At 40.3% G+C, this 288358-nt stretch overlaps 7 protein-coding genes, 3 long non-coding RNA genes and 5 other non-coding genes across 22 annotated transcripts; 6 read left to right on the top strand and 9 right to left on the bottom strand.

Moving 5' to 3' along the window:
• Positions 1-29849: 29849 nt before the first annotated feature.
• LOC117827921 lies at positions 29850-34481 on the bottom strand. Of its 2 annotated transcripts, none has more exons than XR_004634347.1 (5): positions 34267-34481; positions 31619-31714; positions 31070-31524; positions 30115-30985; positions 29850-30024 (listed from the first exon to the last, which is right to left on the bottom strand). It is a non-coding gene; the product is annotated as an uncharacterized LOC117827921 (long non-coding RNA). The 2 variants fall into 2 exon arrangements; XR_004634397.1 differs by lacking the exon at positions 34267-34481 and adding an exon at positions 34125-34247.
• A 173-nt stretch (positions 34482-34654) lies between these two features.
• LOC117817551 lies at positions 34655-37585 on the top strand. Its single transcript, XR_004632161.1, has 3 exons — positions 34655-34700; positions 36314-36418; positions 37051-37585. It is a non-coding gene; the product is annotated as an uncharacterized LOC117817551 (long non-coding RNA).
• On the bottom strand, positions 36212-37373 carry LOC117817540 (serine/threonine-protein kinase pim-2-like). Its single transcript, XM_034690283.1, has 3 exons — positions 37044-37373; positions 36776-36949; positions 36212-36625 (listed from the first exon to the last, which is right to left on the bottom strand). The coding sequence occupies exons 1-3, from the start codon at positions 37186-37188 to the stop codon at positions 36534-36536; spliced, it is 411 nt and encodes a 136-aa protein (XP_034546174.1). The 5' UTR covers positions 37189-37373; the 3' UTR covers positions 36212-36533.
• A 7698-nt stretch (positions 37586-45283) lies between the features above and the next one.
• Positions 45284-56059, top strand: si:ch211-117k10.3 (Krueppel-like factor 15). Of its 3 annotated transcripts, XM_034694067.1 has the most exons (5): positions 45307-45342; positions 47932-48040; positions 48178-48653; positions 50880-52023; positions 53672-56059. In XM_034694067.1, the coding sequence occupies exons 4-5, from the start codon at positions 50948-50950 to the stop codon at positions 53838-53840; spliced, it is 1245 nt and encodes a 414-aa protein (XP_034549958.1). In that variant the 5' UTR covers positions 45307-45342; positions 47932-48040; positions 48178-48653; positions 50880-50947; the 3' UTR covers positions 53841-56059. The 3 variants fall into 3 exon arrangements, with proteins under 3 accessions (XP_034549974.1, XP_034549966.1, XP_034549958.1); XM_034694075.1 differs by having other exon boundaries at positions 45306-45342; positions 47932-49062; XM_034694083.1 differs by lacking the exons at positions 47932-48040; positions 48178-48653 and having other exon boundaries at positions 45284-45342.
• A 12016-nt stretch (positions 56060-68075) lies between these two features.
• Positions 68076-88103, top strand: elk4 (ETS transcription factor ELK4). Its single transcript, XM_034688783.1, has 6 exons — positions 68076-68277; positions 76396-76610; positions 80772-81521; positions 81671-81910; positions 83889-84008; positions 84279-88103. The coding sequence occupies exons 2-6, from the start codon at positions 76404-76406 to the stop codon at positions 84375-84377; spliced, it is 1416 nt and encodes a 471-aa protein (XP_034544674.1). The 5' UTR covers positions 68076-68277; positions 76396-76403; the 3' UTR covers positions 84378-88103.
• A 3-nt stretch (positions 88104-88106) lies between these two features.
• mfsd4aa (major facilitator superfamily domain containing 4Aa) lies at positions 88107-110752 on the bottom strand. Its single transcript, XM_034688772.1, has 10 exons — positions 110387-110752; positions 105141-105339; positions 104387-104644; positions 99794-99923; positions 99581-99696; positions 98079-98252; positions 92110-92257; positions 91858-91928; positions 91270-91390; positions 88107-88533 (listed from the first exon to the last, which is right to left on the bottom strand). The coding sequence occupies exons 1-10, from the start codon at positions 110617-110619 to the stop codon at positions 88481-88483; spliced, it is 1503 nt and encodes a 500-aa protein (XP_034544663.1). The 5' UTR covers positions 110620-110752; the 3' UTR covers positions 88107-88480.
• Positions 93688-93760, bottom strand: trnaf-gaa. The gene has a single exon. It is a non-coding gene; the product is annotated as a tRNA-Phe (tRNA).
• Positions 94497-94569, bottom strand: trnaf-gaa. The gene has a single exon. It is a non-coding gene; the product is annotated as a tRNA-Phe (tRNA).
• Positions 95603-95675, bottom strand: trnaf-gaa. Its single transcript has one exon. It is a non-coding gene; the product is annotated as a tRNA-Phe (tRNA).
• On the bottom strand, positions 100683-100755 carry trnaf-gaa. Its single transcript has one exon. It is a non-coding gene; the product is annotated as a tRNA-Phe (tRNA).
• Positions 107159-107231, top strand: trnaf-gaa. The gene has a single exon. It is a non-coding gene; the product is annotated as a tRNA-Phe (tRNA).
• Positions 110753-119056: 8304 nt separating the features above from the next.
• On the bottom strand, positions 119057-218112 carry cdk18 (cyclin dependent kinase 18). The gene is made up of 16 exons (XM_034698380.1): positions 217789-218112; positions 190374-190509; positions 177410-177546; positions 174593-174724; positions 173736-173792; positions 172427-172541; positions 170775-170869; positions 170633-170695; positions 164930-165053; positions 164221-164341; positions 134868-134965; positions 134655-134760; positions 128905-128947; positions 128716-128806; positions 126475-126552; positions 119057-122283 (listed from the first exon to the last, which is right to left on the bottom strand). The coding sequence occupies exons 2-16, from the start codon at positions 190489-190491 to the stop codon at positions 122252-122254; spliced, it is 1410 nt and encodes a 469-aa protein (XP_034554271.1). The 5' UTR covers positions 190492-190509; positions 217789-218112; the 3' UTR covers positions 119057-122251.
• Positions 155796-156784, top strand: LOC117823270. Its single transcript, XR_004633356.1, has 4 exons — positions 155796-155933; positions 156052-156207; positions 156348-156425; positions 156507-156784. It is a non-coding gene; the product is annotated as an uncharacterized LOC117823270 (long non-coding RNA).
• On the top strand, positions 156804-157830 carry LOC117823264. Its single transcript, XM_034698392.1, has 4 exons — positions 156804-156821; positions 156920-157398; positions 157490-157589; positions 157783-157830. The coding sequence occupies exons 1-4, from the start codon at positions 156813-156815 to the stop codon at positions 157801-157803; spliced, it is 609 nt and encodes a 202-aa protein (XP_034554283.1). The 5' UTR covers positions 156804-156812; the 3' UTR covers positions 157804-157830.
• A 30684-nt stretch (positions 218113-248796) lies between the features above and the next one.
• LOC117816248 lies at positions 248797-253220 on the bottom strand. 5 transcript variants are annotated; one of them, XM_034688452.1, is made up of 5 exons: positions 252850-253220; positions 251160-251294; positions 249253-251045; positions 249067-249154; positions 248797-248948 (listed from the first exon to the last, which is right to left on the bottom strand). In XM_034688452.1, the coding sequence occupies exons 1-3, from the start codon at positions 252899-252901 to the stop codon at positions 250456-250458; spliced, it is 777 nt and encodes a 258-aa protein (XP_034544343.1). In that variant the 5' UTR covers positions 252902-253220; the 3' UTR covers positions 248797-248948; positions 249067-249154; positions 249253-250455. The 5 variants fall into 5 exon arrangements, with proteins under 5 accessions (XP_034544343.1, XP_034544350.1, XP_034544358.1 ...); XM_034688459.1 differs by having other exon boundaries at positions 249718-251045; XM_034688467.1 differs by having other exon boundaries at positions 249762-251045.
• Positions 253221-288358: the final 35138 nt, after the last annotated feature.

Raw genomic sequence — 288358 nt, 5'->3', positions numbered from 1 at the left:
ACCCACATACCCTTTCACTTTTGCTCAGTAGTGCTAGAAGGTTGAAATTGCAATCATATATATAACTTTTTTCACCATGCGCCAACTATATGCTAACATTATACAGATGCACAAGTAAAACAGGTCTTTAACACATTGTCCTCTTAACGAGACATATTTCCTGTTGTTTCTTTAATTCACATTTTTTGTCTATTTATTATTTATTCTTGTCCACCATTATCTTACTCTCACCCTGTCACCTAGAAACCCAAGAAAATCATTAAAACCGAAAGAGTTCTTTAATTTGTGTGACTTGTTGTTTTGGTTATCCTGTTGAAGCATTTTCAGTTGGTTTATTGAGAAGAAATGATGTTGTGTTTGAGAGCCCATAGCAGATAAACCAGGACAGACGGGGAGAGGAACATGCTGTCCTGTAACACTGACATCCCTCAGTAGAGAGTGTATTTTGGCCGTAAGGCTGTTTCAGAGAATTTCATTAGTATTGGCGTCACAAAGCTGTGCTGCTGCCATACAGTTTAAATGTTGTTTCATAGAATTTTATTTGTACTGTTTGCAGTGGACACTTTAGAGTTATGTAGTATAGATACAGCTTTCAAGAATTTTGTTAGTATTGGTTATTGTGGATGGATGTTTTGTTTTTGTTCAGTTTGAGAAGCCATTCTGCTCAGCCAGGAAACAGATCAGTGAGAAATGCCAATCCAAATGTGTTTTACAAGACAGCTTGTAAAGGATTTCAGGTATGTGGCCTTTGAGATCCTATAACAAGTTACTGTGGATTGATAGTCTTTGATCCTTAAAACGTGTTAAGCATCGCAGCAAACCAAATCTCTCGGGACCACAAACTTAACCATCTACCAACTACCATGTCTAGCTCATTCTTAATGAATCACAGCCTTGGACATTTTTGACCCTGGTACTTCCACTGCTCACATGATCTATTTTTTAAAATGTTACAGATGTTATACTTTACATTGTTTTAAGCTAAGAAAGAGCATAATCAAGATCATGCAGACGTCAAGTGTGAAATATGACAGAATACAATGAGAAATGAGAGGAAAAGAAGTCTAAATCTTGAAAAGGAAAGCAGGACAGTTAAAAGATCAATGTAGTTGTAGATAGCATGAGAAAAATAAACCCTTTCTCACGTTCCTCTGGCCTTAGATTTGAAGTTATGAAACAGCTCTCCCCCACTGATTTCTTCCCACCCAGCCCTGCAGCCTATTTATTTACACTCTGAAAATACTCTCAGACAATAACTTAGTTTCAAAAATTCTTCACTGAGGCCTCAAGTGGAGTATTGATCATGGAGAAAACAGAGCAGAGGGAAAGGACAAGAAGCGAGGAAGTGAGGCAGAGCCTTTTGCTCAGTATGCATCACAGTTTTTGGTTGCTAACCAGGAGCCTCTGTGAGCTTGCTTGTCTGTGTGAGTGTTAGGGGCCAAGCAGTGAAGCCCAAGACACAGGTGTAAGTTTTAAAGAAAAATGGTTTTTATTTTACCCAAAATTAGGCAAACCGAATTCACAAACGAAAATAATAAGAACTAGGTCTATAAAAGAGGTCAACTTAACATAACTCAATTTAACACAACTAAATGTAAGGTGTGAACTAAACAAACAGACCTCAAAGAATCCTTCTTCTTCTTTTTCTTCTTCTTCTAATGGGGTTCCAGCAGGCTGTACACTGGGGTGTATAATTGCCCTCCACAGACTAGGGACCTCGAAAATTGAGCCAAAAGGGAACTTATATAGTGGTTGGGCCAAACCAAGTTTAACTCAAGGGGTAAACAAAATTGACGCTTAATTAAACCGAATTCAAAGTAATACTACTAAGCCTGAACCCCCCCATGACATCAGAGCCCATGGTCTGCTCCACTCAGCTGGCTTCAGCATATTAGTCCTTTGCACCCTTGGCCACGCCTTTTGTTCAGTCAAGGAAGTGCCATGCCTCCACAGCCAGGTAACTCACGGTGTAGCTCCAGCCATCACAGTGAGCATGCCTATGTCATGCTCTTTAGACTGCTTTACCACCTTTTGAGTTTTAATGAGGAACTTGTTTGCATATAATTGCTAATTTTATAATTAATACTAACATCATTATCATTATTTGGATTCATGATTCAGGTTAGAAGATGAATGTCTCTATTTCACTTTAACAGTTTGTTCCATTAATGCTGAAGGGTGTAGGATTTTTAGCTACTTGTGGTCCATCAGGTTGACCAGTTTTCCACTGTGGCTGTCATTGTTTGGAACTGAAGGTAGAACCAAATTTTAAGTCCCATTAGCAAATAATCCAGACATAAAACAATCCAAGTTTAAGCTATCTATTTTGCATGATTGGTGTTGAAGATTTGAGGGTATTTGTCTAACTTTTGTGGTTCCCTCACTTGCATCATTACTGCATTGGATCTTTGGAGTTGGGTGTTTGAATTTTGTACAATGGATGTCTAATGGTGTTATTGGCGCTGCACATTTTGTAGTTGTAATTTGTGTGTGAAAAAGGCTCATGTCCATGTTTGGGCAAAAACAGGTATTATCCTCACCTTATTATATCCATGTGCTACTTTGTAATGCTGTGTCTTATCGCTGAGCATTAATGTGGCCTATTTATTGAGTTATCTGCCATGACCGCTCAGCCCAGGCGCTGCACACTCTGCCGTTGGCGACTAATAAGCCCTGCAGGAAGGGCACTCTGCCTGCTGTGTGTGTTCCTCATTTTGCTCCAATTCTTGAGGGAAAGTGTTCATCTAAATTACCCATTGCCTCAGGGTTGACTGAGATTTTGACGTGCAGTCATCGTTCTCTTTCCATCTTTCTGTCTCTCTGCTATCACTTCATTTCACCTCCATCTCTTAGTCCTTGTTTATTTCCCTTACTGTGAGCAGCACAGTTTCCCACCCAGCTGTCAGGAAAATTCTGCAGAAAGGTTTGAAATTTTACAAACACATCCCCCCTTTCCTCTTACTGGAAAGAAGTAAATAAATCCACCATCTGCAATTGCAAAAACAATGTTATGTATAAAGCACATTTCATTACAGGTGAGCTCAACGTTCCGTACATTGAGGATAAGAACTATACATATAATAAATATCAGTTGTTTACAATTGTGAATGACAAACAAAAATCTAATTAATAAAACAATTACCTGACATACATCAGACACACCTCATATATATCAAACATAAAAAGCACAAGGCAAATCATGGCAGACAAACAATGCAGAAATATTCAATTGATAAAAGTTTACTTGCTAAGAAAAGGTTTTCTTTTTCTTAACTCCATAACTCTGAAACTCTTAGGTTTGTTCTTCAGCTTAGCAATGATAATGATGTTCTCACTGAGTTGGTGTCAGAACTACAAATGCGTCTACACTTTTACAGGTAAAACATTAAAACAATCAAGTTATAGCAAGTTTGACAAGCTTTTACAGCTCTCAGACATCAAGGTTGAAGGACATCAGGTTTTCCCTTTCTTTCTTTCCTCCTTTCCTTCATTCTTTCTTATTACCTTCCTTCCTTATTTTCTTCTTTCCTTATTTATTCCCTTCCTGCCTTAACTTGTTCTTTCCTTATTTCTTCCCTTGCTTCCTTCCTTAATTTCTTTTTCCTTATTTCTTCCTTCCTTTCTTCTTTCTTTCCTTCATTTTTTTCTTTTTTTTCCATTCCTCCCTCCTCCCCCTTACTACTTCTTTTCTTATTATTCATTTCCTTCCTTTCTTCCCTCCTTCCTTCCGTATTTCATCTCTTCCTTCCTTCATTTCTTCTTTTGTTATTTATTCCCTTCCTTCCTTCATTTATATTATTTCCTTATTTGTTCCCTTCCTTCCTTCCTTCATTTCTTTTTCCTTATTTCTTCCTTCCTTTCTTCTTTCTTTCCTTCATTTTTTCTTTTTTTTTTTCCATTTCCTTCCTTTCCTTTCCTTTCCTTTCTATTCCTTTCCTTCCTCCTCCCTTTCTTTCTTCTTTCCTTGTTTCTTTATTTCCTTTCCTTCCTTCCTTCCTTTCAGTATTTATTCCATTCCTTCCTTCCTTCGGTATTTCTTCCATTCATCCTCCCTCCCTCCCTTCCTCTTCCTTCCTTATTTGCATTTCCTTCCCTTTTTCTTCCCTTACTTCCATCTTCCCTTCCTGTCTTACTTCCTATTTTCCCTCTGCACACACTGTACCTTGTATTGAAGACTCCTACAGATATTTTTCACCTGCATGTTACTGTCACTTTAACACTCATCATTTAGGGACTTTTAGAAAGAAGGCAGGTAATGGATACTAAAAACACATCATGATTTTAGAACAGACCTCTCTTATTATCAAATCATGGTTTGCAAAAAGATTTTCCTTCTCACACAGAAGGGAGGCTTTTGTGAGGAGTGAAAAGTAAAACTCAAACTCAAGTCAATTAAAATCTTATAACACACATGCCCTTTTACAGCTTGTTTCATAGCATGACTGTGTTTTTGCTACATCACATTCAGTGATGGAATAGAAATGGTCGGCCTAAAAGAAGATAATTTGAGTTATTTCCCCAAATAGTCCTTGAATCTTTTCAGACAGGGTTCTTCAGTTGAAATTCGGATTACTCTGTTGAGAGGAAATGTCTTCAAGTGTAAGTCTAGAACATACTTGCATCCAATTTTCTAGATGATTGAATACCTCATATTTAAATGCAGTAAAAGTAGTTGTATTAACATCTGTAGGCAGTCAACAACTGACTTTTAAATCAAAGTTCTGTTCACTTGAAATACAATAATGTGAATGCACTGTACTTCCCTGATCATGGAAAATCAAGTGTGCATGAAAATGGTTAAAAGCATGACGAAGCTCTTTTGAAGGCAAATTAAAGTTAATGTTCCAAACTTTAGAAAATGAATTATCAAGTGTAGAGTGCCTACTTTTATCTGACTCACTCAGCCAGCTCCTCCATGTGTGTATCTCTGCATCGCTCGCTATCTTGACGTCAGGACAATATTTGATTGGCTCATCTCCATCACATGTGAACATTTAAAATGAACACATTGATCAGTGACTTTCTTGGACCACCAGATGTGATACTGTAAAAGTACAGTGAAAGCTGTGCCATTGAAATTAGACTACTGTAAAGGCATGAAACTCTACAGTGATAAGAATATACAAGGTCATCAAAATTGAACATTAGATCAAGGTCCAGATACAGGATTGCATCTCAGTCTGGTTCCAGCCTACAGTCTGAGATTTTGCAATGCCTGCTTTAGTAAACGGAAAAAACAAACTATGCTGCTGATAGTGACACATGAATAGTACAAAAGCTTCGCATGTCACAATCTTGAAAAATGTTGATTTCAGGGATTTATCCCATCTTCTTCCTGCTTGTCTAAATTATTACATCACATATTTGTATTGAGGCTCAGCTCAGATACTCTCTCTTTGTGTCTCTCTTCCTGTGGCAGTGATACTTTGTATCTCTGCCCTCACTAAGGCATAATCAATTTAAGAGTTTGTCTTGGGTCATTATTACCTGCTGGAGGACCATCTGTTCACTGTGGCTGGCTGAGTAGTCTGCCAGGTAGACACACACACACTGAGACACACTCACACAAACCCACACACGTAGCCTGAAGGGTTGCCAGGTAGATTTGGATCGCAGCAAGATGTGAGATGTTGAATATTAAACCTCAGGAAGGGCTGAAGAAAGAAACTGTTGGCTGTGTGTGCGTGTGTATTCACATCTGTTTATTTGTATGCATGCATACATTTAAGGTTGCTCAGTATACATGTTTGTTTATGTGCAGTTTTCCTAATGTGATATATGTTTGAAACAGTTTGATAAGGTGGCTGGTGGGCGTGCAGCGTGAGCATCTGTGTGTTTGTTGGATACGGATGGTGATGGCCAGAGGCAGAGTGGTCCAGCTACTGGTTAAGAGGAGCATGGCTGACTGTCGATACACCCACAACCTTAACAACAGGCTGACTGCATCACTGCTAGAGCTCCTGTAAAGAAATCAAAAATAGAGGCACAGGCACCAGCAGGGATGAGTCAGCTTGGGATGAATGCATATTTGCTGTAGAATGATTAAATCAAACAAACTTTGAAACAAGTTGTTTGTTCTTGTTGAACAAACTGAGAGGAGTTTTTTACAGGTTTTGACACAGATTAAATAGACAGTCAGGCGACAGTAAAAAATCAGAAGTTTCATTATTTTCAATCTCCACAGAGAAAGGTTACAGTGAGCTGCCAGTTTAAGAACAGCGTGATGTGATTTTTTTTTCAGGAAACTAGACTTAACAACACCCAGAATAAGATCATGAGGATGTAAGAAATACGGATGTGTACAGTGGCCCCATCAGATTGGGGACAAATGTGCACTGTTGTAGTGTTGGAAACAAGTTCAACTTAAAACTTGATTTCTGGGAATCAAGACTCAACTTGGACTTGAGCACTGATTACCTGGACTTCTTTTTGTATAATGCCCTAATCATTTATTCACTTTAGAGCAGCTGGCACATTTTCACAAGCATGCAACAGTTCCTGCAAGGATGCTGAAAGAGATGCAACAATAGTAAGTTTTGCTTTCAACTTATTTACAGGAAATACAAAGAAAAAGCAGTGCAACATGTTTGATATGTAAATGAACCATCAAGGATAAATGTGGGATAATCTCAAAACGCAGACATCTGTCCAGGATGCGCCAAGAAAAGTAAATGAGGCTAAAATGACTTTGACTATTCGCAAGCTAACGGCCAAATTCCACCAGATCAGTGGCCTGTCCGTGTCCGATCCGTCACGGCACTGGAGTTGAACACATTGTGTTAACTCAACACTCAACAGACCCTGTTGTGTTCCGGCAAATCTCAACAGAGAAGATTCAGCAGGACAGGAAGTCAGGCACCAAAACGAAATTCAAACATCCGGTTAATTTTCAGGATAAAACACTCAATAAAACGTCATGATGGGCGGAGCCAGGCCTGGAGGCAACAAGTCAGAGGTTTTCAGAGGCCAATGAAGGCAACATGGATGAGGAGAGGAGTCGGATCTGGTGAAAGTCTGATGTACCAGTAATGTTAGCTTACAAAGTGACTCAAGCACGAGTTCAAGATGTTTGGTTAATTAATCAAAATTCAGATTAACAGAAGAATCGATGAGGGCTTGTCACCTTTCAAAGAGCTGTGATATGAATTTGCACGTTAAAACAAGAGTTGTAACTTGATAATCATTTTTTTTCTCCATGCGCACTGACATGATCCGTTAGAACATAATGTTAGTATAAAAATGTGTTTTCTACTCATCCTGAGGTCCCACACTGTGAGCCGAGGTTCATACAGTCAATAGTCTGCTGTGAAACAGTGGTCCTCCTGGTTAAATAAATAATGAGGGCTCAGACACACATTTGACTTGAACACTGAGGACTCGAGACCTGACTCGAATTCAAGTTTTGGGACTTCACTACGATACTGCCATTAATAATAAAATTGTACATAAAAAAAAAACAGAAGTTAAAAACAGCATGTTATTGCTGTAGGTGCCCAACATGTTGCTTTTCTTACTCATGACACAACACCTGGAGACTAGTTTCAGGGTACTAGAATATTTGTGTTTTGTTTTGTTTGTTTTATAATACTTTACTTCCTGCCACTGTTGTGCCGATTTGCAACTGTTTCTCCAGATGGATGAAAAAAAGCCACTAACAAAGGACTAAGAGTAATGAGTCGTCTTTCCGTGCCTGAGCAGGAAAAAAACATGGTGGTACCAATTTTGTGGGACAATAAAAATCCACTTTTGTGACAAGTACTGCACAATCAAACAAACAAAAGGTTGTGAGCCCTGTGAGGTTTGACTTTAAGGGAGCAAATTAGGTAAGAAACTTTATTAGTAAGCAGTCTGGGTTTTTAACCTGATAGAATAATAAGGAAAACAAACCCTTACATCTGCAATGATACATTTGATGATGCCTTTTTCCTGTAATACATACAAAATACAAAAATGTGCAAGACTAATAGGATATATTTTCAATCATATTACACTTCAAAGAGACAACTTTTGATTTGGCTCCCTCACAAATGTCCAATTTCTACAGCAAATTGCAATGTTAGGTGGAAGGGCTGGATCGTGTTAATGTTGACTAACATTATGGTATTGTGATGGCTGTACATCCCTAGTTTCAGTGAATCAAAGCTTTGGTTGGAGCCAGTGGTTCAAGGAGGCTCATTTCTTAAATGATTGGAGATTGTCTATAACAGTCAAAGCAAGCAGTGGAAAATAATCAGAGACTGGGTTGACTCATCACATCAAACAAACTATTTCTTGAATTCATCAGTGGATGAAAACAGTGAAATTATCATCATTATAAGCTGGTTAAAATATGAATGAATCGATCGCAGGGTACAAATGATGATACATTTGTTTTTGAAAGACTAAAAGTTGAACAGCAAACCATTTACTCAATACATGTGACATTTGCTTCACTCAGTCTGTTGTTGGGTGCCGATGCACAGGTGCTGTATATTAAGATCTTTAAATAAACACAATGACGCATGTACCCGTTACAGACATAAAGGAGTGTACATCCCTTTTTATAACTCATATAATGTCTCTATGCACGTATGAGCATCTGTTCACGCTTTTTTAATTTCTTTATGACATTGCTGTACATACCTTGATGCCCTCATCAACACATTCTCACTCATTCATCAGGGGAGAGGGAAGGTGACACTGTTGTGCATGCATGTGTGTGTGTGATGGGATAGCAGCAGGTGATAATGACTGATGTGCATTAGTCATTAAGCAGCTTGAATTTAGTTATTTTTAGAGTTAATTGTGGTTTTGTGTGTTGAACACTTTAGAGGCAGTGTGACTTTTAACATATTCAAAGTTTTTCACGTTGACTCACAGGGAACAAACCACCTCTTTTTTTAAACCTTGAACCTCTCATTAAAGACACACGACATTTACCTGACGCTTATGATCTTGTTGATCTGTGATTAACCTTTGGCTGTCGAGTAACAGTGACAAAATTAGCTGAAGGTAGTGGTAACCTTATCCAGAAAAAGAAGAGCCCTCTGAGGTTTGAGCAGCAGGCAGGTGTTGTCTGTTACAGTACAGGTCTTCATTGCATTACTTTAAGTTTTTTCACACACATGCTTTCAATGCCATTAGCTTTTTCTCTTGCATCCAAGTTTTGGATTCCACGGCTTGTTGTCTTGCCAGCCAAGAAGGCATAACACTGCCAACAAGTCAATATGTCAGCTTGCTAGACCAGCAGGGAGGCCTTGTTTTTTGCCCTGAGGAGGCCTGTTAGGTTATTACTAACTGCCAGGTTGTGTAAAAAGCATTGTCCTCTGCTAAACATTTTGTGAACCTTAATCACCCTCATCTAATCATCGAAACATCACCAGTTGTTTAGTGGAGTGGAGCCAGAGCAAAAGATGCCATGTACTGCCCTACAATGTGGGTTTCACCATGAGTTTGACACTGTTAAATAACTATTTTCAAATATGACTTGAGACCCATCTTACTGGCATTCAAAAAGCCTGTGCAAACTCCATCTTTTATCACTTTATTTTGTGTTTGTGAAAAGCTATCAGTGTTGCTTCTTTTTAATATCTGCTTTTCTCTGAAGCTCCTTGTTCAATACTTTTGAATTTAGGAATTCACTCGTTGATCTGTTAGCTTACATCCTAACTTGACGTGCATTCTTCAAGTTGGAATGGACAGCATGCCACATGTCAAACTTTCTTTCTATTATTCAATCAATGACAATTTCTAACTATATAGGACTCCAAATTCTGTGCATAAGATACACTTTTAGTATTTTATGTCATCCAAAAAAGTGAGCTGTGTGCAACTAATGTACCGGTATCAAATGTGAAGAGAGGTATGTAATAATTAATGATGGTTTAATCAGAAGATGGTGCTTGGAGAAGTGACTGTCTGCCTCACTACACAATGCACACTGGATAGATAGTGAGGCAGACTAGTTCAGTGCTGCCATTTTTCAGCAGCTTTTCGCCCTCATTAGTTTTTAATATTAAGTTGATAAACTTTGTGTAGTGCTGGTTTGACCATAACGGCTATTTAACGCAACAAGTCACCAGAGGAAGGGGGATGGAATCAGCCTCAGTGAATTTGTCACCAGCAATGGGTCCATATACCTCACAACTATCATCACTACTGTAGGCTGTGCTCAACTACCATACAGGTAGCTAGATGTCAAAAACAGATGGTACCAGAAAAGCTACACATAAGCTAAGAAGTTGTATTATGCTGAATGGAAAAGAAACAGAACATGCCTTATATACTGGTGCAACTTATACTACAGATGTTATGGTACATAGCATTTCAGCCCACTGGTCACAGGTTTACTTATGTTAGTAGAGCAGGCGCTCCGTGTACATGATCTAGAATCCTTCTTGTACAAGTCTATTTGACGTATGCTCCGTATTATCCTCTTCATTGCCGCCCTGTAGCAATGATTTAAAACCTCATGTTGTTTTGCAAAAGGTCTGCTGTCAGTCTGTAATTGCTCTGAGTGCTATCTAAGGGTCACCTCAGGGCAAGAACGTCTCTTACATCTCTGCATCATATGTTTCCAGAAAGAATGAGTGAATCAATAAATAAATATAAGCAAGTTGACCCTTCAGGGTAGACTTGTTCATAGTTGGAAAACAAAGATGCTGGTAACATTGTCTCCCAGTGGAACCCTTAAACTGAAAGAGCTTACTGGAGCACAGCCATGTTTGATTGTATCACTTTTACTTGTGTCCATCTGCCGTATGAATGTGATTAGCTGGTGAGTCAGTGTACTGGCATCAACCCAATCTGATTCTCTGCCACATAATTAAGTAAGGGTTTCCATAAATATGTCATATTTAAAGCTGCTGTGAGGAGCTTTTGTTTTGTATCGATTCTGGCCCCCCTGTGGACAAAGCGATACCTCTTATCTTTTGTCCGGGTAACACTTTATATTAACTACACACTTTTAAGCATTAATTAAGCATTAATTAATTCTTAACTCATCACCTGTAAAGCATTGTTCATACATTAATACTCATTTATATATCATGTACAAACACAGTTATAAATGTTTTATTATTCATGAATATGCCTCTCTATAATGTGTTAACTAACTCTTTGTTCATACTTTATAAATGGTGGATTCACCAAATACAAATGAGCTATTATGGTCATTATAAACCAGTTATAAACACATTTACAGGTTATGATTCTAACATTTAGTAAGGGTTAGTGAACATCTTATTACATAGCAAATTATGATTAATTAAGGTAGTCACAAAGGACTTATAAACTGCTTGTTCATGGTTTTGTGAGCTGATCTAAAGTGAGGACTTTGTATGCTTTACAAAGCATTCATTAATGAGATTTAAGACCAGCAGCACCTTAAAACACAGAATCCAAGTTATTGTTCAGTTTTGCAGCTGCATTTCAACTTGTGTTTACAAATGGTTTTATACAGCCAGCGTTTAAATGTTACTGTGTCTTTTTATATATTTGATATGTCATATTTATTGAGTTTTTCCACTGTGAGCACTTTAAGTTTGAGAGATTTTCTTTTTCAGTTGCAGGGTATTTTAAGTTCATATGAAGTTATTTTGATAAACGCGGTTTTATACAGAGGTTGTTTCCTTTTAATAAACACAAGTTTGAGTACATGTGTTGTGTCTGTTTCCTTATTCTGTTGAATCAATATCTGTGACTTCTGTGTTTTAAGGTGCTGCTGGTCTTAAATCTCATTAATGAATGCTTTGTAAAGCATAAAAAGTCCTCACTTTAGATCAGCTCACAAAACCATGAACAAGCAGCTTATAAGTCCTTTGTGACTACCTTAATTAATCATAATTTGCTATGTAATAAGGTGTCCACTTACCCTTGCTGAATGTAAGAATTATAACCTGTAAATGTGTTTATAACTGGTTTATAATGACCATAATAGCTCATTTGTATTGGTGAATCCACCATTTATAAAGTATGAACAAAGAGTTAGTTAACAAATTATAGAGAGTCATATTCATGAATAATAAAACATTTATAACTGTGTTTGTACATGATATATAAATGAGTATTAATGTATGAACAATGTTTACAGATGATGAGTTAAGTATTAATTAATGCTTAACTAATGCTTAAAAGTGTGTAGTTAATATAAAGTGTTACCATGTATTTACAATAAAGCTTAAAGCCCGCCTCTGCTCCACCCCTGTGCCTATAGGTTGATTCAGTTAGCTTAAGCAAGCATTTCAAACATGGCGACCACCTTTGTTGAGTTTCAAATTTCTTTCAAGAAATCATGGGGTGAAATCAGAGTGACGATGTGTTTCATTCAGAAGTACAAGAAAATACGGCTATGTCTCTCAGGTTGATTATCCAGCTGAATGTATTGATTTTTTTACTAACATGGTAAGCCAACTATAAATTTAACTGGATTAGCCCAGAGTGGATCTGAAATCAGTTTATTGTGACATTTTCAGCCAGAAGCCAGTTTTCTTCCATCAGTCTCAGTCAGATAAGACTTAGTGTTTGCTTGTGGTGTAAGCTCAATAGAGTTTCATCGTCTTTTACTGAACAATTTCTGTTTCATTTCTTATGGCCTTGAAGGGTTTCTGCACCCAGTGAACCTGTGGCTCAGAAAAAAATATGTTGTATGTTATAGATCAAAGTGTATGTTTTAATGTCCTCGACTTGACATCTTATTTCCACTGGATGAAAAGTAGTGCTTATCATGTTGCACTGGGTCTTTCATGCATTGCTCATGGGACACACTTGTCACTCACTACCATGATTTAATTCTACAGGATTTTGTGTTCTGAAACATGCATTTTACCATGTGCTTACATACTTCAGATAAAGTATTTCTGCATGCAGTTAGTAACATCACTTTAGAAGTGACTGAAAGTATGGTCTGAATTACAGCTCAGGCTCCAGAGGAAGTGGATATTCATACATTGCCTGAAACCCTGTGGCCCAGCTATCATCAGGAGGCATGCAAATGTCTCTACGCCATATCCATTTTACACAGATTCCACCTACACCAAAACTTTGCTTTCCATTAGAGGCAGTATTTTTGTGCATCCAACTGTGCATTGCAGCAGCAGCAAAAACACTTTTAAAAACACATCATGTGCTTTCCTTATTAAATCAACCACTATTATCATTTACCGTAATGAGCTCCAAGTCCAGCAGTTTATGTACAATGAATACAAGCTTGACAAGAGGTCACTTCCAGCCAAGCTGCTGTACAGGCCGTGTGGTTAAAACAAATCATCACAGGAGGACCATTATTAAAGCATTGTGTTATCAACATCATTAGTGGTGTTTTGCTTTGTAAGGAAGGCTTTTCAACAATGCTTCGAACAAAAAAAAAACTCTAAGTATCTCAACCCCTCTACGCTCAAATAAGTGGCTGTAATTTGGGACAATACAAATTAACATGACTTGATTTCAACAAGGTTAAAATGAGCCCTAACCTTGTTTCTTAGCAACAGTAAAAAGAGCAGTGATTTGTCAAGAAGAGCATCACCTCGATATGAACCAAGGAACACAAGTGGGAAGCAGACAAAGACAAATTGGACAAAGAAATCTTTCTCATGAGGATTTTGTTCATGTTGAAGACTGTATGTTGTTGCACAGCTAAAAGAGTCTTAGCAATGGTCCTCGGACTACGTTGAGTCAATCATCCATTTTAAGGGCCTGTGTCCACCATCAGCGTTTTTATGCAGTTCAGCATGTTCAGTGTTCAGCATCTTGGGCACAAAAACACCCTCAGTATCAGCTGATTTCTGTTCCTGTACTCACAGCACTCTCAGCTCAAGATAGTATAACTTTTATAAAACTGCCACACTTGTCAGTCATCCCTCCCCCACCGTCTACCTCAGCCAGCCCACAGTCAAGAAGGGGTGGGACTTCTGATATAAACTTTGTCAACAACAACAACAGTGGAGATATAACTATGCATGGTTCATCTCATGCACAGACAAGTAGTTGAGGGTACCATTTTTAGGTCTAGAGCTGCTGCTAATGCCAGAACATGATTCTTTTCTTGTTTTTACATTTTCCTTTAAAAAATGTCCTTAGATAAAAGCAAATATCAAGTATAAAAGTAATTTAAAACAGGCTTAATTTCTTCACTGTAAGCAGAAGTGTCATTGAGAAGCGCTCTGAAATTGAGGTTGTGGAGATGTCAACTACAACACACTGCCTGTAGGTCATAACAGTCACATCCTTAATTATATCAATCTATGTATAACCCGGCCTTCAAAGTCATAGAAATGGTTAGATTATAACAAAATCACTCTGTAGAATGTGTACGAGTAAATAAATATGCTATCAGACCATAATTTCAAAGCTGTAAACACATTAAATGTTGCGTGAAATTTGGTGTTTTTAACATGGTTAAACAGGTGTGTATGGGTCTCTTGAGCCAGCCTCAAAAGGACACTTTAGGAACTGCAGATCAGCATTGTCTCAACTGTTAACACCAGAAGTTGCTACTTCGTAAAAAAAAAACATAAAATGACAAATTCATGAATTTATTCCTTTAACTCATAATCAAACTTTTGCACATTAGGGAAATTTGAACACTTATTTGTAAAACTATAACAAGCGGTTGCTGTTGGGTGAGAAAGCAGTTCTTATTCAGTTTCTGGATGTTTGTATCATTCTTGTTGTCACACAATCTATGGATTATGAACATACAGTTTGACATTAGGGCTTGAACCACTCTTTGGATTTGTTCAAGTATCAAGAAAGGTATGCACAGAATGATTTTTAGGATCTATAGTACAATCATGAGGAAAAAGGACATTTCAAGTGACATTGTAAAAGTAGATATACAAAAATCAGTTTAATCAAAGCTTTAGAATATCTGAAGGTTAAACAATATCACCTCCCAATGAAGTCTACCTACAAAATAGAAAGCAAATTAAAAAGTGCCAGTTATTCCAAGTGTTGACATTTGATCTACACAATATGTATTTTCATATGAGAGTCTGACTATGTGCGTTTGTATTTGACTGACAGAAAGGTTTTGTTTAAGGTCAAATGCCACAGCTGATTCCAGCTATCTGCTGCAAAGCTCCACTACATCTGTGACATATGTCATATCCAATTTGTTATCATAATGTCAGGTTCAAGAAGCATCAATCCTGTCAAAAGGTCAAAAGTTCATAATCCATTTTCAATTTAAAGTTGAGATTGGCAACTTACTGTAAAATAAATAAATAAATAAAAACAGTGTTCAAAGAAAACAAGCTGACCTCCAGAGGGGAAGGACAAACACCACCATCAATGTGGATTAAATGTCACATATTGGTTGAGATGTCACATAAGCATATTTATACTTCTGTATTGTGTCAAAACACACCAATTATTCAACTGACAGGGGCTATTTAGTTTGTACAGTATTGCTTGTAATTTAAATTTGACCAGTACATTGATAATCTTGAGGACTCATCAATGCATCTTTACTGACATTGCTTTTGAGCAAAACTATAAGTTTAGAATGGTGTTCAAAATGATTTAGAATTAGAAACAATGCAAACCTTAGAAGGCTTTGTTGTAAAAATCTTTACTGAGATGAGGTGCAGCTGATTTTGGTTTACAATTGACTGTTGATGAAATTATTAACAGTTCAAATAAGTCTAAGTCCAGATTTAAAAAATGCAGGATTTGGAAGATTCAAATTAAAGTTATGAAGGCACTGTGTATTAGGATTTTGCTGTTACTCCCCGTCTAAAAAGAGTATGAATTTGGACTAAGACTGTACAAGTAAATAAGCAGTTGATCTTAAAAAAACTGGGGTTGTGAAAAAATAAATGCGTGTCATTATTCTGCTTTTCAAAACAGTTTTAGTCCATATTATTAATGTGAAGCCATTCAAAATTGACATGGGAATCAAGTTAATGCAATGAAATGTAAATAATGACCCTGACTTTTAGATTATTGTCCAAAAAACTGCTGCATCGCTTTTCATTTTCCATTTAGAATAGGCTGTTTTAGTTGAATTCACCAGTTTGCCTTTCATCAGCCTGATTAGCTGCACCTGTATGTTGGCTCGTAGGTGAAAGCTCAAATTCAAAGAACTTTGATAATATTTTAATTCAACTAAGTGTGTATTACAGAAGCACAGTGGTGTTGTCATTTTCCATAACTGCGGCAGTAAGAAGCAGGAAGACACTGCAGCGCTTACTTATGGTGTTCCAAAAGGGACAAAATAGAATGCAATTAAAAAACATGACGCAATCATTTCATACTTGAATTGTATCAGGACAAACCTGTTAGTACTACAGCCCTTTTACAAAGATATGGCAATTAGTAGAAATAATTTAGGAAAATATTGTCATCCAGGTAAAAGGATGAGGCTTGCAGTAGTAATCATTTCTAATTGTTAGTACAACCTATAAAAGGACAATGCAACATTGCATTCATTCCTACTAAAAGTGCTGCCCTCTGATTTGAAGCCATTTTAGTCTTTTTTCTCCATGCTGTAGAGCTTCAGTGCTATTTAATCCAAACTTCAAAAAAAATAATGAGACACAAATGTGCTCAATGACATGTTCCTTCATGAACACAAACACAGAAGTTGATTTTGGACTCAGTCCCACAAACATCCTGCTGCACAAAACACTAAATTAGCATTCATCCACAGTCAGAAAATAGAAGACAAATGCTCTATTTGCTCATGTCTGAGTAACATTTGCTTAAAAAAAATGGTGCCTAGCTGTTTTCGGAAATCACAGAGCCCTTTTCAAAAGATGACTTTATATTTCATGAGTCTTTTTTAAAGATTTACATCCGCACTGTGAATTAATAGGCTTGGGGCGATGAGCCACAGTAGTGTGCAGTATGTCTACAACTTCTCAGCCCCCCAGACGTTCATATGTGAAGTAAAAAATGTATGAGTTAAGAACTTATTATGCATGCACCGTATGAAGTGGAAAGAGAAATATGATGGAAAGAGTGTGAAGTCCATTTTGACAGTACTTTACATCTAGATTTATGAGCCAGCAGACATTTATCAGTCAGATGTTGTGTCTGCTCTGAGAACATATTATCATCCTTTATTTTTAACAGCTGATAAGCAGACAAACTAAACTGCATTTTACCGTATCTTTATGGTCCTACATCATTATGTGAAAAGCTATGGCAATGTTTTCAAAGTTTAAAGTGCAAACAATGTGATTTTGAGGAATGATAAGGTCCCCGTAAACATTTCAAAGTTGTATAATGAGGAGTGGACAGGTTTCTGTTGCAATCTCGTTGCAACATCGCTCTGAAAGAAAATTAAATTACATTTTAAAACATCAGAAAAGACTAGAGCTGTAGAAAGAAGAAATCCAACATGCATATCTAAACCAAATAGCATAATTCAGAGAAGAATCAGTTATTTCCTGAATGTCAATCCAATTAATTTTAAGCAAAAGCTGCTCCTTACTAATCCAGATTGTGTTTGTCATGTTGAAATAAGCTCATTGTGTGTGTTTGATAGAAGAAAATAAAGGCAATTAGATGGTGAACTCTTGTAATGTCATTTTCAATAGTGTGAGCCAAGTCTGTTTTGATGATAATGCTGTTGCATTGAGCTCTCACAATGCAGGAATGCAGACAAGTACCCTCCACTGCCTCAGCCAAGCTTTGTGTGCACCTGGGGATAGGTTTAAGAGTTTGGAGAGAGTGTCTGTCTGTTTTCAGCTCCATCTCCCTCCTTGCCTGTGAGATGTTTCATTTAAGAGCGTCAAAAGTCTCTCGTACCTCTCTGTTCATGCTGCTATACTCACAAAATCCCAGCCCACTTTTCCACTTATGTAACACTAAACATCCATCATTTGTAACGCTGCTGCTTTAAGACACGACAAGACAGACAAATGTCAGTGTTGTGTGAGTTGATGGGAGGAGGGGGTTGTGTTTGTTGCTGCAATGTGACAAGACAGTCAGACATCAACTAAAAGGTTACATGGCCAATCAGCCTCGAACATGGCTGAGAGCTGCCATGACAACAAATCAGCTGTGTGATGAGGGCTGGTGCTAGAGGCGCTCGATGGGGAGTGTGTGTGAGTGTGTGTATGTGTGTCATTTGCCATCAAACAGATGTCTCTGCTGCCTGTCATTTTGATGTAGACCAACATCAAACAGTTTTCCTTGATGGCTGGTGACGATAGTTTGACACGTTCCAACTAAATGCTTAGCTGCTGGTGGGCAGGCACACACTCTGCTGCTGGCTATGGTTGCATGGTAGTTTTTCCTCCTTCGTTTTCTTTTTTCACTCTAAAAGAAAGTAGATTCCAAAGTTTCACAGTCATTAGTCTTTTCTTCCCTTTTAGAAAGCATTTGTAATTTCCCTGGCGTAATTTCTGCCCTCACACACTCGCACTGAGCATAAATAAACAAAAAGTTAGTACAGTCATTTTGCACAGCTCAGTGCAAATTACAGTGGAAAGTCATTTATCTGGAGCCAGTGGGAATAGAGGCTGTTAGAATGGCAGAGGCGTGTTCACTCATTCAAATGCTCACATACAGTAGGATGCTTGAGTAGACTGTATACAATTTGTTGAACACTTGAGTTTACACATTCACAGAACCCATTTAGTCTAAGTGGTGACCACATAATTTGATGTAACCACCATACCTTGTGTTTTATTTCAATTTACATTTAGAAGCCCTGCATTAATGTTCTTGACCAATTTCATTTACATTTCCCAGAGGCTACATGAAATACAAGCCAATGGTTACATTTTGTCTAGTTATGGAGTCAACTGTGTTGTAAATCAGGAAACATGATGTGAAATATGTTTGCATATCTATCACTGGGGTACATTTGTTTGGTGGTGTTTTATTCAGGTCAGTTATGTGAAATTCAGATAAATGGGTTTCCTCTGTCTCCTTATTCATTATTAGGATTATACCTATAAAGCATTAATCAAGGACCAATATGCAGCCACTTTCTGCTTCCCTCCCCCCCTGTGAGCTCCATGTCCTCCTGCTCCCCAGCTGGATAATTACTAGAGCTTGTAATAAGCTGGGGACTGAGACATTAATGTGGTTTAGTTCCCAACGCTGGAACGTGCTGAGACCAGCCAGCTACTTTCAATTACAATTACACGCACATATATCATTGAACAGACTTAACATGCTCTCACATACACATATACCACATCTCCTTGGAGTGTGAAGCCTACAGGTAATTACTTTACCTCGGTGTTGCTACCGCAGCAGTGTCCCTCTGATCAATACTGGAGCTAGCAGCTCTTTGCAGTGGAGCTTACTTTCCCGAGGGATTCTGTTAACACTTTAATTCAGGCTTTTAAGGACTCATACAGAAAGAGGACAATGTCCTTTTTAACAAGTTCTTTAATCTGTTATTGACTTGTCTTTGTAGTAGGCCAGTAGTTCTTAAACTTGTAATAGAAAGCCAAAACTTCTGGTTACTAATGTAAACCATAGACTGTATATAAAATGGACGTCATCTCGCTCGGCTCGAAGTGAGGCTGCCTCAAAAACTCTTCCCCTAGTGGCTGGCTGCAGTATAGGTCAAAAACTCTGTCTCCCCCATTCATTTGAATGGGGCTGCAGTCAAACTTTAAAAATAAATTCACGTCTTACGCATGTTTCTCATGTCCATGATATGTAGTTATTATTGACTGTTTTGTGTTCATGGATTCTTCTTTCTGAAAATTGTCTTTTCGTTAGTTATAAGGGGTTAAACATCCGGGTTTACTTTGATTGACAGCTGCCGTAGAGAGAAACTCTGTAGTTCAGCTAATTTATAATTGTTCCTGTGTACATTTGTTGATGTCTTGTACTCTATGGTTTTCACATGACTGTGCATAAATAATTGACTGTATAAATGAACTAGTCACAGTGACATGACCCATTGCCGGAGTTTTGAAGCTCAATGATTGGAATCGCCATATTGGAAATTCTGACTCATCCTAACTTTGAGTTGACCTGGTAAGAGGCAGAAAGGCAAAGTTGAGGCGGCCATTGGCAACAGCAATATGCCTGGCTGTCTGTCAAGTTAGCATGGCCCTGAACTGAAATCCGTAACCTCCATATCTTCAATATGAACAAGTAAGTCATTGGATATTTTTTAAGAAACTGTTATTATTTTTTGTTATGCTAGCAATTTATTTTTCAAATTGTATACTCTGTCAACATAGACTGCTAGGAATACTGTAAGGTCTAACCAATAGCATCCAAAGGATGAAGTCTGGAGCACAGTGTTTGTACTACAGGGTGTAAGAAGGTGTTCTCAGACCTCATTAAGCCAAATCTGTTTCTTTTTCGATGCTTCTGAAGCTCTGATGATGAGATATCCCATTGTCCTATGTCTTAAGGCTGATTTACTGGCTGGAGGACCTCATAGCTCCCATACCTACGCAGAGGCCTACACACGTGGCTGACGTGCACCTCCTCCAAAATGTAACTACCGTAGAATTGACGGGACCGCAAGCCACATGATTGGTGTCCGCTCAGCGACATTATATTGCTGTAGATTAACATAACACGCTCTGAGTCGCTGTGGAAAAGTAAACAGAGATCATAGCGGGGCCGGAAGCAGGAAACACTGCCCTTTAAGCGTTTTGGGGGAGGATTCCTGCAAGTCACGGTCACATTGACGCACAAGTACAGTATGTGGGCTCATGTCCACGTCAGCCCCTGCTGCGTATAATCACCCTTTACCTCCTTTCTCTCAAGTTAAACATTGATCAAAATAATTTCAGCAACTACAAGTGGTTTTGTACATCTTGGAGAATCGAAGTGTGACACTAAAAGCTTACAGGGCCAAAAAAAGTACAATATTGCAAGTACGTTTAAAAAAGTAGTCAATCAAAAAACTAACCAAGTACTGTATAACGTGAGGTAATGTGCCAGTTGGTTCTGATAAAGAATAATAACCCACCATTACAGTACATGGGACATTGAATAGGAGAAACATGAGAAATAGCAGGCCATCATTATCTTTAACTCTAACCTTCTTTCAAATGAAAGGCTCTAAAATGCACTCTAAAAAGTTTATGGAGCTCATAGCTCTTTACTGGCTAACATTCACAATGGTGAGTTGTAAAAGGGACTTACTCTGACCTCAGCCAAGTTCTGTGGACTGCAGCCCTGGTGTAGACCATAAAGCAGCCTACACAGACACATTATAGCTTGTTAGCTTGTACTAGAGCACAAGAGTTTGTGTGGGTGTGAGAGGAGAGAGAGAGAAGAGAGAGGGTGAGAGAGAAGAGAGAGAGAGAGGGAGAGAGAGGAGAGAGAGAGAGAGAGAGAGAGAGAGAGAGAGAGAGAGAGAGGATTAAATCTAATTTGCCACACAAAACAAACATCAACTGAACTGAATGAGATGACTGTTTTTGTTTTTAAACTGTGTGAAGTACTTTGATTTGCCGTTTGTATGAATGGGTGCATTACTGTATTGTCCCAACCTGGCTCAAAAAGAGTGTGACAAAAGGGAGACAACGCATAGCCTGTAAGGAATAAACACTGTTTTTATTAAATAAAATGAATAATATTTAGACAACTCAAACTCAAACAAAAAGGTGAAGGCAGTCTGCAAGCCAGGGAAGAGAGAGAGTGATCTCAAGGTCTGCCGTTTTGTAGCCTCCTGAGCCCAGCCTGCTCAGGTGAGCTGAATCACTGTCAATCTCAAGGAAGGTTCCACCTAGCCACCCAGTACCTGAAAGGCAACAGAGCCAGAGGGGTATACTACGAAGCAAGTTCAGCATATACTAGATATCTTCCCCTGATCCGGCTTCACTGAACCTAACAAACGCAATCAGGCTAAACGGTCACACGACGCTGGATACCATCATTAGCTAGTTAACAGTCAGGAGTAATACATTTTTTTTGTTGATAAAGCTTATAATTAAAGCTGGCTCAGGCTTGGACCAGCTTTTTTTATGCTGCTATAGGCCTAGACTACCGGGGAACTAGCACACTAACACACTGGGATCCTAGCTCACCCCCTTCCCCCCAACCACTTTATCATTTACTTTAACTCTGCCTGTCCCATTAAAGTTACTAACCATAGACCTTTCTGGAGTCCCTGAGCTCCCTTGTCTCGTAGATTCCTTCAAGGATGAGAGCAGGTTCACACTTAGCACATGTGACAGACATGACAGAGTCCGGAGACGCCATGGAGAACGTTCTACTGCCTGCAACATCCTCCAGCATGACCGGTTTGGCGGTGGGTCAGTGAGGTCAGGTTTGGGGAGGCATATCCTTGGATGGCCGCACAGACCTCCATGTGCTAGCCAGAGGTACCCTGACTGCCATTAAGTACCGGGATGAGATCCTCAGACCCATTGTATGACCATATGCTGGTGCAGTGGGTCCTGGGTTCCTTCTGATGCATGACAATGCCCGACCTCATGAGGCTGGAGTGTGTTCCCCAGACCTGAATTCAATAGAGCACCTCTGGGACATCATCTTGTTCCATCCACCGACGCCATGTCGCACCTCAGACTGTCCAAGAGTTGCTTGATGCCCTGATCCAGGTCTGGGAGGAGATCCCTCAGGAGAACATCCATTGTCTCATCAGGAGCATGCCCAGACACTGTAGGGAGTGTACACAGGCACGTGGAGGCCACACACACTACTGAGCCTCATTTTGAATTGTCTTGAGGAATTTCCACAGAGGTTGGATCAGCCTGTGATCTGATTTTCCACTTTGATTTTGAGTCTGATTCTGAATCCAGACCTCCATGGGTTAATGATTTTGATTTCTATTGATCATTTTTATGTTATTTGGTTCTCAACACATTCTACTTTGTAATGAATAAAGATTTTAATATTATATAATATTAATATTTCATTAATTGAGATCTAGGATGGGTTAAGTGTTCCCTTTTTTTTTTTTTTGAGCAGTGTATATATTACGTTAATTACCGTGAAATGACTTTAAAGCTAGGCATAAAATCTATATATTGGCATATGGTTAATTTCATTTACAGTATTTCTCAGTTGCTAAAACACTAAACCCTATTGTCTGAACCAAATTCCTTAGCAGCCTGAACCCATGTATTGAATCAGTCACTCTTTTGGCAAAACCATGAGGACTTTTCACCTGATAAACACAACTTGCAAACACATTCTCACTCACTAAAACACATGTTGCACTGTGATGCACTTGTTTTGCATAATGGTAAGCACAGATAGCAAAACTTCAACACATTTAAAGCATGTGTCACAGCTTAAACATAACTTAAAATAGATCACACTTGAAGCTCTAAAATGAACTAGAATTAACTTAAAGTATGCAGCTATTGTTTAACTAACCATTTTCCTTCTCCTGTTTTCCCCTCCTTTCCTAATCCAGACCAGACACCTGTACTGCAGGATCACCTGGCGGTTCCTGTGCTGCAGAGATTTTTCAGCCAGGGTGACACCAGGCCAGACTTCAGGCTAAGCAGAGTCTCTGGCAGTGCTGCTGGACCTCCTCCACCAGGAGCGGAGACATGGATGGAGTGCCACAATCGAGACCTTGGTGTTCCTCTTCTGGCTGGCAAGTGGGGCATCGTACAGGGTGGTCTCTAGGGTGTTTGGGATGCTTCGCTCCACTGTCCACTGCATCGTCCACCGAGTTACTGAGGAGGTGGTGGCCATTCGCCACAAGGTCATCTATCTCCCAAAGAACTCTGAAGATCTGGCGGCAGTAACTCATGGGTTTACAGGACTGGCAAGACACAGAGCTTTCAGAAAAGCTGCTGGAGCAATCGACGGCTACCATGTCAGGATCAAACCACCAAGTGGCCCTGATGGTCACTGTTACAAGAACAGAAAACTGTTTTCCTCCATCATTCTTCAGGCAGTTTGTGATCATCACCTCTTAATCGACACGTACGTGGGCTGGCCAGGGTCAGTGCACAACTCCAGAGTACTTCGGCACAGCCAACTGTACAGACAGGTGATCTACCCTCCTCCAGGGCACTTCATCCTCGCAGATGGTGGGTACCCCTGCCTCCAACGACCACTCCCCCTCATCACTCCCTATAAGCGGCCGGTGCAAGGTGTGGGAGCCCTGCGCTTTAACAGCCATCATTCCAGGGCATGCTCTATCATTGAGCGTGCCTTTGGAATGATGAAGACCAGGTTTTGCTCCATCTTCCTGCAAGCGCTGGAGATGCACCACACCTTTGTGCCTCAGGTACATCATCACTCAGCATGATTTATTTTTAATGCTGAAGAAGAGTAAATCAAAATTAATGAATTATTTCATTTCATTTCAGGTCATAACAGCATGTGCCGTCCTGCACATCTGCCTGGGGGCAGGTGACATCATGGCCCCAGAGGATGAGCTGCAGTACGACATGCCGGAGGATGAGGGGGAGCATGAGTTGGAGGTCGTCAGTGCTGCTCCATGGCGGGACCAGCTGTCTGCAGAGGTCTCTGTCCTGGAGGTCAACCCTGACCATAATTATCTTTAGTAGGCAAGTAAAGTAATTTTCAAGCTATAATTCTTTTCTGTTCTGTAAACAGCGTTAGTTGTTGAAACGGTTTGTGGTGGGATTCTTCTATCTTAATAAGAGGTTGTGAAGTAGTTTTGTTTGCAGGGTTTTATTCTTGCCTCTTTTTTAAAACATTCTTAGTGACATGGCAGCCGTCGATCGAGTCAGTCCTGCAAACCTAGTTGATGGACGATGTGGTGGACAATGAATGCATGCACCCCCAAACAATGTCCCACTGACAGACAGAAGACAGCAGGGTCTTTACTGTGGCATCCTATCTGGCCCAGCAGCACTGCCAGGGACTCCTGCTCAGCTAATAACTGTACATAATTGTATTGTGTTGTTAATTGTAAATAATTTAATCATTTCTGATGATAATTACGTTTTTAGTGTTTTCGAGAATGTCGAGGCTTCAAAAAGCACAATTTACTGTCATAGAATAAAACAATCCAAACAATAGATACACAGGTCTTAATAACAAGATGGAAGGCCCAGGTGAGCAAGGGTTTATATTGTGAGTATTTTTTTATTTTTTTTTATTTGCACATCATAAAAACAACAACAACAATATATGTAATGGAATTGAAAACATTGTGCAAGGGAGATCAGAAGCCCCAAGAGGTTTATAAAAATTCCTCCCCTCTTGCTAAACAAAAAGTTATAAAAAGCAGTACAGATAAGTTATCAAAAGTAATTCCATAGCTGTACATTTACAAGACATAGTAAAACAATGATGTCTATCAGAGAAGTATGTTGATACTTGTTAAATTAGCGACCTTTCAGATGCTTTTGAAGGATGATAGTGAAGATGCTGATTGTAAAGATGTGGGCAGATTGGGCCTCATTCACTAACAGTGCGTACGAATACGTGCTTAAAACGTGTGTACGAACGTTTGAAGCACAAATCTGGGATTTATCAATATCTTCTTACTTGAATTTGTTCTTACACTACTGTTACAACTGGCTCCAAGTTGTAACAACACGAGGAGGCAAACACAGACTGAGTATTTACCACGTTTATTTGGTCACAACAAAACAGAAACCAATATAAGAAAAGTGTTCATCTGTTATATCAATGGTGTCTGGGTCAGTGTAGTATGTAGCATATGAAAATGATATCAAAAAAGGGAAGAGAGGAGACATTCTCTCACATGCCGAGCCAGCCAGAGTCAGAGAGTGACTGGAGGGCTGCAGCACCTTAAGTGTGGGTTGGAGCAGGGCAGGTGGGCTCAATCAGCCTGATTAGCCAACCTACACTCAAGGAGAAAAGAGAGACACAGGAAACAAGACAAGCCCCAGGTTTGTCACACTACGAACAAAAATAGAACTTTCTCAGACCACGCAAACACACATATGATGACCAACTTTCTCAGAAAATGTAAACGCATACTCTTAACTAAATGCACGGCATAATTAAACTACTTTCAGTAGAAAAAAGCCTTTAATAGAATCATATAATAAAAACTGTGAATTTATTAAATGTATTAAAGAACCATGAAATTGACGCCTTTTCACCCTTATCATGCTTAAAATTTTGAAACTTAAATCAAATACTTAGTTTACAATTAAAAATAGGACAATGTACATTTTAAAATGTCACATTTTTTATGTTAATTAAATCGTCGTTGGTGCCATGAATTAGCACATCTGTTGCCAAAACCAGTTGATTAGTTGGAGACTATTTAAGGGCATGCAGTGAACAAAATGTATAACAGTTTGTGTCCAAGAAGGTAAACTATTGCAGATCTAGCCTTGCTGGAAGACATTGCAGCCTGTGCTTTAAGAAGAGAGCGCATCTTCAGAGACCGACAGAACATGATGGAGGAGTGTGACGACAAGTCCAAGTCCTGTCCACTCTAGGCTTCCTGGCAACAGGCACATTTCAGAGGGAAATAGCGGATTGGACTGAGATTTCACAGCCTTCTCTGAGCTGTGCCAAAGGTCTTAAATGGCATCATCATCAGACAAATTGCCAGCTACATAAAATTCCCCTATAGTGAACATAGCCAGATTGATGTGAAGAGGGGGTTCCATGGCATCAGTGGAATGCCAAACACTGTTGGAGCAATAGACTGCACCCACGTGCGCATCAAAGTTCCATCTGCCCAGTCCATTCAATTTATGAATCAGAAGAATTACCACTCCATCAACGTGCAGGTAATCTGTGATGCTGACTGCCACATCCTAAATGTTGTGGCCCGCTGGCCAGGAGGCATCCATGACTCCTTCATTTGAAACAACAGCACTGTGGGGATGCGTTTGGAGGCAGGAGCTGTGAGAAACGGATGGCATGTTGGTGAGCATATTTTGTGTTATAGGCTATTTTATTTATCTTAAGTCTCTATCCTATTTATGCTAAAATGTTGCTTTTTTAGGTGACCGGGGATATGGTCTTAAAACCTGGCTTATGACTCCATTTGCAAATTCTGAAACCCCCCCAAGAGGTGCGCTATAACCACATCCATGCCCACACGCATGCCGTAGTGGAGCACACATTTGGCCAGCCTCTGAGAGAATGACGCAGGCATCTTTGTTGGGGATCTGTACGGGAAACAAAGAGAAAGTACAGATTGAGCTCAGTGAATTTGACCGGGGCATTGTGATAATTACAATGTTTTAACTTACCGTCAGCACCTCCTCCTCCTCCTCGTCCTCAGAAGAGGAGTCAGTACTCTGGGGTGAGGACGGGGGGGACCTTTTGGGGGCTGTGGCAGGGGCTTTCTCCTGCCTAACAGACAGGCAGACAAACATGTCTCTCATCTGTTTGGCCCGGTTTAGTGTCTTATGCAGGGTGTAGAACCGCTCCTGGGTCCCCACATCGTGGCACATAAAATTCGGCAAGCTTTGTTGAACTTCTGCGTCATTTGTTTAGAAGTTCTAAAAACAGAAGTTCAGCCATGGGTCAGTATGGATTAAATCTACTCTGTGGAAAACAAGCAGAGATGGGTAGTAACGAGTTACATTTACTCCGTTACATTTACTTGAGTAGTTTTTTCCAAAAAATTGTACTTCTGAGAGTATTTGTTTTGCAGAGTACTTTTTACTCCTACTCAAGTACATTTGTGTTAAAAAGCATGTACTTTTACTTGGTTACATTGGGCTTTCCAGTCGCTACTTTTACCGTTCCTTTTTTTCTTCATTTTATATGTTTTTATACTCAGCCATCTCTCATTCAGCGCCTTCTGATCCAGAGCTATAAATAGCCTCAACACTGAATGAACGTAGAAGTGACTCCGCCCCCTCCTCCACCTACAGCTGGGGAGAGAGGCTGCGTTATACCTGCGTCCCCTTTGGAGGAACATGTTTACCCTGTACCCAACATCCAGACTCTCTCATAACTTCTAAATGACAAGAAGGAGAAACATTATGTCACATTATGCGCTGCTTACTTCTATACGGTGGAAATCTGGAGCTTATAGAACAATTAAATCTTAAAAAGCATGTCATGTATTCCCTCTTAATGTTACCATGGGTGGGGGTGGTGGGGGATTCTATTAATCAGTATATGTCATCACTGTACATTATTATTATTGTATTGAAAAATTCATAAATAAACTTTGTTTAAAAAAAAAGAAAAAAAAAGCATGTCATGGTGAGTTAGGTGAGCTAAGGATCATACTGGTTAATATTAAATCTTAAAAACATGTTATAGTTAGTTATCAGTTAGGTAAGCTAAGGATCATACTGGTTAATATTAAATCTTAAAGCATGTTAGAAATGTTTTAAAGTAATCTAAACTAACTTATAAGAGATAATGATAAAAACAGCTGCTTCTGAAGGGCCACAGTCACCTCAGAGAGATTCTTCAGGACTGAGTTCATGGAAGGCCATGAACTCAGTTCCAAGTTGTTTTAGCACTTTCAAGTTATGTTTTTCAGTAAGATGTACTGAAAATAAGTTAAAGGTTAAAAAAGAAAGTTTGAAAGGCATAGATATATTGTTAATTGTAATGTTGGAGTATTGATGTTCTGGAGTTCTGATGACATCTCAGACACAGTTTGAAGTTTCAGCTTGTTTTAAAAAATGAAAGCGGGTACATTAGTTTGAGCACAGTGCAGCTTCTCTTTCTGTAATGTTTGAAAGTAAACCATGCCTAACAGCTTTCATTTTGGCATTTTCCTATTTCTGTCATTTTATTAAAAGGTAGTGTGCACTTCAAATTGTTATTAGCGTTTCCAATACAATACAATTTTATATATAACACTACTCACAAGTTACTCACTACTTGAGTAGTTTTTTTTTAGGTACTTATTTACTCTTACTCAAGTACTTATTTCTACGAGTACTCTTACTTCTACTTGAGTAACATCATTGTAAAGTAACAGTACTTTTACCTGAGTACTGTTTCAGTTTACTGTACCCACCTCTGAAAACAAGTTCCAGGTGTTTGCGATACTCACGTAGGTGGCGAATGGGGTCCTGATGTCGAGGAGGCTGGGGGCTCCCGGCAGGCCTATCTTGGCCCACGCCCTCCGGAAATACCGACCCATGTCCCTGGCCTGCCCCCGGCCCAGGGTATTAAAGAAGTAGTTGTTTAGGGCAACAGCCCTCTTCCTCAGTTGGAGCCATCTCCTGAACCATGCATACTCCTCAGGCTGCAGGTAAATCTGTGCGAGGCCGTACTTTCGCATGGTTTTGTGCTCCATGACCTGCAACAGACAGAGAAGACAGAAAAGACAGGAAAATGAATGGACTGAACCCTCACTGTCATAAAAAGCACATTTTACACAAGAGGGAAAACAGTCACATTACGCTGAGGTTACATGTTGACTCACATTTATGAGGTAGCCCGTCTGGTCATCCCCCAGGGCCTCCTTCATCTCCTTCACCCTCATGATCATGAGGACTCTAGTCCTGTGCCCATAGATGGAGAGGAGGTAGGCCCCCAGGTAGCCAAAGAACCGGTACCTCGTCTCGGGTCCTTTGGCGGGGCCTTTGTGAGATCATCTGAACGGGAGAAAGAGCCTCTTAGCCGTCAAATCACCACAGTGATGGATGTATAACGGATTGCCTCCAAACACAGCCTTACCCATGAGTGAGGGGATTTTTGCCCTGGCCAGCTTCTGGCAGGCAGGCAGCCAGGGACTCTTTGGCCCACAGCCTGCCCTGTTTCACTTGTTTTATGAGGGTCTGGTGGCCCAGGACCGTCCTGCTTACATCCCTATACAGCTTTTTTAGATCCCGGAACACGAGGATTGATTTATATCCGGCCAGGTAGTAGTGCGGAGGGGTGTTCCTAAAATACTCCATGAAGGAGATGGTGTGGCCCAGGTACAGAATGATGGTCTGGGGGGCCCATCTGAACTTCCGGAAGACAGCCCGGTATCTGCAAAAAGACAAATTTGGATTGAGTTTACATCATTCACGTGTTGTGAGTACTCGGATACTTCAAAGTTTCTAAGTTCGACAAACACTTGCGTTTTCAGATGTTTTATGTTGAAGAGGAACTCCCACGTCCAGTAATTGGTGGATTCCCACCCCACCATCATATATTTCACAAAGGCTCTCGCCCTGCTGGCTGTCCATACAGCGTTTTGCTGCATTTTCTCTGTCCCCTCAGGGCAGAAGGCAAACGTGGAGTAGTCCTCCAGGTAGCTTTCTGTGAAGACACAACAAAGATGGGATGAACGTTTAGCATAGCGTGAAAGCTCCACACACCTGCACACATACTCAATGTGTTCTTTCTAACCCATTGAGGAGGGGGAGGAAAAGTTCCTCATCTTGGAGGCTTTGCTCTTTCCCTATCTTGACCAGTGGCTTGTGTATTTGAGCTTCTGAAGCCCTCTTCTTTGGGCTTTGACTCTCACTTGCCCTCCTCTTGGGGCTTTTGGTGTGTGATGTCGGCTTCTTGGTGGTTTGACTCTTTGACTCATGCCTCTCGAGGCTTTGGCTCTGTGACGGCTGCCTCTCGGAGCCTTGGCTCTGAGACGGCCGCCTCTCGGGGCTTTGGCTCTGTGACGGCCGCCTCTCGGGGCTTTGGCCCTTAAGTTTCTGCTCCGCCACGATACTTTCAATGGCCTCCTTTAGGCCCTTGCTCTGGCCCTCCTCCGGAAACAAGAAACACACAGCATTGTTATCGTTAAGTATGAGCGACAATTGTATCATCACCCATTAAACCAAAACCATTTTATTCGCCTCTTCCTTCTCCTCTGAGGCTTGTGCTGAAGGTGCGGCCTCATTCTCCTCCAGCAGGGGCTCTTCCTCCTCCTCCTCCTCCTCCTCCGTCCACTGCTCCTCCTCCTCCTCCTCAACCTGCAGAGGGTCTTCCTCCTCCTCCTCCAAATTTATTACTATGTGCCTTGTTTTGCAGGTCCTTTTTAGGCCGGGAACAGCCAGGACACTGGCCCCCCTGGGTGTAGGCCCTGGCCCCTTTGCCTACCACTGCTGTGGTGGTGCAGGCCCTGGTCCCTTTCCTACCACTGCTGTGGTGGTGCAGGCCCTGGCGCCACTGCCAGCTGCTGTGGTGCAGGCCCTGGCACCCCTGCCTGCTGCTGCTGTGGTGCAGGCCCTGGCATCCATGCATGCTGCTGTGGTGTGGGCCCTGGCGCCACTGCCTGCTGCTGTCGTTAGCAAGACAAAAAGGAACCGCAAATTGATTTGAATGAATGTGAATCAATTTTGACTTGTATTTTTGAATCACTCACCCTGAGAATCTGCACGCCCTGACCCAACTCCTGGACCTCATACTCAAGATCGGCCACCTTCTGCCGCATCTGGACACAGGAGGGGTTCTGGCACTCGGCAGGTCCCTCCTATAGGTCCAGCTCGCTGACCATCGGGAGGTTTGGGTTAGACCCCTACAGTTCCGCCAACTGTCCAACGGCAGTGCGCCGCTTAAAATATTTCAATTCTGAATCAATCCGCCTCTGGGTGAGGTCTTTATGGGTCTGCAGATGCTTTCTAAATGCAACATTGTGGTGTTGCAAAGCAGCAGTGGGCAAGGGCCCCCACACAGGTGGGTCCTCCCTGTGGCCAGGCTGTTGAGGATAGCCCTTTCTTTACCATTTCTCAGGTTATGAACCTCCCTCAGGTGCTTCGAAATGCACTGAAGCAACTTGCCACAGATGGGGCAATCCCCTTGGATTTTAGTTTTTGTCATCTGTAAAAGGCAATACGTACAAGTAGTGATTGATGACAACAGGTGCAGTACTACATAGTGCACCTTTAAACTTAAATATTTGAATATTACTCACTTTCCGTGTTGCAAATTAACCTGCTGTAAACGTGTTGCTCCCGCAGTCTACTGATGTCCACTGTCCTCAAACGGTGCAGCCCCAGTGGTGGTTAACCTGCCAAATACATGTCAATAAACAGTTACACATGAGCAACCAAGACATCAGAGGTCCTCCATACAGCAAGAGGAGAGTTTAAGGGTCACAACACTTTTTATTTGACCAAAAGGGGTAAACACGGGCTACTTTTCTAATGGATCCAAGTCCCCATATTTGAATGGGTTATAATGGACTACTTCTTGGGACTGAGAAGTACCCCAAAATGAAGCAATTAAAGGAGCCATAACTGATTTAATGAGACATTCGCAATGTCACTGTACCAGCTGTGTATACCAAGACTTGCATGGCTTAATCTTTAAGTACACAGGGGCCTTTGAAACAAGCATAATATGCTAGTGGCCTCTCCTCAGAGGTGAAACCGCGGGCAGGAGGATCTGTCCACCTGAACACTGGCTAAGAGCCAGCCGGTGGGGGCCCTCCAATGGCAGGTCACAGCTTCCAGTCGGTCAGTTTGGCGGGGCACAGAATCTCACCCTTCTCCCCAGAAGTCCTTGCAGTTCAGGCTCGCTATGACCTGATGCAGCGTCTCTAATGGAGGTAAGTTATAAAGCAAATGTCAAAATGCAAACTGAATGAAGACATGAAATAACTTGCTTCTCTTCATGACTTTATACATTTTCTGAGCAAATGACACACACACAGCTTGACTGTTCACTCACTTATTTATTTGTTTACAAAAATATCCAGAAACTCTTTTAATGTGTCATTTATCTTTTGGATTCCCGTTGCGATCTCCCTCACAGCACCCAGGAGAGCCAGCTGATTATTGATCACCTCGTCGACGGGACGAGACTCCTGGTAAGAGGCCAGGAGATTGGGCTGTGTGGCTGACGCTGGCAACGTTGACGTCGAGGTTAATGGCGCCTCAGCCTCCACCTCAGCATCATCCGGGGCTACAAATTAAATTGTTTGTTCTGTTTGTTCTAAATTGTATCACTTTCACCCTCATTTCGAGAACATATTCCTGTTATGGAGGTGTCTCCAATATTGGAGCCATCCTTTCATCCTGAGCACTCAGATCGGGTGGTCCTTGTCCTCCTCCAGTTTCCTTCCTTTTTTTCTGTTCTGCTAATCTCATTTTTGCGTACACTTTAATGTCAAACCAGTTTTTCTTGACCTGAGCCATGGTGCAAACCTCAGGAGACACAGCATCAACAGCCTCAGTAATTGCAACCCAGGCTTCTTTTTTTTTGTCATGGTGACTCCTGCTGATACACTTCGGAAAAGTGTTGGTTGTCTTGCCTCAACCTCCACAACAATCACTTCTATTTCTGCTGAGGTGAAATTCTTTAGTTTTTTTCCTTTTTGGGCCAACTTTAGCAACTTAGGTTTTCTCCAACTCAGCACTCTTGTCTTGATGCACCAAACAGATGTCCTTAAATGGACGAATTGGAGTGTGGTAGTATGCTGATTGCAGGTTGTGGGCATGCGCCTGTCAATTTAGAATGATTCTGATTCAATAATATACGCAAGGTGGTGAGAACAAAACTGGCTGGTACACACGTGTCATGAATCTGACGGTGATTTTGCGTGTTAACTTATTTTTTGCCCAGAGTAAAAACATTTCTACGCATGTATTAGTGAATGAGGCCCGTTGTTCCAGAGAGATGGTCCTCTGTATTTCAAGGTGTACTGATTAAGGGAAGTCCGGCAAAAGGGGAGGTGAAAGATTTTTGAGTGTCTGGTATTGTAAGAATGAATGTCTGAGGAAAACTTAAAGAAATGTTTAAAAGTGCAGGGCAGGTCAATAGTTAAGTGTACATATGTATACTAGGGTTATCGGTCGACCCGATTATCGGTGCCAATATTCAGCATTTTGAGGCATATCGGCATCTGCCTTTCTTAAAAATCCGACGGCCGATAAGAGACCAATTTAAAACTGGGTTATTTTGGCTCTGATGCAGCCGTGCCTCTCTGTCTGCTGTCACTTCTCTGTCTCCAGCATTGTCCACAGCACGGGTAACAGCCAATCAGCCAATGAGAAAATGCAGGAGAAATGGAACACAAGCTAGGCTACAGTTTCTGCAGACGGTGTCATTTCTGCCACGTGATTTAGCAAATTTTGAAAGATTCCGACCCGAGCACTCACTTCTGTTTAGGTGTACGCTCTACTTCGATTTTTTCAGCTCTTTAATTTGCAGCCAGAAAGTCTGTTTGTTTTTGCACTATTTACGGACACAACACAGACGTGCTCCTCCGCCTGCAGCACATATATCAGCTCAGTCTTCCCCTTCAGCAGCTAACACAGTTTATTTTGATAACGTAAAAATGTTGTGCAAATCATGGTGTCACGTGTACAATAAAAAAAACTGTGAAAGCCAAACACTTACCTTGAAGACGAACTTGCATTTGGCTTTTCTGGTTTTCTGATTTAACTTATGAACATTGAAGAAAGTCAGAAACAAACCTTTGCATTCAGTACGGCAGCAGACTCTGGTTGGTGAGCGTCGCAGACTGCAACCCTGTTTGATCCGCTGTTATATCTTATATACATCTTATATCGCAAGTTGTTTTCTAGGTTCGTCAGCATTAGCTCACAGTTTACACACCTGCACCACCAGGTAGATCTATCCTGCTCTCCAGTTCAGCTCAGAAGTTTCTCCACTTTTCCCTCCGGTGCACTCCGGCTCATAAAGTTGTCCACGTGTGTCCGCAGTAAACATGTCATCGGCGGGGTCAGAATCACTCAGTATTAGTTAAGTGTCGGTCGCGAACGATCCAGCTCTAAGAACCGGCTCTTTGAAGTGAACGACGGGAGCCGGCTCCTGACTGGGAGCCATTTTTTTATTTTTTTTTTCTCGTCTTTTTCTGTTAAAGCCTCACGTGATTGGTCAAGACGTATGGTGGCGTCTTGACCAATCACGTGTCTACATTGAGCAGAATGGGGAGGGGAGGGGTTACAGACACACACAGCACAGTTGGCACACCAACAGGAGGGAGACGAGAGGGAGAACATGCGTGACAGAGAGAACGCACTGGAAAGGTGAGAAAACGAGTGACTGCAGGAAACAGTAAACTTTAGACACAGTTCAACGGCTTAGACCAGGGGTGTCAAACATGCGGCCCGCAGGCCAAAACCGGCCCGCCAGAGGTTGCAATCCGGCCCACGGAACGACTTTGCAAAGTGAAAAAATTACAGATTAGACATTAACTGCAAATTTTCAATAAAAGTAACTACTATTTTAAATTTGTCCTCTGAGGGTCGCATACAATCATAGTGCTGATGGAGCGCACCTGAACTTAGAGCACTATTAAGATGATCCACTAACTACTAACACTAGCACAACACCCCTGCATACAACACTTTCCAACAAGCAAACAGTTCCTTTCGGAGCTGAGGGGTCCAGGATAGCCAACTTTACCTTCTTCATTATTATAATCTCTCTGTTCTTTTGCAGTAAAAATGACACTCTGTGTCAGGTGAATCAACTTGTTTGGTGTGTTTGCAGCAGGTTTCAGTGCTTAAAGAGTAAAATGTTCTGCCCCACTATGAGACTCATCATGGAGAACTGTTTTTGTAGAAAGATAGTTGATTACATTTTCAGCACATACTTGTACTATTTTGCACTAAAACAAAGGGAAAAATGTAAAGTTGTCATTATTTATAGGTTATTATGCTATGATTTTACTGGTCCGGCCCACTTCAGATCAACTTGGGCTGTGTGTGGCCCCTTAACTGAAATGAGTTTGACACCCCTGCTTTAGTAGATCGGGCCCATAGTGCACAAAGCAGCACCCCACAACATCTCTTTTAAGAGCCACCCACATATTCCCATTGAGCAAAGATCCTGCATTATATTTCATATCAGCATCCACAAATACATAGCTGTGTGGAGTGTTTTTATTGCTGCAAATTCTGTTAATGTTGATATACTGCATGCTGGTAACTTATTACAGTAAGTTTAATTTTAATCTTATATTTTGTTTCTTCTTTAACACTACATTTCCCCAGAGACTACAGATAGAAATATTGATTATTGGAGGCCCATTAATAAAGATGTAATGAACACAGATGTAGAAATATGTAATTTAGAAATATGACATAATTAACTCACTTATTCTAATTTAAAAAATAGAAGGTAAAGACATTTGACTCATTTTTAACCTATGGAACTGTATGACAGGCAGTTTGTTACGTAAGGTACAACTATTGAGAAGCAGGTTGAAGCAGATAGTAGTATACATGGAGAATGTGAAATCTGCACATGAGCCATCATATTGAAGTGTAGCACTTAGTTTGTAAATATTTTTAGTCAGAGGAAATTATTAAAATCAGCAATACAGAAATTGGACACAGGTGAGGATAGTGCCATCAATTATCTGTATTAGCATTACATCCAGTTAAGATATTGCAACTAGAAGTTATTGTAGCAGCTAGCCAAACAAACTGACCTTTTATACACTTCAGATGAATGATCATATAAACCTCCCACTGGCCTGAATTTCAATACAAACACAACATCTACCTGATGAAATAAAGCAATGCACAGAAGATTGTTACCTTTTTCATTTTATTACATTTATTTTTACATTTTTTCCACAATCTTTTCAACTACACTTAACAATCTTTCCTCCCTGGCCTCATCTCTCGCTTAGTCTCTATCCTGAGACCTGAAGGAATTTGGGAAGAAACCTGGGAAGAGGCAATTCAAAGAGAGATCCCCTCTACACGGACGGCTGGGGTTGCTACAGGATCCAGAGGTGGGAAATGTGCAATATTCATCCTGTAGATTGAATAAGTATGGATCAACGGCATTATTGAACACCAAGAGCCGAGATCATGAGTCCAAAGAAGCCCTGGATCCATGGGGCTCAGTCACCTGAGGGCAATATACTGCTGGTGATCCTCCAGAGTAACACGGTCCATGGGGTCACTGTTCAGGCACATGTACAGCAGTGTCCTGCAGTCTGAAGATCAAGAGAGGGTGCAGCACATGGAGGTGTTAATATTTGGTTGCATTTATTCAATGAAATCAAATCACAGGGAAATATTTGCTTTCATCTCAAACACTTTGTAGAATGAAAACGTGTTCGGCTGCATCCGTGCATGAGTCTTACCTTTGGGCAGTTCTCTGCTGATATGGATTTTCCTGTTGATGAAGTCCATGGTGGTAAAACGCTCATGTCCAGGAAGTAGTGAGTAGAAGAGCGCCCCCAGCTGCCAAACTGTGGTAGGACGGGCCTGGTATGTCCTGTAATTCAACCACTCTGGCGGGGTGTATATTGTGGTACCTAGTGCACACATCAACAGACACATGAAGGAGTAGAAGCCTCTTTTTCAAATTAATTAATTAATTTCATGAATGTGATTTTTGAAATGACCGACATTTCAGATATTCCACTGAAGGAATGGAAAGGTGTCTCTGTGGAGAAGCTGCCACAGCCAAAGTCGATGATGCAGACTCTTGTTTCACCAGACTCCAGCTGAACGAGAACATTCTCCAGTCACGATGGAAGATGTTTTTGTGCATATCAACGGCTGCATCGACCAGCTGCTTCAGGATTTTCTAAAATGAATGGAGAAATAACCGTGCTGGAAAGGGTTGAAACACAGTGTCTAATTTAACCTAAATAACATAATGCTGCATAAACATTTAGCAACTAAGCTAGCATAGAGGGCTACTACAAACAATTTCACTAACTAGCACTAGGCACTTCTTAGCTTGTTAGCACGTATGCTGTTAGCTCCACAGCAACAATAGATGATCACATATGATCACGTCCTTCTTTGTTTAAGTAAGATCTGTTGTACTCCGGCTATGCAAAGTGTCATCTTTTTGTTTGTTTGTTATTTGTGTTTTATGTTCTGTCTGTGGCTCCATGTGATCATGATCTGAGCGACAAATAAAATTAAATGGATAATCTTTATTTCGATTCAGAATACTTTATTAGTCTCAGAAGGGCAATTCATATTCCATAGTACATAATATGTATGTATATATGATCAGGGTTCCCACGCGTCCTGGAAAACCTGGAAAACAGTTGACCAGTTTTCCAGGACTGGAAAACACCTGGAAAATGGGAGAAAAAGTCAAATGTCCTGGAAAATCACATATAGTCCTGGAAAATTATTCCAACATGGCTGCATGCGACCTGACCCTATTAACAAAACACATCCCCATTCATTGAAAGTTGAGTGCACGCTGTGCTGGAAAAGACAGCGACACTGCACAACTTTTTTCACATCTTTTCTCCTTCACTTCATAATCATGCATTCACAGAAAACGGGGGTATATTGTTTATGTTTTATGGTACATGAACCTTGTAGAGTGCTCTTTTGATTCAAAGAGTCTTATATTTAAGTTATAGTGTGACCAGTGGAGTCTGGCAGAGAGCTTGGGGTCTGTGCCTCACAACTTTCCCTGCAGGCTGAGAGCTCAATTACTGTACTCTAGCTCAGTTTTTCTCAAAGTGGGGTCCTGGGACCCCTGGGGGTCCGCGAACCATAGCATGGGGGTCCTTGAAATAATTTGAATAAATTTCTAATAAATTATAAAATTGTGCTGTGTCATTACAAAACAGCATATACACCATTGTTATGATACCATTTGGTGGCTCGAAGGGATATGTGAGTCTTGCTACTGTTCATTTTCTGAAAGTGTTTAAGATCAATTACTTGAAAAGTATAAATGCTGTCATGTTGAGTCCACAAGGAATGAAATGACCCTCTGTTTTAAAGTATACAAGTGGTATTAACTTGATTCAAATTGAAGTGTTATCTGTTTATCACTATGGTACAGGTCTGAAGTATTTACATTGATACGTTTTACAATACAAATAGTTCCAAGGGAAACTAAGAATGCAAATGGTAGTAAGCATGTGCTTTAGTGATGGGAAGTTCAGCTCTTTTCAGAGAGCCGGCTCTTTTAACTCGGCTCCCAAAGAAGAGCCGGCTCTTTTGACTCCCGAACGGCTCCTAATTTAGGATCTTTTGTAGCCGTATATTTTACCTTAATTTTGAAAAAACTAAATGTTTGTGTTGAAAACCCTTTTACGTGCGGCGTTTTTATGAGAAGCCTGATAATTGCCCAATTTTGTGCATTTATTCTGTTACAAAACCATTCTCACCCTAACCCTAGGGTTATGATAAGGGTTAAAGTTATGATTAGGGTTAGGATTAGGGTTAGGGTTGCGATTAGGGTTATGATTAGGGTAAGGATTAAGGTTAGGGTTAGGATTCGCATTAGGGTTAGGGTTAGCATTTGGGTTAGGGTTAGCATTAGGGTTAGGATTAGGGTTAGGGTTAGAACCGGAACTAAACTTAAGCAAACAGAACCAAACTCATGCAAACACAACCAGAACCAAACTCAAGCAAACCCAACCAGAACCGAACCCGAACTGTACCAGAACCGAACCAGAACCAAACTCTTGCAAACAGAACCAGAAACAAACTCAAGTAAACCAAACCAGAACCGTACCAGAAGCGAACCAGAACTGAACCAGAACCGAACCGTACCAGAACGAACCAGAACCAAACCAGAACCGAACTCAAGCAAACAGAACCAGAACCAGAACCAAACTCAAGCAAACAGAACCAGAACCAGAACCAAACTCAAGCAAACAGAACCAGAACCAGAACCAAACTGGAGCAAACAGAACTAGAACCAAACTCATGCAAACAGAACCAGAAACAAACTCAAGTCAACAGAACCAGAACCAAACTCAAGCAAACCCAACCAGAACCGAACCAGAACCGTACCAGAACCGAACCAGAACCGAACCAGACCCGTACCAGAACCGAACCAGAACCAAACTCATGCAAACAGAACCAGAACCAAACTCAAGCAAACCCAACCAGAACCGAACCAGAAGCGAACCAGAACCGAACCAGAACCGAACCGTACCGTACCAGAACCGAACCAGAACCGAACTCAAGCAAACAGAACCAGAACCAGAACCAAACTCAAGCAAACAGAACCAGAAACAAACTCTAGCAAACAGATCCAGAACCAGATCCAAGCTGGAGCAAACAGAACCAAACTGGAGCAAACATTATTAATGTCCTCAGGTTGGCATTGAGAAAAATCAGATGCCTCAGCTTGGATGGGCTGATCCGGTTTCTCCTCTCAGTGAGTATTTGCCCTGTCTTCAAGAAGACTCTCTCTGAAGGAACAGATGTAGCCAGGATACACAGCCTCCCCTCCATCACCTGTATCCTATATCCTCACATGTGATTGGCCGCATGGCCGCCATGCTGACCAATCAAAACAAAGTTCTGCTGTAAGCAGAGCTGGGGCTGAGCACTGTGAGAGCTAAGCAGTGAAAAGAAAAAACTGGGAGCCGGCTCTCTCTCGATGCAAGACGGCTCTTCTGATTCACTATAAAGCATCGGCTCTCAGAGCCGCAGCTTTTGATCATGACACATCACTAATGTGCTTAATCTGTGTTACAATTATGAGGGGGCCATGGACAATTTTCTCACCTGTAAGGGGTCCCTGGCTCCAAAAAGTTTGAGAACCCCTGCTCTAGCTAGTAGGAGTGCAAACTCCCGATAGTGAAAACAAACAGAACAAAAAGAGCGACACAGCTGCACAGAAACTCCACGTTGTAGACATCACTGATCCTAATAGACATCGCCATGCAGGAAGACAGTTTACATTTTTTTAAATCTCGGAGAGATCTTCAAATACAGAGTGCGTCTTTACACCGGTGCAATTTTATCAGAGTTTACGGTAACTCAAATTAAAAATGTGACCTTTGCTTTGTTTTATATCGACCACTTAGCAGGATGAATATCATGATTAAGCAGGTATATTTTGAGTTTGAGTTGAGTTGAGAAACATTTGTGGCCATTTTGTCATTCAGTTCTATTTAGGTCAATTTAAGCACTGATCCTCTGATCATTATTATTATTTAATTATTTCAGTAAGGCAGCTTCCAGATTCCTTTGCTGACTCTTTTGTTTTTTTCTTAGCTCATTTTATATTTTTTGAGAAAAGAGAAAGCTGAGATGTTGCCCATCATTGTTGCTTGGTTGCACTAATAAAGTGAAGTGCTGTACATCTGTGGTTGCATTATTCTTTTATCAATTTGCCATAATTTTTAAGTATGTAAGAGATGATTTCATTGATAGCCATAGACTACATGTCTTTCAATGTAGACTTCCACTGAGAGGACCATATTAGACTATTTAGGAACTAAATTATGAACTAAATTTAGACTGTCATACCAGCTTGATCATCAATGAAAATTTACTGGAAATGTCCTGGAAAATGATCTCTGGAAAAGAGTGGGAACCCTGATGATACAGTAAAGGAAATAAATAATACATTGTGACATCAACAACAACCACAACCAGTGACGGTACAGCAGAGCGGAATGCGGAATGATTCTTGGTTTATTCAGCCTTTTGTGCATTTAGCAGCCTTATGGCAGAAACATAGCAGTCTGTCTTTTAAAAAGTTTAAGATCATCAATGTTATTCTGTTATTTACACTACCGTTCAAAAGTTTGGGGTCACTTAGAAATGTCCTTATTTTTTAAAGAAAAGCACTGTTTTTTTCAATGAAGATAACATTAAATTAATCAGAAATACACTCTATACATTGTTAATGCGGTAAATGACTATTCTAGCTGCAAACGTCTGTTTTTAATGGAATACCCACAAAGGTGTATAGAGGCTCATTTCCAGCAACCATCTCTCCAGTGTTCTAATGGTACATTGTGTTTGCTAATCGCGTTAGAAAGCTAATGGATGATTAGAAACACCTTGAAAACCCTTGTGCAGTTACGTTAGCACAGCTGAAAACGGTTTTGCTGGTTAGAGAAGCTGTAAAACTGGCCTTTCTTTGAGCTAGTTGAGTATCTGGAGCATCACATTTGTGGGTTCGATTATACTCTCAGAATGGCCAGAAAAAGAGAATGAAACTTGACAGTCTATTCTTGTTCTTAGAAATGAAGGCTATTCCATGCGAGAAATTTCCAAGAAACTGAACATTTCCTACAACGATGTGTACTACTCCCTTCAGAGAACAGCAGAAACACGCTCTAACCAGAGTAGAAAGAGAAGTGGGAGGCCCCGGTGCACAACTGAGCAAGAAGACAAGTACAGTAGAGTCTCTAGTTTGAGAAATAGACACCTCACAGGTCCTGAACTGGCAGCTTCATTAAATGGTACCCGCAAAACGCCAGTGTCAACGTCTACAGTGAAGAGGCGACTCCGGGATGCTGGCCTTCTAGGCAGAGTGGCAAAGAAAAGACCATATCTGAGACTGGCCAATAAAAGGAAAAGATTAATATGGGCAAAAGAACACAGACATTAGACAGAGGAAGATTGGAAAAAAGTGTTATGGACAGACAAATCGAAGTTTCAGGTGTTTGGATCACACAGAAGAAGATTAGTGAGATGCAGAACAAGTGAAAAGATGCTGGAAGAGTGCCTGACGCAATCTGTTAAGCATGGACAATGACCCAAAGCACACTTCCAGATTATGCAAGAACTATTTAGGGAAGAAGCAGGCAGCTGGTATTCTGTCTGTAATGGAGTGGACAGCGCAGTCACCAGATCTCAACCCCATTGAGCTGTTGTGGGAGCAGCTTGACCGTATGGTACGCAAGAAGTGTCCATCAAGCCAATCAAACTTGTGGGAGTTGCTTCAGGAAGCGTGGGGTGAAATGTCTTCAGATTCCCTCAACAAATAAACAGCTAGAATGCCAAAGGTCTGCAATGCTGTAATTGCTGCAAAGGGAGCATTCTTTGATGAAAGTTTGAAGGACAAAAGAATTATTTCAACTAAAAATCATTATTTCTAACATTCTCAATGTCTTGACTATATTTTCTATTCATTTTGTAACTCATTTGATAAATAAAAGTGTGAGTTTTCATGAAAAACACAAAATTGTCTGGGTGACCCCAAACTTTTGAACGGTAGTGTACATGTAGATCAGATTGTGTCTTTATTTTGAAACTACTGAAAATCTTTCATAACACGCATCCAAGCTTCAATTCTTCTCATAGAACAAATGAAAATAGTTTACTGAAGCATGTCTGAGTGTGAGGGGGGGATGTGGAGTTGGACCCTGACTTCATGAGCTCTGTTAAACCACCAGAGGGCGCCTTTACACAACTGACTAAAGCTGAGCCACATCAAGTTTCAACACAGGAACTGATCTATGAAGCTTTGTGGTGCTTATTATTCTTCATCTTCACATTGGCCGTGCAGATAAATAAACAAATGATCTCCAGAAAAATCCTCACAAGACCAGAACAGATGAGTGTAGTGTCTGTTTATCTTATACTGAGTGAAGTCATCTGATCATTTGTCCAATGTGAAAGGACTTTATTGAGATTCATGAAGTCAGTTAACCATTCATTTAAACAAAAATTACCTTTAATCATTATGATGTGAGGCCAGGGAAAAGTTTAAATAAATGTGTCCCTCCTACTTCAGTGTCTGACAGTTTAAGGAGATTCCCGTGAAGTATATTCTTGGTATCTTTCATACTTTAGGACACATGGAGGTCTTTTATAGAACCTGCTCATAAAACACACAGATAAAACACTTCACTCTCTCTAAATATTCATCAAAACTATTTACTTTTAAAACTGATGGTCTTTCGAAGGATGTTAGATCACCAGGAAGTTTCCCCTTGCAGACAGAAGTCCTCATAAAACCTCCAGATTCCTGAAGAGAGCTCTTTGGATGAAGTCTCACTATGATGCTGGTTGCAGCCTGGTCCTTGGTGTCTCAGAGGTCACACTGATTCTTCAAATATTGTTTTTAAAATATGATTAAAGTTGAGTTTAAAAGCAATTTTTAAAACATGAAATAACTTGATGAAGCTCTTTGGACAAACTGGACATGTTAGTGATGAGAATAACTCCTGTGGACACTGAGTGACATCTTCTGTAATGAATGAAAAGTTTTTCTCCTTTCAGTTTGAATATTAGACAAAAATATAAATCCATACACACTAATCTTCACAGCAGTGTACAACTACATGTTATATTTATCATCATCGGTGGACAGTAACAAAGAAAATGTACTTTAAGTATTTTGTCTGAGTATCTGTACTTGAGTATTACTTTTTGGGGAACTTATTACTTTTACACCATTTGAAAGACAAATATACTTTTGACTCCACTACATTTTTATCAGTGCTCTAGTTACTCACTACTTTAGCTTTGATGTCAGCTGATGAATTCTCTCTGAAATCAGATCACAAAGACCATAAACTGTTGGGTTACTTGTGTTTGGTGGAAAAACAGTAAAAGAAAAACTACTACAAGCAATTAAAACAATAAAACAATTAAAATCAGTAAAACAAATAAAACAATCACTGAATAAAAGAAAACCATGAATAAAAGTAGATGTAACATTGTGTATAAAACAATATTATAGGAAGGCCTTTTGATAAAAATAGTTTTCAGACGTGATTTAAAAGAAGAACACTCGCTCACCCTTAGACTTCAGCTTTCTGACGGGAACTTTAAGGAGGTTCCTGCCTGAGGATCTGAGGCTGCGCCCAGGCTGGTAGGGTGACAGCACATCACAGATATATCCAGGCAATATTTCTAAGGTGATAAAAGCAAGACTGGATGGAGTTATTAATATGTCTTTCAAAAGAAAAGTTGCTGTCAAAGGTCACTCCAGTGTTTCTGACATATTCACATTGTATGACAGGGAACCAAGGGAGGACTGGAGAGGAGGGTGCATGTTTTCTGGACCAATAATGAGAATTACTGTTTTTTCAGAGTTAAGTTTCAGGAAGTTTGCTGACATCCATAGTTTAATATCTATCAGACAGTCGTTGAGGAGTGAGAGGTTTGTGACGGTGTTTGGTGTTACAGGGAAATATAGTCATCAGCATAAAAGTGGAATGAAATATTGTGTCTTCTTATGATTTAATAAATCTTCTAATAAATACCAAATAAGGAGATGTATTACTTTCTCTCGTCAGTGGTGTAGTGGTGATTAGATAAAACAATACAAATTGTCTTCTTTGGTGACCTTTCATTGGAAAATGCATGAAAAAGTAGGAGGTGCCCTCTTTTATTCGCCCCTGCCCCTCAAACAGCCTGAGTATGCCACTGTCTCATGTTAGTGTTGCATTGATTTGCACAGTCCTACACACAGTTTGAATTTGCTTCTCTTGTTTTCACAAGTTGTTTTTTCTTTTTTGGTTGAAAGTTGATATCAGGCTTACACTGTACATACTTTGAAAAATGATCTCATAACCACATATTAGAAAACAGTGTGGGTCACTTTCTTTCCATGGCAAAGAACAGGGCACCAAGTGAAATTAGGTTTTTGGATGGATCATTTATCAACATCATGTTGTACTGGATCTTTAGGTCTCTATACTATAAAAATGAAAACTTAAAATTGTTGTCCTGAAAAATCTTTTTGGTTAAGTAAACAAAAAAAATTCAATTTTGTTGCAAACTCCATCAAAGTAGTTATCTCAACTACCTGTATGAAGTTAGTTGTGTAAAGTTGGTCTCATTTCATAAGTTAGGTTGGCAAAACTTGAAATTATGGGTTTGAGGCTCGGCTCAATCATGTGAATATGCTACAGGCACAGAACGGGGTCTCCAACTCAAATCTACAGGGGTCTTCCACACTTTCAATTCCCCACATGTGGCGCCATCCCTCCTGTCCTGTGTGGATTTTATCGCCCTAAAGGTGAGTATTGTATTGAAACTCTAGCTTTACAGTTGGTCAGTTGATGGTGAGTTGATCACCGGTTAATGTAACTTTAATTTGTTTAGTTAGTTTAATAAGGCATGGTCATTACCAATAGTTTGCCACCTTGAACATCAGCTAATTACCATGCAAGTGTGAAAACAGTGCAGTAACGTTCAGTAACAAAGGAACATTTTCTGAACAAACAATAATAAGTTGGCACAACTTTCACTTCTTAGTATGTAGAACTCAAAACTTTAATTTACACTACATATAAATAAGTTATCTCAACAAAAACTAATCAGTTGGATCAAATGTAAGATTTCTAGTTAGCCTCAAAACTCTAAAATCGAGTGCAGACAGTTGCCTTGAAATTTTGAGTTTTCACAGCTTTTTCGTTTTAAGTGTGCAAACTGTGATTATATACCTGAGAGAGTGTGCTTTTGCACTAAAAATTGTGGTAAGTGCTTGTTAAAATAAAAAGGAGGGGTAAAACCGAGTGTGGTGAGGTCTCTCATCCTGCACGATATTTAGTTTTGTTTACTTTCTTGATGAAGTGAGGACATTTTATTTATTTTTTATTTCCTTTTTTAATTTTATTTTCCAAATAACAAGAAAGACAATGACAGTTACAATACACCTGATTTACAAAAACAAACAAAACACACACATACAAAACAACAACAGTAACAAATACATACTGTGGAAGAGGGGGGGCAACATTGGTACAGTTTTTCATTATGATTTTGATTACAATAATCTTACATGCATAGCCATGCCTACATATTCAGAGAACTTTGATCCAAGCTTTTCCCTGATTATGATCCATAGGGCATCCGGTTGGTATGCTCACTGAGAGTTGTGGCTGCACTCTCCATCGATAGCAAGTCCAAAAAGTCTGCAGGCCGGTTCTGTATGTTGTAGCAGTCCGGTTTGTGAATTTTCCACTTCATAATGTCCTTTTCAGAGACAAAAAAGGCTAAAACAACAATGAGTTGGGTTGCTCTTGGCTGTATAGTGTCCATCATATTTCAAAGTATGCATACATGAGGGCGTTGGGGGATATGAACATTCATTAAAACCTGTAAAATATCAATTAACTGGGTCGAAAACCATGGTTTACACAGTGCTTGAAGAGCAGCAGGTCACCTAAAAACAAACAACAGCAGAGAGGGCTTAAACACAAAATAAAATCAGACGTCAAGAAAACAAACACAACAGACCCAAACAAGGATTTAACCTGATGTCACAGGCAACCCAAGAACCCGACGATATGAACTGAGACCAGAGGGACCAAGAAAGTAAGAAAAATAAAAATGTAAAAGAAAAGAAAGAATAAAAAGGGGCTACATGCTGTAAAAAAGGTGTAAAAGCAATAAGGCTAAATAACAGCAATACAGAGATAAAATCATAAATATACATAAAAAGTGATGAAATAAATCAAAACAGAATAAATGAAAGCTAAGAAGCTAAAAGACAATACCAAGAGGTGAAGGCAAAAAAACAGATACAAGCAGTAAATAAATTAATAAATCAAGATGAATAAAAGCTATAAAGGCAGTAAATGAGGTGAGGAGAGTAAAACAATTAAAGGAAAATAAGATGGGATGGAAAGTTAAATGATAATAAAGGCAGCAAGAAAAAACAAGTCTATAAAGGTGAGTTTAAAAGGCCTTCAAGAGTTAAGAGGAGTAAGTACATTCTACATCAAGGAGTAATGGGAATGTGAGGGTAACTTTGCAATATCAGTGGAAGAGTGGGAGAATTTAAATGCCAAGCAATGGAAGTCAACTAACTCCCTGTCATGGAGAGAGTATAACTGGAAGAATATGGCTGGGTTCTTTATAACACCTGCACAAAAACATTCAGAGGGGCAGACAGCATGCAGGAGAGGGTTTGGGGCGCAGAGAGCAAACCACTTTCAGGTGTTTTGGGATTGTTCAGAGATGGAAAATTACTTGAAGTCAATTAGAGATAGCATTGAACAAGATTTAAAAATCAAGACTGATTTATGTTTTCAAGTCTTGTATCTGGGCAAGATGCCACCTCAATTTCTCTGCTTTGCCAGAGTTTACATGTTTAGAGTAATGCTGGTGGCCAGGATTCACCTGAATTAGTAGACTGGTTTAATGTGATGCACAACATTTTTGTAATGGAAAAACTAACATTTACTTTGAGGCTCAAAAGTGATGTTTTTGATAAATGTTGGTAAGGATGGATTGAGTTTAGTAACCCACTTAGAATGGATTTCAGGTGAAGATCTACAGCTGTACTGTAATCCCTTTGGTTCTCTACTACACATGGACTGTCATGTTTTCTTTGCTTGTTGTATCTGTATTTGTCATCTTTGTTTTCTTTTGTAAAAAAAAAAAAAAAATGCTCACTTGAGAATGTATTGTATAAATCTATCTTAGACTCAAATAAAAAAAAATGAAAAGTGAGTTTTAAGCAGTAATTTAAGTAATGTTACAGATTCTGCAGCCTTATCTCCTTGGGCAGGTTGCTCCAAAGTCTAGGGGCCCAGACACACCATATTATAATGTAGAGTGCTGCATCATCCACAATTTGTTGTCTTGAATCTACATTTAGGTCTAGGTGAAGTTTTAGAGAACCCAAGCCTGGACATTACTTCAATGAATCCATAAAGCTGAAAAAATCATGACTGTCTCTGTTGCTGACTCTGGAGCTCTCATAACATGTAAGTTAGTCCTTGTGTTTCTGAATTTGATGAAAGGTGCTGATCCTGTTGACCTTATGATGCCTTCTAAATAACGTAAATAGAGGAATAGCTTCTTTAACTGCACCTGGTAACCTTTTTGTCACAAACATCTTCAGGTTGCAGGAAACAGAAGTCTAAATAGGATCTGGTGTTAAAGGTTGTTGTTATTTTTGGACAGTAATTTGCTGCACACATTGATGGTTGATATTTCACAACCTTGTGCTCTCCATCCCTCGGCCACTCTGCATCCTGTGGAGTGGTAGTGGCGAAGCAATCCCTCCATCTACACATGGCAGTCAGAATTTATCGAGCGGCAGCCAATCAGAGAGCTCCTTTTAGGGCGAGCCTCCAGTGCGCTCGGCCAATCAGGAGCGCGGAATCAGAACCGTGCCTCTGAGTTGTGCACATTGACTGTGCAGCGATGCGGTCACGTGACGCCTGGAGAAGGAATGCCAACATGGACCCGTGGCAAGGACGGGATCCGTGAGTGTGCTGTGACAATAACACGACGCAGGAAGGAGACTACACGAGGATCCGGGATCCCGTCGACGGTGCTGCCGTTCTTCACCAGGCCTGCCTCGAACCACACACGGTAGGTCGAGCCAAATGTTCGGGATCCTGCTCCGTGAGTCCTCCGGAGAGACGGAGTATAAATAGAACAGTTTCTGACCCAACTTGAGACCCGTGGATTACTATGGAGGAGCAGGACCATGGAGGCGGATTACCATGTGATCGATCCTGCTTATTTAAACACACCTAGAGGCTCGTTGATCCGCTCTCGTAGACCGAGTATCGGCTCGTGGTTTGTTTTCTTCTCCATACGGGTCTGGGCGCGTCAGTGCGGGCCGTGTTTACCGTGCGCCGTGCTGGTGCGCTGTGTGGAGTACGAGGCCCTGCTGCAACATGTGCCAGACCGTCTGACAGCAAACATCCTTTACATAACAGAGAGGAAGTCTTCCTTCAGAGAGACGAGCTGTGTGGACTCAGGTTTCAAACTTAAGGTGTGCGTACTTCAAAGGGGTCCGTCTGTAGTCCGACCCCCTAATGCTTTAGGGTTAACTTTTGATGCACATAGTTGGAAACAACTTTAAAAAAAAAAAAAACTCTAAAAGAACAATAATAAAATGGTAATAACACTGATGTTTAACAGGAACAAATATACAATTTAAAAATATATAATGTAATAGTAGTAAAATTTATTCAGACATTAAATAACACGATCATTTTCACAGTGCAGATACTGTAAACAAAGCAACAGTAATGTATTAGGTGATAGCTAAAAAAGGCAGAAGCAAAATGCTTATTTAAGCCTAGCCTACATTTTCTATCAAATTAAGCTAACAGCTTCCAAAGTCTGAAGAAAACAACAAAACAAAACAAAAACAAGTAAATCATGAACACTTATAGACTTAACAAACTGCTTTCCGAACCACTGTTTTAAAAACCAAAAGTGAATCACAGGTTTTTAAATGTACTGGCATCACTCCACAATCTAACCCCAACTTATGTCAGATCAAAGAATATTCCTTTTCCTATTATCTTCATATTTTCTTCCTCACTCTTTTAGGGTGCAAGCAGTGCCACCTATGTATACCATAGGCTATAAATAATGGACGTAGTATTCGTGACACCACCGGTCTGTTCTTGAGCTCTGTTTTGAAGCCAATCATCGGCTGGAGCCATATTGGAAATGTTGAACTCAACCAAAAGAGTCTGACGTAAAGAGGCAGGTTTTGAGCCTCCTAGCCAACAACTATGTGTTCCCGCCTGTCAATCAAGTCAGTCATGACCTTATTTGGGCAAAAACTCGTAATTTTAATATCTTCTGAACTGTCGCGTAAGGAAAAATTCAACCCCGTACAGTGTGTGCCAATAGAGAAATTAGCTACGTAGACCCAAGCCGTTTTTTGAACCAGTCTGTAAACATGTTTATTTCTGCTGTAAAGATTGTCTTCTTTGAGTTGATGTGTATGTGGTTTCCGGTGTTTCTGCAGCCAGCCTCAAGCGGATGCTTGATGAATTGCATTTTATAACACTTCCACATGGGCTTCATATTTTGAGACCAGAGGTTGTCTCTTGGTATGCACATTATTTCAGACTCATAGGCCCATATCATCATAAAAAGGTATAAAAAAACCTTGAAATAAATAATAAGAAATACAATACAGGGTTAACAATACTTAGAGTTAACATGTTCATCATGGTTAAAACATTAAAAAGACATTTGTTCCAGTGTTTCCAGAAACAAGAAAAATACATTGAGTCTCTTAATGTGGGCTGAGTGAGCTCTCTTAAATCTAAAAATGTCATTATCTGAATCAAGAAGGCGACACATACATTTATACATAACATTTCTTGGCACAGCATGAATTTTAGGGACATTATTAGAAACAAACATAAAGCTTGCACTCGTCCATCTTGGTACTAGAAATATTCTGTATACATCATTATATGTTACCTGGAGCTTTCTCATTGTAGCTTTACTATACCTGCACCACAGCAGAGCAGTATACAGAGGAGGACAGTAAGCTCAAAACAGCTCTGTTTTAACATTATCTGTGCACATTGGACATTTACGTACCAGCATATATGGACAGACGGCGCCCAGAGGGACACACTTATTGTTTTAAAGCTTGAACATAATTTAAAGTAGGTGTCATAGAATTCAGTAAACCACGTGTTTGATTGATCTGTTCTTGATGATTATGCTGTCCTCGAATCAAATGTTCAAGTTTATAATTGAGTTCAATAAGCTGCCATTCATGCTCATCTACGTTTTGCAGGCTAATAACATCCATTTTAAATTTTGCCTTTGCAGGATTGAGTGATCCTGCTTCTGGATCGAGTTTCAAACCACATCCTCTGCTCTGCATTGGGCCTGGATCAATGGTGTCTCTCAGCAGCAGAACGCTGAGCTCGGAGAATGACCTGTTCAGGGACAGCGGCCTCTTCTCCCTCAACCTGGGAGACTGCGCCTGCAGCGAGGGGGGCAGTTCAGCCTCTTGCGACAGCCCTGAGGCAGGGGAGCTGGAGGCTATGCACATCTGCAGCCCTGGAGAGGAGGAGGATGAGGAGGAGGATGATGAAGATGAAGGGTCATGTCTGCAGATTTTTCTAGGAGAGGAGCCTGAGAGCGAGGAGCATAAGCTGCCAGATTTCCCTTTCCATCCCTCCTCCCCGTTCTCCCCGACTCTGGAGGACATCGAGGAGTTCTTGAGGGAAAAGATGGAGCTGGTGAAAGAGGGGCTGCTGGTCCCGAAAGAGGAGGCCAGCCCTCTACCATGCAGTATCACTCCACCCTCTGATGCACCTCCATCTGCTTCCACAGACACTGGCAGTGACCACGGGACTACTTCCTCTCTTTGTCCTTCACGTCCAGACACCCCTAAGAACGTGAGCAGCCCAAGTCCAGCTGACCCGTCCCTGTCTGCCGAAGTGAACCCTTCACCCGCCAGCTCAACCCCACCTATGCTCCTAGGTGGTCCGTTGGTGCTCCAGCTGCAGCCCCTCCCTCTGACCCAGCCTCAGACTCCAACAGGCTCTCCTCCCGGGGCCCAGAGTGGCATTTGGCTCACTCATCTTGTGATGGGGCTCCAGGGTGCAACAGGACAGAATGTCACCCTCCTGACCCCGCAGGTGCCCTCCACCGGCACCACCCTGCTAGCACTAAACACCGGAGATGGCAAGCCAGGTGACCACAAGTACGTGAAGATTGCCCCTCTGCCCATCACCATGAGGACTCTAGAAATCACAGGTTTGGCCGGGGTTGGAGGTCAGAGCGGAGGTGTGTTGAAGACTGTTACTCCCAGGGTGACCAGAGTGCCGCCCACAGAGAGGGTCCATAAGTGCTCACACCCGGGCTGTGGGAAGATGTACACTAAAAGCAGCCACTTGAAGGCTCACTTCCGCCGGCACACGGGAGAGAAGCCATACACATGCAGCTGGCCTGAGTGCGGGTGGAGGTATGTGTCATCGTGTACCAGCTTAAATGAGACAAAGTTAAGGGATGAGATGATTTTAACGGGCCGTGCTGGAGGGGAGGGCTGCTTTTTAATGTTCACAATCCAGTGAGTCATTAATGAGTAACAGATCAGTGAGTTTGAGGAGTTATGTAACAGGAAAACACATGGTGGCTTATGATGCTTTGAGGAAAGATTACACTACTCATCATCATAATGGCAATCAATTTCTCCTCAGCTCAGAGATTGTTCAAACGTAGAAACACATATTTCTGTTTCTGGACGCGTTCATTATAATGCTTTGAGTACCACATAAAGTAAACATGGCTCAACTTTCATCAGATAATCCTGCGTTAATATTAAGCGGCAACCTCTGGTCTAAAAATACGAGTCCAATGCGGAAGTAGTATAAACTGCAGTTCATCGAGGATCTGCTTGCACGCTAAGTATCAGAGAACAGTAACAACAGGTTTCTCATAATTAGCTCTTTCTCAATTTTCCTTCTTTATAATGAATGCTGTAGGATCAGTGGCACTATCTGGAGGACCTAACTGGTCCAAAGAAAGTACATTTATAATCGGGGCTACATCTGTTGAAATGGAATGCATGTTTTCTAATGTCTACAATCAGACCTCCTGGGTGTACAGCTTACATGAAGATGAAAACATAATAACCAGAGAATGCTTTCAGATATATTAGTATAGATTATTTATATTTGATGGCAACAGGTGCAGTTGTCATGGTATTATAGAGTCTAATAATATAGTCCACCTCTTTATTGTTTGAATCACAGAATCTGTACAAAATGTAAGATTAAAACCGTAAATGAATGTTCTGGAGGGTTAATCCTGACATACTCATCTCCTAAGAGAGATGATATTTGATGAGAGTAAAAACTTAATCTCACAGTTTATGTTTTATACATTCAAAACATTCACTGTCAAAATGAGCATGCTTCAGATGAACTATTTAAAGGCACAGTTTCCAGCATTTAGCAGAACAAACAGAAAATGGAAAATGATGTTCGTAAGTACGTTTAAGTTGGTGTATGATCATCTGAATATGAAAATCATTCTGTTTTTGTTTTCTTAAAATGAGCCCCGAACAGACAGACTAGTCACATGACCAAGCAAAGTGCAGCGTTTAGAAGCAGAGAGAGGTTGTTGTTGTGCGCAGAAGAATCTGTATTAGCAGGGGAGGGTTCAGTCTGTTACATATCACTAAATATTCCCTTTTCTGCACACTGTACCTTTTAATACGATCAGTCTCATGTTCATTCGCTCTGTAGAGATTTCACCAGTCAGTCGGTCTTTACAATATCTCCTTATTTTAGTGTCGCTTGAACAGAAAAAGTGATCCTACAGGTTGGATTGTATTATTTGTGCCGTTATGTGCAGATTAAAACTGAAATATGTTTTAGCACTTAAGGCTAATCTTGCTTTAAGGTGAAAAAATAGCTTCAGATCACCTTACAAATCCCAGATGGACAAATGATTGATACAGTGGGATATCATATAAAGCTCATTGATACTTGTAACAGGAGCTAAGACTTTGTGTTCATCAGTTCAAAGATAAACTACTCAGTGTGGTAACATTGAAATCTGTGTCTTCCTCTCCGTGTGACTCCTCCTCTCTGCTCTTTCATCTCCAGGTTCTCCCGATCGGATGAGCTGTCCCGTCACCGTCGATCTCACTCAGGCGTCAAGCCATACGAGTGCTCCCTGTGCGAGAAGAAGTTCGCCCGCAGTGACCACTTATCCAAACACACAAAGGTCCACCGCAGCTCCAGGCCCAGCAGGATTATTAGAGCCACTGTGTGACACCTTCAGCTGGCTGAAAGCCTGCCCTGCACCCACCCAGCCAGCTCCACCTGACCTGGTTCTGCTTGGACCAGGGGGCTCCCTCAAGACTTTTGGTGCTTCATAAGCAGAACATTCAGAAGGATCTTGAGCTGGCTGCGGTTTTTTCCTCATGGTTTCCTTCCTCTCCCTCCTCCCTGCTGTTTATCTTTCACTGCTCCCTCTGAGCAGCTCGTCTGATAGCAAGCGAACAGCTTCCACGGGAAGGACTCAGTTGAAAGTGATTTCCTGGCTTTCCACACAGATACTTTAAACACACAATAGGATACAGTCTTGCAGCGGCCCCTCTTGCGATCACTACTTGCCTTCAGTTCTTGTTTCTGAGCGACCGGGTGCTGTGAACAGTAAGAGGAGTGTCTGTAATTCAATCATTTCCTTTCTTATTTGGAGATTACCCTTCTTCATCAAAGCCAAACTTCAGGGTCCACATTGATAAAGCTTCCCATCACTTTGTACTTTATTAAAGTGAGAACGTGCTTTATTTAGTGTAAAATGATTGCCATGTGTTTTACTCATAGAGCTTGCGATGGATGGTTTATTGAAGCATCAGAATCTCCTCTAAGTACTTTTAAAGTTACACGTCACCCCGAATTAACCGTATGGCTCTTGCTATAAGTAGCAAATGCTAAGACATTGTTTTTTTCAGACTTAACCTGTGGCTTAGCTCACAGTTTGGCAAAGCCAAAAGAACCTCTTTTTTTGCCTTTCGACCAATCCTAATCCACCTTGTTTTGACTCGTATGCCTTTTCTCAGCCCCAGAATGCCCTAATCTCTATCGATGCCTTTGTCCGTATCACAAAACCTCACTTGATCCTACTGTTATCATATGACTGCTCTTATTTAACTGTGATTCTGAAGTGGGGTTGCCAAACCAGAAAGCCCTGTTCTGGCCCTGTGAGAGCATGAAACGTATACCGTTGGTGCGTGACAGTTTATAAGCTCTTTGTTCTCAGAAATGTTGATGAAATCATTGTGCAGCCAACTCTTGTGGCCTAGAAACGTTGCGGTCTATATGTAATGTATAAGCTCAGTGGTGCAGACGTGATGTAAACACTGCTCTTTATTATTTACGGTAGCTTTTACTGTAAAACATTTGTTGGTTGTTTATAGCAGCAAGAAAAGCTAATAGATTACAGAGCTGGTGAGGCAGCTAACATCTATTCAATCATCTGTATTAGCGTACTTATATAATGTGTACTGAACATAAAGGACAAAGATAACATGTACAGCTTGTAGCCTGTATATAGATGTTTTTTTTTTTAATCAAAGTCGATCTTCAATCAGTGCATTAAGCTATTCAGAGGCGTTGTCCGGAGAGGTTTCTCGGTCTGTTACGTGAGTTTGATTGTAGCGTGATCAATCTGTGGAATGTCAGACTAATTATGGTCTGGGATTTGGAGTCCAGCTCTATCCATTCACAAACCATTAAGCTGAGTCTGCTGGTTTCAAGTGCACTTGTGTTGGTGAGGAGTGAGAAACAGTCGTGCTCTTATGGCAGTTCCATACAATTCAGTGGAACCATCAAATGCCAAAAACTAAAGAAACATTAACATGCAGGTATTTACATAGAAGGTCAAACTGCACTGTGCAGTCGCTCTCATTGTTTTATCTTTGATCTCAACACCTTGGTGCTTGTTGTCTAACAGTGCTTCACATACAGAGACTGTATAACAGTATCACACTATTATCTCAGCTGAACCAGCAGACACCGAATACTACAAGCTGCAGGTTGCTCACATTTGTAAACTTTGCTCAGCAATATTGGTGCTTTTTTTTGGAAAAACTCTAAAGCAGAGCACTTCAATATGTAGCAGTGCACACATATTTACACAGCAATCTTCCTTATCTCTGACAATAATGGACACATCAGATTTCACTCCATATAAAAACAACTATGCTTAGTAATGTAGTAACCCATTCAAAGCAGACAGACGGGCAGACGTGTTTATCTGTCTGAACTGGTGCCGTCTTTGTGTCTGAGCCTCCCCAGGCTGCTTCTACTGACCTACATCCAGACCTGTATTCCCTAATCATCATCACCATCATCATCATCACACAGTTCTCTTTCTCTCAGTCCTGCCTGTGTATCTGGTTAAACATGGGCTGTAATTGTTTTTTGTCTTTTGATTACCAGAAATGCTATTTTCCTATTTGCAAAAATAAAGCATAAAAACATGAATTGCTGTTTCCTTTACTTTGTTGTTTTTCTAGTTATTTTAATTGGAAATATCTGTGCTACAATAATAGCTTAGTTTACACCCAGTGTTTGTAATTTGGTGATTGCAGTATTGTGACAAGTCCCTTTAAACCCCCTCTACACTATAATGAGGTTATTGTGTGGAATGACACAGCCGTGTTTTGACATCGACCTCTGAATGTTTGCTTACAGTGACTACACTGAACTCCACTCCTAAGAAGGGTTGATGTAAATTGAATGTACTTCTAGCTGCATACATTATGAAGAATACAAGGTGAAATAGCTGCTTGGTCAGCAAACAGTTAGCTTTCTAAAAGCAGCAGTCAGAGAGCAGCCATGGTCACAAGTTTGCAGCTTGAAGTGTGTGATTCTGCTGTTTGGTGCTCAGAGGGTAGCAGAGAGGAGGTTATCAGGACATCGTTGCAGTGGCAGCAACAAGATGAATGAGGTCACATGCAAAAATAGTTCGTCTCTTAGGCTGAAAACACTGAAACTACGAGGAACAGAATATATAAACCTCTGAGAGCACCTAGTTACACTCCTGGAAGAATCATGCAGTTAGAGTGAGTCCTCACTGCTGCAGCCTGGGTTTAATCCTAACCCAGGCCTTTTTTCTGCATGACATTCTCTCTCTCTCTCTCTCTCTCTCTCTCTCTCTCTCTCTCTCTCTCTCTCTCTCTCTCTCTCTCTCTCTCTCTCTCTCTCTCTCTCTCTCTCTCTCTCTCTCTCTCTCTCTCTCTCTCTCTCTCTCTCTCTTTCTCTTTCTCTTTCTCTCAATTCAATTTCAATTTCAATTCAAATTTTCTTTATTGGCATGAACAACAAGATGTTATTGCCAAAGCACATAAATTCTAACAGTCCATTATATATATTCACTACACTCACCATATATACATTAATCACACACCATATTCATTACATATTATATTCATCACATACATATCAACCATATATTACATATTTTATATGCATTAATGAACGATGGTGTCACCTATACAGCATAGCTCAATGTCCTCACCCGATGCGGCACGCTCACAAAACCTCCACCCAAAATCAAACACCATGGGATGGTACGTCCCTCAGGCTGTGACAGGCAGACACATATTTAGCAGCCAGAGGAGCTGCTGACCCTTCCCCCAGGAGAACTGACAGTTTCTCTTCTGGGGTTAATGTTGGGAAGTTTGGTACCATTTTAGTAATGTCCCTGTAGTGGGAATCTCTTAGTAAAGAGAACTTGCTGCAGTGGAGGAGGAAGTGCATCTCTGTCTCTATGTCCCCTGTAGAGCAGTGAGCACATAGACGCTCCTCTCTGGGCAGCCATGTCTGTCTGTGTTTCCCTGTCTCTATAGCCAGCTGGTGGTCACTCAGCCTGTATTTGGTCAGGATACGTCTTTGTTTTGTATCTCTGACACTGTACAGATATTCAGATAATTTATAATCACGGTTTAGGGTCAAATAACAATTAATTCTACTTTGGGTCTTTGTTTGGTTTCTCCAGTGTTCTAAATACAGATCTTTTGAGTGCTTCGTGATGAGTTTAATTTGGTTGTGTTTTGGATCAGTGCTGATTGGAGTCAGCTGATTAGCTTCCTCACCAGCTGACTAAGGGGACTCTCTCTCTCTCTCTCTCTCTCTCTCTCTCTCTCTTTCTCTGGTTCCTAAAGTACGGGTCAGGCCCCTGTAGGGGGTCGGTAGACACTTATGGAGGGTTGCGAGATGCCTTCCATAATACAATAAATATGTGGAAGGATTTGATATTGCATATTTCCTTAATTTTTTAAAAGACAAATATCATACTTTTGACTCCACTACATTTCTATCAGTGCTCTAGTTACTCACTATTTTTGCTTTGAAGTCAGCTGATGAATTTTCTTTTCTGAAATCAGATCCCAGAGACCGTAAACTGTTGGTGTACTTGTGTTTGGTTTGTCTCAGTGGTGTAGCCGTACCTCGGTTGAGCGTAGATGACTGAGAAGCATGATGATTCTCTACCTGAACACCACGGCCATATTTTAAACCCATGTTTGAGGTCTTGAAATAAAGAATGATTGTTTGTATTGTTGTAAATCTCTGATCTGTTTACCACACAAACTTCATTACAGCCTACAAAACATCAGCATCTAACCTGAGAAAGCATGTGGAGGTCTGGAGCTAACACACTGCTTTGATTCCAGATGAACATTTGAAACTTGTCTGTGCTTGTAGTAACTTAGTTTATATTTCATGGTATACTTTTTAGATATGAAGTCATGTTTTCTAGATAAACAGAACGGAGCAGAATGTACACCCATGCATTCTTGACTGCACTCCTGCTTTGTGAAAATATGTTTAGAGATATTTTAAAAAGTACTTTGAATACTTCAGTATTTTTAAAAGAAAGTACTCCAGGACTTTAACTCAAGTCATAATCTGACTGAACAACTTTCACTTGTATTGGAGTAATGTTTGACCAGGAGGCTCTACACTTTGACTTCAGTAATGAAGACATGTACTTTTTCCACCACTGTCAAATACATTGTATGTTGAAAAATACAGACACTTTTTTTAAGGGTGTTTCAGATTTCACGAACCTGCACTGAGTGCTGAATAGCCAACATCTGTATACAGAACTTTAAAATGTTTTCACAGTAAACTTACATTTCACCTGGACTGGCTCATGTAGATGCATTAGGAGCCGTTGAAATAATAAAATCATTAAATGTAAAAAAAACAACAATACAGCCACCCCAGGACCCCCTTTTTTATTTATTTATTTTAATTTACTTGAATATGTGTACATATACATATAAATATACATAGACATGTGCCTATGTGCATAATTATGAATTTGTGTATATTGGTATGTTGTTAGATGATTCCAAATGATAAGTCTTGTGGCTGAAGGCCTTGTTTGCTCTTGTACGTCTTGTAGTGTCATCACTATGAATTTCAGTCTGCTTCATGACCAATTGTTTTGTCTGTTTTTTTTTGTTTGTTTGTTCTGCTCTGTCTTTCGTTTTGATTTGTTTTGATTTGTTTTCTTTTCTTTTCTTTTCTTTAATTTTTTATTGTATTGTCATTATTTGTGTATCTTTGTTTGAATGTTTGTAAAAATGAATATTTTTCAAATCATAAGAAAAATCATAAATTATAGAATCATGTTGACCAACAATGCTGGATTTGATGTTGTTACCATAGCTCGTAATTTAATAAATACGAGCAGAAACCACCCTCCTACTCCTTCCTCTACAGTCATGACATTCTTGCTCTCGTCACCTCCTCTCTACTAATTTACCCAGCGACAGTCTCAGTGAAATGACACCAGTCTGAATCCCCTGCAGAGCTGAATGACAGCAGGGATTACTGCAGAGTGGGTTGGCAGGGTAACCACATCAAGGCCACTATGCTGAGTCTCTGAGTTAAAAAAAAATGCTGCAGGCAGGTTTCAATCCCATAGTCACCCTCCAACACTGATCTGTCTGCTGCAGTGTGGTGCAACATATCTCTGCTCAGTGCTCTGGAAAGCTGAGAGGAAGCAGCAGCAGCAGCAGCAGCAGCAGCTCCGTCTGCACGCTTATCAGGTTGGAATTTCTGGCTTTTGGTGCTCTCCAGTTGTGTTTGGCGAGGACGAGGCACCCAGAGGAAACTTAGACCAGCTTCTAATCACAAACATGTTATTTCTCTCTCTGGCTATTATAGAAATCTGGATGTTTACATGACATTATAAACTGAATGTAAAGTGGCTAATTCATAAACTAAAGCTGATTCATGTACTCAGGCTGAAGCAGAACTAAAGTGGGCAAGGACAGAGGGGAGGCAGGAATTTTCTTTAAGGACTAAGATGTGTCTGAGGGCTGTTATATTACAACAGTAGATGACAACTATCCTGACCTGAAGTTATTCTACAACAAAGGACTCTACTGTCAGCTGTAAAGGCTTTAAAAGGCTAAAAATAAGCTTTAATTCCTTTGATAAATCACTGTGACAAGAACATCTTTTTCCTGAAGCTGTCGAACAGAGAGAGGCGTTGTTCTCTTTTTTTAAATGGACTCTTCAAAGCTCAAGATTCATAACAACTTATTCTACCGTCTCTTTGACTTTTTTTTTTTCCCTTGTCACTTCTCTCTCACACCTTTCTGGAAAATAAATATATATATATATATATATTAAAGCAATCTAAAATTGTGTATATTGCCATTACTGTAAGTATATTTATATATTCTTCAAGTAATTCATTAAAAAAATTAAACCTGGCAAATACATTTTCTGCCTTTCTTTAGATGACTTGGTTAGTGTTGGGGTTAGTTTACAGTTAATTAACAAAAGCATCAGTAACAGCACAGGAAACACAGCCACATGTACATGTAGCTAGACCAAATTTCTGCAGACCAGCTAAATGAAGTATGAAGCAACATTTAATTACATCTAGGTACAGTGGGGGTTATGAGTCTTAGGCACCCAGGGGTCACGGCCTGAAAAGTTTGGGAACCCATGATCTAGCAGAGATGTTGAACTCCATGAAGGGTTTGAGCTTCTAATAGTTTGGGATTCTTGGCCCAAGGCTTTAAAGCCCCTGTAGGGAGTTTTTTATTGGTCATAAAGCAGACTGAAATTCATAGTGATGACACTACATGATGTACAACAGCAAACGAGGCCTTCAGCCACAAGACTCATCATTTGGAATCATCTACCAGTCTGGGTCCGGGAGGCAGACCCCCTTTTTCTACTTTTATAAAGCTTATAGTTAGAGCTGGCTCAGCCTTGGACCAGCTCCTAGTAATTCTGCTATAGGCTTAGACTGCCGGGGGAACTGACACGCTGACACACTGGGATCCCCTCTCTCTCATCTGTCTGCCTGTCACTTGCTTTAACTCTCCCTGTCCCATTAAAGTTCCTAACCATGGACCTTTCTGGAGTCCCTGAGCTCCCTTGACTCATAGGCTCCTCTGGATCTCTGCGGCCTGCTGCTGTAGATGTGCCAGACTCCAGCTGCTGCTACTATCCGTCTCACCACTATCATCTCTCTCTGTCTTATTCTCCTCTATCTCTCCCTCCAACTCGGTCTCAGCAGATGTGTGTCTAACATGAGTCTGGTCCTGCTGGAGGTTTCTGCCTGTTAAAGGAAGTTTGTCCTTGCCACTGTAACTTGCTAAATGCAGCAAAGTGCTCTGCTCATGGTGGATTAAGATGAGATCAGACTGAGTCCTGTCTGTAAGACGGGACTGGATCTTATCCTGTCTTGATGTTAGGTCTTTGTTAATAATAGAACATAGAGTATGATCTAGACCTGCTCTGTTTGGAAAGAGTCTGAGGATAACATTTGTCGTGATTTGGCGGAAAAAAACTCTCTTGTCTCTTTCCTGTTCCTCATAGCGAGCATTCACAATGAACAATGTGTTTGATTGTCTCAGACAGCAGGATGAGATTAGAAAATAATAATCACCTCACAAAGTTGATTCAAATCAAAAGTTCCTCCAAGGCGGTGGTTTAATCTCACTGATCTCATCAAACTCCAGGCTGTGAGAAGAAGTAAGATGAATGGTTCATTGAGGTATGTTGAGCCAAAGCAGTTTCTCTGTTATTGTCACTAGAAGCTTCCTCTCTTCAAACTTGGTGTGATCATCAGTCTCACTCAAGTCGCTAACACAGCAATTTTCAATATATTAATATTACAAGTTTTCCATTATGAGAGGCACAGCTGACTTGATTGACAGGCGGGAACACTGTAGCTGTTGGCTAGGAGGCTTAAACTTCGCCTCTTTACGTCACACTCGCTCGACAGAAGTTATGCTGAGTTCAACATTTCCAATATGGCTCCCGCCGACAATTGGCCTCAGAACAGCGCTTCAGAAACGGATGGGTGACGTCACGGATACTACGTCCATATTTTATACAGTCTTGTGTTGCACAGAAGCGATGCAGAGGCTGAACATTAGGTGCTCATATAGAGGCCATAAACAACTTAAAATTAATAAGCAATAATGTTTGTTTTTGTTTATTTGAGCTTGTTTGTAAAAAAGAACATGCATTAAGATGGTTTGTTTTTGTTGTCAGCACTTGCTTTTATGTCCCTGTCTTTTGAAATTTGAGTAATATTTGAAAAATGATAGTTAAGTTTTCCACAGACAGGTTATAGTAGACTCAAACATTTCTGCACAAACCTTAGACTTGTACAGCTTCACAATAGTTTACTGCATCCATCTCTATTACAAGTACAGGACTGACTTCCTTCAAATCACTTAGAATATGATCTCATAGTCAAACATCAGGCGATGTTTGTGAGGAGGAGTGAGGAGGAGTTTTTAAGCGGTTATCAAGCACTCTGAAATCAACAGGGAGGCATCTTTATGACTCACAAAGGCAACAAGACGATGATTTACTGCTTGGGGAAGAGAAAATATTTTATTTCCTTTTCTGCCGTAAATCTTTACAGTGAGTGACACGCTTAACTGTGAAAGAAAGCAAGGTGTGAGTGTTTGTGGGAGAACACAACTTACACACATTAAGTGAAGACGTAAGAGGACCCACTTTGTCCACAGGGGTCACCAGAAGTGTCACAAACTGAAAGTACCCCGCAGGAGCATGAACATGTCTTTCTGCTGTTGTGATGAGTCAGACAGCAAGTGAAACCAGAAACACCACTCTATAAATAATCAGCCTGCAGTCTCATATAAACGGAATACTCCTGATGTTTTAGCTGAATGTCAGAACCACGTTAGAAATGACACAATACTATGAAGTACTACAGAAAGAGTTCTCAGTTACTTTCTTTTCTGTTATCTTTGTATTCTTTTGGTCATGTAGTCTTTTTTCACTACATGCCAGCTACTTGGTGACCTTGCACTATGTTCTGTTTTCCCTGGTCATACTCTATGATTTACACCCACAAACTGACTGTGTTAAACTTCTCATATTTAAGTTGCTCTGAGTGTGCTTTTCATAGTGTGTATGCTCATAAAAACCTGGTGCAATTTTATCCGTACAAAAAACATACCTTACTAACGATTCATAAGAAAGAAGTGAACATAATGTATATATATCTTATATTTTTATATTGACTATATTTTATTGTATCTTATATTCATATTATGATTATTATATTATAATTATTGAATTTAATTTATTTCACTTTAACTGTTTTCAATTTTATTTTATTACAATTATTTATATGTAATTTATTTTAATTTAATTTAATTCAATTTTATTCTAATTTTTAAATTGAATTGTATTTATTTTATTTTATTTTTAACTATGTAAGCACATTGTTGTATTCTCCTGTCCTGTGTTGTAAGCTCTATCTATCTATCTATCTATCTATCTATCTATCTATCTATCTATCTATCTATCTATCTATCTATCTATCTATCTATCTATCTATCTATCTATCTATCTCTATCTATCTATCTATCTATCTATCTATCTATCTATCTATCTATCTATCTATCTATTTTTTAAAGTATCAGTAATTTTAATGTTGTCCTGTTGAGCAGCTTTACTTACTGTTGCAGAATCTAAATCCATTTTAAACTCTTCTAATCTCATCTGAGCCAGAGACATCTGTCGAACGTTTTATTTTGAGTGTGCTTCTATTTGTGTATTATTCTTTGTCTTTTATAGCATAGTCATCATTAAACATATTTGGAAAATATAAATTATTATTGTATTCAATATATCAAAAATGTCTTTAAACACAGTTAATCTCAGATTAGCTTTATTTTCAAGCCTGTGTTCACATCAGAGAACGTCTGAAGATAAACATAGAGCTGCACTTTAAATTGCTGAGTGCTGGTGCATGGTGGTGAAACACTACTATTATGTGCTGCCACTTAGTGGTTTATTTGAATACATATTTACACATACTATAGTTACAGATACTTCAGTATAGTAGATATAATTATTACTTATTACGATGTATATACAGCTGTATATGTTCATTATCATGCTCTGCCTCTTAAAAACACATTGCGATGAAGTGTATCAGGTAGCATTATTGTAAAATATGTTTTTCTTGTATTGTGCTGTTCAGATATATATAAGTTGGGTTTTTTTAAAGACCACATTTACATAGTCAATGGGTCCTATTGTTTCTCCCTGCATTACAATTGGGTGGCCAATGTGTTCATAGGTCCGGCCACCGGGCCATGAACTCACACAACCTGCAAACTTTTCTTCAGGCTCATCTCTTTGTTTTATTGGACTGGATTTCGAAAGATTCAAGTGAGTAAAATGTCTCAAATATTTTTTTTGATGATGATTACAATGTCTATAACATGATTATATTAAGTTATTGTGGAATTCATTCATCAAATGTGATTTTGAGCATGTTATGTCTATGTTGTAATTCTACAACCCTGGGTCAATGTGGTAGTCAAAATAGCAGTTGCACCTGACACATTCCATTGGGACACTGTACTTCTCACATGTTCACATATGAACAGATATGCTTTAAAAATATAATTTATATGATGATTACTATTAATACAAACTATGAATGTGATTTCTGTTAAAATTTTGAGTTTAGACAATAATTGATTAAATTATTTTTGGTTGCCGTATATGAAATTCTATATGTAGCAGTATTGGAAACTGCATCCGTGTCTCATCAGTTAAAAATAACTAACAGATTTGAAAAAAGACATAATTTTACTGATCCTGGGCTTTGTTTTTTGTTTTTTTTTAGCCCAAATAGCTTCTTGTTGCATTACAGTAGGCAGAAACAGGTTCTGAATGTTTTGGGGGTTGCTTGTTGTATTGTTCATGGAGAGGTGAGAATGTTCTGGAATGTGGGGATGTGAAGTGTTCCCTTTTAGTATGATAAGTAGAGACCCTAATAGGCCATCCACACACTATTGTGTAAATTTGGTGGAATGTGAAAGTCAGATTAGGATACATTTGAATTGAAACTATTTAGCCTGGAGAATATATGCTCATCTGTATTACTCACTTACGTACATATTTATTATTAATTTGTTTGTTTTACTTTTTCCATTTCAGAATGCCACCAACAAAGAGATATGTTCTCTACAGTGTGCGGGATGTGATTGATGCCATCACAAATGGAGAAAGTGATTTTGAGATGGATTCAGACACTGATACCAGTGCAAGAGGCAGATGAACATGCAAAGTGGACAAAGAAAATCTACAGTCCACTGACTGCCCAGCTGACGATTATATGAACATTGAGCCCCAAACTACCAAACACAAAATGTTCGCGACCAGTATCGTTGGCTAAAAAATGATTTCATTAGTCCCAATACTGATTTCTCTGGTCCAGATATCACCAATTATGTAATTTCCCTCCACACACCACTAGTACTTCAAGAAGTTTGTGTCCGATTATATAGAATAGATATACCAACACCCTACGCAGCAAGTGTGATGTTCGTCTTTGCTTTCAGTAGAAAAGAACTGTTTCTGGGACTACTGCTGCAAATGAACAAAGCTGAACACTGGGACACTAGGACTTTGAATGCCCAGAAGGGATTTTGTAAATTTTGTAAATACAGTATTATCTTCGTTTTTTTAATTATTAAATGACTTCATAAAAAAATATGATTGTTTTATGATTATTGTCCATGGCATAAGCTGTTATAAGGCAACATTAGCACTCAACACTGCAAAGAAAACCCAAGTTGTTTAGCATATTTGTCCAAACAAGGTGAGTATAAATACAGAAATTATGCTCCTAACTAGGCCCAACGTTGCAATATTACAACATGTCCCTAAAATCTTACTAAAACATCAACATTTTAAAAACCCTTTAATTTCTGTATCAGAGTCCCCCTTCAACAACATATGAGCGGTGAAACTATTTTTTTCTCAAGTATTTCTATATCTGGGTATTACAGGGTTAATCAATCTAACAATCATCAAAGGAATTGGCCTTACCTCACAGACACAAATGGGGAGTCGTGATATGTCTTCCAGAATTATTATTATTTTTTTTAAGTTATCTAAAAATAATATATTTTACCCACTTTAATAAAAAATATTGACAAAAATAGTCACTAACCTTGAAAATAGAAAATGTAATGAGCTTTCTGCCTTTGTTTTTGCCAGATGACTCCTAAGTTCAGGGTTAGTGAAGAGTTAATCATCAAAAGCATCAGTAACAGTAGGTTCATTCATAACAGCACAGGAAACACAGCTGAATGCTCATATAGGTAGACAAATTTTCTGCAGCCGAGCTAAATTAAGCCACATTAAATCACTTTGATGGGGGTTGCAAATTTTTGGCACCGAAAAGTTTAGGAACCCCTTCGTCTATTCAAGTAGTAAATTTCTTTGCAATAAAACACATGCAACATCTCATCACTCAAAAACAGTACAAAAACAACATCCCCACACAAATGTTGAGCAGGGACACATACTACTATAATAAACTCACTATACTCAACATATTTAAATGTCAACACATTTAAGACTTATAGATATCAGGAAATGACTTCCAGGGATTTGATCAAAGTAGTCACCCTAAGATTTGGTTCAGATTGTATGTCAGGTCCATTTACAAATATCAGAGAGTTTGATGGTGAGAACAGTCAGACGGGACTGAGCAGATCAGCACATGTTTTAGGGCCGAAAATATAGCATTTCGTAGTTGGTTCTAAAAGCCAACGAATTGTTTCCTGGATCCCTTTTTTAAATGTCTGAGTTACTCACCTAGAAGTAAAACAGAAGTCTTATTTAATAATGCATAAATCTGTTCCCTTGAATCATCTCTGTGGTGTAATCCTCTAATGATTGAGACTCACCCCTGTGTTTCAAAGTCAGCAACACGTATTTACTCAGTAGCATCAAACATTTACCACAGGTACAAACAAAGAGAGCAGCCTGAGGATAAAGTTGTATTGCCGTGTGAGAATTCTGCAGCCTTCTGAATTATGAATGACATCACAAGTTATTGAGCTACAATGCATATCCCATTAAATGCATCAAAGGGGGACTAATCAAAGGTGTGTGGTAGCTTGCTAAAGACTGGTGTTCCTTTTAATGGCCCAATGCATGATGGGATAATCAGAAAAAACAGAATACTAGAGAAGAAGAAAGGAATGCATTGTGGTGATACACTGCTCAGGCATTAGGCTGCTTCAGCCACACACCTTTTGATATCATTCCTTTCATATTTGAGGCTAATTATTCACAGGTGCCTACACGATTTACCCACAATGCCCTGGTTTTAATCGCAACACTGATGTGATGCACTCCCCTTTATTGGAAACGATTCATTTAACTGAACATCCATTCCTTTTTTAAGAAGCTGAGCTGCAATTTGAGTAAGTTTTATTTTTCAATTTGCCCTCTTGAGAAAACACATTTCCCTTTCAAGTTCTTCTTTCAATTATGAAGTGAAGCTTTATCATTTTAATAACCAACCAGTGCAAAATAGTTAATTGAAACTTTAGTCCAATTAAATTAGATGCCAACAAAGTCGGCTGCACGTGGCTGACAAAATGCCTCTTCTAGAAAAATGTATGTCAAATCGTTTGAACTAGAATCATTATACCAAGATCCATGTTAATTCAAGAGAATGTGTTAGTCAGTGTTAAAGTAAAAAAATCATTGAACACAACATCCAGAGAGACGGAGAGGAAGTGATCTCAGCAAGAGTTAAATGATACATTCCAGGACTTTCGGAAGCGACGGAAATTTGTATGCACACCAACAAGCAAAGAAGAACTACCTGTTTGCTTGTTGGTGCTGATATGAAACCGTTATTCCAAAGGGATAACATCAACACTACATATAGTATAATCTATAATGTTAAATGAACACCATAATGTAACTGCCCTGTTGTCATCGCTGTCGCTGTTCTGTGCTGTGAAAATAATAATGACAATATATTTCAAAACCAATGACCCCCCCTCCCCCCCACATTCATGTCGATAATAAAAAACCCACATATGATATCTGGGACAAAAATGCCGATGTCAAACAAAGTCTCCCCTTCTTGTTGTCGCAGAAGCGCACCCTGAGTCGCGAAGGTTCCTGATTGTAAAGTGTCCGAGGTTCAGTGAACGCCTCATTTCCTCTTCTCGTAGGGAAACATCGCTGTGAGAGCTAAAGGGAGTTTAATGTCTTTAATGCTCTGTTATTCCCCCCACACTCACTCTGAAACCTGTTTTCTGAACCATGGCAGAGTAAAAAGCCTTCCAATGATGTTCTGGGATCATTTCGACGCGGCTCGACGACTCGGAGATTCAGCGGGCTCTACGAGCGAGGTAATGTTAGCCGACCTGCTAACGGAGCTAGCTCCTCTCTGTTGTACAGTTAAAGCAAATAATCTTAAATAAGATGATTTATTGACTCTCTGAGTGTTATCAGACACCTTTTAAAGAGGTCCAGCCTGTGGGGGTGGTACTAGGACTTTAAATGACGGGAGAATGACTGGTTATGTGTATGGTAAGGTAACGAAAGTAACGCAGCTCATCAACAAGTGGTCTTTATTTTGCAGTGTGTGGGTTTCTGGCTCTCTGACACTGAAACCAGTCTCTCCAGTCACAGCTCATAAGAAACCCCATGTTATATATCTGATATGATCTGGCCTGGTTATCTCCAAGCTTCGTAGATAACATCCACTGCTAATGTGTTACATAACCTTCATCTGTTATCTTTCTCTCTGGCAGCTGTCCTATTTTTACCCTGATTTTAAAATGACAGTGTGGGATAGAGTGTGTGTGTGAGGGGGGTGTGTCTCCACACCAGCAGGTCGGGATCATGAATCTGGGCAGATTTACTCGTATCTGTAAGAAGCTTACACACAGACACACTCATGCACACCCTCACACACTTGTTGACGGATACTGACATGGAGAGGACGATTCACAATCAGCCTGTAAACATGGAGAGGAGAAGACTAAAATGATGCAACTCTACTCTTTATTTATACATCAGCTCTCATAGATTCAAGCATGCAGCCCAAAGTGCTTCACTAAAGAACAGAGAGTAAGGAAACAACAGCAAGAGGTGAAAGTGGAAAGGAAAGGGATAAAAAATACTTTAAAAATAAAAGCATGACGATCAAATCAATGAAAGAAAATCAGAGAAGCATAAAAAAAATCTAATCAAGTAATTACAATAAAATCCAGAAAATAAAATCAGAGAGGTAGAATTATAAATATTAAAATGAAATAAAATCAATAAATCAAAATCCAGAAAATAAAATCAGAAATATAAAAATAAATATAAAAATAAACTAAAATCAATAAAATAAAATCATAGAAGTAGCAGAAAAATAAATAATCAAATCAAATCATTATAATAAAGTCAATAAAATAAAATCAGAGGTAGCAGAAAAATAAATGATAAAATAAAATCATTATAATAAAGTCAATAAAATAAAATCAGAGGTAGCAGAAAAATAAATGATAAAATAAAATCATTATTATAAAATCAATAAAATACAATCAGAGAAATGCAGAAAAATAATATGATAATAAAATGAATTCATTTTATTTAAATCAATACAATAAAATCAAACACATAGCAGAAAAATAAATATACAATTAAAACAAAATATAATATAATAAGATAAAATAAAATAAGTAAAAATTATCTTAAAACAATGCTCATAAATGTAATAATTTAGTCCAGGGCTTAAAGGATATTACTCCAAAGTTAAAAGCCAGATTCAAAAGGTAAGTCTTAAGTTTTCTTTGAAGAACACTCTGAGAGCTTGCTGTTTTACTGTCCAGAGGCAGAGAGTTCAGGTGCATCAAAACAGAAAGCTCCCTGGACGGCGCTTGTGAGGGACACATGAGGAACATTATACACATGCATTCATTTGTTGCATGGTATCTCAGTTGTTTGACCAGGATCTGGCCAGCTTGATGTTTTGTGTGTGCGCAACTCAATTTTCACACTTAAAATTAGAATAGAAGTCATTCAATGTAAAAAATGTAGTTGATGAAAAAAGTGAGATGATACCCACATCTTTTTGTTTTAATACTATGAAATGTTTCCCTTTCTCTGGCACATCAATCAATCAATCAATCTTTTTTTATAAAGCGTCAAATCTCAACAAACATTATCCTCAGACTCTTGGCAAACAGGGCAGGTCTAGACCGTACTCTATGTTCTTTTATTAACAAAGACCCAACATCAAGACAGGATAAGATCCAGTCCCATCTTACAGACAGGACTCAGTCTGATCTCATCTTAATCCACCATGAACAGAGCACTTTGCAGCATTTAGCAAGTTACAGTGGCAAGGACAAAGTTTCTTTAACAGGCAGAAACCTCCAGCAGGACCAGACTCATGTTAGACACACATCTGCTTATATACACACATCAACAACTCAACAATGTTTAATAGTACGCTCAAGGTTTTTACAGTATTGTTTTTTATGTGATTAAAACTGTGACTTAATATATGCAAGGACGTATATAGTATTCTGAAAATATAAATTACCGACTTAATGCAGAGTGTTTTTCTTTTTCTTATCAGGGAAAAATCTATTTTGGGATCTAGTGGTCGAGAGATAGTATGTTTTCAACAGCCAATGGTTGGAGAGCAAGTTAGCTGAGGGCTGATATAACACGCGGATATCTCATAGTTGTTGTTTTTGTGTTGTACTTAATAACATACTACCATTTAATACAAATGAGAAATAGTGCTAAGAAAAACGTAAACTGTCCCAAAGCACATTTTATATGTTTGTTTATGTTTGTTGACATTCTCAGTTACAAGCCAGTTGCAAGCCAAATATCAAGTCTAATGGTCCTTTTCCACTACACACTCTACTTGACTCGACTCTACTCGACTCTACTCGGTTTAGGTACCTTTCCCACCAGCCCGAGTACCGACTCACGATGGTCAGGGTCGCCATAACACAGCTGCGCAAAGCTGCAGCGCGAGACTGCGTTCACATCATTTCGAACGCTACACAAACACACCAGTGGGCTCATGACTCTTCGGTGACGACATTCTCTGACCAATCAGTGGCCGGCAGTCCATCGACGTCATCTTTTAGTATCGGCTCAGCTCGCTACGAACCAGAGCAGAGCAGGTATGAAAAGCTGGTATCTGACACGAGGTACTGCGCCCGTGGAAACACAACACAAACCGAGTAGAGTCGAGTCAAGTCGAGTAGAGTAGGGCTAAGACGGGCCGGTGGAAAAGGGCCATAAGTGAACAAACACATAAACAAACACTAACTTGATTCACTCCCATTGCACAGCCTCTCCATTATACCAACTATCAGCTGACTGGAGGTTACAACAATGTGATAGAGCAGAGTTTGTATCCTGAAATCCACTATCTCTCTTTAAACCTTGTATCAAGTTTAGTGTATCGGCACGAACACACACACGGTGCAGAAACGTTATGTTAGTTAGAAGCATAGACTGTCTAATAAATGGACGTAGTCTCCGTGACGTCACCCATCTGTTTCTGAAGCTCTGTTTTGAAGCCGATCATCAGCGGATGCCATATTGGAAATGTTGAACTGAACCAAACTTCTTCTGAGCTAGTGTGAGGTAAACAGGTGGGCCTTTAGCCTCCTCGCTAACAGCTACAGGGTGCCCGCCTGTCAGTCAAGTCAGCCATGTCCTTATTTGGGCAAAACTCGTAAGTTTAATATCTTCTGAACTGTCGAGTTATAAATACAGTGTGTGAGAAATTAGCTACTCAGACCCAAGCTGTTTTTGGAACCAGGCTGTAAACATGTTTATTTCTGCTGTAAAGATCGTCTTCTTTGAATGGGTGTGTATGTGGTTTCTGTTGTTTCTGCAGCAAGCCTCAAGTGGACGCTCCATGAACTGCAGTTTAGCACTCCACATGGGCTTCATTTTTTGAGACCGGGGGTTGCCGCTTGTTTCAAGACTGTTGCTGAGTTGCAGTGTGCAAGAGAGAAGAGGCTTTAGTCAACTAGTTGAAGGCTGTTACCTCAATCAAATATTTTAATCAGCCCTGATTAATTGGGCCGACTGATTATGTCCAACCTCTATCAGAAACACTAGGTGGGTTTCAGGAAAATCCAGTTACTCTCTGACTCCTTGTCCACAGATTTTTGTGGGGAGTAGGTTTCCTCTGTTTTCATCTCCCTGACAATCGCAGGCTGTCAGGATGCACAGAGACAGCAGGAGCTCTGAAACTCCTTTAAAGGGTTTGTCTCTGCTTTCAGTGAGACATTGTTCCTCACAGCAGGAACCCTCCATCTGTTCTATCTGCAGGTAGCTCCTTCTCTGGAGAAGAGAGGAACCTGTCAGTGTGTTCTACTGCCAGACCATGCCTCCCAGACCACCTCAACATGTGGACTGACTGGTCGGATCTCAACACGTGTTGATGTACGTTCACGCCACAGATACATGGACGTAGTTTCAGTGACGTCACCCATCTGTTTCTGAAGCAGAGTTTTGAAGTGTATTGTCATATTGGGAAAGCTGACTCAACCCAACATTTATTCGACTTAACATCAGACAATGAGGCTTTTTATTCTTTTGTGTAAGTCCCATCCATGTGTCCTGCCTCTCTTAATGACACTGTTGGATGACTGCTCGTCTTCCCGTCTTATGCCTGTCCTCTTTACAATGCACTTTGATAATCTAGACACCCATCAAGGCAGTGCATAGATTGATTTATGGTTCACAGGCAGGATGATGGAGGACAAAGACGATGACGGGGAACATGATAGAGAAAAGAGAAACGCCACATGTGACCCATTAAAGATTCGCCCACCTGAGGTGTGAGCAGAAGAAGTCGTAATCACTGCTCTAGTTTAGGCTATTAGAATTTCACATGGCGGACGTTTAAAATATAAAACTTTAGATAAATAGTTCCTTCTCTGTCTACCACTTCTTACTTCTGAAGGAAGGACTTTCTTCTCATGATTTAATGATGGAAACTAACCGACCAAAATCTACACTGATCAATAAAGGCAGTGGATTAGATTAGAGTTTTGCATAAAACATAAAGTTAATCAGAGGTTGTAATTACTGTTTCTAAAGAGGCCTCTTTAAAACATAACTGCTGCTGTGATAAAGTGTGTACCAGATATAATCAACAGATGTAGCACATGTGAGGAACATGACAGTCCCCCTCTGCACACACCCACACAGTCCTGAGGGAAGGGCCAATCAAACAGAGTGAAAACACTTGTGTAAAGGTGTTCGTACAGTGAACTGAGGAACATGGTTCATCGTGTGAAGCTAGACTCAACAGCAGTTTCAGAAGCATACAGACTGCATATTAGCATGACCTTGTTCATAACAGACTCAGTTACCTTCACAATCCATTCAGAGTCCTGAGTCTTTAGACAATAGGTACTGATGTGTGTAGGACCCCAGCTCCTGCAGTCACATGCCGAAGTGTCCTTGAGCAGACACTGAGCCCCAGATTGCTCCCCCTGTAGTTCATGAGTGTGAATGTGTATGAATGAGGTTAATATTGATGGTCCCTTACCATAGCAGCCTCTATCAGTGAGTGAATGTGGTGTGAATGGGTGGATGTGACGAGTGGCGCAAAAGAGTTTTGAGAGGTCAGAAAGAAAATAAATATACAAGTACAAGTCCATTTACCATTTATTCATGGAACCTATGCTAAAGTTTAACTTCACAAGATGCTGCACTTTCCTCATTGTAGAGCAGGAGGATGCCTTTAAATATGAGTTCATTTCTTTTAAACATGATGACTATTTCTTTTAAAAATTATGACTTTATTTCTTTTGAAAATATGAGTATTTATTTTACATATATGACTTTCTTTTAAAACTTATGACTATTTATTTAAGAAATAGAACTATTTCTTCTAAAAATATGACTTCATTTCTTTTAAAGATTATGACTTTTTTACTTTTAAAAATATTACTTTATTTCTTTTAAAAATATGGCTTCATTTATTTTCAAAGTATGACTATTTCTTTTAAAAATATGAAATTATATGTTTTAAAATTATGATTTTGTTTGTTTTAAAAGTATGAATTTATTTCCTTAAAAATGACTCTATTTCCTTTACAAAATATGACTTTTTCTTTTTAAAATATGATGTTATTTCTTTTTAAAATTATGATTTTATTTATTAGAAACAAATATGACCTCATTTTCACACATGTCATATTTACAACTTAATTTTTGCAGATTTACCACTTCACTCTGGAAGTCTTAATGCTTTCATCTGTAAATGGCCTTAATACGAGTTTTTTTTAAAGGATGACCTGATCTAGGAAACAAAAGTCTGCTGTTTATAAGACATGGCAACTAGTCATTGAGGTCAATGCAAGCTAATGTAGAACACCTGCTGAGGTTGATCATTGTCTGGCTCAATACAATTGTTCCTTTTAATACTAATACTAAAAATAAAAAGAATAAAGATGTCAATAGTGATACTGATAATAATAATAATAATAATAATAATAATAATAATAATAGTAATAATAATAATAATAATAATAATAATAATCATGATCATAATCATAATCATAATCATAGTGACTTCATTTGTTGAATCCAGTCATAAAAAGCTTTACAAAAAAGGCAGGGTGCAGCATGTGCAGATGCATGTGCCGGCATGTGTATATGTGCAGACATGGATCTGTACAAATATAGATGTAAATAGTATGAATCATTATTTGAGTGTGCATGCTCTGCCATGCAGCCTGTTACTGTTTCTCATTCCCTTCCTGAGATGAATGTCTCGGATACCAGATCACATCCATACAGAAACAGAAGTGGCACACAGACAAACATGAGTTGTGTTAATGAATATGGAATAAAGTATTAAAGACATATGTTTATTAGGCTGTTATTATCATCATGGATACAGCTCCTTAAGTCAACATGAATTTCCGAGCTGTGTGCTTTCTTAATATCTTTAACGTCCTTCATCACGTATCTCTGTGAGGGGTCACATTTCATTCTCCATGCCATATGGTGTGTTATGCTACTCTTTGAAAGCCAGATGTGAGCAAGATGTTTGGCCTTTACTAGGACCAATAAAAAGCCACATCACAGTGCTACGTTTAATATGTATGCTTTAAAGAACAGTACTTTAAATGAGGTGTTATTCATCATGTTTAAGAAAGTGGCCAATGGGAACATTCTGACATAAGGTCTAGATATACGATAGTGTTTCAGTAACATTGATCTAATAACAGTAGTTCCAATCTGAGTCATCATGAGAGCCTTTAAAATCTCTCTAGTACCCATTTTCCACCGAGGCAGTTTCAGGGCCGGTTCGGAGCCAGTGCTCAATTGAGAACCAGTTATTCGTGTTTCGACTGTAAAGGAAAACTGGTTCCAGAGCGGCTCCAACTCTTTGCTGGTCTAGGACAAGCGGCAACATCCGGTCTAAAAATATGAGTCCAATACAGAAGTGCTTAAAACTGCAGTTCATCGAGGATCCACTTGAGGCTGGCTCCGAAGTACCGGAAGCCACATACACACCCATTCAAAAAAGCCGATCTTACAAACTAAACATGTTTACAGCCTGGTTCAAAGACGAGTGTAGTCTGGATAGCTCATTTCTTTTCGATCGACTGTAGCGCGAAGATATTGAGATTACGAGACTTCCAATTAGAGGCACAGCTGACTTGATTGACAGCCGGGAACACTGTAGTTGTTGGCTAGGAGGCTCAAAGCCCGCCTCTTTGCGTCACAACCGCGGGACAGCAGCAATATGGCTGCCGATGACGATTGGCCTCAAACCAGATAAAAGAGACTAATGGATTTAGAGGCAAAGCAATGGCCAGCCGAGGAGACAAGCTGCTGTTCGCCATCGTGAGGGAAAGTTCGCGCTAGTGCTGCTGGGATAAGTGGTCACGTAAATCTGACATTGTGACGTGCCTCTTCCACGGGCTCGAGTGAGTGGAAAAACAAACGGGTGCCACGTTGGTTCGCAAGTTCAATCAGTTCTGAACCAGCACGAGCAACAGCCCAGAAAAACAAGCCGGTTCACGTTGGTCGAAAAGAGGAAGAAGCAGGAAGTCTTCTTTAAGCTGTCAACTCGATCACGTTTAGAAAACGGAGAGGCATAGAAGGCGTCTGACTTCATTCATCTGTTAATGTAGGAGCTCTGGAAACACTTCTGCGCCCTGTATGGTGGTTTGATCTCTCTGGAATATGGGGACCAGATGGGATCCTGGAATATAGGAACCATATGATGAGTTTTACCAAACGGTGCACCTGAAGCTGTAAAACTACCTCTCATTCATTGGCTGGCTGTATTCATGCACATGCACACAGTTTATGCTCCAGCATTGTCAGAGCAGAGTGCATACAGCATGAGTTAAATTCAGCACTTCATTAAATGATATGTTGGAATAATCGGAATTCTCTGAACAGACTTTGTGAAGCTGTGATTGTTTGATCTAACTGTTCTTCTTTTTATCTTCTGTTCTTTTTAGTGAGAGTCATGGACAACTCTGTCACCCTGTGGCAGTTTCTGCTCCAGCTCCTCTTGGATTCCAGTAACGAGCAGCTGATCTGCTGGACCAATGAGGAGGGGGAGTTCAAACTGCTGCAGGCGGAGGAGGTGGCCCGGCTGTGGGGAGCCCGCAAGAACAAGCCCAACATGAACTACGACAAACTCAGCAGAGCCCTAAGATATTACTACGACAAGGTAAACACTGGAACTCCTCTCTGTTGGAGGACACAGGTCTGCTCTGTGTTTCAGGCCTGAGCTCTGATGTGTGTTGTTATAAGTTTTCATAAGCCAATATATCAGAATCAGAAATACTTCATTTATCTCGGGGTGGAGAATTCAGTCATTACAGTTGCTCTATACACAATAAGTCAGGGGTTCCCAAACTTTTCAGCCCGCAACCCCCAAAATATAGGTGCCAAAGACTCGCGACCCCCGCTGTCCCTCAAAGTGATTTAATGTGGCTTCATTTAGTTGTACGGTTCTGAAGCCAAAAAATCCTGCTCCTGGGCGCCGCCATTGTGCAGCCAGAGCCTGTGAAGCCCAAGCGGCAAACTCCGGTCTCAAACGATGAAGCCAATGCGGAAGTGCTATAAACTGCAATACATCGAAAATCCGCTTGAGGCTGGCTGCAGAAACACCGGAAACCACATAGACATGAATGGGAAAAAGACGATCTTTGCAGCATTAATAAACATGTTTACAGCCTGGTTCAAAAAACGGCTTGGCCCTACAAAGCTAACTTCTCTAATGGCACACACTGGGGGGTGAATTTTTTTTTTTCTAACGTGATGGTTAAGAAGATATTAAGATTATGAGTTTTGCCCAAATAAGGACATGACTGATGTGACTCCCGGTCGGGAACACACAGCCATTGGCTAAGAGACTCACACTACGTCACACTCTGCCTAGTTGAGTTCCACATTACCAATATGGCTGCTGCCGTCGATTTGCTTCTAAACAGCTCTCAGGAACAGATGGGTGACGTCACGGATACTACGTCCATATTTTATACAGTCTATGGTGAAGCCACTGTAACAATATCCACCCTACAGCGTAGCGTCACAAGACGCTGTGTGTCCTTTGAAGTTTCCCTCTACGGAGGCTGTGAATCAAAAGAAACCCGGAAGTAAAACCCTGTTTTTTAACCTCTGATAACTAACGAAAAAGAAACTTTTCAGAAAAAAGAGGCCTTGGACACAAAACAGTCAAATACTAACTACATATCACCACAGCATACGGATGTGAGAAACATTTGTACCACGTGTATTTATTTTTTTAAAGTTTGACTGCTCCCCCATTCAAATGAATGGGGGAGACAGATTTTTTGACCTGTACTGCAGCCAGCCACCAGGGGCAGACACTCTGCTGAAAGCTTAACCTCCAGCTGAGTGAGATGCACCCCTGCTTGCGACCCCCCAGGGGGTCCAACCCACACTTTGGGAACCCCTGCAATAAGTTATACAAATACAATAATAATCTAGGTAGAAAATTAATACATGGTTGAAGTCCCCAGGGATCAGGAAGAGGGCACTCTGGTGGTCTGTCTGGAGAATGTTGGACACCGTAGTCAGGTTGGCAGAGGGGGGATGTAAACAGCTACCAGTATGACATGTGAGATCTCCCTGTGCAGATAACATGGTTGGAGGCCCACAGCACTATCCCGGTCTACCCGGACAGTCTGGAAGCCGTCAATAGAGACGTTGTGGTCAGGAATATCCTGATGCAGCCACGTTTCCGTGAAGCACACCATGCTGCATTCCAGAAACTCCGTCCGACTCCTGGCTAGTCCTGTTAGCTCGTCCATCTTATTATCCAGAGATCTCACGTTGCCCATGATGAAAGAGGAGAGACACGGCTTCTATCTTCTCTTCATAAATCTCCGTCTTCTTAAACCACTTCTATCACCACAAGACCAACTGTGGATCAGCCATCAGCTGGCTTGTTGTTGCCTCTTTGTGAAACCTGATTGGACACATTCCCTAAATACTGTGACTATCTAATACTCCTCTGCCTCCCATGACCACAACTGTGAGCATGTGTTGTTCCTCTACTGTGGTCCACTTACAGGCTTTTTAAATGTCAGATGTTGGCCTCTGAGGGCGGAGTGATTTCAGAGTATGGTTGGTCATCGATGACCCCGTAGTGGTGGAGTGGACACAATGAGGTTGATAGACTGGAGCTGTAATTGAAGTCTTTCTGCTTCTTGTTACTTCATCATTTTCCATAACTCGCCCTTAAGCTGCTAGAAGAAAAGATTAGATCATATAAACAGTAAACCAGACTGCTTTGTTCTGGACTCACAGTTTTGATGTTCCTAAAACTGATCAACTTCCATATTTTCTTTACAAAAGTTAGAAATGTAAGACTTGGTTTTCTGTTGATAGTTGCTCCTTGAGTTAGTACACCATAAAATGTCTACTACATCTGCTGTCTTCCCGTTACCTTGCAGCAATGAATCAATGAGTTACTGTTTCTGACCTTTATTCAGTCGGTGTCGGTGGTGGACAAAGTACACGTCTTCATTACTTAAGTCAAGGTATAGATCCTCCTGGTCAAACTTTACTCCAATACAAGTGAAAGTTGTTCAGTCAGATTATGACTTGAGTTAAAGTCCTGGAGTACTTTCTTTTAAAAATACTGAAGTATTCAAAGTACTTTTTAAAATATCTCTAAACGTATTTCACAAAGCATGAGTGCAGTCAAGAATGCATGGGTGTTCATTCTGCTCCATTCTGTGTATCTAGAAAACACGATTTCATATCTAAAAAGTCTACCATGAAATATAAACTAAGTTACTACAAGCACAGACAAGTTTCAAATGTTCATCTGGAATCAAAGCAGTGTGTTAGCTCCAGACCTCCACATGCTTTCTCAGGTTAGATGCTGATGTTTTGTAGGCTGTGATGAAGTTTGTGTGGTAAACAGATCAGAGATTTACAACAATTCCAACAATCATTCTTTATTTCAAAACCTCAAACGTGGGTTTAAAATATGGCCGTGGTGCTCAGGTAGAGAATCATCATGCTTCTCAGTCATAGCCATCATCACCACGACTAAATGAACGGACTGATCTGAAGAACGTTTGATATACGCTCAACTGAGGTAAGGCTTAGAGGGTGACACAGGAGTGGGTTTTTACTCCTGTCCCACCCCACTCCCACAGAAAAAAATCTTGTCCCATCCCACTCCCATCCCGCTCCAGAATGACTCCCGCTCCCATTTTTTTCAGTAATATTTGCGACTTCCCTGCCAGTTCTGTGAGCTTAATAGATAGGTCATTACTTCTGACTTTGCGTTACAAATCAATTTTTACCACATCGGTTTCTCCACTGGTGTTTGCTCCCTCCATTGCTGTTCTTCTTTGAATTCCGGCGGAAATCAGCGGCCAGAAGCACTGTTGGCCTCTGGGCTGTGTAGTTCTTTTGACTTGCGTTACAGTGTTGGCTTATTGACTACAGAAACGGTGGCGCCTGTCCAATTTTTTTGTTTGTTTGTTTGTTTTTTTGGTTGGTTCCCGCTCCCGTCTGCTCACGTTAACTTTTTTATCCTGTACCGTCCCAATCACATGATTAATAATAAAGTTGACTCCCATCCCTCGGGGATGTGTGGATTCAAAAGTAAGATATTTGTCTTTAAATGGAGTAAAAGTAATAAGTTCACCAAAAAATAATACTCAAGTAAAATACAGATACTCAAAACATCAAATGAAGCTCCTGAAATCAGTCTACCATGAATGAAACAATAAATAGTGTAGAGAATTAGACCTCTGAGTGCCTTTAGGTCTACTTTAATACCAGTTTTAAAAGACGTACTGTATCAGATGGCAAACTTGGTGTTTATTTCCTCCCTCTGAGATGTGTAAGTCGGGCTTTATGTCTGTCACAATTGAACCAGCCCACGAGGCTCAGCCGTTAATGTTTGAGCCAGCCGCAGGACTCTCCTATGGGACTGTTCCCTCCAGACTGCTGCAGCACAGAGCAAACCAGCACAATAAACACCACTTAATTGCTCCTCAGGATGGTCAAAGTCCTGCTCAGAGATGTGCAGTAGGAGGGGTGGGGGGGTGGGGGGGCTGTCAGTTTCCCACTCTGCCACTCTGCCTGCGGTTTGACAGAAGTGCAGCATGACCCTGTGGGCGTTCTGGGCAGGGCTGCTCTGGTATGTTTGGCAGCAGCGTTACAGGCTGCTCGTTTGGTACAGACAGGAAGGACTGAGCTGTCCCACGCACGGGGCTTTGCTGTGGTCTGACTCCTCGACTCTCTTTGGTCGAGCAAGCTGCACAAAGAGAAGTCTTGTTTCTGCTCAAGCTGTCTCTAGACTAATGATGTAACTACTTTATTCCTCTTGTTTTTCCAGAACATCATAAAGAAAGTGAACGGTCAGAAGTTTGTCTACCGCTTTGTTTCATATCCTGACATCCTGAAGGGAGATGCTGCTTCTCGAGCAGAGGGTGGGGATGCGGGTGCTCGGGGCATCCCTCCCCTGTCAAAGAGGGCAGACAGCACCCAGCAGGAGGATGAATCTGGTGACCCCACCAAGTTGGGTGGTAGTGCAGCAGCTCTGAGTGCCAGCATCAAGCAGTCAAACCGCAATGACTACATCCACTCCGGCCTGTACACCTCCTTCACCCTCAACTCCCTGCAGAATGGGCGCCAGCTATTTAAGTCCATCAAAATCGAGAACCCAGCAGAGAAGATGGCCGACAAGAGAAGTGTCACAACCACCGCCCGGATCCAAGAGCTGTTCCCTCAGCATCACCAGCCAACTTCTTCACCATCCGTCATCAAGTTTGGAAACCTCCCTCCAAAGCCAGCACCAGCACCTCCTCCTCAGGTTGTAATCGAGTCCACGCTGATATCCAGCCACATGGATCCTCTGCAAGCACAGTCCAGGGCTGAGGACGTCCACACACACTCCTCCCTGCCGTCCCAGTCCATCTACACGTTTGAGCACATCCGTCCATCGGAAGCAACATTTGGCCTAACAGACCTCACCTCAGCTAGCCCGTCTCCAAGCCTAGTGCCTGAGTCCTCCCATGAGCTGGTGATCGACAGCGACATCGAGTCTGGATCATCTCAGCCCACGGACGCTCGGACGCTGGAGAAGGTCAGGACACATTCAGACGCCTCTCAATGCAGAAAAGTAGTTCATGATGGATGAGAAAGAGTTTGATAATAAACTCACTTTCTTCTATGATTATTTACGTTTAAATGTTTGATTTATTTAAACATGACTCCTCTGTCTCTTCTCACCAGGTGGATAGCTGCATCGGTTTGTCTGTGGAGGACAACAGCTTGGTGGACACTGAAACCAGCTCGTCTTCAGTGAGCAGCTGCACCACGCTCAGCACTCAGAGCTCAGGAAAGGCACGCAAGCCCCCCAAGATCCTCCAGATCAGCCCCCCTACTCTGCTGGTCACCACCTCTGACTTCTCCCCCATGAACCTCTGCAGCCCTTCCCTACCTACTGCCTCTCTCACACCAGCAATGCTACAGGTACGAGCATGATCCTCCGATATGTATTTATAGAAAACAACCAAACAAAACAAAAGGTAAAAACTTGGGCTGTCAAAGTGATGACTCATGCTCTTCAGAGTAATCAAGTCAAAGTAAAACATACTTTAATCACAGAATAGTGAGTTAGTGAGTTAGTGATTAGATAAGATAAGTTATTGGATTTTTTTTTTTACAGCAGTTTTCAGCAAGAAACAGGAAAGTACAACAATTTAGTTACAAAGTTAAAATAGAATAATTAAAGGTAAAAATAAGAATAAAGCACTGGTGTCCTTTGAATTACAAGGCAGTAAAGCTAACATCCCATGTAATAATAATAATAATAATAGTAATAATAATAAAAAATAACTATAAAATAAAAAATATTATTATCAGCTATTTTATTATTATTTATTTGTACATATAATAATAATAATAATAATAATAATAATTATTATTATTAGTAGTAGCAGTATTATTACTATTTGTATTATTATTACTATTATTATTATTATTATTATTATTATTATCATTACTATTATTATTATTATTATTATTATTATTATTATTATTATTATTATTATTATTATTATAGTGATTTTCATTTATACAGCACTTTTCAAAACTTGGTTACAACAGCAAGAAGAAATGGCAGAAAGGAAGATTAAAAACTGAGGACCGCCAACAAATAAAAGATAAAACCATGTTGGAAGACTAAAAACAAAAAAAGAGGAAACGATTAAAAAATCTAAAATATAGGATAATAAAAAGCTGTCAGTGATTCTGCCTGAAAAATGATAAAAACATCTGGATTAAAACACGCTCAGGTGACATCTCCTGTAAAAGCACATCAATGAGATTTTAAAAGAGGATATGTTATTGATATATGAGATGAGTGGGTTTTTTTTCATGGTCCCTTTCTCAGACTTCATTAAAACCATTATTAAAAAATAAATAGGAAAAAGTCGTTTTCACCGTTTATAAAAACCCTCTCAGGTTGTGTTGATATTGATTTTATTGTATTGTCTATCTCTTACTTTATGTTTTTGCTGTGACAATAACCTAACACTCAAACAAACATTACATCACGTCATATATTAAATCACAGTAAACCCCCATGTAGGGACAGATCCTCACCAGCAGGGAGCAGCAGTGCAGCAGCTGTCTTTGATGCCCAGTTGTTGGGTCGTGGTTGGGTTGTAGTCTACATGACAGTTTGTGCTACTCTGTATAATGAAAGAGTCCGTTAGATTAGCTGTTTCAGGATCTGTTGTTTTTGTTCGGTCCCTTACTGAGGATCAGGTCTGATCATGAGATCTGATGTTAGACTACCAGTCAGCTCAGTTATGAATGTGTTCCTCTTCGAGTCTCTCTGCTGTCACTGATGGAGTCAACTTTTTAATATTTCTGCCTTTGTCAAGCATTTAAGGTTCCACAGAACACAGTAAACAATTACAAGACAGCTTTCACTGGGACGAGGGCAGTGAGGAGCAAATGGTATGTGAGGGATCATGTATGGTGAGCAGGTAGTTATGGGGAATAGAATCCAGACTCGGTGAGAGAGGACCCAGTCGGGAAGGGGTTCTATTTCCCATAACTACCTGCTAACCATACATGATCCACTTTAATTACCTGGCTACTGACTTAAAATACAAACATGTTGTTAAAAACATTGATTAAAGATTATCTTATTGATCTAAAATGATTTATGTTTACAGTTTTTAAAAATAGTCCCAGTGATTCCTCGTCAGTTATCGTTCCATGGTGATGGTTTCTTCTCTGCCTGTTGTGATGGATTGAACATGAAACTGTTCTCATTCAGCTCTCCTTCTTCTCTGAGCTCTGCGGCTCTGTTTGCTGTCGTTTTTTTTTTCTGTTACTGAATAGATGAAAATCCAAACTGAGTCGGTATGGTCCATGTTGTTGTTTTGATTCAGCTCAAAGCTGTAGCACTGAGTCTTGTTTGTTTGTCTCCCTCCAGACTCCCACTCTGTTGCTTACTCCCAGTCCGCTGCTGTCCAACATCCACTTTTGGAGCACGCTCAGTCCAGTGGCTCCCCTCAGCCCAGCCACACGTCGCCAAGGAGCCCACCTGTTCCAGGTTAGTCTGCAATGGCATAGAGCTGTTTTACAAGTTAGGTTATTTTTATTGCTCAAGGTAACCAGTGAAGACCTTGATTCTGCTATGAAACACACAGATCTGTCGGTCTGTAGAGCTGGTTTTGATTCTGGGTGAGAGGCTGATCTCTACATTCAGTAACCGATAACTCGGGGTCTAAAGATCAGATGACTGATATCTGCATCTTTTAAAAGCTGCATCTCTTCTGTTTGCACCCTGAAGCGTCTGAACCCTCACTCTGCTCTCTTTCAGTTCCCGTCAGTCCTCACTCCTCAGTTCCAGATCCCTGTTCATAGTCTGGATGGGACCAACACACCAGGGCCCATTTCTCCAGACCCTCAGAAGACATAGGTATAACCCCCATGGCGTCACCTCACATGACGCTGCATCACTTTGGACCCAAACAGCCAGAATTTGTTCCCCCTTACTGCTTCATCTCCTGCTCTCACACCCAGAACAATGATGTGGGATCTCTGTTTCTGCCATTCCTCCATCCAGCACGTCGGAGCACGCTCAGTCCGGCTCAACATTAGAGTTTGTTTCAGATCATTCACACCCCCACAGATGCTTTCTTGCACTCAGACACATTGGTGCCATCTTTCCTGACGCCCTCGTGGATTTTTCTCATCTGGCTTTTTGGGATCCTCAGATGCAACAATTCAACAGAGGGAGCAGATTCTATGAGAACAGTAGCTGTTTGTGAATTGGACCCTCCGCAGTGACAATCTGCTTCTTATTGGACACAGAGCGGTGATATGGCAGATGTCTGACTCTCTCCTCCTCGTCTTGTGCTGCCAAAAAGACACGTTTAGTCAGTCTGTAACCTTGAGCTCTGTCCTTACCTTACTCTTCTTGAAGGGTAGTGCTTTAACTCCGTAGTGTGGCAACTCCCGTTCTCTTTTGCCCTGCCTAAGTGTGCAATGTTTGCTGCTCTGAAATGCCGGCTCAGTAGAACCAGATCCAGCTGGACTTTTAACGTGACAGTCTTAGAGTGACGTGGCCATAATCTGAGCTGCCATGCATCAGAACTCTCAGTTTGTTAAACCTGGAGGCCGGTGTGGTGTGGTGTGGTCTGTCTCCTGTCAGTGAGCTTTCAAGTGGAGATGAAAGTAAATGAAGCCATAATCCTTTCTGTGCATGGACTCTGCACACAGAGTCTGTCCTAATGCCTTCTAAAATCAACTCCACATCATGCGAAGTACACTCATTATAATTTACTAAAACCTGCAGACGTTTCAAGGAATTGTTCTGCATTTTGCAAAATACCTGAATTCACCTTCTAGTAGAAAGCTAGACCGGATTGATCAAATGATTGTGTTGATAAAGCGGATACAGGTCAAAGGTCACAGAATCTGCCTGCAAGCTTTTTAAAGCTGACCAATGAAAGCACTGCAAGCTGAAGCATCAGAATGTCACTGACCCTGCCTCCATATTTACTCCTCAGACTCAGCTGTGGATGAATCTTCTAGTCTTACCTTGGGTAGGACAGTATTTACCCCAAACGTCAAACGATTTAAGGCTGGTTTATACTTCTGTGTCGCCCCTACGCAGCAGGGTCTGACTCGGACATGAGCACTACATACTTGTGCGTCGATGTGTCCGAGTCGCGCAGCAATTCTCCGCTGAAGGATCTTGGAAGTATTGTAAATGCAGGAAATACAATGCCGCCGAGCGGACCAATCACAGAGCTTGCGGTCCGTGATTTTGGATGAGGTGCACATCAGCTATGCACGTAGGCCTCTGCGTAAGTACAGGAGCTACGTGGACCTCCAGCGTAGGCTATGCTGTTGATTTGATGCAGAAGTATAATTCAGCCTTTAAGTCCAGTCCAAAACAAAGCAGGACAAAGTTGTTCCTCATAAATCTGAACCATTCTCCAAAAGCCTGCTCTCTTCTCTTTGTTGGAAACAGATTGGCTGAGTAACTAAAGTTATAGCACGAGTGCAGCTATCTGATTGGAGGGACTAGCTTTAACTTTTCCCAGCCTTAGTTTCCCGATTTTAATCACCACATGATCCTGATGACTGTAGAAAGCTCCTGGATCATTGAAGCACCTTTACACCATGAAAGGTCTCAAACCTGTTTGGATCACCAGCCATGAGGGGTTCACACTGTTTTGTAAATGACTTTAAAGCCATAAGCTGACTCAGACTCAGGAGTTGGATCAATGTTTCTATGCTGTTAAATATGGAGAATTGTGCACCACACATGTTTACATGATACTTGGATAGATCACGTTTTAAGTGTTTCTTAACCCAAGTGTCCCTTTCTAACCCAGGGATGGATGGAAAACCAACCTTGAATGGAGAAATGCACACTCTTCTTTCCTCAACTTAAACACACCTGCCCCTGCAGCCCATCAGAACGGTTCATAAGGTGCCTTACCATAGACGAGCCCCGGTTTATTCCCCTATAGTTAACAGAGTTCATCCTTCAAAGTTAGCACAGTCCAAACCGTTTGCTTCGTTTCACATCTCTGCATCGACCAAACCTGAACTTGGTAAGTCTGAAGTGAGACCTCACAGGGAGACTTCAAGCGGCTCACGTGGTCTTTAGGAGGATCATGAACATGCTGCGGTGTTTTTCAGGATGCGTAACTGTACATACAGATATCAAGTAAAGTTAGTGACTCTCACTCGGCCATGCCTCTTTCTAACCTGCTTCTAAATGTTTGTAAAAACAAGTTTACTCAGAAAGTATATAAATATATATATATGAAACCTGTCTATTATTTTTGTGTAATCTCCCTTTTTCCTGTAACACCAATAGAATTTTTAGATTAATTTCTATTTTTGTAACGGCCAGATATTTAGATGTCGACTATTTTGGGTTCTCTGACGTTTTCTCTTCGTGCATGTTTCTTTATGTTGTTTTCCTCTCGTGTATTTGGGAGCTGTGGCCCTGCTCGCCGTGGCCCCGCCCGCTGTGGCCCTGGCTGTTTTTAGGAATCAAAGCCTTATGGGGGAGAAATCTAAATCTATGTTTTGTACGTACAGTGTTTTGATATGGTGTTGATATTGTACATGCAGATGTTGTGACGGGACGTTTGCACTTACACTGTCGGGGTTCCTGTAGTATTGGATTGTGTCGCTTTTTCTAAGACGCAGATTTCGATATGTTGACGTTTGCTTATTGAGAGATGTATTTTTCCCAAAGGGAGGATTAAATTATGCACTTGGTATTTTATACAGTAAATCTTAACTTTTTCAATGTTTATCAAAAGATTTAAAATGATTAGGCACTACCATTCAATATTTATTTGTATGAGTCCAATGGGATTGGGTGCTCACCTTGCATTTTTGCAGAGACTTTGATGAAAAATGAAAAATCTAGCTGGATATTATCCCGAGAGACCATCTGAACCTTTTCTCCATTAAAGCACCTGTGAGGAATTTTTTACAGGTTATAAATCAGATTGAAGTTGATGCTGATGCCTCTTCATGACGCACAAATGACGCACACACACCGTCATCATCATCACTAAGACTTAACCCTGACAAATTCTAAAGTTATATTTTTGGGCATTTTTGCCTTTAATGGATCGGGCAGCTGAAGAGAGACAGGAAATGTGGTGGGTAGAAAGTGGAGAAGAAATGTTCAAGGCTGGAAATCGAGCGTGCAACCAACGACTGTATATGGGGCGTGCTTACACCGCCACCCCAAGATTGACAGTTTCTCTACTGAAACCTCTGTGAGGGGTTCGGTCTCAGTCCAGACGGCCGTTTTAATTTGATTAATCAAAGACAGCAGCTTGATACAACTTTGTCATGCACAGCACAAGGTCAGCAACATGATCAAATCTACAAACCTGAAGTTCCTCACAGCAGCTTTACATCTTTAGGACTCGTTGTTTTTCCTGTTTTATCTTCGGATGTCTTTGACCTTAAAACCGAAGGTTCCGTTTCTAAAAGAAATGATGTTCCTGCTTCGTTCTGTCCAGTTTTCAGTTTGTTTCATGCTTTTTAAATCGTTTACAAGCTACTTGTCTTAAGTGGCGTATTAATGTATGAGAGGTGTAGAGGACGTGTTTATAATGGATGAGAAGGTGTGACCAATAATAAAAGACCTCTAACCACAGTGTTGTGTTCTGCGTTTATATAATCTGATATTCATGTTCAACAGCTTCATTGAATCTCAACAGTTCCTCTCACACAAACCGGTGAGTCATATTTACAGTTCATTCATATTCACACAGAAGAATCAACAGTTCATAATTAAAGTGCTATAGCAGAGGTAAACTGCGAAAGACTTATTGTGCCAAAAACTAAAAAACTTCAAGTAACTGTCATCAAGTTAGCTGCTTGATCATCGGGCTTCCATCAGGGTAAGAAGTGTTCAGCTCCAGGAAACCAGGATTTCAGAGATTCTTGTCCCCATGGTCCCTTCATCGTCCTCAGAAGTCTCTTCTTTTTATGTCCTCTGGTCTTCTCCTCAGTCTCCTATAGATCCTCAGGTCAGGAGCCTTCAATCTTTGGCTTCTCTTTCATTTCTGTGTTTTCAGACAAATCTGGAGATAAGAGGAGTGGGTTAGTAGACTCAGTACAGAGATTAACTAAATCAGGGGCGTCAAACTAATTTCAGTTCGGGGGCCACATAAAGTCCGAGTTGAATTGAAGTGGGCTGGACCAGTAAAATCATAACATAACCAAGCGAGCCAGATCCTCCCCTGGTGGTGAGGCTTTCAGCAGTGTGACTACCCTCTGGTGGCTGGCTGCAGTATAGGTCAAAAAATCTGTCTCCCCCATTCATTTGAATGAGGGAGCAGTCAAACTTTAAAAAATAAATACATGTCGTACGAATGTTTCTCACATCCGTATGCTGTGGTGATATGTAGTTAGTATTTGACTGTTTTGTGTCCAAGGCCTCTTTTTCCTGGAAAGTGTCTTTTCCGTTAGTTATCAGAGTTTAAAAAACGGGGTTTTACTTCCGGGTTTCTTTTGATTCACAGCGGCCATAGAGGGGAAATTCAAAGGACACACAGCGTCTTATGACGTTACGCCGTACGGTGGAGCTTATTACAGTGGCTTCACAGGCTCTGGCTGCACAATGGCTGCGCCCAGGAGCGGGATTTTTTGGCTTCAGAACCGTACAATGGGAAGAGGGGGCGCAACAATATCCGTTTTTATTTACAGTCTATGATAATAACCCTATAAATAACAACTCTAAATGTTTCCTATTCTTTTAGTGCAAAAAAGTACAAGTACATTCTGAAAAAATAAAATTTAATGAACTCTCTTTTTACAAATACAGCTGTTGTATTTTTCACCAAGCACACAGGTTTCCTTAACACCTGACGCACAGTGTAATGTTGACCACAAAAGAACTGATAGATTATAATAATTAAAAAGGTAAAGTTGACCATTATGGACCCCTTAGCTCCAGCATGCACAGTTTGTTTGCTGGACAGTGTTGTATGCAGGGGTGTAGTGCTAGTGATAGTAGTGAAGGAGCGCAGCTATGATGCACCCACGTGTGGTAAGCACATGCACGCTATGAGGCTCCTTTCGAAAATAGTGGATCCACCGCTTCTACTCTGACAAGTTTACATATATGTAAACTTTAGTGTTGATTGGCTCTTGAAGTGCTCTAAAAAGTCTATGTAATTCAACCAGATATGCTGTAACTGTAAATATTCTTTTTCCTCACTTTGAGAAAAAGGTGCACTCTGTCAGCTGTTTGATTGTATGCACCCCCCAGAGGACAAATTTGAAATAGCAGTTACTTTTATTAAAAAAATTAAGTATTATGTCTTCTCTGCAAGTTTTCACTTTGCGAAGTCATCCCGCGGGCCGGATTGGAACCTCTGAGGGGCCTTATGTTTAACACCCCTGAACTAATTGACATCCAGGGTATAAAAACAGAGACTTTCAAACCCATCTTGGAGGATGTGTTCCAAGTACACAGTACACATGGGAGACAAATGTTTGCAGTAAAACTGTTGAAGTTTTCTCAAGTTAAAGAACAACATCATCTTTTTTTGTCTTTAACTTAAAATGAACCTTTTATATCTACATAAGTAACAGCTCTCGTTCCATGAAGGCTGCAATCTTGCACTTCCATGTTTCTACAGTAACAAAAACGATAGTTATTCAAGTAGATAATCATGCCATAATGGGTAAATGATTTGTGTGTATGTTTGTGCAAAAATACAGTCCACCTCTGTCTCTGTCAGAGCCTCAGTTGGGCCACCCCGGTCAAAAAAGCCTGCAGGCGCCCCTGCAACCACTGGAATGAACTCTTGCAGCCCTAATCACTCTCCGTCACTGACTGTATACGATGTGTGTACAGAGCTAAAAGAATGTTACCGCATCCAGGCATATATACAGAGACTTTGCCTTTTTCTAATTTGTGAAATATTCAAGAAACTTCTTTAACACATGTTGGAAGATGTGTTCAGAGTACAGAGTGGAGAGTTTGCAGTAAAAACTGTATTTTTGACTGCAGTGATTTTTTGACGAGGAAATGTCTAAAGTCAAAGAACGCAACAAACAAAGACAAGGTGTGAACTAGGGATGTCAACAAGTAACTGAGTGTTGATTAACTGATTGCTAAGATTTTACTCTAACATTTTTTTTGTTTCGATTTTCTATCACGTGGAACAAACATCATGTGGTCTCATATTTGGTTCAGCTATCAGGGAGGTGTTTTAAGTTTAAAGCATGTTTGGATGTGAATCAGCTGACTGAAGGTGTTGCTCACAGCGAAGACGCTCAGATGGGGGCTGTGTTGCTCCACCTCTTCCCGTTGTACGGTTCTGAAGCCAAAAAACCCCGCTACTGGGCGCCACCATTGTGCAGCCAGAGCCTGTGAAGCCACTGTAATAAGCTCCGCCCTACATCGTAGCGTCACAAGACGCTGTGTGTCCTTTGAAGTTTTTTCGTCTATGGCGGCTGTGAATCAAAAGAAACCCGGAAGTAAAACCCCATTTTTTAAAACTCTAATAACTAAAGAAAAAGAAACTTTTCAGAAAAAAGAGGCCTTGGACACAAAACAGTCAAATACTAACTACATATCACCACAGCATACGGATGTGAGAAACATTCGTACAACGTGTATTTATTTTTTAAAGTTTGACTGCTGAGACGGATTTTTTGACCTATACTGCAGCCAGCCACCAGGGGGCAGACACACTGCTGAAAGCTTCACCACCAGGAGAGGATCCGGCTCGCTTGGTTCACAAAATATTTCTCAATAAGAACGAGTAGACAGAAAACTGGACACTATGAGTCTGTGTCCTTCCTACCTGTATATAAACTTGTGTGGACGTGCTGAGTATAGAGGAAGAGCAGGAAGAGGCAGAAGCCGATGAACGATGCTATCGTACAACACAACAGGAAGAAGAAACTTCCCTGACTGTGGATCACCTGTAGGAGGACACACATCCACACACACGCACACACACATACACACACACACACACACACACACACACACACAGACACACACACACACACACACACATAGACATGGTTTCTTATCTCAAACAACTCAACTCTAGAAAGCAACGTAGCTTCAGAACAGGTTTATAAATGCAGTGTTTACTTTAAACTCAAGTCATCCAGACACAGCGAGCAGCCACGCTAATCCCTGTGACCTTTATTGCCCTGCTGCAAGGGAGTTACCAACAATACTAAAACACTTCTGAACTGCAGGTGAGGACAAGTTCAACAGCAAGATTTCATTATGTCTGTTAAATGTGCATTATTGATTCTTAAAATTAATTCACTGAAGTCTAAAGATAGAGGCAGTGTGTTAAAAAGCACAGCACAGTGAATATTGATGTTTTTTAAATTTAAGGATTTTCTAAGACAGTGGTGAAAATCTTTCTTACAGATCCGACGAGCAGCTGCAGCATCATCTCTCCTGTGCTGGCACATGTCACCAGGACTGTTGTGGCACAACCTTTGACACAGAATATAAAGAAAGAAAGTATCTACATCAACTCCATATCAAAAATCAATGACTCATCATTAAAAAAGAATGGTGAGGACTGTAGTCTTTACATTCAGTATGTGACTTTTATGTGGTTGAGTGTGTGTGTGTGTGTGTGCGTGTGTGTGAGTCAGTGCATGTGTTAGTGTACCTTTATAATCCAGTATGTCCTCCGTGAAGGCCAGCATGGAGGGGAACACACTGCTGATGCACAGTCCCAACACACATGTACCGATGAAGAGGAACTCACAGCTGCTGTAGAAGATCAACAACAGGCACTGCACCAGTATGACACCCACCTGAGACACGCACACACACACACACACACACACACACACACACACACACACACACACACACACACACACACACACACACACACACACACACACACACACACACACACACACAGCACTGTGTGAGGATGCTGCTTTCTAAATTTAAAAGACTACAGTTCTTTCTGCGTAGAATAGGAACAATTTGTTGAACACCTTTTCTACATTAAAAGTTACAGGATGTGAAAAGTGTCCGTGCAACTTTCAGGTAATGTGGCTCAAACAGACCCTGAACATGATCAGTAATGACTCTGAAAAAAGACATCAAAACTGACCCACATTTAAATGTTCTCCAACTCATAAGCTGTGGAAACCCAATAAACAAGAGGACTTTTCATCCTCAGCTGCAACACTGCAGGACACTATCATCATCTACAGTATGTCTCTGATCTGATGTCAGACAACGACAGCAGCATTTAAAACAGGGAGACATGAGACTGGTCCTGCTGGAGGTTTCTGTCTGTTAAAGGAAGTTTGTCCTTGCCACTGTAACTTGCTAAATTTGATCATGGCGTCTAAATTCAGTGGTGTAGAGACGAAATAGCTCAGCTAGGAGAGCTGTTAGACTGAAGATCTAAAGGGTCCTGGTTCGATCCCAGGTTTCAGCAGCTTGAGAGCTGTGTTTTGAGATTACTGTACTCCTAAATGATGATTAAATCCTAGTTCATGTCTGTTCATATGAAATCATCACCTGTCTTCATATCACATGTGTGTCTAACATGAGTCTGGTCCTGCTGGAGGTTTCTGCCTGTTAAAGGAAGTTTGTCCTTGCCACTGTAACTTGCTAAATTCTGCAAAGTGCTCTGCTCATGGTGGATTAAGATGAGATCAGACTGAGTCCTGTCAGTAAGATGGGACTGGATCTTATCCTGTCTTGATATATGTGTATAAAAAAGGATTGGGGTTATATTTACTATTATTATTGTGTCCTTTCTGTGAAGCACTTTGTAACTCTGTTTAGAAAAGTGCTATATAAATAAAGTGTATTATTATTTATTATTGATGTTGGGTGTTAATAATAGAACATAGGGTACGGTCTAGACCTGCTCTGTTTGGAAAGATGATGTATAGAGGTATCGCTTGTTGTGATTTGGCGCTACACAAATAAAGATTGACTGATTGATTGGTGATTATATTCTCTGTGAGATATGTGCTTTCCAAAACTTTTACTATGTGGGAGTTAAGTCAGGCAGGAGAACATGATGACTCTAGAAAGACTAAGTCAGTTCTTTCATGAACAACAGAGTCTGAACATAAAGAACCCAAATTAGACTTTGACAACAGTTCTCTCCAACATGGACATACAAGATGCCCAGTCATCAGTCAAGTTTATACAGACAACAGCACTTCTTAGTTAAACTAGAATAGGACTCGTGATTCAGAAGCAAACAAATTGCCGAAACCCGGGATCGAACCAGGGACCTTTAGATCTTCAGTCTAACGCTCTCCCAACTGAGCTATTTCGGCTCTACAGCACTGAAACTAGACACCATCATCGACAAAGTAAACTAACTAATCCCAGAATAAACACACACAGAGCTGTTTTCTCTGTCAGATAGGATAGGATCGTCTTTTCAGCAGTTTGGAATGTAGGTTTAGAATGCAGCCTCATGTTACACAGGTGCTGAGTCGCTACAGAACAGGTAAAGCTTAAGCACAGCTACACAGCAGCATGAAGAATGAGTGCACTTTGCTCTGCTGTGAACATGCTATGAATACAACACAGAGAGCATGTGTTCTAAAGTCTGCCCTCTGAACTGTCGTGATTTAAGGTGTTGTAAATATTTTCTTCTACAACAGCTTAAACACACCCTGACCTGAGAGACATAACTCCATGAAACCTCTGAAGGTGTGCTGAGGTATCTAGCACCAAGACATTAGCAGCAGATCCTTAAAGTCCTGGAAGTTGTGAAGTCGGGCCTCCATGGATCAAACTTGGTTATCCAGCTCATCCCAGAGATGCTCGATTAAATTGAGAGCTGAGAAGTTTGGAGGCCGAGTCACCACCTTGAACTGGTAGTAGTACCTCCAGTGCTGATGCTAACATGCCCATTGTAGGCGCTTTATGTGGTGGATGACTCAGCAGTGTGTTCTGTAACCTTTCTATCAGAACCATTACCCTAAGCTCCAGTAGCTCTTCTGGTGGATCGGACCACACAGGCCAGGCTCCACTAAGTGTGATGTCAAAACACAACTCACAAGCTGCCGAAACCCGGGATCGAACCAGGGACCTTTAGATCTTCAGTCTAACGCTCTCCCAACTGAGCTATTTCGGCGTTGATAATTGTCCTTTAGAGGCCAGGTTGAAAAATCAAACTGATTTATCTCATAAAATCTCAGAGGATTGCAGATTCTACGTTAAAGATCTCATAAAGGGTGTCCCAAAAAGGACTGTCCGTGCTTTTCTGTCTGTCACAAAGAATGCACAGCCCTAACCCTGGTGTGTTGCAATGTTGCAGGAGACCTTTATGAACTCAGGTCAAGAGAAGATTTAAAAGAGATTCAAACTGGAAATGTGATTCTAGAAACAGGGTTAACCTTACAGCTCGGTACTTTAGATTTCCTGGACACTTCATATCGTGCACTTCATCGTTTCAGTCAATAAACATACAAGAGCTGGAACTGCCGCTTGAACACATTGTTTCATTTGAAGTTATTTTTTGGACAGCTAAAGAGAGATGGGGAATGTGGGGAGTAGAGAGAGGGGGATGACTTGCACTAAAGGGTCATGGCCTGGAGTCACGCTTGTGAGTGGGGTCCCTTTAAACTCACAAGCCAACCAGCTGCCCACAAGTGTATTGATTGAAGTAATAAGTCAATCAAACGTTATCCTCAGACATTTTCCAAACAGAGCAGGTTTAGACTGTACTCTATGTTCTATTATTAACAAAGACCCAACATCCAGACAGGATAAGATCCAGTCCCATCTTACAGACAGGACTCAGTCTGATCTCATCTTAATCCACCATGAGCAGAGCACTTTGCAGCATTTAGCAAGTTACAGTGGCAAGGACAAAGTTCCTTTAACAGGCAGAAACCTCCAGCAGGACCAGACTCATGTTAGACACACATCTGCTGAGACCGAATTGGGATTGGAAAGAGGGATAGAGGAGAATAAGAGAGAGAGAGTATAGGGATGAGAGAGATAGTAGATAATACACAAAAAGTACAGCGAAAAGATTTCATCCCCAAGATGGTGACCGTTTTTAATATCAACTGATATGAAGACAGGTGATGATTTCATATGAACAGACATGGACTAGGATTTAAGCATCATTTAGGAGTACTCTCAAAACACAGCTCACAAGCTGCCGAAACCCGGGATCGAACCAGGGACCTTTAGATCTTCAGTCTAACGCTCTCCCAACTGAGCTATTTCGGCTCTACACTCCTGTAAATAGATGCCATTTTGTGAAAACAAGGCTCCCAGAGAAAACAGAGCTGTTTTCTCTGTCGGGTAGAATAGGATCGTCTTATCTGTAGTTTGGAATGTAGGTTAAAAATGCAGCCTCATGTTACACAGGTGCTGAGTCATTACATGACAGGTAAAGCTAGAGCCCAGCTATACTGACACTAACAGCATGAACTATGAGTGCAGTTTGCTCTGCTTTCTACTCTCTGGCTCTATCTGTCTATCTGTGTATATAGCTCATTTGCTCAGAACACTCTTGGCAGCCCCGAGGTAAAGACAGCAACCACTTTCAACTCATATTTTGGGTCTTGTTGTGTTGGTTTGGTTTGCTCAGTATTTGGATTACAAGGCCGAGAATGTTGCAGAAAATGGGCAAAAGACAGAGTGGTTGAGCCAGGTTACAGACTCCGAATGTAAAGCAAATCCTATATGAACTGCTGTTCAGATATCAACTCATCTGACCCACACATAATCTACATCTAACCTTAAATTGATCCAAAGACCCTGCACACATCTATGCCACTGTATTTAAAGGAGCAGTAGGATATGGGTTAGCAGGAAAACATCATAGCACCCCACACAACCTGGTTTAAACCCAAGAGCAAAACAAGAATCTCATCTTTTAGGGTGTATTTATGGATGCATTGACTACTGCTCAGATAACTTTGACCCAGGAACAATTTTAAAATGTGATGATACTTTGGTAAATTATATAAATTCATAAAATTATTTTCTCAGCAGATGTGTGTCTAACATTAGTCTGGTCCTGCTGGAGGTTTCTGCCTGTTAAAGGAAGTTTGTCCTTGTCACTGTAACTTGCTAAATGCTGCAAAGTGCTCTGCTCATGGTGGATTAAGATGAGATCAGACTGAGTCCTGTCTGTAAGATGGGACTGGATCTTATCCTGTCTTGATTTTGGGTCTTTGTTAATAATAGAACATAGAGTACGGTCTAGACCTGCTCTGTTTGGAAAAAGTCTTCAGATAACATTTGTTGGGATTTGGTGCTATGTAAATAAAGATTGATTGATTGATTGATTCTACCATTCTTGACCAAACTTATAAACTCTTTTAAGTGTTTTCAACTTTAACTTTATCAAGTATGTTTGTCCAGTCCGATTAAAGTGTGTTCTGGTATCTAAACTGGGCTGATGAGCTGAAGATGCAACCCTTACTTTAAAACAACCTTTTTCATATGCAGCTCTAAGGTTACATGGAACTCAGTTTACTCTTGTTTATATTTTGGTAGATTAAAACGTTTTCAAGTATGAGAAAAACTCTGTCACTGGTGCAAAAACCTATATTTGTTGTTTATATACAGCTTGAATCTAGGTCTCTTTTCAGGATAAATAAAGCCCTGACAGGTCAACATGACAGAAAATAAAACACAGAAATGATTAAAGTCTGAGTTTATGCTCCACTCTGTTCCTGCGTTGCTTTATGCTCTTCACCTTTCAAACCACTAGAGGGCAGAGTAGGTACTGAGGACCTGAGGCACTGATGTGACGACTAGCTTTCAACACTTCATTTACAGTGAATTCATTTTCTTGTTATGCATAATGCAGTGTGGTATCTCATGTTATGAATAAGATATCAAGGTCCCCTACAACCTACACTCCCATGACTCATGTTTCTGTCAGAAGTAGGCAGCTGATTTTAGAAAATGAGTACAAACTAACCTTTTCTGTCTCTCATACCAAGCATCTCACAGAAGACAGTAAAAAACAATGATTATATTGTTAACCTGGTCGAGCATGGAGCAGCTAAAAAGAAAGATAACTTATCAGGAAAGGATCATTTCAACTTTTAAAGGTGATGAAGTGTCAGATGATGTGGTTCCAGGTAGTCAAGTAGAGGCTTAGACATGTTTTTAGATTTCTCAACAGGTCTAAGCTTCATATTGGAGTAAAAGAACACTAAAAATAACTCAAAATCTTACAGTGTTGGAATCTTTGGCTAAAATCTGTTTCACATTTTAGATCAACGCTTACATTTCTCGCACAGATCACATAAACACACTGAAAGTAAATGCAACATCATTGAATGGCCATAAGAAAGAGTTAAGAGGAATCCAGAGTCTGAGGATACTGTATTGTTCTTAGGGCCTAAATAAAACGTTGAGTGTGACAAAGCAGTTCTGTTTTCAGATCCTGTTGTCTGTGTACATATTTAATCCTCCTCTGAGGGACACCACCTGATGGTGTTTTATGCATTCCCAGATCAAATATTTGATTATAGCTCTCATACAACATCTGCTGCATGGTTTCATATGATAAATTGTTTCCTTGTTTCTCTCTAATGCACTGTGAAATCAAGAAGGGATTCATTATTTAATTTAGATGTCTTTTTCTTTAACTTAGTTGTGAGTTCTTACCAGACTGAAGGTGAGCAGCTTGGGTGCTGTGAATTTGCAGGAGAGGTAGATGAAAGCCAGTCTTCCTACTGTTATAGAAGCCCAGAATACACTGTCCAGACATCCTGCAGTCTTGTGACCCATCAGCAGAGGAGGGGACACTGCGTAAGTGTAGACAAAGCCAGCGTAGGAGCCCTGCAGGACAAGAAGCACAGCAGGAAATGATTTTCAGATCACCGTGGCATTTCTAGCATTGGTACTGGGAACATGAAGCTATGTGGTAACAGCTGTCAGCTGTTCCTGTTTGCAGGGTATCTACAGGTGTGTGGACTAATCATCAGATAACTTTTCTATGTTCCTCATGTGTCCCTCACAAGTGCTGACCAGAAAGCTTTCTGTTTTTGTGCTCTTAAACTCTGAACTCTCTGCCTCTGGACATTAAAACAGCGAGCTCTTGGAGTGTTTTTAAAAGTAAACTTAAGACTTACCTTTTTAATCTGGCTTTTAACTTCGAGTCATTTATAATTAGCCATGGACTGCATTATTACTTTTATTACTTTTGTGACCATTGTTTTAACATCATTCTTATTTATTTTATTTTATCTTATTATGTTGTATTTTATTTTTGTATTAATCTGTTTTTTGCTATTTTATTATATTATGTTTAATTTGTATATGAATCTATTTTATATTATCTTATTATATTATATTTTATTTTATATTATTTTATTGTATCTTTTTATATTATATTTCATTTTTATATTATTTTATTATATTCTACCTTATTATATTAGATTTTATTTTTGTATTATTTTATTTTATTCTATCTTATTATATCATATTTCATTTTTATATCAATTTATTTTTCTGTTCACTTCTCTGATTTTATTAGATTAATTTCATTGTCATGATTTTTAAATCTTGTTCCCTTCCACTTTTACCTCTTGCTGTTTTTTTCTCTCTCTGTTCTTTTGTGAACCGCGCTGGGCTGCATGCTTGAATGTATGAAAGGTTCTAGGTATAAATAAAAATGAGTTGAGTTGAGTTTGACTCTAGGAAAAAAGCTTCAAATGTGATGGTTCTTTGGTAAAATATGAATCTATAAAATGTGTCTATCATTTTTGACCAATCTAACATACCTGTTAAGTGTTTTGAAATGTAACTGTATCATGTCTGTTTGTTCCAATCTGACTAAAGCACGCCTCAGGGAAGTTGACACAAGTTGTGGCAAAGGGACAATGATTAAGTAGTTTTATTGCCACCACAAGTCATGCATTTCTGCTGCAGCAATAATTGTTTACTATAACAGTAAACAATCCAATTCAGCAGATAAAACTGCAATAATGACCTTTACCTTACATTTAAGACGCAGGCATCCATCTGAAACTTTGACCTCATGTAGGATTTCAGCCTCATGTTTCTTCCTCTAACACTACAACTTCTCTGCACTTCTCAAAGTTGGCATATAAAAAAGTATTTCATGTTTTTGTGTATCAGTGTTAAGTGTTAGCAGTAAGTCTCACTATGATCCCATCAGTGATGAAGAGGATGGCCCCGCCCAGAGCGTGGAGGAGGAAGAAGGAAGCTGGATGACCTCGGACTTTGGCAGGATGACAGCAGCCAAACAAACTCCCATGACCTGAAGAGACAGAGAGAGGTCTGTAGCTTCACTGAAATAGTGTTTACAACACACACATATGCACACACGCACACACATAGTTCAGCTCAAGCTTTACCTTCCTCACTGTCCATGATGTGACTTTTACTGGAGGGAGAGTTTTTGTCGAGCAGAGGTTGACTGCTGCTGGAGCAAGGCAGCAGTCTCTCATGGAACATCAGCGCTAGTACAGCTGCAGGCACAGGGAGCTGCGTGAACACACACACACACACACACACACACACACACACACACACACACACACACACACACACACACACACACACACACACACACACACACACACACACACACATAAAGAGACTTGTTATTCAACATTTCCTGTCAGCTGATACAAGCGTCTCCTCCTACAGGCAGAATCCGGGCTGTTATCTGTACCTCTGCTTGAAACAGATCCTAGTCAAACAGAAAACACAGCAGCAGCAGTTCTTGGAGATTATCTTTATCTGAGAGGCATATCACACTTTATAGCATCTAAATAAATGCAAATAATAGCAAGAAAAAAATGCACTCTGCATAGCTTTAAAGAATAGAAAAGATTTTCAGTGTTTATCAGCCTGCTCTTAAGTTAGGCTGATCAATCAATCAATCAATCAATCAATCAATCAATCAATCAATCAATCAATCAATCAATCAATCAATCAATCAATCAATCAATCAATCATTGTTATATAGCGTAAAGTCACAACAAATGTTTTCCTCAGACTCTTTCCAAACAGAGCAGGTCTAGATCATACTCTATGTTCTATTATAAACAAAGACCCAACATCAAGGCATGATAAGATCCAGTCCCATTTTACAGACAGGACTCAGTCTGATCTCATCTTAATCCACCATGAGCAGAGCACTTTGCAGCATTTAGCAAGTTACAGATGATTTCATATGAACAGACATGGACCAGGATTTCAGTATCATTTAGGAGAAATCTCAAAACACAGCTCACAAACTGACGAAACCCGGGATCGAACCAGGGACCTTTAGATCTTCAGTCTAACGCTCTCCCAACTGAGCTATTTCTGCTCTGCACTACTATAACTAGACGCCATGATCGAATTTACCAAGTTACAGTGGCAAGGACAAACTTCCTTTAACAGGCAGAAACCTCCAGCAGGACCAGTATTGTCATAGGTAACAGGGCTGAAGCTTTTCTGGATTTTTGGAGGAAACTGATCACTGTTACTTTTAATGTGACAATTCTAATCTTTACTCAAAGCTCTAGCTAAAGTTCAGTCAGGAAGATTACATTCTGCTTGTTGTCTCATTTTTCCCTTTCCCATTCATTGTGCTTCCACTCCTCCGAGCATGCTCACTCATATTTCCTGTAGTCATCAGCTATATGAATCACCCAGTCATCCTATAGCACTGCAACACTCCACCTCCCCATCACCGCCCAGTCTTCACAGCTTCAAGACGTCAGGATTCTCCCCATCATGCCAAGTCTTGCAGTTCTCTATCTTTGTCACCCCATCACTGCCCTTAATTCACAGTTGTGATCAGATCTGTCATCAGCCTCAGACGACATCATCGACAACATCTCCACCCCCTCAAACCACAGAGTCTGGACTCTTCTGAGAGTAGATTTTGTTGCCGCTCAGAGACTCTGGCTGTATTTCAATATCAGATATCTCTGACATAATCTTTAGTTGAGACATGTTTCAATGAGATGAATATTGATCACTTGAACATGAAGGTGAACAAACTTTTCATTGTGCTCCAACATTATTTGTTTACTGCCTTCAAATAATCAAATACATGCTTATTAAACTCTGCTGTATGCTGTGCTTTGTAGCAGATTTGAACATGCTCTCATGTTTAAACCTCACAGAGCTGCGGGTATCACTGTCTTGTTACTATTAGGGATGCACCAAAATGAAAATGATTGGCCGAAACCCAAAATGAGGAAACCAAAGCCGAAAACCGAAAAACCAAAACACAGAAATAAATTATAACGGCAATTATTAGTAGGGAGACCGGGGACAGTTGTAACATTTCACTCCTTGTATTTGAGATTAAGCCATACATTTTCTGTTTGTGTTGCACAGGCATTTTCTAGGCTCTTTATCCTCAGATGTGACTTTGAAAAAACATCTTTTGTAAGTCCTTAAAGAATTAAGCTTAGAAGATGTAGGCCGCTTTGTCATGTTTTTTTTTAAAGTTTTTGTGCGCTTCTCCCGTCTCTGAGCGGGTTCTCCGCATCCATCGCGGCCTTGATCCTTTCTCGTTTGCGCTGCTTTATTCCCACATCCAAGTAATGATCTTTATAACGTGGATCAAGTACAGTCGCGATGAAGTGCAGAGGATCTGAATAGATCTCAGTGAAACATGTGCTGACAGACTAAGAGTGCACTTTTCATTGTTTTCCCGCCGTGGTCCATCTCAACCTCTTTGCTTAGAAGACGCTTTAGTGCTGCAGTTAAAGGAAGAACGTCTGCTACAGATGCATCAGAGAAGCTGATCTCTTTAGTTAGCTGCTCAAAGGGGGCAAGAAGAGAGGGAATGTTCTCAATTAGGACTCACTGGTGTGAAGTGAATGTCGCAGGGAACTCAAGATCTGCGCTGCAGGAATCGCTTTTGCACAAAGCAATTCAGACCACGGTTTTTGCTTGCGTCATCACAATTCTGTTTCGGCCATGTTGTTATTGTGAAAAAAGTGTTTCAGCCGAAAACCGAAAAATGCACTTTTGGGTCATTTTCGGCCAAACATTTTCGGTGGCCTAGTTACCATTGAGCAAAAGTCTCCTTTATCATAGTTATCTTCAGTTCAAATGTTTGCCCTATTAATAAAAAAAATATGAATGTATCATATCAATGTTGTTGGGAAAGATTCTCCTGTTTCTTTCATACAACATGAGGAAGCGTCATGTTTAGCACATTGTACAGAATAAAAGAAATAGTGATCTGAACAAATTTGTTTTACCCATTTATCTATTCACTATATTTACCTATTTAGTTTACTTTAACTCACATAGTCAGCCCTTTTCTAGTCTGTCTTCATGTTGTTGTTTTGTCTTGTTTTTATATTCTGTCTATGTCGTCCATGTATTGATTGTCTGCCGTTTTATTTGCACCTGCACCGCTTTGCACCTGCCATGCAAGAAATGCAATTTCGTTCAGCTGTACACAAGTCATCCAGATGAATGACAATACATTTTGAGTTGAGTTGAGTTTAATCTGTATCAGTGTATCATAAAGAAACCACTACATCTGTGAAACAAAAATAAAACTATTCTATTAAATGCACCAAAACATCATGTTTACATGTTAGTTCCATTTTATTTCAACTAGGGATGTTAAGAACTAACTCAAACAAGTTTTTTTGTTTAGATTTTCTATCACGTATAACAAACATCATGTGGTCTCATATTTGGTTCAGCTATCAGGGAGGTGTTTTAGGTTTAAAGCATGTTTGGATGTGAATCAGCTGACTGAAGGTGTTGCTCACAGCGGAGACGCTCAGCTGGGGGCTGCGGCTGATTGACAGGTCTCCACGAGCGCTTTTTTTCTCTGCCGCCGAACTGGTTATGACCCAGTTGACCTCCCGGCTGACACCTGACCATGTACACATGCTTATTTCTCTCAATAAGAACGAGTAGACAGAAAACTGGACACTGTGAGTCTGAAATATTTTTCAGTTCAGTTCCCTTGTTGCAGTAAATCCACATGTTGAAGTCTGAGCCTTCACTTTATATGACTGTATGTCTGCGGAGATTATTTTTATGAGCCTGCTCCACACGTTGAAATTCAGAGTGTGTAACATTTTGTATGCCTAAAAATGATCCGTAGCTATTCAATACCACCAGTTATATACATTGTGTCCCAAAGAAAAATTTGATTTAGGGGAAAAATGCTTTTGGCATTGTTTTTGACGGATTTTTTTTAATGATTAATCGATAATTGATCTTTAACATTTCCAAAGATTGATCAGGGAGAATACTTAAAATGGACATCCCTAGTTTCAATCTGATTTTCTGGAAATGTGAGAGGCATAACTGGCACATTTCAGTATTGTAGTTCTAGCGTGTTCTGTAGTTGTAGTTCTTTTTTTATCCATTGTATCTTTGTACCCAACAGGTCAACCAGTGAGATCTAACAAACTTCTTAAGAGCAACTGACACTCACCAATTGTCCCAACAAGCATGTCTTTGGACTGTGGGAGGGAGGTGGAGGAGCACACGCATGCAGGGGGAGAACATACAAAATCCACACAGGAAGGCTCCTGGGATTGAACCAGGCACCACTGTACCACTGTGCAGCCACTTTCCAATTCAAGCTTCTTAAATAATCCGTCTGATTTATAGCTTGAAATCTGATCGTCAGATTGCTCATTTTTCGTTTCCTGTTTCACTTCAATATTGACATTGTTTTTATTGCCCTGCTCTCAGTATAGGCTTGGATGAGTACAAGCTAATTTACGGCTGACAAACTGTTGCTCATGTCAGAGGCAGATAAATCGGAGGTATCTCTCAGCAGAACCTGTTTCTGTTTTGATATCTCTGGTCATGCATTTTCTTTCTTCTCAGTCAAATCACAAACCTATAAGTTGTTTCACACCTCGACCAATCAGCAGCTACATGAGTCGCTGTTATTTACCTTTGTGAATCATATGACACAGACAGTGTTGTAGATAATATCAATGTTGACTTAGACTCACATTGATAAGAGCCATGATCCAGAAAGCGTAAGACACCCTGGTGATGACCACACCCTCTGTGTGGAGAGGGTACTGGGAGATGTGACGAGGCACTGCACCCTGCCCGGCCATGCTGCTGCGGAGGTGCTGGAGGTCCCAGGAAGAGGAGGAAGAGTTGGCAGTCAGGTTGGTCCCCAGGACACAGTTGTCGTCTGATAGGAAAGGATCAGCCACGAGGGGACTGACCAGTGCTCCGAGGCCTATGAAGAAATGCAAAGCCTGGGAGGAGACATGAGCATAGATCTCCTTTAGACCTTAAAGTCCCCATTATCCATGTTGATTACTGCAGTTTAAGCTGCCTAGTTCAGCAAAAACTATGAAAACAAAAACATTACAGACCCTTACTCTAACCCATATGACTGGTTTGTGACTGAAGGTGGTGACGAGCTGTAAAGCAGAAGCTAATACTTTGATAATATTATCACCACAGAAAATTTGTGTCTAACTTTTATAGTTTGTGGTTGCATTGGTACATATTTGAGATGTTCTGGTCCATTTGTACATCCACAGCTACATATGTAGCTGCTTTCTCTGTTGACAACAATACACTGGAACATACACACCCACCCACACCCATTCTCTCACACACACACACACACACACACACACACACACACACACACACACACACACACACACACACACACACACACACACACACACACACACACACACACACACACACACACACACACACACACACACTCTCTCTGACCTGCAGGAAGGTGGCCGAGTCCTTCTGGTACAGCTTCACAAGCTGCCTGTTTGCGATGGTGTCAATCACTCCCATTGAGCTACCAGCAATCGCCATGGCAACAGACAACAGCACCACATGGTCACACAGCGGTATGGCGGCAAACACAAGCGAGATGACGAAAGTGCAGAAGAGGAGTGCTGACAGGGAGGACAGGAGTCTGGAGAGGACAAAAGAGATGACAACACACCCAGAAGATTAAAGACAGTATTCAGTCAATGGCTTCATGATATAATACAGTGATTCATTCAGTCTGAATAACAGCAACATACTCACACCTGAGCAGTAACAGTCTCCTGTTATTTGAGTAAAGTCACCTTGATGGTTCACTGCTCCAATAACTTTTATTTACACAGTGGTTTTATCACAAGCCTACAGCAGCAGAACACCTCCACATTATCTTCACCTGCTACTTTCATCCTCCCCTGCCAACTTTCCACTCTCTCTGTTTCACCTTGTCCCAGGTCACTGGTGTTTTATCAGGGAGGGATTCTGATACAGAGGCCGGAAAATAACCAGTGGAGTGGACAAAGTCTGCTGTGACAGTAATCACTGGCATGTAAAAATGAATGGCAGCACTGAACTATCACTGAGCTCATGAGACTTTAAATTATGTGTCAAACCAGTTCATCAGAGGACAACAGCATTTCAGAGCAATCCCTTTAAATTGCACGAATAAGAGATGTTTGAGATGATATCATGAGGAAGTCTCAGCTTTATTGTGAAACAACTTTTTAAGCAGTGCTAGATTAGCAATGCTTACATTATATTAGTGGACACAAACATAGTGGCATGTTTTATGTGGTGATGCAATATACACAAATGTACCGTATCATGTAGGAAAAACTACTTATGGTGCTTTAAAAAATATTTTGTCTGTTTAGTTTTAATTCAGAACACACTCTTATGGTTCTTCATGGTTAATATTCACAGCACAGCATTAATCATTTGCAGATCATATCAGAGCACCATCCAGCTAGTTTAGCCGACCACATAATGATTTTGCACATTCTTAATATGAAGTTTTTTGTACAGTACAGTATCTCTGAAAGTATGTCTGCATGATCATATAGGTGTAAACTCAAAGTCTATTTCTTCCCCAACTCAAAAATTCACTTGATCAACCTATAAATGTGTAACATGAGGATTCTTCCACTCACTGGTCTCTAAAGATTATTCACCTGGTCCAAAAGCTTCAGCTTGAATACTGATTAAAGAGAGTCCATCTCTCCAGTGTTAGCTTCTCTACACTGGCTTCCCATAAAACATAGACTAGAAATTAAAATCCTTTTTCTGACCTACAAAGCTCTTAATGATCAGACACCCTCGTATTTTAAAGAGCTCATAGTGCCCTATTACTTCTCTAGAACACTACGCTCCCAACATGCAGGCCTGCTGGTCCTACCTAAAGTCTCTAAAAGTAGTATAGGAGGTAGAACCTTCCTTAACCTTCGGTTATCAGGCCCCTCTCCTTGGGAATCATCTACCAGTCAGGGTCAGGGAGGCAGACACCCTCTCCAGTGTAGGCTTCAAACTTTCCTTTTTGATGAAGCTTATATTTAGAGCTGGATCAGGCTGGGACCAGCTCTTAGTTATGCTGCTATAGGCTTAGACTGCAAGGGAAACTGACTCACTGACATGCTTGCATCCCCTCTCTCTGCCTACCACTTACTTTAACTCTCCCTGTCCAAGTTACTAACCACAGACCTTTCTGGAGTCCCTGAGCTCCCTTGTCTTGTAGGTTCCTCTGGATCTCTGCCGTAGACGGCCTGCTGCTGTGGACGTGCCAGGCTCCAGCTGATACAACTACTACTATCTGTCTCACCACTATCCTCTCTCTCTCTCTTCATCTCCCTCTATCCCTCTCTCCAACTCACTCTCAGCAGATGTGTGTCTAACATGAGACTGGTTTTGCTCGAGGTTTCTGCCTGTTAAAGGAAGTATGTTCTTGGGATCATGAGTAGTTCCAGTGATATAAAGCCGAAAAAGCTCAGTTGGGAGAGCGTTAGACTGAAGATCTAAAGGTCCGTGGTTTGATCCCGGGTTTCGGCGGCTTGAGAGCTGTGTTTTGAGATTACTACTAAATGATACTGAAATCCTAGTTCATGTCTGTTCATATGAAATCATCACTTGTCTTCATATCACATGTGTGTCTAACATGAGTCTGGTCCTGCTGGAGGTTTCTGTCTGTTAAAGAAAGTTTGTCCTTGCCACTGTAACTTGCTAAATGCTGCAAAGTGCTCTGCTCATGGTGGATTAAGATGAGATCAGACTGAGTCCTGTCTTTAAGAAGGGACTGGATCTTATCCTGTCTTGATTTTGGGTCTTTGTTAATAATATAACATAGAGTAAGGTTTAGACCTGCTCTGTTTGGAAAGAGTCTTCAGATAACGTTTGTTGGAATTTGGTGCTGTATAAATATTGATTGATTGATTGATTGATTGATTGATTGATTGATTGATTGATTGATTGATTGATTGATTGATTGAAAGTGTCATGTTTTGGTCTGTTCTTTGTTTCTATTTAGTTTCTAGTTCCGTTGTGTTATATGTTCTTTTTTGTATACTCTCATGTCTGTGTATTCATTGTCTGTGTTTTTGTCTAATGCTTTCTGTTGTAGAATCTCCAAGTGTGTTAACTTTAGTTTTACTTCCTGTGTTTCCCCTCCCTTTTTTGATTGTCTACACCTGTGCCTTGTTGTTCTCACCTGTGTCCCCTTACTCGTTACCCAGTGTATGTATAGTCTCTGTGTTTCCTCCCTTTATTGTGTATGAATGTTACGTTGTGTCATGTTCTATTGTATGTTCTCTTACCTGAATGCCTAGTGTTACCCGAGTGTTACTAGTGTTATCGTGTTGTCGTGTTTCCTGGATTTGGTTAAAATTAAGATTTGTTTTTTTCATCTTGTGTTGTTTTGTTTGTTAAAACCTTAACTTAAGTCTGCACTTTGGTCCTCCTTTTGTTTTTTCTTATATGTGACAGAAAGTCCACAATTGGTCAGGCCCTTCTTAAAGACAGTCTATAGGGCTGGGTTTTGCTGTATAATAAATCTTTCCCAAACAGGCCAACTACATATTGCATGAATGGAAAAGGACCCCGGATCACTTTTAACAGCCAGTCAATAAAGTTTCAGAACGTGATTTAGTCATTTAGAAGTATCAATATAATGGAGAATGTATGTGTGCAAGAAATAAAATGTTCTTCTATCAAAATTTTAAAGTTGCAAAAATCTCAGAGACAAGACATGAACTTTGAAAGAATTTCTATGCACTTTTTGAACATATAGTCATGATCCCAAGAAGATGAACCCTCCTGACTCTAGCAATTCCCTGACCTTTTATCTCACCCCATTACCAGGTAAGTGCTTTCTCTTGTTGGCTGAAATGTCTCCAAGTTTGGGATTAGACAGATTTCAGACAGGGGTGACACAAGGTACGATATTCATAGTCCTGGGATAATAAATTCTCACTTTTCTCTGAGTATTTTTATGTTTATGTTTATGTTTATTTATTTGCACAATTAAAAGAAAATATATACAAAAAAAATAGCAAAGATAAATAATATAATGTGCAGGAAGAGGCAGAAAACCCAGAGAGCTTATTTGAAGCCTCCACCCAAATAGTGTTCTAATATAAAAAATGAATTAGAAAAATACTAAATTTACAACGTAACAATCCCCTGAACTTAAACATCTCGCCACCATCAGTTAGAATCCTTATTTGTTTATAACCACATTCCTACAAACAGTCCGTTAGTATATTCCTACTAATATTTAGGGCCAGGTTAATGAGATATTAATCCTTTAAGAGAGTGCAGCTTCTTCACCCAGACTTTTTATGACATCATTAAATAAGTGGTTCAGTTCCTGGTGCTCGCCGTCTACATGAAGAAGCGCCCTTTGGCAACCTTAAATTACTTCCTGAAGTATGGCTATAGGTGTGTTATGACTCAAATTAGATCCTGATGGACAGGTTTTCATGTGGAGTGACGGCTCAATGAGAGTGAGTGAAAGGTTGAATGTTGCAGATCAGTAGAAACACTTTCTGTAGTTTGAGGTTTGAGAGGTTTAATCTGTTCATCATTTTCTGACAGCTTACAGAAGACAGGCAAAATGTCTACCTTCTGTAATTCACCTGAATGATCGTTTAACAAAAACATATCTGTGATGAAGAAATCATATTCATCACTCCCAAAATAAACAATGTGTCATTTTGCATTATGTATTATGTAATGAAAACACCTCACATGCACACCTCAGACGGCTCCATGTGTGAAGTAAAGCCTGAATCAACCATCTGTCATTTGAATATTTCAGATTTGACAGTCAAATTTAGAATACAGTGCAACTGCATGAACGTCTCAATATAGAAACTTTACAGACCTATTTAACTGCAAGCTGGGCTGTAAGAAGGATTTCAGGAATTCTTGACTTAAGAGTCCAAACTCTTGAAACCCCGCCCATAAAAGGAACTTCTTACTCTGCCAAAATCAAATCAGCAACAAGCTCTATTTGAGTTTTTTTATAACAATAAAATAGTCTGCTTTCCTTCTATTAGAATCTTCGCTCCATCATATACTGGAATAAGTTAAAAGTAATTTATTATCCAATATAAATATTGGAAATATTCAGAATTTGAATTTATGTTTATTGGTAAAAAAATTAATTGGCCGTATTTCCTTGACTCAGAAATATAAAGCTCTTGAAAAAAATGTCACACAGCTCTGTGTTTTCATGACTTTTGCTGGCCCATGATCTCACCACATTATGTGTGAAATTGATGTAAATGTCTAAAATCAATTTATTTTCCATGTACTTATAGTATTTAAACTTTCTGTCTCAAGAAGTGTTCAAGTATGGGCACGCACATTTTTAAGGTGACAAAATATAGATATTAAATATGCTTTTCTTACATTTATTGAGGAATTAATTCGTGTTTTTTTATGTTTACATTGATGAATATACTCTAGATTAATTGTATACCAAAAAGTCTCTCTCAGATGCAGAATTGTATTTAGGAAAATTATATATATATATATTAAGGACTCCACAAAACACAAGATTACAGTGTTCCGTGGGGCTATATGGTCCTAGTTGTACCACAGACATAAGTGTCATCTGAGTATTATAGGAATATCTGATTCCTTGAACTAATATTAAAATAAGTTATGTAGTAGTATTATTGATGATACTCAGAGCTCCCACTCACGACTTCTTGAAGAGTCCTCCGAGACTGCTGCCCACCAGCAGGAAGAACTGCTGGGAGAAGAAGACCCAGGTGATCTGCTGCAGCGTGGACTGGGTCTGACACCTCAGGTCCAGGATGGTGGGCCCGAGGAAGGCGATGCACAGGCCGAAACTGAAGAACACGCTCCAGTAGGTCAGGGTGTGCTGCCAGTGGCGCTTAAACAGCGACCAGACCCGCTCGTCCGGGAGCTTCATGTCGGTCTGATGTCCTGATGGCTGCAGAGAGAGACAGAGAGAGACAGAGGAGCCAGCTGCTCAGGGAGCTCTGTCAAACACAGCCACACATTCTGCCAACGGAGAGAGTCAACACAAGTTCAAGAGTCGCCCAGTCTGGGCACGGTCTGGTGAAGTGACACTTTACTGACGGACAGGCTGAAGGACCGCCCACTGACTGACTGACCGTACATTAGATCAGTTTCATCCAAAGGTAGGGTCACATTAAAGAAAACTCAGCAAGTAAGTGACACTATGATATTTTACTATGTAGAAGAAGCAATACAACTTTATACAGAAGAGGATTAAGGTGCAATATAAATACTACCAGTCAAAAGTTTGGAAACACCTTCTCATTCAAGGGTTTGTATTTATTTTAATTATTTGAAACACTGTAGATTAATACTGAAGACATCAAAACTATGAAAGAACATATGGAATTATTTAATGAGCAAAAAAGTGTTAAACAAAGCAGAATATGTTTTATATTTTAGATTCTGTAAAGTAGCCCCCTTTTTCCTTCATGACAGCTTTGCACACTCTTGGTATTCTCTCAGTCTGCTTCATGAAGTGGTCTCCTGGAATGGTTTCTAATTAACATGAGCCTTGTCAAGAGTTCATTTGTAGAATGACTTGCCTTCTTAATGTGTTTGAGACCATCAGTTGTGTTGTCCAGAGGTAGGGTTAGTACACGATGGATAGCTCTATTTGACAACTGTTGTATCCAGATTATGGCAAAACCAGATTATTTCATAGTTTTGATGTCTTCAGTATTAATGTACAATGTTGAAAATCATTAAAATACATAAAAAACACTAAATGAGAAGGTGTGTCCAAACTTTTGACTGGTAGTGTATATCTCTTAAATTCTGAGATTAAAGTCAGAATATTGAGATTAAAGTCACTTTTTTTCTCAGAATTCTGACTTTAATCTCAGAATTAAAAAAACATATATATTGCACTTTATTTGTTTTCCAGTGGTCCTAATCCTCTTCCATAACTTGACACAAGTAGCCTACTTAAGATATATCTCTATTTCTTTCTATATTCATCTCATGGAAATGTAGTTTGTTTTAGTAACAGAGACAGCTCTATTTTAAAACCTTATAACACTAAAAGTGCTCAGTGTATAGTCAGTATCTTTTCATTTATGAAGATCATAATTATATTCTTTATAAATACACATAGAACCCTGGATTAATATAGACTATTTAATCCAAAATAAATTGACACAACTAATTATACAGACATAAACAAGCTGGATTGAAATCTATTAAATGAGGAGAACTCAAGTTATATGTCGTAACTATTACAGAGTATTTTTACAACCTTGAATTGTTCAGTAATTACATTTTCAGTTCTTAATACAAAGAAAAATCTGACTCTTCAAATACATCTGTTTTCATTTATTTTATTATTATAATCTGGCTGCTTTAGATATTATGTACAAAGTGTTGGGTCAGTTTTTAAGATATGTTCTGAAATAAACGTCCATGTGATAGAGGACAGTGTTAGGAGAGCTAAATCAATAGTGTTTAAAATCACATGATTATCATTGACAATGGATGAATGTGATGACAGTAATAGCTGAGCTGAACAACTTACTTCATTGTTGGGTAGTTTAACATGTAACCATGTCTCATTTATTATAAAATAATCACATGTTTTATTGTGAAACCTCGATTTGAAAAGAGTAAGAGCAAACAAACTAGAAACGGCAGCTCCTGAATTAAGTGAGAGAGGGTAAATAAATGACTGTTTGAATAAAGTTCAGTAGGAGAATCTCTTTCATTTCAAACATGTTCATTTCTCTTTGAGTCAGAAAGTCCTTTGAGGAAGTTTTTGTGGTGCAAATCCTTAAATCCTTCTCAACCCAGCCTCCTCTTCGCCTCGACCTGATACTTATCAAGACACACCAGAGGATCTTAATCCACACTCTGGTTCCTCTCAGAGGTTTACCAAAAAGGAGTCAGCATTTCTTTTATAAATATGAGAGGTATAACACCGTTACATTGGAAATATCATAGTCTTGTATCTCAAAACTTTACACATTTAATCTACTTTGTTATGTCTAACAAAGAAGAGGCTGTGCACTCTACTCTCTCAGGTTTGTTGCCCCCTCTGCTGTTTATTATTTTATTTAATTACCCAGCTCTCTCACTGATCTTCCAGTTGTGTAAGATACTTGATTCTGATTGATCAAAACCCCTTGACGATGGTTATTAACTTTCACTAACATGAGCAACACCAGAAACAAACTGATCACACGTCATGTCAAATCAATCCACAGAAAAGAGTTCAGACACATTTAGCTTCGGCTTGTTGACTCCACAGACTGTAAGGTGAAGTAAAACCGTTAGCTTCCGTTAGCATTAAAACAATGTGGCTAAAACGTGAGCTTCCGTTAGCATGCTAAATCAGCAGGCTACTGTTTTCATATTGGATTCTGTCCATCAATCTGATCAAGGAGCGGAGCAGGTGAGAGAAACTTTAGGTTAGCGATCTCTACAACAAACTTAATCCTTGAGCGGTGGTGATGATAGCAGCAGGGTTCAAAGTTGTGACATTAGTTTATTTTTAAAGGTGTGTGAACCGCAGAGCTCAGAGAAGAAGGAAAGCTGAATGAGGACAGTTTCATGTTCAATCCACCGCAACAGGCAGATAAGAAACCATCACCATGGAACGATAACTGACGAGGAATCACTGGGACTACACTGGGATGCTCCGCATTGGGGTCTTGTCTCACCCTCTCGGGATTCTATTTCCCATAACTACCTGTTTTTTTTTTACCATACATTATAACTAACCAATACAGTGTAAGCAGTTCAGTTTACAAAGGAATGAAAGAGGAAACATTTTAAACCTTTACAATAAAGAAAATCCTGAGAGTTAGATATAAAGATGATACATTTTAAAAGAGGTAGAAACTAGATCAATGTTTTCTACCATAAGGACATCAGGCTAATCTGGGTGGAGGTGTAGGTTAGGTGGAGGTCTACGTAGGCCCTTTCCTGCATGTGATACCAAACGCTATCTTTCCAGTTTCATCTTTATAATGATCATAAAGATATCAAAAGCGCCTCACCTCACAAAATGAATAAAGAGGAAATTTATTTTGTTCTTTTCAAAGATCTGTTTATTTGAATTTGTTTCACATTATATATAGAGGATTCGTTTTAACAATTAAGGCAAGTGATGCTGTTCTAATAAAAGAAACAAACAAATAAATCAATAAATCAATAAATACAGAAGGTAAAAATCATTGTAGGACCCCCTCGAAAACGAGATGATACATCATAAGGGGTTATTCCTAAAAAATATTTAAAAAATAAGAACAACAAACAAACAGACAAATAAAACAAATGAACACCACATGTAATAAACTAAAAGTACACCCAGAACAACAGAACATGTTCTTCCCTGAATTCAGATACTGTGTCACAGAAAGTGGTTAAATCTTCAAAGGATCAAGATGAACAGAAAATATTCTAAGGTAAAAAAAGAAAAGAAAAAAAGAAACTCAAAATCTTCAACCAGCTTCATTAAGGTGGATCTTGGAACTGCAGGGTTTTTATAAGATGGAAGAAAGTCAGCCACATCTTTAAAAAAAGGTTTGTGGATCCACGCAGAGTGTGCCTAATCTGTTGAAACCTGCTAAAATGAAGAGCATGCCTGATCCAACCCTTATAGGATGCAGGAGAGGTAGACTTCCAGCAAAGTAGGATGTGACGTCTGGCCAGAAGGGTAAGGAAGGCTACAAAATCGTTTTTAGTTTTTGGGAGGATGATTGCATGAGGAGGTACCCCAAAAAGGGCAACTAGGGGAGTTGGATGTAGGGATATAAATAGTTAATTAAAAGCTGCACCAATGTGAATCATCTTGTCTTTTAGATTTGTTGTAGAAATTGGTGGCGACAGCCGACCGTGAGGCTGCAGCAAATACAATGAATTATAAAATCCAGTTGTGCTGAGATGAGAGCATAGATTACTTTTCAGTGTTTGATTTAAACTTTTGCAAAACATGATTTTACAATTTGTGTGTGGCTACAATGTTTTTATGACTGCATCATGCAATCTGCCAAGACGTAACCTGCAGTGAAATGAGAGCCAGCGCTGAAGTTTAACCTGCATACACCTCCTAAAACAAACAGTGATATCCACATTCTAAAGAACTGGCTTCAAGTTTGGCAACAAAAATTAATCCCTCTTTTAGCTGGAGACAAACTGTGACTCACCTGTGCAGTGATGAGATTAATGATATGAGACTGTGAGGGATCTGATGAGCAGTTTGTTACAGAAGCTAAATGCCTCACATTAAGAATAAGATTTTGAATATTTGGAACATGTGCAGGATTATATTTATGTATGTATGCTCATAGTACAATGTATTTACATCCAAAATCATCATCGCCCCACTCTACAAACATGACTAAACCCTGGACCCTGGTGATGTTCTGTTCTGTCCTCGATGAACGCATGTGCATGAAGAGTAAAGACAAATAGCACCATCTTCTGTTCATTGCTCGCTTTTATCAGAAAATGAAATGACAAATAATTTAAAACAAACAAACAAAACTTGAAGTTGAATCAAAATCAAGTAGTGTTTACCTTGCTGGCCTGACCCTCCTGATCCTCCTGACCCATCCAGAGCTTACTGATAGCGCCTGAATCCTGGTTTAGCTGCCAAGGGAGCTGTTGGCACTCCCTCTGCCTTTACTGTGATGCCACATTTAATTGTAGATGAACATTTATATTTTGTACTCAGCGCTCTGTCTGGGTGTTTTTAAAAGTAAATTAAAGAATTACCTTTGTAGTTTGTCTTTTAATTTGGAGTAATTTATTTTTAGCCCTGGAATTTATTATTATAGTATATTATTATATGTTTTAACAACACGTATTTATTTATGTATTAATCTATTTATTTCTTTTATTTATCTGATATTTTTAACTTTAACAGATTTTTAACTTTGCTTTGTACTCTTACTTATGTTATCAATTTTAACACATTTATTTGATTTGATTTAAAATTATTTTATTCATGATTATATCTTTTATAATGTTAACATTTCTGTTGTTTTCTGTCTCTCTGTTCTTTAGTGAAGCACTTTGGGCTGCTTGTATATATGACAGGTGCTATATAAATAAAGATGAGTTGAGTTGAGTTCATTTTGTATAATGTTAGCAATCATAATAATAATATTACTCATAGCATTAATGAGGGAACATTCAGGATCTCCCTGCTGACCCACACATCTGTCTACCACCTGTTATCATTACTCAATTGTCATTTTTGTCCCCCTCTCCTTTTTTCTCTCTATTCCCTTTGTTCCCACCAGAGAGCCACTCAGAGTACATACACACACATACACACAAACAAATGCATACAAACACAACACACAACCAGAAACACAGATGCTTTGGAAATACTGCTCCCTTAATTGACCGTTGCTCATTGGAGCTGTCTTTGCTGAGTTGCTGTGTAAGTCTCTTGTGTTTTGTCTTCCAGGACATTTAAAAAAAAACCTTGCTTTGTCTGTATTCCCCCAAAACTCAGCACATCATAGACTCAAACTCATGAGTGAAAGTAGCTGAAAAATAAAGATACTGCATGGGTGAACATGTTCCATAATTTCAACATTTTATTTATTCATTAATGAATCAATTATTCAATCAACTTTATGCCTGTTGGCAGTCACAGTACATTCAATTTCTCATTTTTATGACAGTGTAGACAAATCACACAAAATATCACATTTCATACAAAATCTAAACTTATCTTATAGAAAACATTTAGACATTTTCTGCAGTCTTCTTTATTTTAAATACAGTGCTCTATTTTATTATGGCATAAAACTCACTGAGAAAAATGGAAACATCTGTTAAAATACATATATTATTTATTTTTCATTATTTAAAATAGCTTAATTTACCACAACTATAACACACACAGTAATACTTGTGCCACTGAAGGAGAGAGGGGGAGGGAGACATCCACGTTTATACATCCCTCTGCAGCCTGAGCAGGTCTGGACTGAGTCCTTCTCTTTGTGGCCTTCACCTTTATTCCAGTGCAAACCTATGCTAGATGGTCACAACATTATTCTCTCAGTAGCTTCGTTTACCTCTGGAGGTGAACAAACTCTGAGCAGTAACTCTACTTTCACTGACACTCGTCTCATCACTCATACTCTAACATTACTCCCCGACAGGATCATGTGTGACTCTGGTTTTAGGGGCTCAGTACTCAGATTGAACCCTCTGCTCATGAGGTTCAAACAAACCCCTCTCTGTATCATGGTTAGCCTCTCTTCCTCTGTCCTCCCTTAACAGTCTCTGTACACTATGACCTGTCCAATTCTGTCACTCCAGTTATCCATCAGCTGGGAACCTCACCCTCTTGTTACAAAAGACACACTTCTGAATGTTTAGACTCATGAGACCACTTCCCATATTACTTTAACACAAAAGAACGAATGACCTGAAAGCTGTTGATATGTGTTATGCCTATAGACTGTATAATAAATGGACGTAGTACTCGTGATGTCACCCATCTGTTTCTAAAGCGCTGTTTTGAAGTCGATCGTTGTCCGAGTTAGTTTGAGGTAAAGAGACGGGCCTTTAGCCTTTTCACGAACGGCTACAGTGTACCCCCTGTCAATCAAGTCAGCCATGCCCTTATTAGGGCAAAACTTGTAAGTTTAATATCTTCGATAATAACGAGTTACAAATAAATTCACCCCCGTACAGTGTGTGCTGATAGAGAAATGAGCTATTCAGACATAAACAGTTTTTTTGAACCAGGCTGTAAACATGTTTATTTCTGCTGTAAAGATCGTCTTCTTTGAATTGGTGTGCATGTGGTTTCCGATGTTTCTGCAGCCAGCCTCAAGTGGACACTCAATGAACTGCAGTGTTTAGCACTTCTTCATTGGCTTCATATATTTAGACCGAAAGTTGACGCTTGGTTATGCCACCATCAGCTATGTTGGCCAAAAGAAATGTTCTGCCTACCCTCAGTGAGACTTTGTCCTACTCAGAGGGAATGACACGATCAGGTCTGGTGGGACGGGTGAGACGCAGCAGAACTGTTTCTTGTCTGAAATGTGTTTTCTGTCATATTTCCTCTCTTGTTTTAGCTTCAGCTCGCGCAGGTTTGGATCTAAAATCACTTTTGTTTTAAAAAACGTTCCCTTTTGTGTTACTGCATCGGGGCAATGTTAGGCTGACAGTGGCATAACATGTTTGTCTGCCTAATATTGAGTGGTGATCTGCATCATGGGCATTTTGATAATCAAACATATAGTTATTAGACTGGATTTGAGTCTAGCATCGGACTTTCACCAGATCCGTGTCCGTTCTGTGTCCGATCCGCTGTGGTCATGTGACCGAGGTTTTCCCGCAGTAATTACTGAATCAAGGATTCTCCTCCTCCTCTCCTCATCCATGTTGTCTTTCTGGTCCTCTGAAAACCTCTGACCTGTTGACTCCCGGCCTGGCTCCGCTCATCATGAAGGTTTGTTGTTGTAGTTAAGTGAAATACGATCTGGTGATAACACAGTGTTTGATTCTGAAAATTAACCGGATGATTTCATTTTGTTTTGGTGCCTGACTTCCTGTCCCGCTCCATCTGCTCTGTTGGGAGTGATACGTCATATTCTGGCATCCGGCAAAAATAGAAGTCTTTTGTATCTGATCCGGAGGGCTCGGATCAGAGACGCAGCCGGAATGCAACAAAGCAGATCCAGTGGAAGTTATCACATTGACTAGAATAGAAACCTATCCGGTGCTGTGATGGATCGGACATGGACGGACACGGATTGGGTGGAACTTGGCTGTAACTGTTTGGCAGGGCTGTCACCTCTATGACGTTGGTCCACATGCTGGGAACGGCACAGATCAAGAACTGCTGAATCAAATTCAACTGCTCTAAGCCTGCTGTATATTTCCAAAAGATATTTGTCTTTCTTTTAAATGATTTCCTTGTTTTGACTAATGCATCTTATCTAGTCTGAACTTGCTTTTGAACTCTGTAGCCGGCCATGCCGACGTGGAGTGCTACTGTAGAAAAGAAAGCAGTTAAAACTTAATAAACATGGCTCTTGGTTAAAACTCTCTCAGTTCTCTTTGTTTGTCTTCTGGTCTTTAGAGATGGGTTAATTATCTCTTTAATGTTTGTTTCAGAACTGAGGAGTCCTTTCAAATGGAAGGGTGAAACATCTTTGAAAAGCTAATCGCTGCTTTGACTGAACACTCCTGGATATTGTTTCAAAAGAAAGCTGCATGAAGTCCTGATTATATTCTATACTTTTAAACAAAGTTGGTCAAAAACATGTGAAAGAATCAAGGTCACATCTAAACACAACCAGCTGCTGATCTAAAAGCACAGCACAGTGGAAGACCGATGGCTGTAGGAAGCTCTCTCATATTGCACTGTTGATTTAATAGACAACCTGGATCACGTCATACCAGTCATTATTTGGCCTCAACCCTTAGTCGTTGGCGTACACAAGGATTGCTCTGCAGCACTGGACAAACGGGGAAGAGATACAGAGGGAGTCAGAGCAGATTAAGGACAGAGGAGAGTATATCTTAGCAACAAGCCCCCAAAAACTTTAGTGTCTGCAGATGTCTTCATCCTTTAGATCATGGACGTGAGCTTTGGGCTCCATGGTGATCACAGAGGAACTGTGAGGGAATCTGATGGTTAAAAAGTTTCACTTCTGCAGATAGTGTGAGTCCCACTGAGAGTTAGTTGTTGTTGAACATACTTCCCCGTTTTACTCGTGGAGGTGGGAGGGGATTTCGATTGATACAGGGGTATATTTAGAGGTTAGACACGGAGGGAAGGGAGCAGGCTTCAGAGGACACTTCTGGTTTGTGCAAATAGGAGACTAAGTAAATCACAGAGTTATTACACACACAAAGTAAAGGCTTTCTAACACATTGGCTACACTAGATCAAATATAGATTCTTAACAAGCCAAAATATCATGCACATTTTACTAAGGCAACTTCAAAACTGGAGTGAAAGTCAGCTGTTTACACTGTATGGAACAAAACCCCACACTGAGCGGAAACACTGAAGCAAGGCAAGTCTGTGGACATGAAGCTGTTTGTATAGGCTCAGTGTTTGTGTCGTAAGAAGAGGTACTGTTCATGAATGTTGCTACGATTTCACCATCCAGACGGCTTCAAGACTATCAGGACACTTGTGACAGGGACGTAAGCATCTCATCACTGATTCCTCTGACAACATATCCAGGTAGCTTAATCATCATTAGCATACGTTATGCATTAGCTAATATGTAGCGTGATAGCTGAGGTGACATCTTTAGTGTTTGTTTTATAGGCAGCTAGCCTTGTGAAAGCATTCTGCAATTAGCTTTTAAGCCAGTTTATAGCTGACATAGAAATTCAAAGGTTAAATATTTGAATCTTCACAAGAACACCTAAAGCATTTATGACCTGAACCCCTGGGGATATGTTTTATGGTTTTTAATTCCAAAATCCTTCAGACTTTTTAACAATCTTGAGCATTTGAGATGTTGAAATTTGAAAACTTTAAGGCCAATTTAATTACACATTAAATAAGAGTCTGGCTTCACTGTCAGGTACAAAAGAGTACTCGGGTCAGGTATGGGAAAAAGATAATTAAAAAAGGAAGATTTATTTTCTTCATGCAATTTCTAGAAAAAGTCAAAATGTTAAAAATGAAGTAAAAAAATCAAGAATAAAACAGATATAATTTAGACAAAAAAAAGCCACAGGTTGTTAAGTGTTGACGTAACACTTTAACATAAAACTGTTTCTGTGTCAAAGCACTAATTCAGATCACGTATGGATATCTGAAAAACATACTAATGGATGTCTTTTAAGACTGATCTGTTAAAAAGAGTGATGAACGCAGCCAGTGTTGTGCAGGAATGCACTAATATGAATTTGATCACGTTCATATTTTGATGAACGGGGAATTGAACTGCTCAGTTTACAGTTCATGAATGTGAATGTTGTTCACTGGAGGAAGAGAACAACTGCTCACACTCCCTCCAGCAGCATCAGAGAAGTATCGAGAGTTACAGAGTGTGGTGTCTACTGTGGCTGAAGTCAGGTTTATGGCATCTGACAGGCATTCAGCATGACTTATGCATCTAGTAATCCAGATGTAGTGAGTGGTACCTGTGAAGCGGCTGTTGTCAACATCTTCTAATTTGGGGGATGCTCCCCGTGTATCGGGGGGTTAAAGTTGGATCCTTTATCCATATATTCAGCTGTCAGGTTGGAGAGTTAGATGTGTGTTTCTAAGTTTTCATAGCTGCAGATATTCTTGTCTTTTACACTTAATACCTTAATAATACAGTAATTCATGTAGTTTAGAAAATGTCAGTGATTAAGGGCTGGAAACTGAAGGACAGGAGGCGCTACTGAAAAATAATTTAGATGCAGCTAAAACAATGAATATGAACTAGTTAATTTTTTGTGTTAACTTGCACAACACTGCCTTATGACAGATCTAAAATATATTACACTACACTCGTAGTTTTGACCTGGGAACAGTTTTCTGTAGAAGTGATGTCACCACTTAACAGCGGTCCACTTTTTGTTCTGGAAAATATTATACAACCTTTTCTCAAAAATTAATTTCGATTTTTTTCTTGAAATCATATTCCAGCTTTTCTCTCGAATTGCTTCATAAAAAGGGCTTTGGATTACCACTTAAACGTTATGCTTAGTAATCAAATGTACTAACAGTTTGACTTGGAGACATGCATGAAAAAAATGAAACCCTCTTTTTGGTGTCTGGTCACCATGTCTGGAGGAAGATGAAGGGTTCACTGTGGGAGCTTTTTGTTGTTTTTAAATTAACTTTACTTTGTTTTCAAATGTGCAACTTAACCCTTACATCTGTACACCCATAACTTCATAACTGGTTATAAACTGGTGATTTACAACTCTTAGCTACCTTGGATGGCTGAATCTCTGGGTTTTTATATGTGTCAGCAGATTGTTTGTTTACCTCTGGTGTGTGCAGCTGAGTGTTGGCAGCATGTTCAGTATCGCTGATTGTGCAAATGTGTGCAAACACGGGAAACACTTTACATTAAGGTCCTTGAAATACCTTCCATCCCTTTGTACTTATATGACACTAATCATGTGTTAATATATATATATATATATATGTTACTCCGGGTAGAGCAACAAAAATGCTGCTAGAGGGGATTTATTGTTAGCTGTCTTACAGTCCAACACTAAACTTGTTTAAGATACATTTATCAACACTTAAATAGTCTCATAAGTGCCCAAATGGCTTTTAATTAACACATATTAGAAGGACTTCAATGTAAAGTGTTAATTCAATATGTTCTGTTTGTGTGTGAGGAGGGAGAGTGTATCTCAGCTCAGTCATTTCAAGTGCAGTACAGGTTGATTTCCCCAAACCCTGTATGTCTCCACGGCCGGCTGCCTTGGAAATGAGTGAGTGCACATGTGTGTTCATGCATGTGTGTGTGCACATATTTGAGCATGCGTCTGAATGTGCAGAGCAGTTTTGGCCTTTGTGCTGTGGTCTGAAAAGGCCGCTCCTCTTCTCTCGGCGTCTCTCTTCCTCCTCTGTGAACTCTAGAAGATGCTTTGTCTTCGGTTCTTTCCTCCTGTGAAGAGATAAAACGAGATTAAATGCTTGTTTTTAAATTTGTTGAGTGAATCCTTTTGATTCCTGCAGAGACTCTTTAGATCTACGAGTCGGCCCCTGGTCTTTAGCTGTTTGGCAGCAGTGAGCTAGTTTACACTTACCGACTCTTTGTTTTGTTAGGGGAGGCTGTGTGTCCTCACTCTGTACTATTTTTGTCTTTTTCCCTCTTCCCTCTCATCACTTGTGGTTTTGGTTGTTATTTCTTTGGGATAACTTTTAGAACCCCTGGTCTGCAAGTGCGTCCCATTCCCACTTCCCCTGACACAAGACTATAACAGGCTAGTGACACCTAGCTGTGTTTAAACCCAGTCATCTCATGTGCAATCATCATGACTATACATATGTATGAACCAGTGGTGGACAATAACAAAATAAATTTATTTTAGTAAATTTTTTGAGTATCTGTACTTTACTTGAGTAATATTTTTTGGGGAACTTATTACTTTTACTCCATTTGAAAGACAAATATCATAATTTTGACTCCAATGCATTTCTATCAGTGCTCTAGTTACTCACTACTTTTGCTTTGAAGTCAGCTGATGAGTTTTCTTTTCTGAAATCAGATCTCAAAGACCGTAAACTGTTGGTGTCCTTGTGTTTGGTTTGTCTCAGTGGTGTAGCTGGACCTGGGTTGAGTGTAGATCAAACGTTCTTCAGATCAGTCCGTTTGTTTAGTCGTGGTGATGATGGCTATGACTGAGAAGGATGATGATTCTCTACCTGAGCACCACGGCCATATTTTAAACCCACGTTTGAGGTTTTGAAATAAAGAATGATTGTTTGTATTGTTGTAATTCTCTGATCTGTTTACCACACAAACTTCATCACAGCCTACGAAACATCAGCATCTAACCTGAGAAAGCATGTGGAGGTCTGGAGCTAACACACTGCTTTGATTCCAGATGAACATTTAAAACTTGTCTGTGCTTGTAATAACTTAGTTTATATTTCATGGTATACTTTTTAGATATGAAGTCATGTTTTCTAGATAAACAGAACGGAGCAGAATGTTCACCCATGCATTCTTGACTGAACTCCTGCTTTGTGAAAATACGTTTAGAGATATTTAAAAAAGTACTTTGAATACTTCAGTATTTTTAAAAGCAAGTACTTACTTAACTCAAGTCATAATCTGACTGAACAACTTTCACTTGTATTGGAATAAAGTTTGACCAGGAGGATCTATAATTTGACTTAAGTAATGAAGACGTGGTCTTCGTCCACCACTGGTAAAAGCAGCTGTTAAGCAATGTCACTGTTCTGTTATCTATAGTTCCTATTAGATTCAACAATTCATGCAGTTTACACACAAGAGGTCACATATCTACGCATCATAACTCAGGATTACTGCCACATAAGAATCAGGAATTAAGCATTATTATGAATCTTACACCACACCACACTCAAATATTTTATATTGGATTAAAAACCTTTTTAAAATTTCTGTATCTTTCTTAAATCTCTCATAGAATTTTATTTTGTGTTAGAGCTCCAGTTGTTAGCTGCTAGTTGCACAGCGTGATAGAAATATTAATGCAGCCATGTTCCTACTGAAGATAACAAAACCATCAGCATGAATCTGACACTTTAATATATTAATTTCAAAGATTATATCCACTGCGCCTAGGTACGTGTAAAGGTGAGGTGATGAAGGTAGTTACAGGACACTGCAGAAACAGCCTTTGTAGATATTTTCCACAGCAAAGTGAGATGATTGACTATCAAAAGAAAGAAGGGTGAGATGTTTCATCAGAAAACACAGCTTATGCATGTACTGGACTACAGCAAAGGCATGAAGAGGTACTGATTTCTCCACACAGGAGCTTTGAACTGAAGTTTCTTCAACATCTTTACTTCACTAGTTCTCTTAGCTTAAAGTTTGATACCAATTTACTTGAGCTTTGCTGAGTTTAAATGTCCCCAGATCATTTTTATTTCACACCTTTCAAAGGAATCACAGGGATTCGAGTCACCCTTAAGAAAGAAGCAAAAGATGAGTCACATCTTCAGCCATCCAATCGTCTGAGGGAACTTTGTGAGAACGGCCTAAGCTCAAAATATTTGCTGCTGGACCAGCGGTGAAAGAACCCTGACCCCTGAAAGAACCAGCTTATAGTGGACTTGGAGCTTCTTTGGCTGGAGTCAAACGTACAAACAAAATGTTCTGGATGTTTTGCCAGCCCCTGGTAAGGACCCAACTTCCACATCTCTGTGAGCAGGTACGACATCTTCTCTGAGGATATGTGGAGGTGAAATAAAACAAATCTGTTGACTGCCAGAAGAGTCTCTCAAACCAACTTCACTTACAGATTTGTATCCATTCATCTTTATATTTAATTCCCTTTTATTTTATTTTTACATCTTACAATATTTTATCATTTTTTTAATTGACTCACTTATTCATAGTAATTCGGTAATAAATAAATGTCCTAATTTATCAATTAGAAATTGTCTACAGGACCAAAAGGAGGTTTTACCATTTCTAATGTGGGACCAATTCATATGATTATTCATATTTGTGTTTCTTTTGTTAAGTTCTATTAGTGCCAGAATTAAATGTCTCCATTTGTCATAATAAAGTGATATACAGTGTTATTAAGCATCATTATATACAGTATATTTTCAGAGAAACAATAATAAGCTCATATTTTATAACACCATCATCCCTGCACAGTATTTAATAGCATACTGTGGGTTAAGTTATGAAGTCCTTAAGCTTTAAACAAGCCCAGCCACAGAGAGACTTATTAAGTTAATGAGGAGTCTGTTAGAGAATATAAATTGGTGACAGTAATCTGTGTTTAATGAGTACACAACACTGTGTTTATTTTCATTTTCCTCTGTGTCTGTGGTGTATTTATTTAAGAGCAAACAGAATCAGCTTCAGGCTATTTGCAGAGCTTTGCGAATGAGACATACACTGTTACAATCTGTGGTCAAGACAAAAAAACAAGGCTGCATTTAACTGTGATGCATTCAGAGAATGAGGGAAACTTAAAGCTTTGATGATCTATTTAAAAGTTATTAAACATGTTGTACTTTGATGTCTTTATTTTATTATTCATTATGTTTTTTATAAAACAATATCAAACTAGCACGAGAATATCCGGAAACAAATGCACAGTAACATTGTCATTCCTAAGTTTAAAGCTGTCCACATGTTTGTGTGCAGGCAGTGGTGGACAGTAAGAAAGTAAATGTACTTAAGTACATGTTTTGAGTATCTGTACTTTACTTGAGTATTATTTTTGGGGGAATATTACTTTTACTCCATATGAAGATTCCACTACATTTCTATCAGTGCTCTAGTTACTCATTGCTTTAGCTTTGAATTCAGCTGATGAGTTTTCTTATCTGAAATCAGATCCCAAAGACCGTAAACTGTTGGAGTACTTGTGATGGTTTGTCTCAGTGGTGTAGCCATACCTCGGTTGAGCGTAGATCAAATGTTCTTCAGATCAGTCCGTTTATTTAGTCGTGGTGATGATGGCTATGACTGAGAAGGATGATGATTCTCTACCTGAGCACCGCGGTCATATTTTAAACCCACGTTTGAGGTTTTGAAATAAAGAATGATTGTTTGTATTGTTGTAAATCTCTGATCTGTTTACCACACAAACTTCATCACAGCCTACAAAACATCAGCATCTAACCTGAGAAAGCATGTGGAGGTCTGTAGCTAACACACTGCTTTGATTCCAGATGAACATTTGAAACTTGTCTGTGCTTGTAGTAACTTAATTTATATTTCATGGTAGACTTTTTAGATATGAAATCATGTTTTCTAGATAAACAGAACGGAGCAGAATGTACACCCATGCATTCTTGACTGCACTCCTGCTTTGTGAAAATACGTTCAGAGATATTTTAAAAAAGTACTTTGAATACTTCAGTATTTTAAAAAGCAACTACTCCAGGACTTTAACTCAAGTCATAATCTGACTGAACAACTTTCACTTGTATTGGCGTAAAGTTTGACCTGGAGGATCTTACTTTGACTTAAGTAATGAAGATGTGTACTTTGTCCACCACTGTGTAGCGTATGGTCTGTTACAGCTGCAGACTATAAACAGAATTCAGCAACTTCCACGACTGGGCTGAGTCTGTAGAAAATCATTGCATGTTGTGAGATTGCGTTGCATAAACTTACTTAAAGGGTGAAACACTGAGCTGCGGTGACCGGGGTCTTTCTGGAGCTGCACCTCTCTGATAGAAAACACTGAAGCAGCTACGACAGAGAGGAGAGAGAGAGAGAGAGAGAGACATTTTTATTATTTTTAGTGTTCTGATGTGTTTTTGAATGAAAATCATATAATTTGAATTTGATATCACTGTTCATATTTTTCAATGTCGTTTTTCTTTTTGGGATTACAAAATCCCAATAAGCGATCTGCATAATCCCTTTACGTCAGGATCTTGAGGGGGTTTTATTCCACATTAACACCTTCTCATTCAAGAATTTGTATTTATTTTAATTATTTGAAACACTGTAGATTAACACCAAAGACATCAAAACTATGAAAGAACATATATGGAATTATGGAATGAACAAAAAAGTGTTAAACAAAGCAGAATATGTTTTATATTTTAGATTCTGTAAAGTAGCCCCCTTTTTCCTTCATGACAGCTTTGCACACTATTGGTATTCTCTCAGTCTGCTTCATGAAGTGGTCTCCTGGAATGGTTTCTAATTAACATGAGCCTTGTCAAGAGTTCATTTGTAGAATGACTTGCCTTCTTAATGTGTTTGAGACCATCAGTTGTGTTGTTGAGAGGTAGGGTTAGTACAATAGAACAATAGAATAGAATAGAATAGAATAGAATAGTACATCTTTATTGTCATTGTAACGTACAACAAAATTAAGTGCAATTCAAATTCAGGGAAAAATGTTGATAAAAAGGTAATAACATATAAAATATATGCTAAAAAAAACAAAGAAAACACAAGACAGACAAACCCATACAAATATCTTCATTCAACACATTATTGCACAGTTTTCCTCAGGCAAGGTATGCTAGTATGGATTATGTTTTAGCAGCGTTTGATGCGCTCATGGCTGTGGGGTAACACTGTATTTTTGAAGTACCAAGAATAGCATTATGGCTCGCTGCTCGAGCTAACATGGTACACTTGCATGAATCAGCCAATGATATTTGATGTAATTAGTTTGTATATATGGTGAGCAGGATGCAGAAAAACTCGTCCATTCATTTGTCTTTAGCAGTTTAGACTACTGTAGCGGTGTCTTCATAGGCTCCCTAAAAAGTCCATCAGATGGCTGCAGCTCATACAGAATGTTGCTGCTCGAGTCCTAACAAGGACCAAAAAAGTAGACCACATCACTCCAGTTCTTAGATCTCTACACTGGCTTCCTGTCTGTCAGAGAATAGACTTTAAAATCCTGCTGATGGTTTATAAAGCACTGAATAGTTTAGACCCAAAATACATTGCTGATCTGCTGCTACTGTATGAACCACCTCGTCCTCTGAGGTCATCAGGTACTGGTCTGCTTTCAGTCCCAAGAGTCAGAACGAAACATGGTGAAGCAGCGTTTAGTCATTATGCGCCACATATCTGGAACACACTCCCTAAAAGCTGCAGGTCCGCTTCAACTCTCACCTCTTTTAAATCAAAGACTAAGACCTTTTTATTTGACACTGCCTTCCTATCTTAGCTCATTTTAACTTGCTTTAAATGCTAATTTTAATAACATTTTTAAAATATTCTAATTCTCCTTTTCTTTTCTGTTTTATTATATTTGTCATTTTAATTGTGCTCTTTTATGCTTGTCTGAATGTTACCAATGCTTTTAATGTTTTAATGTAAAGCACATTGAGTTGCCCTCGTGTATGAAATGTGCTGTGCAAATAAAGCTGCCTCGCCTGGTGCTTTGACAGACATGAAAACCATGAAAACAGAGCTCGTGCTTTCTTCAACATTGTCAGTAATTAAAATTGATGAAACAGAAAAGTAGTGTTTTTAATTATTGAAAATAAAACCATGCAGTAGAGCTTAAAGGAAATATGTAGGTAAGGGGAAGTTTTAATAAAAAAGAGCAACACAAACATCCCCATGAAAGGTTTGAAAAGAGTGTTCCTGTTGGCGAATATTTAGGCTGACTACAGGAACCTTTTCTAACCTTTTTCCATCCTTGCAAAGTGCACTGTGTCTGGAGTTTCTCATCAAAATGTGTAAATGGACCCGATTCCACTGTGCTGTTGTCAAAGCAGCACATTCACAGCACAGCAAAAGTGCAGTCTGCTGAAAGCTGTGGACCTGAAGTACGACCAAGAGGATTTAAAGTGTACACAGTGTACCTGTGTGTGTGTGTGTGTGTGTGTGTGTGTGTGTGTGTGTGTGTGTGTGTGTGTGTGTGTGTGTGTGCCTTACTGTCTGGCAGGCTGTGTATGTTATTCCCCAGACTCAGGAAGTAGGGATGTTGTAGAGCGGCTTCAGAGGTGATTCTACTCCGGGTGTCGTACTGCAATCAGGAGACAAAAGCAGCTGATTAGACCATCTGATAGTTCAGCTCAGTCTGGTATCCAGGTGAGTAAATGTCATCGGGCTTTGGTCTCGTACCAGCAGCAGAGCGGACAGCAGGTCAATCCCGTCTAAGTCCAACCTGATGAAGGCAAAGACAACAGCTCAGTTTGTGATGAAAATCAAAGTGTGCAGAGGGGTTACATTCTCTCTGTGTTTTTATTGGCAAATAAAAACACAGAGAGTTTGTCCTTAGGAAAAGTCTTAACAGAGACTTAACTCACTCTAAGAGTATGTAACACAGTACATCATTATGTTCCCCAGGCGCAGAAATAGGTCCTGAGCTCACAACATATTTAAATTTAAACATGTGATACAACAAAATGTGGTTGCAAAACAACACAAGGTACAAATGTAGAACACTGGTTACATTTCAGTACTTAAATAATAAATTAAAAGGCAGCGAAGCCGGAATGTGGCTCCATTATTAAATGTATAATATTTTAATGTAGACCCAACAATGTCAAGGCAGATGGCTTTCTAACATGAGTCCGATTTTGCTCAAGGTTTCTGCCTGTTAAAAGGAAGTTTTTCCTTGCCGCTGTAACTAGCTAAATACTACGAGGTGCAAGGCTCATGATGGATTAAGGTGGGGTTAGACTGAAGGCTGATTTATACTTCTGCGTCAGCCCTATGCAGCAGGGGCTGACACGGACATGAGCACCACATACTTCTGCGTCAATGTTTCTGTGTTGTGCACAAGCGGCAAACTCCGGTCTCAAACGATGAAGCCAATGCGGAAGTGCTATAAACTGCAATACATCGAAAATCCGCTCGAGGCTGGTTGCAGAAACACCGGAAACCACATAGATATGAATGGGAAAAAGACAATCTTTTTAGCATTAATAAACATGTTTACAGCCTGGTTCAAAAAACGGCTTGGCCCTACAAAGCTAATCTCTCTAATGGCACACACTGTACGGGGGGTGAATTTTTTTCTAACGTGACGGTTCAGAAGATATTAAGATTACGAGTTTTGCCCAAATAAGGATATGACTGACGTGACTCCCTGTCGGGAACACACAGCCATTGGCTAAGAGGCTCACACTACGTCACACTCTGCCTAGTTGAGTTCCGCATTACTAATATGGCTGCTGCCATTGATTTGCTTCAAAACAGCTCTCAGGAACAGATGGGTGACGTCACGGATACTACGTCCATATTTTATACAGTCTATGGTTGTGCAGCAATTCTCACAGAGATTCAGAGCGTGTTATGTTAATCTACAGCTGTTGCTGTTTATCATACAGACATGATTACATGAAGAATAGAGAGGAGGAGATGAAATACACTGACGATGTGTGGCTGATGTCCGGGATCCCGGCAGTGCTGTAAATGCGGAAAAAACAGTGCTGCCGAGCGGACCAATCACAGGGCTTGCGGTCTGCGTCGACTCTACGCGTAGTTACATTTTGGAGGAGGTGCATGTCAGCTACATGCGTAGGCCTCTTCGTAGGTACAGGAACTTAGCAGACCCCTGGCGTAGGCGACGCCGTCGATTCGACGCAGAAGTATAATCAGCCTTGAGTCTTATCCTGTCTTGGTGTTGGGTCTCTGTTCATATTTGGACACAGAGTGGTCTAGACCTCCTATGTTTGTAAAAGCGTCTTGAGATCACAATTGTTGTGATTTGGCACTATACAAATAAAGATTGAGCGATTGATTGATAATGTCTTCAAATAATGTTGTAATGTAAAAACGCCTACCAGATTTTTATTCCTAAATCTGCACCTTTTTATGTTGTTAAAAAAAATGTCAGTTTAAGGACCTTCAATCTAAGTGTTACATAATATGGGACTGACTGCCTGAAAAGCATCTTTGTTTGGAGACTATAAAGCTGTTCTTTCATGTATTTTATATATGTAGTCTGGTATTTTCAGACAAGTTAAACTCTCAGCCTGGGACTGTTACGAGAGACTTAACCCTTCCATCAGTCTGCATGCTCTGTGAGTAAACAGGCCACACCTGGCGTCCAGGAATCCAGTAGGTTGGACCCTCCCAGGAGAAATCCCAGTCCCAGCCTGAGCCCCAGACCCTGAGTTTATGTAGGTCACCATCATGTTGTATCACATCTGTGTAAATAATTTTTTTCCCCCCGAAAAGTTCTGTGAAAAGACTTCTATCCCATTATGATTAATATATTGGATCCTCAGTGAATGTGTGCCAGCGTCGAGTAACGGACATGTGAGGGAGCAGATTGACGCCTTCTGAGCGGTCCCTGTTATCGAGGCTGTTTGATGTGTAGTGCTGTCTGTGGTGCTGATGCCACTCCCATGATGATAATAATAATAATAATAATAATAATAATAATAATAATAATAATAATAATAATAATAATAATAATAATAATACACTTTTATTTAAATTGCGCTTTTCTTAACAAAGCAACAAAGTGCTTCACAACAAAAATGCAGAAAAACAAAAAGGAAAGAAAACAGGACAGATGTGACAAACAGGACATCAGAAGGCAGGAAAACAGCCATGATTTAAGGGTTCTGTTGTAGACTGACTTATTAGTAATGGCAGAGAGTTTAACAGTCATGGAGCTCTGACTGAAAAAGCTGCATCCATTGATCTGAGAGCCCGCCCAGGCACATATGGGGTCAAAAGATCACTTAAATAATTTGGAGCAAGTCCATTCAAAATTTAAAGTAATTAATAAAATCTTAAAATCAACACAATGAAAAACGGTAACCAATTGTGAGCTGGCAAGCACAGGAGTGATGTGTTGGTACTTGGTTGTGCCTGTTAAAATATAAGCAGCAGCATTTTGAACCAGCTGGAGTCTGTGGAGGGAGCTCTGACTGATACCTGTTAAAGGTGCATTACAATAATCTAAGATAAGATAAGATATACTTTATGTCTCCCGTTGGGGAAATTCTTTTGTTACAACAGCTTACAACACAGGACAGGGGAATACAACAATGTTCTAATACAGTTAAAAAAAAGTAAAATAACAATAATAATAGCAATGACAAGGGTAAAATATAATAAGATAAAATAAAATAAAATGAAATAAAGTAAAAATAAAACAAAATATGGCAACTATTACAGATATATACACACTATGTACACTTCTATCTGATAAACTAGAAAAATAAAAGCATGATGTCACTATATTACTGACTGTGTCTCACAGTAATAACTGACTGAGTCCTCAGACTGTGTCTGAGCTATAAAATTGAATAGTTTGTGAGGCTAAGTGATTTTTGCATCAATCACTTTGCTAATTGTGTAAATAATTTACTGCACTTACGCCACGGGCACGGGTGTGTCACAATGTTCATAATCAATTAATTTGGACTGATTCATTGAAGTAGCCAGTATATAAACATATATAATTATTATTTTTTTTTTTTGCATGTACATATTAAACAATCCAATGTGAATCTGTTGTTGTATTAAAAAGCTGGAAAAAAACCAAGTTTGACTGTCTGGATCAGCCACTAAAAACCTAACGTCTAGCCAGTTACTGGTGCCAGGACTGCAACAGCTTCTGTTTATGCCAAATGGTGTTTCATAACAATCATTGATTTAGTCCTAATAACATAATCCACAAATCCTCACTTCTAAAACAAACCACTTATGTGTTCGAAAGAGGGCAGACTGAGGTCAGCAGTGAAACAAAACCCGGAGCTTTCCTTTGGTTTCACATTTATAACTTCAACAGTAATATTATTTACAACATGGCACCATCATCAAGTCAAAAATTAAACAATCAGGACTGACGTTTCCATGAGGCTCAGTTAGACTTTGCATTTTGTCTTTACTAGCTTTTGTTCCCATGTTAACGAGCAAACATTACACCTAAACATCAGTCTGTTCTCAAAGCACCAAGACAATCTCAATGTCCACACTCACACACTCACTGACTTTGAGGAGCGGCGTTCCTACTAAGTCTGTGAGGGCTAAGGGCTGTCCCACTGTCAAATCTTCAAGTGCGTGAGGGATCTCTCACAGACAAGAGCAAAATCTGCAGTATGCCAAAACTCCCCGGATGTCGTACTGAATCGGGAAAATTTCACCTTATGCATCGGACAAGTCTGCCTCGCATACTGTTTCCCATAATGTAGAGCGCTCATCCGTTTTTTCTTTGTTCTTCTTTTTTGACAGGGGGAATTATTTGATTCCATATAAACCACTTCCTATCTTTTTAAATCATAAGTGGATGCTAAAGAAGCAGTTCCTCTATCAGCTTGGTCATTGTTTACTTCCGCTTTCCGAAACCAGAAATTCAGTGACGTCTGGCCCAGTGTACTGCAGCACAGAATGAACAGAACAGTCATACTACATACTAAATTCAAACGCAGTATGAATACTGCGTTTGTATTTAGTATGTAGTATGTAGCAGGCCGTTTTGAAAACAGCCAGCCTTTAGTGGAAGGGAGTTACCCATAGTTCATAGCATTGTGACGTGAAACATGGGATTCCCGGGGGAAGCCTGTAAGCATGGAAGAAAAAAACCCTGCCAAAACATGAAATAAAAAAGTGTGACAGTAAACAAGAAGCAGGAGGGTGCAACCAATGTTGCGTTATAGAAAAGTTAGCCTGTAAGTATAAAGCAGGGGTGTCAAACATGCGGCCCGCGGGCCAAAACCGGCCCGCCAAAGGTTTCAATCCGGCCTGCGTAACGACTTTGCAAAGTGAAAAAATGACAGAGAAGACATTAACTGCAATTTTTCAATAAAAGTAACTACTATTTCAAATTTGTCCTCTAAGGGTCGCATAAAATCATAGCGCTGAGGGAGCGCAACTGAACAGCGCTTTTGTTTTACCGGGACTTTTTTTCTGAAAGTGAGGAAATAGATTACTTGCTGTTTGCATAATTCAACAGCTGTTTTTGTAGAAAGATGGTTCATTAAATGTGAACATTTTCAGAATTTACAAAGGGAAAATTTTGAGTTGTCGTTGTTTATAGGTTATTATGTTGTGATTTTACTGGTCCGGCCCACTTCAGATCAACTTGGGCTGTATGTGGCCCCTGAACTGAAATGAGTTTGACGTCCCTGGTATGAAGTATAAAACAGCCTTAATCAACCTAAATCTATGTATTTTCACATATATGTGTATATACAGTGTAGTTTATATATTTTAAAGTTTGTGGTTAAGCAGTCTGTATGGTGAGAGCCTGGATCAACATGACGGTCAGTCCGTCTCTGAAGTGCCTTGAATTTGAGGAAAGTCACAATTGTGCAATAAAAATTCCTAATTCTGTTAAGGTGAGCTACATGACTTCATGCAGGTTACGTGAGAAGTGGCAAAGTGCTGTCCCATTCACAGTTCTAGAGTTTGAGCCCTTACAGCCTCCTGCCCTTAAATACTTTCCAGGTGACGTTGATTAAGTCAAGAAGGGCTCAGGGTTCAGGGCTCAGGGAGGACATTGAGATTGGGCCCAAGAAAACTGCACAAAGACAGAGGGGGAAATCAAGCCTCAGCCACACCAACAGAAACACAATTCATGAAGGTATGTCTTCATTACTTTCATCTACCACCAATGACAAAAAATGTACAATGTGTATACGCTTGGATGAACAACCGGCATGAACAAAGTTGTTAGGAGTGTCTGAACAGAAGGACGGAGTCCTGAAGAGGACGTAGAATGAGGAAAAGACTGTAACATGTGAGGCATCATCAGGAGGAATGTGAAAGCTGAAGTATCTGACATTCAGATTCACTGCAGAGATTAAAGCTACAGTATACAAGGCTTGTTTTTTTATTTATTTTTTGGTTAAATGATGATTGTTCCTGATGATCTGATAAAATAATAAAGATCTTATTATTGTTGTTACCTGGGCACATGGTTGAGGAGACCTTGAGGTCTGTATTGAGGAAAGAGATAAGTCTTGAACTCCTCATTGCTGCTAATCCCCGGCCAACTCTCTTCTGTCGGAGTGCCTGGAAGACAGAAATGTGGAAGTCTATGGTCACATATCTTCTTTTAACTTTATATTTTACTTGATTTAAGGCTTTCAGGATATCATCATTGTATACAGTTAACTCACCAATGAGCCTAAAGATTAAGTGTAGCTCCTCCTTCACCGTGGCACCAGGGAACATGGGACGACCTGTTGCCATCTCAAACAGGATACAACCCACACCCCTGAAAGAGAAGGGAAGAGAAGGATGAAGATGAAAGCTTCCTCAAACATTAGAGAACTGTAGGTGAGACCTTGTTCAATAAAAACACACGCTTCAAAGAGCTCTTGTTATAAGTACAAACACTTGTTATGTGAGTGGGCACGGTGCTGCCTGTGTGATGAGAGGACATGTAGCAGAAGACGCTGTTCCATGTTTAATCCTCAGAGCCTTAGCGATGCTGCTTAACTGGCTCCCTCACCATGGCAAACCGCTAATGAGCAAAAACACATACGGGAAGCGCGTGCAGATGCATTACACTCCATTGTATGAGTAGTGACTCATCTCTGCTAATAACCTGAGAGAGCTGAATTGATATGCATGATTCATGGAAATCCTGGACCATCCTCAGGCTGTTAGACATTCATCTAATCACAGAGTCACTCAACAGAATAGCAAAAGCAATAGCAATTTTATTTATAAAGCACATTTCATTAAACCTAAGTTCAATGTGCTTTATACAGAGAATTAAAAACATAAAAACATTTTTCCAAATAGAATAAATAAAAACAGAAAAACAATAGATACACCCAACATCAAACATCAAATAAACAGCAATTATTGCTGCACATGCATCCAGTCACAACAGTCATTATATCATTCATACACTTGAGAAAATAAATACGTTTTGAGTCTTTTTTTAAAAGTGGAGACAGTTGTGATGGACCTGAGGTCAGCAGGCAGTTTGTTCCAAAAAGATGGACCACAGTAACTAAAGGCCCCTTCACCAGACTTTGATTTGACTCTGGGTACATTTAAAAGACTTCCACCTGCTGACCCAAGGATCCTAGTCAGGTTATACACTGTGAGCAAGTCAGCGATGTACTGGGGAGCTGAACCACTGAGTGCTTTATGGACTAATAATAGGATTTTGAAAGTGATTCTGTATTGAACGGGGAGCCAGTGAAGTGTTTTTGAGAACCGGGGTGATATGATCATATTTTCTTGTATGTGTCAGGATTCTAGCTGCTGTGTTCTGGATGAGTTGGAGCCGTCCAATCCAGAATCCCTCAGCTCCGGGGTTGCAGTGTTTCGGGATTCCTTCACAGAGTTGACTTTGTCAAAGCATCTAGTTTGAGACCATCTGTGTAGTCAGTTTAGAGAAATTTCATCATATCAAGATATATGCACAAAATAGTGCCAGTTGCTGGAGAGAATGTGGGGAAAATAATGCAGATCACACACATATTTTTTACAAGCAGAGAAATTAAAACTTACTTGTCAGATGTACTAAGTGAAATTGAACAGAAGTTAGGTATAAAGCGCAACGTAGGAAAACAAAATATACTCCTGGGATTACGTCCCAAAGGACTAAAAAGGGAGTTATACCTCTTCTGGATATTGAGAATAACAGCACTCAAGCAAATCACAAGAAACTGGTAAAAAAAAATGGAATCTCCAAATGTATACAAGTTGTTAGAAACAGTAGAGTACTCTTACTCGATGGAAAAAAGTAACGTATAGAATAAATAAAAATGAAAACCTGTTTGAAAAAAGATTGGTGTCTTTCAAAGCAAGGACAGGATATGAATAAATGTAATGTTATGTGCCTGTATAAGTAAATACAGATATAGAAGCCTATGCCTTTTTTTTTTTTTGTGGGGGGGGGGGGGGTAATTTTATATTTATTTGTGTATTTTTTAATCTTAGTTTTGATTATTTTTATACTGAAGCGTATTGCGTTCATGAGGAAAAAAAAGTAAAAAAAGGAGGGTATATAAAAATAAGCAAGTTAATTAGGGCCCGAGCACCGACACGCAGTGGCGGCGGAGGCCCTCTTGTAACCCTAAGGATTATTATTATTAGGGCCCGAGCACCGACAATTGTCGGCGAGGCCCTATTGAAACCCTAAGGATTATTCTTATTATTAGGGCCCGAGCACCGACAATGTCGGCGAGGCCCTATTGAAACCCGAGTGATTATTAGGGCCCGAGCACCGACAATTGTCGGCGAGGCCCTATTGAAACCCTAAGGATTATTATTATTAGGGCCCGAGCACCGACAATTGTCGGCGAGGCCCTATTGAAACCCTAGTGATTATTATTATTATTATTTTTGTTTCTCCCGACTTTTCAAACCCCAATGTGCTTGCCTTAACGCGGTGCAAAAGTCCCCAACTGTTGCACATGCACCAGGCCTGGTGAAAATTTCGACATTTTGGTGGTCCCGAAAAAAAATTCCCCAAAATGGCTAAACGGCGCCCCCTTGAATTTGAAAATTTCGGAGGGCCAGCCCCTCACGACGGTTCAACATGCATGCATGAAATTTTTTTTGGTAAGGTGTCATGCCAAGATCTACAAAAAAGCCTCTTAACGTCGTGGTGAAATCCCAACAGGAAGTCGGCCATTTTGATTTTTCTGTTTTTGACCCCATTATTTTGGGTATGTATTTGTTCGAACTCCTCCTACAATTTTGCTCCGATCAACTCCCAACCACGCACATTTTGGAGTGGACAGATTAACGATCAAACGATATCAGACAGAATTTCTCTAACTCAATTTTTGTGGGCGTGGCACTTCGCTAAACTTGGAGTACATATTTTTCAACCGCTAAAGTATGTATTTATGTAAATAGCTCCTACAATTTTGCTCCGATCAACTCCCAACCACGCACATTTTGAAGTAGACACATTGACGATCAAAAGTCATCAGACAGAATTTCTCTAAGTCAATCGGTGTGGGCGTGGCCACGCCTCAAACTCTGATGTCTCGCCATGAAACAGGAAATACTTATAGCTCCTTCATACAGTGTTCAATTTGTTTGAACTTACATACACATGATCAGGGTCCATCCCTCAACACACCTATGGACTCATTTATCTACTACAGCCATAGCGCCACCCTCAGGAAATACATGGTACTGACATTTACATACAATCTCCGATCTCTTCCAAATTTGACATGTTTCATCATGGGCCCAGCCTGAACTCATATACATACACATGTTTGTCATATGAATAGCGCCACCTAATGGACACAAGCAGTATTTACTCTCAGAACATGTTTTTAACATGCTTGTGATCCCAACTCTTTCTATAATGATCTGTGATGAACAATCCTTCAGAACATAATTCAAGACACAGCAGCACCTACTGGTGACAGGTGGTACTGCAATGTACACTATGCTGATAACTGCACAGGTAAGCTCACAGTTTCAGCCTAGGCAGCACAGCAACACCTGCAGCACATCAGGCGGTGCCTTAAATCAGGCGGTAGTGCACATCTGGGACGTCGCGCACATCAGGCGGTGCTTGAACGAGGGCCCGCACATCGCCGCTTGCGGCTTTAATTATTAGGGCCCGAGCACCGACAATGTCGGCGAAGGCCCTCTTGTAACCCGAGGGATTATTCTTATTAGGGCCCGAGCACCGACAATGTCGGCGAGGCCCTCTTGTAACCCGAAGGAATTATTCTTATTATTATTATTGTTTCTTCGCGTATTTTCAAACCCCAATGTGCTTGCCATTAACGCGGTGCAAAGTCCCCAACCGCTGCACATGCACCAGGCCTGGCGAAATTCGACATTTTGGTGGTCCCGAAAAAAAATCCCCAAAATGGCTAAACGGCGCCCCCTTGAAGTTGAAAATTTCAGAGGGCCAGCCCCTCGCGACGGTTCAACATGCATGCATCAAATTTTTTTTGGTAAGGTGTCATGCCAAGATCTACAAAAAAGCCTCTTAACGTCGTGGTGAAATCCCAACAGGAAGTCGGCCATTTTGATTTTTCTGTTTTTGACCCCATTATTTTGGGTATGTATTTGTTGAACTCCTCCTACAGTTTTGGTCCCACCAACTCCCAACCACGCACATTTTGGAGTGGACAGATTAACGATCAAACGATATCAGACAGAATTTCTCTAACTCAATTTTTGTGGGCGTGGCACTTCGCTAAACTTGGAGTACATTTTTTCAACCGCTAAAGTATGTATTTATGTAAATAGCTCCTACAATTTTGCTCCGATCAACTCCCAACCACGCACATTTTGAAGCAGACACATTGACGATCAAAAGTCATCAGACAGAATTTCTCTAAGTCAATCGGTGTGGGCGTGGCCACGCCTCAAACTCTGATGTCTCGCCATGAAACAGGAAATACTTATAGCTCCTTCATACAGTGTTCAATTTGTTTGAACTTACATACACATGATCAGGGTCCATCCCTCAACACACCTATGGACTCATTTATCTACTACAGCCATAGCGCCACCCACAGGAAATACATGGTACTGACATTTACATACAATCTCCGATCTCTTCCAAATTTGACATGTTTCATCATGGGCCCAGCCTGAACTCATATACATACACATGTTTGTCATATGAATAGCGCCACCTAATGGACACAAGCAGTATTTACTCTCAGAACATGTTTTTAACATGCTTGTGATCCCAACTCTTTCTATAATGATCTGTGATGAACAATCCTTCAGAACATAATTAAAGACACAGCAGCACCTACTGGTGACAGGCGGTACTGCAATGTACACTATGCTGATAACTGCACAGGTAAGCTCACAGTTTCAGCCTCGGCAGCACAGCAACACCTGCAGCACATCAGGCGGTGGCTTACATCAGGCGGTCGTGCACATCTGGGACTCGCGCACATCAGGCGGTGCTTGGACGAGGGCCCGCACATCGCCGCTTGCGGCTTTAATTCTTATTATTATTCTTTCTTTCTTTCTTTACGCCGTTTTCAATCCCCAATGTGCTTGCCTTAACGCGGTGCAAAAGTCCCCAACCGTTGCACATGCACCAGGCCTGGCTGAAAATTCGACATTTTTGTGGTCCCGAAAAAAAAATTCCCCAAAATGGCTCAACGGCGCCCCCTTGAAGTTGGAAATTTGAAAAGGCTAGCCCCATAATACGGTTCAACATACATGCATGAAATTTTTTTTGGGAAGGTGTCATGCTAAGATCTACAAAAAATCCTCTTAACGTCGTGGTGAAATCCCAACAGGAAGTCGGCCATTTTGATTTTTCTGTTTTTGACCCCTTATTTTGGGTATGTATTTGTTCGAACTCCTCCTACAGTTTTGGTCCCACCAACTCCCAACCACGCACATTTTGGAGTGGACAGATTAACGATCAAACGATATCAGACAGAATTTCTCTACGTCAATTTTGTGGGCGTGGCACTTCGCTAAACTTGGAGTACATTTTTTCAACCGCTAAAGTATGTATTTATGTAAATAGCTCCTACAATTTTGCTCCGATCAACTCCCAACCACGCACATTTTGAAGCAGACACATTGACGATCAAAAGTCATCAGACAGAATTTCTCTAAGTCAATCGGTGTGGGCGTGGCCACGCCTCAAACTCTGATGTCTCGCCATGAAACAGGAAGTACTTATAGCTCCTTCATACAGTGTTCAATTTGTTTGAATCTTACATACACATGATCAGGGTCCATCCCTCAACACACCTATGGACTCATTTATCTACTACAGCCATAGCGCCACCCTCAGGAAATACATGGTACTGACATTTACATACAATCTCCGATCTCTTCCAAATTTGACATGTTTCATCATGGGCCCAGCCTGAACTCATATACATACACATGTTTGTCATATGAATAGCGCCACCTAATGGACACAAGCAGTATTTACTCTCAGAACATGTTTTTAACATGCTTGTGATCCCAACTCTTTCTATAATGATCTGTGATGAACAATCCATCAGAACATAATTAAAGACACAGCAGCACCTACTGGTGACAGGCGGTACTGCAATGTACACTATGCTGATAACTGCACAGGTAAGCTCACAGTTTCAGCCTAGGCAGCACAGCAACACCTGCAGCACATCAGGCGGTGGCTTAAATCAGGCGGTGGTGCACATCTGGGACTCGCGCACATCAGGCGGTGCTTGAACGAGGGCCCGCACATCGCCGCTTGCGGCTTTAATTATTATTATTTTTGTTTCTCCCGACTTTTCAAACCCCAATGTGCTTGCCTTAACGCGGTGCAAAAGTCCCCAACCGCTGCACATGCACCAGGCCTGGTGAAAATTTCGACATTTTGGTGGTCCCGAAAAAAAATTCCCCAAAATGGCTAAACGGCGCCCCCTTGAATTTGAAAATTTCGGAGGGCCAGCCCCTCACGACGGTTCAACATGCATGCATGAAATTTTTTTTGGTAAGGTGTCATGCCAAGATCTACAAAAAAGCCTCTTAACGTCGTGGTGAAATCCCAACAGGAAGTCGGCCATTTTGATTTTTCTGTTTTTGACCCCTTTATTTTGGGTATGTATTTGTTCGAACTCCTCCTACAGTTTGGTCCCACCAACTCCCAACCACGCACATTTTGGAGTGGACAGATTAACGATCAAACGATATCAGACAGAATTTCTCTACGTCAATTTTTGTGGGCGTGGCACTTCGCTAAACTTGGAGTACATTTTTTCAACCGCTAAAGTATGTATTTATGTAAATAGCTCCTACAATTTTGCTCCGATCAACTCCCAACCACGCACATTTTGAAGCAGACACATTGACGATCAAAAGTCATCAGACAGAATTTCTCTAAGTCAATCGGTGTGGGCGTGGCCACGCCTCAAACTCTGATGTCTCGCCATGAAACAGGAAATACTTATAGCTCCTTCATACAGTGTTCAATTTGTTTGAAGTTACATACACATGATCAGGGTCCATCCCTCAACACACCTATGGACTCATTTATCTACTACAGCCATAGCGCCACCCTCAGGAAATACATGGTACTGACATTTACATACAATCTCCGATCTCTTCCAAATTTGACATGTTTCATCATGGGCCCAGCCTGAACTCATATACATACACATGTTTGTCATATGAATAGCGCCACCTAATGGACACAAGCAGTATTTACTCTCAGAACATGTTTTTAACATGCTTGTGATCCCAACTCTTTCTATAATGATCTGTGATGAACAATCCTTCAGAACATAATTCAAGACACAGCAGCACCTACTGGTGACAGGTGGTACTGCAATGTACACTATGCTGATAACTGCACAGGTAAGCTCACAGTTTCAGCCTAGGCAGCACAGCAACACCTGCAGCACATCAGGCGGTGGCTTACATCAGGCGGTCGTGCACATCTGGGACTCGCGCACATCAGGCGGTGCTTGAACGAGGGCCCGCACATCGCCGCTTGCGGCTTTAATTATTATTATTATTCTTTCTTTCTTCCGCCGTTTCAAACCCCAATGTGCTTGCCATAACGCGGTGCAAAAGTCCCCAACCGCTGCACATGCACCAGGCCTGGCGAAAATTTCGACATTTTGGTGGTCCCGAAAAAAAAATCCCCAAAATGGCTAAACGGCGCCCCCTTGAATTTGAAAATTTCAGAGGGCCAGCCCCTCACGACGGTTCAACATGCATGCATGAAATTTTTTTTGGTAAGGTGTCATGCCAAGATCTACAAAAAAGCCTCTTAACGTCGTGGTGAAATCCTAACAGGAAGTCGGCCATTTTGATTTTTCTGTTTTTTACCCCATTATTTTGGGTATGTATTTGTTTGAACTCCTCCTACAGTTTTGGTCCCACCAACTCCCAACCACACACATTTTGGAGTGGACAGATTAACGATCAAACGATATCAGACAGAATTTCTCTAACTCAATTTTTGTGGGCGTGGCACTTCGCTAAACTTGGAGTACATTTTTTCAACCGCTAAAGTATGTATTTATGTAAATAGCTCCTACAATTTTGCTCCGATCAACTCCCAACCACGCACATTTTGAAGCAGACACATTGACGATCAAAAGTCATCAGACAGAATTTCTCTAAGTCAATCGGTGTGGGCGTGGCCACGCCTCAAACTCTGATGTCTCGCCATGAAACAGGAAATAATTATAGCTCCTTCATACAGTGTTCAATTTGTTTGATCTTACATACACATGATCAGGGTCCATCCCTCAACACACCTATGGACTCATTTATCTACTACAGCCATAGCGCCACCCTCAGGAAATACATGGTACTGACATTTACATACAATCTCCGATCTCTTCCAAATTTGACATGTTTCATCATGGGCCCAGCCTGAACTCATATACATACACATGTTTGTCATATGAATAGCGCCACCTAATGGACACAAGCAGTATTTACTCTCAGAACATGTTTTTAACATGCTTGTGATCCCAACTCTTTCTATAATGATCTGTGATGAACAATCCTTCAGAACATAATTCAAGACACAGCAGCACCTACTGGTGACAGGTGGTACTGCAATGTACACTATGCTGATAACTGCACAGGTAAGCTCACAGTTTCAGCCTAGGCAGCACAGCAACACCTGCAGCACATCAGGCGGTGGCTTAAATCAGGCAGTGGTGCACATCTGGGACTCGCGCACATCAGGCGGTGCTTGAACGAGGGCCCGCACATCGCCGCTTGCGGCTTTAATTAGGGCCCGAGCACCGACAAGGTCGGCGAAGGCCCTCTTGTAACCCGAGGGATTATTCTTATTATTATTATTATTATTATTCTTTCTTCCGTATTTTGTATGTCAAATGTGCTTGCCTTAACGCGGTGCAAAACTCCCCAACTGTTGCACATGCACCAGGTCTGGTGAAAAATTCGACATTTTGGTGGTCCCGAAAAAAAAATCCCCAAAATGGCTAAACGGCGCCCCCTTGAAGTTGGAAATTTGAAAAGGCTAGCCCCATAATACGGTTCAACATACATGCATCAAATTTTTTTTGGGAAGGTGTCATGCCAAGACCTACAAAAAATCCTCTTAACGTCGTGGTGAAATCCCAACAGGAAGTCGGCCATTTTGATTTTTCTGTTTTTGACCCCTTTATTTTGGGTATGTATTTGTTCGAACTCCTCCTACAGTTTTGGTCCCACCAACTCCCAACCACGCACATTTGGAGTGGACAGATTAACGATCAAACGATATCAGACAGAATTTCTCTAACGTCAATTTTTGTGGGCGTGGCACCGCGCTAAACTTGGAGTACATTTTTTCAACCGCTAAAGTATGTATTTATGTAAATAGCTCCTACAATTTTGCTCCGATCAACTCCCAACCACGCACATTTTGAAGCAGACACATTGACGATCAAAAGTCATCAGACAGAATTTCTCTAAGTCAATCGGTGTGGGCGTGGCCACGCCTCAAACTCTGATGTCTCGCCATGAAACAGGAAATACTTATAGCTCCTTCATACAGTGTTCAATTTGTTTGAAGTTACATACACATGATCAGGGTCCATCCCTCAACACACCTATGGACTCATTTATCTACTACAGCCATAGCGCCACCCTCAGGAAATACATGGTACTGACATTTACATACAATCTCCGATCTCTTCCAAATTTGACATGTTTCATCATGGGCCCAGCCTGAACTCATATACATACACATGTTTGTCATATGAATAGCGCCACCTAATGGACACAAGCAGTATTTACTCTCAGAACATGTTTTTAACATGCTTGTGATCCCAACTCTTTCTATAATGATCTGTGATGAACAATCCTTCAGAACATAATTCAAGACACAGCAGCACCTACTGGTGACAGGTGGTACTGCAATGTACACTATGCTGATAACTGCACAGGTAAGCTCACAGTTTCAGCCTAGGCAGCACAGCAACACCTGCAGCACATCAGGCGGTGGCTTACATCAGGCGGTCGTGCACATCTGGGAGTCGCGCACATCAGGCGGTGCTTGAACGAGGGCCCGCACATCGCCGCTTGCGGCTTTAATTATTATTCTTTCTTTCTTTCTTTCTTTCTTCCGTATTTTGTATGTCAAATGTGCTTGCCTCAACGCGGTGCAAAAGTCCCCAACCGTTGCACATGCACCAGGCCTGGTGAAAAATTCGACATTTTGGTGGTCCTGAAAAAAAAATCCCCAAAATGGCTCAACGGCGCCCCCTTGAAGTTGGAAATTTGAAAAGGCAAGCCCCATAATACGGTTCAACATACATGCATGAAATTTTTTTTGGGAAGGTGTCATGCTAAGATCTACAAAAAATCCTCTTAACGTCGTGGTGAAATCCCAACAGGAAGTCGGCCATTTTGATTTTTCTGTTTTTGACCCCTTTATTTTGGGTATGTATTTGTTCGAACTCCTCCTACAGTTTTGGTCCCACCAACTCCTAACCACGCACATTTTGGAGTGGACAGATTAACGATCAAACGATATCAGACAGAATTTCTCTACGTCAATTTTTGTGGGCGTGGCACTTCACTAAACTTGGAGTACATTTTTTCAACCGCTAAAGTATGTATTTATGTAAATAGCTCCTACAATTTTGCTCCGATCAACTCCCAACCACGCACATTTTGAAGCAGACACATTAACGATCAAAAGCTATCAGACAGAATTTCTCTAAGTCAATCGGTGTGGGCGTGGCCACGCCTCAAACTCTGATGTCTCGCCATGAAACAGGAAGTACTGATAGCTCCTTCATACAGTGTTCAATTTGTTTGAACTTACATACACATGATCAGGGTCCATCCCTCAACACACCTATGGACTCATTTATCTACTACAGCCATAGCGCCACCCTCAGGAAATACATGGTACTGACATTTACATACAATCTCCGATCTCTTCCAAATTTGACATGTTTCATCATGGGCCCAGCCTGAACTCATATACATACACATGTTTGTCATATGAATAGCGCCACCTAATGGACACAAGCAGTATTTACTCTCAGAACTTGTTTTTAACATGCTTGTGATCCCAACTCTTTCTATAATGATCTGTGATGAACAATCCATCAGAACATAATTAAAGACACAGCAGCACCTACTGGTGACAGGCGGTACTGCAATGTACACTATGCTGATAACTGCACAGGTAAGCTCACAGTTTCAGCCTAGGCAGCACAGCAACACCTGCAGCACATCAGGCGGTGGCTTAAATCAGGCGGTGGTGCACATCTGGGACTCGCGCACATCAGGCGGTGCTTGAACGAGGGCCCGCACATCGCCGCTTGCGGCTTTAATTATTATTTCTTTCTTCCGTATTTTGTATGTCAAATGTGCTTGCCTTAACGCGGTGCAAAAGTCCCCAACCGCTGCACATGCACCAGGCCTGGTGAAAAATTCGATATTTTTGTGGCCCCGAAAAAAAATTCCCAAAAATGGCTAAACGGCGCCCCCTTGAAGTTGAAAATTTCAAAAGGCAAGCCCCATAATACGGTTCAACATACATGCATCAAATTTTTTTTGGGAAGGTGTCATGCCAAGACCTACAAAAAATCCTCTTAACGTCGTGGTGAAATCCCAACAGGAAGTCGGCCATTTTGATTTTTCTGTTTTTGACCCCATTATTTTGGGTATGTATTTGTTTGAACTCCTCCTACAGTTTTGGTCCCACCAACTCCCAACGACGCACATTTTGGAGTGGACAGATTAACGATCAAACGATATCAGACAGAATTTCTCTACGTCAATTTTTGTGGGCGTGGCACTTCGCTAAACTTGGAGTACATTTTTTCAACCGCTAAAGTATGTTTTTATGTAAATAGCTCCTACAATTTTGCTCCGATCAACTCCCAACCACGCACATTTTGAAGCAGACACATTGACGATCAAAAGCTATCAGACAGAATTTCTCTAAGTCAATCGGTGTGGGCGTGGCCACGCCTCAAACTCTGATGTCTCGCCATGAAACAGGAAATACTTATAGCTCCTTCATACAGTGTTCAATTTGTTTGAACTTACATACACATGATCAGGGTCCATCCCTCAACACACCTATGGACTCATTTATCTACTACAGCCATAGCGCCACCCTCAGGAAATACATGGTACTGACATTTACATACAATCTCCGATCTCTTCCAAATTTGACATGTTTCATCATGGGCCCAGCCTGAACTCATATACATACACATGTTTGTCATATGAATAGCGCCACCTAATGGACACAAGCAGTATTTACTCTCAGAACATGTTTTTAACATGCTTGTGATCCCAACTCTTTCTATAATGATCTGTGATGAACAATCCTTCAGAACATAATTAAAGACACAGCAGCACCTACTGGTGACAGGTGGTACTGCAATGTACACTATGCTGATAACTGCACAGGTAAGCTCACAGTTTCAGCCTAGGCAGCACAGCAACACCTGCAGCACATCAGGCGGTGGCTTACATCAGGCGGTCGTGCACATCTGGGACTCGCGCACGTCAGGCGGTGCTTGAACGAGGGCCCGCACATCGCCGCTTGCGGCTTTAATTAGGGCCCGAGCACCGACACGCAGTGGCGGCGAAGGCCCTATTGAAACCCGAGGAATTATTATTATTATTGTTTCTTCCGCCGTTTCAAACCCCAATTTGGTTGCCTTAACGCGGTGCAAAAGTCCCCAACTGTTGCACATGCACCAGGCCTGGCGAAAATTTCGACATTTTTGGGGTCCCGAAAAAAAAATCCCCAAAATGGCTCAATGGCGCCCCCTTTAGGTTTAAAATTTGAAAAGGCCAGCCCCATAATACGGTTCAACATACATGCATGAAAATTTTTTTGGTAAGGTGTCATGCCAAGACCTACAAAAAACCCTCTTAACGTCGTGGTGAAATCCCAACAGGAAGTCGGCCATTTTGAGTTTTCTGTTTTTGACCCCTTTATTTTGGGTATGTATTTGTTCGAACTCCTCCTACAATTTTGCTCCCACCAACTCCCAACCACGCACATTTTGGAGTGGACAGATTAACGATCAAACGATATCAGACAGAATTTCTCTACGTCAATTTTTGTGGGCGTGGCACTTCGCTAAACTTGGAGTACATTTTTTCAACCGCTAAAGTATGTATTTATGTAAATAGCTCCTACAATTTTGCTCCGATCAACTCCCAACCACGCACATTTTGAAGCAGACACATTGACGATCAAAAGCTATCAGACAGAATTTCTCTAAGTCAATCGGTGTGGGCGTGGCCACGCCTCAAACTCTGATGTCTCGCCATGAAACAGGAAATACTTATAGCTCCTTCATACAGTGTTCAATTTGTTTGAAGTTACATACACATGATCAGGGTCCATCCCTCAACACACCTATGGACTCATTTATCTACTACAGCCATAGCGCCACCCTCAGGAAATACATGGTACTAACATTTACATACAATCTCCGATCTCTTCCAAATTTGACATGTTTCATCATGGGCCCAGCCTGAACTCATATACATACACATGTTTGTCATATGAATAGCGCCACCTAATGGACACAAGCAGTATTTACTCTCAGAACATGTTTTTAACATGCTTGTGATCACAACTCTTTCTATAATGATCTGTGATGAACAATCCTTCAGAACATAATTAAAGACACAGCAGCACCTACTGGTGACAGGTGGTACTGCAATGTACACTATGCTGATAACTGCACAGGTAAGCTCACAGTTTCAGCCTCGGCAGCACAGCAACACCTGCAGCACATCAGGCGGTGGCTTACATCAGGCGGTCGTGCACATCAGGGAGTCGCGCACATCAGGCGGTGCTTGAACGAGGGCCCGCACATCGCCGCTTGTTAGGGCCCGAGCACCGACAATGTCGGCGAGGCCCTATTGAAACCCGAGTGATTATTATTATTATTATTCTTTCTTTGTTTCTTTCTTTCTTCCGCCGTTTCAATGCCCAATGTGCTTGCCTTAACGCGGTGCAAAAGTCCCCAACCGTTGCACATGCACCAGGCCTGGCGAAAATTTCGACATTTTTGGGGTCCCGAAAAAAAATTCCCCAAAATGGCTCAACGGCGCCCCCTTGAAGTTGGAAATTTGAAAAGGCTAGCCCCATAATACGGTTCAACATACATGCATGAAACTTTTTTTTGGATAGGTGTCATGCCAAGACCTACAAAAAATCCTCTTAACGTCGTGGTGAAATCCCAACAGGAAGTCGGCCATTTTGATTTTTCTGTTTTTGACCCCATTATTTTGGGTATGTATTTGTTTAAATCCCTCCTACAATTTTGCTCCGATCAACTCCCAACCACGCACATTTTGAAGTAGACAGATTGACGATCAAAAGCTATCAGACAGAATTTCTCTAAGTCAATTTTTGTGGGCGTGGCACTTCGCTAAACTTGGAGTACATTTTTTCAACCGTTAAAGTATGTATTTATGTAAATAGCTCCTACAATTTTGCTCCGATCAACTCCCAACCACGCACATTTTGAAGCAGACACATTGACGATCAAAAGCTATCAGACAGAATTTCTCTAAGTCAATCGGTGTGGGCGTGGCCACGCCTCAAACTCTGATGTCTCGCCATGAAACAGGAAATACTTATAGCTCCTTCATACAGTGTTCAATTTGTTTGATCTTACATACACATGATCAGGGTCCATCCCTCAACACACCTATGGACTCATTTATCTACTACAGCCATAGCGCCACCCTCAGGAAATACATGGTACTGACATTTACATACAATCTCCGATCTCTTCCAAATTTGACATGTTTCATCATGGGCCCAGCCTGAACTCATATACATACACATGTTTGTCATATGAATAGCGCCACCTAATGGACACAAGCAGTATTTACTCTCAGAACATGTTTTTAACATGCTTGTGATCCCAACTCTTTCTATAATGATCTGTGATGAACAATCCTTCAGAACATAATTAAGACACAGCAGCACCTACTGGTGACAGGTGGTACTGCAATGTACACTATGCTGATAACTGCACAGGTAAGCTCACAGTTTCAGCCTAGGCAGCACAGCAACACCTGCAGCACATCAGGCGGTGGCTTACATCAGGCGGTGCTTGAACGAGGGCCCGCACATCGCCGCTTGCGGCTTTAATTAGGGCCCGAGCACCGACAATGTCGGCGAGGCCCTCTTGTAACCCGAGTGATTATTATTATTATTATTCTTCTTTATTACGCCGTTTCAAACCCCAATGTGCTTGCCTTAACGCGGTGCAAAAGTCCCCAACCGCTGCACATGCACCAGGCCTGGCGAAAATTTCGACATTTTGGTGGTCCCGAAAAAAAAATCCCCAAAATGGCTCAACGGCGCCCCCTTGAATTTGAAAATTTCGGAGGGCCAGCCCCTCACGACGGTTCAACATGCATGCATGAAATTTTTTTTGGGAAGGTGTCATGCCAAGATCTACAAAAAATCCTCTTAACGTCGTGGTGAAATCCCAACAGGAAGTCGGCCATTTTGATTTTTCTGTTTTTGACCCCTTTATTTTGGGTATGTATTTGTTCGAACTCCTCCTACAGTTTTGGTCCCACCAACTCCCAACCACGCACATTCTGGAGTGGACAGATTAACGATCAAACGATATCAGACAGAATTTCTCTACGTCCATTTTTGTGGGCGTGGCACTTCACTAAACTTGGAGTACATTTTTTCAACCGCTAAAGTATGAATTTATGTAAATAGCTCCTACAATTTTGCTCCGATCAACTCCCAACCACGCACATTTTGAAGCAGACACATTGACGATCAAAAGTCATCAGACAGAATTTCTCTGAGTCAATCGGTGTGGGCGTGGCCACGCCTCAAACTCTGATGTCTCGCCATGAAACAGGAAATACTTATAGCTCCTTCATACAGTGTTCAATTTGTTTGAAGTTACATACACATGATCAGGGTCCATCCCTCAACACACCTATGGACTCATTTATCTACTACAGCCATAGCGCCACCCTCAGGAAATACATGGTACTGACATTTACATACAATCTCCGATCTCTTCCAAATTTCACATGTTTCATCATGGGCCCAGCCTGAACTCATATACATAAACATGTTTGTCATATGAATAGCGCCACCTAATGGACACAAACAGTATTTAGTCTCAGAACATGTTTTTAACATGCTTGTGATCCCAACTCTTTCTATAATGATCTGTGATGAACAATCCTTTTGAAACTAATTCAAGCCACAGCAGCACCTACTGGTGACAGGTGGTACTGCAATGTACACTATGCTGATAACTGCACAGGTAAGCTCACAGTTTCAGCCTAGGCAGCACAGCAACACCTGCAGCACATCAGGCGGTGGCTTACATCAGGCGGTCGTGCACATCTGGGACTCGCGCACGTCAGGCGGTGCTTGAACGAGGGCCCGCACATCGCCGCTTGCGGCTTTAATTATTATTATTATTTCTTTCTTTCTTTCTTCCGCCGTTTCAATCCCCAATGTGCTTGCCTTAACGCGGTGCAAAAGTCCCCAACCGTTGCACATGCACCAGGCCTTGCGAAAATTTCGACATTTTGGTGGTCCCGAAAAAAAATTCCCCAAAATGGCTAAACGGCGCCCCCTTGAAGTTGGAAATTTGAAAAGGCTAGCCCCATAATACGGTTCAACATACATGCATGAAATTTTTTTTGGGAAGGTGTCATGCCAAGACCTACAAAAAATCCTCTTAACGTCGTGGTGAAATCCCAACAGGAAGTCAGCCATTTTGATTTTTCTGTTTTTGACCCCTTTATTTTGGGTATGTATTTGTTCGAACTCCTCCTACAGTTTTGGTCCCACCAACTCCCAACCACGCACATTTTGGAGTGGACAGATTAACGATCAAACGATATCAGACAGAATTTCTCTACGTCAATTTTTGTGGGCGTGGCACTTCACTAAACTTGGAGTAAATTTTTTCAACCGCTAAAGTATGTTTTTATGTAAATAGCTCCTACAATTTTGCTCCGATCAACTCCCAACCACGCACATTTTGAAGCAGACACATTGACGATCAAAAGCTATCAGACAGAATTTCTCTAAGTCAATCGGTGTGGGCGTGGCCACGCCTCAAACTCTGATGTCTCGCCATGAAACAGGAAATACTTACAGCTCCTTCATACAGTGTTCAATTTGTTTGAACTTACATACACATGATCAGGGTCCATCCCTCAACACACCTATGGACTCATTTATCTACTACAGCCATAGCGCCACCCACAGGAAATACATGGTACTGACATTTACATACAATCTCCGATCTCTTCCAAATTTGACGTGTTTCTTCATGGGCCCAGCCTGAACTCATATACATACACATGTTTGTCATATGAATAGCGCCACCTAATGGACACAAGCAGTATTTACTCTCAGAACATGTTTTTAACATGCTTGTGATCCCAACTCTTTCTATAATGATCTGTGATGAACAATCCTTCAGAACATAATTCAAGACACAGCAGCACCTACTGGTGACAGGTGGTACTGCAATGTACACTATGCTTATAACTGCACAGGTAAGCTCACAGTTTCAGCCTCGGCAGCACAGCAACACCTGCAGCACATCAGGCGGTGGCTTACATCAGGCGGTCGTGCACATCAGGGAGTCGCGCACATCAGGCGGTGCTTGAACGAGGGCCCGCACATCGCCGCTTGCGGCTTTAATTATCTCTGTTTTTCTGAATTAACCAGTTTATTATCTTGGAATTTTGTGAAAAATGTTTGTAAATAAATAAAAAAATGACTCTGATTTTCTGATTTAACAACATACCTCTATAGTAAAATCCCAATAGCATGTCAAGGCCACACAAGGAAGTAAACATGGCCTTGTTGTTCAGTTAAATGCAGTTTTATTTTGCTGCATAATAATTGCTAATAATTCTGGGATAATTAACTTGTTAATTCAGAATTTCCCAGATAATTAACTTGTTTCTATTTTTATATACCCTTCTTTTTTTACATTATTTTTTCATTTTATTTTATTTTTCTTTTCTTTCTATCTTATCGTTTCAAAAAGGTTTGAACCTGTAAGAAATGTAACTCATGTATGCATAATATTGACACAATAAAGTATATATAAAAAACAAGTAAAACCTTTCATCTTCATTCAGGCTTTGAGTATTTGAGGCTTCAGGGACCTGCAGAGGAGGGCGGAGGAACAGGGACTGAAACTCTACAGGTGGGTTTTTAAGAAAGTCTTTCCCACTGTTGCAAGCTAAAGACGGAGGCTTTCAGATGTGTGTTTCAGATGGGTTGCCTCTTTAATTAGTAAGCCGAGGGCTGCCCCATGTGCAGATGAATTAGTCCTCGCTGCAGCAAACTGATTTGAACCCTGCCTTTAGCTGCATGCTGTCTCCACTCCCTCCCCATGATATTTTCTTTCTTTGTCCTGCTGTCGTATTAAAATAATGGGCAAATGACTCAAAACTGTATTTATTCAATCAAAGCCAGGACTGAAGTTTGTGAAACACTGCTGGAGGAGAATCAACACACCATCTGAAAAGGCTTATTTTAGTAAAGTCTCCTCACATGGTACCTTGTAAAACTCTTACCTAACCTGAAGAGTATCGAGCAACTGTTAAAGTCCTGAAATATGATTAACAAGAAGACAAACAGAATTCATCTCTCAAGGCCACATACCTGAGGCTTGTCTGAAAGTGACTCCTCACACTCACTACATTAAATCACCCTCAATGTCTAGAGCTAGTACATGAGAAGAGGGATGGGTTGTGGTTTTTGAACATTAACATTGAACATTGTTTTTTTACAAGTGTTTTTACTGATGTTTGGTCGTATTGCAGAAAAAAAGACAGCGGTAGTAGCAAAATCGATCATCCCTCTCTCTTGCTCCCTTCCTCTCCTCTATCCCTCTCAGCAGATCAGCAGATGTGTGTCTAACAGGAGTCTGGTCCTGCTGGAGGTCTCTGCCGGTTAAAGGAAGTTTGTCCTTGCCACTGTAACTTGCTAAATGCTGCAAAGTGCTCTGCTCATGGTGGATTAAGATGAGATCAAACTGAGTCCTGTCTGTAAGAGGGGACTGGATCTTATCCGGTCTTGATGTTGGGTTTCGTTAATAATAGAACATAGAGTATGGTCTAACCTGCTCTGTTTGGAAAGAGTCTTCAGATAACGATTGATTGACTTATTGCCTTAATCATCTCACTTGTGGGCAGCTGGTTGGCCTGGTAGTCTAAGTGGGCCTCATGTACTGAGCCTACAGTCCTCGTAGCAGCGAGTCACCAGCTTGACCCCAAGCCATGACCCTTTGGTGCAAGTCATCCCCCTGCTGTCTACTCCCCACACTCCCCGTCTCTCTTCAGCTGTCCAAAAAATAACTTCAGAAGAAACGATGTGTTCAAGCTGCAGTTTCCATGTTTGTTTTAGTGATCTCGTAAAGAAGCATGTTTGTTTGGGATACGCTATAGCTCTTGTATGTTCATTGTCTGAGATGATGAAGTGGGCAATATGAAATGTCCAGAAAATCTAGAGTACCGTGCTGTAAGGTTAGCCTTGTTTCTAGAATCACATTTCCAGTATAGATCTCTTATTTTTCTCTTGACCTATGTTCATAAAGGTCTCCTGCAACATTGCAACACAGTAGTGTTAGGGCTGTGCATTTTTTGTGACAGACGAGCACACTTTATGAAATCTTTAACGTAGAATCTGCTATCCTCTGAGAGTTCATGAGAGAAATCTGTTTGATTTCGTACCTGGCCTCTAGACACTTTTTTACAGAGCCGAAATCGCGGTACCCGACGACCGCTCGTCCGTATCCCTGACTCCTATCACAGCGCCAGCTCCATCTTTCGTCTGCCAATCATATGAGCAAGTCTATCTTTCGTAATTCAATCAAATGCCCGTATCCATCTTTCGCCGAACAATCACGGAGCGAAGACCATCTTTCGACGAGCCGGCCAATCGGGGCTCGCTCTCGATCTTTTGGTGAGCCGCCAATCAGGGCTCACTCTCCATCTTTCGATGAGCCGGCTAATCGGGAGCTAAGCTGGGGCCTGGAGCTAGATGTCAAAGAAGAGGTACGCTCCGAAAGAACGGCGAAAAATACCGGCGAAAAGAGTTCAAGGTACAGTATGTCTCAACGAATTTCTATACTTTTATCTATGTATTGGTAGAAATGTCCAAGCTATGTTCTCATTGTGTTGTTTCACAGTGAGGGTTAATACCTTGTTGCGAAAAACGGTCGTGTAAGTAAACAAGCGGTCATACGACGTAAACAAGTACATTGACACTTGTAAAGCTGTCGACGGCAGAAAAAACACAAGATAGATCTAAAATAGTCAGAAAGCTTAATGTAGGTATGTATTACATACATGTGTACACGTACGGCACACTGTTTAGTTACAAATTGTTCATTCATTCATTCATTCAAAACGCCGGTAAAGCTTGTGTTACTAAGTGTCTCGCTAGCTTGTTACATAATGGCGGAATGGTGGAGGAATGTAAATAAGTACATTCATTTTATTAAGCGCGGACAAAAAGGCGCTAAGACGCAGTTCGTGCAGAGATCGTGATATAATGCTAATGGTTATGGAATGTTATTTGTTCAGTGGGGGCATAAAGCTACCCAGGTACATTTGACTCAGTTATACTTGAGTTGGGATAGTGTATGTTTTTATTGTATTTTTTACTATATTTCATTTTCAGACAGTGTTATTCTTCAGTGTAACGTGTATCTCTAAGTGTGTTAATTTGAATGTATGATAAACTGTAGGATTAAGTGTTCCTTTTTAGGGTTGAGAAAAATCTCCCACTTCTTAAACCAAATTGGAAAAGGTTTCTTTTATCATTCTATAGTGCCAGTAATAGTATCTGTGTTTTGAGTGTATATTTTTCAACCGTTCAAATTTTTATTTTAGATGTCTGGAAAGTCACATAAGGCCATGGATGATGCCCACTGGCACAAACGCCTGCAAAAGTTTGCAGACACCGGTGTTTGGTCTTCCGGTGAGGGCAACAGACCCGCACCCCGCCAGAAAAAGTGGCACAGCTACTATCAAATGGTAAACTTTTACAAGTACACACACATCATACGGAAATCCACTTAACTGTCATTTCTAATACATAACTGGCATAGTAAATGGTGGTAAGTTAAGATTTCATACTGTTTCAGTGCTTTTGTTAGTTTACAGTTAAATTGTGCAGTTCTTGCAGCTGATATTGCTTTACCTTGTGGTTACAGATAGAGAAGTGCCCTCTCCAGTTGAGAGGACAGGCTACCCTTGTTCAAGGACCTCAGAGCTGTTCTTGTGGCTTTCACAAGGTAACCTTAATTAAATTCAACATACAACTACAAAGGATTAAAGTGATTCCTCTGAATGTTGACTGCTTATCTTATTATGTACACTAACAAACTTATTACTGTTGTTTTATTTTTTTAGGCAAGGGAGCATGCTAGGGCTTTATCATCTGGGGGTGTGCAACCTCAATCCAGTCAGTCCACAGCAGGACTGACCGGATCCACAGCCACTGCATGCACAGCTGGTCCATCAACGGGAGCAAGTCCTGTAAAAAAGACCAAACTGGTTTTGTCCATGGTAAACGTAATCTTCTTTATAAAGCTAAACACAATACAGTTATTATCAGATTGCTACATAAGCCTCTGAAATATGTATTTGTTGTGACATAGAAATAGACATTTTAATTATTGGTTATATTTTTCTGTTGCTTTATTCAGTTTGAAAGATCGAGGTTTGGCTCCCACGTTCACACGCCAAAACCAAACCTCAATGTCCAGAGAAAAAACGTTCCTCGGGTAAGTTTTAAGGACTATGACTTAAGGTTCACAAAAACCTGTTGTGCTGCTTTGTATTTCTGATAACAACTGTCTACACAGACACAAAGTAACCCTGGCTCTGCTGCTGCCACCACTTCCCAATCTCCATCTTCATACAACCCTCCATCTCCTCACCATTCCCCATCACCTCGCCATTCCCCATCTCCTCACCATTCCCCATCTCCTCACCATTCCCCATCTCCTCACCATTCCCCATCTCCTCACCATTCCCCATCTCCTCACCATCCCCCATCTCCTCGCCCTCGTACCCCTGTGTGCCCATCCCCATCTGACTTTTTCCTAGCTCCACCACCAGCTGTGAAAAGACCAGCCCCAGTTCTCCCCATGCCAGTGCATGTGGCTGAGATGGACCCTGTAAGCTGCTTTTTAAATCTTTAACATAACACATACTATTTTATCCATTACTGTTTAATGTTGCTTCTCTTCATAACTATGCTCCTATTTTATCACAGCAGGACCCCCTTCAGCCACAGTCTTCTGGGGCACTCCCACTCTTGTGGCCAGAGACCCTCCCTGTGCAAGATCACAAGTGGGTGTCTGCAGCTCTTTTTAAGGTTGGAGCAAGTGGAAAGCTGGAGCTGCGTGACTCCCTACAGCTTTGGTACAATCCTCCACCACCAGCCCTGTTGTACCACCAGGCTCCCACCCCTGACCGTTTCTTCTCCCACCGTCTCTTCCTGTGGATGCCATATAGGCTGTGGAAGGTGCGGTTTGTTTGTACCAACCCTAGCTGTACAAGACATCCACTAGCTGGGGGTGGCTTGCACAGGAGAGTCAGGAAGGTGCTAGACATAGACTGCTTCTATGTCCTTGCTGCAGAGACACTGATCTGCAGCAAGTGCAGAAGCAGCTATGTCTCTACTGGTCAGAACATCCTCCAGCAACTTGACCTGGCCCACCGATCCGAGTTCAGGGTCATCCTTACACGCAAGTAAGTAATAAAATACACTGAATTGTTAACTTTTTTTTTCTACAAGGTTTTTTTTTTTTTTTGAGTAATTTATTTGAACACTCTTTCTAAGGTACGCCTGTGACATACGTGTCATTCGCCTCATGCGTGAACGAACACTTGGAAATGGGCCTGCACGAATCGTCAGACAGCTGAAGGAAAACCACAGTGAGGTAAATTGTAAAATTCACAACAGCATTATGAACCAAGGACTATGATGCCACATAAAACACACACCCACACCCACAGACTTCTTTCTCCACAGTGGCTAATTCACATGAGACAATCACCTCTGCCTGTCAATTTTTGCTCTTCTAGACTGATTAATATACCTCACCATACTTGTTCATTTATTCTTCATTCTAGATAAACTCCAGCAAAATGTAAAATATTATCATCTATCCCATCCATTATGTAAATACCATTACTCAACTATGTTTTGGTCATCTATACTTTTTTCAAAGACCTACTGACTCTGCTGCTTTTAATAAAGCCACCGTCACTTAAAAAGCACCAGTGTTTTTTGTTTGGGTATTAGTAAAGATGTATCTTCTATAAATTAATGTCATTTTAGGAGTGGCTCCAGCATGTAGGCAGATACACCTCTGAGTGTGTTGCCTTCATGTCCAACCCTAGCCTGCTGCCACCCAATTTCCAGGAGCCCCCACAGCCAGAAGTTATCCCCAGCTACAAATGGATCCTGACTGTTTACAGCCACGATATCCTCAACAGGCTCGAGGATATCAACGCTCATATCACCAGCACATACGGATCCATTTTGAAGCTGGACTCAACTAAAAAGGTTTGAATTGATATCTGGATAACTGCATTCTTAATTAAAGTTGGGACTTTGATTCTGAAACAGTAATTTACTTCTAAGGCTCCTTTAGACTAGAGTAACACATTTTTGACACATACGATCCTTGAAATCATTTCACATGTTGAGAAATCGTTTTACTTGGAGATAAATTGTACATTATTATAACCTTTATTTAACCAGGAAATGCTCATTGAGATTAAAAATATCTTTTCCAAGAGAGTCCTGGCCAAGATAGGCAGCAGCACAGTTACACACTTACAGTAGACTTAAACACAAATAGCATACACATACAACAGGTACACAACGAAGACCTCCAGATAAACAGTACATGATTCAGATCATGCTGTACCAACACAAAATTCTAACAACTCTGTGTCTAATTATTTATTTTCAGATCACTAAGAAGCTGACAGGGCCTGCTAAAGGCACGGCACAATGGCTGACGTCAGTGGGAAATGAGGTGGGCCAGGTCCTCATCAGCGTCCTGACGGCAAATGAAGGTCCTGGATTGGACCAGATGGCTGCAGGCTTGATACAGAGGTATCAGAAGGCAGGTGTGGCTCCCCCCATTGCTTTGTATGTGGACTGTGGCTTCTGCAAAGAAGGGGGTGAGACAAAACTGAAGATGCGCTTCAGTGGGTGGCCAGATCTCATTGTTCGCCTTGATATCTGGCACTTTATGCGGCGGCTGGCAGTAGGCTGCACCACAGACGCCCATCAACTGTATCCCACTTTTATGGCCCGCATGTCAGCATGCATTTTTGAGTGGGATGCAGGGGATGTGGCTCTGCTACGAAGGGCCAAGAAGGAGCAGCTGATGCAGCAGAACTGGCCTGCACTTTCTGCGAGGGAGCTGGACCGCCACATAACCAAGGCAGAGCTGGCCTTGCACTGTAGGAGGAGGACCAGAGGAGAGGCAAAAACTATTCTCCTCCTTGATCAGCTTCTGTGGGAGCTCATGAGTGACAAGGGGAAGGATGCACTCGGTGTTCCCCTGTTTAACATCCAGAGGATGCAGCACATCTGGAAAACCCAGAAGCGGCATGTGACATGCATTCAGGATCCCCAAGATGTGTCACTTTACACCGAAACAGGAACTGTGTCGAAGGGAGGTGTCCAACTAAAAACATACAGATGTGCGAGGGGCTCCACATCCCTGGAATCCTTCCATCTCCTCCAGAACCGTGCTGCTGAAGCTATTGCAACTGAACCATCTCCGCTGCATAGTTACACAGGAGAGTTGGTTCATTGCTTCAACAGCCAGTAAGAGCAAGTGTTTGGCAGGAAACTGGATCCTACCTTTGTGCCACCTGCTAAATACACAGGTGAGGGTTTTGTAATTACTGCATTGAAAACATCTTGTGTTTAGGGTTATATATATATTTACAGTGTCTGTATGTGTGTGTGTGCAGGTCTCATTTTAATTTTCTTATATTTTCTCAGGGGAGCTGATTGGTTTGCAGTATTTGCTGCAGCAAAACAATGAGCCACTGCAAAACATGCAGAGCAGTTGCGTGGAGACCTCCGAGCAGCTGGAGGACCTGGATGTGGAAGAGCAAGGGGAAGATGATGAGGGATTCATTGAGGAAGTGGGCCAAGAAGCCACTGTGGCAGAACTGGTGGTATGCGAGGAGGTTCAGCCACCCAGTACCTCTCCTACCCCCAGCACTTCCTTGACATCCAGCAACTTGTCCCCTAAAGCGCCTCTCCACCCACCAGCAGAGCTCCCTCCTCCAGCTCCTGTCTCTCCTCCAGCTCCTGTCTCTCCTCCAGCTCCTGTTGCTCCTCCAACTCCTGTTGCTCCTCCAACTCTTGTCCCTCCTCCAGCTCCTGTTGCTCCTGCAGCTCCTGTTGCTCCTTCAGCTCCTGTCTCTCCTCCAGCTCTTGTCCCTCCTCCAGCTCCTGTTGCTCCTGTTGCTCCTCCAGCTCCTGTTGCTCCTCCAGCTCCTGATCCACATGCCCCTACCCAAGCTGTGGATGCAAACAGCCTGCCTGGGATGGATAGAGTGGATGCTCTTGCTGAGTACCTGGTGGAGCTCCGCCATCAGACAGGTCTCACTCTGACCAATCAGCAGGCCTACACCATCGTCAGTCTGTGGCAGAATCTCACAGATTTTGATAAGCAGCGGGTGGTGTATGCAGCTCAACACCAAGAGAGGCTGTTGACTGGTCGCTTCAGAACCCCAAAACAGCAGTCGGGTTTTACCCCTGGAGTGGATAGCACAAAGAGGTGTGTCATTGGCTCAAAAGGCTCCCCTGCACAGTGGCCAAGCTGCTGCAGACTCATTGAGACCATCTTTGTCAGGCTTTGTGACATCCATAGAAGCCCCAAAAAGAAGGAGAAGGAAAGCCTGTCAAGATGGTCTCTTATCCTGCAGGACTACAGGAAAATTAGGCAGCTGCTGCTTGGCAACGGAGTGGTGATGGAGCAGACTACTCTTCAACCTGTTGAGGTAAATCAGAACACCGTGATACAGTGGCACAATAAACGGCTGAAAAATCAAGAGGTTGGAGTTCTTTTGAAGGATGTGCAGCTACCTGAAGCACGGCCACTGGCACCTGTACCTTTACTGCCTGCCAGACTGCAGCCCCTGTTTCCCGTTCAGCATCACCATCCCGATCAGCTCCATACATATGTGTTGCCAGCTAATACAGCAGGTCAAGCCAGGAGGAAGATCCGGCAGGCTCCAGCCACCTTTGTCCAGCCTCCAGCTGCCTTCATCTAGCCTCCAGCCACCTCCTTTCAGCCTCCAGCTTCCTCCATCCAGCCTCCAGCCACCTCCTTTCAGCCTCATGCTGCTTTCATCCAGCCTCCAGCCACCTCCTTTCAGCCTCTAGCCTCCTGCATCCAGTCTCCAGCCACCTCCTTTCAGCCTCCAGCTTCCTCCACCCAGCCTCCAGCCACCTCCTTTCAGCCTCTAGCCTCCTGCATCCAGCCTCCAGCCACCTCCTTTCAGCCTCCAGCTTCCTCCAGCCAGCCTCCAGCCACCTCCTTTAAGCCTCATGCTGCCTTCATCGAGCCTCCAGCCTCCTGCATCCAGCCTCCTGCATCCACATCCAGCCATCCTCCAGCTACCTCCATCCAGTCAATACCGGGGCCCAGGCCCATTCAACCAAGGCCCATAGCTGCACAGCGGCAGCTGTTTCCCGCAGCTTAACCTGGACCTGCTGTGCCACCGTTGCCCCCCTGCCCTGCCCTGCCCCTGGGTCATCCACCTCCTTGGCCGACAAACCCCAGCAAACTTCAAAAAAAAGGAAATACACACGCACAGCAGTATCCAATGTGTGTAAGAAGTGCGGTTCCTTCCGTACACAAGAAACTGGCCACAGCCAGTACAAGGGTAAAATATACTGCCCCGAAAGAGAAACTTGTACAAGGGAGGAATGGCTAGAGGCCATGCAGAAGGCAGCTTTTGAGCGAAGCCTTAACATAAAGTTTTAAAAAAAAGAGTTAAATGTGTATATATGTATGTATATATATATTGCTTGTTTAAAGATTTTTTTTAATGTTAGTTAATACTTTATTAGTGCAGCCCTATTTGTTATTATTTAGTATAGTAAATCCATTCAATCATTCAAATTTTATTGATATTTTTATTTATTATGTCATTATTTATATTATTACTGATTTTATTATTTATTTTTCTGTTGTGTTTTTTTGGATTGCATTTTTCTTAATTGTTTTGGAGTTTCATTTGTGTGCCTGTTCGTGATCATATTTTGTTTTATTCATTCCTAGTAATTAAAAACTGTTCTAAAAGCTCCAACAAAATCTTACAGTGTTATTTATTACATTTGAGTGTCAGCATATCAATTGTGGTTCTAAAGGCATAAAGTAACACCATTAAAATAAATAAAAATTTAGTACACATAAATCCAAAGCCGATAGAACATCTTCTAGTATAACAAGTAAGATCTATAAATACTGCTATACTGCTCAATAATATGAGTAATATATTTCACGCAAAACTTGCACTGCAAAGATAATTGATCATTTTGCACAGATTCCAGAACATTTACATCCCTAAACTGATGTGATCAGAAATTAACTGCATTGAAAACACAATCAACAAATTCAGTTTTGCCCATGGCTGGATTCGAACCCGGATCCCTCCTTTTTTTCTGCATTTTTTTCTTCCCTTTTCTCCCCCCTTCTTCCCCTTCTTCCCCCTGCCATACAGACAATTGTTCCCCAGCTTTCGCGGAGTTGGGAGAGTGTTAGACTGAAGATCTAAAGGTCCCTGGTTTGATCCCGGGTTTCGGCAGCTTGTGAGCTGTGTTTTGAGATTACTCCTAAATGATGCTTAAATCCTAGTTCATGTCTGTTCATATGAAATCATCACCTGTCTTCATATCAGTTGATATTAGATGCTTCATGTGACCATCTTGGGGTGAAATCTTGCTGGTGTACTTATTTTGTATTAAAGCAAAGACTCCAGCTACTACAACTACTCCTATCCGTCTCACGACTATCATCTCTCTCTCTCTCTCTTCATCTCCCTCTATCTGTCTCTCCAACACGGTCTCAGCAGATGTGTGTCTAACATGAGTCTGGTCCTGCTGGAGGTCTCTGCCTGTTAAAGGAAGTTTGTCCTTGCCACTGTAACTTGCTAAATGCTACAAAGTGCTCTGCTCATGGTGGATTAAGATGAGATCTTACTGAGTCCTGTCTGTAAGATGGGACTGGATCTTATCCTGTCTTGATGTTGGGTCTTTGTTAATAATAGAACATAGAGTGTGGTCTAGACCTGCTCTGTTTGGAAAAAGTCTTCAGATAACATTTGTTGTGATTTGGTGCTGTATAAAAAAAGATTGATTGATTAATCAAAAAGGAGAAATATGAGGTCAAGTGCAAACTTTGCACAGCAAAAGTGGCGTAAGCAACCTTGATCATATCTTTACATTATGCAGAGTTATGGGTCATGTCTCTGTGTCTTTATGAGCAGACAAAGTCTAGTGCCTAGTGACTTACTTGTCCTATCTTTGCTTGAAATGACCACCCTTAACGGGAACACATTAAATTATGCTAATGATAAATGGGTCAACTAAAACTGGATTTATACTATATATTAATTAAGAAAAACACTGAAAGAAAGGATATCTCATTCTAAAAAACCAGCAGGTGCCCAAACCTCTGTTGACATCAATCTTTGCAAATGCCAGCAGGACTTCTGCTCTTAGGTTTAGGGAAGATGTCTGCCATGTTTTAAAGTGTGCACATATTGTAGTTTAGGTGGTCTAGAACGGGAGTTCCCAAACTTTTCAGCCCCCGTCCCCAAAATAGAGGCAAAGACTCGTGACCCCCACTGTCCCTCAAAGTTATTTAATGTGGCTTCATTTAGCTGGTCTGGAGAAAATTACCCTACCTATATGAGCATGTGTCTGTGTTTCCTGTGCTGTTATGAATTAATCTGCTGCTACTGATGCTTTTGATAATTAACTGTTCACTAACCCTAAACTTAGGAGTCATCTGATAAAAAGAAAGGCAGCAAACTCATTCCATTTTCTATTTCCAAGGTTTTATTTCAAGTTTAGCTACTATTTTTGTCATAATTTTAGGTCAAATGTACTATTTTAAGATAACTTAAAAAAAAAAAAATTCTCTAAGACATCTCACGACCCCCCATTTGTGGTATGCGACTACCCAAGAGGGTCCCGACGCACACTTTGGGAACCCCTGGTCTAGAACACCAACAGGAGCAGCTTTTATTGTAGCACTGTGCAGCCTGTTAGACTATTAATTTATCCACACATGCTCATGCAGCAACCACAGCTAACACATCTAGCACATGACATGATGATGCACTTAAACCACATAAGGTCCTTTAATTTTTGTGCGGGTATCTGTGTAAGCACTTTGTTAGGACGTTTAGAATTAACAAACTTTGCCGGATGTCTTTTAACTTTGAATTTGTAATATGTAGTTTTGATTTTGGTGCACATCCAGATTCCCTTTTAGATACCATGAACTTTTTCCTACTCACCACATGTCGATGGGTGTGGAGTATTCAGTCGAGCCCAGCAGCACGTCAGGGGGCCGGTACCAAAGTGTGACCACTTCATTGGAGTAGGTTTTAGTGGGGACTGATTTGGCCCTGGCTAGACCTGAACAAAACAACATGATCAGAGTTTAACAAAGTCAGACAAGAGAAATAGTCAACATCTATCCTTCTGTTGTTACCCTTGTAGCACAAATATCCTTGAAATGACAGATGTGTGTGTAGATGTGTGTGTATCTGCAGACACTGAAGAAGCCTCACACAGCAGGATTCAATCTTACTGTGATGTTGAAATGTAATCAGCAACTCCTCTCAGTATCTCAGCTCTAACATGAAAACAGTGGAATGTGTCTGATACACTAAATCAGGCTGTAATAGCTCCTCCATAAGCTCATAACCTGAGGACCAGATACATTGAAACTGCTGAAGAGTCAGGGAATACCGGTGGGCTTATTTACCCACTTCAGCACAAAACTGAGAAAAGTCAGACAGAGGGGCACAGTTGCTAGGATACAGGAGATAAAGGTGCTAAAGTAATCAGCGCAGTCGATCTCTGAATGGCTGTAAAATATAATTGGAAAGTGATGGTGGCAGGGAATGTGCCATGTTATTCCCAAGCGTCTGTGACTTTATGAACAGATTTGAATTCGTAGTTGTTCTTATATTCTGCGTGTGAGCGTGATGCTTCTCATACCGAAGTCTGCCAGTTTGAGCTCGCCCTTGTCGTTAATGAGCAAGTTCTGAGGCTTCAGGTCTCTGTGGAGGATTTTCCTCTTGTGGCAGTAGGACAGACCACGCATCAACTGGAACATGAAGATCTACAGGAGAAGAAGAAATGTTAACAAAATCTACAAATCTCTGCACATGATAACAGTGAAATATGGATTTAAAAGTACAGTGGCAATCTTATATGTAGGTTTGATATATGCTGTTGAGGGTTAAAGATTCAATACCCCCCTGTTCAAATCTACCCTTGAACCTCCAACCCTTCCCTTGTCTCATGAAGGCCTAGAACTTTAACAATGAAATACATTTACAATGTCAAAAAGAGGAGTTCCTTAATGAACACGATCAAACATCCAACAAAACATAGAACAACCAGCTGAAAAATACACATAAGCCCCAATTTGCATTATTTTGGCGAAATAATGCGGCTATGGCCGTGTGTAAAGTTGTGCACACTAAAAATAACAGCAACAATTCTGCACATTAAGCACTTAAATGTCTTGAAAATGTGGTGTGAATTTTTAAAAGTCACTTTTTTTTAATTATGTTTGAGGAATATTTGTGATCATTTAACATTTAATTTTGTTGGGAAAAAATACATTTAAGTTAATCATTTTTAAATCTAAATGCAAACTATACATTTAAATGTTAAATATGAATCTAAATAAATACCAACTTAGCTTGTCCGTACCATAGACTGGGTGAGTTCTAATGGCCTCCAAAACTGCATTTCCAACATTTTCTGCTAAATCAGTGCACATTATGGACGGAGGGCAGTCCAGCTAGTAACCCATGGGACTCAGGACTGACAGACTATTGGTTTGGATATCTCTATCACTTTAAGAAGCTTTTATTTTGGTACTTCCGCTGGGCGGTATTGTGAATTTGCATATTAGGTACATATTTAGGATAGCAGAGCAACTTTTAACATTTAGGTTTAACATTTAACATTTAGATTTAACATTTAAATTAACATTTAGATTTAACATTTAAATTAACATTTAGATTTAACATTAAACATTTATTTTTAACATTTCACATTTATATTTAACAATTAACATTTAGATTTAACAGTAAGTTTTACATAAATAGATTTTTCACAACAAAATTAAACGTGAAAAGATCACAAATATTCATCTAAATGTGACAAAAAAGTAACTTTTAAAAATTCACTCTACACTTTTGTGACATTTTGGAGCCAAATGTTGAGAAATGTTGCTGTTATTTTCAGTGTGAACAACTATACAAATGCCTTAGCTTTGTTTGATTTGATTTGATTTGATTTGTTGACTTTATTTTAAACATGTAGAAGTAAAAATACAAAAAAAAGCATACAAGTAGAAAAGAAGAGAGTTATACAAACATACAAGAAAAGAAAAAGAAACTGTTATACAAAAGAAACAAAATCAATATTAGCAAGCAGTGAAACATTTTACTTTACATGTGCGAAAAGGAGTGGGAAGAAATTGAAACTTATCTAATCCTACCCCTCTATTCACTATTTTCTGCCATTATACTAGTGCAATCCCACAAGTCCAATCTTCATTATCTTCATATTTCCACCAACAAACAAAAGTAAACCCCTCATGATTCTCAACACTTGTCTTCCTCCTTGTACCTTATGAAAATCATTTCTTTGTACTTCTTCTTGAACTGAATTATGTTCTGACATTGCTGTAGCTCCACATTGAGACTGTTCCACAGTTTTACTCCACATTTACTTGTTCCATTTCAGATTAAAAATGTTTTATTTTAATTGTTGCATTTTTTGTTCACACTAGGATTTTGCAAAGCGGGCCAAAGCACACATCATGGCAGGACAGTCCATTCATCATTACACTGTGAGCAATGCTTGCCTATCGCTATTCTTGTGCTAATGATCAGATTAAATCAAAATTGCCAAGAAGCTGTTATTACCACATCTATCATAAGTAGTCTACCACTACTACTAGTGTGATGAGTCAAGCAGCTGTTTGCTCCTGTTGCTCATTGATTGCGTTCTCTCTGCAAATACTATTGAAACTGCACTTTTGTCGGTAACAGAATTGTTGCGTGTGGCTAAAGCAGCAGGTCAGTCCTCAGTTCTCTTGCTGCTGGATCTGTCTGCTGCTTTTGATACAGTAAACCACGAAATCCTCCTCTCTACACTCTCCTCACTTGATATCTCGGGGTCTGCCCTCCAGTGGTTCAAGTCCTACCTCACAGGGAGATCTTTTAGAGTATCATGGAGAGGAGAAGTGTCCAATATGCATGGTTTATCAACAGGGGTACCTCAAGGGTCAGTGCTTGGTCCCCTCCTGTTCTCAATAAACACCACATGACTTGGTGCAGTGATCCGCTCCCATGGCTTTTCCTATCACTGCTATGCAGATGATACACAGCTCTTCCTTTCTTTTCCACATGACGACACAACTGTCTCAGCTCGGATCTCATCCTGCCTTGCTGACATTTCTAAATGGATGAGGGAACGTCACCTACAGCTCAACCTGTCCAAGACTGAGCTTATTATCATTCCAGTCAGTCCTACTATGGACCCACAGATCAATATCCAGTTTGGATCTCAAAACCTCATGCCCACTAAGTCTAACCGAAATCTGGGTGTCATGATTGATGACCACATGGTCCTGCCGTTTTCCCTCTATAACATCAAGAGGATTAGACCCTACCTGACAAAACATGCAACACAGCTTCTGGTTCAGGCTCTTGTAATGTCACGCATTGACTACTGCAACTCTCTACTGACAGGCCTCCCTGCATGCACAGTTAAACCTCTGCAAATGATCCAGAACGCAGCAGCACGTCTGGTCTTCAACCAGCCTAAGACAGCTCATGTCACTCCCCTGCTCATTTCGCTACACTGGCTTCCAGTTGCAGCTCACATCAGATACAAAACTCTAATCATGACTTACAAAGCAGTCACCAAAACCGCTCCAGTTTACCTGGAACCCCTCATCCAGGTCTACTGCCCTTCTCGCCCGCTACGCTGAGCCTCTGAAAAGCGCCTAGTGCTTCCAGCACACAAGGCCTCAAAATCACTAGCTGGACTCTTCTCTTCTGTTGCCCCTAAATGGTGGAATGAATTGGCCAACTCCATTCGATCTGCAGAGTCCCTCTCTACTTTCAAAAGACAGCTAAAGACCCAGCTCTTTAGGAAGCACTATGCACTTAGCTAGACTGTTCTCCACTGTTGTCCCCAGTGGCAGGTCTTCCAGCTACAGTTGACTCGCACTGTCCTGCTCTACTCTGGGACTCTGTGTTCAGCTCTTGAGTGACCCAGCACTTGGTACTTTGGTCATTATTGTGGTGATGTTAATTGTTGTTGATGATAACGGAAAGTCTTAAATGGTTTGGTTGCTTCATTGTAGATGTTCCTTATTTTACAAAAAAAATAATTAAAAAAAATCCTTATTTACTTTGTGCATTGCCTTTACACTGCTTGGCAGTACCTGCACCCAAATGGACTTGAAGCACTTTGTTACTCTTACTGATCTTGTTTCCTCTTGTCTAGATCTTTGCTTGTGTTGTTCTTGTTCTCGTATGTACGTCGCTTTGGATAAAAGCGTCTGCTAAATGACATTGTAACATTGTAACATTGTAACATTGTAGATATAAACTGCTCCAGGGTTCGATTGGTGCCAAATTCGACTCTTCTAAGTTATCTCAGCTCACTTATTTTTTTCTGCATCAGAGTGTTTTCTATGATCACACATGCAGGGGGAAACGGCCCCATGCACCGTAACATTACGAACGATCCAGGTATGAAAGTGCCCTAAATGCACACTGCTGTTTTGATAGATCTCACAGAATCCTTGGGGACTCATCCAGACATGAAAACAATTTTATGTTTGCAACAAAACAGACAAGGTCTCCAACACTTCATTATTTTTTATCAAAAACTGGTTGGCTGTTTATTCTTTTCACTATTTTACATTTTCATTTACAGATAAAGGAGCAATATTAAAAAAAAAAAAAGGCTAAAAAACAAATTATATTGGAGGCTCACACAGAGTTAACATCAGAGGATGGACAGTCTTTAAGTAGATGTTTATGAAGAGACATTATTTTCTATATAAACCTAACGATTCTGAACCTCCTTTCAGACAGAGTACAGTATCTGTGAGCTGCGACGGCAGATGAACCATCATCTTTGTTTTTTTGTGTAGCAAGCACGAGGAGGAAATGTCCCGAGACCTGTAGGACCCATGATGGCACGTATACTCATTTTAAAGGTCAGACATGTAGCTTTGAGGCGTCAAAATGAAAATCTAACCTTGAATACATCAAATGTTATTCACTCACAAGCTAAAAGGCTGCAGAGCGAAGACGGTAAAACAGGTTTAAAGTGCATTTCTTTATGCTTTTAAAATATACCAGCTGCGCTTTGGGTCACTTGAAAAAAGGAGTGGATCTTTTGCTACAGACAAAAAAAAGGAGTTGCGGAATCAAATTTAATGTAAATAAAAGCGTGAATGATTTAAGTTTTTAGACACAAATGGTTCAATTAAAGAATTCTTTGTAAGTTGAAAAGCATGAAGTGAGGTTACACTCTCTTACAGCTTTAACATGATGCCTCAAACCCATTAATGTCCACAGCAGGATTCTTTCTCTCAAAGCACTTAATGTACCAGTTGAACTTCCAGTAAATCTAAGTTTTTTCCAACTGGTCAAAGTGTATGTGTACAGTTTTTCTTGAATGACTGCTTTGTTTCTTGTTAATCTAAAGGGGCTGCAGGTTTTCTTTAATTTTCACAGCACATCTTCATAATACTTCATATGGAAGTAATGTCATGCACTCATACACTACCAGTCAAAAGTTTGGACACACCTTCTCATTCAATATTTTTTATGTATTTTAATTATTTTCAACATTGTAGATTAATACTGAAGACATCTAAACTATGAAATAATCTGGTTTATTCATAATCTGGATTACAACAGTAGTCAAATAGGGCTATCCATTGTGTACTAACCCTACCTCTGAACAACACAACTGATGGTCTCAAACACACTAAGAAGGAAAGTCATTCCACAAATGAACTCTTGACAAGGCTCATGTTAATTAGAAACCATTCCAGGAGACCACTTCATGAAGCAGACTGACAGAATACCAAGAGTGTGCAAAGCTGTCATGAAGGTAAAAGGGGGCTACTTTACAGAATCTAAAATCTAAAATATATTCTGCTTTGTTTAACACTTTTTCGTTCATTAAATAATTCCATATGTTCTTTCATAGTTTTGATGTCTTCAGTAATAATCTACAGTGTTTCAAATAATAAAAATAAATACAAAACCAATGTGGTAATAGGATCCTTGTAGGTTTGTGCATTTAGTTTCTCAGTCTCTTTTTTTAGTTAAAATGAAGGACATTTAAACCCAATCATGTATGAATGTCCTCAAGGCGGTGTTTAATTGAAAAAAAAAATCTTGAAGTTATTGAGGTCACATGCATGTAGAGCTGAGTATCATCTGTGTAAAATGTTAACTCGTCTTGTTTGATTCCAGATGTCAGAGCTGTGTGTGTGATATTAAAACTAACTATAAAAAGAAACTTGAATGAAAGACTCTAATACATGCACACGTTGAGTTATTGTCCGTACACATATGAATACGGTCAGTGGGGTTTGATATCTCATGCTACTGTTGTTGAATCGTTCATGTGCCTGTGGCTCACCTTGACATTTTGCATGCTCATGAGATTCCCGCAGTTGTCCAAGTACTGTTTAAGGTCACTGTCCTGGAAGAAACAACAACCACAGTCTTCACAATCAGCTCTGTCCATATTTCTCTCAACATCTGACTGCAGAGGTACTCACAAGATACTCAAACACCAGAGTGAGGCAGCGTTCGGTGTGGATGATGTCGTGCAGCGTGACGATGTTGGCGTGTTTCAGGTTCTTCAGTAGAGACACTGGTGGACAGAGGGAGAGGGGATTTAATATTTTGCCCTGAGATTGGTCTCATACACCCCAACAGCAACAGTGGAAACTTTGTCTGCAGAAAGGAATTGCATCGACAAGTCAAAGGAGTTGGATTGTAGTGTGTGATTTCTTTTATTACTTCAGTAAGCAACTTTTCCAAATGAGCTTTTGTTCTTCATTACTAGTTTCAAGTTCATTTTCTAATGTGTTTACTTAAAAAGCAGAATATATTGGAGGACCTGAAAATCTTGTTTTAAGATCAAACAAAATAAGCAACGCTGTTAATATCCAAGGTAAAGCAAGTCAGAGAGCCATAATGCTAACAGAGCTAGATAATAATAATAATAATAATAATAATAATAATAATAATAATAATAATAATAATAATAATAATAATAATAATAATATATTTTATTTATCACGCACTTTACATTTGGAACAAATCTCAAAGTGCTACAGGGCATAATAAAAGGGAAGTTAGAATAAAAACAGGGTTAAAAAACAAACAGTAAGATGCAGACACGTGTTAAAGACGCTGTAGTTGAATAAAAACAAATAAAAACAGCAGGGAAGGTTAGATAAAAACTGGATAAAACCAGGGAAATAAAAACTAGGGAAATGCCCTCTGAAACGGAAACGTTTTAGTCGCTTTTTAAAAGAGTCGGTGGTCTGTGGTGCTCTCAGGTGGTCGGGGAGAGCATTCCACAGTCGCGGTGCAGCGGAGGAAAAAGCCCGGTCTCCCATAGTGCGGAGTCTGGTGCGAGGGCAGTGGAGGCGGTTGGTGCTGGTGGAGCGAAGGGTTCTTGTAGAGGTTAGTGGGTGTAGCAGTTCTTTCAAGAACTGTAAGTGGGGGCGTGTCCATGGATGCACTGATGTGCCAGTATGTACTGCATATTACATTTGAAGGTAGTATGCAGTATGACTGTTCTGTTGGATCTGTTATGCTGTATGCTGAGCCAGGCGTTACTGGATTTCTGGTTTCAGAAAGCGGAGGTAAACAACGGCCAAGCTGATAGAGAAACTGCTTCTTTAGCATCCACTTATGATTTAAAAAGATAGGAAGTGGTTTATATGGAATTTGATAATTTTCACAGTACCTAAAAACAAAGGCCCCCGTCATATCCGGAAAAGAGAAAAAGCAGAACGTTAGCGCTGTCCATTGTGGGAAACAGTACGTGAGGGAGACCGGTCCGCTGCATACTGAGAAGTGTTCCTGAATCAGTACGACACCCGGGTAGTTTTGGCATACTGCAGATTTTGATCTTGTTCACATACTACATACTGAATTTAGGCCAAATCAGTACGTACTGCTAGTATATACAGTACCATCATGTGGTACACATCTGCCAATCAGCTGGCAGTTATGTCGTTGCTGCAAAAGCTTGTATCTTTTTGCCTTTCTTTTTTTTACTCAGAAATGGATGGGATGTTAAATGTAGTGAAATAAAATACTTCCATCTTCAAGTAGAAATAAAAATGCTGATTTTAAAAACTACACAAAGTACAAAAAGATACAAAATGCAAAATAGCTTCCTATATAAAAATACCTTCTCTGATAGCGGTGCAGGGCGCTCCCTCCTCGTGCTCCAGCCGAATCTCCTTTAGCGCCACCAGGTTCTCTGTTAGTTTGCTCCGCCCTTTAAACACGGTGGCGTAAGTCCCCTGTAAACACAACCACAGACACAACTCGTGTTGTCTTTTTTTGGCCACACTCTCATCAGTCTTTTTCGATTTCTAGAGAATGACAACACGACAAACATGATCTGAAGAGCTTCTTTTATTGGCGCAACCCAATCAACCCTGGGAAGTTAATATGATCCCTTTCATTTTCTGTTTACGTTTTCATCCTGATCATATCACATAAAAATGGAATCAGATTAACAGTCTGAAACACAAGTGCCCATGAGCAACATGACAATTAAGTAATGCATTGCACATGAACTAAGCAGGTTTTGCTTTAATCCATGGAACCCGGATATATATGGTTACTTACTATCACAGCTCATTTTCCTCAGTCACAGTTATCATTTATTTTCCTGGCGTTGTCATGGCGACATTTCCTTTATCACTGTATAGGTGTTTTGATAACTGTAGATTAACTTCTGTAGGCTAAAAGGAGGAGGACAAGTCTTCTTTTTTATTAAGAAAATGAAGATAAACCTTAATGAGCTGCTTTTAAATGACTACATGTGAAAATCTCAGTACTCCACTGCCTAAAAAACCAAGCCTTTGTGAAGCACAGGTTATGATAATCGAGTACAAAAGCAGCTCTTTCAGGTCCCTCGCTGCTTTTATCTGCTGCAGAGCCTTGTGACTGAGACTAATGCAGACAGCTTCTGTCACTAATCGTTTCTTACTCCTTCAGGCAAAAACTGTTCTCAGATAAACGCTGAGATATTTAAGAGCCTGTGTCGAAAATATTGAAGCACTCTTCATTCAGAGTGAGACCATGGATTAGACAGAACACAACACGTGGAGTGAGTGCACGGTGTGAAAGCCAATGTCAGACTATGTGTAAGCTTCTTCGGCTAATGCATGAAAACGGACCCATGGGGACGTCACAGTTTGTCATGTTTTGGCATGTAAACAAAAGAGTATGTGTTGTTCCTGTTTTGATGGGCTGGTCTACCCTGTGTAGCTCAGCAATCTCATTTAGTTTAATGAGGACTCACAGATAACATTTGGTCAATGTGGTTAAATTACACACAAGAGAGATGCATCTATCATCTTTGATTTGTTCTTTAATCCAACTTTGATCCACGGCTGCAGCTGCACACTCACCTCTCACTGGACTCTCAGATTAACGATCTGATATGTGTTCAAAGTTGCATGTGTGAATACTTTGTATTGACGTACCTCACCCAGTTTGCCAAGCTTCACGTACGTCTCCAGTTTTCCGAAGCCTATGTCAGACTAGAAGCAAAAAAAGAAAAGACATACAGCTTATTTTTCATTGTAATCTCCTCCTCCTGTTTGACTTCAGAGCACTTAAAATATTTACTTGGATCAGTTTCCATTAGGAGATGTTTTCCTAAGTTAATGAAGAACAAATCTTGCTGACTTTATCACCATGGTAGAATATAAATACGTCCAATTATAGATATTAATACTGAGATTAGAAGGTTAATCAAAGAAAGGCCAGATAAGAAGGCTAATGACTCTCAGAGAGGATGTTTGCTCTGTTATATGAGCTGACATGTTCTGGTTCAAGACTCATCATCAGGTGGGGGAATAAACAAGGAGCTAATGTGGCTGATATAATGAGGGTTTTATGAGGGATGGGTGAACATAAGCTCTACAGCAATCAATACTGATTAAGTTTTTATTATAAACCTGATCATATTTGTTACATTGTTATGACTGCAGGTCAAAACACATTGTGAGGAGGTTGGTTGCCTTGGAACAACACAAAAAGACCATCATTTAAAAGGGGAAAATGTTATCTTTAAAATAATTTCACAAACACGTTGAAACTTGAAGTGCCTTGCTGTGAAATCCACATCTAAGACCAGGTGCCACCCATTACTCTCAGGTGAGTACAGCTGTACATGTTCATCCAACAGATTCTGCTCTTTTGGACTACTTGTCGTTGTTATCAAAATGGTAAAATGCACAAACCGTTTCGTTTGAGTTTGAGGTTTTAACTCTGTAAAATGAGAAAGAGTCCAGAGTGTCTGAATGTTTATGCATTAGTTGTAAAGTCATGTACTCACCAGTGAGGCACGGCGGGACATGCGGCTGAGAGGTTTGCAGGGCGGAGAGTTTTCGCTTTCCAGCTGAAGCTTCTTGAGAAACTCTGGAGGCAGACGGATGTCCATGGGAAGAGACATGCGCTTACTGACGTCCTGCAGGGAGTCAACAGACAGAGGTTTATTACAAGGCTCATATAAGTTTATTTTCATGTCTTGTCAGTTATGTTAAGTTTGCACATTTTACTTCAGTCTTGTCTGTCATGTTTGTCATGTCCGCTTTTATTTTGTAGTCATGTCTCTCCTCTCGTTTCAGGCGACTTCACCTCCTGGTGTTTTCTCGCCGTTGTGATTGTCGTCCCCGCCCCTCATTGTTTCCACCTGTGCCCCATTATGTCCTGTTTAAAAGTCTGTGCCTTCCCCTGTCTTGTCCCAGATCATCGTGTCTCATCTGTCGTGTATGTGCTTTCATTAGATATCTCCAGAGCCAAGTACCACTTTTTTTTTCAGTTTGAGTTTTCCTTTGTTACTTTGTTGTAGTTTTCCAGCCTTCATGCTGTGATTTTCTGTTAGTACCTTGTTTAATTTCGTACTCGAATAAATAGCCCCTTTTGTTACAAACTTTAAAAGTTGTGCGTTTGGGTACTCATTGCCAATCCTAGTCATTTATCTTTTTGTAGAGGAGGGCTGCGAGGGGATACAGCGGTTAGCGCTGTTGCCTCACAGCAAGAAGGTTCCTTGTTTGAGTCCCCGGTCGAGCAGGTGCCTTTCTGTCAGGAGTTTACATGTTCTCCCTATGTGGGTTCTCTCATGTGGTACTCCGTTTTCCTCCCACAGTCCAAATAACATGCTTAATTTTACATGCTTAAGGTTAACTGGTCGCTCAAAATTGCCCGCAGGTTTGAGTGTGTGCTTGAATGGTTGTCTGTCATTCAGTGTTTGCCCTGTGATACGTTTGACACCTGTCCAAGGTGTACCCTGCCTTCCGCCCGAAGTCAGCTGGGATAGGCTCCAACCCCCCGTGACCCCAAAAAACATGAATAAGCGGTCAGGATGATGAATGGATGTTTGTACAGCATGTTAAGATTAGCTATGTTTTTAAACTATGGAAGTTTCCAACCACAACATTCGGCCCAGGTTTCATACTGAGTGAGTGTGTATAAATTAAGGGACTATATTGTCTTTTGTTTGGTGGTGTGACTCAGCATAAGATTGCTTTAATGTTAAAAATGTGCGTTGGCTCAAAAAAGGTTGAAAAACACTGGCCTGGTCAGCGATCATCATCTATCAGCGTCTATCATCGTGTGACAGGTGTTTACTTTTCAGTAATTCAGGTTTAGCCAGCACTTAGCATTCAAGACTTCCAGCCAGGACAAATTTTGCAGAGCAGCATTCATGTCTCCAATGTGAACACTACACCCGATTAGGTGTAGCTACATTACCTTTAAAAAAAAACAAAGAAAAAACCTGGCACTTGTTCTGGCGCTAGATGGCAGAACCTGTGGCCGATCAACTTGAAGCACTTTTTCGCACTTACTAAGGTTTTTCCCTCCAGTCTAAATTCTTGCTTGTGTTGTATGTCGCTTTGGACAAAACCGTCTTCTAAATGAAATTGTAGAATTGTAGAATTGTATCGAGTTGCAGTGCAGAGGCTTCACTCCAATACACCAGCTTTCCTATGATTTCTGTGTAATTTATGGGTCTCATGTTTGGAGAAACCACATAATCATGATGCAGATTTGTAAGAAGTAAAAATGCAGGCTTTGTTTGGTCAATCCTAGAAAGAAAAATAACTTTTAAAATGCTATCAACCATTTCTGATGCTTTCAGACGGAAACTCTAAACACTCGCTCAAGAAGTTTTGAACGAGAACAAATTGTTAACTGATTGTTGGCAGCATTCAAATATCTGTTTCCAAAGTAAATCATATTGTTTGCATGTGTGGGTTCTTTCCGGGTTCTCTGGTGTCCTCCCACAGTGCAAAAACATACTCATCAAGTTAACTGAACACTCAAAAGGACTCGTAGGTGTGAGTGTGTACTTGAATGGTTGTTTGCCTCTATATGTTAGCCCTGTGATGGACGGGCAACCTGTATGGGGCGTACACTGCCTCTTGATTAATGACAGCTGGGACCAGGATGGATGGATGGCTGGACGGATGGATGGATTAGTAACAGCTGGCTAAAAATACAGCAATGCACACCAGTCTGAGATGTCCAACATCCCTGCAGCCATAAAAGCTCTCACCATCATTGTTTGAGAGATTCACAAAGTATGACTACACCATACGGGCATTAGTTTCCTTACTTTATAATACAATCTAGTACTTCATTCAGACTCTCTAAGCTCCCAGTCCTTGTATCATCAATTATTTTTGGCCTCAGCACCACACCCTGCCCCTCTTCCCTCGGGCATGGCTGCACCTGACTGTCTGGTACGAGTATGAGAAAGGTGGGAAGTGAATCACACTCACTCCAGGGGATTCTTCTTTCTCAAAAGGTGGAACTAAAAACTCTCTCACATTTCCAATAAAAAGTCTGCAGCAGCTTCAGGGAGGGTTAAGAGCTTCAGAGGTGACTCATCTCATTAAGCTGGCAGAGGTGAGGGGAAGAGTTAAAGCAGGAGAACCTTCTTTCTGTGCACTGCTCATACCATCAGTCTGACTTCTGATGCTTTAATGAGGACTTGAACCTGGACAGTTTTCCATCAGTGCTTTACATGTACATTACTGTGGAGGACTAACTTTGCAGCATGTGACCACAGCATGACTAGAAAACAAAGTGAACCTCAACAATGTTAACCCCTGATCTGCTGTAGTAAACCGTGTCCTCAAACACTCACCTCCATGGAGAAACGTCTGTGCTGGGCCTTGCTGTGATATTGGAGATGGGACGGAGACTGAGCACCCGGTGTTGTTGGTTCAGGGCTGACAGGACTAGCATCATGAGACGGAGGACCCAGCCTGTCTGGAGTCAGGCCTGGCAGAGGAAAAACATCAGCACTTAGTATTTATAGACGCAATGATGGAAACGATGGTACAAAATGACCTGTTTGACCACAAAAAATCTTCAGAGCGGCAGAGACTCTTTTCTGTTCATTGAGGGTGAATGCATTGATTTACTTTCGTGGATCCTGTTTCTCTATGGTTGTTTGTGTCAGAGACTTTTTTTTTAAATAGAAAACCACAGCTCATCACATAACCTACTTCAGAGCTGTAACTCTAACCCTGACATCCCTGTAGAGATGAAAGACTGATGTCACCTTCATACATAAAAAAGTGATGTTACTTAACTTTTTATATTTCTGAGCAACACAATCTTTCATACGGACGCTGTTTCAGTGGGATGGTTGGTGAATATTGTTATCTTTATTGAGAGATAGGCTGTTTACTAAACCGCCTTCTATACTAGCAGTACGTACTGATTTAGCCAAAATTCAGTATGTAGTATGTGAACAGGAGCAAAATTTGCTGTATGCCAAAACTACCTGGATGTCGTACTGATTAGAGAAAATGTCTCAGTATGCAGTGGACAAGTCTCCCTCATGTACGGTTTCCCACAATGCACAGCGCTAACTTTCTTCTGCTTCTTTTTTTCTGAATGACGGGGGCGTTCAGTTTTTAGGTGCTGTGAAAATTATTAAATTCCATATAAAAAAACTTCTTAACTTTTAAATCATTAGTGATGCAACAGAAGCAATTTTGCAATCAGCTTGGTCGTTGCTAACTTCCGATTTCTGAATCTGGAAAACCAGCGATGCCTGACCCAGCATCCTGCAGACCAGATCCAACAGAAAAGTCATACTATTGACTACCCACAAATGTAGTAGGCAGTACGTACTGCATACTACATTTGTGGGTAGTATGTAGCAGATTCAAGTCTTAACCGTGTGTACAGCTAATCTGCTGCAGGCTCCAGTTATGTCTTTAACTAACAATCAAGATACCGTTGAACACTGCAGAGTCTCTTTCAATGAGGATCTATATGGCCAGTGTTGCCAGAAACAGCTGATAGTTTCCAGCCCAGAGGCAAAATCCACGATATGAAATCAGTATTTAGTTTGTAATGTAATTTAAACTGCCATACAATGGCAACAACAATCTTTACTAGTTGCTTGTCTCTTTCAAAATAGTAGTGAAGCCACGTTATCATAGTATTTTATTCATATTTTGATATATGATTATATTTGATAAACAGACTGTCATGAGTTGATGATTAGTGTAGTTTTATCCTTGTGTTTCATGTCTTGGTTTTTCCCCATGTTTATTCTGAGTTATAAGTTATTCTTTGTCTCTCTTGTGTGTTTAGTGATCCATGTCACTTGTTGCATTTTCTTGTGTTTCTTAGTCTATTCTTGTGTTTCCTGTTTTATTTTGTAATTCTTGATCCCTGTGTTTCCAGTTTAATTAACCTGATGAGTATCACCTTTGTCCTGTGTTCACATCTGTGTTAATTACTCTGTGTATTTAGTGTCTCTGTTTCCCCTGTCCTGAGTTGGATCTTTGTAAGTCTTTGCACAGATTTTTTCTGTTGTTAAGTCCAGCTTCCTCTAGCTCAGACTTATTGCTAAGATAAAGACCTACCCCCCTCCTGAAGATTTAGAGAGAGTGATCCATGCCTTTATTACTTCTAGGCTAATATTACTTCTAAACTTCTGCTCGCCTCCTGACTGGAACGCAAAAGATATCGGCTTCCAGTCCGTCACAGGATTGATAACTTAACTTAACTTACAAGACCCTTAACGGATTGGCACAATCCTAATTGGCTGATCTTCTCCAGGCTTATACTCCAGCTGGAGCACTGAGGTCAACCCACCAGCTGCACCTAGATGTGCCTAAGAATTGCCTAAAAATGCTCATCTACTCAACATTGACCCTCATGTTTTCATAGTTGTCAATGAGACCGCTCAGGCAGCTGAAGCAAACTTGTGAGACCATGATACTGAGATCAAACAAACATAGCAGATTGACAAATATCCAGCCAGTGCGGTCAGAAGAATGGACTTTGATGCATTAAAATACAAAAATGTTTGTGATGTCTTTGATGCGTGGTCGGCGTCTTTTGAATACCTGCTGTCAGGGCTCAGCAACAGTTTGATCTCCCATTTCAATGGCTGTGAAACCAGTGTGGTGAGTGTGCGGTATCTGAAGTGGACATGTGTCTCCGTTTTATCGACAGCCCTGTGTATTTGTTTGTGTGTGTGTGTGTGTGTGTGTGTGTGTGTGTGTGTGTGTGTGTGTGTGAGAGAGAGCGTGTGTTACAACCGTTCCCGTCACGGGTGAATGAAACACATAGTGCTTTAACTCCTTGTTTCCATGGGGACAATGGCTGACAAGGGTGGCTGGTCTGGATGTTAAAAAGACGGTTGATTTATCTTTTCAATGGCTCGCCAAACAAACAATCTTATGAATGCACACAAACATTAATATTAACTACATGACCCGTTGCTTTTCTTTACTTCACAGGATATTCAACAGTGATTCAAGAAACAGTCCACACACACTCACATTAGCAGCTGCTGCTGTATGACAAAAGGAAGATAAAGACAGACAGAGGCTAAGGGGCTTCTCACATTTTAAACAAGTGGATGAGTTGAACAGTGAGCTATAAACAGCGACACAGCAGCAATTCTTCTAACAGACCACTTTGTGGGGGGTCGATTGACAGGCTAAATGGGCTGGGGGGATGAAATGACAACCTGTTTGCGACTCATTTGAATATCACAGCTACACTGCTCCTTTGATCTGTCGATGCTAATTGGGGTCAGTAAGATCGACACTGATATGAGCACACAGAGGCACACACACACACACACGCACATGCACACACACACACACACACACGCACACACACACACACACACACACACACACACACACACACACACACACACACACACACACACACACACACAAACACACACTCACACGCACACTCACAAACACAGAGCCTGATTGCTGTGAGATATGGATGGATGCCTGCTAGACATCATGTTAGAGAAAGGACAATCCAATATGGCACGCCACATGATGCTTTTGCAGGGTTTGTATCTGAAACTGGTCAAAGTGAGAAGGACAACTAGATGGTGTTAAACACACTTTGTGTGTTGCCCAAACATCGATCAGTTTTGGTATTTGGCTATGTAGTAATTAAACTGTATCTGTTTCTGTTGGTGGTTTGTCACACCCTGACCCAATGACAACACAACTGCTGGAGCTACACATGTATGTGAACACTTACTGCTGTAAGGCATTTTTTGACCACAGTGTCTGTCAGAGAAAAGACTTCCGCAAAGTCTGCTCTCATTGTTTCCTCGATTATCCCTCCTTGGATCAGTCTCCTCGCTCCTCTCTCCTCCAGCAGCATTTAGAGCTTTGGGACGCAAGTTAAAATGGCACGTCAGTAAGTACTATCGGTTCGAGTGAGGAGCGAGGAGACTGCAGTTTAGAGCTTTGAGATGCACCCAGTGCTGTTGAAACACAGAGGGATTTCCTGAGAATGCAAACTCATTTCGTTTTTTATTAAGATTTCAAAATATCCTCATCAGATATTTAGTTAACAGGGCCGCTGTTTAAACCAGAACACCGGCCGATCTCTGCCACGGCTTTTTGAGTTACAAAGGATTTTAAAGCCGTGTTGAAACGTCTTTGCTACTCGCGCTTATCTCCTCTCACGTGTTGATTCAGTGAATCCATCTGTGATAAAATAAAGCACCATCTAAAACAGCGCGAGCTGAGTCTTTTCATACCAACAGGCTAACTGTTGTGTTGCTCATAATGATACCTGCCTGTCTGTCTGCTTCTATGGTGTCATCTGTGATGAATGACATTCGTCTTTGTTTTACTGCCCTCTACTGGTCTGGTGGTGTAGTGCATTTACTTTTTTTTTTCTCCATACGTCACTGGCCTGATTTGCACAATCTACCATGGACTTTAGTCTGGGGTCGAAACGCAGACAACCATTGGGGCACAGGAACCTCTTAGTTCAGGGTAAAGTAGATCTGGGAGCTAAAAGACTCTTGGTCGAAATGCACCTGTAGCCAGGAACATTTAGTGAGTGTTTCCTTTTTTTAGTATTTTGTCTTTGATTACCTGTTTTACTTTCTAGATTTACCTTGTTGCGTTTCAGTCTTGTTTCCTCCCCATGCATCCTGTTTGTTTTAAGTTGGCCCATGTCTTTTGTGTTTCATGTCTTGTGTTGTATTCCCTGTGTGTGAAGTGTTTCCTGTTTGTTTTTTTTAGTTCATAGTTTTTTCCCTGTGTTTCTGGTTTAGTTTTACTTCCTGTGTTTTCCCTGTCACCTGTGTCTTGTTACTGTGTGTTTATAGTTTCCTTCCTTTTGTGTCGGTTCATTGTGATATCTTTGTTCCCCGTGACGTCTTCTCCTACTCCTCATGATACCTTTGTGTTTTTCGTTTTCATTTGTGGTCCTTGTGTTTTAGCCGTCTTTGTTTCCTGTTTCATATTGTAGATTTTTCTTGTGTTTCATGCCTCGGTTCCTCCCTGTGTTTATTCTGTGTTACAAGTTAAGCTATGTCTTCTTTGTGTTACATTTCAGTAAGTTTTGTTTGTTCCTTACCTTTTGTTCTTATATTATTAAAATCTGTATTTTTTCTGTTTTTCCTGTTGTGACAAAGAACCAATTTTTTTGAATGCCAGAGGCAAATGATTTATTCCTTGGATCAGGATCTATTTCTCTCAGCATTTCATCTGCAGAGACAGTACATATTTAACTGTGATCATAGAGAAGCTCTCATCTGAACCCTGATGTGTCACAGTGGCTGATATGATTACTGTCAGTATAATATTAGCACGTTCGTACTGGAGCCCAGCAGCTTTAAATGAACTAATACATGAAAAAGGAGCAAGGAATTCAGTCTAATGTAAAATATCAGTGACTAGTCAGGAAATAAGCTACGGCTAACCCTGTAGAAACTGACTCAAAACACCCATGTACACATACTATATAATACTGTACTTGTGTTTGTGTGATAAAATCAAGAAAGTCATTAGCATCTGACAGGAGCAGTGATCGACGTGTGTCTAATGCTTCTGTTCCTCTGTTAGCGTGTGAATGGAGCCTTTGGGGATGCCAATGTGTTCATCATGCTCAGTGATTTGAGACTGACTGACTGTCTTTGTGTTTTGTGTGTGTGATCCATCTGTTCCTGTTTATGAATGCTAAAAATGATATCAAAGATCCAGTAATCATCCCAATAATTAGACTGCACAGACACTCTGGTAAACATGATGTGTATATCATGACTTGTTTTTAAAGTTAGAAATATTTAAACATTGTGGTCTATTAATTGTAATTATAGGGAATGGACATATTAGCTACAACTGTACATTAAAAAATCATGCTGGGATATATATATGTGTATTATTATTTTTATATTTTATTTTAAAACAAACAATAAACAAAAATAGAAAAGCAAAGCCCCTCCCGCCGCCATCAACCATCAAACTAGTTCCTGCCCACCCCGATCTCACCCCAATCTCTGTAAATGGAAGACAAAAAAGATATTAAACAGAAGGGAGAGTCAGCTACTCAACATATCATCAAACATTTGTAAATGAAGAGATTTCATCTGACTATAAATCAGGAAGGCAAAACCAAGAGTTGTATTAAAATAAACAGACAAAGAGATAAGAGTGACACTTTTCAGACAAAAATCCAGACATTGTAAACCCCACATGCATATATACAGACACACATATATATACATGCCTATGTATACACACGTACAAATCTGCACATATTTCTGCTGTTTTAATTAATGAACACTTTTGTTGTTGTTAATTGCTATAGTGATATTAAATAATTTTCCAGTGAAGCCCATGTTTCTGTGTATTCCTATTTGTTATTTTGCAGCCTAAAGGCTACCTTTTCTAACCTTGTTATGTCCATTGCTTCGGTAATCCATTCTTTATAGAATGGTGCGCTAGATTCAATCCAGTTAGCCATGATGACTTTTTTTGTGACCATACAGACAGAGAAACATTTTTTTGTTCTTTGAGGAAACATCAAAGCACAACATCCCATGCTGAGATATTGTTACTAAGACTACAATATAAAAACAAACAGAAAACTATGAAACTAAACATGAAGCATATAATACACGAAAGGAGCTAGTATTTAGTGTGATGGTAACGGAGCTTCTGTAGTCTCTGACAGATGGTAGCAGTGCACACAGGCCGCTGCTCACAGTGATATTTTTATGATTATCTCTGGCTCTGCACAGACTCCTCCATTGAGCAGTAGAACTGCTGACAGTAGATGAGTAGCGCTGATTTCCTGTGGGTTTTAATCACCTGCAGCGGAGCCCTCATGTCCTCGGCCATGCACGTCCCTTGGCTATTTGTAATGATATTTCCATCTCTATTGCTTCTTTGTTAAAACTGGAATATCTTTTAATCATTCTTTTAAAATAACCCTTACACAATTCAACCTTGTCTAAGGTTTCGTCACCAGGTTTTTTGTGATGCCCGGGCAAGGTCCCGTATGATGCTGATTCCCAAAACACAAATCTATTTCAAGGACCTAAATCATTCTGATCAAGAGAGGTGGTTTATGAGGTTTGATATTCAGATCAGTTGCCATGTAAACACTGGAACGGACTGTTTCTTCCTGGTTGGGGTAAAACTGTTATTACTGCACATGTTCACTCTACGTGACAAGCAAAGCACAACTGAACCGACATCATATTTTTCACTGGAGATTTGAAAGGAACTTGTGATTGCTGAATGTCTCAATGTTCAGACAGAAAACAAATTAATTACGTGAATACACAAAATACACATGTCCAGAGGATCAATATTTAAAAGGAAGTTTTTCCTTGCTGCTGCAACTAGCTAACTATTACAAGGTGCAATGCTCATGGTGGGTTAAGGTGGGGTAAGACTGAGTCTTATCCTGTCTTGGTGTTTGGTCTCTATTCATAATTTGACATAGAGTGGTCTAGACCTCCTATGTTTGTAAAAGCGTCTTAAGATGACGTTTGTTGTGATTTGGGGCTATACAAATAAAGATTGATTGATTGATTGATATTTAGAAGTGTAGTGGAGGTGTTTCTTTTTACTTTACAGTTTCTTGTGGTAATTGACCCGTTGAACTGGAGGAACAACTCTGTTCACCAAAATGGTTTTATTCTGATCAAATTCTTCATGCAAGTATACACATATCAAACGGAGCACTGAATTTAGCTTCCCTGAAAACTGTGAACTTGGAAACTCTGAAGCGAAAGATTTTAAATGAATTGAAGAAAAAATGCACACGATAACTGTCTGAAAAAAAAATATGAAATTGCAACTTTAGTGTCTGACACACAGTGGTGGACAAAGTACACATCTTCATGACTTAAGTCAAAGTATAGAGCCTCCTGGTCAAACTTTACTCCAATACAAGTGAAAGTTGTTCAGTCAGATTCTGACTTGAGTTAAAGTCCTGGAGTACTTGCTTTTAAAAATACGGATGTATTCAAAGTACTTTTTAAAATATCTCTAAACGTATTTTCACAAAGCATGAGTGCAGTTAAGAATGCATGGGTGTTCATTCTGCTCCGTTCTGTTTATCTAGAATTATCTGATTTCATATCTAAAAAGTCTACCATGAAACATAAACTAAGTTACTACAAGCACAGACAAGATTCAAATGTTCATCTGGAATCAAAGCAGTGTGTTAGCTACAGACCTCCACATGCTTTCTCAGGTTAGATGCTGATGTTTTGTAGGCTGTGATGAAGTTTGTGTGGTAAACAGATCAGAGATTTACAACAATACAAACAATCATTCTTTATTTCAAAACCTCAAACGTGGGTTTAAAATATGGCCGTGGTGCTCAGGTAGAGAATCATCATCCTTCTCAGTCATAGCCATCATCACCATGACTAAATAAACTGACTGATCTGAAGAACGTTTGATCTACGCTCAACTGAGGTACGGCTACACCACTGAGACAAACCGAACACAAGTACACCAACAGTTTACAGTCTTTAGGATCTGATTTCAGAAAGAAAACTGATCAGCTGACTTCAAAGCTAAAGTAGTGAGTAACTAAAGCACTGATAGAAATGTAGTGGAGTCAAAAGTATGATATTTGTCTTTAAATGGAGTAAAAGTAATAAGTTCCCCAAAAAGTAATACTCAAGTAAAGTACAGATAATCAAAAACTTTATTCAAGTACATTTACTTTGTTATTGTCCACCACCGGTGACATCAAACAGAAAAATCAACAAACCAATCAATCGAAAGAGACATTGCAATATGAAACATCCAACCTTTTTAATATGTGGGCAGCCAACCATTCTTTGTTTTAGTAGTTGTGATGTTTTGTATGGATTCATTGTGAGCCTTTAGGAAACAGTCCATGCTTTGCGAGCAGTGTAGTGTTTATTTATCTTATTAAGCTGTCATAACTCCAGGCCCCCTCCCCAGGGTCGTACCCCATCCATTACCAATAATACTCCTGGATACAGTTATAAGAGTATATGTAGAACATTTATGAAATATGTGCTTGTTACATAAATTCACTGGTCAAGTAATTATTGAATTCAGATAATGTTTCCAACTTCACAGCATGCTGCAAATATTGTTTCAGGACCATGATGTAACTCTCTTTCATTAGAGGCAGAAGTGAGAAAGGATGGATCATTCAAAGCCCAGAGAGGGGAAACAAACAAACAAACAAATAAACAGAACTTCAGACAGTTCAGGGTTTTTGTTACACACACTTTTAATCTATCTCTCCTTCGCTCTGTTATTTGTCTCTGTGTTCCCTTCCTCTCTGTCTGGTTTGCTTTATTCTGACCTTCAGGAGCAGACAGTGCTGCAGACAGATGTACTCTGGGGGGTTTGACGACACGTCCAGCTGCTGCTCTCATTCAGGTAGCAGAATAACAGCCTCACTTAATTGGGCCTTACATCCACCCAAGAGGCTGAATCTTCAGTCTCCTGATTTGTGATTGGTCAGGTCAAGTGTTAGATGTACAAACAGGTCTGATAAAACCACTTACTACATCATGCTTACTGCAATGCTCATTCACTTGACTTTGCAGCAATTTCTAGAGAGACCTTGCATCCCACTGATCCACTTCCCTCCTCCTGTTGACTTTGAATGTTTTAGTGGGTTGCTTTTTACATTGAATTATTATAAGAAAGCATTAAATCAAAGCCTTCAATCCTTACCTTAAAGTAATAACTGTAAACAACAATTCACAATAAAGTGTTGCTTTGATCTAGAAGTGCATTTGTATTCGTAATCCAATCTCTTTGTACCATCTCCACAGTCAAACTCTACATAATAAACCAGAGATACTAGAAACCTCATTCTGAATGCACTCAGTATTCTTGCATTATCTACTCCTACTTATCCCAGCATAACCCTCATTTCCCTTTGAAACCTGCTGATCCTCTGTTGCTCGGCGCCCGTGCTGGTGGTACCAGTCGTAGCTGGAAAAACCCCATTTAATCTGCAACGGTTTGCTACAGACACAAGAGGAAGGAAGGCTTTTGTATTTGGTATTTGCTATTAAAAGCCAGAATGAGATTGCAGTTTGTGTTCTATTATTAGACTAAAGCTGTTCATTCATGCGAGGTCCCAAAGACAAAAGGACTATATCCCAGCATTTAGGACTTAAAATATGCCTAATTAAGTAACTGTATTAAGAGTTATCAAGTGTAAACCAGTCAGGCCACCCTGCCAAAAATCTGAAATCCCTCAGTGACAATTTGGCTGACTGAACAGTAACACAAGCTTTCCTCAAACAATAGTTTTGGTGAAGTTTGTGCAGATTATTCCTTTAAGTTATACTCCCTGGTTTTATCCATAGACAGTTTAAATCAGGACATCAGGATGGTGAGCTCTCTGGGTGTTTGTAAAGTAAACTTAAGACTGCTCTTTTTTATTTGGCTTTTAATTTGGAGTGATTTATTTTTATCCTTGGACTGCATTATTATGATCATTGTTTTAACAAAATGTATTAATTAATTAATTCATCTAGTTATTTCTTGTATTTATCCATTCTCTTTAAATTTAACAGCTGTTTAACTAAAATACATGGGAACGTCGTTCACTCTGGAGGCAGAGAACGGCTGCTCACCTTCGGCCGCAGCATCCGAGAAGTATCGAGAGTTACCGAGTGCTGTGTTTACTGTAGCTGAAGTCAGGTTTATGGCAACCGACGGGCATTCAGCATGTTTTATGCGTCTAGTAATCCAGATGTAGTGAGCGGTACCTGTGAAGCAGCTGTTGAAGGAGTTTTATGAACAAATCAGAACAGACCCCAACGAGCTGTCTGGTTTTAGAGAGGTGTATCTTTTAGGGAATGAGGAATAGTTCACGTTAGTGTTTGTTTGTTTGTTTGTTTGTTCAGTGTTTCTTTTCCCCCAGCTCTTCTATTTTAGGGGATTGTCCCCGTGTGTATCAAGGTCAACTATTCAGCTGAAAGGCTGGAGAGTTAGATGTGTGTTTCTAAGTTTTCATAGCTGCAGATTTTCTTGTCTTTTACTCTTAATACCTGTCTATAATTTTATAGTAGAATACAGAAACTCATGTTGTTTAGTAAATGTCAGTGATTAAGGGCTGGAGACTCAAGTATAGGAGGCTCTACTCATAAAGAATATAGACGCAGTTAAAACAATGAACTTTGAACTAGTTTTTTTGCACAACACTGGAGCCTTTACTCTCTCTGATATAAATATAAAGTAATTTTAACTTGGGGATCCTGTGTAAATGAGGATCCTGTGGCTTTTGGAGTCAGTCTCAAGTGGACACTCGAGGATCTGCACTTTATTGCACCTCCTCGCTGGCTTCGTGTTTTAACACCATAGGTTGCTGCTTGCTTGTTTTTGTTGTAGAAAGCTGATTATTCTACAGTATGTTACTCTGTCATTTTGAATTGTTTGTATGATATGTCAGTGAAAGTTTTGAAATCAAAGAAAAAACATTCAGCACCCTGTACAAGCTGTAAACCATTCTCCTGTGTGACAAAAATATAAAGCAGCATTTTGGACGAGTGAGTAGAAACATTCTGATATATTACTCCTGCTGCTTTGACATTTCAATGATATTTAACCAAACCTTCATGAGAGGTTGTGATGTGATTTGGGCCAGAGCCACATGCTTAACACAGTTTTGTCATGGCTCACATTTCACAGTTCCAGCAGACACAGAATATTGTTAGCACTACAGTGTGGGCTGACAACCCCTAACAATTCAGTCAGGAACACTCTTGTCATTGATTTAAGCATGTATTGCCAAATGGAAATTCAGTTATGCTTGGTGCTATATGCTCTGCTTTAGCACTCCCCAAGGTAGCCAAGCAGCCTCCTTCGGCTTTCCAGGGAGTGCTTTGCGAAATCCCAACAAGGGTAAAAAGAGACGTGAGACTAAACAGGAGGAGGCAAAGTTTAACCAACAGCAGCAGAGGGTAGGCATTGAAGGTGTTGCAGGGATTAGCGAGAGGGAAGAAGTGTTTAAATAGATCGCCTTATCGTTAAAATGAGCTTTGATTGGTTGTTTGGATCTGTGTTAATTTTGGCGGCTATTTTAGATTTAGTCTTAGTCTTTAGACAAAAATGCCTGTTAGTCACATTTTAGTCTTTTCAGCCCTTTATAGTTTTAGTCTAGTTTTAGTCGACAGCAACTCAAATCTTTTCAGCCTTTGAGTTTTGCCAATACATCTTCACTCTTTAATTAATTCATGTAGTTGATCAGATATTGGCAACAGGGTGGTACCAAGTGTTTAAATTGTCAACATTTCACTCCTTTAACACTTTTGTGTAATATCTTAAGTTAAATCACTCAGCCTGTCCCTGTGACTGTATTTTGATTCTCTTGACTCACAGAAAAATGCCATTAAAGGGCTGTATTGCAAATTTATGACGGTCCTTGAATGTACCTGCAGTGACAGGTGCACTGGACAGACAGTCAGTTCACGGCACTCTGAAATGCATCTGCATATTTGATGACAAGGAGTTGATCAAAACTTACTAAATGTGTCTGATGTATCACCAAACTGGATTAAATCAAGCTGTAGACGCGGAGCTTTTTACTGTAATGGCGGCAAAAACGCAAATATCAAATAGTCCTTAAACAGAAACAGATGTCCCCCGGTTGTGTCTTTGTCACTAACGCACACCGGGGGTAAAAATCATCAATGAAGATGAGACAGATGCATGGAGGAGGAGAGCTGGTTCATAAAGCACACCTGCTGCAGGTAGTGACCAAGCTAACACTGAGCCCCTCAAATAATAACTCCGGCTGTCGGCCACTAATGTTTTCGTCTCGTCATCGTCTCGTTAACAAAATTAAAACATATGTTGTTCAGAGTTTTTATTATCAGTGATGAAGCCTACTTTAGTTCGTTATAGTCTCGTTTTCGTCATGAAAAAATGAGTCGTTGACGAACATTTATCGTCATACTTCTTGCTAACGAAATTAACACTGGTGTGGAAAGGAAACAATGATTCAAACTGCAGCCTGACAGCAGCTGAAGCGTATGACTTCCGTGTCCTGCATAAACTAATGCAAAGCCTTATCAAGCTGAATGATTTTCATACACTCCTTAAAGCTCAGGTACACTGCAGAGTCAGGTGATAGCTCTTTGTCACTAGAAGTCACTCCTTCCTATGCAATATATTAACTTCATAAAAGCAGAATCAAACTTATTCTTTTCATTTTCAGAGCTATGAAACTTATTTTAAAAAATGTATCTCATCAAATTGGGAAATCAAGAAATGAAAGATCTTTTCTTTCATGTTTTTAACAGGTTGCTTATCAATGAATGGGGAAATAATGGTTCTTACCCTGAGTGTGCCGCATGTTGAGCTGATTAATCTGCTCAGTGAACTCGTTCTCCTCGATGGTCTCAGTGCGGGGAACAGAAAGAGAAAAGCGCCTCTTAAAGTTCTTCATCTTGTTCATTGTGCTGTGGAGCAAACTCTGAAAAAAAGAGAGAGCAAAGAGATCATGTGTCAATAAAACCAAACATCAAATCCATCAATACATTTAGAACAAGTCTCCTCTACACATGAAATGTTATGTATCTTTGTGTGTGATGCCGTTTGATCCAAACTACTGACATGAATGTAGGTCTTCTGAGGGCAAAAGTACAGAACATAAAGTTTATAATGAGTCAAAGCAACAAACATGTAAACACTCCCCCGTACACTGGCTACATGACAGGAGTTGCAGAGCGTGATGTGCAGCTGCGACGGAGCTTTATGTTCAGCTTGACCAAAGACAGTTTCTGTGTGTCATCTGATAATGAGGCAGAAAGCAGCAGGGCAGATTCTGATATTATATCCTCCTTTCAGTGGAGGCCACACGGCCACAGCCAACCCTACAAGTCAGTTATCACTCTTCTGCACTTTTTCTCATTCATCTTTGTGTTCTTATTTTTGCATAGACGGGTGTCATGGGGTCTAAAAGATTTCTTAACTGACAGCGATTTGTGCTTGTGTGTGTGACTGTGTGTGTTTCTGCTCATTAGTGTGAAATATGTGTATGTAGGCTCAATTACAGGAAGGCTCCACATTCCCTGCTGTTAGTTTTATGCCTCAATAACCCATCAGGATATTACTTTCTGGGAGCGATCCCTGCTTATTGTCAGACCTCTGCAAGACATTTAGAGCGCAGGTCAGACGGCTGCTGCTTACACATGTATGATACATTCACAGAAATGCACACCAACTTCCTCATAATGAACACATACTGCCTGGGTGAGTCCAGATTTAAGTGGTAACTGACACCCCGACTATCTTTATGCAAAACTACAGTATGCAACAGAGCTGAGAGATGGGATTTAGATGCATAGTGGATTGAAATGGTATAATTCTTCCTGAGTCGCATGATCATGAAGTGTTAATGCACACATCAGGAATATATCACAATAAGGGAGTTTATCAATTCACTCTACCTATGTTATTTAGAAATCTCAGGACCAGTGTTGCCACAATATTTAGTGAGTTTTCAGACCCCTCTAGCGACTCTTTTTCAAAAAAAGCGACTAGCGACAAATCTAGCGACCTTTTATGGTGTATTAATCAGTGTTGTAGTACTCGAGTCCGAGTGGAGTCACGTTTTGCAGGACTCGTGACTTGACTTGGACTCGAGCACTGATGACTCGTGACTTGACTTGGACTCGAGCGTTGATGACTCGGACTTGGGGTCGGACTCGAGCATTGACTGCAAAAGGACCCGGATGATAGAGAGGAGGACTCGGGCTTATATATTGATACCGACTGTTTTAATGTTCATGTTAGATTTTGCATGTTTCATAAAATGTATTCCGTTCAGAGCGAGGGCTGGCATGAGTGTTCGCCTGCATGCGCGTGCACGTGACGTCTGCCAGGATTAAAAGACGCTACCAGCCGTGCATTTTTCTTTCAAAGATTTCACAGTAAATGCAGCGAGAGCAGAGCGACATGTTGGAGATTTAAGAGACCCATCAAGGAAAGAGACCAGCTCAACAGACATATTTACTGGATGAACCGAAAAGTGAGAGAGATGCTAAAAGTAGTATAACGGTAATATTAGCGACTAAATAACTAAACCAAAGTTATTAAGTTGTTTGATTTATTGGACACCGGCAGTGATCCCAGTGCAGCAGAATCTCTGGGCGCGTCCCCTCATCAACTGAAGCGCAGCTGAAGCGCATTTACGCACATCACACAACGCTGTGACTTCATTCATAAATTAATCTCCAGACACACCGGCTGGATTTCATTAGAATCTCACTGCAGTGGCAGTCAGACCTCGTCGATTTACTAAAATCGAAACTGAGAATCAAACCGGCCACGGCGCTGGGGGAGAGCGGATCGTACAGGATCAGACACATTTCAAATGTCCAGTAAAAACTTCAGATTCTCTGAAGTCTTATTAAACAAGATAGATTCTCATTAAACAGTCTGTAGCGTCCTCGTGCTCTAACGTCTTCTGGTAAAAAAAACCACAACAACATTCATCTCTCCCTGTGTCCGCCCCTCATATCTTATCTGCCCATCCAGGTGAAAACAATCAAACTATCAAAATGCTTACTAAAATAAAATAATGATAATGCACATTACATTGCCCTTAATACAAACAACATATAAATGACATAAAGTAAAATGATTATGAATATATTAGAATAATCTATATTTATGGCATAAAATTATGGAAATAGCTCCAACACTAATGTTAATTAAATAAATGTGTTTCCTACACATCCAGAGGTCCCACACAGCCAGTCTAACAGTCAATAGTTTGGATTCAAACGGCTGCCCTCCTTGTAATATATAATATTATCGGTGAGGACTCGACTTGGACTCGGACTCAAGTCATGAGGACTCAACTCGGACTCGGACTCGTATTTTTCTCTGGTGACTTGGACTCGGACTCGGACTCTAACACAGAGGACTGAGGACTCGACTCGAACTCGGATTTGGGGACTCGCCTACAACACTGGTATTAATGGTGACTTTTGGAGACTGATGTGAAAGCATTAATCGTTCTTACTCTACTCCTTCCTCGCTGCATTCAGAGCAGGAGGCGTTCATCCCTCAGCATTCAGACTGCAAATGTATCACGCATGTACGAAGACACCACTGGCTGATCCTGCCAACTGTCTCTTTTTGGTCCATTTAGATTGTTAATGTAGATTGTGTACAATAAACATCTTGAAAATGTTGTGGTTGTTGTAGGCTCCTCAGTCTAGTTATAAACATATTTAGTGTTTTTTAACCTCTTTTTGTCTCTCCCTCAACGTTACTCGTCTCCCCGTAGTGTCCATTACAATTTGGACATGCAAATTAAGTGATGACGTCATTTAGCGACTTCTAGCGACTTTTAGGACAGGCAATAGCTACTTTCCTCACTGAGGAGTTGGCAACACTGCTCAGGACACTCAGAGAGAGGTGTAGTTTAATGACACTGGGTCATTCATTCTTGTCCTCTGTCAGGGACATGAGCCTAAAAGGGGTATTTCTAAAACCTCATAAGCTATCATGCTGAAACCTCTTATACCATGTGAGGGAAATCCTGGCCTTTCTAATAAGCTATCATTTTTAGGGTGTGTCTCACAACGAGAGTTCTGCCTTTAGCATACCTTAGCATTCACATTGTATGGGGGCAAGAGCAGTAAATAGTATTAAAATACACATTTATGATGTTTTAAAGCCATTTTTAATTAAATATGTATAACAGGGTCAGAAATGTTCCTGCATGTTTCAGTTCTTTATGTTTGGAAATTGTTTATGTGGGACTTTGAGGACCCCAAAATCATGTTATATGTTAGTATTGTGATTTGCTGCTCTTCCTCAGCGGTCAGAGGTGTGTGTCTGTTGTTTGGCATAAGTCATTTTCTCAATTTATTATGTATTCAATAGTTAGTGAGCTAGCTAAACTTGCATGCTAAGTTGAGCTAATTCACCTGCACGGAAAGCTATGCTAACTTCCGTACAGCAGCTTTAATTCATCTGTGGAGGTGGAGCTGGAGCAAGCTGCAAGGAGCCTCTGTCTGTCTGTGTCTGTGACAGGCACGGTTACTATATTTTTAGTTCTTATTCTGTGTGCAATATTATATCACTGCACACTGTTGCATTGTCCCCCTGTGGGCGAGGAACTGGAGCGGGCTGCAGTATTTACATGGAGGTTCTGTCTGCCTGAGTCTGTGCCAGTGTCAGAATAAATGAAAGTAAGAATCTCAGTGTCACAACATCATTCTTTTTAATCACAACACAACACAGAACCAGCCACTTTGTATGCACAAAAGTTGAATTCTCTGACAGTGTTCTCTCTTTGATGTCCTTTGTGGTGGACGTCGGTACTTACTCGATGTGTGTTTATAAAGAAATTCATGGTATCACATGCGACAAGAATTTGACGGAGGTAGAGAAAACTTTGACGAGGTTTGTGGATGAAGGCTTTGAGATTTCAGATGAAGGTGAAATAGAAAAACAGAGTCCAGAGTGTAGTTTCAGACAGCTAGGCTATTAGACAATATTGGCTGGCCTTTGGGGACCCAGTTTAAGTGGTGTTATGTTCCGGTTGTCATAATTGCTTGTTAAATAACCTGCCATCTGGGTAAGTTGTGTTAATCGCTGCAGGCTATCTTTCCTCCCAACATCAATATCTCTGATAAACAAACATCCTGATCACCATCATTAATGGTGTAGCACACTCTGCTCTTCTATCTGTCCTCACTGGTACTTTTATCTTGTTTTCCCTTGCTGTTTTAACTCGATCATTTATTTTTTTATTTACCCTTCTTGTATTCCATTTATTAGTCTTGCTTTTACCTTGGTTTCTATTTTATTCTCTCTTATATATAAATATTTATCTTAGTGTCGTGGACTTGTCGCCATGGTGCAATACTTTATGTGCAATACTTAAGACGCCAAAAGGATCAGGTGCAATATTCATGCAGTGCAGTATAAGCTTGGCAGTGACACCAACACTGACGTGAAGGGAACATTACTGGTGTGAATGTGGACCAGCAGGTTTTCTCTGTCTTCCCCTGATTTTGTTAATTGTAAGTGTAAATTGTCTTTTTCATGTGTTGTGTGTAACAGTATGAAGTATGCATGGACAATGATTGCAGCCACTGGTGGTATCGTGTCCAGGACAAATTTCCCTCAAGGCACAATAAAGTTTATCCTTTTATCCATATCGTCAAGTTACTTAAAGCAGGAGTTATGTTTCTTGAAATAGAAATAAAGTCTTCATTTCAGAAATGTAAGTGCAATTTTAAACTTAAAACCTCTGGTAACCCAAATCAACAAAAACATTCTACCTATGATATTTATAGTCACATTTACATACTATTACTGTATATTTAAAATATTGGAACTGAGCTTTAATCCATTTCTGAAGTATTATCAGTCAAGTTTTTGATACCGTTCTAACGCTAGGATAAAAAAGGCAGGGTTAACTTGGATATTTATGACAACATAAATATCTAACCAATCATAAATGAAACACTAAGTCACGCCCACACATGTTCAACATAACTACTCCGCTCCTGCTCAGACCGTCTCCTGACGTCTCAGCCAGCTCCCCTCAGTGTTGTCTTAGCTGTTAGCTTGTTTGCTAATCACGTACTGCCTGTAATCAGTCTGTATAGCTGTCTCTCTGCTCTTTGCACCGCTGTGCTCGTGTGTCCCAGTCTGCACATCAACCGCTTAAGATGACAGCTTGCTGTCATTCTTCAATTTTCTAACTGCAGTGATTTGGGGAAACTTTGGGACAGGGTTGAGTTGAGCCGCGGCCGAGTAGCTAAAGCAGTCCCGCATTTGCTCGGCTCATTTCCCCAGGACCAGTTCACTAACTTTCCCCAAACAGCTCAGACTTTAGACAAACAGCCCCGTCTGACACCCTGAGCCAAGCTCCTCTGCATGCACTACACTTCAGCCTCCTCTGCTCCGGGCAAACTAATAAATGATATAAGTCCTGATTCTGAGGTATTTTGTGACTCAGCACTCAGAGAGCATTTGAAATGAATAATTTTCAGATTCTGGAGTTTTTATGTCTTTAGATTCAGAGTCAGACGGCTCAAACATGCAGGCTGTGAACTCTCTCTTGACCTGTCAATCAAAGAGTTAGGCCACGCCCACACAGTCCTGAGAAATGCTCTGACCTGTAAATAAGCAATTTTTTCATAGTTGGTGATGTTTATTTTCACTCAGTTTTTTGTTGAAGCTTGATTATTCAAATTTGATATTTTATATGAATTTTAAATATTCCATTTACGTTTCCAGAGGCTTTAAGTAGATTTTTGGACCTATTATAAGTAATTCAGCTCAGCTTTGCAGCAAGTTGGCTTTAAAATCTCAGTTTGTTGGAACACAATGCTAGCTGCCAAATTGTGATTATTGAATAGCTTTATGTAGTCTCCTCCGCTTTTACTGTCTACCCTTACTGAAGTGTGGCAGCTGTAAACTCACCGACCACGGAACAGGATGTGCAGAGTGGAGGCAACCCGTCCTCAGGTCAGTGCTCAGCAAATAAAGAGTTCTAATTCTAAAAAGGTTTGGTCTATTAAAATAATCACATTCAGAGAAACCTTCACCAAGGCACAAAAGAAATCTGCCCATGTGCCTCAGTATCAGCTAAGAGCAGAAATACCTTCTATAGTGTGTTTATTGCGTGCAATCTGGACCAGTAGCAGCCACACAGACTTAAGCTTAATATTTCTAAAGCTGGAACGTGCGTTCGGCTCAGTCGTACATGTTTTCAATGATGGTGGTAGTAAAGGTGTGCTGAGCATCTTATTCAAATGAATGCAGTCATCTTAGCAGCAGTCATTTCCTGTGGCAGGAGATTTCTTCTGGTGACACAAATGAAAACTATTTATTTGTGAATGTCAAAATGACAGACAAAATAGTGTGTGAAGAGCCCGTATGCTGAGGTCACTAGTAGCTGTAATAAAAAGTGATGAGATATAAAGCTGATTATGGAGTTAAGAATGGAGGAGCAAAGAGGCTTACTCTGCAGAGGGAAATCAATACCGCCAGGCTGGCCAAAGTCCCGGTCTGTTGTGCTCTTCGCTGATGTTTTTCCCTTTGGCTTTTATGAGGCAGCGTTTTGTGAAGGCAGTGTCTCAGCTGGATTTACTAAGGAGTACTTCCAGTACATTTAGAGGAGCTCTAGATATTAGAAGTGCACCTCACTGGCACTGTGCTCTGAGGTAATGTGTTGAGTGATGAAAAACACCTCAAAAGACCTTTTGTGTGTTATGAAGTGGAGGAAAAGTGGCTTCCACTCTTCTGTTCCAGCATTTGTTCAATGATGCTTTACTGTTTTCTGTCCTGTGCTTTCAGTCAGAGAGAAGCTAGTGTGTCTGAGTTTATGATTACAAAGATGCTTGTTAGATTGGACCATAATCCTGCAAATAAATGGATTACATGGAACAGTTAAAGAATGGATTTCTTGAAGTGATAGCAGAAAAATTACAGTAAAAAGTTTATTTTTACTGGTTTTTGGTTCCAGGAAAAAACTAATAAAAATAGAATGAATAAAGGGGATTTACACAGGAGGTCCTTGGGCTTGTGATTTCAGTATTTCCAGGGTCTTAGCAGAAGCCCTGCTGCATGTCTAATGTTTTTCTGAGATGCGTCATGTTGCATAAGGTCAAGGTGTTAAGTAACCTTGGTATAGTACAGTGATAGTAAAACCTAGTCAGAAATAAAATATTGTGTCAATCTTCTTGAAGGTGCATTACAGTCCCAGCTAGATAACCTTGCACCTGACTATTCCCCTCAACAGCATTGGTCTAATCAAGTCAGCCAAGCTGTATATTTCTTCACATGGTTAAGTGTTGGGTGTATGGAGCAACAAAGAGATATTATACATTTAATTTGTCCCTTCACTCTTTCCAAGCCAAAACCTATGATCAAAAGTAGGAGCTATCAGCGTCATCAACTAGACATTCCAAAATACATTTTGGGGCTTCAGTATTTCATCAATGCCAAGTTTTTCCCATCCATTTTGATATGGTTATATTTGGCTGAATTATTCTGGCCTCAGATGAAATGATATGCTTGGAAGTATGTAAGAAGTAATGCAATACGTTTACAACATCTGTACACTGAACTTTTTAAATATTAAATATTTTCTTTGTGTTACACTCTTGCAAATCACCCTTGCCTCTGATTGGCTATTTCAGAGCAGTAAGATCTATTCATTTAAGTAGTGACAGCAGGCTAAGCAAGATGACCCAGACATCCCTCTTCCCAGCAACATTTTCCAGCTCCTCCTGGGGGATCCGAGGTGTTCCCAGGCCAGATGGGATATATAATCCCTCCAATGTGCTCTGGGTCTACTCTTGGTCTCCTAACAGCTGGACAGAAAACCTCCAAGGGTTGGCACTGAGTAGGCATCCCAATCGGGAGCCTGAACCACCTCAGCTGGCTCCCTTTGAGGTGAAGCAGTAGCAGCTCTACTCTGAGCTCCCTCCAGATGTCTGGGCTCCTGACCCGGACTCTCAGGCTGAGCCCAGCTACCTCTCTTAATTCATTTTTGTCACATATATCCACTTTGGATTGTGACCTTTGGTCACTACCCAAAGCTGATAACAATAAGTGATGGTTGAAGCACAGGTTGACTGGTCATTCAGAAGCTTTGCCATCAGGCTCAGTGACTTCTTCACCACAACACTCTGGTACACTGCCTGCTTTACTCCTAATACAGCAATCTGATGATCCATTTTACTCTCACAGGTCTGCAAGACCCTGAGATACTTGAACTCCATCACTTGAGGCAGTCTCATTCCCCACACAGAGGGAGTGAGAGAACCACAGCCTCAGACTGGATGACCCGCACCCCATCTGCTTCACACTTGACTGCAAACGCCTCTAGTGCATGCTGCAGGTCCCAGTGCAACAAAGCCAACTGAGCTACATCTGCCCAAAGGAGAGTTAATATTCTCAGGCCCCTTACAAGAAACCTTCCTCCCCACAGATGTGCTCTGAGATCCTGCCGATGGCGATCACAAGAGGGTCTGATGGACAGACTTTCCTCTCTGCAAGGTTCAGCCAGGATAGACAACATGGAGACTGAGCCAAGCACCACACAACAAACCCCTGTGGTCCACTTTTTTATGTCTACGGTACAGAACGTTCTGTATGGTTTTTATTTTTGGAACATGAATAGGTTTGGCATGATTGTACTTTTAACATTCACTGAAAATGCAAGTTTCAATCAGGAAATAATTGAGACCCTTGCAAAGGATCAAGCAATCAAGCAAAAAATCTTTGAGCATTTCAGCACTTTTATGGAGCTTGGAATGTTACTGACTTTGTTAACATTAGCTCATAAATTCAGCCATTAAAGCAATTTGTCTGTTTATTGGTAAGATGACATTTGTTGGGTAGAAATGAGAATGTTGCTTTTGTGTACTAATTTGTCTGGGACAAACCTGCTGTAAAAAAGAAGAATCATGCTTGAATCTCAAACTTGACAGACATATCAACAGCAAGAAAAGAGGACGGGACTTAATGAATGGTGAGGTACTTTTAGGTGGGCGCAGGAAACTGGGTTGCTAGACTGAAGATTTCAGCTATGGGGCGCTGTTTGTAAAGTTGCGCAGACAGAAAATAACATCAACATTTCTCCCCATTGAGCTCTTAAATGTCTTAAAAATGTAGTGTGACTTTTTAAAAGTCACTTCTTTATCATATTTATAGCAATATTTGTGATCCTTTTCACTTTATTCTAGCCAGACAAATATATTTAAAGGTGACATATCACGCTTTTTTCATCAATATATATTGGTCTAAGAGGTCCCCAAAACATGTCTTTAAAGTTTATGCTCAAAAAAACACTTTGAAATCAGATTTTGGCATGCCTGAAGAACCCTCTTCTTCAGCCCTGCTCAGAACGGTTGGTTTTCTCTCTGACCACGCCCCCTCAGGAAGTGGATATCCCCTCGGCTCTCCAGCACGTTGATCTAATGTTTACATGTTGGCTGAATATACACACTGCTTACAGACCCGCGTTACTTCAACCCTCTAAATCTGATCCAGAATCTGATCCTGACGGAGAGGCGCCTGTAGCAGGACCTTTCTGAACGATTGGTCACAGATTTAGTGATCCTTGTTGTTTTATTTGTCAGTATGTAGACGTGTGTCTTGGTACACAGCTACTAACATGTAGCTATGTGGCTATGCTAACTAGCGCTAGCACTTATCCATGATAAATAAAAATCATCCACTAGATCTTCAAATCTGCAGACGTGGGGAGTAAATCCGACCTCTGCCAGAAAGGCAGCAGGACCTTCCTGAATGATTGGTCACAGATTTAGTGTTTCTTGTTGTTTTATTTGTCAGTATGTTGACGTGTGTCTTGGTACACAGCTACAAACATGTAGCTATGTGGCTATGCTAACTAGCGCTAGCACTTTTCCATGAAAAATAAAAATCATCCACTAGATCTTCAAATCTGCAGACGTGGGGAGTAAAACCAACCTCTGTGTTTATTAAGACAGCCTTCAACTTGAATGCCTCCCTCCTAAGCTCCTTGTTAGCACACATTTGTGCAGGTAATGAAAAACAGAGGAGGGGTTGAGTTGTATTTTATATAGTCTATGGGCTGAACAAGCTCCGAGCTCTGACTTCCTGTTACAGACCAGAAATTGTTGTGACGTAACAAAAACACAGAAGTCTGAAACGGCTCGTTTCACACACATTTACAGAAAGGTGTAGCAATCAGAACAGGGGCAGAATGGATTTTTTTCATTCTCGGGGGGGTTTGTAGACATGCCAGGGACACATATTTCAGGTAGGTAACCATTAAAAAGTCGATTTTGCATGATATGTCACCTTTAAGTTAAAATCACTGTTTAATCTAAATGCTAAATATAAATCTAAATGTTAAATCCAAATACTAAAAGTTAAAACTAAATGCTAAATCTAAATACTAAATGTGAAATCTGAATATTAAATCTAAACACTGAATGTTAAATCTAAATACTAAATGTTAAATCCAAATACTAAATGTTAAATCTAAATACTAAATGTTAAATCCAAATACTAAATGTGAAATCTGAATGTTAAATCTAAATGTTAAATGTTGCTCTGCGATCCTAAATATTTAGCTAATATGCTAATTCTAACCACCACGTAGCAGAAGAGCCAAGATCAAAGCTTCAAAAGCGATACAGATAACCCGACTATCCCCTTTATGAAGCTTTTATTTTGATATTTCCGTTAGCCGTCACTGTGAATTTGCATATTAGCTAAATACTAAGGAACACAGAGTAACATTTAACATTTAGATTTAACATTTAGTATTTGGATTTAACATTTAGTATTTGGATTTAACTTTTAGTATTTGGATTTAGAATTTAGTATTTGGATTTAACATTTAGTATTTGGATTTAACTTTTAGTATTTGGATTTAACAGTGATTTTAACTTAAATATATTCGTCACAACAAAATTAAATTTGAAAAAGATCACAAATATTGTTCTAAATGTGATAAAAAAAGTGACTTTTAAAAATTCACACTACATTTTTAAGACATTTAAGAGCTAAATGTGGAAAATTGTTGCTGTTATTTTCAGTGTGCACAACTTTATAAACGGAGCCCCATACTTCAGCTTCAGCGGGCGCTACGTGACGTTCCTGATGTGTCTATCCTGATAACAAAGACGAAGTTTATCATACAGTGTTGTGCAAATCACTACATCACAGAAAGCCCATAGTGACCCAGTTACATAATTTCATGCAAAACCTTTGAGCAGCATTCAAAGCTGTTGCAGCAGAAGGGAAAGGTAAACAAATGAACTCTCCACTGCAAACAAAATACTGTCCTTTTGACCGAAATGAACTGGAGCAGTTCAGTGGTTGTTGCTTCTGGGGGATGACTGAGGATGTGATTGTTTCAGCAAAAAGCCATATGTCTGTGCTCCAGTGACCCATGTCAGCTCTGGTTAAAGGAATATACACAACTCCTCTCATGTGTACTCATTTAGAATGGGGCCAGCTGATTGTTTAGAAATGCTTCATGGTTTTATACAGGTCAGTGGGCATAGTCATCAGCAAATACACACACTCCACAATATATCTACGTGAGGCATACAGCTCAGAGATGGAGATACACCACTGTAACTCATGGAAGTGTACATGTCGAGATTCAAACCTCCAGGCAGATATTTTTCCCTCTCTTTCATTATCTTCCTCTGTCCAGTTTGTTATAGGAGCGAATGAATGACGGACCCTGAGAGGCAAGTTAAGCAAGAACCTGTGGCACCATGTCAGGGCACATCATTAGCCCTCAGACGGTGAGTGAGACCACTGTGTTTGTCCAGTGAAACCTGGCAGAGCAGCTTCCTGTTCCTGACAGTCAGGGGGGCTGCCAACACAAGCTGTGATCTCCAGGAGGGCAAAGACCACGACGGCGGCGGTGATGGTGGTGGTGAGGATGGAGGTTGAGTTTGAGTTAGAGAGAGCAACAAATGAAACGGAGCGAAAGACGAGTGATTTTATTTCCTTCATTCTATAATCTCCTCTTATCTTATGAGCATATAAAATTCCTGACATCTTGTTTTCAAAGCCCTATTAATAGTAAAACCCCTTCAGCTGCTTATTATGGTAATGAAAAATACATTCAGTGCCACTTAAAGAATCTTGTGATAATAGCAGTCCTTACATGGAGCAACAGCTTCAGAAGTAGTCTTGTGTACATAAGAGACACGACAGGATATGATTATTAGAATAACCAGGCTAGTGTTTTATGTGCATATTTTAAAGGAAGGGAAAAATCTGTCTCCCAAAAAACAGATAAGCTCCTATAAAAAAGATGGAATCCTTTGAATAAGAACATAAACATTGTTTTCATCAGATTTCTCAGACATTTATATTAAGAAAAAATAGAGCGACCATTTCTAAAAAATTTATATATTATTTTCGTATACCTCACATCTTTTTTCTCACTGCTAGACAGAAAGAGAGAAAGAGAGACAGAGAGAAGTAACAGAAAGACATGCACACATCTGTCTGTGTCATCTGTGTGTGTGTGTGTGTGTGTGTGCGTGTGTGTGTGCGTGCGTGCGTGCATGCGTGTGTGTGTGTGTGTGTGTGTGTGTTGGGTCGTATGCGATAAAGCCGACCTTGAGCCTGAGGTTACATTACTGTGTGCTCCAGTAGTTCATACGGACTAAAAATACTGCTTTACTTGTTTAACCTCTGGGGCGAACACGCGTGCGCACACACACACACACACACACACACACACACACACACACACACACACACACCCTAAAGGAGAAGAATGGTGGTGACAGTGCCGTTTCACAGGAACCTGAGCGGTAAGAGAGGATCTCTGTTAAACAGCTGGTGTTTTTAGTCTCTAATGAAGCTCATCCAATTTAGCTGCCATTATTCAGCCATGTTCCAGCAACAAGGCACACGCAGTATAACAGAGATATTATATAACGGAGTCTTTACAGAGGTAAAGCACACAGGACTTAAGTGTATTGAGTATTTTCACATGATGCGCGTGTTCAGACCGGAGTCCAGATGTCTCTGTGGCTCACAAAAATAAACTCTACCAAGAAGTACATGTTACATTACCACCACAATCACCATTTGACGTGGGAAGTAAATGAGCTGCACAAGGATGTTGTATAATCCCATGACAGGTAATTTGCTGAGTTTTAAAGTTCCTGTCGAATAAAACTATATATCTTTTTTTTCTACTCTCACAGTCATTAGGAAGGTGATTCAGAGAAATTCTAGAGTCCAGTAAACATTGAGGTAATTATAATGTGTGCTCTTTTATGAAGATACATTCATCTTGAATTATTACGTGTAGAAGGCATCCTAATGGGGCGTTCACACCAAACGCAAATAAAATCATTTGGCCAAAAAAAGGCGAGAATAGATGCGAGTTCTGGTCTGGTGGCTTGGATGACCCCAATTGTGCTGCTCGAATCACACGACACCTGCAAATGATGCAAATGATTTGCAGCAATTAAGTGAATTTTACATGCAAATAAATTTGTGAGAGTTGAAAATCTGAACTCCATTGAATCACTTGCGCCGGGATAGCCAATCAGCGTACAAATCCTCCAGTGACGTATGATAGGACGTATGATAGGATATGGACCAGTGGAAGTTAATTTATCAGTAACATATCGGACACATTGATTCCCAGAACTTTGTGCCTCTACCAGTTTGTATGAAATCAGGATTAAACAGGAGCTCACTGTGAGAACAGAGAGTGTACAAGTTGTGAAAACCTTTGTCTGTCACTTGATTCCAGCTATGGGTTGTAGTAGGAAGTTAGCACTGCGTCCTTCAGCATAATCAGCTTCACTATTCAATGTCCGCAAGCTCAACTTTGTTTGATAACAACAGACTGGGGTGGCGTGGGACACACCCCACTTTGAGAAAATTGCATTTTGGAACTCGGGTAGGCGTGATCATGACTCGCAAATTTAGCGAGTAAACACAAAATTCTCGTGTTTGTATTTGCACGAAAAGGGCGATCGTTCACGTCTGGTGTGAAGTAACATTAGGGAAAAAGCTTCGGCTTAAGCAGAAGTTTCTTTTGGTTGTTTGCGTGCCAAAAATATATTTATATATATATTTTAAAGCACAAAATAATGAACATGTAGGCCTCAGTGTTCATGCTGTCAGTCTGTCAGTGCCATTATCCCTTGTGAAGAAGTGTCTTTGATTTTATAACGCTTCGACTCAGTATTTAAAAAATGGATGGGGATCAGGGTAAAAAAAAAGGTGATTTGGACATCCAAAGGTTTAATGTATTGTGTGACAACAGTAATCATATCTTTCATATACTCTTCTTTCTGTCAGTTTAACTCAGTACACCGGTAACAGATACTTTCATTGCATGTATTACAGGGAAATGGTATCAACATATTCACACATTTTCAAATTGCTATAAGTTCCTCTGCTGCTTCATCACTGTGTCTGGTGTCTCCTTTGTCCACGCCGTCACTTCTGTGTAATGTTTATGCAGCCTAGAAAAAATTAGCATTTGGATTGGCTCCATTATCTTGACCACTTACCCCATTCGGGGTCACGGGGGGCTGGAGCCAATCCCAGCTGACTTCAGGCGGAAGGCAGGGTACACCCTGGACAGGTAGCCAAACTAACACAGTGACTGTGTTTCAATTTTCTTAAACTAAGCTCGATTGGCGGCTGTAAATGCCAAACATTACACCTGACAGTTCTGTCCATGTGCTCCTCCAGTTTAAAGGCAGCATGAAGTACGCAGAATCTTAATCCCATAGCTGTTTTCATGGAAACTTCACAAATTATCTTAAATCACTTCATAAACTGAATCTTTTCTTCATTACTTGATGATTTTGATAGCAAGCTGAAAACATGAGCCTCGAAATAATTGTGACGACATCTGAAAACTTCTTCCACCTAATGAATCGGAGTGGGATGTTCAGCTTGGTACACACACCCTCTTGACTTTTAGCTGCTAATTGCTCTTTTTTGTTAACCAGCTAGCTGCAAACTCTGCCTGCTCTGATTTGGTGGTGAGTTTATTAGAGCGGTTTTGATGACAGCTAAACTGATGGGCACAAAAACGTATTATCTCAAAGATGCTGAAACGGTCTGTGACTGAGTGTAAACCGTCCAGCTTTGTGAGTACAAGCTGCACATTTCTGTCTTATCTACCCCAGTCTTCAGGAAAAGATCCTTTTTCATTAGACTGATTTATGGTTCAGAGGAGGTCATAAAAACTAAACAGCCACAAGGACTGTGCATTAGCTGAGTTTGTGGATGATCTTATCTCTGTTTACTCCATAATACACATAGCCTTATGTAACCTGCTCAGATTGCTGTCAGATTATATTCTCATGAACTCCAAACAAAGCTTGGACAGCGACTTTCCTTTTAGCAGCCTGATTGCTGCCTAACACAACACTGTCTGTCTAAAAGAAGGACTGAGGATGGACTAATAGCTTCTTTGAGCTTCTGTGAACATCAAAATCTTTCTGGGACATTATTTTCAAAAGGGTATGGTACAGCGTCTAGGGAATCTGTGAAAAGTCTGATCACTTAAAGAGGTAGAAAAAAGAGAGATGGTTGTCTCCATCTTTCCCAATAATGATAATTAAAGCTGTCAGAAATCTCTTTGCTCTTTGATGGGATGAAAAAAGAGCTCATGTCCTTTTTATCAGCTACCAAGAAACAAACTTTCTCTTGTTTGTCATCGCTATGATATCCCTGTTTCTCTGTCTGACTTTTGTTCCGAATTTGCAAATAAAAAGGAACTCCAGGTGTGCATGGAATTTAAAACAACCGTATCCATCTCTGGAAACAGAAACAGAAGCACATTAACCTTGTGTGGCTACGTATTGCTGATTATATCAAACTGTTGAACAACATGTGCTTGCGCCCTCTCACTTAGGGAAATAAATGTGCTTACATCTTACACTGTAATGCCTCTGTTTCTTTCACACACACAATTATCCTGTTTTTCTTCTATTACACATTGTTTTATCTCTTTGCTCACCGAATAAAGAAAAACAAGCACATCAACTTATCTTGGGAACACAGTGTCGGACTCTCTTATGAATGCCATATCTGTAACATTGAGAGTATAAAACATGAACGTAGTCCTTTAGACGTCAGCCATTGGTTTCTATAGAGGTGTTTTGAAGCTCAATGATGGCTCCATTATCATTCCATCTATCCATTATTGGATGGATAGACTTTAAATTTGGTGAACTGAGACACAGACAAAGAGGTGAAGCTGAGGCGGGTATTTAGCCACCAGGAGAACATCTACAATGCACCAGCTGTGCCTCTACTTAATAACATTTCTTTATAACTCCAAGCTTTAACATAATCAGAATGGATGTGTCATATCTACATAAATAAGCTACATAAACCACATCCTCCTTCTGAACCATGCACTTAAAATGTTGAATTCTGCTGTAAAGATAGGTCTTCTAACATGGTACCTAATGGCAGTTCCTTGGCTTTTGTAGCCTGCCTCAAGAGGATACAAAGCGGCAACCTCTGGTCTTAAAATATGAAGCCTATGCAGAAGTGTTAGAAACTACACTTCATCGAGTGTCAACTTGAGGCTGGCTGCAGAAACACCAGAAACCACATACACACCCATTCAAAGAAGACAATCTTTACAGCAGAAATAAACATGTTTACAGCCTGGTTCAAAAAACAGTTTAGGTCTGAATAGCTAATTTCTCTATCTGCACACATTGTACGGGGGTGAATTTTTTATAACTTTGTATTTTTAAAGATATTAAACGTACAAGTTTTGCCTGATTAAGAGCTTGGCTTACTTGATTGACAGGCAGGCACCCTGTAGATGTTAGCAAAAAAGCTAAATGCCCGCCTTTTTATTTCACAGTAGCTCAACAGAAGTTAGGTAGAGTTCAACATTTCCAATATGGCACCCGCCGAAGATTGGCTTCAAACAGATGGGTGACGTCACGGATACTACTTCCATTTATCATACAGTCTATGGTGGACACTCAAGGAACTGCAGTGCTTTGTACTTCTGCATCAGCTTCATTTTTCAACACCTGCTTGGTCTGCAGCTGTACGTCCTAAAGACGCTACTGTATGAACCATCTGGACCTCTGAGGTCATCAGGTACTGGTCTGCTTTCAGTCCCTTGAGTCAGACTGAAACATGGTGAAGCAGCGTTTAGTCATTATGCTCCACATATCTGGAACAAACTCCCTGAAAGCTGCAGGTCTGCTCCAACTCTCACCCCTTTTAAATCAAAGACTAAGAGTTTTTTATTTGACACTGCCTTCCTATCTTAGCTTATTTTAATTCCCTTTAAATGCAAATTTTATTTTCATTTTTTAATATATTTGTAATTTTCCTTTTCTTTTCTTTTTTATTATATTTTTCATTTTAATTGTGTTCTTTTATGCTTGTCCGAATGTTTCCAATGCTTTTGATGTTTTAATGTAAAGCACATTGAGTTGCCGTCATGTATGAAATGTGCTATACAAATAAAGCTGCCTTGCCTTGCCTTGCCTTGCCTTGCCTTGCCTTGCCTTGCCTTGCCTTGCCTTGCCTTGCCTTGCCTTGCCTTGCCTTGCCTTGCCTTGCCTTGCCTTGCCTTGCCTTGCATAAACCAACCTTCGATATTTAAGGGTGTTTTCATCGATGATTTTCTATCATGAAAGAACAAACGCATGTACGAAATTACATAAATAACATGAAAACAGGGGGTCACTTTGTATGCTTCAAAATAATACAGCTCCTACTCATTACAACCGTTGTCTAACTTTTTATCTCTCGTTGTCGTCAGGATACGTACTTCTCAGATTTTTTCCCCAGATCAATTTAAGAGAAGCTTTAATTATGAAGCTGTCACTCGACGCAAAGTTGGCAACAGTGTTGACAGCAACAATAAATCCCTCTGTGAGTCTCAGTGTGTCTGTCTACATGTCACCCCCTGCCCCAGTGTGAACACTGGGCCCACTGTGTCCTCTGGCTGTAGGTGAATAACAACACTGTATGGGGTCAACATCTGACTGGCCTATTGTAACACAGGCCCCCGTGGTTTGTGCAACAGGCCACACATGGCATGGTGGTTGTTTGTCTGGTGATAAAGTGTTCATCATACACATCACAAAGCCCTGATGAGGGAGGGTTTTTTTTTAGATAGTTTGGATAATAACAATTATAAATATAAGAAATCGGCTTCATGGACAACAAAACACTGGATTATGCTCTTATGATGAATTCTGTTCAACTCAAGAAGACGATCACAGAAGCAATTATTTCATCTTCTGTTTAAACGATTTTAAAGAAAAACGTTTCTGTCTTTCACAAAGTAATTGGGGTTAGCTTGAATGTGATTGCTCAATGCATTTAGATGTTTTAGTAAAAGTTGAACCAGGTACGAACTTTACTAGATGACCTTGCAATCTTTTCTCGGATCTAAGCCTCACATGACCGATGAGGCTGTTTATCCACACAGTGCTGTGTGTGTGTACAAACAGCACCTCAAGCAGGATATCTCAGCTCAGAAATCTTCCTCCTCAGCCATGTCTCCCTGCTTCCTCCGGCTCTGTCTGCTTCAGCTCTTCAATCTCCTGTCTGAATGTGCCTGAAGGAAGTTGGCAGACATCCAGGAGGCATCCTGATCACATGCCCAAACCCTTACAACTAGCTTTGACTCTTCCCCAACATGTCATTCATTCATGCATTCATGTAGTCACTACCCCGAGCTCGTGACCATGAATAAGTGTTGGCAATCATGCTTAGTTCACTTTCCAACATGACAGTCAAGAGTCTGTTGACCTCGTGCTCTGAACTGACATCAACAGGATACATTCTCAGGGTGCAAAGACACTTGAAAAGACTCCTTCATACAGGACTGGTCTGCCAGAGATCAGGAGATCACAGTCTTTGCCTACAACAAACGTAGATGTTATCTGTGCAGCCTTTGGTAATAGCTGAAGTATAGTACTGCCAACCGTTACATGTTTTATATCAAATAAAAACCTCTCCTTTAGGCCTTGGAAGCAAACCAATTATTTCTGTGAAGAGTCAAAGTTGTTTTAGGGCCCTGCAGCTACCCCATACTTCTTTCTCTACTTCTACACACCTGGTTGAACGCTGCTCTCTGACACTTCAGGATGGCCAAGTTTTTGCTACAAAGGGAATCAGGTGTCTCAGGAACAAAGTTTCACAGTACAAGGTTTAAGCCTCGCTCCGATGAAACACTCTGTCATCTTACATATAGAGGTCACCCAACTCCACCATCCAATACCTGCAGGGTAGAAGTATTCATACCCAATAATCCACATAGACTGCAGGATATGTTCAGTTCTACTTGTTTTACTGATGTGTTTCATAATAATAATAATAATAACTGGTATTCATATAGCACCTTTCAAGAAACCCAAGGTCGCTTCACAGGGTCAGGTAGGGGGTCCCGGGGGGAGGTGGGGACATGACTAGCTAATGGGGAAAGGCCTTGAGGAAAAAGTGTGTTTTGACTGCTTTTTAAAAATCGTCCAGGGCTGGGGCACTGCAGTTGTCGGGAGGGAGAGAGTTCCATAGAGTGGGGGCAGCCACACTGAAGGCTCTGTATCCAAAAGTCTGCAGCTTAGTCCGGGGGATGGAGAGGAGACCCAGGTCCGAAGACGGTAGGTTCCGGGTGTGTTGGTGGGGGAGGTCAGCAAGGTATTGGGGGGCAGGGGCATGCAGGGATTTGTAAGTGAGGAGGAGGAGTTTCACTGGTTACAAACATGATTATGACTAGGGGTGGGAATCGCAGGGTGACCCACGATACTATACCAAACAATATGAGATCTTGGGCCCACGATAACGATGATATCACGATACAGCGATAATCGATAAATATTGCAAAAGACTGGTATAGCGATATATCATGATATCTAATCAACTAAAGAGTAAAAACTGCTCATAAAAAGTCAAAGAGCAGGATTCCTGTATTTATTCACTGCTAACTTCCTACTACAACCGATAGCTGGATTCAAGTGACGGACAAAGTTTTTCACAACTCACCACATAATCCTCCTCACTCTCTGTCCTCACAGTGAGCTCCTGTTTATTCCTGATCCCATAAAAAGTAGGAAGAGTCAGAGAGTTTGGGGAAGCCGTACAGAGATAGAATCAAAGTGTCCCATATATTCCAGATGAGTTAATCACCGCTGGTCCATACGTCACACCATATGTCACCGGGAGATCTGCACACTGATTGGCTATCAGGGTGCAATAGTTTCGCTGGAGTTCAGATAGTTTAACTCGCGTGAATCACCATTTGCGTCACCCATTTCACACCACCAGACCAATACTCTCGTCTATTTGCATTTGGTGTAAACGCCCCAGTAGAAAGCTCATTCTGATTGGCCAAAACCTTAAACCCACTGTGATTCATTCTTAGCAGCAACAGTGATGCCAAGGACAACCAAACTGTCGTGAAATCAATCTGTGCACAGGAGTCTGGCACATTTCGCCTCTGCCTTTTGACACTGTGGGAATTTTTTTTTTTTCCGTTTGCATTCTAAATTGGGAAACATTTGAGAAAAAACTTGAGTTGCCATCTCAGACTGGTCTTGAGGGTGGGGAAATAATGACAGTTAGCTGGCACAGATGTAAGAGCAGTCTACGCTACAGGTTAAACATACGTACATAACTAAAACCAGGGGACAAAGGGAGAGGCATCTATAACGTTGTACAACCACAAGAATGATCATACTCATCATGTTTAGAATAAAAAAAGTCGTCCTCCCATAAGAATGAGAGCTAATGAAAGCTACACACTCTTATGATCTTAGCTCTGCCCACAGGTCCATCCAAAAGACGTACAGGTCAGACAGAGAAATAAAAAACACTGTCATTTATGCTTAGTACAGTGATGAAATACTGCACCATCTAACTCAACACCAAGGATGAGGTATAAATAGACTCTGCTGTGAACCGTGAAACTTCACATTGTCTCAGCTTTGACCTTAGTTCTGCTGGCGACATTTAGAGCTGTCTGAAAGATTCGGACAATCCATAGAAAAGCACTGGCATATGTCAAAGCAGTGGGATGAAACTTGAAACCACACACCATTCCTGGTTTGCTCACACTGATCATGTCTCTTTTCTCACTTTATGGAGTCAAGTAGGAATGCAACCAAAAAACACACATGTATAGGCTAACAGGCCAACTAGTGTCAGAGCTACATTAGAGGCAAGTCAGGATGCAGATGTTACCACTCAAAGTGTGGCACGACTGTAGACTGTGTAAATAATGGACGTATTATCCGTGACGTCACCCATCTGTTCCTGAGCGCTGTTTTGAAGCCAATCGTTGGCGGGAGCCATATGGGTAATGCTGAAGTCAACCTAACATAGTGTGAGGTAGAGAGGCGGGGTTTGAGCCTCCTAAGCAACGGCTATGTGTTTCCGCCTGTCAGTCATGTCACTCATGTCCTTATTTGGGCAAAACGTGTAATCTTAATATCTTCGCGTTAGAAAAAAAATGTACCCCCTGTAGAGTGTGTGCCAATAGAGAAATTAGCTACGTAGACCCAAGCCGTTTTTTGAACCAGGTTGTAAACATGTTTATTTCTGCTGTAAAGATCGTCTTTTTTGAATGGGTGTGTATGTGGTTTCCGGTGTTTCTGCAGCCAGCCTCAAGTGGACACTCCATGAATTGCAATTTATAACACTTCCGCATGAGCTTCATATTTAGAGACCGGAGGTTGCTGCTTGGGCATGACCCAGATAAAAAAAAGCTCTGCTAATGATTTAGCCATGAATCAATACAACAAGTTGTGTACGTGGGAAAGAATAAAGAAAAAGGAGAAAGGTTGAGGTGTTATCTAAGAGAGAGAAAGGGAGAGAGAAAAGGAGTCAGGAGATGAAAACACAAAGAGAGTGAGTTAGTTTTGGAAAAGACAGTAGCAGCACAGACTGTTTTATCCTCAGACAGACTCAATATTATGGACGTCTGTTTGTTATGACTAAAGGCACGAAATAACTCCAGGGAGGCTAAAAGGGCAATCTTTAAAATTAGATTGGGGAACTTCCTGCTGACAGGAAGAAATATTAAGTTCAGCCACAGCTTATTGAACTGCAACTTAGAAAGCCACCAAGTGTCCACACTTTTTTCCTGCTGTGTTTCACGGTGTTTGTAGACTAAGCCTTAGCAGTCTGCCCATGTATGTTCCTCCCACATAGTACTCCTGCTTATTCTCTGCTCCCCCAACATGTAAAGCAGCAGCTACATCAGCGGATTTATGGTTTGTATGAAGGGGGGATATATTCCCTCTCCCTCTCTCTGCCCCTCAAGCAATAAGATATATTGTATACTTGATATTTCAGTTATGCAACCTGGTTGCATGTCCACCTAAATAAAATGCTTCAGGGCTCCATAATGCCTTCAATTCCAAGTCAGAGTTTAGGCTTTGTAAGTCGTGACTCAGATACTTTTAGCATTGCTTGCCTTGGACTGATTGTTCCTGCATGTACCTTTGGTAAGAACCTCAGCTTCTTGAATTAGAGTGTGTTGATTATTTGCAGACTTAAAATACAATGCACAAAGTAGAAAGGGTTATTTATTTTAGAGTGGGGATATCTTCAAAAATACAATTTCAGACACTGGAAGATGTGGATAGAAATTAAAAGAGACAATTTTGTTACAACAAAGCATGCACAGTCTTGTAAGGAGCTCAGGTTGTGTATTGATTTTGCATAAAGTCCTTAATAGCTTGCAAAGATTTTTAGTATTCTGGACGGAGTTTACTTCATGACATGAGAGCCTGCATTGCACCACTTTGCGTCTTGGAGATGACTATGGACTATGGTTATTTACTGTGCCCATTTATTGGCTTGTCTAGCCACCCACACATCATGTCTCGACTTTTCAATTCCATTAGAGATCACTTAGTGTTTCTTTAATGAAAGGGAAACACAGAGGAAGAGCTAATCAATTATTTAACTTTGCAGAGAGATCGCACCCTGACCATTATAACAAGGTACACAGATCAATGGAGCCAAAAACATAGATGTTGATTACTTTAATGTCAGGAACGTGCAGCAGGGTTTAGACCTTTACAGCTATCAGATTGCTTAACATCACATTTGGTGTGTGATTATTCTGAAGCCTTGTTTGTTGGGACTTTTCCTTTGGGTTTTGGCTTATGGGCCTGCTTCTGTCAGGAGCTGCTCTGTGACTCACAGCCTACCTCACACTCCCTGCACACAGCACTTTATACATTTCCCAAGGTGGCTTCTGTCTGTGTCAGTGTGCAAACCAACCTCTAATAAGCCTTTACAGCTGCAGCACTAAGAGAACTGCAAATATTCAAAGCACCTCAAACACAACACTGAGAATAATAGTTAACAGTCCACATACTGTCCAGAGAAGACAGTCCTGGTCACCCATCCAATCATCAAACAGCGTCTGTCCACTAAACTGTGCCTGTCACTACATTTATATCCCTCCAGTGTTCCCTGAAAACAACACAAGTCTATATAAAGCATTGGCAGCCTCAGATAGGGGGGGTAATTTTAAATGAGCTGGATAGCTCAGCTGTGAATTTACCGCCCACCCACCTGTGAACAGCTTTTGAAGCATATTGGGTGCGAGTGAGGAAAGCATGCCAAGCAACACTTAAGGCTCTTTAGGTTTTATTTTAGGAACTTGATGTGTTTAGTTTATATCTTTTTCTTAATTTATTCTATTTTAAGTTATTTTTATGTTCAACACTTTGTGTTACAATGTCATTGTATGAAAAGCGCTTTATAAACAAAGTCTGATTGATTTATGAACTGTTATGAGAGCTTAGCTGAAGACAACTTAATTAAAACAACATGCAAAAGAAGACAACATGCTAAACTGAACAATGACACAAACTACTCACACACTGATGTACAGCTGACACTGGTAACTAGAGTGTACTCTACTAACTGTTGCTTTACTTTGGGTTTGTTCCAGCTAATTTAACTGTGCACTGGCCTGCAAAAGAGTGCCATCTTACAAAATAGAACCATTTCATGGTATAGTTATAAATGTACGTTTTTTGTATTCAAACAGAAACATAGAAAGTAACAAGAACACAATGGGAACACAATGTTCCTTGTTCCAACTGAAAGTGTTATTTCTTGCTTTCCAAATGGCAACAAGAAGAGAAAAACAGCTTTGCCTATAAATTTAGTAGTCTGCAAATCGCACTCTTAAGTTTGCCAGCACCGTCAGATTGTAATCTCTAACACAAAAACACTTGAGCACCGAGCCAACATTTCTCATGTGGGTGTTTTTGCTTCTGTTTGAGAAAAACTCTTCACAAGTACAACATAGTCATGGTAGTGTAACCTACACACATAGTAGGGCCCTGTAGAGGTGATGCTTTATTCTTACTAAAGAGGCCTCCTCGAGTGTTTAACCCGTCGATGTTTCTTTACAGCAGCCTGCAGGCTCAGAGCAGTTTTACCTCAAACTGTCTTCTGTTTGATGGCTTTGACCAAATGTTTGCATGTGTTTGCTCATCTGTTAGGGGTGTTTAGTGCTAGTGCCAGGGTTATTGTTGCAGAATATGGTGGCATCTATCTTTGTATTATCATGGCTGAGTGGGCCTGGGGGCTGTGTGATGAATCAGGGACTCAGTAATAAGCTGCTTATGTAAACATGGCCATTGTGCCTCAGCTGCAGGATGCTACAGTAAATGATTGCTACTATGGACACAAATGTACAGTAAGAACCTTTACAAGCTTCAATAGGCAGGTGGGCTGTTAGTTTATAAACGATATCAGGAATAAAGATTCTGACCTGGTTGAAAACTAGCAAAGAGGGACAGACAAGAATGAAGTGTTCAGTATTCTAGTTTGCATGTTCAGCATGTATCATTAGATTCTTATCAGTAATAAAGCCAGCATCCATGGTGACTGAATTCCCTGCTCTTTATTTAAGTTGCCAGCTCATTCATGTAATGCAGCTCTGGACCAAACAATGTCACCATTCAAGCATTTACTACAAAATCCTATTTGTCTAATTTCATTTAATGTACCTAAAGACTCTAAACATTAACCAATGCCAGTGTCACTCTCAAAGCTTCCATTGTTCCCCTCACTACACGTGTCAAGCTGTTTATTTACCTCTGCACACATGCAGATACAAGAGTATAACATTGACAGTGTTTAGTAATGTCCCTCCATTTCTGCCCATTGTGAGCTTCGAAGTCAAAAGATCACCTCTGCAGGAGCTGACATTATTCTGCACTGGTGCAACCGAGGCATGGGCACAAGCAACCTTGTTAGTAGTGCGACATTACCAGCTAGGTCGCAGAACATATGATGGTTTAGGAAAATTGTGTCAGCGTCCATTATGTTCCTCCTCTTCTCTGCTAATCCAGTAAAGGACGCTGCAGGAGTCTGCATTTATGATGAAAAATCCACTCTTGTTAAATATAGTAATTAATTAAAGCTAAACTTCTCAGAAAAATAAGTAAATCAGCATAATAATAATTAACATGATCATACTGCAGCCAGTCAGCAGAGGGAGCTCTAAATCCTTTGGCTGCACCGTCAGTGAAAACCGATGTTTATTGTAATATACAGTCTATTGGGTATCATCATAGACTGTATTTATAATGGACGTAGTATCAGTGACGTGACCCATCTGTTCCTGAGCGCTGTTTTGAAGCCACTCATCTGAGGCAGCCATATTGGTAATGCGGAACTCAACCAGACTTAGTGTGACATAAGGAGGCAGGGTTTGAGCCTGTCAGCTAACAGCTATGTGTTCCAGCCAGTCAGTCAAGTCAGTCATGTCCTTGTTTGGGCCCCGTACAGTGTGTGCCGATATAGAAATTAGCTACGTTGAGCCAAGCTGTTTTTTTGAACCAGGCTGTAAACATGTTTATTTCTGCTGTAAAAATCGTCTTTTTTGAATTGGTGTGTGTGTGGTTTCCGGTGTTTCTGCAGCCAGCCTCAAGTGGATTCTTGATGAATTGCAGTTTATAACACTTCCGCATGAGCTTCATATTTTGAGGCCGGAGGTTGCCGCTTGGGTATCAGAGGAAAATGTACTCCTATAATATGCTTTCTTTAAAAATGGCTTTTTGGTTTAAGGAAGAGGAGACCAAACCAGCATCTTAAATTAATATATTCTTGCAGTTAATTTTGAACTGACAGCATGATGACGGGTGTTAACTTGGAGACTGGGAGAGAAAAAGTCCCTCGCTGTCAGCTGACGGCTTCAAACATGACATCATGCTAACAGACCGAGACTAACACTACATGTCCCAGGCTATACTGTAAGTCCTCAGGAGTTGAGACAGTGGAGCAACATCGTCATTGTACAGCAGTGTATGGATTCAACAGAAGTGTTACCTCTCACTTACATGATGTTCTTATGATAGTACTGCAGCGAAGGTACAGCCTAAACTCTGCATGATTCAGAAACGCATGACGATGATGCGGAAAAGGGAACCAATTTAGTAAACATATTCCACACATGCACACACACACACCATCAGACAGCCAATTACCCTGAAGGCCTTTATACTTTAGGTAAACAGTGCTGTGTGCACAGTGCTTATTCAGATTGACTCCTGTATGTTTGAGCTCCTCTCTTACTCCGGAGCCACTTTGCATGGAGGCTCATCAGAGAGGAGAGAGCGGGGTGAGTGGGTGGAGGGTGCGTGGGTTCAGGGGTGCTTAGATGCAGTTGCAGTGGTTGACAATAACAGCAGCAACAGTTGGAGACAATTAAAACTTTTCAAAGTTCAGACCAGATGAGGCCACAGCAGCCTCATGTATCCTGACACTGTATCAGCCTCTCATTGTACTAACTATACATTATGTAATGCTACTGTAAATAACAACAGTTAACTACAGCATGACTTTGAGTGTGAGTACTCAAAGTACTCACGTAGAACCATATGTGCTCCTCACATTAAGTGTCTTACATTTTGCCCTCTTTCACATCTGAAATCTATTAAGAGCCACATTACTTTAAACCTCAAGATAGAGCTTCACACCAAACAGAAAAAAGGAACATCTTATTTGCCCAATTATTAGAGCTCAGTGGAGCGAAGGACGACCCCCTGAGATGTTCATACAGCTAATGAGCTGTCCTTATAGGAAAAACACACACAGAACGTATGTTATCCTTGAACCACAAGTTCAAGCACACATCAGCAACTGTGTTCCTCCGTTTGTGCCCTCTCTGACCCCTGACCCTCGCTATGGTTGATATGTCTTAATGAGGAATGTGAGAGGATGTGGCTGCAGCAGATCTACTTACAGAAGAGCCCAGGTCATCCACGCACAGAAAGGACAGAGCAGGGGGAGCAGACTCCTGCCTCTCCGCTCAGGTTTCCTTCACCTCCCCAGGTGTCACTCAGATAAATAAATCCACAAGATGCAGACAGCTCAAGCTGCAGTGATGGACAGACTGCCCAGTGAAAGGACAGAGAAAATGGACTAACCAGTCCAGGAGTCACTCTGACAGCTCAGCCTTCCACCCTCCCTCTGTCCTCTATGCAGAGCACTGTGAGCCGCCTCACTGCCCTGATAACAACAGAGAGTGGATACAAACACAGAGATACAGTAGACAGCTCAGAGAGCTGAAACTGCTGCACAGAAATGTTTTATAACCAGCCCGCAGCTCCTCCTCCACCAGTCTCTGACTTTGGCCCGCCCTCGTTGGTATGGAAACAGCCAATCACCACTCTACATAACACAAGCCTCCTCCTCTGCCTCCTCCTCCTCCTCTTCCTCCTGCCTCTGGTGGTGACAGAACTGTCACAGAGCAATGAGAGCTATGAAACCTTCTGATGTTTTGAGAGCATGAAAGGCTGTGGTACCTCTGTATGTAAAGGCCACGTCTGTCATACATTCTTCATTTATTAATTATGAATTTACTACAGCTTTAGGTTGTTTCACGATGAGGTGTTATTTTAGTAAACACACTGAAATCTGAGTGTTGTAATGGTTAAATCGTCCCAAGTATTTAAAGAATATTACAGATATAACTCTTTACATGGAGGTTTGATGATTCAGAGAGACTGTTTTTGTTTTAGTAAGAAAATACTCAGGTTTAGGTGGACAGTGAAACTTGGAAAACACAGATTATTAAACCTTTTTTATTTTTTTAATGATTTGCGATCCTCAGAAAACAGGAAAATACCTCTTAAAAAATCACTACTGCAATACCCTTTGTTAACATTATAACATCTTTAATCAAACACGTATGCACATGCACACCTAATGTAGAGGCCACTTTGTAGCAATAGAAAACTGAAATGGAATCCATTAGTCTGAGGAGATTCTGTAATATGATAATCTTAACTTGGTTTAGGTAAATGTAATATAACATTGTTATAATTATTAAAATTATATGTAAAGCAATTCTTATTATGATTATTATTTATTATTACTATCATTGTAATTCTTATACTTATGACTTTGTTATTATTATTATTATTATTATTATTATTATTGTTATTATTTTATTATCATTATTTTATTTGTATTATTATAATGTTATCATTATCATTATTACTATTATTACTATTATTTTATTACTATTATTATGAGTATTAATGTTATATTATTACTATATTACAGTTTTTTTCCCACTGCACAAATACTAAAATCAAAAGTATTACACAATTATCAAAACCTACACTCAAGGAGCAAAACATCGGCCCAGATCTGCACCACTATAAGCAAAAGGTCAGCCTCACACTTTTTGCAAAACACTAAACACACTTGTATACATTAGACATAGAAGTATACCATGATGTCACTTCCTTCAATCCCAAAGCACTGACTGTCACAGTACCACACCTATGAGCCAATTGGTTAAACACAGCCATCAGGTGCACAAACACATGATTGCTTAATTGTAGACACACCGGGTCAGGTTTAAACAATTTAAAAACGCAGCAGGTGAGTTCACCTGCAACTGGATACAGTATTTGATGTTTGTCTGATATTTGCTGAGCTTACAGTGTTATGCACATTACTGTAGTAGCATGGAAACTGTGACATGTTTTGTTGTGATTCTCCATGTTGACATGTTGACTGATTTGAGTATATATAGAGAAATAAATGATATGTTCATCAGTCTGCAGCATTGGTCTTGTGTAGTGTTTGTTGAATTTATTGTATATTTGCACTTTCTCTGTGTACTTCACTTACAGTACTCTTAACACTGAGAAGTAGAGTTGCTAAACGTTTTTAGGTTAGCAGCAGCAGTGTGTAACTGGTTCAAACAGAATTCAGTCATATGAAACGTGTGTGTTTCATATGGTAACAAAACATGGTTTTGATAAATTAGTGTATAGTTTTTACAAGAGTGTTTCATTTTGAAAAGGATCTGAAGTGTTCTGCTACTTGTGTGTGGTTGTGTGAAATGTGTGTAGTGTTTTGACAAAATGGGCCCTGTTTTAAAAATCATGTTTAAGCAATCGAAAAAAAAAACATATTAGTATATTTGCAATAATAATAATAATAATAATAATAATAATAATAATAATAATAATAATAATAATAATGATAATAATAATAATAAAAATAACAATGAACTACTGCATGCACAGAGTCAGCAGTTTCTCATCAGCTTTTTAAACCATGCATATAAACATCATTTCTTTCCATTTTTTGTTCCCACACAGCGTTTGTCATGTCACCTCATATGTAAATATTAAATACTCTTTAATTTGTCCTGAAAATTGTTTTAGAAAAATTCATATTACTATCCTCACACGATGCTGCAGGAACATCAGAATGATTCATAAGTATGTCTTACATATATGTTTTCCACATATTGTGCTTCATAGAAATTGAAAGCCAAGGGCTATAAAAATGTTTGTTGTGTGTGTGTGTGTGGCTGTGTATGCCTTTTTCCATGTCTTTTGTGTGTGTGCATTTATGCTTTTATGTAAGAGTATTGGTGCGTTGCTATTTATGTCTGCAAGCGTGTTACTTTGTATGTGTGCACATGTGTATGCCATGCATGAATGTGTGAAGCCTGCATACGTGTGTGTGTGATCTAATGTGTGTGCATACGTGTGTGTGTTTGTGTGTGTGGTTGTTCTTTTAGCAGGCAGCATCTCCTCATCAGCTATCTTTTTATACCTGATGTGATGTGAGTGTTCCTGTTAGTCATTCCTTCAGCACATAGGAAGTGTGATGTGTGACGGTTAAAAAGCAAATAGAGCAACTGCTGATAGCACAAACTACACATGCTGTAGATAAGTAGAAGAAGCAGACATGGTTTGACATGCAGCTTATCAACATCATTCCCAACACTATGGTGTAGAAAAGATCTGGATCTTTAATGCAGTTGGAGTTTTTGTTAAGCAAATGAATTGGGTCGTGAGTATGAAGCTAAAGCTGTCTTTGTGTCTCATACTTCAGAACAGCTGAGTTCAAGAGATCACCTTGGCATAGGACACGATTTGATCTTCCTGCTCCTGACAACGCAAAGCCAACAGCAAAGAAACACAGACAGACATTGTAGGACTAAAACAGAAGAACAATTCAAACTGTTTTGCTGTGCTGATGGTTATTTGTTGATTTTGTAGAAAGTTCTGTTTTTTTCCCATCCTATTAAAAAAGCATTCTCAACAAAGGTCATATCCCTTTATTTCAAGACAGTCCAGCTGCAGACTTCAACGCTCAGCCGATTCTCTTGCAGGCTCCACTCTGAGATCCCCTCCACCGTCGGAAGGACGTGACGTCAGGATTAAGCTGCCCTTTCTGCATTTTGATTACCTTGGTTAACCTGACTCCTCAATAGTGTAACATTGAAAAAGTATAAAATGCACGTCATCAATAACACAACATAAATTGGTGGGCACCTCCGTTTGGTGTAATGATCTCGACCATTTTCATTTCCTCCAGAGAGACACAATTGTATGATTTGCACCACAGTCCCATCACAACCTCTGTGTTTACATTCATTGTTGTTTTAAACGTAAAACGGGGATAGAGGTTGGATAAATTCAAGATTTAAAGATTCACAGCAACATGATTCACTTCATATTACATGCAACACATGAAGGTAAAATAAGTTCATTGAAGTCAGTTTCATGATAACTATTTTACGGTTATTTAGTTATAGTTAATTTTATACGGTGGTGATTAAAGTGATTCCAATAGTCCAAAGCGAATTGTTACAATATTTAAACGTTCAAGACGTTGTTTTACGTTAGGCAGGCATATTTATAGTGTGACTCCCATCCGACGATAGAGGAGGAGGAGGAGCTGGAGGGGGAGGAGCCTATCAGAAGGCTGAGGCTACAAAGCAGGATTAGATTCACGTCACTTCCGTACTACGATGGAGGGAAGCTTCCGGTTCACGTTGGAGGAGCCGTTAAGCCGTCTGAGAGTGGAGGTCTGCAGCTGGACCCCTCTCCTTTATTTTGGCCCCTGTGGAAATAAAGTCATAGAAAATTGTGACAACCACACTTTTTTACCTTGGCTTGACAAATAAATGTATTTACTGGATTTATCAGCAGACTATAAATAAGAATTTGTATAGAGAAACATCGATATATTGATCCGATGTACGACTAACTTGAGAACAGGTTTCAGGAATCATTCTAATATTGATCCTCCTCCACCAGGCCTTGCTTTGCCATTCAGATAGTTTTGTTCATCGCCTGTCTTTAGGTGTTGTTAGTTACAGTCGTGGTCACTCTTTGACATATGACTAAAAACAATTGGTACGATCATCTAACGCTGATCGTATCAATCTCTGCTCCTTATAAGAATTCAATAGCAGCAGATAAAGAAAAAACTTGAGAGCTCATCTGTAGCATGTGAATGTGTTTAAACCTGTTTCAGTTTTAACTGTAGAATCTCTCACTTTAATGTAAACTCCATATTTTTTCATGTTAGGATTCTGCAGTGATGCTGACTCAGTTTTAGCACTGCCTTGGCCTCCATGTCAGTGGAAGAGTAATTACACAGGTGAAGTCTTCCTCTGCTCGAATCAGCTACAGACCTGTGATTCTACAGCTCAAAGTTTTCAGACCTCCTCTGTGTAATTAGAAATAATAGTGATGAGACGCAGCAGTGACAGGAGATCATGACCACATGTGCAGGGATAGTAATTCAAGGCCTCCTCGTAGTTTTATGAAGGGTAAAAACACAAACTGTGTGAGTCTGTGTCACCACAGTTTGTGTGCATGAGCTTAATGCATGTTACTCATAAGGAGAAGGATTATTTGTCATGGGAGAACTGATTGTAGCTAGGAGGGAGAGTTACTGCAGAAGAGCTTTGGACAAACGTGCTGTCCAGGATACAATGTTCTACATTTATAGAGAATGAATTAAAAAAGAAGCCCCCCATCCCCCTCTCTCTGCTTTGTTTCAGTGTGTAAAGTATAGCTTCCGCAGTTGAACACATTAATTGTCATTAAATCCTGATTTAAGCTCCTTTAATTGAAAACAATTCTAAAATCGTTTGAAGGAGCACTTGCTTGTGATAATTGCGCATGCACACAGTGGGGACAGCTGCTTATTAAGGGCAGTGTGCAGGTTCACACCTTCATTCATTTTCACTTTGAAAGTTGAACGCTGAATTATTCTTAAAAGTATTTCTAAATGATTGTACCATGTTGAGACTGATATTCATATTTTGGTTATTAATCCCTGATTTCCGCATTGGTGCTTATTATAATTTTTATTATCATTATAATTATGATTATAATTATGATAATTATGATTATAAGTATGATAATTATGATGATGATGATGATGATGATGATGATGATGATGATGATTTTTATTATTATTATTATTATTATTATTATTATTAGTATTATTATTAATATTATTATTATAATTATGATTATAATTATGATAATTATGATTATAAGTATGATAATTATGATGATGATGGTGATGATGATGATGATGATGATGATGATGATGAATTTTTTTATTATTATTATTATTATTATTATTATTATTATTATTATTATTATTATTATTATTATTATTGATCATTTTCCATATTAACCCTACTATTAATTATCTAACTCAATATCCGACTGTGCCCATCAGTTTTCTCCAGATGATGCTCTGTGACTCAAACTGAGGGTACAGGCTAATTGTTTGAAACCTTGACCTCCAGCTAATCTAGAAAATGCTGTTTTAAGTGCTACTTTCCTAAATTGTGATAATAGTTTAATCTTTGTAGGATCCACTCCATTCACAACCTTCAAGTTTGAACTTAAACAGATTGGAGTTGACTGTTGCTCCTGCTGATCACTTCGGACTTTACTTACATGCATACTTATATAAACATACATACTTTTCTTGCACCTCATGCACATTGCTTCTTACTCGTTCACTTTTGTTCTATTTTATATTTTATATGTCTATTTGTGACTGTAGTTACATGTGTATGTGTTCCTGTTGGCGCCTCTTGGCCAGGTCACGTTTGTAAATGAGAACTGGTTCTCAAACATTTTTTACCTGGTAAAATAAAGGTAAAATAAATAAATCCACCTGTGAGCCACTTTTTATTTTCTTGATGAATCAACATTAGAACTAGACAGTGTTAATCAAGGACAAGGAAAGGTCATATTTGTTGAAAAGGAAAAGGAAAGAAAAGAAAGAAGCACTGAAATGAAACCATGAGTCAGTTTGCTATAGAACTCACTATTTCCACTTGTTTGTCATCTTATTATCATCCCTTAATCTCGTATGTTCATAATATTATGGTAATCCAGATTTCATGGTTATCCAGATCTGTTCATGGGATTAGAATTGCTGTATATGCACATATGGCATTTGCATAATGTTGCCTAACATTGTTACATAAGAACAAACAAGGAAACAAAATGTTTCCATCATCACAGAGTAGGGTTAAAACAACAGAAGGACGTGGTTTTGGATCCACATGGAAACTGGACTCCAATGCTATATTGTTTGGTCCATTCATGGCCCATACCGCCACCTGAAAGTGACCTGATCTATTTTTGTACTTCATACCTTACAGCAGTTCCCCCAAGTGTCTGACATTATCACATACAGGTTTACAAGACAGTTATCTGAAGCCTGGTGCATCTGTATGAACGCTGAGGGATGTGACAAAGCACTGCTGTTTGACAACTATACTTCAACTGTGACATAAATCCCAGAGCCTCACAGTGGCTGACACAGAAAACTTGAGCTATGTAGCATGGGAAAAGAGCAAGATTGTTTGGTTAAAATAACATGGCAGAGGTCAGTTTCAAAAACAGAGGGGCAGTCGAGAATAAAAGGGCAGAAGTGAGCAGGCAGTGTGGTCACAAGCAGAGACAAGGGGAACAAAAGGAAGTAGTCGTTGAGAGAAATGGGAGCAGGTGTGCGGGTGGAAGCTGATGGAGGCAGGTTTGTAGGTTCTGAATTAACCTGAGAGACAAGCAGACTGTTAACAGAGCCAACAGAGAGAGAGGGGCATAGAGGGGGAGAGGTGAGGTAGTGTAGCATTTGTTTACATTGTTTATTACAGGGCGGTTTGGTAGCAGTTCGGTCAAGTGCCACATGTCTGGAGGCCACAGTCCTTAAGTGTCAAGTCCGACAAGTGGCCCTGTTGCCTTGTGTCATTCCTGCTCTCTCTCCCAGTTGTCATTTTTTTCTTAACAAAGGCATAAAGCCCAGGAATAAACAAAGAAAAAAATACATTGTTTATTACAAACCATAAACAAGAAGTCACATGGACTGATGTGTAAGCCATTTGGACTAAGCTGGTGACCCGTCATCCTGAATTAGCCCGCACACACCTACAAGGAAAAAAATCAAAGCCCAGTTTTTAATCTGATGACTAACATCACAGTCATGCTGCACAGCGCTGCACATGGAGACGTATTTATGCGCTCTGGTGTTCATGTGATCTCCCTAAATTCAGTAACCCAAGATGACTCCACATAAAAGAACGTGAACTGAGAATAAAAACTGTGACAGTCTATCAACGGGACAAACTCTCTGCCTTTTTGAGTTTTCCTTAATCAACCTTTAAGTTGGTTCATTCTGAATTAATTTGACTTTTATTGTATGAAAAGGAGCTTTATAAATTAATCTATACAATAATAACTTTGGTTTCATCTCAGAACTTTAATGTAGCAAAGACAGAAAAAGTGAAGACGACATTCACAAACACACACACACATGCACACAGGCCACTTAACACACAACAATGAGCAGGGTGCAGCCAGCAGCCCGGCCTCAAACATTCTTCTGTGTGATTAGATTGCCCTTGTCCTCAGTACAGGGCAAGACTCTCTCTCTCTCCCTCCCTCCCTCCCTCTCTCTCTCTCTCTCTCTCTCTCTCTCTCTCTCTCTCTCTCTCTCTCTCTCTCTCTCTCTCTCTCTCTCTCTCTCACACACACACACACACACACACACACACATACACACACACACACACACACACACACACACACACACACACACACACACACACACACACACACACACATACAAACACACATATTTAGACGAGCACATGCACACACAGGGATATAGTGAGCAGGCACAAAGCATTACAGAAAATTAAAATCTATCCTGGGGAGCTGCTGGCACTGACGAGGGTTTTCATATTTGGTGAGCAGACATGGTGCTTACTCTCTCTCTCTCTCTCTCTCTCTCTCTCTCTCTCTCTCTCTCTCTCTCTCTCTCTCTCTCTCCTTCTCCGGTTGAACCCTCTCAGTCGCAGACATGGAGATAATAAATATCCTGTCTTCTATAATCTCTTCAAACATATTCAGCACAATGATCAAAATGTAAAGCACTGATTGTACAAGACTCCAGTGATTGTGTCACATGAGAAGTGTATAATTGTTCTAAGTTGAAAAATGCTCTATGTCTCATCGGATACAGCTAATTAGTGTTTATTGCTAAATGAGACACGACCTGAGGACGTTTCTACAAGCCCAGTGAGTGGAGAGCACTGAGAATATATGGCAGTGATTCGTTTCTGTGTGGATTGCTGTTTTCCTCTATGCAGAGTCTACAACAAGCATTTGCACTGGATGAACACTGACTGGGCTGCATCAATCAATCTATCAATCTTTATTTGTATAGCGCCAAATCACAAACAGAGCATGTCTAGACCAAACTCTATGTTCTATTATTAACAAAGACCCAACATTATCACAGGATAAGATCCAGTCCCATCTTACAGACAGGACTCAGTCTGATCTCATCTTAATCCACCATGAGCAGAACACTTTTCAGCATTTAGCAAGTTACAGTGGCAAGGACAAACTTGCTTTAACAGGCAGAAACCTCCAGCAGGACCAGACTCATGTTAGGCACACATCTGCTGAGACCGTGTTGGAGAGAGGGATAGAGGGAGGTGAAGAGAGAGAGAGATGATAGTGGTGAGACGGATAGCAGTAGTTGTAGCAGCTGGAGTCTGGCACGTCCACAGCAGCAGAGATCCAGAGAAACCTACGAGACAAGGGAGCTCAGGGACTCCAGAAAGGTCTATGGTTAGTAACTTGAATGAGACAGGATTGGGGAGGGAGTGTGTGATAGGATTCCAGTGTGTCAGTGCGCAAGTTCTGCCCGACAGTCTAAGCCAATAGCAGCATAACTCAGAGCCTGAGCCAGCTTTAACTATAAGCTTTATCAAAAGGGAAAGTTTGAGGCCTAATCTAAGGGTCAGGGAGGCAGACACTCGCTCTACTTTAGACTGGTAGATGATTCCAGAGGAGAGGTGCCTGATAAATGGAGGCTCTACCTCCCATACTGTCTGAGAATATACGGTATAACCAGATCATTAGAAAAGTCATTGTCACTCTACTTGCCTTAGAAACCAAGCAGCTGATAGTACACCTATGTTTTTTTCTGAACAAATAATAACAGTAGGTCAACAAATGGTGTTTAAAGGTACAATATTATTATTACCTGCTTGTGTTGAATACTTGATTCTGATTGGTGAAAACCCCAAATAATCTGTGTTTAATTCTCAACAATGACACTCTGATCCCACAGATCAAATTAAATCAATCTGAAGAAAGGAGTTCCAGGACATTTCACCTCGGCCTGTTGAAACTATGGCAAAAAAAGATATCGTTCACTCACATTCTAAACTGGCAAATAACATAGTGGTTGATATTTTTAAAAAGCAGTTCAGTAGTGATTTATGTGGAGAGCACAAAGCTTTAGATTTGTGGATAATGGCCGACCAGTTACCAGCGAGGAAAATAAGAAAAGAGGAGAAAAACAACAGGATCTTTGAGGGACGTTAAAAAATACTGAGAGAAATGTTCAGCAAATTAATAAAAGACACATGATATGTGATTTATTGCAGAAAAGAAGACAAACATTTTGACTTCACAATGAATGAAAGTAATACATTTAATGTTAAATTGGCCCACAACAATAGACAACAACAATGTACTCTGGCTGAAGCTTTTCTGGCTCTATAGACGGATATGTCTTGGTGGTTTGGCAGGATCAGATAAGCTTTTGACACACGTTTTGTCTACGATGAACAAAATAAACTGTTTTTCATAGTAATGAATTACAAAATGTCGTGAAATAACAAAACTAGATCTGATTCTCAGATGAATCACATGTTGTTTTTTCTGTTTACAGTAATATAGTCCTCTGCTGTATGCATTATGGACCGGTCACTGCAAGATGTAAACAAACCCTGACACACATCCACAATGCATAGAGAAGAAAATAACAGCAATGTCACAAGACCTTCTAATGATTAACAGCATAGAGCAGGCTCCTGCATAAACACAGTCTGTGCCTTTATGTACATTTGGTAATTTTGAGTGCAGTCTATTACATAACTGTCCGTCTCTGAGGCTTCACAGAGCGCACACACATGGACAAACATGCACATGCTACCCATCATCACATGAAGCTGACAGGATCACTGAAGTCGTCTCTTTCAGCTAGTTCTCCTGCAGGGAAACAGATGGGGGGAGTTTCCCCTTCGGATTTACACGCACAGTGAGAGATGGAGTGCTGCAGAAAAGCTCTGCACACTGCAGGAGGACAAATACACCTCCTCCTGACTCTCAGCCCTGCTGAGACCTCTATTCTCTCTGAACAGCTGCACCACCTCCGAAGAAGACAGCATGGATATTTTCAGTAACAGAAGCTCTCCTCTGCATCTCTGCTGTTTGCTCAAGCTTAGACTGACAATGGCAAAGGAGAAAGTAGCTCTTTGAACAGCTGTGTATCATCTTTATTTACTGCTGTCATTCAAAAACACTTTGAGAAGCTGCTGTCAGTGAGAGGTCAGGATGTGTTTTTTGAAATCTCATACACTTGTGTTGACATTAAAGAAATGATGCATACATTCCTGGCAGATCATCAACACTGAGGCTTCATGTTAGCACTGAGCAAACACTGCTGACACATTGGAGGCTCTATGTTTGCACCAGTGGAGGCACTGCACCATGCTTAACAGAAAGATGCTTCAGTAAACATCAAATGAAGCTATTCTATTTTTATGAAACATTAGATTTGGGGAAAATGTGCAACATATTCATTAAGTGATATGATTATATAATCCTTCATCTGAACTATAATGAAAAAAGGACACTCCAGGATCTCTTTATGCCAGCGCAGCAGGTGAAAATTATTGGATAATCTATGACATTGTGTGTTCTTCAGGTAATCAGAGCACAATTCAACGTGAAGAAAAATGAGCACATTGAGGATTTGTGGAGTACAGACAAAAACTTATGCCAAGGTGGGGGAAAAATGTGTTTGTGCTACTCACATACTACACTGTGAATACTGCAATCACAAGACGGGAGCTTGGTCAAATTAATATTCTACATCCTTTCAGCAGTGGCATGGGAACATTTTTTGAGGAAACCATTAGACAAGACCTCTCATGGATGTCCTCTTTGGATTTTTTTTTTTAGAAAGAGCATGTTGCTGATTTAACTGGAAATGTAGTGCAACAGATGTGCTAAAAGAGCTCCCACTTTACACACAACTGTAAAAGACACTTGAGCTACCAAGACACCCACACGCCTCCCCACCCTCCCTGTTTTTATCATTAATTTATGCAACCCCTCATCCAAATGCATAATCAGGCCCTTAATTCACGGTACAGATTCAATGATGGATAAAAGAAGCATTCATCAATGAACTCAATCAGGAGAGGTTTGAAGTTTTACTTTCACATCATAAGGTTTCAACTATCAAAGCTTTACTAACAAACCCTGTTGTGAGCACTTACAGTGAAGTTTAGCACCGCCAGCTAGCCAATTAGTATGCCCATAGCTTCCCTACCTCTTTGCTTTCATTTCACAGCTCCAGGCCTGCCGTCAGATATAATTTGAAGACGTTCTTGTAGTAGTTTAGTAAAATTGTCTCTAAATCTCTCCGCTTTTGGTGTCAGTACTAAGGTCTATCGCCTGTTGTGTAATTTCAGTGATGTTCATATCATGCTGTGATTTGATTGGTGTGAAGTTTTCCATGGCGTAGTCCTGACATGTCACAGTTTGGCAGTTGTATGGCCATAGTCTGGTCTGGTTTATTCTCCTTCTTATTTTCACAAAGAGATGTCTTCCCTTACCATGACATGACAGAGATTTAGAGAATTATAGTTCATAGCCTTTCTGCATAGACTTCAGAGCTGTTGGCTTGTCATCTGAGAGATAACAGCAGATGATAGTCGGGAAAACTTTTAAGTTACTTGGTACGAGCTCTCACTGGATATCAGGGCGAGAGAGCGCCAAGTCCATTTTTACCCACCAGCTCTCTTCTCTAGTCTGAAACATAAACAGCTGTGGTCAGACACCACAGATAAAATCATACTCTGGGTGAAACATGATGATGATACTAATGATAATACTACTTCTTCTGCTACTACTACTACTACTACTACTACTACTGCTACTACTACTACTACTACTACTACTACTTCTACTACTTCTACTACTACTACTACTACTACTACTACTACTACTACTACTACTACTTCTACTACTACTATAACTACTACTACTACTACTTCTACTACTACTACTACTACTACTTCTACTACTACTACTACTACTACTACTACTACTACTACCACTTCTACTACTACTATAACTACTACTACTACTACTACTACTACTACTAATAATAATAATAATAATAATAATAATAATAATAATACAAATTATAATAAAATAACTTTATTTGTATAGCACCTTTTAAAAACAAAGTTTAAGAGGTGCTTTCCATAAGAAACAAATCCACAATAATGAAGGCAAATAATGAAAACATATCAACAGTCATATAAGATCAGACATTTGCTATGATACTGAAAAAGATTGCAATAAAAGGCACTAAAAGATGATTTATATAATAGCTTGTCTATAGAAGTGTGTTTTCACAAGGGATTTAAAAGACGATACTGATAGGGCGAGCTTTATCTCCTCTAGGCTGAACCACAGCCACAATAATAATTTTGCACGCGCAATTTCTGGGCGTGTTGCAGGTGATCTACTATGACTGCGTACGCAAATGATAACAAGTGCAAAAGTGGTGCGGACCGCCCTATTTTACGAGGATGTTGCGTGAGCTATCGGCTGTCCCCATGGAGAGTTTGAGAGAACAGAGTGGCCTTAAGCGATAAATGAAGTTTGAAGACATGGAGTTGGAGATCTTTGTGGAGGAGGGAAATAAACACGGTGAACTCCAGCAGAGACATCTCAGTGTTAGAAACGTGATGTGGGAGGCCATCTATGAAAAGGTGAATGGTGTGAGAAAATTTCATCTGCCGATGAAAAAAAACGCATCTACTCCAAAACGCAATCAGTGTTTTGTTTGAGTTTAGAGAGCAATTTGATGAGGCTAAGTCTGCCACTCTTGCTCTAGCTACTTAACTGGGAAGTCAATCGCAGTTTGAAACAACCATGGCCAGAAAAGTAAGGCGTCACTTGGATGAAGACAGTCGCCTCACTGTCCCAGAGAGCAACTTTCGAGTGAACGTTTTTAATGCCTGATATCATCATCCAGCAACTGTCCCAAAGATTCACCAGCTTGGTTTTATTTTGGAATATACTTGTTCCCTGTGTGTCTGGTGTCTGGTGTTGATTTCCCAGTTTGTATTAAGTGTCTCTCTAATCATCATCATCATCATCATCATCATTTTCTTTCTGTAAATTCTCGTAAAAACATTTAGGCAGCTTAAATGGAACTGGGAACATGTTTGAGGCAATTCACCCCAACACACTGCTGCACTCACAAGATGAGGAGTTACACCAAGCTGCCTGGCGGCTTAGTGAGCGCTCATTCTCCAAGTTAAAACTAACTAAAAACCCCTTGATGACCGCGATGGGACAGGAAAGACTGAGTGGACATGTCATGTTATCTATTGAGAATGACAGATCAAAGAAAATGGACATACAGTGCATTGTGGACAAGTCCGCGGAGCTTAAGGCTCGTCCAGACAGTGGTGAGTAGGCCGAGTACTTCATATTGATTTTTTGTTTATATGTGAGCATGTGGGCCGCTGTGCCAATTTTACTAAACTTTATATCTGTTGATACATTGACCTACTGTCATCTCATTAGGTGAAAAAGTTAAAGTGGGTGTCAGAATGATGCGGTCGCTATCCATGGTGCTGAACTGCTTTGAATTTGTGTTGTTTTATTATTATTATTATTATTATTATTATTATTTTGTTCTCTTGGTTTGATTGACTAAAAAATGTAGTAATGCTTGTAAGCCCCGCTGTTGAGGGCATGTTGTAAAGCGATGGTATGATGAGCTTTACAGTGACCGCAGCCATGTGTGCGTAACGATGTGCCAGTTTGCACCTGCCTTTCAAACGTGCTAAATATAGACACAAAAACAGCGTGCGCTATCTGCTTCAGGTTTGATAGATCACATTGCATGTGCTAAATGATTACATTTGCATCTCCTCCTCCCAGTATTTTGCGCGTTCTGATGATCTACATGTATTCTGCATATTCATGAAGGCAAACACGCTAAATGGATAGCGAGTGCTATTTTGTTCATTTGACAGCCGCAATCCTCGGTAGTACATCTGCTTTGCGTGCGCTTTCAAGTTTGCACGTGTTTTCATACACGCAAACCTTTAGTAGATCAGGCCCTCTGTGTTATCACCAGATCGTATTTAACTTAACTACAACAACAAACCATCATGATGAGCGGAGCCAGGCCTGGAGTCAACAGGTCAGAGGTTCTCAGAGGACCATAAAGACAACATGGATGAGGAGAGGAGGAGGAGAATCCTTGATTCAGTAATTACCACAGGGAAATCTCGGTCACATGACTCCAGCTGTCCGGCGGTCCTGCTCCGTGCTGCGTTCTGAAAACACAATTGCTGGGTGTTGACGGTCGAGAGCACGGAGCCGGACCGCAGTGGATCGGAGATGGACTGGACACGGATCTGGTGGAAGTCCGATGTGAAGCTCTTGTCTATATTGTCGGCCATTTTTGTTTAAGAACAGAGATGTTCCATTAATATGTGTATGTTGACCTTTCTCATTACTTCTGTACTCACACATACAGTACACTACTGTCCTTATATAAACTTAAAACATGGTTGAGGCGCCTGAGTCTGGCACTTTTTGTAATGTTAAACACTTATTGTTGAATGTTAGACACCTCAAAGTCATTTATTGTGAAATGTCTGTTAGTTAGCTTTGTTTGTTCAATGAAACTCAATACTATTTCTATGTTTTGCGATTTTGTTTGATTTATTTTGAAATCTCTTTGCTGATGCCTGAATTTAAAACAAACATATGTCCTGGCTTGACTTTGATCGACACGTTTTCAAGCTCCTTGTCCAGAGTTTCATGCACACTGCCCTTTCCCACATCCTCTGCGGAATTGCCAACAAACAAAAGCAAATGAAAGCAAGCAAACACAAACTGTGTACTGGCCAGAGGGAGCGCTGCTGTGACCTAAGTGAGGCAAACGCCGATGACAACTTAAACTGGTATAACTGGCTGCTCAGGAGGTCACCAATGCAACCCTGGTGTCGTGTTTTAGCTGCTGTTATGTGATTACATTTTTTCAAATCAAGATTGGTTGATCATGGAAGAGACAATTCTTTAACCTGCTGAGGCTCTTTAGGTGCTGATAAGTGAACTGATGAAAAACAATTGCACCATGAGCTCATACGTGTGGATTTGCAGTAAAATGAAAGTGATTTAAAAATAAGGTCACCCTGGTATAGTTTCTGGACCGCCATATTTTAAAGCATCGGGCCACAGACCAAGATGCTTTTATTCCTGAAGTAAGAATGTGTTGGCTGTTGGCCACGTCATTACTTGATCGTTTTAAGTTCTGTGTTTGTTCCTTCAACTAAAAAGGGAATTGTAATCACTTTGTAATTGGTTGTGTGTACTTGTGTGTCTGTGTCTCATTGTGTGAAAGCCCACATCACTGATACCAAGTCATTTTAATAATGAATAATGCAATCCTGGCTTTAAAGACAGAGATGAAAGAAAACTGGGAGCTGAGTGCCGGGGCTCAGACAGACGGCTGCACAGAGAAAGACAGAGAGAGAACAAAGAGCCGTTAATAAATAGCTAAGAGACGGCCAGTGGCTTGGGCTCACTGTTGTACACAGTGAATGAATATGTTAACAGTCCCATAACATTGGATTTGTGAACAGATGATACAGAACAAGCTGTTTGGTTTCAGTGCTGCCCCAGTGAATTCCAGACAGACTGACAGATAAGCCAAACAGACAGATGGACAGATAGAGAAAGAATGCCACATGGCCAGTCGAGCAGCCAGCCAACACGAAGCGCAGAGATATTTTTTTAACTGACAATCCTGCTCTCAAGTACAATGTTCACTGGATCCGTGGTCGTTTAATGAACTCACATGATAGTCCAAAAGCTGCAGAACATTCCCATAAGTTTTAATTTGACTGCAGTGATGTGGTCGGTCAGATCCGTCAGGTGGAGAAAGACAGACAGACATGTTGGTGGGAAGCCAGTTGGAAAGTCTGAATGAAAGTTTACACAGAGAAGCAGGGAAGTCCTGGTCCGGTGGTCAAGCAGAAAGTCAGGAAGGTGAGACAAGCTGAGGCCAGTCAGGCTGCAGAGTCTCTCCTCAAGTGTAACCTCTGCAGTTGCATGTGAATCAGGTTTTTATTAGAACTTTTCCCTCGACACTGTCAAACAGCACATGATGTGCAGATAATTATCTCAGACACACACCAAGGCTACTCCTGTGACTGGAAACTACACTGTTGCTGCCAGCTGCTGCAACATTGCCATGAACATAACATCAAACTATTCAAAAGGCTCTCAGTAAATCCAAAATGAAAGTGATGTGTTGTGTTAGTTTTGTAGGTTCCCAGTTTTGTGTTTCTTCGTCACTTCCTGTTTTATTTTGTTGATCCTACTGTATTCTTGTTCATAGTTACTCTGGTATTGTTTAGTATGTTTTCATGTTGTGTATTTCAGTTGTCATTCATTGTGTATGTATTTTTACTCTTGTTTTTCAGTCTCCAGTGTTTCCTGTTTTATTTTGGAATACCCGTGTGTCTGATGTCTGGCGTCTGGTGTGGATTATCCAGTTATCATCATCATCATCATCATCATCATCATCATCATCATCTTCATCATCATCATCATCATCATCATTTTATTTCTGTAAATTCTCATAAAAAACATTTAGGGAGAACCAGTGGCGGCTGGTGGAGTTTTCTTTGGGGGGGCTACAACTCCAAAATAGACATATACCAAAAAGTAAGCAAACATGTACTAAGGTATCACATCTGAAAAGTGCTTCAAATCAGTAATACCTGTCTTAATCCATGCTGGGTCAGATCCTGACGTTTGAAAAGGAGGCAAGGGAAGCAGAATAACCGGGTGTATTGTCTCCCTCTGTCTTTGGACTGCTGATTAATTGTGATGTTCGGCTGATCAGGTCCTCGCTCTTTCACGTCGAGCTTCTCCTGGTACCTTCTTCTCTCGAAAGGTGATGTGTTAAGTGATTTCACTGAATTATTTAATTTCTCTTTCCCCATTCTGCATCTCCGTCCGATTGTCTCCAACTCCCGCGGCTAGACCTGTCAATCAGCCGCACTTTAAGACGGCTGTGACGTCCGCCCCATCCAGCTGCATTCAGCTCTGGGTGCAGGGAAGGTGCGCCCAGACATGGTCCTATCTCTTGTATTGAACAAAACATGACTAGAGCCTGCAACTCATAGATTAAGTAGCCAAAGACAATTTCCTTACAAGGCCTGCAGAATATGTCTCATGTGCATTAGTATCATCAGAGCACTAAGAACTTTTTTCCCCCCAATACCTTCAAGTATGAATGCACTATTGCTACGCCACAGCAGTTTGGATGCATGATGTGGATTTTTGAGCCCCAACTGAGACTGTTCTCCTGTACATGAACACTCCAGGGAACACAAGCTGGCTTTGTGTTTCTGTTATGTAACTGCTTTAAAAGACACATGTTTATTCTACTTTGAAATCTCTCCTACATCTTTTTTTACAGAGCAGACTTTTTATTATTAGTTGCTCCTTTCTACAGGAGGCTGAATGTGTGTGAGGCAGTAACTGACGCGGTGTCTTACAGGCGCTACCTCATCCCAGAGTTTGACATTAATTAGGCTAGCTGACACTAATTACTACCATCCACTGACAGGGACGGGGAGTTCTCTTGACGTCTAGCAGGCTGCATTAGACTCAAGCCTTTCAAGGACAGGTGGCTGCTGTAGATGTGGGTGGAAAGGGAGCATTGACTGACACTGGGGTCAGGGCAGGTTTGCCTGGGGTTGAGGCGGCTTAGTGAGGGATGAGGGACAGGGATCGATAAGGCCCGAGGGAAATTAAGACAAAGTTGTTTTCACGACACTGCAGGACAATGAGAGAAAGGGCTAATTCAAACATAATAAAGAATGATTAAAGGATGAGACCATCATCAGTTAACCCTTATTACCACATCCATCCCACCAGACACCACTCATATCAGGTCTAGTTTACTCAGATCTGTGGGCTTTATATCATTTGAAACACAAATTATAATCTGACATGCAGCTCTGTGTTCTGTGGGGCTTCTGAAAGAGCAGGACTCTGTTAAGGCAGACCTTTTACCAACACCTTGTATTAGGAGAAACTAAACCCGACTGAAAATGTACATGTTTCTGTCACCTTGCTGCAGATTTCCATTCCCAATGTGTCCTACTTTAGTAATAATCTATCTGCATGGGCTCACACACTACAGGCTTTAAATTGTTAGACCACTACATTCAAAATCAGGTAGAATATCTATTTCAACATTTATATTAAAATATAATTTTCTTCTTTGGCCATAATTCAATACACGTAACTCTCCTCCAAAAGCTGGCGTGCAGCACATACAGTAGCTTTATATCAAATGATAGCTGACCAGTAGGGATGTACATTTTAAGTATTTTCCATGATCGATTTTTGGAAATGTTAACGATCAATTATCGATTAATTGATAAGAAAAAACATTATTATTCTTACGTCAAAAACAATGCCAAATACGTTGTTTTCCTCCTAAATTTTATTTTCTACAGCAACAAAATGCATCTAACTGACGGGATTGAATACGGGCACACGTTTGACACGCAGAATATCAACGATCAGGCTCATTAAAATATTCTCCGCGGACATAATTCTGAATGTTCTGAATCCTTGTGTCTCCAGTTTAGTTTTACGTCATGTCTTTGTGTGTTTCCCTCCTTTGTGATTCCCCTCATTAGTCTCACCTGTGTCCTGTGTTCACACCTGTGTTGATGACTCTGTATTTAGTTCCTCTGTTCCCCCTGTACCTTGTTGGATCAGTGTTGGCCTTCCCTGTACCGGTACAGCGGTGGTATTGTCTTTCCTCGTTACCTTACGCTTCGTGAAGCACAGCCATTGTGGTTTTATGTGGTGATGTTGATGACGTCATACGCAGGTATAGCATCTTAGTTTCTTTTACTGGTTTAATCTTTTAGTGTATAATTATCTTATTAATTTAATTTATTTTGGTGATTTTAATTTCCTGTGTTCCTGAGTTTTAACATCTTATGTTTCCTCCAGTGTTTCCTCATTAAGATACCATGACATCCTTTCCTCAGTTTGTTCAGCAACTTCTTTTTTCTTTTTCATTTATTTATTTATTTATTTATTTATTATTATTATTATTATTATTATTATTATTATTATTATTATTATTATTATTATTATTATTATTATTATTATCATTATCATTATCATTATTATTATTATTATTAATATTATTATTGCATATATTGTGTGCTTAACCTTAGGGTTGTGGGTGGGTTTGGGGTTAGCATGGGGGGGTCTTTTAATTAAAATTTTTATATATTACATTTTTTTTTCTATTTTAAGTCGTTTTTATGTACAGCACTTTGTGTTGCAATGTCATTGTATGAAAAGCGCTTATAAATAAAGTCTGATTGATTGATTGATTTATAGATATATAGTGAGTGCATCTCTCTGTGGAGGAATTAACTAAATAATGAGTGCGATCATATAACACTGAGGGCAGTATGCTTCAACCAGATAAAAAGAGTAAAAGCTGATTAAGCTACATAAATACTGACAAACTAAGGACACAGTTTGCCGATACATTAAGTGGTTTATGTGGACAGGGTGGCCCAGGATGGAGTCAAACTCCCAGCCTGAATGATTGCCCCAATCTGCCCCTGGTTCAAGGTGATAGTATTAAGACAAATTCCTTCATCTTTGAACAAATTAAAGTTTTGTTACTCTGATGACCAAATTATTCAACCTTCATTACTTCATCTTGTGTCTGTGCTCACTGAAGTCTGTGTTCGTAAGCGCCTGTCATAGTTAAGTATTACTTTTGCAACGTTGCATGTTCATTTTAATTATCTTCTACCCTCAGTTTGCTGTCTTGGCTGTTTCCACTTCAAGCTCCTGCCACCTCTCTACACATCTGTACCTGCCAACATGTGTCTTCTGTTAGGTGGGAACAGGAGAGGAGAAGTGGAGCAATGAAAAACAACCTTGTAAAATGATTTCACAGTAAATAAATGAAACAAGTGACCAAAAATAATTTATTCACGGTTGGTTGAATCTACTAAATAAAAAAACCAAAGAAAAAAGCCATTCAAACCATTTTTAAAAATGAAAACATGAAAAAGTTCAATAAAACTTGTCAACACTGTGAGTGGGGATGCAGAGACATAATCAGCGTGAGGAAAATCACTATCACATGAATTCTCTGATCAAGTTATATTTAAGTTGTGGCAATAAAGATATGAGTTACCTTTCATTGTATATCTCAAATTAATAAATATAGAGATACTTTTGATTTAAAAAAGATAACTGGCAGCTTCCCTAACAGCTGAGATTAATTCAGAGCCAGACAGATGGGGACAAATCAATGCACACAAGAAAGTCCTGCTGCAGACCTCCACAGTCAGGTCCCTGCCTCTGCAGACCTCCACAATCAGGCCCCTGCCTCTGCAGACCTCCACAGTCAGGCCCCTGCCTCTGCAGACCTCCACAGTGAAGCACCTCCACAGTCAAGGTCGGACACACGCGAAATGTTTTAAAACAAAACCTGACTAAACTTCCGGTTTAACGTTTTAGTCATTTATTTTGATAACTCATCATATCTCATTTATACTTCCAACTGATTATTAAAGTAAGAATGGAAAATGAACTCTACTGAGTGTGAAATAAATCTGAAGAAAAACGAAGCTCATTGAGTCTGCAGTTGGAACTTAAAGCTCTCTTCTTACAACCCAGCTCAGATGAAATATACTTCTTTAATATTCCAATATGTTGTTACCTCTTTACTCTAATTTTATTCTTAGACGCTAACATTTGTGTAGCATAGCTAACGCTAACATTTGTGTAGCAAAACTAACGCTAATGTTCATTAAACTATTTGAAAATGAAAAATACATCCTACTGGTGTCACACAAGTGTGCAAAAGTAAGTTTGGAACATAAAGACTTTTATTTTGCTGTTTTGGATTCTTAAGAATAGCCACCCACCGTTGTCTTAATAAACAAACAGGCACACGTTTATAACAGATCACATCAGACTAGAGAAGAACATGCATTCTGTAGTTGCTTTATTTTACTAACATAAAAATGTGAAAAATCTTTCTGTGGTGAAATCTCTGAGATCAGAAAATGAGTGAGGTCTGGACAGGAAGTTTTTTGAGTTGGGTCCAGAAGCATGCAGATCATCAGTGGACTCTAAAGCAGTTTTGAGGCTATCTTTGTTCAGTACTGTTGAGGTTTTTTCCTCATGCTGTTTTTGCTGAGAACATCTTTCACATAAACATTTTTTAGTATACAGTACATGCTGCTGCTGTGTACATCCAGAGGAGGGCAGTATTATCAAGAGCTATCAGACCAATCACAGTGAAAACTGATCTAACACATGAGAGTGAATCCCTCCACCAATTCAAACATAAAGCTTTTTAAAGAATGAGGCTATTCTGTGATTCAGTTTGACAAATTACAATGTGACATTCATCATGAACATCAAGTTTTTCAAAAATCATGTTTAACATCTGCTGAGTCACTTTTTTGTTCTCAGTGTGACTGATAGAATCAAGCAAGTCAAACTATTCTAAAACATAAGGTGCTGCGATGAGTTTTCTTTCTACCTGTTAATCAAAGTTAATGGATAAATGAATATTCCACAATGAATATGAGACATGTTTTGAGAGTGTGCACTAGATCGAGGGAGAGGGACAGTTTCAAATACACTGTCATGAGTTGCTATTGATAGGTTTTGTTTCCTCCTTGTGGGTATGTGGTTGTCATTTCCTGTGTAATTTTGTAGTCTTTTGCCATCTGTTCTTTTATTCCTTGCACATGTTTTATGTCATCTTAGTTAATTAGTAAGTAGTAACTGTTTTATTTTGTAGTATTTTCCCCCAGTGTGTCAAGCTTAGTTTTACCTCCTGAGTTTCCCTCTTCTGTCATTGTGTCGTGTGCCCCTCCCTGATTAGTTTCACCTGTGCGTCGCGTCACACCTGTGTGTGATTACTCTTTGTGTATTTAGTCTGTTTCCTCCCCTCTGTGTCTGTTCACTGAGTGCTACAATAAACAAATATGAAAGTACAAAGACAACAAATTATTTTGAAGGCACTATGATATATTGGTGCTGCACTCCAGTGGTCAATTAATTCTATTACTGGACATAGCATGTCAAACAGCATGTTTTTTGTATTACTATAACACTCGTGGATATTTATAGATCATAATATTCTGATGTGAAATGGATTTATTGTGGTTATGCATGCTTTTTTTTATCCTGTATGTATGTTCCTGTTGTATTTCAGATGCTCACATTTTTTCAGAAAGCAGCTACACAGAGGAAAGAATGGTGAAGTGAAAACTTGACAATGAATGAGTTTTCTGCTTTTTCATGTCTCTGAAAAAACTGCAATCATTCAAAATGCTGCTGCCAGAGTTTTAACAAGGAAAAAGCAAAGATTTCTTCTGGAGCTGCTAAACTTCACCTTTTTTGTACTCATCCATCTGACCTGTATTCTGTGTGTTTGTTAAAGTTCTGCTGTTTTTACAGACACCTTTTAATGATAATAACAGGGTTCCCACTCTTTTCCAGAGATCATTTTCCAGGACAGTTCCAGGACATTTTCATTGATGATCAAGCTGACAGTCTAAATTTAGTTCCTAATTTAGTTCCTAAATAGTCTAATATGTTCATCTCAGTGGAAGTCTACATTGAAAGACATGTAGTCTAGGAGTCTAGGAGTTTCTGTGCAGTTGTGTCGCTCTTTTTGTTCCGTTTGTTTTCACTATCGGGAGTTTGCACTCCTACTAGCTAGAGCAGGGGTTCTCAAACTTTTTGGATCCAGGGACCCCTTACAGGTGAGAAAATTGTCCAAGGACCCCCTCATAATTGTAACACAGATTAAGCACATTAGTGATGTGTCATGATCAAAAGCTGCGGCTCTGAGAGCCGATGCTTTATAGTGAATCAGAAGAGCATCGAGAGAGAGCCGGCTCCCAGTTTTTTCCCTTACGTTTTTTTCTCACAGTGCTCAACCCCAGCTCTGCTCACAACAGAACTTTGTGTTGATTGGTCAGCTTGGCAGCCATGCAGCCAATCACATGTGAGGATATAAGATACAGGTGATGGAGGGGAGGCTCTGTATCGTGGCTTCATCTGTTCCTTCAGAGAGAGTCTTCTTGAAGACCAGGCAAATACTCACTGAGAGGAGAAATCAGATCAGCCCATCCAAGCTGAGGCATCTGATTTTTCTCAATGCCAACCTGAGGACATTAATAATGTTTACTTGAGTTTGGTTCTGGTTCTGTTTGCTTGAGTTCGGTTCTGGTTCTGGTTCTGGTTCGGTTCTGGTTCAGTTCTGGTTCGGTTCTAGTTCGGTTCTTATACTGTTCTGGTTCGGTTCGTTTCGGTTCTGGTTCTGGTTCGAGTTCTGGTTCAGTTCTGTTCCGGTTCTGGTTCGGTTCGGTTCTGGTTCAGTTCGGTTCTGGTTCGGGTTCTGGTTAACTTCTGGTTAAGTTCTGGATAAGTTCTGGTTCAGTTCTGGATAAGTTCTGGTTCAGTTCTGGTCCGGTTCTGGTTCGGTTCTGGTTCAGTTCGGTTCTGGTTCTGGTTAAGTTCTGGTTAAGTTCTGGTTCAGTTCTGGTTCGATTCTGGTTTGCTTCTGGTTCGGTACTGTAAGGTTCTGGCACGGTTCTGGTTCGGTTCGGTTCTGGTTCGGTTCTGGTTCAGTTCTAGAACGTTATTCTGGCTCGGTTCTGGTTGAGTTTGGTTCGGTTCTGGTTCGGTTCTGGTTTAGTTCTGGTTCGGATCTGGTTGAGTTTGGTTCAGTTCTGGTTTGGTTCTGGCACGATTCTGGTTCGCTTCGCTTCGGTTCTGGTTCAGTTCTGGAACGTTCTGGTTCGGTTCTGGTTGAGTTTGGTTCGGTTCTGGTTTGGTTCTGGCATGATTCTGGTTCAGTTCGCTTTGGTTCTGGTTCAGTTCTGGTACGTTCTGTTTCGGGTCTGGTTCGGTTCTGGTTCGGTTCTGGTTGTGTTTGGTTGAGTTTGGTTCTGGTTGTGTTTGTTTGAGTTTGGTTCTGGTGGTATTTGCATGAGTTTGGTTCTGGTTCTGTTTACTTAAGTTTCGTTCTGGTTCTAACCCTAACCCTAATCCGAACCCTAACCCTAAACCTAACCCTAATCCTAACCCTAACCCTAATCCCAATCCTAACCCTAACCCTAACCCTAATCGGAACCCTAACCCTAACCCTAAACCTAACCCTAATCCGAACCCTAACCCTAATCCGAACCATAACCCTAAACCTAACCCTAATCCTAACCCCAATCCAAACCCTAACCCTAACCCTAATCTGAACCCTAACCCTAACCCTAATCACAACCCTAACCCTAACCCTAATCATAATCACAACCCTAACCCTAATCACAACCGTAATCTGAACCCTAACCCTAATCCTAACCCTAATCCTAACCCTAATCCTAACCCTAACCCTAATCTGAACCCTTACCCTAACCCTAATCTGAACCCTAACCCTAACCCTAATCACAACCCTAACCCTAATCACAACCCTAACCCTAATCACAACCCTAACCCTAACCCTAATCTGAACCCTAACCCTAATCTTAACCCTAATCACAACCCTAACCCTAATCACAACCCTAACCCTAATCACAACCCTAACCCTAATCACAATCCTAACCCCAACCCTAACCCTAATCCTAACCCTAACCCTAATCTGAACCCTAATCACAACCCTAACCCTAACCACAACCCTAACCCTAATCACAACCCTAACCCTAATCCTAACCCTAACCCTAATCTTAACCCTAATCACAACCCTAACCCTAATCACAACCCTAACCCTAATCACAACCCTAACCCTAATCACAACCCTAACCCTAATCTTAACCCTAATCACAACCCTAACCCTAATCCTAACCCTGATCACAACCCTAACCCTAACCCTAATCTGAACCCTAACCCTAATCTTAACCCTAATCACAACCCTAACCCTAATACTAACCCTAATCACAACCCTAACCCTAACCCTATCCCTAATCAGAAACCCTAACCCTAATTCTAACCCTAATCACAACCCTAACCCTAATCCTAACCCTAATCACAACCCTAACCCTATCCCTTATCACAACTCTAACCCTAATCCTAACCCTAATCTTAACCCTATCCCTAATCACAACCCTAACCCTAATCCTAACCCTAATCACAACCCTAACCCTATCCCTAATCACAACCCTAACCCTAATCCTAACCCTAATCACAACCCTAACCCTAACCCTATCCCTAATCACAACCCTAACCCTAATCCTTTCACTTATCACAACCCTAACCCTAATCTTAACATTAAACCTATCCCGATCCCTAACCCTAATCATAACCCTAACCCTATCCCTAATCACAACCCTAACCCTAATCCTAACCCTAATCACAACCCTAACCCTATCCCTTATCACAGCCCTATCCCTAACCCTAATCATAACCCTAACCCTAATCACAACCCTAACCCTAATCCTAATCACAACCCTATCCCTAATCACAACCCTAACCCTAATCACAACCCTAACCCTAGGATCAGGGTGAGAATGGTTTTGTAACAGAAATGCACAAAATTGGGCAATTATAAGGCTGCTCATAAAAACATGGTACCTTAAAGGGTTTTCAACACAAACCATTAGTTTTTGCAAAGTTAAGGTAAAATACACGGCTACAAAAGATCCTAAATTACGAGCCGTTCGGGAGTCGAAAGAGCCGGTTCTTCTTTGGGAGCTGAGTTATCAGAGACGGCTCTCTGAAAAGAGCAGAAGTTCCCATCACTAAAGCACATGCTTACTACCATTTGCATTCTTAGTTGCCCTTGGAACTATTTGTATTGTAAAACGTATCAATGTAAATACTTCAGACCGGTTCTAACCCTAACCCTAATCCGAACCCTAACCCTAAACCTAACCCTAATCCTAACCCTAACCCTAATCCCAACCCTAACCCTAACCCTAATCTGAACCCTAACCCTAAACCTAACCCTAATCCGAACCCTAACCCTAATCCGAACCCTAACCCTAATCACAACCCTAACCCTAATCACAACCCTAACCCTAACCCTAATCTGAACCCTAACCCTAATCTTAACCCTAATCACAACCCTAACCCTAATCCTAACCCTAACCCTAATCCAAACCCTAACCCTAATCTGAACCCTAACCCTAACCCTAATCTGAACCCTTACCCTAACCCTAATCTGAACCCTAACCCTAACCCTAATCACAACCCTAACCCTAATCACAACCCTAACCCTAACCCTAATCTGAACCCTAACCCTAATCTTAACCCTAATCACAACCCTAACCCTAATCACAACCCTAACCCTAATCACAACCCTAACCCCAACCCTAACCCTAATCCTAACCCTAACCCTAATCTGAACCCTAATCAAAACCCTAAGCCTAATCCTAACCCTGATCACAACCCTAACCCTAACCCTAATCTGAACCCTAACCCTAATCTTAACCCTAATCACAACCCTAACCCTAATACTAACCCTAATCACAACCCTAACCCTAATTCTAACCCTAATCACAACCCTAACCCTAACCCTAATCACAACCCTAACCCTATCCCTTATCACAACTCTAACCCTAATCCTAACCCTAACCCTAATCTTAACCCTATCCCTAATCACAACCCTAACCCTAATCCTAACCCTAATCACAACCCTAACCCTATCCCTAATCACAACCCTAACCCTAATCCCTATCCCTAACCCTAATCACAACCCTAACCCTAACCCTATCCCTAATCACAACCCTAATCCTTTCACTTATCACAACCCTAACCCTAATCTTAACCTTAAACCTATCCCGATCCCTAACCCTAACCCTAATCACAACCCTAACCCTAACCCTATCCCTAATCACAACCCTAACCCTAACCCTATCCCTAAACACAACCCTAACCCTAATCCTAACCCTAATCACAACCCTAACCCTATCCCTTATCACAGCCCTATCCCTAACCCTAATCATAACCCTAACCCTAATCACAACCCTAACCCTAATCACAACCCTATCCCTAATCACAACCCTAACCCTAATCACAACCCTAACCCTAGGATCAGGGTGAGAATGGTTCTGTAACAGAAATGCACACAATTGGGCAATTATAAGGCTGCTCATAAAAACTTGGTACCTTAAAGGGTTTTCAACACAAACCATTAGTTTTTGCAAAGTTAAGGTAAAATACACGGCTACAAAAGATCCTAAATTACGAGCCGTTCGGGAGTCGAAAGAGCCGGTTCTTCTTTGGGAGCTGAGTTAAAAGAGACGGCTCTCTGAAAAGAGCCGAAGTTCCCATCACTAAAGCACATGCTTACTACCATTTGCATTCTTAGTTGCCCTTGGAACTATTTGTATTGTAAAACGTATCAATGTAAATACTTCAGACCGGTTCTAACCCTAACCCTAATCCGAACCCTAACCCTAAACCTAACCCTAATCCTAACCCTAACCCCAACCCTAACCCTAACCCTAACCCTAATCATAACCCTAATCCGAACCCTAACCCTAATCCGAACCCTAACCCTAAACCTAACCCTAATCCGAACCCTAACCCTAATCCGAACCCTAACCCTAAACCTAACCCTAATCCTAACCCTAACCCTAACCCTAATCCAAACCCTAACCCTTACCCTAATCTGAACCCTAACCCTAACCCTAATCACAACCCTAACCCTAATCATAATCACAACCCTAATCTGAACCCTAACCCTAACCCTAACCCTAATCCTAACCCTAATCTGAACCCTAACCCTAATCTGAACCCTTACCCTAACCCTAATCTGAACCCTAACCCTAATCACAACCCTAACCCTAATCACAACCCTAACCCTAACCCTAATCTTAACCCTAATCACAACCCTAACCCTAATCACAACCCTAACCCTAATCACAATCCTAACCCTAATCACAACCCTAACCCCAACCCTAACCCTAATCCTAACCCTAACCCTAATCTGAACCCTAATCACAACCCTAACCACAACCCTAACCTTAATCACAACCCTAACCCTAATCCTAACCCTAACCCCAATCTTAACCCTAATCACAACCCTAACCCTAACCCTATCCCTAATCACAACCCTAACCCTAATCCTAACCCTAATCACAACCCTAACCCTAACCCTATCCCTAATCACAACCCTAACCCTAATCCTTTCACTTATCACAACCCTAACCCTATCCCTTATCACAGCCCTATCCCTAACCCTAATCATAACCCTAACCCTAATCACAACCCTAACCCTAACCCTATCCCTAATCACAACCCTAACCCTAATCCTAACCCTAATCACAACCCTAACCCTATCCCTTATCACAGCCCTATCCCTAACCCTAATCATAACCCTAACCCTAATCACAACCCTAACCCTAATCCTAATCACAACCCTAACCCTAATCACAACCCTAACCCTAATCATAATCCTAACCCTAGGATCAGGGTGAAAATGGTTTTGTAACAGAAATGCACAAAATTGGGCAATTATATGGCTGCTCATAAAAACACGGTACCTTAAAGGGTTTTCAACACAAACCATTAGTTTTTGCAAAGTTAAGGTAAAATACACGGCTACAAAAGATCCTAAATTACGAGCCGTTCGGGAGTCGAAAGAGCCGGTTCTTCTTTGGGAGCTGAGTTAAAAGAGACGGCTCTCTGAAAAGAGCAGAAGTTCCCATCACTAAAGCACATGCTTACTACCATTTGCATTCTTAGTTGCCCTTGGAACTATTTGTATTGTAAAACGTATCAATGTAAATACTTCAGACCTGTACCATAGTGATAAACAGATAACACTTCAATTTGAATCAAGTAAATACCACTTGTATACTTTAAAACAGAGGGTCATTTCATTCCTCGTGGACTCAACATGACAGCATTTATACTTTTCAAGTAATTGATCTTAAACACTTTCAAAAAATGAACAGTAGCAAGACTCACATATCCCTTCGAGCCACCAAATGGTATCATAACAATGGTGTATGCTGTTTTGTAATGACACAGCACAATTTTATAATTTATTAGAAATTTATTCAAATTATTTCACAGACCCCCACGCTATGGTTCGCGGACCCCCAGGGGTCCCAGGACCCCACTTTGAGAACAACTGAGCTAGAGTACGGTAATTGAGCTCTCAGCCTGCAGAGAAAGTTGTGAGGCACAGACCCCAAGCTCTCTGCCAGACTCCACTGGTCACACTATAACTTAAATATAAGACTCTTTGAATCAAAAGAGCACTCTACAAGGTTCATGTACCATAAAACATAAACAATATACCCCCGTTTTCTGTGAATGCATGATTATGAAGTGAAGGAGAAAAGATGTGAAAAAAGTTGCGCAGTGTCGCTGTCTTTTCCAGCATAGTGTGCACTCAACTTTCAATGAATGGGGATGTGTTTTGTAAATCGGGTCAGGTCGCACGCAGCCATGTTGGAATAATTTTCCAGGACTATATGTGATTTTCCAAGACATTTTACTTTTTCTCCCATTTTCCAGGTGTTTTCCAGTACTGGAAAACTGGTCAACTGTTTTCCAGGTTTTCCAGATTTTCCAGGACGCGTGGGAACCCTGTAATAATCTTCAGTCTGCTCCATGTGAACCTGCATGTTCAAACACTGTGACTCTGCTGTCTACGAACCTGTTCAGATGCATTTAATTTAGTGAACCTTTTGATTTATTACTTCAGTGAGGAGGATGAAGGATTTCACAGATCACCAGATCATTTCACATGTCTGACTTTTTATTTTATTGATTTAATTTAACATCAAAATGAAGTGAAGTGGAGAAAGTCTGGATCTGCAGGAGGTTCAGAGTGTTCAGTGGGCTGCTGTATTGCTGCAGCTTTATCATCAAACTGGTTGTGTGATGTCGCCTTTGTGTAGTTTAACCATAGACTGTATAAAATATGGACGTAGTATCCGTGACGTCACCCATCTGTTCCTGAGAGCTGTTTTGAAGCAAATCGACGGCAGCAGCCATATTGGTAATGCGGAACTCAACTAGGCAGAGTGTGACGTAGTGTGAGCCTCTTAGCCAATGGCTGTGTGTTCCCGACCGGGAGTCACGTCAGTCATGTCCTTATTTGGGCAAAACTCGTAATCTTAATATCTTCTTAACCGTCACGTTAGAAAAAAATTCACCCCCCGTACAGTGTGTGCCGATAGAGAGATCAGCTTTGTAGGGCCAAGCCGTTTTTTGAACCAGGCTGCAAACATGTTTATTAATGCTGCAAAGATCGTCTTTTTCCCATTCATATCAATGTGGTTTCCGGTGTTTCTGCAGCCAGCCTCAAGCGGATTTTCGATGTATTGCAGTTTATAGCACTTCCGCATTGGCTTCATGATTTGAGACCGGAGTTTGCCGCTTGAGTTTGACTGACGCCCTCTCTGAAGAGAACCAGAGACCCAGGAAGAGTCCTTCACTGTGAAATCAAAAACATGTCATGAGCATGTCAGTGTCTCCAGACCTCATGGTGTCACAGAAAAGCACAAACATTTTATATCAAAGCAGTATAGATATATATTTAAATTTCTGCTCACTGGAAGCCTCTGCGCTCCATCTCGTTGTCGGTCATCTCTCTCATTTCATCAGGAGGAAACTTTTCTTCTTCTCTCATCAAGGAAACATCTGGATCAACATCAGGAGCAAAGGAATGAAATTCAGAAATACACATCAAACATATTTGAATGAGAAACACAGTCTGGGCTATTAAAACATGATCATACTCATCAATGAAGATGCAGCATTGTTAGAGTCTAACTTTCCTTTTTCCACATCATGTGAACGGCAGCAGCTCAGGAGGTGGAGCAAGAGTGAATGAACAGTAAACACACTAACAGTTGTGTTTCTTTGTCTGATTATAGTAATCACTAGAGTCAGTCAGAAGACAGAAATGTAAAGTGCTTTGAAAGATATGACGGATAAGACGACTAAATCAGCTGCCTAACTCCCTTAATGCTTGGCCTTTAAATGTGTGAATGCTCCTTTAAATCTGAGAAGTTGGTGTTACATCTAACATTTTTTATTCTTACTATTCCTCTGTGCTTAACTTTCAAAATAATGCATAAATAACCACAGACATAAATAATTAAAGGTCTTAAGAGCACTTACTATTATAGACTTCTATTCAAAACATCAAAGTTACATCTGCTCAGATTAAAGGGCTGACGTTTGATTAAGTTTATTCTTACCTTTTCTCAGTCTTGTCCTCCATGTGTCAGATATTTATGCTTACCGTCTTCATCCATATGAAATAGATGTTTGAAGTTTCCCTCTATAAGTTGTTGTTCTGATCTGCTGGTGTAGAGCAGACCAGGTGGTTCTGGTTCCTGTGTTCTGAGGAGAAGATGTTTGGTTTCCTCTCGTTTCTGCAGTTCTTCTTCTCTCTCCCTGTGTGGTCCAGTCACGGCTCCATCAGTAAGAGTCTCTCGCACTGTGACCAGGGAGGTTGAGTCCATCCGAAGACATGACCAGGGCTACTTCTGTCCTCTCCAGCCCCGCCAGATGCGAAGGCTACATGCACGGCGGAAGTCGACAGCCCCGCCAGACGAGAAGGCTACTTGAGATCTAACAGGCCCCGCCAGATGCAGAGACCTGCCTTCAGGATCAAAGAAAGAAAAGTCCATCCAGCCGCCACGCAAAAAAAGTGGAGATGGAAAAAATAGGCCCCCGGTGCAAGACGCTATCTCAGGAGTCTTCAGTCCCGCCAGATGCAAGGGCTGTCCCTGGAATCCCTTGTCCCGCGAGACGCAGAGGCCAGGCGTCAGTGGACTAAGAGAGGGTCACTGCAGCATCCTTCAGAGAGAAACCTACCTGTGGTGAGGAAGAGAGACAGCATGGAGGCCCCTCGTCCTCCTCCTCTTCTTGGAGGAGCTGAGACAAGAAGTTGAGGGAGATGCAGGGTCTTTGTCGCTGCTGAAGAGTTCTGTTCACTCCTCATGGGCCCGGGGACTGAGGGTCTCAGGCTCCTGCTGAGGGATCTGAAACTCAGACACTTCGTTTGCAAAAGGAAGAAGATAAGGGTACGCAAGAGGAGGAGCAAAAAGAGAAATGAAGTAGCCAAAAGCGGGACCATAAGCAGCAGCATAGAGGGTAGCATAAGCAGCAGGGTAGGGGTTAGCAAAGGGTGCATCGTAGGGGTTAGGATAAGCGGCAGCGTAGGTGTTAGCATAAGCAGCAGCGTAGGTGTTAGCATAAGCAGCAGCGTAGGTGTTAGCATAAGCAGCAGCGTAGTGGTTAGCGTAGGCAGCATAATAGGGGTTAGCAAAGGGTGCAGCATAGGGGTTAGCATAAACAGGAACAGGATAAGCAAGAGAAGCAGCTTCAGCAGGACCCTCGTGCAGCAGAGGAGGAGAGGGAGGTCTGGCATCATTCAGCTCCTCCTCTCTCTCCTCCTCTTCTCGGCTGTCAGGTCGCTCAAACCTGTCAGGAGCGTCAGCACCTCCGTCCTCTCCCTGAGACCCGGCCACCTGCAGCTCCTCCTCGTCCCCCAGACCAACAATGTCGATCTCCTCTTCATCTGTGTAAAACAAAGCAGGACGTGTTCAGAGACACATACAGTTACTCCACCTTGAGTCAGGAGGTCACATGAGACAAAGAAACACTTATTGTGCAGAACTATCATCCCTCTCACCTCCTCCATCAGATGTGTGAGGCTCCTCCTCCTCATTGTCCAGACCCACGACATCGATCTCCTCCTCCTCCTCGTCCTCAGCAGGGGGCGGTGGAGGATCCTCGATGACGTTGTTCCTGGGCCAGAAGAGGTCATCTGAGTGGGAAAGGTTCACATATTGCACGGTTAGACTCATGTATTTGTTTATGAATATGGTGTTTTATAAGTTTTAATCTGCAGACAAATGTAGCATCTGATTATAAGTTCATGGTTACACAGCAAAGCAGTTGAGACTTTTCAGAGTTCATTACTTAACTTTAAAAACCCCATCTCACATTAAAACAAGAAACCTTTTTGTTGCTCCACTAAAATCCATTTGAACACAGTTTGAACATGACGACCTGTTCAAAGGTTCAGTCAGGTTGAACCAGTTTTTTGGTGAACTTATTACTTTTACTCCATTTGAAAGACAAATATCATACTTTTGACTCCACTACATTCCTATCAATCAATCAATCAATCAATCAATCAATCAATCAATCAATCAATCAATCAATCAATCAATCAATCAATCAATCAATCAATCTTTATTTGTATAGCGCAAAATCACAACAAACGTTATCTCAAGACGCTTTTACAAAGATAGGAGGTCTAGACCACTCTGTTAAATTATGAAAGCTATGTGTGTGTACGTGTGCGTGTGAGTGTGAGTGTGTGTGTGTGTATGTGGGCGTGTGTCTCTGTATGTTTAATTGCAGCAAATATGACAATAGTGTGAGATAAACTGGGTGAGAGATGGTAATGGAAACAAATCTGTGGGGGGGTAATCTAAATGATTTAATAGGGAGACCAAACATTAAATAATAATACATTAATCAATTAATAATAATAGTAATAATAATAGATAAATACATTAAAAGCATAAAAAGATATATAAATACTTACATTAATGACCATCATCATCATCATCATCATCATTATCATCATCATCATCATCATCATCACAATTAATAATCATTATAATTATTTTTATTACCATTATTACATGCAGCAACTATTAACCTTTCAGTATGAAAACATAAACATGTCTGTTAGATGACTGAACTCATTAGCTCTGGTTTTAAATACAGTAACAGTTTATTTCATCACACTGAGCTGTTGCTGTGTTCTGATTCTTTAATTCTGCTTTATTTATCTGCTAATATTTGTACTGAAAGACTGAGAAAGCTCTCATTAAATCAAACTCAGACACAGGAGTCAGTTTGTTTTCATCTGCATGTTCTGACTTCACCTCCCTGAAAGTTCTATCCTCTCCATGGTGACCCAGAAACACTGATTTTAAGCATTATTTAAAAAACAGCTCAGTCGCCATCTTTGATTTAGTCAAATTAAACGATAAGTATCGAAAAAATGATCATATTAAATACAAATAACAACATTTCAAATCACCACAGCAGGGTTTACACGTGTATACATTTACCGGGGAAACCGTACAGTCCTAAAATATTGTTATGAAGCTATTTTACACCAACAAAGATCGTCTGTGTGTACCTCTCAGTCAAATCACTTATTCCCCAAAACTTCGATTAAATGTCAAATTTTAACTTCCAACAAACTTAAAATCAGCATTTATTTCATAAGGGAGCATGTTCTAACAATGTAAAAGATCGTTTTTCACTAATAAAACCTGAAATATTTGAAGATATCTTACCAGCAGAGTAGTGAAACCACCACCTGTCTCTGGCCCACAGGTACTCCTCCATGAAGAGTACGTGGAACAACTGAAGGTTTCTTAAAGTTTTCTCTTCGAGGTTTCCTCCGGTCAAGATATCCAACAAGGCTTATCAGCAGATCAGTTTTCCCAAAGTTCAGTTTCCAGCAGAGAGATTTTGCACGGGGTTACCTCCGGTCAAGTCCAGGTGCAAAAGAGGATTCTCCAAAGGCCTGAAGCTCTGAGGTCACCTCGGGTCACGTCACGTTACCATGACAGCCACTGACAGAATATGGGTGGCATTAATTATTGCTCTTCTGTGTTATTAGTTATAATGTGAGTGATCTCACATTGTCTCTTTAGACTGTGAGACTCTGCAGAACCTGATAGTGTCCATGAGTTCAAAACACACTTTCACATTTGTTACATTAAACTGCAGAGACAAACTCGCTCTCCTTATTGTCCACTTTACTTATATATATATATATATATGTATATATATATATATATATATATATATAGAGAGAGAGAGAGAGAGAGAGAGAGAGAGAGAGAGAGAGAGAGAGAGAGAGTTTTCTCTATGAAGCCATCAGCTGAAGAGACTTGTTGCAATTATTGTATTTTGTTTTAAGCTCAGCGCACAATTTTACGCACGGCTTGCACAATATTTGAACCGCTCCATAATAATGTAACCCTATAACGCAAAGCGTATCATATTTGATACATCAGTTTTTGACACCTCTACGTCATCAGTGTGATATATTTTTTTCCCGAAAAACCTGATGTAAACATCCATGCACCAGAAGGTCGTCACTTGAGACATCCAAAATGGCAGCTGTGGATCAGTGACCCACTCGAGGTTTTTCAGGGATATTTTTGCCAATTTTGAAAAAAGTTTGGATGAAAAAAACTTTCAAACTGTTACTGAAACTTCAAGAGGAATAGTTACTGGATTGATGCAATGTAAAACTAATTAATATTTCATTACTTATTTATTGTCAAATCGGGATGAAAATGTGTGTATCATAATAGATACAGCAGGTATATAAGGTCATTTATTTGGAGATCTGTCAATCATAATTTTTCATAGTTACATTATTCCATAGAGGAACATACAGTCTTTTTATTATTTAAGAACATGTTTAAATGACATAATTAGATATATGTAGAGTAGAAATTCAGATATTAAAATGTATATTGTATTTTTATATATGCAACCTGCTGTATCATGAAGATTGATGACTGGTTGATTGTTGCCATGGCAAATAATTGTCTCTTGCTCATTGATTTCCATTAAAAATTGAACACTTCTGAGAAGAAATATACAATGAATACGTTTTTTTGTTGTGTAGTAGATACAAAATATGTATGACGTTGTCATGCAATATGGGGAAAAAATATTTCTAGTTTTGAAATTACTTTGGGAAAAATGTGAAGGAAACTCAAAGTTTAATAGGCTAAAAAATATATTTTTATATGTTTTAGTTTGTTTAAAAATATGAAACATTGAGCAAAAAATGTGTACCAAAATGACTCATGTATCAAATATGATACAAATTAAAACTCATTGGAAAATTGCTTTTTAATTTATTTTTTGTTATCATTTGTCAGACGGTCCAATAAACACTCCATTTTCAAATAATTTGAATTTTCTGGCAATTATTCGATGGTTCATGCTTTAAAGGGTTAAATCAAAAGGACGCTCAATTTTTAATAATAATTCTACTTTAATATTATCCCAGAGGAATTTAGATCTGCATCAGGTGTCATGACAGAAAGAAAGAACACAAAGTCCATCAGAAACAGAAACAGAAACTCCACAGCTGAAATGAAAACAAAGATCCTACTACCACGCTGAGCCAAAGACTGAAAGCAACACAGCGAAGGCAGTTTGAAGCGCTGTGCTGTGGCAGCAGGTAAAATCAACTGATTACTATAATTCTTCAAGGTGTGATGAGCTGTCTCTTCCTCCCTGCCACTGCACGGCACTGTGCCAGCTCACAGTCGCGTTGATTAGGCTACTGGGCACGCTGATGTACAGGTGAGTGGCCTTTGAGTGTTTGTAAAAGTGAACTAAAGACTTACCTTTTTAATCTGGCTTTAACTTGGAGTAATATCCTTTTAGCTATGGGCTTCATTATTACCATTATATAACATGTTTTAACATGATTTTTATTTATTATATTGTATTCTATCATTTTTTTTTCTGGTGTTTATCTGATTTTATTTTATTGATTTTATTGTAGTGGTTTTCTTTTCTGTTATTTGGTTTATATCTGATTATATTTGATTGATTTTATTGTAATGATTTTTGTTTTAAAGTATTACATATTACTTTCCTCTATCTTGCTTTAGCCCCATGCTTGATGAAAGGTGCTTTATAAATAAATACGAGTTGAGTTAGTTTTATTTACAGGCTTTCATGCGTTCATTCTGAGAGGATAGGATATGGACAGAAAAAGACACTGGGTGAGAGGTAGTGATGGAAAGAGGCTGCAGGTTGGAATCAAACCTGGGCTGCCCACTAGAGGACTATAGCCTCTGTTCATGGGGCGCGGAACACAACCACTAGACCAAACCAGTGCCTGAGTTTTTGTGATTTTTAAAGGGGAACATATTTCAAGGTTTAGATTCATGAAATTTGAACTTACATATTAGACATGATATTCATCATAAACAGAAAGATAATTGATGAATAATGTTTGTTGGTTTTCTGGATGACAGCCTATAAACTCCTCAGACCTGGATAACTGGATACAACCTTCTGGAGGAAGACTGGAGCTCATGTGATCACCCTCATCACACCATAGAGGTAAGCATTACTTTTTAAAAACACTGAAGTCTGTCTCCTGAAGTCTGAAGACTGTCTCCCTAAAAATGTGAACATCAATCCCTGTCTGATGCGTACAGGTTGTGAAGCTGATGTGTGAGCAGTGACACTGTCTGGTGTTTGGTGTTACTACAGGTTGGCCTTCAGAACTCTGAACTACAGTTCTGTTTTGGACTTCCTTTTATCTTTCTCTCAGTATTTGAGGAGGACATGAAACGTTAGGGTTAGCTTATGTAAAAAAAAAAAAAAATTGTGATCAAATTTTCAGTATATTTTTATAATTACAACAGAGAAATCCCCAAAACAAAGTTTACACAGATAACAAAAAGAAGAGTACAGGAGAGAGGGATCATGTCCATTGCCGATGTCAGATAAAGGATAAGGAAGCAGAGACCAACAGAAACAAGCAAACAGGAAATACATTTTCCCTCTGTAGGATCGCCATAGCACGAATGACAAACATAGATAGGCAAAAGAAAATTAGAAATACAAACAAGAACACACAAAGAAAAAACAAACAAACAAAACAACCCCCCCACTCCACCCCATCCCCCCAAGCAACCTCCCACCCCATCCCAAGGACCCCGTGGACGGACTAAATTTTGCAGTGAATACAATTAAAATGAATAACTTGATGATTAGGATTTCTGGAGGATAGATTAGATTCCAGTTAAGATTGCTGTCTGTGGATGGTAGGTCCCTCTTCCATGCACTGTAAATAGGTAAAGGTTTAACCAAAGCTTTCAACAACATAGCATAAAAGGAGGAGACAAAGTTATTGGAGTGAATCAGGGCTGCATGAAATGGATGGGAATCTAATGGGCTATATCAGGGAACGTCATAGGTCCGCATTGCTGTGCATAGCTGGAGGTAGATAAAAAAAGAAGTTCCAGGTAAATTGAACAGCTTCTGGATGTCTTGGAATGAACAAAAGCCACAGTCTCTGTTTGGGGCCTAGTCTCTGACCTCATCACTCCTTGCAGATTTATTCTACTTTACCAGTCAAAAGTTTGAACACACTTTTTCATTCAATGGTTTTTATTTATTTTAATTATTTTCAACATTGTAGATTAATACTGAAGACATCAAAACTATGAAATAATCTGGTTTTGCCATAATCTGGATTACAACAGTAGTCAAATAGAGCTATCCATTGTGTACTAACCCTACCTCTAACAACACAACTGATGGTCTCAAACACATTAAGAAGGCAAGTCATTCTACAAATGAACTCTTGACAAGGCTCATGTTAATTAGAAACCATTCCAGGAGACCACTTCATGAAGCAGACTGAGAGAATACTAAGAGTGTGCAAAGCTGTCATGAAGGAAAAAGGGGGCTACTTTACAGAATCTAAAATATAAAACATATTCTGCTTTGTTTAACACTTTTTTGTTCATTCAATAATTCCATATATGTTATTTCATAGTTTTGATGTCTTCAGTATTAATCTACAGTGTTTCAAATAATTAAAATAAACACAAACCCTTGAATGAGAAGGTGCTTCCAAACTTTTGACTGGTAGTGTACATGCAAGGAGTGAGGCGTAATGAGAAATCTTTAACCCCAGTCAGAACTGCTAGGTATATGCAGGTTGAGGTGGTGGGGCTGAAAAGTTTGAACGCAGCACTGATGCCGAGGAACGACAGAGGAGAAGCCGTGTCTGGAAATCTGCCAGCTTAAATGGATGGACAGACTGAGAGGGTCTGTCATGTGATTGTGAATCACACATGTCAAGTGTGAAACCAGAGCATTTAACTACTGCTTTTTAATTATACTCATCTTGTATTGTTGCATTTAAGGTTTATTATAATCTTTTTCATATAAATGTGTTTTATGTTAAAGCTGATATGATCACTGTGGTGTCAATATAGTTGTATAAAATCTTTTGTGTTATTTTATTATCAATATCTACTATTTTCTTCATGTGTGTCGATTTAGTATCTTTTAATTAATTTGTGATATTTAAACATTATTCAGGTGGAGGCTTCAAATAAGCTCTCTGAGTTTTCTGCCTCTCGTTCTTTTTTGTTTGTATTTTTTGTGTGTATTTTTATCTTTATATATCTTTGTTCTTTTGTGTGTGTGTATTTTTTCTAATTGTGCAAATAAATGAACAATAAACAAGAGCAGCTTGAACTTGCTCACAGAAGTTATTAATCTTTGTTCTTTGGTACAGTTTTGTTTTCTTTTAAAAAACTTCACAGCTTTGAACTTCACTTTTAAAAACTTCACTTTAACTTTCACTGAAAGAAAGTAATAATGGTCTAAAACTGGTGCTTCTTAATTATCGGTTGCTTGTTACTGTTGCTAAAATCTGCCAAATTGAAGGCTGTAACAAAGTCAGCGCTGTCATGTAAGGTTTTAACAAGGGCCCTTATTTCTTGCTGTGGTTTGAGGGTCTGGTCGTGAACCAGGAATACAGTAGCTACATGAAACAGCAATGCAGCTGATAAATGTTGGACAAGGTAACTGGAGCAATTTAGTCTTGCTTTCTTTTCTATCTGTTTTATTACCTCCTATCATTTTAGATAACATCCTCCATTATTTAGCAACCAGCTCAGGTGGACGCTGCAGAACACATAAGCTCTGTAAAGCTGTGTGTGACTCAGCTCCAGCTATTAAGAGTTAGCTGTGAGTAAAAGTTCCAGATACTTTATGGAGCTGCAGAGAGGAGTGCAGCTGTTTTTTCCTCATCTTTAATTTTCCAGACAGTTAAACAACAAACACACACAGACACTTCTTTCTGTCATAGATGGCTCAGTGATGCTGCACTCTGAGATGATTTATACTGCAGCACCTGGAGAAATGTATACTCCCATTAATGACTTGACACAGTAGCAAAACAACCGTGATGGGCCCGCTGCAGATAGTGTTTTGGCTCTCCTTCTTTCACCAAACAGGCTTGGACACATAGACTCCAAACAACTTTAGAGCAGACGATCTCTGTCACAGTGTAGAGACTCACAGAGTAACTCTCATCTCAACCAGCTTATGCTCAGAACTACGAACAGCAGCCATAACAACACATTTATCTGAACTAAAAACCTGCCTCAAACCAGCACAGCCTGATATTCAAGCTACAAAACATCCACAACAGGTTTGGGCAACACTCAGACAAAATAAAAAGCTCAGAAGCTTTACATATGCCTACACTTTATCAATGACAGCACCTGGTGCAATATCATCCAGACTATAACTTTTATCATGTATGGCAGGGGTTCCCAAACTTTTAAGCCTGTGACCCCCAAAATATCTGTGCTAAAGACTCGTGACCCCCACTGTCCCTCAAAGTGATTTAATGTGGCTTCATTTAGCTGGTCTGCAGAAAATTAGCCTACCTATATGAGCATGTGGCTGTGTTTCCTGTGCCGTTATGAATTAATCTGCTGCTACTGATGCTTTTGATAATTAACTGTTCACTAACCCTAAACTTAGGAGTCTTCCGGCAAAAAGAAAGGCAGAAAACTCATTACATTTTCTATCTTCAAGGTTTTATTTCAAGTTTAGCTACTATTTTTGGCGATATTTTTTACTATAAATGGGTCAAATTTACTATTTTTAGATAACTGTTGTAATTCATCTTTTTTATTGCATTTTTCTGTGTTTCTTTGTTCATCACAAGTTAACAAATTATATAAAACTAATTCAAAACCAACAAAGAGAAGAAATAATAATAATACTGATAAAGATATAAATAATAATAATAACAATAATAATAACAATAATAAACAGTAAAACCAAAAAGGAAGGTAAAAATAAGAAAACAAGGTAAATAGTCAGAAATAAATAATTAATATTTTTTAGGTAACTTAAAAAAAAGAAAACATTCTGAAAGACATCACACGACCCCCCGTTTCTGTCTCGCGACCCTCCAGGGGATACCGGCTAACACTTTGGGAACCCCTGATGTATGGCACAAGAACCACAGTGGGTGCTCATTTCCTAACATATGAGACTTAATAATTATACAGCCATAAGTTTAAATTCCATCCCCCTCCATGACTCAGCAAAGTTTGTGTTAATATTGTTTAAGTCCAAATGTCTGGCTGTACTGTTCTCTGCTGATGACACTATCCTATCCTGCTAAAAGCTGCTTCTTTAACAGGTTTTTTTTTATCAGTTTGAGTTTATCTTTTCTCCTTTTTGACACTTTTATGCTTTTGGCTTGCTAAAAATCTTACAGGTAAGTCTGATCATTCTTTGTCTTACACCTTTGTATAAGATTTTCAAAAAAGTTCCTTTCACACACGTTATCACGTGACAAGGAGTCATAGAGTCATCGGATGTACAAATTAGCATTTCCCAGCAAGCCTTTCTTTCATAACCATTAAGAAGAACTAGATTACGAAGGGGATTAGACACAAAGTGAGGCTACTGAGTGGTGAAGGTGGACGTCCATCGTGGGCCCTTCCTCAGTGTGTGGGCCCGGCACTGATTGCACTACCGCCACTACTTACGCCAATGACTTGACATTTAAAATCAGAGTAATTATTAACCAACATTTAGCAAACATGTATCTTATAAGCAGTGTTGGCTTTTGATCTCCTCTGGGGAAACCTGAGCAGCTTCATGACCATCACAGCTAGTTAACAATGCTGCTAATCAGGGGAAGCCAACTTCTAATTGTTTATTGTTCTTCTCTTGTCTCGCTTTTGAAGCAATGATGAAACAGAAACAAGAGAAAAGATTGTTTATTTTCTTGTCATTACATTCTGTTTGCACTTTTACTTTAAGTCTGAGACATCTTTCTTTCACTAACATTTTCTCCTCTTTGTCTTCATGTTCAGGGCTGTGAAACCTCAATGACACAGCAGGCTGCTCAAGGTTTTATGAGGAAGATGATCAAATGGTGCGTTTGGACTGTAAGTGTTCCAGCAGGTGAGCAGTGAAATGTCCTCACCTTCAAACCTTTAGAGTATTATCTTTTATAACACACAGGCACCTCTACCCACAACTTTATGGATTTTATTGTCTAAAATACATCAAATGATGGATTTAAATCTACACTTGTTAAATATTAATTGCCTATATTTAAAGACCTGTTTTTGTAGCCTGGCTCCCATACAAAGATTATAAAATCAAAAAAGAAACTAAATCCATTAAAATGTTTTTAAATTAAACCACATTTGTGTTTGTGCTGGTCTACGTCATGGCTAGAATCTTCTGCCAACCTGTCAGGCAGCCGACTCCCTGAAAACAGAGAGAGGAAATAATAGGATTAAATTCAGAAAAATCAAACTGGTTTGATTAAGTCTTGCCTATAATGGGAATTTCACAGTTCCAGATGCTCAATGAATTATACTTTGATCAATATTCCCAGAGTCCTTTGTGACATATTACATTCATGTTTCAGATATTAACTTTCCATGAAATCAGACAGGTTATTCAGTCAGTGTGTTTTTAAGATCAAAGTATGGTTATAAAGTCCTTCTTATCCTTTATACCCAGATACAGTATATAAATGCAGTGAATGTAACATTGCAGTCAGGCCACTGGGTGGCAGCAGTGGTACAGTTATAGTAGGACCAACCTCAGATGTTCTCCAACTGATTTTATCACGAGTTACAACAAGTCTGCAGGCATTTCTGGAGTTTCAGTGTGAACACAGAGGTGTGAGAAGAAAACAGATTGTGAGAAACTCATGTTGCCTTGTTGTCTGTTTGTTGGGATGCAGATGTTTCAGTATTTTCTGATCATTCTGAGTCTCTCCTGAGCAAGTCAGACTTTGGAGGGCAGAGGTAACATTCAGACTATGAAATCCAAGAGAATGGGCTTAGTTGCTTCAGAAGAACACTGTGGGTAACTTGGACATCTCTGTATGTGTGCAGGAGGTAACAGAGTAACAGACCAGTTGAAGCTAATGAAGATACATCTAATTAGCACTGTGGTCTTGGGAGCGGCTGTGTGCTGCCTTGTAATGCTAGCTTCTACCAGTGTTGTAGAGTTAAACAAAACTCAACTCTGATTCGAGTCAGAATCTAATCCCCTTTAGCTGAGTTACAGTCGCATCCTCATTGATCATAAGAAAGATGGCTGTCTCACCCTAAACTTTGACTCCCTCTCCTTTGATAAAGCTGATAGTTAGAGCTGGCTCAGGCTTGGACCAGCTCTTAGTAATGCTGCTATAGGCTTAGACTGCCAGGGGAACTGGCGCACTGACACACTGGGATCCTATCTCACCCCCTTTCCCCCAACCGCCCCATCACTTACTTTAACTCTACCTGTCCCTTTAAAGTTACTAACCATAGACCTTTCTGGAGTCCCTGAGCTCCATTGTCTTGTAGGTTCCTCTGAGCTGCCGTAGACGTCCTCCTGCTGCGGACGTTCCAGACTACAGCTGATACAGACGTGCTGGACTCCAGCGGCAACAGCTACTGCTACTCATCTGATCACTATCACTGCTACCTCTATCTCTTATTCTCCTCTATCCCTCTTTCCAGACCCAACTCGGTCGAGGCAGATGGCTGTGTAGCATGAGTCTGGTTCTGCTCGAAGTGTCTGCCTGTTAAAACGACGTTTGTCCTCGACGCTGTAACTAGCTAAATACTGCGAGGCGCAATGTTCATGGTGGATTAAGGTGGGGTAAGACTGAGTCTTACCCTGTCTTGGTATTGGTTCATAATTTGACAAAGAGTGGTCTAGACCAGCTATGTTTGTAAAAGAGTCTTGAGATTATGTTTTTTATGATTTGGCGCTATACAATAAAGATTGATTGATTGATTGACTGTGTGACCCTGGACTGACTTTGTGAGACCTCTAAAATGTGTAGAAAACGTGTTTCATTTATCAACATTAGATTCTGACTGAACCGGTCAGCGTGCCTAGAGATTTAAATGATCAATGAAGTTACAGCACTGTGCATCATATGTGAATGTGCAGCCAGCCTCTTAAAGGGGAGACACATTGTTTCTGCTAGAGCTCAAAAATACCTGCAGCCCATCCACTATTGGATTTAACTAACTAGGACAAGTGGCTCTGTGGTTGAGTCCATTTAGTTGCTAACAGTAACGTCATCAACAGTCCAAATAATTTCAGCATCTCCCTTACTTTCCGGGGTACATGTTGTTTGAGCTTATCCCTGTCTTCTTCTTGACGGTGTTCTAACATACAGCACATGTTGCGCTGCTCTCACCTGCAGTTGCTATCCAATCTTTAAAAAGCAAACCTCACAATTTGTGTTAACTCATTAGCCATCATGACAGGATCTGATGCTGAACAACATGGCACGTTAACACACATACAGGCAAACACACATGCCAGCCCTTGCTCCGAATTTCTGAAATATTTCGGCCTAAGTAACAAAAACAACAACAGTCTTTATCTATGAATAAGTCTGAGTCCTCCTCTCCATCTTACTAGTCATAATTCAGACAATACCTGAGTCCAAGTCAAAGTCACGACCCATGAAAAGTCCTGGACTCCAGTGGAGCATTGCCTTCACCCTGCAGTTATCAGCAAAGAGGATGAAATTAAAGTTGTTAGCTTAGCTTTGCGGACTTACAAATCTATTGTCACAATAACATGACCTGTTGTTTCGGCTTTTGGCATCACATCCACCTTGGGGGTTGATTAAATCCAAACACACAATGCTGTTTTCATTCTGAATGCCCAGTGAGACGCAACAGGGCCAGCAAATGGTTTCTTTCTTTAGAAATGGTTCCTCACATATTTTTTGCATATTTTAATTTCTTTAATCATTCCTTCAGTGTAAAGTGACATTCACCCACCCTTTTCAAAACAATGTCAGAAGTAGACATGGACAAAATGTCTTTTTAAAATATATTCCAAAGTTTGTGTGAAGCTAACATGAGGCCTCAACAGTCTGCGTTTTTAGGAACATAGCTCCTCTTCCCCCAAGCAATGTTTCTCTGTTAACTCTGAAAAGTGAACTTAACCTTTTAAAATTTTCATTCCCTCCTCCAATAGACACATTTTTGAGAAAGTCTGAAAAATGTTCATCGTGTTCTCACTGTCTGTGTCTCAACTTGTCAAAGCTCCTGTAAGGATCCCAACAAATGTTATCCTCCTGTAAGGAGCTTTTGGGTTGTGTTGATTTGGCAACTTATGTGGCACTTTTCAAGGTACTTCAAGTCGCTTTACATGAAGTGCAAAAAAAAATAAAATACAAAAAACAGAGATAGGGAGGGAGTAGATGTCATGTGTTGTAGGCTTTTTTGAACAGGTCAATCAATCAATCTTTATTAGTATAGTGCCAAATCCCAACAAATGTTATCCTCAGACTCTTTCCAAACAGAGCAGGTCCAGACCGTACTCTATGTTCTATTATTAACAAAGACCCAACATCAAGACAGGATAAGATCAAGTCCCATCTTACAGACAGGACTCAGTCTGATCTCATCTTAATCCACCATGAGCAGAGCACTTTGCAGCATTTAGCAAGTTACAGTGGCAAGGACAAACTTCCTTTAACAGGCAGAAACCTCCAGCAGGACCAGACTCATGTTAGACAAACATCTGCTGAGACCGTGTTGGAGAGAGGGATAGAGGGACATGAAAAGAGAGATGATAGTGGTGAGACAGAGTAGTAGTAGATGTTGCCGCTTGAGTTGGGAACATCCAGCAGGACGTCTATGGCAGCGACTCAGAGGAACCTACGAAACAAGGGAGCTCAGACGGACTCTGTCCTGTACATGATTAAGAATGGTCACTCAGAAAGACTCTTTACCTTAAAATGTAAACAAAAAAACACCTAACCCTGGCAGTAGGAACATGCATCACTACATTGAAATAGTAAATTGTGCTGCTGGTAATCTGTTTTGCTTCTTTATGTCATACAGACACAGCAGTATTAATTTCAGTATGTTTCATCACCAGCTAAAACCCATTTTAAAACAGCAGCTTTAACAGGGAAATATTAACAAACCAGCACACAAGGATTTTGTGCAAAGTTAGAAAATTATATTTCATTTTGTGGCCTTTGGTTGTTCATGACAACCTGTCACTAAGTAAGAATGTCACCCTTTCTTTCATATTGAATGAAAATACTTTTGTATTCTTACTCTCTATAATATTTTTGAGATTAAACCAACACCGTCTCAATCACACCTTGAAAAAATAATCCACACACTCATCTGGACTCACTTTGACTGGGCTATTGCTCACTCCTTCCCATTAACCATGAATCACTCTCCCCTCCAATAGATTGGTTTTAACAGATGGCATCACATCACCCTGATCTTAGCTTCTCTACATTTGCTCCCTGTTAGTTTGAAAATGGGTTTTAAGATTGCACTGATCTCTCGTAAAGCATGTATTGGATGCCTGACATCATATGAGCCTTAGATCCTTATGTGGGGCCTTAAAGGTTGTACTAAAGTCGAGACTTAAAACCAAAGGAGATCGTGCTTTGCTGTTAAAGTCCCTCAACCTGCCAGAGAAAATAAGGCTCACTGGATCAGTTACATCTTTTGAATCACTTCTCATATCACCCACTTTTATAGACTTGCTTTTTATGTGATGTGGTCTTCTTGCTGCCTCAACATTCTATAAATAATGAATGAATGATTTTAATTTTAGTTATTTTTACTAAGCTTGTTTATTTGTCCTGCTTTTATTGTTTCTTTAAATGCTTCTTTTTGTTCTTATTCCCTTTTATTACCCGGCTTTCTTACTGACCTTCCGGTTGCATAAGATAGTTTATTCTGATTGGTCAAAACCAAGTGGCAACCTCCATTCTAAAAATATGAGTCCAATATGGAAGTGTGAAAAACTGCAGTTCATCAAGGATCAGCTTGAGGCTGGCTCCAGAAGTACCGGAAACCACATACACACCAGTTCAAAAAAGACGATCTTTACAGCAGAAATAAACATGTTTACAGCCTGGTTCAAAAAATGAGTGTAGTCTGGATAGCTCATTTCTCGATCAGCACACACTGTACAGGGGGTGAATTTTTTCATAACGCTGTAATTTCAAAGATATTGAGATTACAAGTTTTCCAATGAGAGGCACAGCTGACTTGATTGACAGGCGGGAACACTGTAGCTGTTGGTGAGAAGGCTCAAACTCCGCCTCTTTACATCACAATCGCTCGACAGCAGCAATATGGCTCCCCCCAACGATTGGCCTCAAAACAGCGCTTCACAAACAGATAGGTGACGTCACGGATACTAGGTCCATATTTTATACAGTCATTGGTAAAAACCCCTTAACAACGTTTGCTAACTTTAATAACTCTAATAACATGAGCAACACCAGAGACAAACTGATCACACATCATCTCAAATCAATCCAAGGAAAAGAGTTCAGACACATTTAGCTTCTGCTTGTTGACACCACACACCATAAGGTGAGGTAAAACTGTAGCTTCTGTTAACATCAAAACAATGTGGCTAAAATGCTAGTTTAGGTTAGCATGCTAATGTGGCAGGCTAAACAACATAGACGTTTTCATCTTGGATCCTGTCTAGCAATATTATCAAGGAGCAGAGCAGGTGAGAGAAACTTTAAGTTGGCGATCTCTACAAAAAAACTTAAACCATGAGCGGTGGTGATGATAGCAGCAGGGTTCAAAATTGTGACATTAGTTTGTTTTAAAAGGTGTGTGAACCGCAGAGCTCAGAGAAGAAGGAGAGCTGAATGAGGACAGTTTCATGTTCAATCCACCGCAACAGGCAGATAAGAATCCATCACCATTGAACGACAACTACATAAATCATTTAAAGCAATAAAATCATCTTTTAATCAAGTATTTGCCAGCATGTTTGTAATTTAAGTTAGTAGCCGGGTAATTCACGTTGGGGCCTTGTCCACCCTGTCGGGATTCTATTTCCATTAACTACCTGCTAACCATACATTATCCCTTACTTAATGCTCATATTGTTTTTATTTCTTCTTCAGGCTTTTATCTCTTCAAAATGCACGTCTCTCTTTTGATGGTTTCTAACTGTCTGTGGCTTGTATCTCTTTTATCTCTGCTTCTTTCACTTTGTATTGTTTATATCTCTTTAACTGCATACATCGTATTAAGTCTCTGGTCCTCTTGGTCTCGGTTCTTGTTGGTTGAGCTCTTCTCTTGCTTGGGTTCTGATGCTGTCTATATTGGATTTTCTTGTTGAGTTCTCTCCTGCTGTTGGACTGTGACATCCACGACTTCATTTGGTCCTACCAGTCTCAGAAGCCAAACAGCGTGCATTGGCTGAACATCGGCTCTTTTAGTTTGGTGCTGAATCATCCAATTTGGACACAATGTCAGCCAAACTAAGCTTCTCACAGATTGGCCTGATGTGTTAAATTTGCAGGGCTTTGGTACAGGGAAGCCTTGAGACAGCTTCGAGCCAAAGAATCAAAAAGATGACGGGAGCAGTTGAAGTCAAATATCCACAGCGTTTTTGTTCGATTATGTGTTGCAGTGAGCTTGTATTAAAGGGATATTTCAGTTTTTTTGAAGTGGGTTTGTATGAGTTTTATGTCACTAGTAACTGTAGCAGCCACAAGGGATACCGCTCAGCTCGGCCCCTTTAATGAGAAACTGCAGGGAGAGACAGCACGCAAGCTAGACTACAGTTTCTGCAGACGGGGTCAGTCCTGCCAGATAATTTAGCTAATTTTAAAAGACTCTGACACGGGCATTCATCTCTGTTTAGATGTACTTGTGTACTTTTTTCTGCACTTCATGTTGCCAACAGAAAGCCTGTTTGTTTTTGCACTATTTGCAGACACGACTGAGACGTGCTCTTCCTCTTGCAGCGCACTGATCAGCTGTTCAGGTTTGCAGGCTTCAAAGTGACAAAAATACAACCATCTGCACCACCAGGTAACTCAGGATCTCCCCTGCTCTCCAGTTTTGCTCAGAATATCCCTGTAAGTACTCTTCAGTACAGGACAGATAAGATAAGATCATGTTATGATGTGATCGTATAGGACCTTTCATCAATGTCTCAAACTCTGATGGATAAAAGTGTTTTCCAAAAGCTTTAAAAAATGTTATTCCGTTACAAAATCATCTTGTTCCTTTCATATTGTAGAGGCACATTCATGGTCTTACACTGCTTCATTTTTAAGTTAGCAGATGAAGGCTAAAATACCCTTTGTTGTTGTTGTTGTGAGGAGATCAGGCGTCCTTTTGAGCCCTGGCTCTCTGTAGTTCCCACAAGAATAAAGCAACCTTTAGGAGGGAAAGGCCTCCTAAAATATTCCATGAAGAACATCAAATACGGACTCTCTTATACAATACACGAGAAAATCCATTCCTCCAAAATCCCCCAAGTCCTTCTGTGACCCTTGAACTCAATCTTCCTTTTCAACTTTATCCAAGACAAACAACAAAGGAAAGAAGTGCACCTCATCTCACCTCTTTGCCTGCTTCTATTTAATATAATCCGTTTTCATTCTGGAAATTAAAGAATACCTTGTTCCTTCAGGTCTAACATCAAAATAGACTGACTGTTTCTTGGATTGGAGGTGAAAACTTTGAGACACTATCTTGCTTTCATTAGAATAATGTATGATGCCATTTCTAGCTTTTTGTACAACTTTTTAAAAAGCTATGTAAGTGATATATCACTGTTGATTCTATTTGTACAAAACAACATTCTTTGAGGCAAAATTTTACAGTAAAAACAATAAAAAAGTGACTTTTTCTGGGCATCAATCAATCATTCTTTATTTATACTGTGCCAATTCACAACACAGCTTTCCAAACAGAGCAGGTCTAGACCGTACTCTATTATTGACAAAGACCCAACATCAAGACAGGATCAGATCCAGTACCATCTTACAGACAGGACATCTTAATCTACCATGAGCAGAGCACTTTGCAGCATTTAGCAAGAAACCTCCAGCAGGACCAGATTCATGTTAGACACACATCTGCTGAGACTGGGTTGGGGTAGAAATTGGGGAGATGGAGTTGCAGGAAGACAGAGATAGATAGAGATGAAAAACAACAATGACAACAACAACAGCTGCAAGCAGATGTATGGTTACAGTGCCAATGATAATGGTAAAAGTATGTGCCCTACAGGAACAACAAATTAATGCTAACAGGCTGACCTTAATAGCAATTAAAGCCAATAGATCTAATATTAGCACTGGCAATAACGAAATGATAGAAATTAAAGTATCATTTATTGCAGATGGAGGGGAACTGTCTTAAAATTAACAGTAGCTTTGTAACAGTTGTTACTAATGGTGAGACCGATAGTAGTGTTTGTAGCAGCTGGAGTCTGGCACGTCCACATCAGCAGGCTGTCTATGGCAGAGATCCAGAGGAACCATGAGACAAGGGAGCTCAGGGACTCCAGAAAGGTCTAAGGTTAGTAACTTTGACGGGGCAGGAAGAGTTAAAGTAAGTGACAGACAGAGAGAGGAGAGAGAGGGAAAGAATGGAGCTCATTGTGCCAGTTCCCCAGCAGTCTAAGCCTATAGCAGCACAACTAAAAGATGGTCCAAGCTTGAGCCAGCTCTAACTATAAGCGTTATCAACAAGGAAAGGGGGTGTCTGCCTCCCTGACCCTGAGGGGCCTGATAATTGAAGGCTCTACCTCCCATGCTACTTTTAGAGACTTTAGGTGCTGAACAGGCCTGCATGCCGGGAGCAAAGTGTTCTAGAGGGGTAATAGAGCACTATGAGCTTTTTAAGATACAAAGGTGTCTGATCATTGAGACCTAGGCAGTGCGAATCACTTAACACACTCCACTCTACCAATTTGCATTTATGAGAAGCAGTTCTGCATTTCAAAGTCCAACTGTGTCCCTCCATGAACTAAAATTCTGGTTTCCTAAAGAATCCCTGTGTTTAAGAACAAATATAATCCATAGACTCTACAGAAATAGCTCTGAGTCTTATTCCTCATTCATCCCTCTGAGGCTTACAGTGCCAAATTTGGAAATAAAGAAAGCCTCCATCTTAAGTTTCAATGGCTCCACACCTCCTCCCCTCTTTAAAACACACCATCTCAGTTCCAACATGTTTTAAAAACCTGATTTAATTCAGAACAAGTGCAAACACATATTTAGAAACAAACTATGGAGTGTGACAGATAAGTAATCGAAGGACAAACTTCTGTTCCAGCTAACCTTTTTGGTGAACACAACATCTTCTAGCCACTGCCAGATTGCCTGTTTACCAAGCGTGGTATTTAGCTCTGGCTGATGCTAAAAGTGTTTTAAAATCTGTTTCAACAATCTAACTTTGTCCTTCACTGTGCCCAGATCTCTGTAAAACTTCTCCACCATAACCAAACACCCAGCTCCGGGACCACAACCAGTCAGCCTCCATTCATAAAAGCAGCCTTAGAAATCAGAACACCTCTTGGATCTTCTCTTAACCTTTTGCAAGTTCAAATCTCTGATTAAACTTGGTTTTCTTACCTCTGTCTGTGTCTGTACTGTGGGTCCCATCCTGGATTTGTTAAAACAATGAGATCAATCATTCAATCTTTATTTTTATATATTATCCTCAGACTCTTTCCAAACAGAGCAGGTCTAGACCGTACTCTATGTTCTATTAACAAAGACCCTATAGACCCAACATCAAGACAGGATAAGATCCAGTCCCATCTTACAGACAGGACTCAGTCTGATCTCATCTTAATCCACCATGAGCAGAGCACTTTGCAGCATTTAGCAAGTTACAGTGGCAAGGACAAACTTCTTTTAACAGGCAGAAACCTCCAGCAGGACCAGACTCATGATAGACACACATCTGCCTCCACTGAGTTTGGGTTAGAAAGAGAGAAATCAAGAGAGAGAAATATTAGTGATGAGATGGATAGTAGTAGTTGTAGCAGCTGGAGTCTGGCAAGTCCACAGGAGCAGAGATCCAGAGGAACCTACGAGACAAGGGAGCTCAGGGACTCCAGAAAGGTCTATGGTTAGCTGCTGGAAACGTTTTATTAATTGTGCAGTCTAAGCATGAGTCAATGTTTAACCTTTAAACCTTTATTATTTATATTTTGATACCTCTGTTTAGAGAAATAATACCCTCAAGATAGGTCGGAAGGTCAGATATATTAATGAGCACTTGTAGTTATGGATCTGGCCCATAGCTGTAAATTCTACAGTTATTTATTCATAAGTTGTGTTTTGTGAATGTATTGTTCATATTATTTGTTGAGAGTGTGAACAAACTTTTGTGGCATATGAGTTTCCCCACAGGAGATTAATAAAGTTCTCTAATGTCTAATAAGATAAAAGCAAATACTTAAAATGAGAGTAATCGGTTTTTCATCCCCTGCCATCATATCATTACAGTGATAACAGTTGTTAGATTTCACCTTCTTGTCGAGTGCAGACTCTGCTGTTCTTGTATTTGTTGAAGCTCCAGAGATTTCTAATTTTCTGAAAATGAAAGTGACAAAAAGAAAGCTTCACATTCTTTCATCATTCATAGCGTTCGATACAGCTTTTCTTTAGAGCTACAGAATGTTTTAGGTAATCTCTATAAACAGATATCTACAAGTGAGCGCTCAGTCTGCAGGGTAGAAACATGATTTTTAACAAAAGTGTCTTGGTTTCAAGGACTTTTCTTTTTTTTTCCTTCTTGCAATTTGTCCTTATTGAAGATAAATTCATAGTTGAGGAAAGATAGGAAAGTGAGGTGTAAGAGGGGTGGAAGACATTCAACAGAGGGCTTCGAGGGGGCTGAAATTGAGCCCAGGATTGCTGCAATTATGACTCAGCCTCAAACGCTGGACAGAGTGAGCTGGGGAGATGCACCATCCAAAAAGTACTGACCCAACGCTTTGGAGCAGATTTGGTTGTGTGCAGGGAAACGCTATATGCTTAGAGATGAGAAAAAGCAAAGGTATGTGTGGAAATACATCCAACAACCGCTCAGCTATCATATTAAAACTTCCTATGATCAGTCAATCTTTATTCATATAGCACCAAATCAAACAACCGTTATCCTCAGACTCTTTCTGAACAGAGCAGTTCTAGACCGTATGTTCTATTATTAACAAAGACCCAACATCAATATCTATTCTGTCCTTTTCTCTAGTGTCATGGTTTGGCCAAATATCTCCATCCATCCATCCATTATCTTGACCGCTTATCCCATTAGGGGTCACGGGCGGCTGGAGCCTATCCCAGCTGGCTTCGGGCGGAAGGCAGGGTACACCCTGGACAGGTCGCCAACCTATCACAGGGCTATCACAGAGAGACAGACAACCATTCATGCACACACTCACACCTACGGGGCAATTTAGAGAGATCAATCAACCTGAGCACGTTTTTGGATTGTGGGAGGAAGCCGGAGAACCCGGAGAGAACCCACGCATGCACGGGGAGAACATGCAAACTCCACACAGAAAGGCACCCGCCCGGCCGGGGATTCGAACCAGGAACCTTCTAGCTGTGAGGCAACAGCGCTACCCACTGCACCACCTTGCAGCCCCAAATATCTCTAATGGAAAGGAATTCAATGAACCAGATTGTTAAATGGTCAAGCAAGTTGACTGGTGAGCCACAGGCATACACAGCATCCCTGTACACTAAACAGGTACAGCGGATAGCGACCTCTATTTTAAACGATGCCTCACACCCTTTGCACAGCTGGTTCAAGCTCCTTCACTCTGGATGGTTTTTAGTCCAAAGGTGCATGACACAGCGGTACAAAAAAAGCTTTGTTCCTGCTACTATTACTGAGCTGAACAAGCCTTTACATCTTCTTTCTCACATAGACTTAAGTCCAAATGGAACCTTTAGCACTTTTATCATTTTATCATGTCTACGGATTTTTTCATTTTTATTGTTATATTAGTTTAAGGATATTTTAGTATGTTTAGCACATTAGTTTATTCTGTCTTGTAATTCTGTAATGACCCAACATTTCACTGGCTGCAAAACAAGTTTACCTACAGGTACAAATAAAGTAACCAGAAACTGAAGACAGGATAAGATCCAGTCCCATCTTACAGACAGGACTCAGTCTGATCTCATCTTAATCCACCATGAGCAGAGCACTTTGCAGCATTTAGCAAGTTACAGTGGCAAGGACAAACTTCCTTTAACAGGCAGAAACCTCCAGCAGGACCAGACTCATGTTAGACACACATCTGCTGAGACGGTGTTGGAGAGAGGGATAGAGGGAGATGAAGAGATCTCTATAAAGAAACGTCAGCACATGAATGATGCTCAAAATCTGGTGGTAGACATCTTCCCTCAACTCTTACTTCATTTTTGTTTTTCCTGTTGTTGCTGTGACCAGAAGGAAAGTCTTGGCTGGGGTATCATTCATGAGCTATCCACATATCCTCTGGCTACACTAGAAGCAGAGGAATACTGGCAGACTCCACCACAAGCTGAATCTTCATCAGGAAACAACGGATGGAGAGGTTTGTTTACAATTGGCCGTTGATTCGATCACTGCAGCACAACCTGAGAAAGTTATCATGTGCACTTATTTCAATGAAAAGGCAACATAACTCTACTTTCACTCTTCTTTGCAGTTCTGAATTCTTGAGAACATGAAACTTTGATTTTATAACCCGCCCCCTCACCTCACAGTTGCTGACAAACACACACACAGACAGACACAGACAGACACACCGACACATACTCACAGCCCAAAGGGAAACTACAGGATGCCGGAAAACACTGCATTTGCAACTGGAGCAGACACAGTTAACCCCAACAGGATTTTCTCCAAATCCTTCAATTGAATTTCTCTCTCCTGCAAGGAGAAGACGCGGCTCCTTTTCCAGCCAAATATCCCCGAGCAAACACTTGCGTCAGCTGTTTGTGTTTGCCAATACATTATGACTATGAATATTTTAAAGGCAAAATGGAGTTTTCTTCCTGGAAGACTCGTCAGTCTGAGGAGGAACCACTGTTCAGAATTTAATCAGCGGTGCTTCCTTTAGCATCGCATGATTATACGGTTTGTTGTGATGAAATGAGCAGGCAAGTTATTGATCCATATTCTTTCTTTCTTTTTATCTTACTGAAAGGTTTTGGAACATCAATACCTGATACAGAGAGATGAAATGATCATGTATTAATAGAATGAAGCAGTATTCTCTCACTACAGGGGCGACTTATTGAAGGCTGATGACTAGAACAAGGATATTTATTTAAGTCTCCCCAAGGCCTCATTAAAATTTGTCTTAAAGTGTGCTTTTTTTGGACAAGTATTTCAGTCAAGGCTCATAGTATCTTGTTAAAAAATAAAGTGACAGTCTATCTGGATTCTTGGTTGTCAGAAGCTTTTTCTTCTCTTCAGTATCTTATAAGGAATTCCTTCTGGTGTGTCGCGCTGATACTGTCATCGCAGTGGGTTCACTTACAGGACAGGAGCTGCCGCTAGTAGAAGTGATAGTAAGCATAATGGTCTGATTTGAATTGCCTCAGTGTTGTTGAGGAGAATGAAGCCTGCTGTTATCTACGATCCCACAGTAATGTTTATTTTCTGTGCCCTTTCATTGTACTCGATGTCTATCAGCTGTGATATTGACGAGGAGAGCGTTGCAGACGTTTAGACTGGCATTAGCCGTGCATGTCCCTCCATTTTATTCAGACGTGCTTACGTGAGCTGATATAAATTGAGTGAATGCAATTGATTTGGGGCGTCTGCCTTGCAGTGAAGGGGAAACTAGTGAAAAGAGGAAGAGACAGCAGCACCTCTGTGCAGCAGAGAGGAGGAGAAAGAAATGTGTGTGAGAGCGATAGAGACAGACAGATGGTGTTGCTACACCGGAGCCTGCCCTAATGTAGCTTAGTTCAGCTCTTATCACTGCTGGCAGCATTTTGGCACATTTTGAACAGATAGAGGGAATAGTAAACAACTGAGGCTTAAAAGATTTATTATAAATCAACACATTAGCAGCATTGACTGCCAAAGCAAATACTACCAAATTGCTTAATAACAAATTTGCAGTTGTTATTTGGCAAAGGTAAACTAATATGGATTCAACTGCTTAGCACTGAAGTTTGAAATTTGAGTTTTTTAGACATAATAGCATTGTGGGGTTTTGTTGGTTTTTTTTTTATGAGTTTTGGGGCTTTTCTTGCCTTTGATAGGACAGCTGAAGAGAGACAGAACCTGTGGGGGGCTGGCATGCAACGAGTGGGATTGGGGGAGTCCGACCAACAACCAGTGCAATGACCTCTTTACATGGGGCACTGGCACTCAGGCAAGCTGACAGGTTTGGCTGTATCCGGCACAAGGTGACCCCTGAAGCCCCCCCCCCTGCCCCCAGTTCTTGGTCCCCTCTGATCCAGTGGTCCCCCCCCCAGCCTGCCTGCTCTACCAAACGGTCAAACCGGTGCCCGAATAGTTTTGTTGTTGAAAGGATGATAATGTTGGACAGATGGTCCGCTGCTTTGGGCTAAACTGAAATTTCCCTGGAATTGTTGGATGTATTACCACAATATTAGAACATGTTTCTCTCCCCAAGACCAAAACCAACTGTCACTGCCCTCAGTGTGTCCTACAATGTGACTGGATTTAAACTGAATCCACTGCAGCAAAAGACTCTGCAAGCAGTCTCTCATCCCGGGTTTTCAAACATTTTACACCTTGTCATGAGGCACCATCTGTTTTTGTTTGTTTGTTTATGCAATATCTTTTTCACATGTAAAGGTTTGTTTTTCAGGTTTTTGCACAAAAAAATCTCTCTATATATACTATATATGGTCTCATGTGACCGACAGTATTTACTTTGAGCATCTGGCATTGTTTACATTAGAGTTAGTTGAACACAATGTGTCTCATAAGGATGCTAAACGGTATATATTATATATGTGTGTATTATAAAGTGAGTGCTGTAACAAAATGTTGACATTAGACAAAAAACATCCATCCATCCATCCATTGTCTTCCACTTATCCGGGGTTGGGTCGCGGAGGTAACAGTCCATGTAGATCGACCCAGACATCCCTCTCCCCAGCAACACTTTCCAGCTCCTCCTGGGGAATCCCGAGGCGATCCCAGGCCAGGTGGGATACATAGTTCGTCCAACAAGTTCTGGGTCTTCCCCGGGGCCTTCTCCCAGAAAACAAACAAACATATTCTAACATATTTAAAGCACCAATCACAACACAAATTCATAAGCAGCATACCAAACAGAAAGCAGCAGCATTCATTAGCTATGTTTACATATACAATATTTCCTCAACCTGATTAAAATAATTGAATTAGAGATTTCATTGTTTGCAAGGATACGATATATGGGAAACTGATTAGACACGTACATATACACGCATTAAAGTTTCAGAATAAAGCCATCTGGAAAATGTGAAGAGTTGTCCCTCTTGGAGAAAGGGTGATCTCCCCATCAGTGCTTCTGAGCTGCTCTGTGCACCTTTAGGCCATGCATGTCCTGGGGCACATTAGATATTAGTCTAGATATAAACGTTTTGTCCTACAGAATCAAAACATGCTCCCAATACTCTGACAATAATCTAATAATGATAATAATCATCTTTATTTATGGAGCACTTTTCAAAATCTGCATTACAAGGTGCTTAACAATGCATCCAAGGACAGGTGCAAAGTCATTAACATTTTAAAGGACCATACAATTAGTGTGTGTACTATTACTATTTAAAGAAACAGAAAAGCATAAAATAAAAACAGGACCCTGTGCACGGCACTTGTGATAAAGTCATATATCAGGACATGCTCTCAGATAAAAGTACGTTTAAGAAAAGACTTAAACGAGAGCACAGAATCCACCAACCTACTTTCCTCGGGCAGTTCATTCCACAGCTGTGGACCCCCCTTGGTTTCAGCCGAGTTTTTGGAACAGATAGCAGATCTTTGCCGGAGGATCGCAGAGTGCGCACTGGAATGTAGGGTGTTAAGAGGTCAGAGATATATCTGGAGCAGAGAAAATGAATGACCAATCAAATCTTAAAATCTATTCCAAAAAGTACGGGCAGCCAATGTAACAAAGTGCAGACTGATAGCCTCTATTGATTCACGATAAGGTAGCATACTTTGAGAAAGCAGCCCATCTTGACAGAACACCTGTTGGTTCAACTTTTCATAAATCAGTTTGAAATCTAACTATCAAGATATTTCACAATCCTTAATCAACCTAGTGTCTCACAGTCGCCCTTCTGTCAGGAACCTGGGTGTCATTTTCGACAGATCTTTCAGTTTGACAAACAGATCAGCTCTGTTTTAAAGACGAGTTTCTTTAATGTGACACTTCTGGGGAAAGTAAAGGCCTATCTTCCCCCTAATGAGTTTGAGAAGGTTATTCACTTGTTCATCACTTCTCGCCTGCTATTCTTTGTATGTTGGTGTTGATAAGTCGTCTCGGTGATTTAGGGAAACTTTGGGACGCGGTTGAGTTGAGCCGTAGCCGAGTGGCTAAAGAAGTTCGATTTACTCCGCTCATTTCCCCAGGACCTGTCCACTAACTATTCCCAGGACAGCTCAGAGGTTAGCCAAAAAGCTCCGTCTGACAACCGCAGCTGAGCTCCTGCACTTCAGCCTTCACTGCTCCGGGCGTCCCATAGTCCTAATGCCCCAGAGACTACAGAGTGATAAAATAATAAATGATAGAAGTCCTGATTCTGAAGTGTTTTGTAATTCATCACTCAGAGATCATTTGAAATGAATAATTTTCATGTCTTTAGATTCAGAGTCAGACGGCTCAAACATGCAAGCTGTGAACTCTCTCTTGACCTGTCAATCAAAGAGTTAGGCCACGCCCAAACAGTGCTGAGAAATGATCTGAACTGGAAAATAAACAGTTTTAAAACAGAGTTTATTTTCTCTCAAATTTTTGTTGAAGCTTGATTATACATTTAATTTTGATATTCTATGTGAATTTCAAATTTTGAAATTGTTTTAAAATGTGCCAGTTTACAAAAAAAGTTTTGTTTACATGGATACTGATAATGATTACGAACAGCATACACCTGACCCGTCTTGATCTAAATGGAATGTCCTTTTGACCGTGCCGGATCGGATTGGAGTAGTCTCTTCTGACTGAGGTGTTCACAAAAAGCATCCTGATGGGTCTCTCTTCAGATTATTTGTGGTCTGTGTAAACAAAGTCAGCGGACAGTCCATGGCAAACAATGTTACATTGGCAGCTATGAGTACTGCTCATGCTGTCTCAATGACCTCTGAAGAGAAGAGAGACACTCCACACTCAACATGTCAACATTTCATAATGCTGTTCATCTTTCACAGTTAACCTTTGCTGGCTGTGTATTTCCCCTCGGTCTGATTTATACACACTCGGCACGTCAATTCAGCTTACGATACACAATGTCAAAACATATTGAACCAAATTCTGACGAAGGGAGGTCATCTTTTATCGCTCGTATTAAAAGAGATCATTTCCTGCAGGAGAAATGAGCGCTGCTGTAACGTCTGTACAGATTGCTACTGTATGTTTTGTAAGGCGGAGTTTGCTATCAGCTGCAGATATTTATAGCTGTCCACCAACTCAATTTCCTCGCCCTCGATTACCACAGGCAGTAATCCCCTAAAACGTATTGCTTCGTCCTTAGTTCTTAAAATGTTGAAGTCAAGTAAGAATTAATCTCAGCATGACACCAAGTCATGAATAATATGTCTGTATCTGTCCTTCCACTTCAGCTGTAAGGAGGATCCCTGCAGTTCGCAAAATGACTCCCACAAATTTGTGGTGCGTCGTTCCTTTGCACTAAATAGGCTTCAAGTCATCAAATATTCACAGTAAGTGCTGCTGTTCTCCCCAACAGCAGTGCACTTTTCTAATCATTATATTTTATGGGCCCTGTTGAAGGTGAATTGCTCCATGTACCAGTGTTACCTTACAGGGCTTTGGGAGTTATATCTTCAGACTCAATTTCTAACACAGCATATGAAAACAGTAAAACACAGCACTAATCGTTGGATCACAGCTCCATGATTTAGTCGTCATAAATTATTCATCATAGAGGTTATAACGTTCTACACTTAAAGAAAAACAGCTGTATAAATGTCCCTGATGTCAAAAGTCAAAAGACTGAGTAAGCTTTAAAGAGATACTTCAGCTTTTTGAAGTGGGGTTGTTTGAGGTACTTGTCAGTAAGTGTATGACCCACAGGGGATACTAGTCTGCGCGCCCCCTTTGTCGAGAACCCGAACAGAAGCTAGGCTATCAAGCACTACAGGCGAAGTCAACTCTACCACTTAATTTAGCTTATTTAATAAATCTGACCCCAACACTAATGTTGGTGTAAGTGAACACTGTAGTTAGAAAACGTTCAGTCCTTTACTTTGTCGTCAAAAAGACCTTAAGCTATGTGGGTCTACGATGTACAAGTCAACTTGACTTTTGCCCTGTACACTGATATGGTGTGAATTTTGATATTTTTGCTTCTCAGTTTGACATAGCTTTCAGCAACAAATGCTTAGCATCATCTGGCTGACACAGTAGAGTTTGATATTCAAGCTCAGTTCAGCAGCTCATACAGTGGGTTTTGATAAGGTAAGCATATCTTGTGGACCATGAGTTCTGTTATTATGCAATAAAAAACAGTAAACGCTGAAAACGTACTCCTAAGACCCACTTCCTTTCTGCTTATTTGGTTTTCTGTTTTCACTTCTGAAAATTAAAGAAAGTCGAACAGCGGCGTTCAGTGAGGCAGGGAACTCTGGATGGTGAGCGATGCAGACTGCAGCTGTATGTGAGCTGCTGGTCTCCTCTGATATAGAAAGCTCTTGCAGAAACACCAGAAACCACATACACACCCATTCAAAAGAGATGCTCTTTACAGCAAAAATAAACATGTTAACAGCCTGGTTGAAAAAACAGTAAAGTCTGAGTTGCTAATTCCTCCATCAGCACACACTGTACGAGGTATGACTTTTTTTTTATAACTAATTAATTTTAAAGATATGAAACTTACAAGCTTTGTCCAAATAAGGGCATGGCTGACTTGATTGACAAGCAGGAACAATGTAGCTGTTAGCAAAAAGGCTAAAGGCCCGCCTCTTTAACTCACTAGCTCCAATGAAGTTAGTCTGAGTTCAGCAATTCCAATATGGCACCCACTGACGGGTGATTATACAGTGTTTGGTTGATACAAAGTCATACATGTGACAGCTGCAGCTCTCTGGGTTTGTGGGCTCACTGTTTACACACCTGCATTTGTAAATTACTAAATCTTTTTGAAGTTATTATGTCAGTGTTAAACTGAAGTTTTTATTTTCTGTTTTTATTTTGTAACAAATTGAGTAACTGTGTCTCACAATAAAGAGTGGTTTGAGATTGAGCTTTGTCATTTATAAATCCATCATCACCAGTTTCAAACTTTCTTTGTTTTCCTTTTGAAATGTAATGGTTGGACAAACTAAATTCAGGCATTTAAAGTCACAGATACAACATTTTTTGTCAGAGTTATTGATGTATTCATTTCTGAATTTCAACAAACAACAAAAAACTTCTTTTGATGTGATGATGGACTCTGAAATGAAGGCACCCTTTCAAACGTAGATGCAACAAATCATAAGGCATCATTTCTATCCATGAGGACGTTTGAAGCTTGGCAGTAATTAAACAATATTCACCCGACTGATTCATCACATAAAGCCTTACCCCATATTTAAAAGTTTTTTAAAAAATGTTTAGATGGCAGTTTTTTGTCAGCTCTATTCGCTGTGTTACTTATTCTAAGTTTTTTCTCCTCTTCTTCTTCTTGGGTTTGGTTTCTGGGACTCACCTGATAGTTTACTGTTTCCAGTTCTCCTGCCTGTCTGTTCTTCAAGCTGTGATAAGTCTGCTGTGACTGAAAACAAACATGAGATAGAATTGTTCTACTTATGAAGTGTTGAAACCTAAACAGTGCTTCAAGATACTGAAGAGTAGAGCGTTATAGACTGAAGGTAGCTTCAGAAATGTTACTTCTCTTTGGGTATTTCACTGAGGGTAAATTGTTTCATCATATGTCATTTTGAACATTGCTAAAATTAAAATACCTGTAAGTGCACCTTTAAAAACTCTATTGTTGTTCTTGATTGTTTACATTACCAGAAGTACATATGTGAGTAGACATCTGGTTTTTAGTCATTATGAAGAGGTTTCATGTCACCGAAGAGAGACAAAATGTGTGGGAATGTGGAATATCAGCTTTCAGGTCAGAGCAGTAAAGAAATCTGTGGGTTAAGTGATTACATTGACCGCTCACAACAACATGTTTGTTTCTTTGCAGCTCAGCTGACAGCTCAGAGGGCTCCTCGGCTCCTGCTGTCTCTCTGAGGGGAGAAAGTATAAATGATTATTTCCCTTGACACTGAAAAATGTGTTTTATTCAGCGGGTATTTCTGTGCTAAAAGCTTAAATTCGTTCTTGCATAAGCGGTGCACTTCAGTAATGTTTACAACAGCTGACATCGTTTGATTCTCATTTTTCTTTAAACAACATTTTTGACAGGAGTTGATGTTGTCAAAGTAAAGAGTGAGGCCTGGAGCAAAACCCGACTGTTGGGAACAAATTCAGACAACAAAACTTTTACATCTGTAGCAAATTATTTATTAATCAAGTATATTATCTTTAGCTATAAGAATGAGATCACTACAGACTTTATATAATATATAATAGAATGTAATAATATACATCCATTACAACACTTGTCCTGCTAAGGGTTGCATGGGGCTGGGGCTTACATCGGACCTCCAGCAGACCTGTGTGTGGTCCGTCAACACCCACCAGCTGCGTTTTCAGAGCTGCACAGAGCAGGACCGCCAGTCAGCTGGAGTCTTGTGACCAAGGTTTTCCCGCGGTAATCACTGAATCAAGGATTCTCCTCCTCCTCTCCTCATCCATGTTGTCTTTTTGGTCCTCTGAAAACCTCTGACCTGTTGACTCAAGGCCTGGCTCCTCTCATCATGACGGTTTGTTTACCTGACTTCCTGTCCCGCTCCATCTGCTCTGTTGAGATTGATGCGTCGTGCTCCGGCATCTGGCAAAAAAAGAAGTCTTGTGTATCTGATCCAGAGGGCTCAGACCTGCTGGATCAGAGACGCAGCCAGAATGCAACGGAGCGGATCCAGTGGAAGTTAACACACTGACTAGAATAGAAATCTATCAGATCTGGTGCAGTGGAGGATCGGAGACGGACCGGACATGGATCCGGTAGAATTTCGCCGTTATCCAGCTGCCATTGGGCAAGACGCAAGGACATCCTGAACAGGTCACCAGTCAATCACAGGGCTGACAAAGAGAGACAGACTGCACACACCCGCTAACACACCAACAGGCAATTTAGACACCAACCTAACAAGTATGTCCTTGGTATGTGGGAGGACGCGTGGCACCTGGGGGTCACCCACACATGCCTACCAACTTCACACAGAGGCCCTCGGAGAAGGTACCTTCATGCTCTGAGTCATCTGAGCTAACAACCACACTTGGACTTCAATCAGAGAGCAACTTCAAAGAAAACTGAAGGACAAAAGGGATCATTTTAAAGACATGTTGAAAGAAAAACAGAAAGAAGTATTTCGCCAGCAGAATGTAAAAGAGAGTCATGCACCAGTAACTTTTACTGCTCTTTTTCTGCATTAAAGCTGATCCTTTCTATCCATAATATTTTCTTCTGGGTGCAATAGTTTTAGTTTCCCGGTAAGGCTGATGAGTTGGCTGGATGTTCAAGACTCCACAAGGATTCATTAGCTTAGCTGTGCCATTTCCCAAAATCTCTAACAGTACCTAAAATAACACAAAGTTCCCCTGCAGTAGGTTTGGAAGGTGCCGTTTGTAATACCATGTGGATCGATGAGATGCTAAATGGCTGGGAAGTATTTTAAATGAGCTACAAAACAGAATAAACATGTATATTACTCTCACTGGAGGCAATTAACATGCGGGTGATACACAGAAATGGGTGCCATTCAGGCCTTATCATTTTGGGGAGAAAACAAGCTCAGGAGTTCATTTCTGGTGACCGCATCTGATAAAGGATGGGCTTTTTGTGAGAAGTAAACACACTTAAAACACACAACACATCTTCTCTCACCTGAGGCAGAAAAACCGCAATCATTATCAGACAATGCTCTCTGACAAGGACACCGTCTGAGTTCAACCCTGTCACGGACAACATGGAGCCTGTCTGATTATGATTAGGAAAGTAATCAGAGGTAATTGCAGTTCTGTCAAACTATTCATGCTGCACATCTCTCTTGTGGTCATGACTTTCAGGTAGAAAATTAAAATGAAAACCTAAACCACCTGTCCTTGTGAGTGAGTCACGACATTCAGAGGGAGTTATTTTAACATTGAAACCAGCAGTAATGAAAGAATCATGACAGGAAATCAGATTTGATGCCCCTGATCCAATTTAATGAGACATAGTATTCCATATAAATAACTCACTACGTTTCTCTGTGGTTTAAATACGATATCTGATTGACAGCTTGGCAGGCAGGCAGGCTAGATGTTCACACACGGTTTTGTTGTATCACTGATTGCATACATTGTTATAATGGGAGTTGCTACACAGCATGCAGGTTCTCATCAGATTGAATGATTGAAGTGATTTCATAGAAAAAAAATGTTACAACAAAACGAAGAGACATAAAGACATAAGAAAACGTCTTTGTAACACATGAATATTTAAACCTCTCTTGGCATTGTCTCCTCTTGGTACTGATGTTGTCCTTTGAGGGCTTGCTCTCAGTTTTAAAGCTTGTGGTGTACTGTAGTACGTTTGCATTAAGCCAACTGGCACTCTTTGATTACCTGCTAAGGGACAACAGATGCAAATATGCTGCTAGCTAATTGCAGAACATTTGCAATTAAATATTAATATTACCTGAACAATAAACAGTAAAGTAAAATATTTATCATGCACATGTAGTTTTCCTTTGATATTTCCTCAGAGCTGAAGTTATTAATATTGATCACACTAATAATTCACTAAATAACTGCATGTGAAATAATTATTTTATAGTGATGAGACCGCCCACAGCTACTGTATCTCTCACATCCACCATGTGCCGTTTTTACAGCACCCTTTGGCCTTCAGCTTTCTTTTTCAGCCTTATATCAAAGTAACTCTAAAACATGAATAATGCCCCAAAATGTAGTGTTTGGCTGCAACTTAATTTATATGTTGCTTTGTTTTTGCTAAATGTATAAAAGTTTGTCGTTGTTGGGGTTAGGGTAATGGTTTTTTGGGAGTACGGTGGCTGGGAAGTGCAATGCAAATTTTCAAAGGATGAAACACTTTAACAAAGTTGGAGACAAATATACATTTTGGAATACAAATGTACAAAATCAGAAACACTTTTACAAGCAGGGAGACAATTTTACAAGTGACTGAATATTTTAACCAATCCTGAATTTAGGGATTTTCAAAATAAAAGACGTCGGTAATATGCACAACAATTAATATTTTTGACATTAACAACCCAGTTTCCACTAAAATATTTAGATTCAGACTGATAAGAAAACACCTCAAAATATGTTCCTGCCAATCAAAGCTATGTCTGATTTGGAATTGAAAAATGAAAACCATTGGAAATTTAGCATATTACAATGCAGTGGCGGCTGGTGGAGTTTTCTCCAGGGGGGGCTATAACTCCAAAATAGTACATGTTTGCTTGCTTTTTGGTAAATGTCTGAGGTATCACACCAGTGTATTTACATACACGAAAACAGCAAAAGCAACATTGTAATGTCATGTACTGTTCTAACTTTTCCTGTGACATTGTGTTCCTGAGGAAGGTCTTGATTCTCTTCAGTGTTGAGAAGCACCTCGCAGATTCAGCGAGATTAATTTGATTGTCTTGCTGCATCACCTGTAATAGATAAGTGACCATGGTGATGGTGTCTCATGGCTGTAGTATTCAGGCTGCCACTGGTGCAGTAGGCTAAATAGCTACATTAGATCATTGATTAATATGATTTATGTTTACCATTTGTATAAGCTGTGTAAGCTAATCATTGTCTCAGTACTTATTTAAAGAGGTGTAGATATTATTCATGTATCACCAATTAATGTGTGCGTAGTAATATTACATGCTCGCCAGCAGAGGGCACTTTTACACTGTGTATGATGCTTATTAACAAATAATCTGTCAAATAATAGCATTACTATTCCTGCCAGTTTAACTTTTCTGAAAAGTGCTTTAAATCAGTAATACCTGTCTTTATCCATGATGGGTCAGATCCTGATGTTTGGAAAAGGAGGCAGGGAAAGCAGACTAACGCATTAGCATCACTGCATGTAGTTAGCCTTGTTGCTAAACCAGGTCCTGGAAAAAGACCGGGTGTATTGTCTCCCTCTGTCTTTGGACTGATGATTAATGTTGATGTTCGGCTGATCAGGTCCACGCTCTTTCACGTGGAGCTTCTCCTGGTACGTTCTCCTCTCAAACGGTGATGTTTTGAGTGACTTCACTGAGTTATTTACTTTCTCTCCCTCCATTTTGCGTCTCTGTCCGATCGTCTCCTACTCCCACGGCTTGAGCTGTCAATCAACCGCGCTTTGACAGCTGTGACGTCAGCCCCATGACAGGAGGGTGGTGGTGTGTAAATCAAGCTGCATTCAGCTCTGGGCGCAGGGAAGGTGCGCCCCGACCATAGACTGTAAAAAATATGGACGTAGGATCCGTGACGTCACCCATCTGTTTCTGAAGAGCTGTTTTGAGACCAATCGGCTGCGGCAGCCATATTGCTTCTGTCGAGCCAGTGTGACGTAAAGAGGCGGAGTTTGAGCCTCCTAGCCAACAGCTGCAGTGTTCCTGCGTGCAGTTGTGCCTCTCATTGGAAGACTAGTAATCTCAATATCTTCGAAATTACCGAATTAGAAAAAAAATTCACCCCCCTCACAGTGAGAGGACATCGAGAAATGAGCTATTCAGACTACACTCATCTTTTGTACCAGGCTGTAAACATGTTTATTAATGCTGCAAAGATCGTCTTTTCCCCATTCATGTGTACGTGACTTCCGGTACTTCCGGAGCCAGCCTCAAGCGGATCCTCGATGAACTGCAGCTTCTAACACTTCCGCATTGACTCATATTTTTAGACCGGAGGTTGCCGCTTGGCCCCGACATGGTCCTATCTCTTGTATTGAAGAGGAGCTACTGCGCATGTACAACTTTTAACGAGAGTCTATGGCCAAAGATTTCTGTGCCCCGGAGGAAAACCGGGGAAAACCAGTCTATGGGGAAAACCCATGGGGAACATACGTCACCAATCAGACAACACAGATGAACGAAACAGCTTTGCTAAGAATTATTTAACCATACAATATTAATCTTGCTCATTTTAAAATATATATACATACAGTTCAGAATATTATTTTATTATTATTTTTTTTTTTTTTTTTTTTTTTTTTTTCATGTCTTGTGGTGGGTGGTGGGGCGGCGCCCTAGCGCCCCTATTGGCAAGCCGCCACTGTTACAATGATTATGAATAAATTGAAGTGGGATTATGAACAAAATCCCAGTTTCAACTGAATAGTGTTCCTCTATTAGTCTGAATTAAAATTACAGAGTGGAAACTGGGATTTTGTTCAAAACTCTGATTGAAAATTCAAAAAAAATATCAAAAATGATCGCTATTTATTCAAACTTCAAATGGCAGATTTTTTTTAAATTGAACATCAGATCAAGCTGTGATTGGCTGGATTACATTATGAGGCTGTCCACTATTAGTTTGAACTATAATGAGTCTGTGGAAACTGAGATTTTTCATAATGTCTGATTGAAAATATCGAGAATTAGTGCTATTTTTTCTAATTTTGTTTGGCTTTTATTTTGAAAGGACACATCAGAATGACCTGTGATTGGCAGGACAGTTTCTCTCCGCCAAAACAAATCGCTCATTGAACCACTTCCAGTATTTGGTCCATTCCTTTTCCGTTAGAATCTGCCATTTGTAATTTTGTTTTTGGTAAAAATGTTGCGTCTCTTTAAAAGAGATTCTGATTTGTAAATTATTTTTCTCAAATGTAAATTTCTCTTGGCCTTGGTAAAAGTGTTTTAATGTAATTTTGTTTTATAAAATGTTAAACTGTTTTCCAAAATGTAAATGTGTCTCCCCCTTGTAAAGTTGCATAGCACTTCCCAGCCACCGTAGAGAGTAGGCCTAGACGTTGTTCATGTAAGTCTGGCTACTCTGTTCAATTGGGGTATAATGAATCTTCAGCCATGCATACATGGTCTTATTGCCATAAAAATACCTTGATAGCTTTAGAGACTGTTTTGCTGAAGTTTCACAAACTCAAGAAGTTTCCATTTCCCTGTGAAAAAATCTTCTGTAATGTCCTCATGGATCTTTATCAATCGAAAAAAGCATCAGTCATGAATTGAACATGTTAGATATAACATAATTAACTCTCATTTAATCATATTTTGTAAATTTAAAGTAACCAGTGGATGTAAAACCATAATCTGTTGAGTATGGGCCTAAAGTGTGTGTGTGGTTTTCCTCTGTTGTTGTGTTGGACACTGATGGTTGGTATATTTCCATCTCATTTCATGCCCCGTGTGTTCAGTAAGGGTTGAAGACTTGTCCTTATGAATCCATATGCTGTGGCAGATGGAGAGCTCAAGCTTTTTGACCTTATCTGTACAGATGGATAAATCACTGTCTGTTTAGAAATTGTTTTTATTACTGACACTTACAGAGTCAAGTGTTTTCACAGAAAGAAAAGACAAGGAGATGTTTTGCATTCCATTTAAATATGAACACATCTTATCTAAACCAAAGGTGGTTAACTTATCATTAATCCAACAGACTGCCACTGCTGCTGGACGATGATGGTGTTTTATAGTCTAAGACTTAGCTTAAAAACGTGATAAAGCTTATCTGTGCATGCTGATAATGAGACTGAAATTGCAGTGTTAGAAATATTTACATCATTTCATATATTTAGTTATTTTTATTTTAACTAATTAATTTATTGTTTTTTCATTTCAAGAATCAAGAAAGCTTATTTAAGCTATTTAAGTTAATTATACGAGTAAGTTTGATGCCTTAGTTGTTATTAATATATTTCGTTACTCACTTTTGTTGGTTGATAGTTTTGCACCGGGTGACGTGTATGTGGGCTGGTAAGATAGGAGTGGTGGACACCGGGGAAGGGGAATGTTTTCTTAACTGGAGATGTGTGCGAGTTATGGAATGTTTTCCTTCCTTTGTATTAAGTCCACATGACTTAATTTCTGAGGTAGAGCATTGTAAAGTGATTAAGCAGTTTCAGCGACATAAAGACCTTCATTACACTCATAAATGGTAATCAGTCAATGTCAGAGTCTCACGAGATTGAGGTCAAAGAGCACAGGATGCAGAGTAAGCAGCAAAACCTCAGTGAAGGTAGTTCATTTAGATCATTTTAGGATAGGGCCATGGGCAGGTTCATATATTATTCCTGATCCAAAGGTCCACAGACAGATGCACTGACACCTCAAGATTGGTGACAGATTCTGTCTGGCTTACCCCCTTTACCCCCATGGATTCTCATCACCCTCTGAGGACCATCAATGGCTGCATTTTTGGTAATGGAAACACAATGGAAAGCTATCCCAGTTTCAACTGATTTTGTGGACTGACAGGCTGTATGACCAACTTTGCCATAACTAAATACATTTTTTCAATTTAATTTCGCAGAAGCTTTCGTCCAAAGAGTTTTTTTTGTGTGTGTGATTGTTGCGGCCCAAAAAGCCTGATTTTGCGACAGCTTTTTGAAAAAAATACGGTGAAAGTTGCAATTTTTTGGGGGGCCTTTTTCCCCCAATAACATCTCAGGGGCAAGTAAATACGCTAAATTACACT

The sequence above is a fragment of the Notolabrus celidotus genome, chromosome 1 (assembly GCF_009762535.1).
Source record: "Notolabrus celidotus isolate fNotCel1 chromosome 1, fNotCel1.pri, whole genome shotgun sequence".
Classification (NCBI taxonomy): Eukaryota; Metazoa; Chordata; class Actinopteri; order Labriformes; family Labridae; genus Notolabrus; species Notolabrus celidotus.
This window is presented reverse-complemented; position numbering and strand designations above follow the sequence as displayed.

Bases quoted from the DNA above. Each gene is read 5' to 3' on its own strand.
- cdk18 (XM_034698380.1), bottom strand. From the start codon at position 190,491: ATGAACAAGATGAAGAACTTTAAGAGGCGCTTTTCTCTTTCTGTTCCC. The intron at 172,542-173,735 runs GTACGTCAATAC...TTGTGTTTACAG, and splicing joins AGCTTGGCAAACTGGGTGAG to GGGACTTACGCCACCGTGTT. The intron at 170,696-170,774 runs GTGAGTACCTCT...TGTTTCTTCCAG, and splicing joins CTCTGGTGTTTGAGTATCTT to GACAGTGACCTTAAACAGTA.
- LOC117817540 (XM_034690283.1), bottom strand. From the start codon at position 37,188: ATGCACAAAAACATCTTCCATCGTGACTGGAGAATGTTCTCGTTCAGC. The intron at 36,950-37,043 runs GTCGGTCATTTC...TGTGTGCACTAG, and splicing joins TTCAGTGGAATATCTGAAAT to GTACCACAATATACACCCCG. The intron at 36,626-36,775 runs GTAAGACTCATG...CTTGATCTTCAG, and splicing joins CAGCAGAGAACTGCCCAAAG to ACTGCAGGACACTGCTGTAC.
- mfsd4aa (XM_034688772.1), bottom strand. From the start codon at position 110,619: ATGAAGCTCCCGGACGAGCGGGTCTGGTCGCTGTTTAAGCGCCACTGG. The intron at 91,929-92,109 runs GTACACTAACAC...TCTGTGTCAAAG, and splicing joins GGACATACTGGATTATAAAG to GTTGTGCCACAACAGTCCTG. The intron at 91,391-91,857 runs GTAAGAAAGATT...GTCCTCCTACAG, and splicing joins TGCAGCTGCTCGTCGGATCT to GTGATCCACAGTCAGGGAAG.
- si:ch211-117k10.3 (XM_034694083.1), top strand. From the start codon at position 50,948: ATGGTGTCTCTCAGCAGCAGAACGCTGAGCTCGGAGAATGACCTGTTC. The intron at 52,024-53,671 runs GTATGTGTCATC...TTTCATCTCCAG, and splicing joins TGGCCTGAGTGCGGGTGGAG to GTTCTCCCGATCGGATGAGC.
- LOC117816248 (XM_034688437.1), bottom strand. From the start codon at position 252,901: ATGGAGGAGTACCTGTGGGCCAGAGACAGGTGGTGGTTTCACTACTCT. The intron at 251,295-252,849 runs GTAAGATATCTT...TTTCCCACTCAG, and splicing joins GTGGTTTCACTACTCTGCTG to ATGACCTCTTCTGGCCCAGG. The intron at 251,046-251,159 runs GTGAGAGGGATG...TGTTTTACACAG, and splicing joins TCACACATCTGATGGAGGAG to ATGAAGAGGAGATCGACATT.
- elk4 (XM_034688783.1), top strand. From the start codon at position 76,404: ATGGACAACTCTGTCACCCTGTGGCAGTTTCTGCTCCAGCTCCTCTTG. The intron at 76,611-80,771 runs GTAAACACTGGA...TTGTTTTTCCAG, and splicing joins TAAGATATTACTACGACAAG to AACATCATAAAGAAAGTGAA. The intron at 84,009-84,278 runs GTTAGTCTGCAA...GCTCTCTTTCAG, and splicing joins AAGGAGCCCACCTGTTCCAG to TTCCCGTCAGTCCTCACTCC.
- LOC117823264 (XM_034698392.1), top strand. The intron at 157,399-157,489 runs GTAAGTAATAAA...ACTCTTTCTAAG, and splicing joins AGGGTCATCCTTACACGCAA to GTACGCCTGTGACATACGTG. The intron at 157,590-157,782 runs GTAAATTGTAAA...TCTTCATTCTAG, and splicing joins TGAAGGAAAACCACAGTGAG to ATAAACTCCAGCAAAATGTA.